The following is a 208,727-nucleotide window of genomic DNA, read 5'->3' on the forward strand; positions in this document are numbered from 1 at the left end:
GTTTTTTATTTTCATTCAGACTTCTTAAACACTTTACGCAAGATAAAAAAGTAGAAGTTGGAATAAAGGAAAAACAATTAAGCCTGACCCAAACTTACATACATACTAACCTACAACCTACCTACAACATACCAACACAAATCAGAAGACCTACCAGCCTACAACCTCCCAGCTTACAACCTACATTCCAACCTACAACATTTTTTTCGGAGTCCTTGGACTGGTATACTTTTACCAGCTAATGAAAATTGAAATTCCTGCTCTTCTAGGGCTGAACAAATTGAAATGCAAAATGAAAGTTGTGTCAATATTAACACTAAAAATACCTATTCATTGACAACTTTGGCAAATGTTTCAAAATCAGGCAAAAAAATCCACACAGCCTTGCTTTTGATGCCTACCGGGCTAGCGTTATGTCCAACTTACAAGTACCTAAACCAGCAAAATTAGACAACCCAAGACTCCTTACTTCCGGTGTTATGTCCTGCCTTGCTTATAACAGAAAAAATCATAACCACAATACAACAACTCAACTTTCATCACGGCACCAGTCCCTTTCTTGAAGGCATTCAAACTTATTTCAAAATTGGACAAGCACCGAGCGCTACTCGCGAGAGTCCACACCTGGTTTTGCTACGTGTTCATGATCATAGCATACCTCTCGTAGACGTGTGCCGAAAAGGCCCGCTCAAAATCTTTGATGCGTTACGGTCGTCAAGTTAGATGTAAGTGAATCCTAATCTATAATCTAAGATTCGGAATCAGGTGAGCCCCTACGATTTGGACCAAACTTGGTCAGTGGATAGTACGTAACGTCCTGATTACGATGTACCTGCAGAGATGCTACCTGAGCGGTACTTAGGTAAATGGGGCACGTGCTAATTACTGAACAGTGCTAATTAGTTTAGGTGCCATCCTATTGTTACTAACGGGCATTTAAGATGATTTGGTCATCGTTCTAATACATGTTTCACGAACGAGGAGTTTCTTCATGACCAAATCATCTTAAAACATGTAAACTTTTAGTAAAAGCCGGCTATTGATTCTTATGAGACAAAATGGTGATCGTGACCTGCTCAGTGCCGTCATGCGAATTTCGTAGTGACGATGTATCGGAAGCCCTAGCCATCGCCATCCTCACCAATCATGGCCTAGCTCACCAATCCAGATCGGAGACTGCTCGCGCGCCCGTCAGACAAGGACCAAAGCTCGAGCGCCCGAGAGTGGATGTTGGCGTCACCACCGAAGAATGGAACGTGTTTGTTCGGCGGTGGGATGTCTTCCGGACAGGGTCTGGGATAGATGACGCATCAGCGCCGTCGCAACTCTTCCAATGTGCCAGTACCGAGCTTGGCGACAGCATGCTGAAAGCAAATGCTTCAGTCGTGAATGGGTCGCTGTCCGATGTGCTCGAGTGCATGCGGTGTCTAGCAGTGATCCCTGTCGCTCTTGGAGTCTTGCGCTCAGAACTGCTGCAACTGCGACAGGAGCGCGACGAACCTTTCAGATCGTTCGCTGCGAAGGTACGCGGTAAGGCTGAAACGTGTAACTTCAAGGCTGACTGCAAATGCGAGCGTCAGGTGGACTATACCGATCACGTGATCCGGGACGTCCTTCTGAACGGAATATCGGACTGCGACATTCGGCGCGAGGTGATAGGCGATCGCACAATTCACTCAATGGCCGTAAATGACGTCATCGCGCTGGTGGAAACCAAAGAAATGGCCCGCAACGCTCTTCCCCCGTCGATGTCAGCGGTATCGACCCTCCGACGGCAGCGCAGTGCCCCAGGGCCTCAGGTGTCGACACCTGTCCCATCTGCTGCAGATCGGACGAGACAGGTCAACTGTCCAGACTGCAACAAACGCTATTGCGTGTTCACTGAAGGCCCTCGTGGGTGGAACGCAAAACCTCACCCTCGTTGTCTGGATTGTTTCCGTGCAAAACGTCGAGATAAACGCTCACCGACGGCCCAGCCTCAGACTGAGCTTGCCGCACAGACGGTAGAGACCGACACGGTCTCTCAGATGACCACTGAAGAAGCCTGCTCAGTGGGCCGGGAAGCACAAAAAACAGGACGGAAGAAACCTTCACACCGGAAGAACACTGTCAATAGCGTCGTCCTGGACCACCATATCTTTAACAAAGGAGAATGGAAGAAAGCACGTTTCCGTGACCACCCCCGGGTCAACATAACGATCTCTGCTGACATGTCCGCCAAGCACCGACCTCGGGCTCCCCCGGATCCATCGGTCCGGGCTCAGGTATCTGCAGTAGCAGACACAGGTGCGCAGTCTGACTTGTGGTCTCTTAAAGAGTACTTGGCCCACGGGTTCTCTCGGGACAGTCTGTTCCGTGTCAAGCTCGGCATGTCCGCGGCCAACAGATCGCCTATCCCGATAGAGGGTGCGTTCTTCGCAAGGATAACTAGCCACACCTCTGGGGGAGAAGTCACCACCTGCCGCTCGATGATTTACGTCAGCAACGCTGTACATTCAATGTATCTCTCATATGAGACCATGCTAGAGCTTGGCATGCTGTCGGCGGACTTTCCTGCCGGGGGTGCTAAGTCAAAAGCCAGTGCAGAAAGAGGGACACTGGGCACTGAAAAGCAGGGCCTAGCCGCGCCGGACAGAGAGGACGGCATCTCAACTCCATCCCCCAGCACATTACGCTCGGTCAATGGTGGATGCAACGTGACAGAGACGGTCGGAGAAGCGCCCTGCTCGTGCCCACTACGTACGTCAGTACCGCCCCGACCAACCTCCCTACCGTTCGATTGCACACCAGACAACAACGAGCGGATGGCGGCCTGGTTACTGGATCGGTATAGCGCGTCCACTTTCAACACCTGTCCCCATCAGCCCATGCCATGCATGGAGGGCCCACCGCTAGAAATCCACATGGACCCAAACGCCACTCCACGGACGTGTCATACCGCGGCTAACATACCTCTGCACTGGCAGAAACAGGTCCATGAAGATCTACTCAGGGATGAAGCACTGGGTGTCATCGAACGTGTCCCCTACGGCGAACCAGTGTCATGGTGTCATCGGATGGTCATTACTCGGAAGCATGACGGATCTCCGCGACGAACGGTGGACTTGTCACCTCTGAACAAGTTCTGTCGTCGAGAAACGTTCTCTGCAGAGTCTCCGTTCCACCTAGCCAGGCGTGTCCCCGGTAACACGTGGAAGACAGTGACAGACGCATGGAATGGCTATCATAGCGTCCCACTTCGAGAGACCGATCGCCACCTCACCACGTTCATAACGCCGTTCGGCAGGTGGCGCTACATCCGTGCACCTCAGGGTTTCCTCTCGTCTGGAGATGGATACAACCGCCGTTTCGATGCAGTGTTGTCAACGTTCCAACGGAAGGAACGATGTGTCGATGACACCATCCACTACGATTCCAACCTGGAGGAGCACTGGTGGAGAACGATCGACTTCCTCACTCGTGTGGGAAAAGCTGGCATAGTCCTCAACCCAGAGAAGTTTCAGTTCGCCAAGCGGTCAGCTGACTTTGCAGGCTTCCACATCTCTGAAACGGACATCGAACCGCTACCAAAGTACCTCGATGCTATACGGGACTTCCCAACGCCAACGTCAACCACTGACGTAAGAAGCTGGTTTGGTCTCGTGAACCAGGTAGCCAACTATGCGCAGCTGCGCGATGCCCTTGCATTGTTCAAGCCATTCCTCAGCCCACGCCACAAGTTTGTGTGGTCTCCGGAACTGGAAGAGGCGTTCCAAAAATCAAAAACAGTCATAGTTGATGCGATCAGACACGGCGTCAAGATCTTCGACGTGACAAAGAAGACGTGCCTGCGTCCTGATTGGTCCTGCCGAGGGATTGGGTACTTTCTCCTCCAGCAGCACTGCAGTTGTCGGTCAGACTCGCCCGACTGCTGTCCGAATGGCTGGAGAATCACCCTGGCTGGCTCCAGATTTCTGACGTCCGCCGAGCAGCGGTACGCACCCGTCGAAGGGGAAGCACTCGCCGTCGCTTGGGGTTTGGAACAAAGCAGGTTCTTCACCCAAGGCTGCGATGACTTAGTCGTCGCTACAGATCATAAGCCCCTGATCAAAATCTTCGGAGACAGGACCCTTGACGAGATCACGAACAGCCGACTGTTTCGGTTGAAACAGCGCACTCTGCCATGGCGATTTAAGATCATGCACCTGCCAGGAAAATCAAATCATGCTGCCGACGCTGCCTCCAGGAACCCAACTGCGTCTCAATCTACGAGTGGCTCAGAACTCAGCGCACAGGATCTGGTGGAAGTCGCATTGACTGAAGCAATTCGTCACGAAGCTCGCGACATGGCGCTCCCCTGGTCGCTCATCGCAGAAGAGACGACCAAGGACGCTTCCTGGCGTCATCTCCTCGACATGATCGAGAGCGGACATTGGATCGACCGTGTACAAGATCCCACAGTAGCCCAGCTCCATCATCTCTTCGACTCCCTCTACGTGGAAGACGGCGTCATCCTCTACCAGGACCGAGTTGTCGTCCCCCCAGCTCTGCGCCATCGTGTATTGGCCAACCTCCATTCTGCTCACCAGGGCATATCAATGATGGAGCAGCGCGCGCGCACCATTGTATATTGGCCAGGCATGTGCAAAGATATCCGGGAGACCCGCGATCGCTGCACCGACTGCAACCGTAACTCACCGTCGCAGGCTGACACGCCACCCATCCCATCACCGCCACCATCGACACCATTCGAGGCTGTCTTCGCTGATTTCTTCGACCATGGTGGTCGTCATTACTTGGTCGTGGGCGACCGTCTTTCTGGATGGGTAGAAGTATTCGGGTCGACCTCGGGAACTGTCATGGCAGGCGCTTCTGGCCTCATCAGCCACCTCCGAGCCTTCTTCAGGACGTTCGGTGTACCGGAAGAGATCTCTACGGACGGTGGCCCAGAATTCACGGCAAGCTCAACCAAGGAGTTTTTCAGCACCTGGGGTGTTCGGCATCGTGTTTCGTCGGCCTACTTCCCCGTATCAAACGGCAGAGCTGAAGTCGCGGTCAAGACGGCAAAACGCCTTCTCATGTCAAATACTGGTCCCAACGGCTCTCTCAACCAGGACAGTTTTCTCCGTGCAATGCTGCAGCTGAGAAATACCCCTGACCCGGACTGCAACGTCTCGCCGGCACAAATAGTCTTTGGTCGGCCCCTGCGTGATGCTTTCTCATTCGTCAATCGACTTGAGAAGTTCTCCAACCCGAACATCCGCCCCATCTGGCGAGATGCTTGGGCAGCAAAGGAGGACGCACTGCGAGCACGCATGACACGCACAACCGAAGAGATGACCAAGGGATCCCGCCCGCTCCGTCCTCTCTTAGTCGGCGAACATGTCTTCATTCAAAATCAGCATGGCTCCCACCCAAACAAATGGGATCGCTCAGGCGTCGTCATGGAAGCCCTGGGGCATGACCAGTACTGCGTGAAGGTGGACGGCACGGGTCGCATCACGAACAGAAATCGTCGATTCCTAAGGGCATTCCAACCGGCGACACTCAGTATCGGACCTCGTGCCCCGGTGACTGGACGCAGACTGGAGGCGCCCAGCAGCCTGTCGACGCCAGTCATCCACCCTCCCGACTCACCCGAGACACGAAGGGTACAGTCTGAGCCAGAACGTCACACCCAGGACACGCAACTGGCTCCGACTTTGAGCCCATGCTCAGGTCCAGTGGTAACGGATGCACAGCGTCCACCAGGGAATGCTGAACTCCCACCAGCTGACACCGTTCGGATCCCACCGGGACCACGGCGCTCCGCACGCAAGTTCAAGCCCGCGAAGTTCTACGAGCCTGAGACAGGATGCTGGAGGGAGCGCACCGGGTAGCTGCTACCTTGGGAGCTGCTACAGTTTGGTTAAATCGTTCAGGCTGTTAAGTTCGTTCATTACCAAGCCACTTTTGACTTGACACTAACGAACTGGGGGGGATGCAGAGATGCTACCTGAGCGGTACTTAGGTAAATGGGGCACGTGCTAATTACTGAACAGTGCTAATTAGTTTAGGTGCCATCCTATTGTTACTAACGGGCATTTAAGATGATTTGGTCATCGTTCTAATACATGTTTCACGAACGAGGAGTTTCTTCAGTACCCAAAATCTAGGCTCGGCCCGCCATATTTACGAAGTTACGGATGTTTGAATTTCAAGGTCATTCGGGAGAGCCCCTACGATTTCCGTCAAAATTTGTGCACGGACACTCTATATGCTCCTCATTACGAATATCACAAAGTTTAAGCTCGGCCCGCCATATTTACGAAGTTACGGAGGATCGAATTTCAAGTTCATTTGGGTGAGCCCCTGCGATTTACGTCAAAATTGGTATACGGACATATTATATCCTCCTCATTACAAATATCATAAAAGTTAAGCTCGGCCCGCCATATTTTTCAAGTTACGGAGTCACAAAGTTACGGAGTTTCAAGGTCATTCGGAGAGCCCCTCCGATTTTCGTCAAAATTTGTATGCGGACACATTACATGCTCCTCATTACGAATATCGTAAAAGCTAAGCTCGGCCCGCACTATTTCAAAAGTTACTGACGTTTGAAACTCACTGAAATTCAAACATCTCTAACTTTTGAAATAGTGCGGGCCGAGCTTAGCTTTTACGATATTCGTAATCAGGAGCATGTAATGTGTCCGCATACAAATTTTGACGAAAATCGGAGGGGCTCTCCGAATGACCTTGAAACTCCGTAACTTTGTGACTTCGTAACTTGAAAAATATGGCGGGCCGAGCTTAACTTTTATGATATTTGTAATGAGGAGGATGTAATATGTCCGTATACCAATTTTGACGGAAATCGCAGGGGCTCACCCAAATGACCTTGAAATTCAAACCTCCGTAACTTCGTAAATATGGCGGGCCGAGCTTAAATTTTGTGATATTCGTAATGAGGAGCATCTAGAGTGTCCGTACACAAATTTTGACGGAAATCGCAGGGGCTCTCCCGAATGACCTTGAAATTCAAACATCCGTAACTTCGTAAATATGGCGGGCCGAGCTTAGATTTTGGGTGCATCGTAATCAGGACGTTACGTACTATCCACTGACCAAGTTTGGTCCAAATCGTAGGGGCTCACCTGATTCCGAATCTTAGATTATAGATTAGGATTCACTTACATCTAACTTGACGACCGTTGATGCGTTGGCTCCTGGGGCCTACAAAACGCATAGTGAAGGCTCGCTGGCGGCTGGAGCGTTGGCTCCCCGTTGTCCCCTCGTGTCACCAGCATTCGATTGGTCCACTCCGTCCCGTTCAAGGTTATTCTCGTCGCGGATTGGCTGGTTAGTCTGTTCGCTAGCAGTGTGCGAAAACGCCGTCAACAAATGCGATGCAGTGTGTTCACCATTTTCGTGACTTTGTCACCAAATGTCTCTGGTGCCTGTCAGCTTCTGTCGCCTACAATGTAAGCGAGTAGGAAGTTTTTTTTTGACCTCTGATGGCGGGACGGAGATGTGATGGAAACGTGGTGGAGTGGGAACGGAAAATGGAGGCAAAGGGGACGGAAGTGCATGCACGAATGTTGAGCTGAGACGGAGACCGAGACGGTAAAAAGAAAAAGTGCCTAGTCTAGGAAGCATGACTGTTTGACAGTTTAGACTCAAGACTGGGACTGGACTGAGGCGAGACGCATCCATCCATCTGACTGAGGTGGCCAGGTACATTAAAAATGAATCTTATATTAAATCATCCAAATTTCCCTCGCATGGCTTATCGCACATATGTAGAAAGCAGGAAATGCGAAATAGTGAACACACTGAATAGACAAAAAGAGAAATGGTTGCGCGATGTCGGACACTTTGAAAATAACAGTGTCATGAAAGTATTAGAAGCAACAAACTCAACCCGAATGCAAACATTTCACTACAAGCTAATAAATCGTATTATAACAACAAATAGATATTTAAAAATAATATCTATTAAAGACGATGACACATGTACATTTTGTAGACAACTGACAAGAAAGCGAAACCATATTGCATATGTACTGGCAATGCCCGATAACTCAGTCGTATGTGTCATCCATTAAAACAGCTTTTGGTAGGCCATTAGCAATAAATCTGGGAAACCTAGCGTCATGGTTTTTCCTTGAAAACCTTAGCGATATAGAAATAATAATCATAACTCTAGCAAAAATGGTAATATACGAAGCAGGTTATAACGAGACACACCCTAGCATAGCTTCTCTAAAAAACAAACTTCGATGGGAGGCTGAAATTGAATTATACACAGCTAGGTTATCCAACACAACACACAAATTCAACAAGAAATGGGGAAACGTACAGCATTTAGTAAACAATTAAAGTTACCAAGTACTAGGCAAATACACACCAGCATTTCTTCAATCACAATATCAAACTAAGAACATAGACAATTCACGAACAAAAAGAGATTACGATCATCTTTATCCTTCTCCCAGCCTCATCATTCAGTCCCATCCTGTGTCACCGCGATGCTGCGAGCCGGTCCGCTGCGGAGGCGCGCCCGCGTGCCCCGGCGCCGGTGCGGGGGCGGGTAGCGGTCAGCGAGCGCTGGTGCACTGCTGTGGCCGGCCGCCGCCGTCGCCGCCGGGGTTTCCCTCGTTGCGGCGGCCGCCGCCGTCTGCGCCGCTGACGCACCAGACGAGTCCCTCTTTCTTTCTTTTTCGTTTTTTTTTGTGTTGATTAATTTGTTTAAAAAATAAAAAATCAGCCGCCGCTCCCAAGACCCATCCGGGCCAACCCGGGACCGGCCTCTTTGACTGGGGCCGGTCGGCCGGCCGGGCGTGCGGGGCGCCGGCCCTACAAGTCGACGGCTCGCACGTCCGGCCGGTGGATAGGGGGCGCCGCCCGCGATACCCCTTCGCCGGGCGGCGCGGGCGGTGGCTGATGGCCCGCCGCGTTTCTTTAGTCCATGAAAGGACACCGGTACCCGTCAGCGGCTTGGCCAGGCGGGCCACACCACATCACGTGGTGGTGGCGAGCGATATTTTTATAATTCGGCCGCCGCCCAGTCAAAATGCAGTTGAAATGTGGCGTCCGATTTGTGTATATTGCCAACACTGTATGCCAGCGTGTACGCTCGCCAAATATTACTCGCACGTTGTAGGGGTTTTGAAAGCCCTATTGTGCCGGTGCATATCAGGTGTTTGCGGGTTTAAACGTCTCAACCTGGAGCGCTCGTTAGCATAGACGGGAAACCGGCTGTTTCGTGTCAGAAGCCATGACAGAGACTGTCCTTGTTGGGCTTGAGAGCCCTCGATTATTATTTACTTGTGTCATATTTGTATGGTTTGTCAATAAATGTTTGGAAAAAAAAGAGGTGGCCAGGTAATGAAACGCACTGATACATCCAAGTGGATGGTAATGTCCCGTTCGTACGTGTTCCTGTGATCCAAAGCGTAAATATTTATAGCTAGCACGTCCAAAATTTGCAAGTGGTGCGTGCTGAACACAAGAGAGTGCTGAATAAAAGTTCAAAAAGATGTAACAGGGCGAGCCATTCCAGTGCGATGTATTCGGACCCGAACATCACGAATGGACCTTAATGAATGATTGAGCTGCTTAGAATTAGACCCAGCCCGCTGTAGAAGTGCCGATGTAGAAATTCATGGATTCAGCGCATTCCGAGACCGGTGTCCTTTTAATCACCAAGACTGTTGCTAAGCTATCAATCAACTGCTCAAGGTCCGCCTGGCAGCACGAGGCCTAACAACAGCGGTTGTTGGCTCTGCTTGCCGCGCCGTGGTCTGGATTCGCCCGACTGCTGCGCACGGTCCCGGCGGCTGTCAGCGGGCTGGTCACCGATTCAGTCACGCCAGGACGTCGTGTTGGTGGCGTGTGTTGTGGACTTAACAGGCATGTGATCAGTGATCACCGCACTCATGATCATATTTGATAGTAAAATACGCTTTCCCGGTGTCCTCGACCCAGAAATTTCCACAAACTACCGTTTACCGTTCAACTAACAGCGCCAACCCCGGTTGTTAACCATACTCCGTATGTCCACTGTAAAGCGATATAGCTCGGCCATCCTGCCGTTTGTTCGATGAATGACTATGATAACCTCTGACCTTCCACTGTGCGCGGTACACCTATACGTCAGGTGTGACTCATGTCCCCGTTCCACGCGGTCAGCCAACGGTGGCGAGGACGGACACACTAAGTGGCTTAGTGGTCGGCGCAGTCGCTCAATCTGACATCCGTGCCCTTGGATTGCGGTGCCTGAATTGGCAGTGATGGGGGGGGGGGGATATTTGCCACCACGGTCGGTAAGTCGAGTGCGTTGACATAGGCATCGATTCGGTCCGAGAAATACACACACTGACGTGTCGACATCGCCACAAAATGACACCAAACTAGGAAAACGACGGTGTTTTGAAAGTGTCAACTGTAGACGCAAACAACGCTGTTTTCGGCAGATTTGTGGTGAGATAATGACATCATTTGGTGTTAATTTGGTGTTTGTGTGACGCCTCAGGGCACTGAAGTACACTCGTTAGCCCTTCCATTGCCTCGGGCACTTTAGTAGACACACAGTAGGCTAGTAGCCCTTCTATGGCCCGAAGGCGGATACTTATAAACTGACAGTGTTTGAAAGGCAGCGAAACGCAGGTGGGTGATCGCGCAATCTGTAACATTTACGTTTAACAGCTTAAGGAAAAATAGCACAAAAAAAAAACAGCAAAAAGAATGGAACGCCACTTAACTCTAACCTAGTTTCCAATGGTGGTGACAAAACAGTTTGTCACAAAAACTGCAGTAAAACAATATCAAATGGTATCAAAGATTATTTTCCGCCAAGTACGTGACGACATAAATTTCCCAACTGGTCATTAGGTGTGATTCGCCCGTTGTGTGGAATGCTGTCTAAGAAGTTGTTACGAAACCTCAGGACTGAATCATTTAGAAACGTCATTGTGGGTGACATTTCATCAACATACACACACACACATAACGAGAGAATTCCTCAACACAAACACTGAAGAAAAACCAAAACTGAGTCAAGGTAAGCACTACGAACACTGCCAGGTTTTAACAAGGAACATCCTTTGTGACGTTTGATCTCATTGTCGGAATGCATGGTCCAAGAAGTGCAAGGCCAGGAGGAATAAAAACGGACCACTTGTGAACAATGGACATGACAGCAGTGCAAGCACCACATGACCACACCCGCTGACATTCCAGTCCCGTGATCAAAGCTTACTCCGACAGGAAAGAGAGCTCGGTTTGTTCACTGATCAGTCTCGTTTACCGGCAGCGGCTGACACAGCTGTGCTGTATCCGATTCTGACTCGGAAAAGCTGCCGCCTGCCGGTCTGCCAACGTTGCATTGGAGACTATGTGTTTTGTCAGGAAAGCAAACCCCGCGGTCATTTGTATGGTGCCAACCACCACACGGCTGGAAGAGAAGTGTTAGTTGGATCATGCTGAAATAACGGTGGAAGGGAATTTGTAGCATTTAACCCGCGCCCCGTTGGGCTCTGCCGAGCAACGCGCCCGGTTGGGGGGGGGGGGGGGGGCATTTTGGCCCCCCCCTAAGATCTCGAGAACCACGCAACATAGCGACAAGCGGTAAACGGCGTTGGATAGCCCCAACGGGGAACTACCTTGTGACCCAATTTTATTGACCTAGGTCAAACCGATGACGTCACAGGGCAGGTCAAAGGTCCAATTTTCACCGTTTACAGGCACTTCAAGAAATGCGTTGTAAAATCGAGTAAAATGCATTTCATTGAAAATCATCGATGAGGAAATGTTCTTCAAACACATATTTTGCTATTTGAGGTCACTGATACCAGGTCAGGTCACAGAGGTCAGGTCACGGGGGGGGGGGTCACAATATGAAAGTGTCGTGTGATGCATGTTTTATGGTTCATTTTACATGACAAATGCGATTATATGGGTCAGGCAGCCTTTGGGGCCAGCTTAGATCACGTTTTGGTCAAGGTCAGGTCAAGGTCAGGTCAAGGTCAGGTCAAATTAGGTCAAATTTCAAAGTTAATATTTTTGCATAAAATGGGTATCGAATCGATGCAGCTCGTCACGGGGAGTTCAATGGTGGTCTTTGTTTTGCCGTACGAGGTCTAGAATTGCTAAAAATTGAGTTCCAAAATTTGACGTCATCATTTTTGAACAGTTTATTTGCTATAACTTGGCCAAAAAACGAGATATCGATCTGAAATTTGGTATGTATATAGAAGAGAGCTGGGACTATCACATATATTCCGGTTTTTTCGAAATTCGGAAAATTTTGGATTTTTTCAAAGTTTTTCTAAAAAAATCAATTTTTTGATTTTATTGGGTCAAAAACCAAAAATTTTGAAAATCCGAGATAGCAGTTTTGTAGCGCCCCCTTTTGTCTACTAGACCATATAAAGAACTTTGAAATTGCTTGATAACTGTAGATTTGGTGAGCGTTTCAAGATTGCATGTTTTTTGCTCATTTTTGCTCGAACATGACCTCAGTTTGACCTCAATAACTCCTGACCTAAGGTGACCTAAGACTTGAAATTTGGTGTGAAGGTGTCAAATTGATGCCCGGGAAGGCACTGAAAATTTGGCGGCGCTGCGCGCCGCCGTTTTCTTGCTATTCAGGAAAAACCACAGGGGGGGCAAAATGGCCCCCCCCAACGGGGCGAGGGTTAAGGTTAAGCACATCAGTGCATGTTTTATTTATGTTTCAAATTAGAAAATTGGAACGGATTCTGTTTGAGGTTACAGCATTACTGTTTGGTGCTGTTTCAATCAGAATACCATTGACCTGTCAATCAGAAATCGAGTGCATTGACGTTCCGCCGTTTGTTGCTACCTGTCCTCTCTGGCACCTGACTGTTCCATAAAAACAGCAGCGTAACGTTACCAGTTCCACAACCTCGATCCAGCCCACAGCTACCGGGCAGTAACCATACGGCGTCACGAGCTTAGGACTCCCGTGCCCCTTTAAATTCCAGGAACCTCTTCTGACAGCCAGTAGTCTCTTAGCAACGCGCAGAGGGCGCCTAGCAGCAGGCTAGGTCAGCTGGTGCGCCTGCGACCTCGTATGTCACGGCGCCTGTTACCCTGCCTGACACCCCGTCTGTCACCCCGCCTGTCACGTCACCTGTAACCTCGTCTGTCAGCTCGTCTGTCAGCTCGTGGCTGTCACCCTTATCCTCATCCGGTCAGCAGCCGTGTGTCACTGACGGCTGAATCATGCTTGGGGTGCGGCTGACTAAGGGTGACCCAATGGCTGTGACAATCGATCTGGTGGGCTCAAAGCTATCGAACAGCTGACTAAGCCTTGACAACAGTAAACGCAGCTGATCCAGGGCTGACAGACATTCAGCTGAACTAGAACAAAGACAGAAAGATAAGGTCATGATGAGTGTGGACGGACCGGAAGCTCGTCATAAAAAGAGGGGCCAACATTTATGTTCGTTCCTGTTCCATCGTTGCACTCGTTTTGTTTCACATACTTCCCTTTCTCTCTCTCTCTCTCTCTCTCTCTCTCTCTCTCTCTCTCTCTCTCTCTCTCTCTCTCTCTCTCTCTCTCTCTCTCTCTCTCTCTCTCTCTCTCTCTCTCTCTCTCTCTCTCTCTCTCTCTCTCTCTCTCTCTCTCTCTCTCTCTCTCTCTCTCTGTCTCTCTCTCTGTCTCTCTCTCTGTCTCTCTCTCTCTCTCTCTCTCTCTCTCTCTCTCTCTCTCTCTCTCTCTCTCTCTCTCTCTCTCTCTCTCTCTCTCTCTCTCTCTCTCTCTCTCTATGTCCACCTCAATCCACATCTCCATCTCCATCTCAATCGTCCTCGGCACGTGTAGCCCACCTGGCCATCCTGTCTCGTTGGGGCCGAGGACATACCGAGGACACTTCATCGCCATCTCATGCCATGTCTTCCCGTGGACTATAGTCAGGCGCGATATCGTGACGTCGTTGAAAGCGACCACGTGAGATAAAGACGTGACGTCATAACCCATATCGTATCAGCCGCTGGGAAAGATAGCTCTCTCTGACTGTGGTCAGGGATCTCGATTGTGGAATGATACGATGAATAATAATATTCCAGCGCTCTGCACACAGGCTGAAATACTGCCCTATGGCTACTGACATTATACCGACCATATAGTACGGAAATACCGCAGTGGTTTAGCGCAAGAACTAACGGAAATGAAGCCTATCAGTTAGTTGGTAGAGTGAATCACAACCGATAGGAGACGGAAGCGGATATGAACGTTCAGCTGGCATGTGTGATTGTGTAAGGTAAGGTAGCGTTAGAATTTCTGTTATCCCACCAAGATATGTGCTGATGACGCGGCATTTTATGTTGTAAGCGTGTTACTAATTGGTTGTTACGCAAAGGACTGGGACACTAATGACTCAACTATTAAAATCTTATGCTCGTAAGACAGATGGTGAAAGGCTCTTTATGATGACATCACGCATAGAGGTAGGAACGTACCGAGAGGCGGGATGGAGACAGAGGTAATTGGTATCATTTTGTGATACTTTCAACGCCCATCGATAAATTGATTACAGTTTTATGTCATTTCTTCTCTCATGACTTTCTGTTGTTATAAAATGTGCATCTGAAATGTAATTGAAACATTTTATAGCGAAGTTGGCTAAAAAGTGGGCGGGCCATTTCGAGAGTACTTCTCTGTGGATCTAAACAGACAGGACATAAAATTGTCGGCTATTTGCTTCACTGCCACCCTCTAACTGCCACACAAGCCACGTGTCCGTTACCTATACGACCCAGTTCAGTTCGGTTGCAGTTGCAGTTCGGCCCGCCTAACGTGCCGTCCAGACACCTGTAACTGCTCTCGGAAAATAAATTGTGTGAAATTCGCGCATCTCTATCACCGCTTTTATTTGCACTGGGTAATTTTCAGCCAGATTTTTCTCACGACAAAGACAGAGGGAAAGTGGGCTTACCAGTGAGGAACCAAATCACACGCAATTATCTGTCAGCACTTCTTGATAGTGTGCATAATAAGTCACTAATCAACATTTACTTGACTGCATGTGTGTTGTTCGAGGTGCATCGTCGAAGTTGCTTGAACTTCATTAGCATTCAGTCTGCTGTCGTTTTGGTCGGTCGGTCGTTAAATACGGCCACAACCGATTGCCAAGCCTCCCGTGAGTCTACGTCACGGGTTGTAATACCGTCTCGTCTGCATGAATTCGTGATGATATCACTGCTAGTCAGGGCTTGTGGAGGTTGTCTGGGCACTACATCAGAGCTTCGACCGCAGCCGGTGATATAGTTCGCCACGGATGACCTCACGGGGATACGTAAATGCTTCCGTATCTACATAAGTAGATATGTAAACATGCATTTCTTAAATAAGTAAGTACGAAAGCTCTATATGTACACAAATACATGTATACAGCTTTGGTTAGTTGGGGAGAGGGGGGGGGGGGGTGGAACTGGCGTATGACCTTGCCTTCCGCGACCGGCCGTAGTCATGAGTGCACCTGTGCACAGTATATTGTGCAACTGTACACCACCTCAGTGTGCACTGCATGCAGTGTGCAGAGTGCACAAAGTGCAGAACAGCCCGCGGCCGGCCAGGTGGTGGCACATTGCCAGTTCCGCGGCCAGGAAGTCAGCTCCAAACCTGGACGAGTAGGTAGGTACAGTTGGTAGGTATATACCAGTCGCGGTGGCATTGATGTCAAGGTCAGGATCACCGCCGAAGATGAGCAGGAATGCGGCGAGCGGCACCGAACGCCTCAAAAGTGCGTAACTGCAGCCTCGGTGGCTGTCTCATTCATAAAATAGCGGCGGATGTGCGGGCTGCAGCGGTAAGAGGCGGTGACATCTCCATACGTGGACACGTCACGGTGCAGCGTCGAGCGAACACGGAGCTGATTCTGCGCCGATAGGACGCGCCGGACCGTTCAACTACGTAGGGAAGGTCGCGATGTGTCAGGATAAGAGCGTGCATTAGTCAGCTTTCTGGGTATGTGTCTAATGTAACGGACGGCTTCGGGCTTTGCATTTACGCATTTGCGTACAATAATGGAATAGTAAAGTGCAGGCTGCAGGCACGTAGAAGAGTGGACCTTTAAGTACCGTCAACGCATGCTAGGAAACAACCGCATACACATTTCTTGAAAACAGCCTTCAGGAATCTAATTCGGTAAGTAGTCTTGTACTTGTCACATTGATTTACCGTGATGGTGTATTCATTCAAATTGTATTAAACCTACAAAAAATAACGAGATACACGAATCAAATGTCGTACTTGCGTCTGCCTAGCGAGGTTAAAGCTGCATGCAAAGGACTCGTATAAATTCCCATGCTCATACGCACAGTACCCACTGCACACACTGCACAGTGCACCCCACTCAGTTGCTAACGAGTTCCTAAAACCTCCGTCCATGTGCAGTTGTTCGCGGTGTTCACCTTACCGCCACACAACGTCAGACTCTTGTACCTGTGTGCAGCTTCCGGAATTTTCCTACAGATCACGGTATTTCCTGCAGCGCCATGGCCTTGGCCGGTGGCCGCCGAACAATGTCTCGATTTTGGCGAGACAAGTCACGGCGCAGACGAGGCGGAAGGTGACGCAGTTTGGCACGACGTTCGTCAGGCGCCTGACATGCGCCGGCGACCTCGTGTTCGACCCGAACGGCAATGTGTACGGCGCCGGGCGAATGAAGACTTACTCGTGCCTAGTCCTGTAGACCGTGGGGTGGCTACTGACTAAAGCCATGGGTCGAAGGACGCACGAAACCACGGACAGAACCGAGATGCACTGCGAATAGAGAGAGAGAGAGAGAGAAAAAAAAAAACGGATATAGGCGCAGGAGTGCTGAAAACGAAGGAAAAGAGGCTCTTCTTTGCATTGTAGTGATAATTAGCGGTTGGACTATTGGTTTGAACGTTTAGCGAACAATAGATGCGTGCATGCTGGTCCTAGAATTAAATGGTTCTATTGTACATAAAATAATAGGTATGATGATGGGATCTGTTTTGGATTGAGTCTTGACGATTTAGTCACGCATTCAGACAGACGGAGTAACTTTGTTAACCCTCGTCCCGTTGGGGGGGGGGGGGGCAATATGGCATTGGCCCCGGCCCGTGGTTTTTCCTGAATAGCAAGAAAACGCAGCGCCGCCAAATTTTCAGTACCTTCTCGGACATCAAAGTGACACCATACACAAAAATTTCAAGTCTTAGCTCACCTTAGGTCAGAAGTTATTGAGGTCAAACTGAGGTCATGTTCGAGCAAAATGAGCAAAGAACATGAAATCTTGAAACGCTCACAAAAGATATGTTACCAGGCAATTTCAAAGTTCTTCATGTGGTCGCGTAGAGAAAAGACGGCGCTACAGAACTGGTATTTGTCCAACCATATATCAGGAAGGCATATGGCTGATAGGGCTGATTAATATGCCTTACCTATGTATTCCGTGTGTCTCTGCCGTATTTTGCACGATGGTGCGAACTCATCAAAGTTCCAAAGCATATTATTGCAGTAAAGATTAGGTACTTACGCTTATTTCTTATATTATGACGCTTAGCGCGGAAAGCTAAAATTGTGCAACCGGAAAACTGAAACAGTGTTATATAGGTAAATGAGATATGTTGTACGTAGGAATTTAGCGTGTGCGTCTAAAGCATTTGTCCATGACATTTTTGCTCCATGAGCGCAGTAGGTCTTTTCCTGAGTGGATGCATTTCACCGGAATTTTCGGCTGGAAGCCTTACTTTCGAGGGAAGTTTCACTCGTGTTTTCATATTGTTGCAGCAACTCATGGCCCCGCCTCTGTTATTTTCAACTATTTCGTGGTACCTGCACACAAATTCACCTGCAATCGACACAGCCCACTCCATGTGAGTAGAAACGAGGAAATTACTCACGCAGTTTTTATCTTTCAAGTATCCTATCCCTCACAGTGTCATATGTTGATGCAAGGTAAGCACTGCAGGGCAAGGATTTACAGAGCAAAAATTTAACGCCGTCATTACAGTATTTTTTTTTTCACCGATGCACTTTTAATCAATTCTGGCCGGCTCATAATGAGCTCTCTCACACTGTGATGACTCTGACTGAGTCCAATTCGATTCGGCGGGCTCCGTCTCGGCGCTCGTCTATGACTGGTGATTCTCTGAACCGTGGTCAATCACCGTTCGACAGCGCCCGGTCGACCGCCGCTCAGTTAGGGACGCTACCCGAGCCACCGCTTTGGAAAGCCGGCTAGTCGACGCCGAGACGCCGGTTTTCGTTCCGGTGAAAGCAACAACCTCAGGCAGCGTGCAGCGTTTTCCGTATTTGTCGCGTTTCTCGCTGAGCAGCCTCGTCATTCTACGCTGGTGCGTATGAGGAGCATGACCTTGGCCCTGTGACCCTGCGCGGTGTGCGCGCTGCTTCCTCAGCCGCCTCCCGACGGCGCGTCGCCCCCCTCCCCTCCACCTGTCGCTATTCTTCCCTCCGTCACTCCCCCTCTCCATCACTTCCCGTCCCTTCCTCCCCTCCCAGGACACACCCGCGCTTCCGACAGTCCCCGCGATGGGGGCGGGACGGCCGCCGCACGGGGGGGGGGGGCACTGGGCTGTGACGTCACAGTCGGTGCCGGCCGCGCGGCGCCGGCCGCGGCGCTGTCGTCAGTAGCACCTGTGACGGCCGGTGGTGGTGGTTGGAGTGGCTCGCTCGGAGTGCCCGCAGCGCGGAGAGAGACCCAGTGAGGTGCCCGGTGCCCTGTGGCGGTCAGGTCAGAGCGGAGGTGACCCTGCCCGGGGATGGCGGGCGCTGTGGTGCAGCCGCCCGCCAGCGGCCAGCCGGTCGGCCTCAAGTCGGCGCTGAAGAAGGGCAGCACGCGCAGGAAGCGTCAGGTGGTTATTGACGAGGCGCGTAACACCTACTGCGAGGCGACCACATACTATGAGGACGTGCCTCTGCCCCGGCGCCGGGACCTGGCGCTGAAGAAGGCTGCCCAGCAGAAGGCGGCCGTCGATGCGACGTCGACGGCGATGATGACGGCACTGATGCCGCCCACGGAGCCGCAGAGCACAGCAGCCCTGAACGGTAAGTTCCGAAGGGATTCGATGCAGGTATTCTTTGTGCTGAGTCTCCCGTCTTGTGCGCGTCTGTCATTTAGGTAAATGTTAAAACACCGATGAGATGCGAGTCGGGCAGGTATCTGCTGTTTATAGTCCAGGTAAACATAGTTGACTAGCGTTAGACGGTTCATGAGACAATATCACTAGGCATCTCTTACATGCCGCCGTTTGTTTCTACTTCACCCGTGTTTGCATAGATGTAACAATCCAAACCAACGGAATTGTAGCTTGCCAGTCATAATCAGATTGTTGCCATTGATCAGAAATAAGCAAATATTGATTCAGCCGTCCTTTAACTTTTATCAGGGCCGTCCATCTTTGACGTCAGTCTGCATTTGCCGCCACGTTTGTTTTGACGGCTACCTATCAGTGATCGTTACGTTACAATTCCGAGCAGTACCTTTACCATGATGTCAGTGGTGTCATGACGTCAATGATGTGACGTCAGAATCCAGGGGTGCAGCGAGTATGCTGATGTCGGCATTGGTCGGTGCTTTCGGCTGCAAGCGGTCCTCTTGAGAGCTGAGACTGGATGATGATGGGCACTGTAGTAACACTAGTCCGGCCCCGCCCTCCTCGACCCCTCTTGGGCTCCTTTGGGTCCTCCTAGACCATTACGGCACCTCCTGGATCCTGACCCTCGCTAAACTTTGAGTGCTGATAGGAACCTACCAATCGACCCCCAGACTGAGCCTCTGATAGGACCCCTTGCGGGCCCCATGAAGTCCTGTCTGGATCGGGCGGAGATTTCTGGTTTAAACTTCAGGCCAGGTAATCGGTGGTTTACTATGCACGCTAGCGAGTTTCCAGACAAGCTGTGCCGGTCAGGAAAAGCGCTTTGTTGCTGTTTTGTTGATCAGTATTTGCACTCAGGACTGCAGTGTTGCAGCAGTCCACAGAACAGTTCGTCGTGGACGAGTTATTCATGCACTGCAGAAATGGAGCCCCGAATTCTGATCGACATATGTTCCTCTCCAAATGTGGCTCTGGTTATATGTTGTTTCGTCCTCCGCGAGGCTTAGAAAGTGAAGCCGGTCCGGGCCAGAAATGACACCAGAACCTGGTGTTTTTTTCCTGTTGTACGTTCATCCTTTCGTGAAATATCTAGCAAGATTCTTGCATGTTCAAAGTTGCCCGTTTTATCGCGCTCAGACAATTATTTTCGCTGTTACTCGGCGTTTTGTTCCGATAAGTAAAACCATGAGCTGATACATATGTTTGTGATGCTAATGTGGCGTTATCACGGTGATTTTTTACATGCATTCCCATGATGTCTTCTGTCTTGTAACATCGGTATCTTCCGAAAAAGTCTCGTGAACCAAGGCCGCGTTTCACAGTCGCGTCCCATCTACATTCTGAGCGCAGCCGGCTGTCGCGCCCGCGCGGGGCCATCGTTCAGAGCACTTCCAGCCCCACCTGTTGTGTCCTTCCTGTTTTTAACGCGCCGAAACAGGGATAGACCCGAGGATAGGCCGTCCCCGAACCGGGACAAGGTTATGGCGCAGCGGGAAGAACGTCGGAACAGGCCATCAGTCATGTCTCCACAGACGACTACTGTTTCGGCAATGAGAGGATTTCCTAATTCAGGTGGTTGTGGAGGCGCAAAGTGCCATTATGTCGATGATTCTCTCTCTCTTTCTCTCTCTCTCTCTCTCTCTCTCTCTCTCTCTCTCTCTCTCTCTCTCTCTCTCTCTCTCTCTCTCTCTCTCTCTCTCTCTCTCTCTCTCTCTTTTCTACCTCTCTTCGAAGACTCATCCTCCAGGCCACCTCCATCCTCATCCCTATTTTTCTCTTTCTCTTCGTCTCCCCTTTCCTTCTCCCTCTTTTCCTCCTTCACACCACATGACTCTCTTCTCGTTTCCTCATCGCTCCGCTCCTTCTCCCTTTCCGAGTCTCCATGGTCCTTCATCACTCTCACTTTCCACGTCGTCCCGGGTCCGGACTCGTGTCGGCATGTATGTAACATCTGGCCGGCCGGCGTTTGTAAGCTAATGCCCCGCCGCCGCCGCCGCCGCCGCCGCCGCCGCCGCACTCTCAGCTATGCGGTGCCGCCCTCACCCCCTCGCCCCCTCGCCCCCCGTCCGTGCCGCTATGCCACTCGCCTACCAACACTGCGTGCATGTGTCATATTCACGCCCACCTTCAGTCAGACAAAACAACGGCACAGCAGCGGGCCAACATTCGGCGTGGGTTCAAACACGCCCCCATAAAGCGAGAGCGACATGTGTGTCTTTGTGAACCGAACGCCTATCGGGGGGCGTTCGACTCCCGGCGGCGGCGCTTCTGAAACACGAGGTCGGACATGGTCTGGCATACCCACACGTTCCGGTGCAGCAACGAACTTTGAACGAAACGTGCTCTGGCATATTATCGACAGGTACTTGCATGAAAGTGACGGTTCAGAAGGTAACGTTTGATTTTTGGAGCTGCGCCAGAAGACGGCGTTTGAAAGGTTTCACGAAGTCTCGCCAGACGCCGCCGCCGTCGGCGACCCGTCTGGAATTAATCTCCCGGCAAAAAAGGTTCTTTGACTGGCGCAGCGCTGATTTTCCTATAAAGAATATCTACTGAGACTTTGACGATAAGGGAGAGCCTGACGCCCAAAAATCTTGCCAAACTTCCGCGGTTTTAACGTATTGATCTTCACCTTATTATCACCAAATTTATATGTAGTTGACGAAAAAAGTTGATCAAGCTCCGAGCATCTTCATTCAGTCCGTCGGAGAGTAAAAGGCCCATCCTCAGCCAGCCAGTCTGCAGCGTGGCACCAGACGAAGGCACGGCTCCGGATTACCATACAGGCACGGCAAACTCGCGGGGAGCGGCACAGACGACCCCGGTGGGTGTGGCGGCGGGGATACCGGTGGGGACACCCCTCACTCACCGGGGATAAGACAGAGAGTCTGGTAGAGGGACGGCTCCGCCCACCGGCACCTCAGACAGCGCGGCCGCCCCCGCCCCCGCCCCCGCCCGGACCCCGGGCGGCCGTCCGTCCACCTCGGCCGCGACTTCCGCTCCCCTGAGGGGCTTCCGCCCCAGACGGACCGCCACTATACGGCCGGCTCGTGAAAGGACGCCCGGTTCTGGGTCACGCCAGTCAGCGGCGCCCGGCTGTGATCAGAGAATGGGACGTGGTCCACTGACGCGCCGCGGAACGGTGGTCGTCGTACACCGTACGGGCGCGGCGCGGCAGCGGCGGCGGCGGCGGCGGCGGCGGCTCGGCAGAGCAGAACTCAGTGGCTTCGGAACACTTCTGGCGGAGCAGCGGAGAAGGAGGCATAACCCCATAACTTATCATCGTTTGCCTCCGTTAGCTCTGACAGTGGCGTTTTTCAGCTTGAATCGGCCCACTGTTTGATTCAATTGTCCTGGTGCCCTGATGTCTCGATTCACCCATTCTGAGGTCAAAGTCGTCTCGTCTCCTCAATGCTTTGACCGAGTCGAACTCAGTATCTCAGTTCCACTATCCGCTGAGTTGCCCTGTAGCACGACTGTCGGCGGCAGACTCCGATGCCGCCATGAGGACGGACCAGCACGAGCTGCCGAGCCGGGAGCGAGTCTGCTCACGGAGGCCCCGCAGGGTGCAGCTTATCGAGCGTATTTACATACACGAGCCGCCAGCTGACGCGATTCATTCGGTTTTTAAACGGCAGAGACGTGTTGATGAGCGATTGGAGTTTTTTTTGTCAGTGCCAGGGCCGCTTTTGGCGCCCGTGGCGTGCCGGCGTGTTTTGCCGTGACTCCGGGCGGCCGGGGCGCCACGATTTGTGACGTCGCGAGGACTCGGCTGCGCACGCGATTTGTGACATTCCAGAGCCCATGTGCCTCGTGAAAGCCTCAAACTGGCGACACAACAACGCCCAATATAGAGTGATATCGTAAATGTGTTAGTAGCTATCAATCTACTTCAGGCTCGGGCGTCTGAAAGATGGCGAGGATAAATGAAATACTAAAGGCGAACGTCAGTTTGATGGAGGTACAACAGGCGAGTTGATTTTCATTTTCCTTGTGAGTACCGTTGGGGTTGTATCTATCATTATCTGCACGTGATTGCATTCTGAGCAGACAGTGAATAAGCCTCTTACTTTCTTAGATAACGACGCCTTCTTAGCAGAAATTTCTCTATTCGCGTTACCTACACGGAGCCTCTTGACCTCATCACTCAGAAGCATCCTTGTCCGGTACGGGATTGTTCCTAGCCAAGTGGGTCATTAAGCCAGCCTGACGCCCATCACAGCTGCTAAAGCATCCTTTCTTATCGGGCGTGCACAAGAGCCTCCTATCGGCCGTCGGCGCTCCCAATAAGGATCCTCCAAGGTCCTCGACGGACGGTGAATGGGGCCGGACCGACGGCAAAAAGTGCAGGTAAAAGCGGGCGGTGGAGTGGGCCATGACCATACCGCAGCAGGGCAGCGGCTGTGTTTTTGGTCCCCATTGGCCAGCCAATGACCCACTGTGAGCGGATATGCCCCCAAATGGACAGCCAGCTGTTCAATCTCGCCCAGACCCTCCCCACCCTGGCTCGAGTTGTATGATCTGTTGGTAGTTAACCGAGCATTGGATAATGTTCGGCAACATATTGCAGGTAGTTACCGGCTTCTGCGTTGAACTATTGTCTCAAATAGCGCCATGTCTCTGCTGTCTGCAGCGCCGGACATGTTCCAGTGTCTGGCCGTTGTCTGTTGTCTAGCTGTTGTCAACCGTCCGACGTTGTCTGCTGCCGCCGGCCAGGAAAACACGGCGACATGTGCTGTCCACAACTCAGCTCAGGCCGCACCCGACCGGCCGGGGGACGGGCCACACCGCTCGGACAAGGCTGTGTCACATTCCGTAGGCACGCTCCGCGACAGTCGGTCCAGGCGACACGGCGGTCCGGTCCGGTCCGGTCCGGTCCGGTCTGGTCCGTTTTCCGTGATGTGTTGGTTCATGGCGTGCTGCCGCCGTGGCCACTCCTTCAGACCCACAGAGGTCGCAACACACGAAACTCACTTGATGAAGTGCAGTTCAACTGACTAGCTTCCTAGCTTCCTTTTCGTGAGGGCAGCCTATTAAATTTTTTCGTGAGCCTGATATCCGGTGCTTTAATTATTGAAATGAAAATGGCATTCGTCTTCGACTTCGACCACTTGAAACCCACGTAATCGCGTTCAGATCACAAAACTCAACCCGAAAAGTGCCCCTCGCTGTTCCGTGTGCGGTGAGCTCCAAATAATTTCTTATCTCGCCTTTGATAATTAGCCGCCAGTACCAGTCTGAATATGATGACCCCTGTGATATTTGGCTTAGCAGGCATTTCCTTTCCAAAGACATTAGCGATGCATATTCCACAACAGAAAATGATGTTAGGGAGTAAAGCCTCACCCGCCTCTTTCTGGGCAAGTATACGAGTGCAACATCATTTTATACAGTCATGAATACCAGCATGCAATAATTTTTACAGCCCACGCTGTAAACTTTCCAAATCCGGGCGAATGCTGAGCTGTCAGACCATTTCGCTGGCCGGGATGTTTTAGCTCCCCGTGATGGTTTAGTTCCGACTGGGATAGTTAAGCTCCACCGCAGGGTGGAGATGGACACTTGGAGGTCGAGTTGTGGACAGTGGACGCTACACACCCTGTGGACCTTGACGTGAGGTGGCGACGCCCGGCTCCACCCGCCGGAAACGCCTCCAAAATAACAGATACCTACACATGCAGTAGGGTGCAATGGGCCACTGCCTGGGGCGACGTGTTTGTGTGGCAGGAGTGAACAGGGGACGGATCGTCACCCTCGACGTGAGCCCCTCTTCTTGAGGAACCGCTGGAGCACGCTCCTCGCATTCCTGTGCGTTCTAGGATAGCAGTCTGACCGAAAACACGCCTGGAAATACAAAGTGCCGTAACTTACACAGCCGAACACATTACCCTGCGCGCAAACCATGGTAACCTGCGCCTCAAACCATGGTAACCTGTATTGCCGGGGATCATTACCCTGACCGCGGAGCGCGGAGCCTGCTCTTTAGAGCACGGCGGCTGGGTTAACGACGGGTCCCGTACGGCGGCACATAAAGGGCCGTAAGTTTGACAGAGCACCGCCCCGCGGTAACGGTAGGACTCGGCCGGCTGGTCCGCCGTGGTCGCGGCGCCGGGGGCTGGTGTTCGTCCTTGCTGGAGGCTGAAGGAGTGTCCGAGGCTGACCCAGAACGTGGTGCATACTGCAGCTGGGAGAGCGAGGAAGGCCGCTGAGGACCCGAAGGTTACTCGGGGAATGAGCGTGTCGAAATATCGTGTCGGCGGATTGTACTATAACGACTAGATTGATGGATTTAATTGTCCTGCAGTAGTATTTCATTCATTCATTGTTTCATTTCAATTTTACTCATTCATCGAACGTTTCCTTTGGTAGTATTTTATTCATTCATTGTTTCATTAATCTTATTCATTCATCGAACGTTTCCATTTCTGTATATAAGGTGCGGCTGTTTCAGCCTCTCGTTGACATTTACGTCCGACTGCAGTGGCCATGAAGACGTTCCGGCAGGCGGTAACTGACATCGTCTCATTGACAGCTGTGAATTATCACTGCGATTGCTAGCCGAGAAGTGGCGCCATCGGAGGCTGGTGGGCGGGGTGATTTATCGACCAGCGGATTTTGTCGCGGATAATCGGCAGCATCGCCTCAAATGCGGAGAATCTGCAGAGGTGTTGAATGTGCGGGAGTCTGGTTGTTGTACTCTCTTCTGGGTACTGTAATGGATTCCAAGAGCCTTCTTGGTGTGGCACCATGTTGATCGTGCTAGTCTTATTTCTTATTCCTCTCAGATCATGAATGCTCTCTTCGCCTGCTCGTTGCCCATGTTAGTACTTCCGCTGCTATCCCAGTCTCTGTCGCAAAGCATCGTTCGTGTGGCCTTATCACAAACCCATCACCATGCCAACATCAAAACATGTGAATAGTTGCAAGCCCATCTGAACCTCTCCGTGCCCCGAACCCATCTCGCACGTGCCCATATAGCGAGCTGGCCTGTAGCGAGAGGCAGCTGCATCACCCGGTCACGTTATCGTGACACTTGCAGCGTCACTGTCGACCAACCCGTTCTGCACTCCGCCGCCGCGGAATGTTGTGCATGCTTTTCTCATTAGTGGCCGCACGTGCACATTGCGTGTGTTTTCGCTATCTGGTTCATGGCTGGTGAAAACAGGTAGCTGGTTATTATGTGTTGCAAAAGTGCAGTCTGTTTGGACAAGTGCACTACTTAATAGATAATCATGTAGTGTACAGACCGTTACACAGAATTAAGGTCTAAGTTGGATGGAATGCCATGATTAAAACAGTCATGTTTACTAAGTGAGAGCATATGGCTGCTTCTGAACACTTGCAGTGCAAAAATAGTTAGTTGATCTATCACTTAAGGCGTAAATTTGTTTAAGTTACAGGAGGTGCAATTTATACACTGTAGCGCTGCATGCGATAGCTTTGTTTATTATGCAGGAGCATTGTGTAGTTACGCCGTTCTTATGTAATTTATTGGGTGTTGTTGAAATATTCGACAGATATTCTTTTTTAGTTGAGTGTGTTACTTCTAAGGAGGCGCATAACAACACATGTTATCCTAACGAACACTTATTGTGTACTGTATCCATGTGTACCATGATGTAGGTATTATTGTGGTTCTTCCTCTGCCTGCTCTCCTCCACTGAAGTCCGTTCTTCCCTCACAGTTCCCATACTCTTGAGTCAATCGGTTTTCTCAGTACCGTCTGTAGAGCATGGAACGCCGCCGTCCAACATGCCACGCCGCATTACAACAGCGGCTTTGTTCTGCGATAAGAGGGCTACAGCGCCGCTCCAAGTCCTGCCGCAATCGGCGCCATTTTGTGGACCAAAACCCGGCGGTCCTGAGAAAGTGAACAGGCGAACCAACGTCACAGTTTGCTCACGATAACGTACAAAACTGGCAAAGACACAGGTGCAGAGATTCACAGAGCTTGACAGAGACTACCGTTATCCGTAATTATACACGGACTTTTGAGACATTTGAGACTTTTTTAGATTTTTGCCGGCATAGACGTTTCTCTTCACTCCCCCACTCTACCTCACCATCCTCTCTCTCTCTCTCTCTCTCTCTCTCTCTCTCTCTCTCTCTCTCTCTCTCTCTCTCTCTCTCTCTCTCTCTCTCTCTCCCTGCCGACACGGTTTGTCGTCAGTCCCACACGGTTTGACTCGGTCCGATAAGATAATGGCCCTATCGGACGGTTGAGCTCTGCCCTATCTGCTCTCTGCGAGTGCTTGACCTGAGGTCCGGCGATACTGCGATGCTGGTCGAGGCGACTTAGTGTGGCTTCTGCTTACATACATACCCACTTATGTCTCGGGAGAAATATCGATGATTTATTGTATAAGTGAGCAGGAAGGTTCAATGGGCAATAAGGTAGTGAGCATTGAGCTGGAAGGAGGTAATATATGACTGATAAATGCTGTTTATTGGAAACGTGTCACGGAAGGAAAGGCTGATTATGCAACTTGGCTCTCGGCTTTACATACCCGAGGAAAATATTGCTTTCATCACACTTACGCTAAAATATAGTTTTCTTTATCACATGCCTTGATGCTTAAAAGTGACTCAGACATCCTGTGCGATGCGAAATCTGGGTTTAATGAGATACATGGGCAGGATCTAAAAGTACGGCAAGCTCATCGGTTAATAGTTATTGTGAGGTATCATTTCAGTTTTGTCATACATATAGTACCACCATGTAACTCGGTCCGCCATGTAACTTCAAACCCCCTCAGCCGGTCGCTACCCTCCCCGTCCCACTTCCCGCTCCCACCCGCACCGTCACGTCTTTCTCGTGACTCACGCCGCTGAGTCCGCAGAGCCCGTGATTTCGGAGCACGGGAGCGCGCCGCTGCCAGGTGTCACACAGGCGTCACCTGCAGTCACGTGACGTGACGGGTGTGACGGGTGAAGGCCCCGCCCGTGTGACACCTCTCTCGGCCCACCGCACCTGTGCCCAGGCACGGCGCGGTGGAGGTTTCTAACGGAAAACAGGTGTCACAGGAATAGTTACCTGTCGATGTTCGGTAGGTGGAATTGTGTTCACCTGCAGGCGAGCTATGGCTGGTTTTGACTAAGGTTGGTGAGGATTGTAAGGCAAAGAGTTGTCAAAAGCAATGTTTGATTTTTTACGTCATAACTTGATAGGGTCAAATGGTTGATTGCCGCCATCTGCAAGCCATTGTCAGTATAATTGAGGCATACATTTTTTAGGTGACACATAATTTGACAGCACCTTCCTCCATGTGGAATGTGGATATCCCGGCCTGTGCGCTTTCCATTGAAACGGTGCTCCGCTATTTTTACAATCATGCGCCAGCGGACAGATACGTGACCAAGATCACGGGTATGCCTATATTCGTATTGGCCTGCGGTGCTAAATAAGACGAATGAAATGCAAAATATGACACCTGACACTTGTCACATTAGACGTGACGTGTGACGGCCGTGACGTGACGTTTATGACGTGTCCGGAATGAATCAGTGACGCGGGCCGTGCAGCCCAGCTCAAGTGACGGCCGGTCGTGTTTGTATATATCGACACCACCAACCGCCGCCTGCAGCTTTAGGTCGCGGTCACGTATAGGCTACTGAAAGCTGACCCCAGCCCCTCCCGGCCCCCTCACCTCAGGTGGGGGGTAACCAAGCCCTGGCAACGCTGCGGTTTGAGGTTCCCTCCTGGTTCGATTGGCGTTCGGCAGAGGGGTTATTGTATTCCGATTCGGTTCGGCTGACGTCGACGTTTACAAGCGGGGAGTGTTGCTGGGCTGTGGTCGTCTTTGTTCAGAGCTCGCAACTGAAAAGTGTTGTGTGGACAGATTCCATAGGCGTTGCATGCGACGGATAATTTCCTGGTCGTCCTATTTGGTATTGTCGTTTATTATTCGAGATCATTAGTGCTGTGTTTCAATGGAAGCAGTGAGTGGATAGGGGAAGGAAATACCAATCAACATTGCTCGGAGTGATATTTTTTGCTCAGATTCAATTGTCTACTCGAATAATGGAGTTAATGGCATCACTCCAGTAGCACAATAATATTAAATTGGACCGTTAGAAACAAGAGAAACCTTCTATGAGGATGAAAAATCTGTGCTGTTTTTCATGCCAATTTATTGACATCACTAAGCTCTGGTTTTCGGCTACTGAGACCAGGGCTGCGGAGTCGGAGTCGGAGTCGGAGTCGGAGTCGGTCGGAGTCGACAGTTGTGACCGGAGTCGTAGTCGGAGTCGGAGTCGATTTTAGAAACCCGAGCCGAAGTCGGAGTCGGAGTCACCGAAAATCTGTCGACTCCGCAGCCCCGCTAGGTCTGCGGAGTCGGAGTCGGGAGTTGGAGTCGGTCGGAGTCGACAATTCTGCCCGGAGTCGGAGTCGGAGTCGGAGCTGGTTTTTGAAAGCCGGGGTCGGAGTCGGAGTCGGAGTCGCCGAAAATCCATCGACTCCGCAGCCCTGACTGAGACTGCCTCCCTAGAAGTAAGTTACTAAGCGCAGGCAGATTCCCACCCAGCTAGGCGTTTAGGGTGTTCTCTGCTCATTCATAAGCAATAAAACACCAGCTACCGTAGGCGCGTGCGCTTAGGCATGTAAGTGCGAAAGTGCCGCCGGTATTTTGTAGGTATGTAAGTGCGAACATGGCACCGGTGTCCGAAAAGTGGTCACGCAGTGGTCGGTCGTGCCCGCTCCGGGACCGCGCTCAGGGGTAATTGGCCGAGACGGCGCGCGCTTTCTCTGCAAACCGCTCGAACCGCCAACCGGCGCGGTGTCTGGCCCCGCTCGAAGCTAGTGTTGGAAAATTATAGACGAAATTTCCGTATCCTGACGGTTCGGAGAGATGCAACGTAGCATTGCGTTCCTGGAAAGCGGACTAGTAACGTGTTCCTCACACCATGACTTGTCATGTTTTTAAGTGATTTTTTTTTTGCTTTGGCCAAGGTGTGGCACGTGTGAAATGCAAACGTGTTTCAGTATAACTGCACTTACTAACGTTGGAATCGAGTAAAATTGCAAACAACAGATGGAAAATATTGCATTGCAGTTTGTTTTCCAATTTGTGGTAAAATAGTCGCCATTCACTTTTTCGTTTTACGTATACCCCACATCGATCTTCGCTCTCTTCCCAACCGTCCACAACCCTCTACCTTCCTCTGTTGTGCGGAAGTCGGATTATACAGACACCGACCTGGCTACAGCTCCTGCATTGTTCCGTGCCCAGCACCTGTGCAGAACTCAACTGGTCTGCGAACACGCATGACATTCTGCACTGTGCTGTGCGGGGGACACTGTCAGCTGCAGAATGGGGTGGGGGTGGGGAGAGGGACACAGGTGTGCCGGCTGAGACTGCAGGTCAGATACAAATCGGGCCTGGGTGTTCCGGGTTTCAAAGCTGGCAGTGAAAAAGTGCGTGTTTCAGGTGTACCTACCCAGACTGGCATGGGCCCTAGACGTCTGTGTCAGGCTGCACCATAGCGTCTTCCAATTAATTCGGTCGTTTGGGGTTAACAATTGAAGTTTATTTGGTTAATCTGCATGAAAGTTTCTACGCGTTGATTGTTCATTTGTTGTAAAAACACACACAAGGACTATATCCTGCATTTTATTCTTTCATAAGACTACTTGCCATTTTTATGTATGTAAATTCCAGTGATTGTGGCAACCATGTGCGTACATGGTAGTTACAGTTACCACAGTAAACTGAACGTTCTGCAGCTGTTCGCTGTACCATTTTGTTTTAATTAACATTGAATGTTAAAAAAATGGCGACATGGTACCTGTAGGCTGTATTATTATCAGGGCTGGATGGATTTTTTTTTCTAACTACACCGCCACCCATTAATAGGTGACCAGGAGTGCCCCCTCCCTCAGCCCAGCGACTCACAGAACCTTACTTTACCACCAGAGAAAACATAAAATGGCAAAGTCGCGGCACTCCCTGCTAAGAAACGGAAAACAACTCAGAATAAGCAGCCAGTCGGTAAGAGGAAGTCTGGTTAGTTAGAAGAAAAAAAAACAGGGCAAAAGATGTCCCCGCTGAAAGCAGCGGGAGACTAAATCACTACTTCCAATACCATGTTTTATGATGTAAAAGAACACTCATTCAGGGTTAGTAAAGGGACACATACATACATACAAAGCACAGGTTCTGGTCAGTATTCTGCAAAAGGTCATGTGTGACCGGACGAACCCTTCCAGCTAAGCAGAGCTTGTTGCTGGTCGGGGTCACCGGTCACAACGCCGTAAGGGTGGGTTCGGTGTAAGCCACAGTCACTATGGCTGACAGGCTACGCTATACGAGTAGAAGGTGTTTGGAGAAGTTGAATAAAAAACTACAACGTGATACAACGCATGCATATTATTCTATTTGAAGGTGCCTTATTTATTTGCATATTTTACTATTGATTATTGATCTTATGTAAACAAAAGCTACACAGGGTGTTCTAGGAAATACTCCTTACTTATTTTCTTTACTTGCAATTTAGACATGTTGATAATGCATTGAGCGTTGAATTGAGTTGCCATAATTTTATTCCAGATGCGAGGCCCAAGCCATGTTACATTACGAGTGCAGTATAATCTTTTTATAAATGGTTCAATGAACTGTTGACGATTTCTGGTCCTTGAATCGCTAGGGTCACTAAGGGTAAATAATCCACCAACAGATGATGGGAGAGAAAAAGAAAGTTTTCTGTGCATTAAGATAATAGCCTGCTGTTTTGCTATATTATGAACTTTGAGAAGCTTAAGGCTTTTGAAAATTTCCTCTGTGTGTGCTAAACGATGCTGATGAGTAATAACACGAATGGCTCGCTTCTGAAGCAACTCAATTTTGTTTAAGTAAGAAGGGAATGTGAATCCCCACACCACACAACAATAATTGATATATGCTAAGACCAGTGAATTGTACTAAAGAGTTAGCAAATGAGTATCAAGGAAAAATTTTGCTCTGCTCATTACCCCAATGTTACGACTGATAACTGTTGTTAAGTGGTCAATATGGAGATTCCATTTAAGGTTCGGATCTATTATCATTCCTAGGTACTTGACTGATTGAACAGCCTCAATAGGATCACCATTTAATGTTACATTAAGTTCTGCTGGATTGAGTGTATTATTGTAGATTTGATACACTGTTTTCTTTGTGTTGAGGCTAAGTTTATTTGCTTGCAACCACGTGCATATAATGGGCAGTTCAACGTCAATCATATTTTGAAGCTGGAACGCTGTTCCACTTTCAAAAATGAAGACCGTATCATCTGCATACAGTAAACATTGTGCTGTTTTACAAATATTTGGAAGATCATTTACATAAAGTAAGAAAAGCAAAGGACCAAGAATGGAGCCCTGGGGTACACCAATGTTTACATTTTCTATTGAAGATCTTGCACTGTTATATTCTACGCACTGTTTTCTATTAGTAAGGTAAGATTCGATCAGGCTAAGTGCTTGCTCAGCAATGCCATATTTGCTACATTTTCTTATTAGTATGTCATGATCTACAGTATCAAATGCTTTTTTTAAATCGATGTACAGAGCTATGGCAATGTTGCCTTTTTCAAATACTTTCATTATTGTATCCTGCAGGAGAAGTATGGGCATATATGTTGAAAGTGACTTTTGAAAGCCAAATTGGCTAGCAGACAATTGTTGCAGGAGATATTCCATGAGTCTTTTGTGAATTATCTTTTCAACAAGTTTTGAGATATAAGGCAAAATACTTATTGGTCTATAGTTACACATGCTGCTTTTGTTGCCGGCTTTGTAAATAGGTTTGACAACTGCAATTTTCATGTTTTCTGGGAAGATACCTTTTTCCAGGCAGAGATTAACCAAGTGCACAAGTTCAGGTATTATTGTAGAGTAGGTAGACTTGAATATCTTTGCATTTATACCATCTATACCTGAGCCAACATTTTTCATGGCTTTGATGATCGAGTTCAGCTCAGCTGAATTAGTAGGCTCAAATTTGGATATATGCTCAGCATGATCACTTATTATATAACTTAATGGGTCAGTGTTGCTTGGAGGAATATCATTTTTCAGTTTTTCACATATTGAAATGAAGTATTTGTTAAATGAAGCAGCTATGTCATTTTCATCATCCAGTTGTGTACCATTTTCATTGACAAAGCTACTGGGCAAGGACTGCCTACTGCATCCTCCCATGGCACATTTTTTCAAAAGCTCCCACATTTTCTTGGAGTTAGATTTATTTTCTTGAAATTGATTTTGGAAATAATTTTTCTTTGCTACTTTTATGATAATGTTAAGGCAGTTCCTATGCCTATTGTAGGCAAGCTTATTCTCTGTGGTTGGGTTTTTATTTTTTTCTTTGTACAAAAACACTCTCCTATTGATAGATGTTAGTATTGCTGGAGTTATCCAGGGTTTTATAGCTTTACTTTTCCTTGTGCATTTTATTTCAGTGCTAAACATCTTTATTCTATTATGTGCTGTGCATTTGTCCCTGTGTCTCACGCTGATGGTTAGACATGAGTTTTTGCCACCTTCATTAACTAAGGTTGTTTTGGTACCCATTGTGAAGGATAAAAATGGAAAACTAACTGAGAAAAACAACTACAGACCGATTGCAATTGCCAGTGCTATGTTCTAAGATTTTGGAGAGAATTATTCTCAACCGCTCTTCTGTACAACTTAGTACTGGTCACCACCAATTTGGATTCAAGGAGCGTCACTCAACTGATATGGCGATATATGCTCTAAAGGAGATCACAGATTATTATTTGCGCAATGATAGTCCGGTGTTCATTTGCTATTTGGATGCTAGTAAAGCATTTGACCGTGTTAATCATTGGAAATTGTTGGATAAGTTGCTGTGTAGAGGTATGAACTCCCGACTGGTAAAACTTATAGCGTTCTGGTATAAGTCTCAACGTTTTCATGTACGATGGGGAAGTTCTGTATCGGCGGGTTTCAATGTGTCAAATGGTGTCAGACAAGGTGGTATTTTGTCTCCATTTTTGTTCAATGTATATACTGATGACCTCTCCGATATGCTTAATCGATGTGGTTATGGGTGTCATTATCTTGGTAGCGTAAATCATCTGTATTATGCAGACGATATGGTCTTACTTTCTCCGACTCCCTTTGGCCTGCAGCAAATGCTGCACATATGTGAGAGGTATGCGAAAGACCATGATATTTTGTTTAACTCCACTAAGACAGTCTGTATGGCCATGCTTCCAAAGAGATTCGGTGGTATGCATGTACCTACGATATTGCTCTGTGGACATATGCTGAGTTTTGTTAGTACGTATAAATATCTTGGGTATCAAGTGTCTAATGATTTCTCCAGAGCAGATGATCTAGAAATCCGCCAGCAATATCAAGCATTGTGCTGTAGAGCCAACTCGCTCATCCGCAAATTTGCGATGTGCACGCACAGTGTGAAGAAGTGTCTTTACAATGCTTACTGCTCAAATGTCAGCTATGTACACTTGTGGCATTCTTATCACTTGTCTGATCTGAGAAAGTTCAAGGTCTGTTTTAACAACGCCGCTAGGATGTTTTTCGGCTACGCGCTGTTCCAGGACGACGGTGGCACCTGCAAGCAGACTGTGAGTTTGGATATCGATCCGTCGGTCTCGCCCAAGTTTTACAAGCCTCGGCCCGTCCCTCTTGCGCTGCAACCGCTGGTGAATGCGGAGCTGGACAAACAGATCGAACGGGGAATTCTACGACCCGTTAAGACAGCGGAGTGGGCAGCGCCGGTCGTCACAGTGCTAAAGAATGACAAGAGTTCGGTGCGTATGTGCGGTAGCTATGATCTTACCGTTAACAAAGCCTCACGGGTGGAGCAGTATCCGCTCCCTCGAATCGACGAGCTGCTTACAAAGTTGGCCGGAGGCCAAAAGTTCACGCGCCTGGATCTCAAGGAAGCGTACCTGCTGGTGCCCCTGGATGAACAAAGTCAGCGCTACACCGTTATCAACACTCACCGAGGCCTGATGGCAGCCACACGCCTGGTCTATGGAATAGCATCAGCTCCAGCGGCGTTCCAGCGCATGATGGAGCAGCTGCTGGCCGGCTTGCCGCACGTGGCCGTGTTCCTCGATGATGTGTGCATCACGGGCCGCAACGATACGGAGCACCGGCGCAATGTGGACGCGGTGCTGCGGCGTCTGCTAGACGCTGGTCTACGGCTCAACCCGAGCAAGTGTCAGTGGATGGCCAAGGAAGTTGAGTACCTGGGGTACCGGGTGGATTGTAACGGCATCCACCCCACAGCAGCCAAAGTGACGGCGATCGTGGAGGCACCGCGACCGGCGAACGTAAAACAGCTGAAGGCGTATCTCGGCCTGCTCATGTATTATTCAAAGTTCATGAACAATCTGGCCTCCGTGGCGGCGCCGCTCTACCGCCTCCTGAAGACGGGTCAGCCGTGGCGCTGGGGTCGGGCGGAGGACACGGCGTTCGCTCGCACCAAACAGCTGCTGGTGCAAGCGCCCTGCCTCGCTCACTATGACGGGACCCTGCCGCTCGTGCTGTCGGTGGATGCCAGCCCCTACGGGCTCGGGGCAGTGCTGTCCGAAGTGGACTGTTCCGGAATGGAACGGCCAGTGGCGTATGCATCGCGGAGCCTGGCAGCAGCAGAAACCAACTACAGTCAACTGGACAAAGAAGGACTGGCGGTGGTCTTTGGAGTAAAAAAGTTTCACCAGTTCTTGTGCGGTCGGCACTTCACTGTGCAGACGGACCACAAACCTCTCCTGGGTCTGCTAAGCAGCGACAAGCCTCTGCCGCTGATGGTATCGCCCAGGGTGGCCAGGTGGCGACTCGCGCTGCAAGCGTACCAGTACAAGCTGGTGTACGCCCCCTCGGCACGGCAGGCTCACAGCGACGGACTGAGCCGCCTGCCCCTGGCAGTGTGCCCTGCTAGTGTTCTAGACCCCGGGGACATTGTCTGTCTTCTTGAGTCGGTGGACCAGATGATCCGCATCGAGCAGATCCGTCGACGCACGAACTGTGACCCCGTTTTGTCGCGCGCATATCAGGCGGTGATGAACGGTCGTTGGACGGAGCCAGTGGATGAGGAACTTCAACCGTTCTATCGGCGTCGCCTCGAACTCAGTGCTCAAAATGGAGTGGTCCTGTGGGGTAATAGAATCGTGTTGCCCACGGCCCTTCGGAAGCAGTGGCTCTCGCTTCTGCACGAAGGCCACCCTGGAGTGGTGGCCATGAAAGCAAAGGCTCGCGCCCACGCGTGGTGGCCGGGCATGGACGCAGCTATCGAGTCGACGGTCGAGAGCTGTCAGGCCTGTCAGCTGAGCCGGCCGCGGGCACCTCCGGTGTCTGAGAGTCCGTGGCCGTACCCGGATGCGCCCTGGGACCGCCTGCACATGGACTATGCGGGGCCAGTCCATGGGATGATGATCCTGGTCATCGTGGACGCTCACTCGAAGTGGATCTCAGCGTACCTGACACCGTCGGCTACAGCAGAAGCGACCATTGAGCGGTTGCGGATGGCGTTTGCGGAGCACGGTGTCCCTCGCGTGGTGGTGAGCGATAACGCGGCGGTGTTCACGGGAGAGGCTTTGCGTCATTTTCTAGCGCGTAATGGAGTGCAGCAGGTGTTCTCCCCGCCTCTCCACCCCAAGTCGAACGGGCAAGGAGAAAGCGCCGTAAAGGTGATCAAAACGGGGCTTCAGAAGCGGACTGATGGATCGCTGCAAACGCGTCTGAGCCGCGTTCTGTTCCATTACCGGACGACACCCCATTCAGCAACGGGAGTGACGCCCGCGGAGCTGCTCCATGGGCGCCCGCTGGTCACTCACCTGGCGCGGCTGCAGCCGGACCGCGCCCTGCTCGACCGTGTCCGAGCCAATCAGGAACGCCAAACGCTGGCCAACAACCGCCATTCGGTTGCAGTGCGACAGTTTGCGCCCGGTGATCTGGTTTATGTGTCAGCAGTGGATCAGAGGCCCTGGCAACCGGCCGTGGTGGCATCTGTCTCCGGCAGTCAGTGTGATGTGAGGCTGCCGGATGGCCGTGTGTTCAGACGGCATCTGGATCACCTGCGAGCTCGGTCGGCCGAAGGCTCGCCGGTGGAAAGGGAGGTGTTGCCGGTTCCGGATTGTTCTACTTCACTGTCTGAGAGCGTCTCTGGTCGAGCGAGTGCTGATCGTGAGGGTGGCGGTGGTGTTGGATCCCCCAGCTCACCCTCAGTGAGTGTGAGACGCTCACACCGCGAGCGAAGGGTGCCGCTTCGGCTGCTCGAGACGTAAACTGCACGGCACTAGTGGTATAGTGCTCATGCAGGTCTTTCCCCTGTGTGATGTCAATCGTTTTTTTTTTTGCAACAGCCACCGGTTTTAGTTCAGGAATGTCTAGTCCTTTGTTGCTTACTGATTTGGACTGCCTTTATCTTACGGTGGAGGAGTGATATGTATAACTGTGCGGGGTCGTCTACGCAGCGCTGGGGGGCGCCGGGTGTGAGCGGTGTGAGCGTGGTGAGTCGGGGGAATAGAGCCCAGAACTGAAAGGTGTGTTTTGTCGGCTGTGAGGCCGGCCGGGCTGGGGGTGATCTACGGACAGATCAGTTAGACATGAGTTTTTGCCACCTTCATTAACTAAGGTTGTTTTGGTACCCATTGTGAAGGATAAAAATGGAAAACTAACTGAGAAAAACAACTACAGACCGATTGCAATTGCCAGTGCTATGTTCTAAGATTTTGGAGAGAATTATTCTCAACCGCTCTTCTGTACAACTTAGTACTGGTCACCACCAATTTGGATTCAAGGAGCGTCACTCAACTGATATGGCGATATATGCTCTAAAGGAGATCACAGATTATTATTTGCGCAATGATAGTCCGGTGTTCATTTGCTATTTGGATGCTAGTAAAGCATTTGACCGTGTTAATCATTGGAAATTGTTGGATAAGTTGCTGTGTAGAGGTATGAACTCCCGACTGGTAAAACTTATAGCGTTCTGGTATAAGTCTCAACGTTTTCATGTACGATGGGGAAGTTCTGTATCGGCGGGTTTCAATGTGTCAAATGGTGTCAGACAAGGTGGTATTTTGTCTCCATTTTTGTTCAATGTATATACTGATGACCTCTCCGATATGCTTAATCGATGTGGTTATGGGTGTCATTATCTTGGTAGCGTAAATCATCTGTATTATGCAGACGATATGGTCTTACTTTCTCCGACTCCCTTTGGCCTGCAGCAAATGCTGCACATATGTGAGAGGTATGCGAAAGACCATGATATTTTGTTTAACTCCACTAAGACAGTCTGTATGGCCATGCTTCCAAAGAGATTCGGTGGTATGCATGTACCTACGATATTGCTCTGTGGACATATGCTGAGTTTTGTTAGTACGTATAAATATCTTGGGTATCAAGTGTCTAATGATTTCTCCAGAGCAGATGATCTAGAAATCCGCCAGCAATATCAAGCATTGTGCTGTAGAGCCAACTCGCTCATCCGCAAATTTGCGATGTGCACGCACAGTGTGAAGAAGTGTCTTTACAATGCTTACTGCTCAAATGTCAGCTATGTACACTTGTGGCATTCTTATCACTTGTCTGATCTGAGAAAGTTCAAGGTCTGTTTTAACAACGCCGCTAGGATGTTTTTCGGCTACGAACGGTTCTGTAGTGCTTCTGATATGTTTGCTCAAGAGCATATAGATGGTTATGATGCACTGTATCGCAAAGCTGTATATAACTTTATGTCACGCTTATCCATGTCTGAAAATCGTATAATATCTGCATTGTACAACAATGACCTAAAATGCTCTTCATCTATTAGGAGGGTGTGGTCTCGAGCGTTATATGGATGGTGACGCTACCATGGACCGGGGTGACTGTTGAACACCCCTTTTTGTTATGGACTTCGTGTCTGTTAATAAAGTGATCTCTCTCTCTCTCTCTCTCTCTCTCTCTCTCTCTCTCTCTCTCTTTATTCCTGAGGAGTATGCATCTATGAGAATGTTTGAGGCAATGTTTGGATCTGTAGTTTGTGAGAAATTTTGCAGATGCTCAGTAATATAGTCTTTGAGATTGTCCATTCTGTTTTCATTGAAGATGAGCTTATAAGTGTCATGTCTTTTGGCATCTTTGTGAGGGTAAGAGCAGGTAAAGATAGGAAAGTGATCAGAGAGATCTTCATATATAATCCCAGAGCAGGAGACCAGTTCAATATTGTTGCAAAAAATATTATCAAGCAGAGAACCCCTTTCATCAGAGATTCTTGTTGTTTTAAAGATAGTTGGCCAGAAGCCATGAAAAGCAAGTGTATTGAAGAATTCTAATGTTTTGTTATTATTTGCAATATTGAAGAGGTCATGGTTAAAGTCACCTGCCAGGAAGGTTGTCTTATCTATATTATAAATTATAAGATGTCTGTGCGTAATCCGTCATGCCTTATGTGTCTTATTGCGCCTGAAAGGCGCCGCGTATCGGCGTGAAATTTGGCATGCCGAATCGGTGGGTTGATGTGACCTCTGTATTAAAATTTGGGACGGATTGGCCCAGGGGTGCGCCGTCGGCACGTGCAAAAGGGCGCTTCCATAGGGATAACACGGGAAACGGTCAAAACGAACATTGGACGAAAACTGGCCTGCGGCGCCTGCTTCCCGGCTTGATATCTCGGCAACGGGTGACCGCAGCGAAAAGCGGTTGCCACCAATGGATAGAGGAGAGATGGAACTAGCGTATTGATATGGTTTCATAGTATAGCACGCGCCACGTGCAAGACAGGACCGCCGGTTGTGAAAAAATGACCGATTTCATGCATTGTGACGGGAAAATCGATGCCGCTGGAAAACGGCTTGACGGAATGAAATCGGTGTTGTATCATTTTGCAGACAAATGTATGTGTAATCAGAGAATAGCAAACAAAAACTGATTATCCGTACCATTTCCTTAATAATGAAAAATTAATTTGAAAATTTGATTCGCGCGGAGCGCGACGTCCTTTACAACACCAAAACGTATTGAAAACGCTGATCAATCGCTATGAAACCTACATATTCGGAAAGAGCATTCTTTTCTGACCAATATCAACCCAAAATATTATCGAAAAGTCAATAAACTTTTGTGAAAATGACTCAAGCATGTGACCGTGATTTGTTAACGTTACCAGTATTTTTCGACAAAATCCGATCGATGGCTTATAGCCGGCAGGTGTTGTCCATCTGAACTGCACAGTCACGTGACCCATTTGACCTTCGGATCCAATTCTGGTAGTCAATTCTGGCGCTTTTGTTACCATAGCGAAAAATGTAGCCCCGTGTTCACAGTTTTCCTGACGACGAAGATTCTGCGTAATCTGGCCAATGGCGTTCGAGAACCGCGGCCAAGCCCCGCTGATCTTGAACGTGATTGGTCGGACGGCGTATAGAATCTTCGTCGTCCGGGAGACTGCGAACACGAGGTAAACCTGTAAACCAAGAGGTAAACAATCTGGGATTGGATTGGGAGTGGTGACCGTGAATGTGAAGGGAGATGATAGGCCGATTCGTCGATTTTTATTTATACTATTATCCTTATTATATATTCTGATCATTTTGTTTATGTTCAGGAGTTTTTTTTCTGTTGATTTAACATCAAAAACGGTGTGTTTTACTGTCAATGTTACTGTCAATGCCAAGTGCCATGTTGATATTGAAATTGGGTTACAATTCAACATTCACCGGTTTTTCTATGGCCTGTTGTGCATCATGTTATTGGTAATGTGAACATAGGTACTCCATACACTGCTTCTTTTGGGTATATTTTAATGTTTGACCTGATTTTACTTCATTTCACCTTATATGTTCTTGCAGGAACAGTTATCACACCATTATTGTGCAAAAATAAGGGTGGTGTTTCGCGGAACTCTGCCAGCCATTTTTGGCTTACATAGAGACATCAACAAGCCTATACCTCCGACACTACCAGAGGTTGACGCTAGCTCACGGAATGCGCTGGCAGCAGCTGGCAGCGCGCCGGTGAAACACAGCCAGGGGTTTCCTCTGTAACGTCATTGTTGTCTAGGTAGATGGGTCTTCATCAATTGTTAACAGCTACAAAAATTGGAATGAAAAATGTTGAGGTATTATGAGCATCAGCTAAACAGGAAAGAGAATTTGGCTACAGCCCATCTTGCAACGCCTCAATGAAATTTCACGAGAAACTTAGATTAAGGGAGCAGCTACATAACTGAGGTAAAGTCGATAAATCCTTGTGTATTTACCTACATAACTGGGGTAAATCCACAAGGCACCTTGAATTCAAACTATGAAGTGACTCCAAGCGAAATATAGCAGAAATTGGGACTTAGTGGAGCTTAGAAATAATGTGCTTAGTGCTGGATGAATGTTTTCACTTAAAATGAACACCACCATATTCGAGTCATGAAAAAAGTGTTGAGTAAGCATAAGCTTGTTCTCATGATTTATATTCTCAAGCAACGATTCAAGTTCACAACAAAAAATGTCACTGTCCAAGTCTGGAGGTTTGTATATAGCTCCAACAATGCATGTTGGACAACTATCGACTTGGCATTCTATGATAACTGACTGAGTACATTGTAGAGTTTTAATTTTAGATCTGAGTGAATGTTTAACTGATTCAGTATTTACATAAATTGCCACCCCACCTCCTATTTTGCCATTCCTATTCTCAAAATAACCTGTATATCCAGGAAGTTGTCTATTAGAAATTTGGTCGTCCGATAACCATGTTTCAGTGATGCAAATGATATGCCAAACACAATGACTTCTGGTCAAAAACAACTGAAGTTCTTCAAATTTATCATTTGAGCAAATAGACCTGGCATTTATATGAATGATATTCAAAAAATAGTGTGATGATTTATTTGTATCAAACATTGACGGAAGGGAGAAATAGCCACAAGAGGATTGTAGGGTTTTAAAGCTGTTGTCATCAACCTGCAGTTCAGGTGAGGTGATATTGGCAAAGGGATTAAATTGTTGGCTATTTAGAGGTTCTGGGATATCAGAACACTCTAAGAGGTTCATGACAAATGACTAGGTATACTGTAAGTTAGGTACTATACCTTGTTTTACGGATTTTCTGACAGGACAGACCAAGAGACCAAAAAAAGCAGGCACTCTCGGTACTCGGGGAAGCCCAGTTCAAGCGTTTTGTCAGAGGGGCCAGATAAAAGAAGAACTTTAGTAGTGGGATTTATTTTTACACTAATTTCAAGCTAATTTTTACTATAAACTGCAATACTTTGTAATGCTTGGAATGTTGAAACTACAAATGGAAACAAAATGGCTCAAACTCGAGCAGTGAGCTCTAACTTATTTTTATAAATTAGTCTTCTAAACACATATGTATGTCACGTGACATATGCAACAGAGGATACGCATTGTTATGGAATATAATCGCCTCGCATGCGATTACCGCTAACCTGTATTTTTATTACCATCCTTGACCCTTTGTTCCAGACAATACTTCATGTATATCAGCCATCAGTAGGAAATGTAGCATGTGCATTCAGGATTTCTCCTATATAAATAATGCAGCTTAAATGCTATCAATTCCTTTGTGTTCATTTTTCTTCCCAGGGCGTAGAAGTTTTCACTAAAATTGTCAGCCATGATACTCAGGTGAATAAAAAGACGTGACTGTGCGACATGCTCCGATGCAAATGTCGCCTGCCTCATATTCTGACTCTGTATTGCCTGAATAAACCAGCCCATATCCAGCAATAAGCCCACATCACCTTACACCATGCTTGCGAGCACAGTACATCCAAACATAGCGATCGAACAAAACACACAACCGCCTGCCGCCTGCACTAGTTCGGCACCGCTCTGATTTCTCCCCGTGTCCAATGCTAACACATCACCATTTGTCTTGTGCCGTTATCGGATTATCATCCATATGTCATCACATTTTGTCCTGACATCCGTCTCAGTACCCGACACACCCCTCCGATGTCGGTCCGTAAAAGTCGCTCTTTCTGCATTACCGCTCCTGCCACTTATAAGGCCACGTAACGGTACCGATTTGCCATGGCACAGATCCGCCGCCCCAGCAGGAATTTTATCATCGTTTAGTCATTTCGACAGGGAATAGGCCGACAGCATGCCTGTCGCGCCGCTCCGACACATGGGGTGTCTGAATGTCGGAGCAGGTTGGGCCGTATAGGCCGGCTGGCTGGCCGGCGCGGAACGGGTTTGCAGAGGTGCCGTGATGTCCAAGGCTACGGTGACCTCCAGTCGCGCGCGCGGCGCGAGCGCGCTGGCATTTTTCCTGGCACGGCCGCTTCAGCAGGTAGACATGGATCGAAATCGACAGCGACACCGAAAGTGGCTCTAGAGAGCGTTGTATGTGACACAGCGGGCCGATAAAGGAAACTATAATGGAGTATATTTGAACAAGCGTGTATAAGAAGTAATATTGTTTTGTTTTGTTTTTGTTTTTGTTTTTGTTTTCTTGCTGGTTTTAAGCTAATGGTTGAGCATCTAAAGCTTACCCAAAGGGTAACGTTTTTCGCTTTTTGAAAGGTGGAATTGCCGTTTAGATATAGCTAAATAGGTCAATAATAAATTTTTAACAGCTCATGGGATGCTCTTTCTTTACGTTAAATACCCCGTGGATTCCTCCATGTTATTGGATTGGCCTCGCACTTTCCCGTGTTATTCCGTGCAGCATTGCCGTGGTTAGTTTCGAACTGCGCATTCCATTTGCCACATTGTGTTTGAAACTCCGTAAGCAATGTCTCGCACGCAAGCATGCTCGATGCATGCGTCGTCGGTTCATGCTAAATTCACTATCTGATTCTCGTTGAGCTGCTTGCACAACACCCGAGATGCGTCACTGAAATGGTCGTGGCGTGAGCATATCGGTGAGACGTGCGGAGATAAATATCAATCATCTCGGCTCTCGCACGTTACAACATATACGTATACCACACATTACCACATTACCACATTTTTTTGTTGTTTGCTTATGGGTTATGGTTTTGTTGATATTTTCATTAGATAGGTGCGATGATTGTTTGTCCATTTATATTGCATGCACCTCCGGGAAGGTCTTGGTCGTCGTCATTAGATTTTTTTCTTTTTTGAGATAGGTAAGCGTTTCATATTGGCCCAAATGCTCGAACGGTTTACCTGCTGCAGGCTGTGTGCACGAACTGCACACACTGCACATTGCATAGGGACAGTGTCCAGGGCACATTGTCCGAGCCCCGGCCAGCCAGCTCAGGGAAATTCCTGGCACTGCCAGTTATCAGGTATCACAGTCGAGCCCCAGCTCCCCGGCCACCACATAACTCACATTCCTGCAGCACCCGCAGCGGTGACCACACCGTACCCAGTCGCGGCCATTGTAGTATCGGATTGAGGCCGAATATACTCCCTAACCTGCAACAGGTAAAAACGAAACCGAGCTGGTATTTGGAGCAGATAGCATATCGCACTGGGCCGGAAATTTATCTGCAAAAGTTTGATGGAAGTTCTCTGAATTTGGACGGCAGGCTGCAGTTGGAATTTCAATGTGCAATCGTCATTGACTCACGTCTATCGGTGACATTGTCGTCTCGCAGCTCGTGTTTGACCACGCTATCGAATCCATTTTCCTGTGTGTGCCTCCTTGTAGTGCCTTATCAGCAGCGGCTAACAGAGATGGCGTTTTGTTCTCACTTTCAATTTAAGTCGTTTCCATGGAAACGGATTAGCTGCTCAGCCGACTGGAAGATGAAACTATTTCTGTAATGCCGGAGCTCGGCTCGCTTCCTGTCCGGCGGATTTAGCAGCGACAGCCATCGCCAGAAAACCGGCTTGGGGTCGCCGAGGCTGCGGAATTTGACGGGAATATTGGGTAACCATGGCCCGGTGTTCTATCTCGAGCTCTGAGCCGCGCTAGTATCGCCTCGGCTGCGGACTGTCGGACTCGTGAGGAGCGCGCGGGGGAGCATCACACGGCCTCCATTCCACGCGCTGGACAAGTGGCTCTGACGCGGTGGCCAGGGCTTCATACTCTCGTTCACACGCTCTCCACCAATTTGTTTCAATTTCCCGCGGACGGCGCGGGCCTCTCAGCCACTCACGAGCAAAAGGAGTTCCCTCACCCACCAACCCATCCAAGCTGCTCGAGGCACGCATTATGGCGAGATTGAAAACAGCCAGCTCGTCAGTAGTGAATCACAATGAAATAATACGCGGTTGCGTCACCCGATGTATTGCCCAATGAACATGCCAAACGTTCGGAAAGGTGTTTGCATGATGATAGCTTTGCTCGGCGGTTTCGCGTGTGCAACAACATCCGCTGGCGCGGCTGCCGAGCAGGACGCACCGCGCCCCGTCGGATTGAGAGTTGCGTGAGCGTCAATCAGGCCGGTGGAATGCGCGCTGCGTCATATATTCTCCGAATATTGAGAACCGCGCAATGTTAATCAGCCTTGATCAACCTCATTATGGGTTGTAGGCTGGGGAAATTCTGAAAAATCTTGTGTTGGGGCTGCCAAAAGTGAAATGTAGTGGGCATATATTTTATGAGCTGGGACGAGCGACCTTGGTGTTGCTAAAGTGAATGCAAAAGGAATCGTCAATCAATGTTCAGTCTGCTCACGTGGCTATTTATTTGACCTGTGAGATGATGAGTTTCCGTCTTTTTTACATCGATACTTTTAAACGTGAAGGTAAATGCGACCACCCTGGGTCTTATTACGCAGTCTGTACGCATTGTGAGTTGTCGCTTAGCAGAACTGAACTCAGTTTAAGCGGCTTGCAACCGTGAACCGGGTCAGAAACCTTCCCATGAACCGAGTCAGAAACCGTCCCATCGCCGTCACGACGCACCTCTGGTCGCATGACGAAACTGATAACCTTGCCCTGATGACGTCGCTGACACGGCACGACCAATCGCAGCTGATGCGCAGCTTTTGTCCCGGTGACGCAGAACGGCACACGCCATGATTGGAGCGCAAATAATCGTCAAATATGCGTCATATGGCCACCAGACACTGTGACGTCACCAGGGGTACGGCTAGCGGTGAATAATCCGGCGATTTTCGGCTGAACGGCGACGGTTTACGGTGACGACGGCTTCCTGCCGCTGTCACGATCTCGGTCAGGCGTGCTGGAGATAATGGGGACTGCAGGAACGATCTCAGATCGGCTCCTGGCCGATCCCGTTTCTGGGAATAATTGGGTAGTTTCGTGAAATATGCTTCAGTTTTATGAGTTCAGTAACCTCAGCACTTGCCCGCATAGCTGAGATTTGTAACATTTTAGGATAAATTGTTTGAATTTTGGCTATTTTGATTGCACAATTAATGCAGGATAGGTATAGAACATTTACGTACGGTAGGTGCGATTAACATTATGATAAATTAATTTAATGTTGCACTTTTATTAAACGGATGCTTTTACCTAAACCCAGAATCACATTTCACATAGCGTCGGGTTTTTCTAGTAAATTGTCATTAGGAGCATGGTCGGTTTGGTACAATGGAAACATGGATTTCTCTCGTGTCCGGCAATCCTGCGGCTGCGTTTTAGTTCTTTAATGCGCACCCCTCTGATCACCCCCCTCGTGCAATTTTCCGGTGTGTGCCGACTGTGGGCGGGTCGGTGTGGTATTCCGGATAGCCATGGGCCGGCAGTGACGCTCGGAGAGGGAGGGGCCGGGGAGGGGAGGGGAGGGGCGGAGAGCGGTCAGTGCAGTTCCGTCCGGTGCGCCGCCGCGTCTCGGTGCGCCATTGTTTGCCGCGCCGTCAGCCGTGAACTGGTCAGACCGTTCAGACCGGTCAGTGGTCAGACCGTTCAGATTGGTCAGTGATGATGGGACACCGACCCCCGGCCATCTCACTCTCTCCTCTCTCCCACACTCTCGCCAATCCCCCCACCACGTCGTTTGTTTTCTGCGGAAGGAAGATGACAGGTGCTATTTATTAGCTCAGAGTGCGGAACTTCGGTGGGATTCAATCATTCGCGGGTCTGCACCGGAAAATTGCCAACGGGTCTCTTATCAGTGGCTCCCGTGACCCGTAAAACCAGCAGTGGGGACATTGATTTAAATCGCCAACCTGTGAAGTGTGTATCTGGTGATCTATGAACTTCGCCTCTGGGCTCTGGCTCTTTATATGGACTCGATCAACGATATCGGCTGACATTCAACTTGGGAAAATAGTGCACAGCCATATCGAAGTGTCCCTATCGGACTGAGGACGTGGCCACAGCGTAATCCACCCGTACTTAGCTATCATTGCACTAACCGGAGCTCATGATAAGCCATGGAGTTGCCTTGAAGATACTGATACAAGGGCTCGTCTGTGCCGTTTTTTATACCGATCACCTCTGTGTGACCTTTCCTTGATACGGAACGTCGGTGGAGTTGAATTTATTTTCGTGCTGCTCACTGACAGCAGAGAAGAGCTTAAATAATAGAACACAGCATAATATCTCGGACGAAATTGTCTTATAACGGTTCTCTGCTAAGCCGGGCTATTTTGTAGTCGCGTCCATTTTGCAGGGAATGCCTCGGAATGCGGCGGCTTGCTCACTTTACCTCAGACGTTCAAGCACCAAACAGTGGGTACCGAGCGTCGGCACTTTCGTCTGTTTTTACGGTACCTACCTCGGCTGACGATGACACCACGGAAAGGAGAAAGTGATGGAGGGCCCTCCGATCGGCCCGTCCGTTCGATCAGCTCGTTATCTCAGTGGCGCGAGGTGATAGATCCACGGTAAAAACGGCCGCGTCCAATTACATTTGTGGGCTGATCGACAGCTGATTCTCCGTACCAACACGCGTCTTATGACGTCACCAACAGCTGGCTCATCTGCCCGGCTGGGGGCGCCGAGATTCTACTCTCTCTCGGTATGCGATTACGGTCAGGTCAAGGTTCGCGTAAACATGCAAGTTGTGAGGGTCGTGTTGAGCGGATGCCGCCCGATCCGCCCTTGTATGCGGCCTTTGTCGATATGCAGGTTAGTCGCTTATCGACAAAGGCCCATTTGTCCTAATCGGTGTACACTTCGCTTTCAACAGTGCACAGTGGAAAGGCTTGCGGATGTGGCGAGCATTTATCGCAAGTCCTCGAACGGCTGAGTATTCCGCAACACGTGGAGGGTTAATGTTTGCTTCGCATCGTTTTGCGATTGGCTGTGAGTTTGATATCAAATGCGGATAAACCCGACCCGATACAGTCGATGTTGACTGAAAAGGATGCTCGTGACTGTGCACAGTTTATCCGTTAAACGGGATTTCCTAAATGAGTGGCGATTGACAGCCAACCACCTGCATCTCTGGAGCTGTCCAACGTCCAACTCTGCCCGACTCCCTCACCATGGCCGTGTCATGGCCGTGTGGACCATTTGCCACCTGCGCCCGCCCCGAGCGACTCGTAAGCCCCAGACTGGTCCACAGTGGACCAGACTCGTCCACTTCCCGGGGCAGCTGAGCGCTCCCAGCCGCGCTTAGCATGTCAGTCAGCCGGGGAAGCTTACTCTGCCTCCGAGATAAAAATGACCGCTTCAGCGAACAGTATGCACGTGGAAAACAGTGCCGCTCGACTTCTCAGCACAGCCATCGGGAGCTGAGCTACCGACGTACGGTGAGCGGCACTGACCGCAGGTTCCCACACGGATGGCGGGCGGGTGGCGTGTCTCCCGAGTATATCACTGCCTGTCTCTGAGTATCACTGCGGCGCCGCTCTCAGACACACTGCACAGTCTCCGCACATCACTGCGTTTGTGTGTGAAAGGTGCCGTCGTAAGGCGTGTCACTCGCCCGCTCGGCTGTGGCTGAGGAGAGAGGAAGGCACTGGCACCTCTCTCTGATTCTCTCTCTCTCTCCTCTCTCCTCTCTCTCTCTCTCTCTCTCTCTCTCTCTCTCTCTCTCTCTCTCTCTCTCTCTCTCTCTCTCTCTCTCTCTCTCTCTCTCTCTCTCCAGTATGGCACGGGTTAACCGCTGAGATAACTGCAGAGCTTAATGTCGACCGTTGCCCGGCTATCTGGCTTCCTGGCTTCGGTTTGTGAACCCTGATATCGGACTGAGGTCATTCGTAGGTATATCTGATAGATGATTGTTGATTTCAAGTGGTCAAGTCTGATCATTGGTCTGAGTTGTGTGGTGCATGATGGTCTTACTTTATTTATTATTTATACTCTTTATATCTATTTAAGTAACTCAGCCACTCGTTTGCTACCTACATACCTATGTATGATTTGTCTTCATTAAATGTCACACCCGTGGACGTCCGTCTGAAGTCTCCAGTTTCGGCTCACCACGGAGGTCAGGCAGGTACCGTTGCCTCAGCTAGCCGAACAGATTGAGCCGTGCCTCTGCGGCGCGCTGGCCGCCGCCCGCCAGGTATGTCGCCGCCGCTCCTCAATCGTCGCAGCCGCGCCGCCACAGCCGCCGTCGCCGCGTCCGGTATCGCGCGCGCTATCAAAATTACAGCCGATACGCTCGAATTACAGCCAGTAATAGGTCGAAATACCAGCGGCGCGGCGCTAGTGGAACGTGCTCTATTGGGGTGGCGTCGCGACGCGCTGGCGACGCACCTCCGCGCCAGGGAACCATGGGGCCTCGTCTGAGGAATTTTATTGTAGGGGTGGGCCGGACACAACCGGTCCGTCTCACCGAATCAGTATCGGAGCTAGCTACAGGGACAGCGGGTGATGGGTTATGGTTTCGATCATCACGTATTTTCAAGTTCTTTGGCTGCTGACACCTCGCTGTAACCCAGCACTTTTTCCATTCAAGTGGAATAAAGTGGAACATCAACATCGATGGTTTCGCCTCTTTTTCTTTTCCCATTGTGCATTTTAGACGAGATAAGTTTCGTAGGTCTCCGACTGGTGATTCTCACTGTACTTCACGGTCGGAGAAGTGGCTTCATCGAGATATGGAATGTAGACCTGGCCCAGGGAGAGCAGACAGGCACGTATGACGTCATCTGCTGAACGGCGAGCTGGGGTAAACGAGCGTGAAGGTCTGCGAATGAGAGGCGACGTAAGAATCGAGAACAGATTGTGGACGAGAGAAAAGGCCAGCGTTATGTTGCGTTGGAGGTCCGCTGCTGAGAATAGCTGTGTGGAAATAATGTGGGATTTGTGGAGCCACAAGAGTGCGGAAAATTAGTGCGGTAGATTGCGTCAGTTGCTGGCGATGAGTAGCGCTTTGTATGAGCAGAGCCTGCTCATTTAAAAACCACAAATGCATCGCTACGAACGTGATAGTTGCGGGTACAGAACACAATCTTGTCTGAAAGTGATGCTGATTTGAATGATAACTTCCTTACCGTTTAATTTTCCTCGGTGATATTTATACATATCGATATCCTCTCGAGTATCATTGTTGTAGTAACTTTGAGCCGGTACTAAGCATAGCTCATTTAAGTAAAGACTGCATGGATTTACGAAAATAGCGTTACGGATAATGCTGTCCAGGCTTTATTCGCCAGCTGCGCTCTGGGAGCTAATCTCTGACAGGCCAGCAGCGAAAGTGAAACTAGCATCCAGTCCGCATTTAGGAAATGCCATTTCTGGCATTCCTCAGCTACATACTGCTGGACCCTTACTGACATTAAAGGCAGGCCTGTCCTCCATGTTTTTACCTCTGCTGGTCGCACTTTCGTCCCGTTATATGCTGCATTTGTTCTGTAGTGTAAACCGACCTCGACATAACTGAACCGATCCGGGACCTCGTTCCGTTTCCCTATGTCACGACTCACGATGCACCTGTGAGTAGGACCGTTAGTGGGTGTGCCCCTTCTGAGATGCCGCGTGCTCATCCCTATAAGTCGCCCCCCCCCCTGGCAAACGGGCCCGACACTGTTACTTTTGTCACACAACAACGTTCCGTGCTATTGTTCAGGGCCCCACCTGGGATGTTGCTATATTGAACATCCCGTGACAGGAAAAGGAAAGTGGAGTATCGGTGTTTCGTGACGTCTGGATGCGATTTATATTGTTTAGATCGTGGTATTTGTTTAGCCGGATTGGTTTCTGTTGTCGGATTGGGGTCTGTTGAAAGGGCGTGACGGTAACGCGAATTGGGGTGTGATCGTGATAAAGTATTAACCCGCGCGGGGCTGGGGGGGTAAATTTTACCCCTCCTCACGAATTTTTGCGATATCTCAAAAACGGCGGCGCGCAGCGCCGCCAAACTTTCTGTACCTTTTCTTACATCAATTTGACACGTTCCCTGAAAATTTGAGCGAAATCCGTCGGAAAATTTTTGAGAAATTGACGTTTTAGTGACGTCATGTTCGCCATTTTCGCCTCAAAAACGGCAAAAGTTCAAACGCCGCTAACATCTTCATTTTTAAAGGAATCAAGACCTAACAAAAAAGGTTATACGTAATTTTACTTTGTCTATCAAATGGCTATCTCGGTTTTTTGAAAATTTTGGATTTTGGCCTAAATTTTTTCAAAAAACTGACTTTTTTGGGAAAATCATTATAAAATCCAAAATTTTGAGTTTATCGAAAAACCGGAATATATGTCAGAGAAGTGGTCTATGTGCACCTACATACCAAATTTTAGAAGAATCGGTTCAAAAATGTGGGAGTTATTCAAAATTTTATGACGTCACGACACACAAATTTTTTGAAAAATGACTTTTTTTGGAAGTTCTAGACCTCGTACGAAAACAAAAATAGCACCATTCGATTCGCCGTGAAAAACTGCATCAGATAGACACCTTTTTAGGCCTTAACAACCAACTTCAAAATTTGACCTCACTTGACCTGACCTTGACCTGACCTTGACCTGACCTCGACCTGAAATTCATCCAGAGGTGGTCCATATCACTTATTGAGTGTGCCTATTGAATTCTATGAGTAAAATGACCCATAAAACATGTGTCGCACATGCCCTTTTCTATATTTTGTTTTTTGGTGACCTGACCTGACCTGACCTGACCTTGACCTTGACCTCTGAATGATATTGTATGCAACGAATATTGTCTTGGTAGCCTAAGAACACGTTTTGGGCGATCAGTCTCAGTCCATGACTCCATTCTTCGGCAACTACGGTGCAAGGCCGATACTGTAGAAACTTGCAATTTGTACCCTTGACCTGACCTTGACCTTGACCTCAAACTTTAAATTAAGTACATGTTTTTAGTAGTTCGTGATGAGAGCTTTCGATTGGCGTTTGAATTTTCCAAATCGGACCATTAGTTCGGGAGATAACAGGGGGGTAAAATTTACCCCCCCCCCCCAGCCCCGCGCGTTCGGCTGGAGACCCCAGCCCCGCGCGGGTTAAATGGCCCAATATTTAGTTGTTTTCCAGCACTAAATCGACCAATGAAATGACGACTATTGCATGCAAGCTTTTGGTGAAAGAATGATTTCACATGCATTTTTAAATATATTCGTATGTTAGTCGCTGTCGGTTTAAGGAAGACTTTTTGACGAATTATTAAATAATGCCGAGAATGATATCCGGGCGTTGACTTATTTCATCTTGTGTGCATCTGCAGAAAAGTTTCCTTACGAAATACGCAGTGCAAATCAAACAGCTTTAGCGGCTACCTTGTCCCACTTTTCACACCTTTTCGTCATCAAACCCCGCATGAATAGAACATCAACCGTAAGCCCCATGAGGCCCCTTTCATTGAAACAGTTGATTCGATCTCGAGTAGACATTCTTTGACGTCTTACGTAGGTACGGAATGTGCGGGGCCCACGTCTGTACTGCGTTGTACCCTCCTCCGACGTCTGCCCCTCTGAGCCGTCTATGCGGGGTCGCAGGTAAACGTTGCAAAACCGAACGGTCGCTGTTAGATATACCTATATGTCTAATGACTTACGTCGATTCTGCTGATGTTCTGAAGGTGCGGAGCTCCATTAACTTACATCGAATGCGTTTGATTCATGAATCAGGTATCTAGTTATTAGGAGAAGGCAGGCCTGTACGTTGTATAAGTTCCTTGGCATGCTAATTGCCGGTAGATATACCAACTCGTTAACATTAAATATCTCAGCAAGACAATGTTTATGCCAATGGGCCAGTGATTGCACCGTTGTCTGCATCATCTATTACCCTGCTAATATATCTCATCCGCCTTGTTTAACGTCTGTCGGAGTGGCCATTCGGCATCGTAAACCGTCTACCATGGCCGTCCCTCGCCGCTACTCGGTCGTCGAGTCCCCTAGCCCGGACGGCATGCCCCGTCCGGCGCGGCGGGACGGCACCCGTATTAAAGCCCCGTGACGGCGACGCGATACCGCTTGTGACATGTGTTCCCAGAAGGCCGTACGGGTTTTACCTGGACGGCCGGCCGTCACCGCCGCCGCGCCGGTATGTGGCAGGCGCGCCCTGCAGACAAACCTGTCCGACCCCCTCCCTTAGCACCCCCCCCCCCCCCAGAACCCCTCCGGCCCCTGGGACGTACTGCGTAGACGTCCCGGCGTGTGGCAGAGTTGTAACTGTCATGATTCAGTGCGGGTATAGTGAAACCGGCTGGCTTCCGGTCTGGGAAGTTCTGAGAGACAGTGATGCCATGGGGTCGTGCATACTCGTGAAGGTTGAATGCGGTGGTTGTGACATTGATGTGATGTCCTCAGCTGCATTTATATGGAATTGCGTCGACTTTGAGTTGCATCTTGATGATCCATGGCATAGACGCACGTCTTTGCCTTTTGAAGGCACGGCACATAGTTATACTAAGTTGTTTTATTTGTTGTGCACAAATATAGATGGCTAGGCTATGACCGCGCTGTTTTGTTGATATAGGTTAGTATGCAGCCATGGTCCACGATTCTACCTGGGTGGATTTCCTGAACGGCCAGCATGATCGACAGTTCCGTGGCTAGCTTAGAAAAAAAGAGCAGCTTTATAGAGTGCGGCAACGATCGTTTATCGCTCATCAACAGATCTTGCGATCCAATACGGTTATGATCTCTCAGAAATAAAGAAAAATGACTCAGTAGGTATTTGCTATTCGCAGCACACCACTGTCTGCCTATGTGATATGTCTCAGGAACATCGGCTTTGCAAGGGCTTTAGGTACTTCATATTTCACAATGCAGCACGGATTCCAGGGAACACGATAATGCCGTGACAATGAATGCGGAAGCCAGAATTAAAGACAAAACAACTTTTACTTTTCTCTTGTTTTCCGTTTCCGGAATTTAGCATCATTGTCCAGCCCATCCTGCAGATTCCCGCTGCATATTTTAAGCTGAATGACTTCATAATTCATCGTTACCTTCTTATTTATTGCCTTTAATCATTAAATTATTTACTAATTGGAATGCCTGGGCCCGACTGCAAACACTTAACAGCAAAAACGGTCATGAGCGATGATCTCTTCTGGCATCCTTAGCAATCAAACGAGCTGTGTCACCGGGGCTCATTTCTCATCCGAATAACTCGAGCTCCGGCGGTGACTAGCTCCGTGAGCCGGCAGGTCTCTATTCTGCCTGCTCACTCATCGTTTCATCCGCTGTTCAAGTTTTTACCTCAGCCGCACGCGTCAGTCGGCGCTTTTTACTGCGGAACTGGTGGAGTCTTTTTACGGATCATTTGCAGCCTAATGGTGTCAGCGCGGTGTGGCGCCGAGACCGGATGTCCCCGCTGAGATAGTCACTCTGCCGTGGTCGCTGACCGAGTCTCTCTGTCCTTTTCAGGTCGCCGTGATGACGAGACCACGCAGAGGACCTCGGCGGACACAGCGCCACCAGCGGATGGCGAGGGAACTACTGGTTCGGACTCTGACCAGAAGAGGGTGCCGTCGCCGCAGACGCTGGTCACCGCCCTGCTGACTGATAGTCTGAAGGCGCTAACGACTTCGGGACCGAGGGAGGACAACCATCAGTTCTGGCGACACAATCTGCCCGATCTGGTGACAGAGAGTGTGGAAGGGGATAGTGGCAGGAGCGATGACTCGCCTACTAAGCCACCTGAGCCGAGAAGCTCCCCTCCGGCCGAAGACGGCACGGCAGAGGAGACGGCTCACACGTTCCGCGTCATCAAAGAAGATGGCTCGAGTACGGACTCGGAAAATAGCAGTCCGGAGCAGGGAAGACGGTCGGGGCCTGCCGCGCCGGTGGCGACATCTGTACCGGCGAACAAGGGGCTGACCGTGTCCGTCTCCGAGCCCGTCTCTCCGAAATTCAGCGAGATCGTGCTCGAGAGGCCGATTTCCGTGCTGATCAACGACAACGAGACTGACTCTGATGCAGTCGACTCTCCTAGAAAACCATCGAAACCGAACCCGCAAGCAACAACGAACGACCGAGTCTCTGGACTTCAAATCTCGGCAGACAGTTTCGTCAAGTCTCCTCTGGGCCTTCTGAACACCAGCGGTAACTCCGTATCGGACCCCTCGGAGCCCGGGTCTCCCTCGAGCGACACGGATCTCTCCGCTCTGTCCCACTCCTCGGACCGTTTCTGGAAGCTGTCCTCCAGCACCCGCTCCGACTTCCCGGCGAGTCCCGCCACCTCGTCCGGCTCCTCTGCCAGCTCGTCCCCGCCCGCCTGGGACCGCTCCCCCAGCGGCAGCCCTCCTCGGCGCTCCCCTCCCTCCGTCGGACCCCCGGAGCCGTCCCCGGGAGTGCAGCGCGACTCCCCGTCCCCGCCCGACTCCCCTGCCCCGGTCTCCGGGGACGACGGGTACTCTCTGGATGATATCGAGGATGCACTGAGGGATGAACCTCCTTCACCGGTGGTGAAAGCTGCGCCGATTAGCACGGGGCCGCCCAATGGAGCGGCTCAGACAAGTGGACCAGCGCCTAGCAATGGACCAGCGCCTCTCAGCGGACCAACACCGCTCAGCGGACCAGCGCTGACCGCTGTTCAGGAGGAGCCCCGAGCCCGGGAGGAGCAGCCTGCGCGTCAGGAGGAGCGGGCTTCCTCCAAGGTAGGCTGTCCTGAGGAGGAGCTGGCTGGGTTTGTGGAGGGACAGGCGGCCCGAACCGAGCGGCTGCGCCGGCGGTACGCGGCGGCAGAGGACGGGGGTTTCATCCGGCGACCGTCTGTAAGAGGAGTGGTGATTCAGCAGCCGCCGACCGGTCACTACCATCAGCAGCAGGAGCAGATAAACCGACAGCAGTTCCAGCAACAGCAGCAGCTCCAGCAGCAACTCCAGCAGCAGCAGCAGCAGCAGCAGCCGGCGTACTGGCAGCGGCCGGACCAGCTTCAGCCCCAGCAGAGGCCGCAGCAGCCCCTCCCGCCCAGCTCCCAGCACTCTCAGTTGCACCGTCAGCACTCTGCTCCCCTCCAGCCTCGGCCCGCTCAGCCGGTACAGATGGCGCCCCAGTCGGGCAGCCACCTGCGGCAGCAGTCAGCGCCGCACCTACCGCGAGCTGATCCCGCGCCTCACCACCAGAGGACAGCACCGGCGCAGGGCGAGTACCCGCAGCGGCACGAGCAGATGTATGTGACCGTGAGGCCGGCCGATATGCAGTCTGAGAGGCTGGCACAGGGACAGCCTCCGAGGCAGATGGCGCCACCGCAGCAGGGCAGGCAATACCAGCCGGCACCGCCACAGATGCAGCAGTATTCAGCACAGATCATGCAGCAGCAGCCGGTGCCAATGCAGCAGCGGTCAGCTCCGGTTCAGCAGTATCCAGGGCCGATGCCGCAGCAGCAGTCAGGTCAGGGTCGGCCTCAAGATCCGGGACAGCTACGATCCGCTCAAATTCCCGTCATGCATGCGTACCAGACAGCTGTGCCTAACCACAACCAGTCTTCAATGCCGACCCAGTCGAGGTCAGGCTTCCAAAATCCAGCGACACAGCTTCCGCCACCACATCATCAGCAGCAGTACCAGCATCCTCAACAACATCCTCAGCAGCCTTCTCAGCATCCTCAATATCAGCCCCAGCACCCTCAGCAGCAGCACCCTCCGCCGCCTCAGCAGTCTCAGCAGTCCCAGCAGCAGCAGCCGCGGCCTCTGCCGATGGGTCAGACCCGCCAGCAGCAGCTGGAGCAGATCCGGCGGCTGCAGGACGCTCACATGGTTCGGGTGCCCGCCGTCACCGTCGGGTTCCCAGACGAGAGCAGTCGGCGTCAGGTGTCCCACTGGAACGCTCCGGCATGGTTGCCGAGCGGCGGCGGGGGCGGAGCGCGGGGCAGCCGGGAGCGGGAGAGTTTCCGCACCAGTCGGCAGCGGAGCGCCTCCCAGCAGCGACTGGAGGCGGTCGGCAGGCCCGCCTCGCTGGCCCTGCCGCGCGCCTACGAGTGGCCGCAGGACCGCGCCGCGCCTCCCCCGCCCCCGCCGCAGCCGCCGCAGCCGCCGGCGCGCTTCTGTGAGCCCTCAGTCACGGCGCCGCCCGCGGCGGCGGGGGCGGGGGCGGTCACCCTGCCACGCCGGCTCGCCGCCCAGCCGGAGGTCACGGGCTCTCTGCCGCGACACCAGAGACTCGGCAGTAACCTCTCGCAGGCCTCGGTGACGGGCTGGCCGGCGGAGGGTGGCACCGACCCTCGGATCAGCGGCCCCCAGCCGGCCTACCCGCCGTCCTCCTACCAACACCATGGCGGCTGGCCCGCCCAGCCGGCGCCCCCGGGTGCCGCGCGGTGGTACGAGCCGTCTGCCGCGCAGCAGATGACCTCAGTGACCTCGCGCGGCGCCGGGCCGTCGGCGCGCCCCCTCGCCCGGCCGGCGGAACCTCTGTACGTGCAGAGACTCCAGCCGTCGGTGTACGGGGACGACCTGCACGAAATGTCGGCAGATGAACATGATGTGTGATGGTATGGTGATGGTGTGTGATGTGACTATGTGTGATGTAGTGAGCCGAAAAAGTTGTGGTCCGAAGTCTGGGTGATGATGGAACTGGCCTCAGCGCTGGTCGCTGCAGAAACATTGGTGAACATTTGGGAATCAAGCCGAATTGAAATCGAATCAAACGTGCGGGGCTGATTTGTGTGAAGAACAGATTATCGTTGATTTGTATGACGTGATGAGCGCTTACCAGTCAGCCGTTTTATGCCGTGACGTGTGATCGCGAGATGTCACATTTTAGGTTTAGAGACAAGCGGCTTAGGACCACGTCAGTCGGCTGAGCTGTGCTCTCTCGACATTTGCCGCACCGTTTGATGTAGAAGTCGCGAGTAGTCGTGTGTGCCGCCCCGTGTCCTGCTGAGCGAGGTACAAACCGCGACCGGGGCACTCCGGCGCGTCGCCCGTCAGGAATGGAATGTGTCTGTAGCTCCCACCGAGTCGGTATCGACCCGACCAGCTGTGATCGAGTCTGTCGAATTGAATTGAAATAGGGCGCCGTCAGGAACTGTGACAAGATGTCGATCGATCGAGCAGCTGTGTCGGTTCAGTTGTGTCGGTTATCAAAGATGAACAGAGCGCTGCTAAATGTGCGTGATTTATTCAACTGCTCAGCAAGTCAGTATTCGTTAGTGTGACCTGTGCCAGTTCCTGATGATAAAATGGCAGCTCTATGATCGTAGATATCACGCGATTAGCTCTGTAATATAGTGCAAATGGAACAATAGAGTAGATAATTGATTGAGGTGAGGTGTATCCAAACTGAGCCTTTTTCAAACCGCTCCACATTAATTGTTCGTTCTTGCCTCGTGGTGTACAATGTGCGTGCCTATTGCCCTATACGAATTGAGCCTAGCACATGAAATGACCATTTATGTTGTATATTGAGCAACAAATACATGCCTTTGCACACCCGCAATCCTCGACTTTTACTGAAGTGATGCCATAGGACTGGGATATTAAGACAATAAGCCAATAACATTTATTTATTGATTCGTTCTGCGCTGTCTGGTCTAGAACATAAAGGCACCGTCGAAGCATTTCCATCGTTTTGTTGTGCGCTATGTAGTGCTCGCGCTAGGAAATAATACGATGTTCAAAGTCACGGCAAACCGAAGCAGACAACAGACGACGTATGATTGAATATACCTTTATTACCAAAGAAATTCATGAGCAGTACTTCAGTAGTACAATCGTTAGGGGAAAATTGATGCCGTAATAAATCGCACCATGATAGTACCGGATTTCGTGACCAACACACATGATAAAGAACAAGTAAGAAGTCCATTCACCTCGGAAAATATGACACAGCTTCGCTGCTAGGAATTTCATCACAATGTTCGACAACGCTTCGCATTGCTTAAGTACTAAGCATTGCACATAATATCACAATCAAATGCTGAATTTTCTGAAACAAAAGCTTCAATACTTAAACGTAAAGGCCGTTTCAAATAATTCAGCGAAGCTGTGCCATATAATCGTTCACAAAATTACTACTCTAACAAATCACAGAAGTCACGCGCCGAATCCCCACCCCTCCCTCCCTTACCGTCCCTAATCCCATAGAAATCCCAGAAATCCCAAGAGAGCAGCATATTTTTAGTGAAGCCTCCACCCACCAGCCCAACCTTAGCCCGTGGAAATCCCAGAGAAGCCCCGATAAGCTACCACCTGTGTGCTACCTCATGCTCCTACAGACCCGCTACATAAGGCCCCCGCCACCCTGGCCTCTCCTCCATTCCACCAGCTCCTAAATCCTCCAATCCTCCACTCCTCCCGTCCTAGTTCGCCTCCGTTACTCCATGGCATTCAGAGGACATTGTGGCGTTAAAGTCCCAGCCTTTAACGCGCATGCTTGACATGGTTAGTTAGCTTTGTGGTCCCTTCGTTGGAATTGCAATGACCACTAGGTCTCTCGTAGGGTTCTCTATGATCTTAATTGTACGTTGTCGTCTCGTCCGTTGATATAAAAGGCTGTTCAAAGCCACCCAGCGCTAGAACGCACTGCCACCTACTGTCGGCTGCGGGAAGTTATACTTCATGATGACCCGACACCAGGACACATCGCTGATATCGACAGCGTTTGGCAAGCAATCACCATTCACATATATGCAATACACAACACTTTCAAAGTTCAAGTGCTAATCACTAAGGCACTGGCCGCCAGCCGGCTCGGCCGGCTCGCCACCTGTGGACGGCGGCGGCAGCTATGGTTCCCGAATTGATCCCTAGGTGTCGCGCCGGTCGGCTCACTCGACCGTCACCGACTTGGCGAGGTTGCGCGGACAGTCGACGTTGCAGCCGCGGAGCACGGCGAGGTGATAGGAGAGCAGCTGCAGCGGGATGACCGTCAGGAGGCCCTGGCGACGGAAGACACGATGCAGTCAGATACGTTTGTTAGAGCAGGGGAGATAGTCATAGGCGTCGCCAGAGATTTTCGGTTGGGGGGGCAAAATCAACTTTTGTGTTAAATCTTGCTTTTCCCCAGTCGTTACTCACTCGTTTTACATATCGTTCGACGCGCAGTGGTGCGAAGAATTCGATGGTGACAAAGTTTTCCTTCTAGCTATGACGTGCAACTTTTTTACAGAGAAATTCGAAATTTTCAAATTTCTGGACAAAAACGACCGGTAGAATTACAGTGGCTGCGTTGCCGACGCACTGCAGAGGGCCCTTGTGCAGACTCTCGTCGCTCATGATCATTACCCAGAAAAAGGTGACAAACGCTCCATTTAATCCGATCACCCTGCTAAAACCTCCATTCACGCATGCATGCAGAGGTTTTACGTGAAATGCATAGGGCTTATCCCAGCCGCCGATTGTAGCGAAGTTGGGCATTCGCCGGAGACTGAGAGTGAATCTCGGAAGTGTGAATCGGAAATAATTCATCTTTATGTTGTTTTAAAGTCATTTTTTCCCAGGAAATTAGTTATGTATGGTCACTTCTCGGATTATTCTCTGGGATAATAATATCTAACTCACAAGTCCATATATTTCGGATGATATTGCTCACCCTTGGTCACTGGACAAAATAAAAACAATTACATGTATGAAAAACCACACACCAAAATTATTCCCTAGACGGGTTACATTTTTCAAAAAATATATCACTTGCCAAAAAACTGACACGGTCTTTTAGCTTGCATGTTCCTCTACATAACAAGTAGTGCAACCAATCTTCTAAGTTCTACATATACCTATGGATACCTACTACCTATACTTGTGTCTACAGAGATACATCGGACACAATAGATCAATTTGCACAACCGGGTGTATGTTTAGTTCCTATGGATGACATCTTATGCTCATGTCGACCTATTTCTAAGGGTGAAATCCCATATTGGACTAAGGCCAAATTTTCCTACATCTCGGTTCATGTATGGATCTTTTTCTTTTATTTCTATTGCTTCGCGCACGATTCTCTTTTTCCAGTTACTCTCACATGCCAAAGTTTTGCCTTCCATGGGGTGCATGTTTCTACCGCACTGCCTAGTGTGCCGAGCGGGTGCCGACTTTTGTACCCGCCCGTGCTCGATGTCTTTAGCATGCTCGTTGAGCCTGACATCTTTTGGGCGCCCTGTTTCTCCAATGTAAATTTCGCCACATTCACATTGCATTTCATATATCGTACCCTTTTGCTTGGCCTTGGGAATCCTATCTTTCACGTTAACTAGTGACTTTTTTAGAGTTTTTGACGAATGCCCTACAATTACGTTGTGAGCGCGTAGAAAGCGGGAGATGGGCTCGCTTACTCCTTTCACATAAGGCATGGAGACATAACGAGGGCGGTTCGCTGGTCGCGGACGGCTGATCGGACCGGACGGCTGGTCCGACCCCGGCGGCGCTGGCTGACTGGTCCCGGGCGGCTGGTTCGATCCCGGCGGCGCTGGCTGACCGTTCCCGGATGGCTGGTCCCACCAGTCTACCTCACAGCGAATTACCTCACCAAGATCATCGGTCCAATTCTCGGTAAAACTGAGCACACTGTCCAAAACTCGAAAGATTTTGCCGATCAGCTAAAGCAAGTCGCCATATCAGCGTCCGACAAAATGGTGAGCTTTGATGTAGTCTCGCTATTCACTAAAGTACCGGTAGACGAGGCGATTGAAGTAGTTTGTGAGAAACTCAGCGCTGATGAAACTCTGGCCGACAGAACTGAACTGTCGGTGGCAGCCATCCGTCGTCTGATGCAAGCATGTCTGGAATGCCGATACTTCCAATACCGAAACGAATTTTATATCCAGCGTGAGGGCGCGCCCATGGGCCTGAGTCTCTCAGTCATTCTAGCCAATGCCTACATGGAAGGACTCGAAGAAGAACTCCTGACAGCCAGCCCGCTAAAACCAGCTATATGGCGCCGCTACGTGGATGACACGTGGGTCCTATGGCAGCATGGTGATGATGCCCTGGCAGAGTTCCTGGACAGAATGAATAACATTCACGACTCCATCAAGTTCACCATGGAGACAGAGACCGATGGAAAAATCCCCTTCTTGGATGTCCTGGTGACCAGAAACGCATCCGGCGGGCTCGACACTGAAGTGTATAGAAAGGCCATCGCCAGCAATGCCTATATACCAGCCTCATCCAACCACGCACAATCCATCAAGCGCGGAATAATAAAAAAACATGTACGATCGAGCCCGAAATGTCTGCAGCAATGCATCAGCTCGCCACAAAGAAGAAAAGACACTGCAGGATATATTCGCCTTGAACGGCTACCGAGGTGACTTCATTCGAAGATGTTCGGCTTATCAGCCAGCGCCGCCGGAGTCGGACCAGCCGTCTGGGACCGGTCAGCCAGCGCCGCCGGGGTCGGACCAGCCGTCCGGGACCGGTCAGCCAGCGCCGCCGGGGTCGGACCAGCCGTCTGGGACCGGTCAGCCAGCGCCGCCGGGGTCGGACCAGCCGTCCAGGACCGGTCAGCCACCGCCGCCGGGGTCGGACCAGCCGTCCGGGACCGATCAGCCAGCGCCGCCGGGGTCGGACCAGCCGTCCAGAACCGGTCAGCCAGCGCCGCCGGGGTCGGACCAGCCGTCCAGGACCGGTCAGCCAGCGCCGCCGGGGCCGGACCAGCCATCCGGGAACGGTCAGCCAGCGCCGCCGGGATCGAACCAGCCGCCCGGGACCAGTCAGCCAGCGCCGCCGGGGTCGGACCAGCCGTCCGGTCCGATCAGCCGTCCGCGACCAGCGAACCGCCCTCGTTATGTCTCCATGCCTTATGTGAAAGGAGGTAAGCGAGCCCATCTCCCGCTTTCTACGCGCTCACAACGTAATTGTAGGGCATTCGTCAAAAACTCTAAAAAAGTCACTGGTTAACGTGAAAGATAGGATTCCCAAGGCCAAGCAAAAGGGTACGATATATGAAATGCAATGTGAATGTGGCGAAATTTACATTGGAGAAACAGGGCGCCCAAAAGATGTCAGGCTCAACGAGCATGCTAAAGACATCGAGCACGGGCGGGTACAAAAGTCGGCACCCGCTCGGCACACTAGGCAGTGCGGTAGAAACATGCACCCCATGGAAGGCAAAACTTTGGCATGTGAGAGTAACTGGAAAAAGAGAATCGTGCGCGAAGCAATAGAAATAAAAGAAAAAGATCCATACATGAACCGAGATGTAGGAAAATTTGGCCTTAGTCCAATATGGGATTTCACCCTTAGAAATAGGTCGACATGAGCATAAGATGTCATCCATAGGAACTAAACATACACCCGGTTGTGCAAATTGATCTATTGTGTCCGATGTATCTCTGTAGACACAAGTATAGGTAGTAGGTATCCATAGGTATATGTAGAACTTAGAAGATTGGTTGCACTACTTGTTATGTAGAGGAACATGCAAGCTAAAAGACCGTGTCAGTTTTTTGGCAAGTGATATATTTTTTGAAAAATGTAACCCGTCTAGGGAATAATTTTGGTGTGTGGTTTTTCATACATGTAATTGTTTTTATTTTGTCCAGTGACCAAGGGTGAGCAATATCATCCGAAATATATGGACTTGTGAGTTAGATATTATTATCCCAGAGAATAATCCGAGAAGTGACCATACATAATTCATCTTTGCTCCAGTGAGAGGAAGTGTTTTGTTCACTCGAGTGTGAACAAAACGTTTCTCGTTTTTCGTGTGAAGGGAAGCGCTGCAAACGTGAACAAAAAATGTTTAACGGAACCAAACGTTACGCACGGCATAGCGGCAAGGGATCCCTTAGAGATAGGCTTGGGACTTCCAAGCCATTTCAGGCCATTCATGATCAGTGTGGACTCTCAGAAGCCTGCTTAGGACACCTGAGATCGGCGTGGGTCATCCCAAATATTTACGTGTATGTGGTGCTTTCAGCTTTGGGGCTTTCCGAGCCCTAGGTGGGACCCACAGAAGCCAGTGTAGTCGGCGGGCGCTAAGAGACTGGGCCCAGGGTAGCCTGGAGCCCTCGGATAACAGTGTGAACCGTCGGGGTCTGTGTCGAATCCCGTAAGACCCTACGTAGGGACATAAGAAACATGTGTTGCGGCCCTCAGAGGTACACGTTAGTTGTGATCCCTCGGATGCCGGCTTGGGGTTACCAAAGTCTGTCGCTGAAAAGTTCGACTGAACTATCCGAGGCCAATTAAGGTTCTCAGAAATTTTCGAAGGCATCCTCAAAGATTCGTGTGTCCCTTCAGAGGTCTACATAATGTATAAGGTCCTCAAAGATCCCTGTAACGATCCCTCAAAGATCCCTGTTATGGGCCCTCAGAGAGCATGGACACCAGTGGGACTTTCAGAGGCCGGTTTGGGCCCTCTGAAAGCTTCTTCAGGGCTCAGTGGAGCTCCTTAGGAGCCGGTGTGAAAAGCAAGCTCATGAGCCCTGCGGCACTTGAACGGTAGTTGAGCCTGTCACAGACATTTGGCGAGAGTTGAGAAAGGCCGCGAAGATTTCGTGTCACGCTTTGAACGAAAATTATGTGTCAGTAGGCTCCAAAACTTATGAAAACCAGCTATAAAATGTAATAAAGAAGCAACTAGGAACATGGAATGCATCACAGCATTGGCATTTCTTAGTCTGGAGTCGGAGTCTTGAAGATTTTTGGCGACTGCGACTCTGACTCTTGTTTGAACTGCACTCTCCAGCCGAGTCTGACCTCACAGACATTCTCCGAAAGGTACCCCCATTTTTTCCCGACTCGAAAATCTCATCGGATCTGCATCGATCTCAGGGGGTGCCCCGTCCGAGGTTGGGGGGGCAAGCTGCCCCGCTTGCCCCCCCGTGGCGACGCTAATGGAGATAGTACACTCGACAGTCGGGCCGATTTCAGGGGAGGGGCAGGTCACCTGACGGGGCGGGCAGCAGAAGAGTGGAACAACGCCTAGCAGAGTTTGAAATACAGAAACGGGTGCGTGAGGCCGGACGGCGAGAACTTTACGCAGATTGCGAAAATTAACCATTCAATGCATAGCAAACGAAATTCAAGGCACAACAAATACGGACAATCGACAGCATTCCAAAACAGCTTACCACAAGGCAGAACCGTAGCATGAGTTGAGCCTAAAAATGGCATAAGGCGTTATCCCCCCACACCACCCCTCTGACCCTGACCCCCCCCCCCCCCCCCAACAACAACCCCTCCCTCACCTGGAGGCAGTCAACAGCGTGCGGGATCTCGAGCAGCGCGTTGGAGAAGCGCGCCGGCTCGGTGTCGCCCTTGCTGCAGATGAGAATCGGCCGGCCCTCGCGGGCGGTCACCTGCTGCAGCGCGTTCATGCATTTCTGGAGAGACAAAAACAAGACGGCCACGGGCCAAGTCAGATCAGGGGACGTAGCATGAAATTCAGCGGACACGTGGCCGACATGGTAAGAGCACCATAGTCATTTTACAGTACCTATATACGGTGTTAGGACAGCGAGACGCCATTCAATTATAGACAGGGCAGGTATTTTTCGCTTTTTCCCGGATTGACTCACAGTACACATGCTATTCCTATCCTACCCAAGTCTTATTTTAGAACCTAACATGAGCAACTCACCAATGTAACTCGGTAACAACTGCATCACAGGCGTATTTTAGGGTGCATTATACACTATTCGGTGTAGACGACACTCAGCATAGCCACGTACGTACCACGTAGGTGGGATCCCTGGTGCAGATGAGCACAATGGGCATTCCGGGGTCGACCAGCGCCAGAGGGCCGTGCTTCAGCTCTCCGGCCAGGATACCCTCCGAGTGCATGTACGTGATCTCCTTCACTTTCTGTGGGGGCGGAGAGCAGGCAGAGTCAGTGGTGGCTGGTGGGTTATGTCACATAGCAAGGGGAAATGGGGAGATAACGACAATGTAATCTTAAGATGCTGGTGAAAGCCAGAACATTAGAAGAACTGTGATCAAATCATTTAGTCTGCCACAAAATGACGACATATAACGGCTTACCGAATTTATGTCGCAGAGCAAAGCGATCACGTAAACCAACAGAAAAATGGGTAAGCTACTGATTTCCAATTAAAACCTGATATCCACCAAACAGCGGCCACACCATAGCCTTACCCAAAGTAACCCACACTCCCCGATGCTACTAACCAGGGCTCCCTCGAGGCAGGTGGCGTAGTTGTAGCCGCGACCCATCACCAGCATGGAGCGGGCGCCCTTCAGACCGGTGGCCAGCTCCTCGATCTTGCTGTCCAGCGCCAGCACCTCCTTAATCAGCTCCGGCAGCACCTTCAGACCCTGGATGATCTGGGGAGGCGGGGAGACGCAGAGGTCAGCACGGGTTGGGTCGAAAAGCACACCAGAAACGGGTAACGGTCGGAGCATAGTTTGTCATCGCAGTGATTCGCGCACCAATGCCTACACAAGACACATGCATTATGCATATGCATGATCCATTTTGGCTCAAAATTAAGTTTTATTCATCTCTTTGTGTAGTTCCATCATCGTTTCATAACGTTTCCCTGAGCCTATCGCCTTCTCTCCCCTCTCTATTCCCCTCCTGCCCTCTCACCTCGCGGCGTCTCGGCAGCATGGAGAGCCGATCCTCGGACACGACCAGAGCGAACATGACCAGCGAGATGAACTGGGACGTGTAGGCCTTGGTGGAGGCCACGCCGATCTCGGGGCCGGCGTTGATGTGCACACCGCAGTGCGACTCGCGACAGATGGACGAACCCACTGTGTTGGTGATGCCCACGATCAAGGCGCCGCGGGACTTGCAGTAGCGCAGAGCCATCAGCGTGTCGGCCGTCTCACCTGGCGATGGAAGAATAGGGGTTGTAAGAGAGGCGTTTGAATAAACCACTATGCGAAGACAAGCAAATGAGCCAAGGGTCATTTGTAAGTCAAAGTAGAGGTCGAGAGTTTAAGAGTTTATGTCACTTGAGATCAAGGCACTTCTTTTGTATTTCCAGCATTGCAGTCCTACATTCACTTTAAACAATATCTCCCTCTTTCTTGCATCTTGTACCTTGTAGAATACCAGCTGTAGAATTATTACTCCCCCTTCCTATGGATGAGATTTATCTGTCTCCTCTACTTCTCCCCCTTTCCTCACCGGATCTCTACCATCCCTCACCATGCCCCCTCAACCCATCCCCGTCGCTCGCTATCAACCCTCCCCCATCCCTGTCCCTGATGTCTCACCGGACTGCGAGATGAAGAAGCAGACGTCGTCGCGGAAGATGGGCGTCTTGCGGTCGAGGAAGTCGGACGCCAGGTCGATCATCACGGGCAGCTCCGTTAGCTCCTCCAGCAGCTGGCGCGTAGCGATGGCGGAGTGGAAGCTGGTGCCGCACGCGATCAGGATCAGACGACGGCAGCGCTTGATCTCCGGCAGGTAGTCCTGTGGGGAGGAGGCAGAGAAACGAGGGGTCGATTTAGAGACGAGCGAGATTGTGGGGGTCGTTGAAAATGCTGGTGACAAACAAGACATAACAGCTTTACGCTTTTAGAATTATGAACATTTGAGATATTTTGGGCATGAATCCTTTCGTTTTGCCTAATTAGCTAAAATTGTTTCATTGGTGAGCACTGAGGTCTGAGAACCATGTCTGTTCGACACAGCACACGCCATCATCACAAAATGCTATGGTAATTACATACAACGATAGCATGAGGCGTGTCATATACGGTCAGATACTCGTTCTATCCCGCACAGCCCCCACGATTGTATCTCTCGGCAGCCATCCAATATCCATGTCTACCCATCCCTTTCTACCCCCCTCCCCCTCCCTGGGAAGGGTCACCATCCCACCTTGATGCCGCCGAGCACCACAGTCTCGTCCTCGAAGTTGATGCGTCCTCGCATCGTGTTGACGACAGACTCAGGCTGCTCGAAGATCTCCTTCTGCATGAACGACGAGAAGCTGCCTGCGAAGCGGGTACCATCCGCGTCAACAACTACTCCAGAGACAAAAAAAAAAGAAATGCTAGACTAACGACCGACTTGTAACATAATTGTAAAAGACGACACCGTCAATACCGTTTCCGCATTACCTGATCAGCTCTTAGAATCAAAGCTAAAGATGCTTCAAGCAAACATTTAGCACCACCGCACGATAAAACATAGAGCACCACTGAGCCACTGTGGTGCTCTATCTTTCAACCCACGATAGCCATGCCCACGTTACACCAGTTATAATTTCCAATGCTCGCTATTATCCCTTCCCTATCCCCTCTCCTGCCCCTCCAAGACACGTACCCTTCATGATCTCCTGGATCTCCATTTTGAGTGTGTGCACCTCGCGCGTGCTGCACTCGTCCATGCTCTCCCGCTTCAGACGGTGGATGCTGAGCATACCGTCACGGATCCAGGCCACGTCGTCGTCCTGAGAACGGGAGACAGCGGTGTCAGGAGTCAGGGTCGAAGTGAGGGTGGGCTTATGAGCAGAATGTGCACGTAACAAAGGTGTGGGACACAACGAATTGATTTTCGCAAACATATAAAGAACTTGGAGAAGGCAGAGGTCTGATCTTTTAGGACTCTAACAGCAAGTATACCACCATTCTTTGAGGTCTGCCCGCGTCCTAAAGGTTACGTCTTGTATGTCCCTCCCCATCTACGAAATCTCCCCCTAATTCCTATACCCAGCCCTCATCCCGTCCCTACCCATTGCCGGGTCTTCCACTCCTCCCCAGTCCCCACGCACCTCCAGGTAGATGACGCGGTTGGTGTGCTCGATGACGGCAGAGGCGTCCGACGCCAGGAAGTACTCGATCTCCTGAGAGTCGCCAGTCGGCAGGAACTCAGCCGTGGACTCGGTGCGCGGGATCAGTGGCACGTTAACGCCGTGAGTACCGGCCGGCACGTGACGCGCTGAGGGGCGGCCAGAGGGAGGTCAGGTCAGCAGGAGGTCAGAGGGGGTTAACGGGAGGTCAGAGGGGTCAGCGGGAGGTCAGAGGGAGGTCAGGTCAGCGGGAGGTCGGATGGGGTTAACGGGAGGTCAGAGGGGGTTATCGGGGGGTCAGAAGGGGTCAGAGGGGGTCAGCGGGGGTCAGAGGGGTCATGGGTGTACGGGAAAGTGCGAAGGGGTGTGAGAACGGGAGCAGGGAGTAGGGAGGTCCAGATGCAAGGATCATTAGAGAGCGTAACAGGAGAGGGTAAACAACACGATGAACTCAGCGGCGCATGAGCCAGAGGATGCGTGACAGAAGCTAAGAAACTTGGGGAAAATGTAGATCTGGCGGAAAGGTTTATTACTCCCTGACGAGTTAGTACAAAATCCTTCAACCAAATGGAGAGAGGCCGTTGAACCTGAATAAGTCTGGCATTGGAAAATCGCCAGACAGTGGGAAACGGTGGCTAGGCTTACGGGCGTGACAGTCAAGGGAGGCCGATTTGTGACGGTCAAACATAACTTTTACCCGACCTCAGCAGTCAGCACGGATGATTGCCAAACGCTCTGGCATGTCAAATGTATATTTTATATTTTCAAAAGAAGGCAACGGTGTGACCAAAATATGTATCTGAACATCAAGGCCGGATTCGACCCTTCTTTTTATATAAACCAGTAAAAAATATGTGAAGGATCTTTTACAGCAATCACATATCACTGATGAAACTCTCTCCAGCTTCCATAATCAGAGGGACAATAGAACGGTTGCAGTAGGTACAGTAAAGGAGAGTTTCGGGAGCACACAAGTTAACTTAAAAGTACACATACGACATATCAAAGCATCATCAGAACATTACATTGACTTGGTCATTGAACGCATAAATTTACTTTCACGACCGGGTGAAAAGCGATATGAACCAATGCGATACAGCACTACCAGTGCTTTGATCAGCATCTACCATCGCCTGACCACGGCTCACAAGTGAAAACCGGTACTTTCTTTCCCTTAAAACCCCGACGACACATGTCAACTGTCATGCAGGATGCTAATAGTGCACAAATGATATGCTAATCATAGGCGGCACGCAGCCTGTAACGAAGAAGAAAGTTGAGCGGGTAAGAACGGAGACTACTTACCATCAGCCGGGCTGATCTTCCGCGACTTGGTGTTCTCGCCTAGAAAATAGCAAACAAAAAAGTGTACAGAACATGCTGGTTGTGAAAACAAAACAGCTACGGTGTCTGCCGTGCTAGTCTCAACACAGCAAGCGCATGCCAGCAAATCAAGACGAGTGCTAAAACAAAAAACAAAGTCCAAGGAGCAAAGAAAAACTACGTAGAACAGTGGAGCAACTAAAATCTACTAGGGACAGAAGTTCCTTGAAGCATGTCGAGTAAAGACAAGACCGAATCGTCTACATACGACTCAAAAATACAGTCATTGAACAAGAATCCGAGAAGACGCGTCAGTGGAACCCGAGAACCCGATGTAAACCGTTATAAAGTCACGATCTCTCAAGTCAAGATTAACGTTGAATAAATTAATGAAACACAACTGATAAAATCGATATAAATGATAAGCGACTGGGCTCAGAGGCGCCGACTTTCCGCCCTGCCCAGCACCCAGACCCTTCCCCTGTGTCCAGGCACGGTCCATCGGCCGGCGTACCTTTGAAGTCCTCTGCAGCGGCGGCGGAGGTGGCGCCGACACAGAGACGAACGGGGCGGCATGCGGAGACGGTCGACCGAACGGAACCGCCGTCCACAGAACAGACAGAGAGACGGAGAGAGGGAGAGAGAGAGAGAGAGAGAGAGAGAGAGAGAGAGAAACAGAGAGATACCGTGAGAGACAGCCACACACGTGCTAATGTGCAGTCGTGCCGACCCTGACCATCACTAACTCGCAGAGCAGTGCCCATTTGAGAAAATTAAGGAAATGGATGCATCGAAGAAAGAAAATTGTTTTTTGAAATAATACTACGTGGATGCTTTCTGCGAGTTGGTAATGGTCCCGGCACAAGACCGGAAAACAAGCCGAGAATAAACAGAAAATAAAACAGAAAATACCACAAAACAGCAACATGCTCACCTAGAGAAAAAGCACCTCATTGAGGCCAAAATACAATATCAATAACGCATTGAACGCACAGTTTAGGACGTGCAATAAAATACATACGACAAATGTGATACAGAATTCATGCGAGTTAACAAAAGTAGTATTCATGCTACATGCTGTTTTACATATTTTCGCATGCATATCTAGCGCGTAACACTGGTCAATCAAAAGCATGCAAAGGCCAGAGTCGTAAGCAATTTTCTCGGCGAAAATCCAGTCAACTGTGACTAGATTTCAGTAGCCATACAGCTCATGCAAGAGTTGAAAACAGTGGCGGTACTGTACCACACTTAAAATCAAATAGCGCCGTAATACGGCAGCAGAGTACTTATCAGTACTCACGAGGTACCGATCAGTACGCCGCGGTACCGCTCACGTACCTCTTCCACCCTGGCCGAGTCCCTGCAGGTTCACGGGTTCGGTGGACTCGCCCATACCTTCAGTGCGGAGACGGGCACGGTTAGACAGCATGCAGCCAGGCGGGGACCCGGGGACAGTAGGCGTGCGGTTAGTGGTCACACGGCGTTACACCAGCCGGACGGGATAAGCAGATAGGATGGCATGGAGGGACGCCGGGACTTGGGACGGGTTAGATAAGCTGAGGAGGTAAAGCTAATGAGGTAATCAGAATATGCCTAAGGCAGACAGGTACTTAAAGGGTTTAGTTCAGGGACTGTAAAAAGCCAACAGGCTAGCGATGGGTAGGATTATTGGATAAATCACAAACGCTAACGAATGCTATCGTCCGAGCAAGTTCTAAATATGTAATATAAAACATCGATAGTATATGACAGAAGTACGGCATAACTTACAAAATAAGGTAGGAAAAAATCAGGGATCGCATATCAGATCGATTTGCGAGGAATAAAGGAATGTTAGTACGGCATCTCCACCAAACAGTTGGCATATATGTCATGCTGCCAATGCACACCACCCCGAATACAGCCAACTCATGGGTCCATCCAACGACACCCGGGGTTCAACCAACGGACCCAACCCACGGGTCCAACCAACATGTCACACCCCGGGTCCAACCACCGACGTGCCACCAGTTACCAGACCCCACATGCGTAGACGGGACCACCTCCCCTCCCCCTATCCCCAAAGATCCCACCTCAGAGCACGCTACCTTAGCTGCGCAGTAGACCCCCTGACCCCTCCCCCTGTCGGGCGCCCTATCGCCAAATCCCTCCGACGCCAGGGCGCAGACGGTGAAAACGATTTAGGCCCCCGTTGCCCGCGCCACTATCACCAAGCGTTCGCCTCAGTTGGCTGTCAGCGGCCGAAACCACTCGCGTCGGCTCGTTTGTAGGGTAGGACGGCCCCTAAAAAACGATGGTCGGGATTAAGGATATGCAGGTTTGACGAATCTCGAAGTCGCATCTATTAAATAGGTGAGGGTGGGTGGGAAACTTCTCGCCCACTCTCTGCTCCACTCGCCGTCCGTCGCAGTCGACGACTGCCGTTCGCGCCTCTCGGCTCTGCTGCCAGCGGCGCGCCCGTTCCTACACTCCCCTTCGCACCACCCCTAGTCAGGGTCTGCTCCGCGTCTGTCGGCGGGGTGATTTATCTGTCTCCGACCCCCGTCTCCCTTTGCTCCGGTCACGTTCAGTGGCGCCCGGGCAGGGTCCTAACCTTCCATAGCCGCGTCGCCGCTATGAGTTGATTAGGCCCCCGTTGCCCGCGCCACTATCACCAAGCGTTCGCCTCAGTTGGCTGTCAGCGGCCGAAACCACTCGCGTCGGCTCGTTTGTAGGGTAGGACGGCCCCTAAAAAACGCCAAATACACCCAATGGAATGAAAAAGTCTTAGGCTAAGCGTCCGCTGCCCAAACCTTTCTCGATCTCTGCTGAGCAGTTAATGGTTTGACCACGAATCCGGGCACATGCCGCATGCGGAAAGGTTCCCAGTGTGTTCCGCTGGCGATGCCCGGTCTGTTATTGCGGCATGGCTCTTGGTGGTGAGTTTGGGTCGAACCCTTAGTTAGTGTGAACCGGGGCGGCGAGGGACTCCCTCCACCCCAAGGTCGGCTCCCGTCCTGAGTCAGCTGTGACTGGACCCCATACTCCCCGCACAGTGCCGCCAGTGACTCACTGTCGACCCGCGTGGGGGCGCCGCGACCCACTAATGGAACGTGACCGTGTTCGGGGTGTTCGTTGGTCGTCTGCCTCTCGTGGCCGCCGGGGGACCAGCGGGGGAGCCGGGTCGTGCGGCGTCGGCTGGTATCAGGTTGCGGCGGGCGGCCCGTCCCGCCGCTGTCGCCTGGTTTGAGGACCGTGGCGGCCCCACTGTGGGCCTCTGTGGCCCCGCGGACGGTACCGGCAGGCGGGCCCGCGGCTGCCCCGGCGTTGACTGTCTCATCAGCCGGTCCGGTGTCGTGGCGGTGCCGGGGCTGTGCCAGCGGCCGGCGGCCGGCTCTGGCTCCGCCGATGGCTGTCTTTTCTGACTGGCGGTCGGCGCGGGCGGCCTTGGGGGGGGGGGGGGGGGGAGGGGCGACTGTGGTTCCCGGCGGCCCAGCCTATTTCGTTCGTTGCTATTCCGGTGTGTGTGAAGCCATGCCTGGACGCACTGCGGTCAGGGGGGGGGGGGGGTCCGATCCGATGGTTTTGTCCCCGTGTCGGTCTTGGACCCCCGTGTTCACGGCCTCGGGGTTGCGAAGTTTAGCCCGGCACGCTTCCCGGCGCCTAAACCGACGTCATCGGTGCTGGCTAAAATGGAATGCCGCGAATCTGGGATCAGTGGCCTGGTTTCGCCTTTGATATCGTGCTGCAGATTATCTAGTCGTCGGCAGCGGTCCCGTAGACCTATGTTGCGCGCAACTTAGCCGCGGCGTCGGCGGCGGACCCGGTTTACGTGCTCATACGACCGCACATACATAAATGAGGTTTGTATGGCCATGTGGCCGTGAATGACTGGTAGAAAAGGTTGTGCATGGATTCCGGTGCTGTGATGGCACCGCACGCAAAGCACAGTGCCTCACGGAAAATAGGAACGGTGCATTGTTAGCGTACTTTAAACGCACCTACCCAGGTACCTAAGAATCACGTGCTGTTCATGAGGCCTGTGAGCACGGGCGCCGATGACTTTTCTGCCGCTCCGTTCTGGCCTGCGGGATGACGACTTGCATGCCAGCGCATGTGGGGACTCACATTTGGCAGCTGCTCGCACGGGTTACCGTGGGTGGGCAGGGTTCGCGAAAGTGTCGGCTGCCAGCTTGCCGCAGATTGCAGTGTCGCGACGCTTACTCGGAGTCTCGAGATTGGGGAGCCGGCAGGCAGCGGCGTAGTCGGTGTAGTTGTGTCCGGGCATGATCTTGCATGCATTTTGTCTGTGCTTGCTCGATTCCTGCACTCAGAATGCACTTTGAGAGCAGTTTGAATAAAGACTCAATTGAGCGCTGAGACCAGCCTCAAATGTGTCTGATTTTAAACGGTTTCAGTAAGGCTTCCTAAGGGCTCATGTACCCGAATACTGGATTCAAGCGATACCGAAACTGGGGTTCGGACTAGAAACTGGTTTCATAGTGAGACTAATTTTTTAAAAGCTTGACACCGAAAATAGGTACCGACTGAGCTCTGTTTCTGCGATCAATGGCGTTGCTCAGAAAATATTCTCAAAATGTGTGATCTGTTTTGAATCGGGGACATTAGCCCGAAACTGATCTCTGAGACCAAAAATGGAGAAACTGTTTTCTCAGTGTGTGCGGATTGTTCGTTCGGTCTCGTCTGCCACCGCTGAGCCCAGTGTTTCAGACATTGGACGAACGAAGTTCATAGTCTGTCGATAGCTAGATGCCTGTCGAGTTGCAGAGCAGCCGATGCATGACGCAGACCGGGTGTGTATGTGTGTGTGTGGGGGGGGGGTGCGTGTGTGTGTGTGTGTGCGTGTGTGTTAAGCGCAAAGTGGCCGAGGCGTCGGCAGCGGACCAGGTGTGTAGTGAAGACAGAGTGGCCGAGGCGTCGGCAGCGGACCAGGTGTGTAGTGAAGACGGAGTAGCCGAGGCGTCGGCAGCGGACCAGGTGTGTAGTGTAAACAGAGTAGCCGAGGCGTCGGCGCCGGACCGGATGTATGCGTATGTCGATGCAGAAATACGGAGGCGCCCACTTAGAAAATACTTGAGACCTTTTTACAAAGAGACTCCTTGAGTGCTAAACCGAGCCTCCAAGGTGACTGGCTGAGATGTGTTTCTGCGGCAGCGTATGTCCATCAAGTTGCGTTCGGAAGCGCTTCTCGAAATGCGTGGTCTGTTTTGACAAGGGGCATTATCCTAAAGCTGGTCTCTGAGGCAAAAAAAAAAGGATCAGTTGGGTCAGCATACACATACATACACATGCACACACGTGCACCCACATGCACACATCTAACCAACCCCCCACGTTGCCTCGTCAACAAGTGCTGCTTTATCTCGCTATTGAAGCGGCTCCCAGGCAGGTTTCGTGTCACGCTTAGCAAGATGTTATATGCGATGACAATAGCGTGTCTGAACTACGCCTGCCAGACTCCAATCGAATCGCCGGCGTGACTAAATGGTCTGCGTTCCGTGTTGTACGGTACGGCGGTGAACATCTCCACGAGTGACCAGGTCGCCGGCGATCGACTCAGGCTCTGATGTCACTAAAATGCGCTTTAGTAAGCTAAGTGCCTACCGTGTTGCAGAGGGCCGAGGTGACGGCGGCGCACCTGGCCCTGTAAATTGCAGAGTAGCCGAGGCGTCGGCGGCGGGCCTGATGCGTGTGCATGGGTTGCAGATTAGCCGAGGCGCCGGTGGCGGACCCGATGTGTGCAGGGGTTACAGTGCAGCCCAGGCGTCGGCGGCGGGCCCGATGTATGTGCATGAGTTGCAGAGTAGCTGAGGCGTCGGCGGCGGTCCTGATGTACTTACGTGCAAGGGTTGCAGCGTAGCCGAGGCGTCAGTGGCGGACCTGATGCGTGTGCGTGAGTTGCAGAGTAGCCGAGGCGTCGGCGGCGGGCCTGATGTATGTGCCGTTGCAGAGTAGCCGAGGCGTCGGCGGCGGACCTGATGCATGTGCAGTTGCAGAGAAGCCGAGGCGTCGGCGGCGGACCTGATGTATGTGCCGTTGCGGAGTAACCGAGGCGTCGGGGGCGGACCTCATGCATGTGTGTGAGTTGCAGAGTAGCCGAGGCGTCGGCGGCGGACCTCATGTACGTGCGAACATGGGTGGAGAATTGTTTTCAAAGTTGGTATGGCGCCAGTTGCTTGAAACAATACTATCGTGTTTTATTCTTATCAAACTGAAAACCTTAAATTTCGTAGCTTTTACCCTGAAAAAGTTGGTATGGCATTGCCATACCATCTTTTAAGTTGGTGTGGCGCGTGCCATGCCTGCCATACCATATTCTCGACCCATGCCGGTGCAGAGTTTATGGGGTGGCTGAGGCTATACGACGGCGAGCCTGATGTGTGTGCATGAGTAGCAGAGGAGCCGAGGCGTCGGCGGCGGACCTGATGCAAGTGCATGAGTTGCAGAGTAGCCGAGGCGTCGGCGGCGGACCTGATGTATGTGCGTGATTTGCAGAGTAGCCGAGGCGTCGGCGGCGGACCTGATGTATGTGCGTGATTTGCAGAGTGGCCGGGGCGTTGTCGGCGAACCTGATGTGTGTGCGTGGGTTGCAGAGTAGCCGAGGCGTCGGTGGCGGACCTGGTGTATGTGCAGTGCAGAGTAGTGATGTCAACTACGGAAAATCGGAATACCGATACCAAACCAAGTACCAACCTAGGGTGCATTATACCAACAAATTACCGAACACATTAGGAATCAAATACCAAGTACCGAGTTGGTATCAGTATGGTATCGGTATACCGAAAAGTTGTATCCGAGGACATCTCTACTGCAGAGTAGCCGAGGCGTCGGCGGCGGACCTGATGCATGTGGGTGCCGAGGCGTCGGCGGCGGACCTGATGTATGTGCGGTGCAGAGTAGGACGTCGACTACGGAAAAATCGGAATACCGATACCAAACCAAGTACCAACCTAGGGTGCATTATACCAACAAAATACCGAACACATTAGGAATCAAATAGCAAGTACCGAGTTGGTATCAGTATGGTATCGGTATACCGAAAAGTTGTATCCGAGGACATCTCTACTGCAGAGTAGCCGAGGCGTCGGCGGCGGACCTGATGCATGTGGGTGCCGAGGCGTCGGCGGCGGACCTGATGTATGTGCGGTGCAGAGTAGGACGTCGACTACGGAAAATCGGAATACCGATACAAAACCAAGTACCAACCTAGGGTGCATTATACCAACAAAATACCGAACACATTAGGAATCAAATAGCAAGTACCGAGTTGGTATCAGTATGGTATCGGTATACCGAAAAGTTGTATCCGAGGACATCTCTACTGCAGAGTAGCCGAGGCGTCGGCGGCGGACCTGATGCATGTGCGTGCCGAGGCGTCGGCGGCGGACCTGATGCATGTGCGTGCCGAGGCGTCGGCGGCGGACCTGATGCATGTGCGTGCCGAGGCGTCGGCGGCGGACCTGATGTATGTGCGTGCCGAGGCGTCGGCGGCGGACCTGATGCATGTGCATGAGTATTTATGTGCGTGAGTTGCAGAGTAGCCGAGGCGTCGGCAGCGGGCTTGATGTATGTGCAGTGCGGAGTAGCCGGGGCGTCGGACGCATTGCAGTTGCAGAGTAGCCGAGGGGTCGGCGGCGGACCTGATGTGTGTGCATGAGTTGTAGGGTGGCCGGAACCAGGTGTTTTGTGTGTATCGCGTCGCAGGTTGGGGTGCCGCGTTGCACGACCCTTCAAAGCGTGCCTACCAGGCTCCCCGGTTTCCTTTACGATTGTGTGTGCGCTTAGTATGCCTCTGAATAGATGCGCGTCAGTCGCCTGGGAACCATCCTCATGGTGGCGCCGCGTCAGTCGCCGGGCAACCATCCTCGTGGTGTCGCCGCCAAGGAACCGCACTCCGCTGTACGTACCCCCGAGCCGTGCTCGATACGCCTCACCTGCCGTGCCGGCGTTAGTGTGCCTGACCATAGAATCCTTGTAGCCGTTGGTACTCCCCACAGCTTCCCTGGCTCCCTTCTCGCTCGCTCTCCGCTCCACTCGCCGGCGGCCATGTCGGCGTTAAGGAGTGCGTGATCGGATAATCCTCGTAGCCGTTGGCACTCCACACGGATTCCTTAGCTCACTTCTCGCCCACTCTCTGCTCCACTCGCCGTCCGTCGCAGTCGACGACTGCCGTTCGCGCCTCTCGGCTCTGCTGCCAGCGGCGCGCCCGTTCCTACACTCCCCTTCGCACCACCCCTAGTCAGGGTCTGCTCCGCGTCTGTCGGCGGGGTGATTTATCTGTCTCCGACCCCCGTCTCCCTTTGCTCCGGTCACGTTCAGTGGCGCCCGGGCAGGGTCCTAACCTTCCATAGCCGCGTCGCCGCTATGAGTTGATTACCACCCATCTGATAGTGACGGCGGCGCGCCGGCCGGCTGAGCGACCACTGAGACATCGGATCAGGCGCGAGCAGATAGCGCCAGAGTGCTCAATGGTGTCATAAGCGGCTACCGTAAGCCGCGCGTAGGACCAGGGTCGATGTAATAAATCAGGACTCTCAATGTTACACAGAATGGGGGGAATGATAAGACTTGAAGTAATACCGCCTCTGACGTAGATTGTGTAACGTAATGTCAAACAACTGGATTTGGTGGATTTTGGTCTCTCGACGAAAGTGATCTGGGGATTGTGAATTCATGCCACGGTGTGAGTTGGGGTTAGGCGCTTTCTCTCGGCCTCACAGCCCGCGCGACAAACCGGTGTTACTGGTCAGTGAAGGCGCTCTAAGCTCTACCGCACCGCACACGGCCCCACAAAGTGTCTGTACTTTTGACTGTGGGTTCACCAGTGTCCACACTAGCGTCCACCCGTCGTGTAATGTGGACGGTAAAAGGTGGATGTACCGGTCTACACCTGCCTTCCTCCACCTAACGTACCCGGTCGGTGGACACTGGACAGTGTCTCCACCGCTCATACCCGAGCACCTTTCCCTCACCCTACCACCCTATGGGTGGGCACCCCAGACCCCGTCAGTACGTACCCTTGCTGTACATGATGGGGATATGGTCGGTGGCCAGGTGCTCCTTGGTCTTGATGGCCACGAGCAGGGGCGAGCCGCGCCGGGCAGCCACCACCTGGTTCGGGAAGTGCACAGACTTGAAGCACAGCGCGAACGCACCCTCCTGAAAACGGAGATAGAGTAAGCCGGTTAGCGAACAGATACATAGAAATCGCTTACTTTGTTTGATATGTAAGCGGTTTCATATACTGCCAGCGAGTTCCACCACGCACATACAAACAACAGGCATTTACTCCCAACAACTAAGCAAACAGCCATAGCAGTCATAAAGCCATAACCCCTAATCGATATACCTACTACCAAGGACACACGCATATTATTGTCGTGCTCTGTGTAATCTTGATATCTCTCATATATCCCTATAAACGCGGTATGTAGCCTACACTGTTCTTTACGTCATTTTACGACCAGCATTGACCTCCAATCACAAAATCAGCTACGTCAGAAAACCACGTCACATTCCCAGAAAATACGCACAACGTGTAATAAAGGTGTCAATGGGATCAGCATTCACTCCCTGTCCAAACAAGGACAACGGAAAACCATTCGGTGATAGCGTAAGAAACGATAGACTATAGACATTAGTGCTCGGTGTCAATCATCCACTCAGCATTAAGCCCGTCGACGTCAATTCAACGTCACTCCCACTGGACTTTCCGTCGCAATCGACAAGCAGGTGTCAGCGGCCGACCTGACTGCGTCATAACTGGCACACTCGTGCAGGTGGCCCTCCGTCGTCGGTCGTCGCTACCGCTGGCGACGGGGCGCGAGTACGTTCGACGATCGCACAGACCGGCCGCCGCCCGTCGATATATCCATGGTAGTACGGTTGGGTGGTGGTGGTGGGGAGGGCGGGGGAGGGGATGGGCACGGGGAATGGTCTGAGGGAAGGAAAGGGCGGGGGTACGAAGGGGTATACTGCAATAGGCTACAAAACCATTAGGGCCGGCTAGACAGGGCAAAACAGAGTCAAACGTGCTAAACCAGGCCAAATTGATTATAAAGGATCTAGCTAGACCAACGAAACAGATGCGACCGCGTCTGATCGGGTCATGTCAGGTCGTTCCTCGGTCAAACTAGATCAGGTCAGGCTAAGTTCGATTAGGCCAGAACAAACCAATGCCAAGGCGGGAAGAATCAAAGGCGAAAGAGTGATTAGGAAAGCAGCCCGCCCGCCACGTAGGACCCTCATCGTTATTGCAAAACGGCCTGGAGGCCAGGCGCGGTGCCAGCGGGTGGGGCCGATAAGCGGCCAGACAATAGCTCCGTGTGCCGGGCAGGTCTGTCCATGACGCGGAGGCACCCGTTCAGAAGAGAAAGTCGCCGGGGTACAGCCGAACGGTGTGGCGGGGGGACTGGAATGGAGATTATATGGCAAAGCCAGCAACCAGAGAGAGCATTGTATTCGAAGGATGGCGTGCTTTAATGAAATTCAAAATGCTGGGGGTTTGGTAAATCGGTTAGTTTTGATTATGTAGGTATCGGATATAACATCACAACAACGTGCCAAAAGGGCAGGGCAACATCCTGAGCGATGTATTGGTAGAAAAAAAAGATATTAGCTTCAGCTCAAATGAGTCTACCTATGCTACCAAGATAAAAAAGCACTTCTAGCACGTTCTACAACACAATTTGACTTGCGGTTGTTCGCAGACCAGAGTCGCAGTTCCTGGACATGTTCCTAAGTAAACAGTCAGGAGTCACCACGGCTAATTTCAACTCAGCTGCGCAACTTGGCTTCATACAGTAGGCACACATTCGCGGGTTCCCACGTCGATCGGATCGAATGACGACGTTCGCGAATAGCAGCATTCAATATTCATACCCTGCCGAAGTTCATCTGACGACCATCCCTCACCCGGCTTAGACATTTCCTACACAAGCTATCGGTGTGTTGACGGTGTCGGCAGGTCCGCGGTGGGCCGATTGCAGGGATCTGTGAGATGATACCCCGACCGCGGCCCCAGCTGCAGACGGCTGGTGGTGAATGCCGGTCAGTGACCTCGAGAGGCCCGCCGTGAATGGTCCCGTATACTGTACACAGAGCTGTACTAGCGATTGGACAGAAATCCCCGAGATACCGAGTACCTCATCAACAGCAAAACTGTTCTCAGAAAACAGATATCAATGTCAATCAGACGGCGATGAAAGGCTAACACTTGCAGTGTCGGCAGAGAGCTGGGGATATACTGCAGCCAGCAGATTACACCACGAAACTCAACCCCCAGAGATTAACGGGAAAACGTCCAGGCCCCGAGCTAGTCAGAGACCACTGTCCCGTCCCATTTTTGGTCATCACAGAGCCAGCTTTAGTAACACATCCATGCACGGAGAGTCAGCGATTGCTCAAGCACCCGCGGCCGATTGGGCCATGTCCCGACACCCCCCTGGGGCGCTGAATGGGAAACGGACGCCCCCGGGGGCGCCCACTGGACGCCCCAATCGTGTCTGATGAGACCCGGTCAGGCCGGGCGACCTTGGCCTATCGGTAACGCTACCATTCGTACGCGGGAGCAGATGAAATCTTCCGACATCCCACCGCTCCAGCAGTTGCGTGAGCTCCGAATATGCGCGGTGCGTGCGTGTGTGCGTGCGTGAGCACTTAAACATGCATTTACAACTATCTGCCAAGGATGTTTCCCAGTACCAAGAACCGTTGGTCCATGGGGCGACTGTGAAGGTCGGAGGGAGAGGTCACAGAGATACCACCGGGAGACAGAGACCCAGGAAAGTGACGGGAAGAGGCCGGGAGAAAGTGACCGGACCACCGAAGGTCAGCAGCTATCAGCTGATGTGGCGCCGCCCCGACCGCTGGCAGGTCGCGGTGGCGGGGGCATCGTGGACCGGGGAGATGAAGGATAAGAACGGATACCGTGATAAAAAGACGATGAAGGGACGACTCTGCGGGTAGCGTGATGGAAGAAGGATGGACGTGGTAAAACAGGCAGAAGAGATGTACTAACAGAAAGAGAAAGGGAACGAGAAGACGAAAAAGATTAGAAACGGCAAATAAGAAAGACTTTAGAGAAAAGGCAAAATCGTTTTTAAAGGGGTAGTAGACGCGGCAGAGATTAATACGCAAACAGCAGATAAGAAACAGCAAATAAGAAAAATTTAAGAGAAAAGGAAAAATAATTTCCAAATGGGATGGTAGACGCGGCAGAGATTGGCAAGACGCCGATGATAGAAGAGGATTGAGTGGAATAACCCATGTCCGGCCGAGGTAGCCAATTCTCCGGCAGCACAACCGGCTAATGTCCCGGATTGGCGGCTTTGCATGCGATGCGGTCGGTAACGCCCAGCGTCTCCGTATGTGAAGCGTCTCAGCGTCTCCGTATCTCCGTCTCCAGTGAAGCCGCCTGAGTACACACTGGCACTACCGATAACCCCTGCTAGTCCATTACCCTGGCGGCCCTTACACCCAACCCTCCGCCGGGGATAGGGCCAGCACCCCAATCAGTATGTGCCGCGCTCCTACCTAACCTCACTATCACTTGCACTTAACGGTGAGTAATACATAGCTGCAAGAGAACGGCCGACGATCGGGCATGACCGCTCGTCAACGTTCACCGTCAAACCCGGACGTCCAAGTCACGGAAAATGAACCAATCATTAAGAGTCATAATTCTCGTAGTCTTCCCAATGCCCAATTCTCAATCCAGTAGTCTTGCAAAGGTTTTGCAAGACCACTGGATCAAATGTCCGTAGTGTCTACATTTCTCGTTCCCCGGCGTGACTGACCAGCTGCTGGATGACGAGCTCCACAATCTGCTGGAACGTGTGGTTCGGGTGGTCGCGGTACATGTGCAGCGTCAGCTTTGAGATGATCTCGGTGTCGGTCTCAGACTCGAACACGTGGTTCTTGGCAATCAGGAACTGCTTGATGTCCTTGTAGTTGGTGATGATGCCTGCGCAGGTGACACAGGACAGTTAAACAACTACCACTGGAAAAAGGCGTCACTTCTAGCTTCACCTCTAGATCAGCACTCAGCAGTCAGCTTTGAACCTCTAGCGAGCTACATGCCTGATTCCATTACCTAGCACAAAATCTGAACCTGATCTTACCATATATTACCAGCTGATAAAAATCCACATTAATAAACAGAGCAAAACAGAGCATCCTAACAAAATCGTCAAACCAAAGCTCAGCTGACAGCTCATCGGCTAGCTCAACTGAAAAACCCTTGCACGCCGCAATCTACCCGGCCTCCCTGATCGACTCACCGTTGTGCACACAGATGAACTGTTTGGAGGCATCCGATGGCTGAGGATGCGCGTTCACGGGCGCCGGCACGCCGTGCGTGGCCCAGCGCGTGTGCGAAATGCCGACGTGCGTCTTGAGAATCTCACTCATGTCTTGCTTGTTGTCCTCTGCAGGGTATATGAAGCGTGAGGTCAGGTAAAGTTATAGTCAGAATGGAGCTAGGAGAGATTGGGGTTAAGTAGGGACGTCCAGAGCTAGCCGGTCATCGGTGCCGGCTCACGGTAAGGTTTTTACCCCCGCATCGACTGGTAAATAATGTGTCAAAGACCTGATGCACTACTGTCGTTCAGAACCGTGTTTTGGCAAGCGTTTGTTTGGGTTACGGTTGTGTCTTGTCAGAATGACACGATCTGTGATACTGATATGCAGCTTGTCAATACACATGTCAACCGCGTCAATGATGATGTCACGGTACGTGAAAAAAATCCCGGTGTTCATGGGCGATGTCATGAAGCTCTCCCTAATGCCCCGTTATTTTTATACTGTAAACAGCACACCAGTAAACATTCAACAGAGGCCAGTAATTGCGGTCACTATCGAATGAGCACACGGGTGTATACGGGTAAACCATCTGGTCTGGATACCACCACGCGTCCGCCCCCAATAATCTGACGCGGCATATAAACAGAGCCTGGGGCATGGCATCATCGGATCGGGTTACCGCGAAGGAACGGCCCCAGCTGGGTGCTCTGACACAGGCCAGGACGATGGATTTTAAACCTCTCGTGCAATGGAAAACGTGATATACATAAACGTGATATGAATATGTAGAATGATGCGAGATCACGAGACATGAGACAAATATCAGGCAGGCATACAGCATTCAAAGATCGCAAAGCACTACAAAGTCTTCCGGACCGGTGACAGCTCTGGGTCGTCACCAGAGTATATAGATCACCGTCGTCACCACTCGTCAACTGTAGCTCAACCTTCTAAATGTCCGTCGAGTGAGCCCTCCTGTTTGAATAACGGTGAACTGACTTGAGAAATGATAATAGATTTTCTGAACAAGGGCGGCACGAACCTCGCATACACATGAGACAAAGTTAGCTTCACCCAGAGACAAAATTCCGAAATAAAACTAGGGACCGCGCGCTCGCACTCACCGGACATGATGAGGTCCTCGAGGTTCTTGACCTTGCCCTTGGCCCGGTAGATCTCGATGGAGCCATCCTTTCCGTCCACTCCAACGCCCGCCGAGTCGTAACCACTGCGCAGAGGGGAGGGGTGGGTTAGCAGTTAGCACGCGGGGCTGGTGTGAGAAGGGACAGAGGATAGTTGGCTAAATGGTAAGGACTGGTAACGCACAGTAAAGTCCGGGGAAGTCGTTTCAAAACGGTGAGAAGTTACCGTTGAATGTGTCTTCTTTTCATCAGCATCGATGGAAAGTGTATTAGTTGCAATGGCTCTACCAAACCCTTGGCTTATATTGACGGAAATGGGAGTACTGGCCTTAACAGGTAACTCGTTCATCGTAACAGTACGAGTATCAAGTACGAGAACCGCTATGGCACAGTCGAAAAAAAAGAATATAATGATACGTTATTATCACGGTCCTCGAAGTGATTGATATGAAAGCACACTATCTCAACAAGTAATAGCCAATCGAACGTGTCCATTTGCAGAGCAAATACTCGAAGCAATAACCAATTGAATCACTTCTTGACTATAGTGTGCAGTGCCGGTGAAAGAGGAGTTCATAGCCTAATAAAAACAAACTTGGTTTGTAGCCAGCCAATGAAGCAGGAATGCGATAAGGGCGACCTAACCATACCAGGAAGGAGTGGATCGGTAATGGGTATCGATGAATGCAAATATACAGACCGTAGCAGAGATCCAGAGAGCTCACGTCATGCTCCAAACTATGGTCGGTGCTCAAAGCAATCAGAGACTGTATCGGGACACGAGTACGATACAAAGCACAATGGGAATTTGAGGATGGAATTTCTGGCTCGCTCATTATTCCGTTTTCAATGTGATGGCAGCTATTCTGTGTTCAATTGGGATCGTCCTGTCCGACAAAGTCGGCAGTGAAAGGGAACGACGGAGTCCGTTCAGATTGACCAACACATTGACTTGGCGTGACCACTGATCCATTCTCACGGATAGACATTCGGGCGGCCGAAACGGATTGCGTTACTCTTTAGATTCCTCTAGCTGGCTAAATAAATAATAACCCTAGCCTTCGTCACAGATGATCCACTCGCCAAGGTTTCATAACCGATAACCGACCACGCCTAAAGCCACATTACCGGTAGACGTATCGTTCAGCCAGGGGTGTTTTGTCAAACAGTAAAACTAGCGCAGCCACTGAGCCAGGAGCAGGATTAGAATCAGGATCAGGGACCAGGGTTAGAGGCCGACGTAAGGCTACTCACCGGTACTCCAGCCGCTGCAGTCCCTGAATCAGAATCTGAAACACCTCCTTCCTATCCTTCGGAGTCAGGTGGTTCAGATAGGCGAAAATTCCTGAAACACACAGAGCCGCCCGACATGAGTTTAATACAGTTTAATTGTGGAATAAACACATCTGGCGCGGACCCATGACTAGCAGTAACGAACACCATGTCGGCTGCAGGAGCGCAAGTGGTATAAACATAGCCGCCCCTCAATGTCACACTTCAATGTCAACCTTCCGACACTTATTCGTAAATGCCATTTTATCCAACAGACACATCACATCTTTCATGTCACATTCCCTACCATTCTTTGTCAGGTAATCTCCCGTTCCCATCCCCTCCACGGTCCACCCCCCCCCCCCCCATCCACTGTTTCTTCAGGCGCTCAGCTGGGTGGAAACAGCCCCGCCAAGGTCGGAGGACCGTTCCACGACCTTGTCTGTGATTATCCCAACACCAGATACTTTCGCCACCGTCCTAGCGGAGCCGAACGACGCTTCTCCCCGCACTCAAGGTCTCGGAGCTGTTTTAGGACCCCGCTCACGACGGTTTTCGGCGAGCATTCAGACACAAAGTTGGGAGTTCTCACGTGAATGTCATTCACGCGTCCTTCGTTACTGCCCTTGCGGGGAAACGCCTCACCAGTTGCGGCCTCCAGCGGTCCATCGGAGGGCATCTGGGGAGGGGCGGATCTATCCGCTACCAGACACGCCCCAGACACAAGCCGCTCGGCAGACCGTCTCCAGAGCCACGCCCCGCAGATAATAGGGTACTCAGACTGGGGTATACAGACATACAGACAGAACTGTAATTGTCTGGCGACCCTGAGGATCTAGATGTGATTATGGTGCATAGCATAGGTAAGGAAGTATGTTGGCAAAAACGCGTTTTGGTTTTTATGGATACACCAAAAATGACGGGTTACGATTCTGAAGAATGGTTGAAATTGTTTCCAGACAAGGAAGCAAACAGGGGCAAAAAAGAATACGCCAAATGACGGGTAGAGCAATTAGTAAATGCAGTCTGTTAGATTCCGCACTTAGCCTTCTAAGTTCTAACGGTTCACCGAGGAAGCTAAATCATGCATCAGAGCTCCATTGTTCTTTTAATTAAGATCCAAGACGAGCCCAGCACAGTGACCAGCTACTGGGCGACCTTCACATTAACATTAACAGAACGAGGAACAGATTAAACACGCTGCTCTATCTGGTTTCTAGGCGCGGACACCAGCGGCTGACCTCAAACAAAGGTCAGAGCACATCCCATATGGGGTTAGTAGGGCCCAGGCGCCGACGAACGCCAAAAACCAGACCCATATTGGGTCCAAGGATTCCGGGCCAGCGGGGCGGACACCCATCATTTGTCATACCTAGACGCATTTGTTTACATGGGCGCAATGCGACCTGACCCGCATCTGAGGGCGCGGGTACGAAGTTCAACAAGTTTTTGTACGATCACAGAAACAGGAACGGTCATCACTTGACATAAAAAGCGCAAGTATTTGTCACTCGTTGCTATTAACCTACTTTTACGGTAACGTCTAATTTATTAGCCAGAATCGAAAGACATGCATCCCAATTTTAAGCACCTAATACATGCTTATCAAAGTCACAACCAATTACAGTTTACCACTTACAATAATCTTCTCAAGCACCCTTCAAAGCGCTATGCAAAACATCCGTCAAATTTATCCTAATGATCCAACTAATATCGTAATCAATTTGGAGCTTCAACACGCATGGACGCTGCGAAACTCCGGTGTGATATGGTCCAGCGATGCCCGAAAATATATTAAAATGCGCAGTTTATGTCGCATGATCCAAACCAGTACCACTGCTACCACTGCACAGTGCACGTGCCTTCATTCAATCCAGTGATATCATTCAAATAGTCGGGCAGGCCCCTCAGTACATATGTTCAGCGGTCAAATATTGCGGGGCGGGGTCGATGCTGGACATTGACGATGCCCCATGAAGAACGTGTATCATCCATGGGTGAAACTAAGAGCATGACTTCCTCCAGACAAAGACACCCTCGTCCATCATCTCGTCCGCAATCGAAGTGATGAGCTGTCATTGGTAACAGGGCCATTTGTTCGAGTCATATGGAACATTGCGGGTCGCTGATGTCTTTTCACGTTCCTAACGGTCCAATCGGAATCACAAGCCTTTAGACTCGAGCTAAAACATATCATGTCAGCATCTCCTTACAACCAGTCCGTTGATGTTTACTTAGGCTGTTGAACGCAGCCAGCACCGCCTCCATCCCTACGACAGTTATCAACATAAAGGCACGGTTATCAACCGGCAACAGCACTCAGGACTGACAACTACCTATCATAACAAATAGGGGAGGAGACGGCAGACAGGAGTCGGATACCACTTCAAGGATTAGATGGAGTGGGTGGAGTGGGAGGGGTGGCGCACCGACCATCACCGGGTCACGGAGTTCACCAATACCCCTACCCAGAACTGCAACCGGTACCACTCAAGGGTATCCGGAAAGGCATGAAGACGCCGGGGTAAATTGGACGGATTAGCTAATCGCAGCCATTAAACTATAGACGCCGGGATTAAAACCAAATCACGGGTCCATCAGTGCAGCGTTATCGCACCGGTGGCTCTGACGGAAGTCTGATAGCAAATCTACCGCGGCGTCCGATCAGCGATCACCCAACCGAGGCGTGCACGGTCCGTCTGACCTGTCGGCCACGGAGATAGGGCCTTTGCGCGGTGCCCGGGATACTCGGTCCTGCGGCGGACCGGTGAGACGATAGAATATCGGTCCGGGACGGTAGTCACTGACCATTGATCACCGGTAGATCGGTGGATGATATGAAGCTCTATGACGTCAGACTTCAGAGCGGCTACGTGGGTGGTGGCGGCCCACGCGGTACGAGGTACACACACTCGCGTATCCGGATATGACAAAACAAATCAGGTGCGACGATGACTTCAGTCCGTTTGTACTGAACTCAACTTCAAAACCTCTAAACGAGTCGTTTAGTCAAACGACACTGAAGCGTCCATGCCTCAAACCACGCTCCCTATCGCGCTCCACGGCGTTTCGTGGTGTCCGTTCATCTCAGGCGAGCGCCGGACCGGTTTGACCCGGCCCATGTTTCCCAACGAGCTGCCACAGTGACGTAATATGCCTCCAGTCTGACTGTTGCAATGTGGCGGCGCCGACACCACGGCACCAAGTGAGAGTGGAAGTGGAAGTGCACCTAGGGACCATGGGCCTCCTATAACTCAGAAGGATGTCCACGAGATTGGGATATTAGAAGTCTGAGAAATGAGGTAGTCCTGGGATTCAACAAACATCCTGAAATATGAGTATACACCTACTGGTCCCAATTGCAGCTGCTCTTACTAAAATCGATTCAGAATAGGTATATGACACGAGCCCTAATTAGCGTAAAGTAAACCGAGCAGGTGCTACAGGTGTTACAGGTTAAAGTTCGGTCGACTTGCATCATAGCTTATCAATTTATTGAGTGCTAGCATTCAGCATTACCAATACCCATTGTCAGCCTACGTCCATTTCTTGATGACGGAAATAGGCCTATCCTACGAATGGTAGCATGCATCTTAGAGCGGAATAATAAAACAAAAAAAACTAAAAGCAAGACCACCATTAAAACCGACATAGGCCGTCATTGTAATCAAACTTTCTCACTTTACACTCCGAGAACCAACTACAGCCACGCTGAACGTTTCCCAACTATCAGTCGAATCTTGCCCCAAATCATAAACAGATCGGAATATGTTCCTTTCACTGCAACCCGAGAGGGATCCATAAGCCGTATGGTAGTACAAATCCTCTTCGCGCCTGTCTCCCCGTGGACACTAAACGGACTGTGACGCGAGTGAAGAGACGGTGGAGGCATACCTACACCTGTGCTGCCGTCAGTACGGGAGGGGAAGGAAGAAGGCGGGGACGGGATTGCACCTGCCTAAATGAGAGCAGGTCCCGCCCTCGGAGGCAGGGGTAAGGAGATTATTTTATATAAGTCGTAGGATTCTGACAGATCGTCGGACACACGTGGCTTTCCACACCGTATGCCAGGAGACATCATTTAGTCCTCACTCATCTAAACCAGTGTTTCATCCTTTTGAGAAGCTATGCAAAACAGAGATCCAACCAGCGCACCGCCGGTGGCGACACACGTGAACCTCCTGCTTCGGAGACGGCTCAACACACGGTACAAGACAGCTCAAAGCCGACCGCTGGCGCTGGCGAGAGAAAGACCGGTGCATATACTCCGTAGGAATCCAAAGAGGGAGATGTACCAGCGGGATAATGTTTCTGTGAAAGGATGAGCGGTAGGGACAGCGCGATTGCCGTGAAATCCCGTCAGAGAGGCGCAGACGGTGGCTCAGGGAGCCGATCGGCTAGGAAAGGGGAGGGACGGACAAGGTCGTCCGCGTGCCCGTCTAGGGCGACCGTACCGAACCGGCCCCGCCCCGGGCTGACCGGCGCCGCGTACTTTCACGGGCCGCCGCTGCGGAGACGACCACCTCCCCTCCCCTCCGGTGGAGGGTGGGGGGGGGGGGGGAGAGGGGGGGGGCGTGCCGAGGCCACGCCCAGGGGCCATGAATTCCCGGGAACAGAGCTGGCTGGAGCTGACCGAGCCGGATCGACCAGGGCACCGAGACGTGCACCATGCATCTAGGGGCATATAATCTATATTGCTGACTGGATGAATCAAGGAAAATCCTTTGGAAAACCTAAAAGGCATTTTCAATTTCCATGATTACTTATGGAATCTTAAAATGTTTTGACATGGTTTATTGGCACTACAAAACAGAAACCTGAACCAAAATTTCATTTAAAATGGGAAATTCACCTTGATAATCCTCTGGTGGAAAAACACTGAAGCAAATTATTGTGAGAAGGGAGTATGTACAAATAACCTAATCCCAGTATCATAAAAAGTGACATTTTTATGGCTTAAATGGGAACAGTGCCTAGGCATTTAACTTTCACGCAAATGAAGGGACAGTTAAGCTGAAATAACTTTCAGGCATAATTGGTTTATTATACATAGTAGGTAAATTAATTAACATTATCTATGCATGAGCCTTAATGAATGATGGGGGGGGGGGAACCGAAAATAAAACAAATTCAGTAAATAATCTGCAAAGAATCTGCAAAGATGGGCACATTAATTAATGATGGTTCTAATGTGGAAGCATGTAATTTCTTCACTCTGGTGCTGCTTGCAAAAATATGTAATTCCAATTTCCAAAGTACACTTTTCCTAGGATGTAAGAAATTAAAACTGCCACTTTCTTTTTGATTATCAGAGGCTCTAAGGACAGCTTACTCAGAAAAGGTCACATGGCCAAAAGGTCATGTTTGGCCAATACATTTGTGGCACATACCTACAGCATTGCCCAAAATTCTTCTATTTGACTTCATAAATCATAGGTTTCAATCAAAGAAGTGTCGCACAATGCTGAACCTTTGTCTAAGAGTGATACCTATTATACCTAAATGAGTTCAGCTCTTGAACTGAAGGCACCACATATTTTTTCCACAGAAGAAAATAAAATTAAGTAGAAACACTAATTGTTGCTTAGTTAGGTAAGGATAACCGATAACCGAAAGGAAGTAGTCTGAAGGCCTTGGTCTGAAGTCACCGTTACAGTTAGTGTGCAGAATGCAAATTAATCAAAGTAGTAGAAAATATGACTTAGCACTCACCACACATGATGACAGGCGTCGATGCTGCGCGAAATGAGGGCGGATATCCTCACGGAGCCCGGGTTGCGACTGCTGGCTTCAGCGTGAGACCGGATTCACGAAACCTCGGTATCATGTCTCATGATCTATTATTGCTCCCTGGTTTCCGACCTCAAAGCATTCCTTTTGCTGTTTTATATGACGTCATTTTATCAGAAGGGAATGGCATGGTTTTACCAAAGTGTCTTTCCTATTTCAGGACTTTCAACCAGTTTTTATCCTCAGTTGACTTGAAAAGCAAAAGATGACCTTTCAAATGACGTTTTATGCATCAAAAATAATATTTTTTCGGAAACTTGGTCAACTATCAATGCTTCTATGTGAATGACGTCATTGGCTTTCGTTCCAATTACCGGAACCAAAAAGTATAAACATTTTTGACGCAGGTGCGCAGTATTTGTCTTAGGTTTTCTGATATTGCTACCATATTTTATCAATTTAGAAAATCCTTTCTCTATTTAAGTTCATTTTTGTTTAAATCTCCCTAATTTTGAATATGTCGTAATGAATGTAATTTTTAGATGCAATACTGGATGCAGAAATATTTCAAAACAAATTTTTATTTCAAAAATAGTATTTGGGATTTCTGATTGAATTTCGGTAAAGTAGAGTTTTTCTCCACTGCTCCATACTGCGTTTACGAAAACGGCAAATCCAGCGCAGAGTCGCTGTGAGATTTTGCTGGATTTTGCTGTGAAAATTATGTAAAAATTGGTATATACACTGCCATGGTTGTACTGTCATGTTGGTACATTTCGATCATTTCGATAGTATAGGCTGCAACACAATGTAGGGATGAATTTATTTGAGTTTATTGCCCAAGTTTGTTGAAGCTATCAGCCAATTTTGGTAAGTTTTCCCCTGTTTTCTGTGAGCAGTTGTGACTTTTTTTACTAGCCTTTCCACAGTGCATGGCACTTTCAACATGCTTTACATTTCTTCATCTTATTGACTAACATGACTAACAGGTCCAGACTTCAGGCTTACTGAGGCTGACTCAGAGTCTCGGCTCATTAAAATGTTTCGGGCCCATCAGCCTGAGCCTATGATCGGCTGCTGATGTGGCCTACATAAACAAATTGGTAAAATGCTAGGTGTAAGAATGGTGGATGGTGAAAACAGGGTGCCTGGGGTGTTTTGATCAAGATTCTTGAGTTGGGGGCTTGGGTCTTGTGGCTACGCTCCCTAACCCAACAACAACAACATCAAAGATTCTTAAACTTTTCTTTTGCAGATCATGTGACCAAAATTTTGACTAGTGATTTTGAAGGCATAGGGAGTCGGAGAAGATATCAGGCTGCAAGTAACTGCCCTACAAAAAAAGCAATCCAATCACCCAAGCGGTTCCTGAGATGTAGGTCTCTCAAAAGTATTACTTCAGCAGAACAACTTTAATGCCATTGAGTTTTCACTTGGCACTGGCCACTGCCACCACAATATTCTCCTACGTGACCTAAGAGTTGTCAATTATGGAGCAAAAGGGATGGGCTATCCAACAGAAAAGATCACAGGTTAATCAGCCCCGTGTTTGGAGATGGAATCTTCTCAAAACTCAAACGTGTTACGCGCTGAGCTGGGCCGTACTACTGAGATTTTCTGTTATATTGAGAAGACTTAGCTTGGCTGGCTAGTCGTTAGTAACCATGTGACTCTCAAGGACGCTTAGATTGCCATTTTTAAGGCTGAAACAGACTCTTTCTACGTTAAGGAAATCGCACGCGAGAGCCTATTCAAATATATTATAATTCTTCTCGCATCAATCGCTTGCGGGAGGTGCGTGCGATTGATGCGAGCGTGCTTCCATGTATTTGAATAGGCTCTCGCATGCGATTTCCTGACTGCGGAAACAGTCTGTTTCAGGCATTAGTCTTTTTCAACCTGCATGTATTCTATAGTTTTATTATAGGCAGTATTGGGAGCTTTTGGATTTGTGTGTGCAAGGTCACATGGTAGTTGGTACAGGAGAATTATATTTTTAAAACACTTATATAAACCAATATTTGACAGGTAGATATTTGTTGTAAAGGCCGTAGGTAGGTAAGCACTTGGCAACTTAACATACAATTTTTACAGGCGGAGTGGTGCGGGCCGCAGTACAATAGCGTACCGCAGGCGACGCTGATGCAGAACCTTCTGGTCGAGTTACTAACCAGTTTCCCTTTCGCGCCGCTGGCACCCGAGCCATGGGTGTTATTGGCGGCCAGCAGGGCGCGGCAGGCCCCAGAGCGCCCGCTCGCCTCACTAGCGGCTAGTGCGCTTTAATGAGCCGGACTCAGACTGTAAAACGTGGCAGTGTCAATCAAACAGTGTGCACTGTGGAGTGCGCACTGTTTCACCCAGTTCATTAAACAGGATAGGTGGCAACTGGCAAGAGTATGCCACACTGCCGAGTGGCCTAGACCCAGGGGCCAGGAAGGTAGATGGTTAGAGAAAAAGATGGTTTTTCCGGCGCTTTTAGCCTAACATTGTAATATCCTATCACCACCATGCTGCTGCAGCAAGAGGAGGACCGCCAGTCGCCACCATGTCGGACAGCGACTCGGACAGCGGAGGAGAGGCCGGCGGTGGGGGCGGCATGGACCTGACGGCCGTGCTGTTCGGCAACATAGACAGCTCTGGCCAGCTGGAGACTGACGTGCTGGACGCAGAGGCGCGAGCCCAGCTGCGCGGACTCAGCAAACTCGGTCTGGGCCAGCTGCTGCGAGATGTGGTCGGAGACGAAGCCTCCACCGGCAACACTGGAAAAGGTGAGAAATGTGTTCATTGTTGCTATCTTCCTGTTGCTACCTTTCATTGTTGCTGCCTACCATAGCTTCTGCTGTTTCTGTCTATTGATTTAGAAAAGAAATGAGAAACTATTTGCAAATTCAAATGAAGCATCCATTCAGCTGCATCATTGTTACTAGAAGTGTAAGCAAGAAACAAGCAGTGCCCAGTATGATTTAATTGTCTGCATCTCAGCGATCACAATCAACTTCTAATTTACCCCGGAGTTATGTACCCCCTACCTTCTTCGTCCAGTGACCAGCCATCACTCCCCCTCTGCTGCCTCAGGAGCTGCCGAGTCCGGTGACGCCCAGGAGGAGGATGACGCCCCGGCGCCGGTGCCGTCGGCCACGGCAGTCGACTACTGGGACATCTCCGAGATGGCGGAGGAGGACCTCCGCTGGAACACCGAACCCGGCGGCGACGACGGTGGGTGCAACGGGGACGGGGTGGGGGTACACCCGGGGGACCTCCGGTGGAACACCGAACCCGGCGGCGACGACGGTGGGTGCACCTGGGGACACCCGGTGGAACATGGAACCCGGCGGGGACGACGGTGGGTGCAAGGGGGGAGCGGGGTGCATTGAGACCTAATCTTAACCCACGCTGGATGGGTCGCCAGAACGTTGGTAGTCAAGATGGTTATTTCAAAAGGCGCATGAAGAGAATACTGCAGGGTGTGAAGTGTTTCCTCTATGCCATCCCGCTAGAAGAGTAACTAAAATAGGTCGGTATCGATGGTTCTTTCCGTCATAACATCACGTAATATCGTGAGTGAAAGGCTGGACAGCACCGCAAATGTTTCCGCTGATCCGAGCCGATGTGAATGGTTGTGGTCATTTTTATGACGTTGACCTTCAGTAGCGACAAAATATGCATAGCTCGTCACATTAGCGGCTTCATTTTCCAATAAACTCTCCGGTGTTGGAAAGTGTCGCTCCGACCGTCAATGTTGCGGTAGCGTTGCATGTTTTAGCCTGGAACAGTAATTATCGTGGCCGACCTTTTTTGAGCCTTCAGAGTTTGAGTGAGACAATTTGTTTATTTCCGATCTTGAGCCTTCTTCCTTTTTCCATTTTTCTTCTTTAGGGGCCACCTTTGTAATTAGAAATGGAATTTGTGTTGTAGTCACTGAAATTATGCGATATGCGTATCATTATTTCCTCTAGAAAAATGATAATTCACATGGAAAAGATCATACCATGCGCTAAATAATTTGCGCTGCCAACATCCAACTCTATCGGCTGTTTTTCTATTTCGAGCTATGTGCTGAAAATCCAAGGATGGGCGACAGGCAGGTCCATATTAAGATATCTATCAAATTACTACTCTGTGTAAAACCTCGACCGCTGGGTTTTGCCATCCCCTAGGATTGTCCGACAGCGCAGGGTCTCTGAGGCTGGTCTGACCCACGCCGCTGTGTTTGTACATATAGTAAGTGTGTTTGTTGGTTGTTTGCGGACCCTGGCTTTAGTGTTTTTGTTTAATGAAGGCGGTGATGTCTCAGCCCTAATCAATCACAATCAACACTCGACTGTCCATTACTAGAGCGTGAAGAATCATTTTAACGTTTTAATTGATCATCTCCCACCCCCTCTGCTGAAAAGCCCACAACCCCTCCCCTCCCCCTCCCCACACACGCAATGGATGAATGGTCACAGGGGTACACAAGGTCACTGCACCTGTCTCCAGTCAACAGGTGCGACTGGCTATCACTGAGCGCACACACACGCAGTCCTCTCGGTTATCTCAGATCCGCTGATAATGGTCGAGTCGATCGATGGGCCATTGGTGTTTACCGTCGGCACAGGACTGTGATCTCCCGGCCGGGAAACCCACGAGACGTTTGTCGGGTCTCGGGCGGGGGGGGGGGGGGAGAGAGAGAAGGAGCGAAGATGATGAAACAGTAGATGACGAGATTTGAGCTAGCTACTGCGGAAAACAACACTTTGATTATTTTTTTAATTTTCCGACCTCTTCTTTTTATTGCGGTGGTTGTCTTTGGCGAAATTTAGCCATCGGATTGAAGATGTGAAAATATCGTCCACTTTACTACCTGTATAATTAGCAGTCACTAAATTTATAATTGCAACTCGAGGCATGCCTTTCAGACAAAATAGCTTCCGGTGTCGTCGGTTTTCCTTCGACATCGCCCGGTCAGTTGGGGTCGTTGACCTCGGTTGCGATGACCTTGACCCCGGCCGTGACCTTTGCTGCCGGTGGGCCGCGGTCGCTGACCGGTAGACGGGGTCAGTCGAGTTTGTGGCCGGTGGGTGGGGCGGAGCAGTGTCTCGCACGCTTGTTTGAATCGTTCCCTAGGTGGGTTTGCTGCAAGTGGCTGGAAATGGTTGACTTTGGGGGTACCCATCAATCGTTCATCCATTCACTCAGTCATTTCAGTCATTTCTTTGAAATTTATTTTCGGGACGCATCGGCGCCATTGGTTGGCTGTGGTCGTATTGTAATCGTCAGTGCAATCTTTATGCGATCAGTTCGCTGTGTATATTCGTTCTATTGGCTTTGTTGATGGCTGGCTTAGATCACGAGGTCGATATATTCGCGTTCAGTCGCGCTGTGCCACGAAACATGGCTACGTGTTTTAACCTATCACGGCGCACGCTACCATGCTAGATGTGAAACTATCTTCTCTCCTCTGCAGACTACGACGCCGATGATGATGACGGTGACGAGGCGCGGGACGCCCGCCTGATGCCGCCCCCGCCGGCTGTGGGCGGGGGCGGGGGCGGCTCAACCCCGGCGCCGCCCCCGCCGCCCGCGCCGCCGCGCAAGAAGCAGCTCAACACGCCTCTGGGCGCCATGTTACCGGAGAAGTACGCCAGTGTGGAGATCACCGACCTGTTCCCCGACTTCAGAGAGGATAAGGTGGGTGGCGACGGGGTCGGGTCGAGGAATGAAAGAGATGTCGAAGGGACGGTTGGCGATCGGGCTGGACCATTTGCGGGTGGCGGAGCTCTTAGGCTCATGTATCGTTTTATGCAGAGTTTCTTTTTCTTGTAACCAAACATCGAATGGTAGAAGTTTATTAATTGATTATTTTTTACCTGCATGATATCGTATCGTGCTTCTCGACAGTGCCAGAACTGTTTTCTGAGTTGATTTTACCGTCCGTATAGAATGCAACCTGTTGTGTCACCACCAGCCATTTTACGTCCCCGTCGCGTCTCCTCCCCTCTCTGACCTTCCCCTCCCGCTCAGGTGTTGCGGTTCTCGCGGCTGTTCGGGCCCAGTCGCCAGGCCAGCCTGCCTCTCCCCTGGCGGAACGCCCGCAAAAAGAAACGGAAGAAGCGCCGCGACGATGACGACTCGGACGTGAAGCCCAAGGAGCTGACGCTGAGCTTCGGCCCGCCGCTGCCGCCCGAGCAAGTGGAATCGGATGACGAGGTCAGAGACTGGATTGGGATGGGAGGGTGGTGGGGAGAGGCGCGGCCAAATATGCATTTGACGCCTATTGTTTTCATATATTTATGCCATTCCTGTGTGTTGGCTGTGAGAGTTTGATCTTTGATTCCTGGTGTGCCACTTTTTACGGTCTGCTTTTTGCGATGCATTACATAGTTTGAGCGAAAATGAGCAACAATGCGCACAAAAAAGTTCGTGAATGTTAGGTCGCTGGCAAAACGAGTGTACTTTCTGCTGGAATATAGGAGGGATTCGAACGTTTTTCAAAGATATAACTTATCCATGCTTACCCTTAATCGATCACCTATCAGGTTCTACATTGCCATGAAGTTCCATAAGACTCATCCGGCCCTTTCCCTTCTCCCTCTCTCCCACAGGAGAAACTCCTCCGCCCTGAAGAAGCCCCGGCTCAGGCGCGTCCTGCCACGGAAGAGAAGCCGGCCGGCAGCAGCTCCCCCAAGTCCACCGACTGGCGGTACGGGCCCTCGCAGCTGTGGTACGACATGCTGGACTGGCCGGCCAATGGCGAGACGTGCAACTACGGCTTCAAGGAGGGAGGCGACAAGAATGGCGAGAACAAGACGGAGGTGAGTGAGGGAGAGGAGAAGGAGTGATGGGTAGGTGTCCAGTGCCTGTGGATGTGCCGTCCTAGTTGAGAAATACTGCATGGGATGTCTCGTAATACCCGTCAGGGAATGGCGGGCGCGCTGCCGTCCTAGAAATTAACGTGCAGTGTGACACTGTCACTTTCTCACAGAGTGACAGGGTTCACTGGCGAGGGTCGATACCGTTGTCTCACTAGAGGTGCAACCCCTTTCAGCGTTTGTTAATGTTAGCTTCGGTAACGTGTTATTTCTAACTGCGTGGTAGCTTTACGGCAGATGTGCTTAATTGGTTTTGTCGGCTTGGATCAACACGATAACAGCGAACGGTAAACTTGAATAAATCACCGCCTCCAATAATTTCTTTTGGTAGACAAAACTAACGAGCATTCATGCCGTGTAGCCGCACACGACTTAGCTAGCTGACGTCAATTGTTGAGTCTGCAACCTGCGTTAACCCCCGCTGCTTTGTACGGGGTGCATCGTGTTTTTGACCTACCTGTGTAGCTAAACCGCCCGAGCCTCCCCGTCACGGGGGCACCCACCTCCGCGGGTGGGGATAGGGGGTGTCACGTTTGCATGTTTGTCGTAGGTATGTCGTGTCGTCGGGATGCCCGCCTGGCTTACGGCGTTCGGCTGACGTATACCGCCGCCACCGCATCCGCCAGGAGTGGAAACGATTAAACGGGCAACGCATGTGAAATTTAAATCAACAATCTTGAAAACAAGCCTCGGTCCACTATATTGTAACATGATTTGAAACGTAACCATTTAATTGAGAAGCTTTATTTGGCCGGTCAAATGCGCCATGAATGCCCATGTTTTATCGTTTCTCACCTGATATCCGTCTGGCTACCCGAAGCACCCGGCTCGAACCGGTATCTACCAGATCGATGCCGTTCGAGCCGGTGTGCTCCGCCGCGAGCTCGTGCCGTGCTGCCTGCCGCTACCGCTGCGCGCCGCGCCGGTCTCTGTTGCAGAGGGAGGAGGACGAGGCAGAGTCGGAGGGGGAGGACGAGGCCGACGGGGACCGGCCGGCCGGATCGCTGCGCTCCACCGTCAGTTCTCAGAGGGCTCGGGGCCGCAGCTCGGGGCTCCAGTCTGGGCTCTGCTGCAACTGCTGAATGATCAGCGGCACATGCAATCTGTCGTTTCCTATCAGCTTCAGTGCACTTTATTGGCGCGTTTTTTATTATTTTTTTTTTTTTTGTTCACATCGATACTTTTCACCAATTCACACCGTTAACGCGCTTAGTCATTGGAGGTATTATTTCTTCTTTCATAATGATAAATTGCTTCCAGTAATCATTAATGGCTATACCATGGCTATACTTTCGTCCTTCAACTCGTTGCTATGGGACTATAGAATTGGTTTTTAATCACTTGCTAATAGATGGCATCTTTCTGCTTTGGAAACATTGATCGTAATTGATTTCATTTAACTCGCGATTCATATCTCGCTGTTTGTCGCGCTGTTTCCTCAGCGGCCCCCTGGTATCGCCATCCTGACAGTTTCCCGGTGTTAATCGACCCATCTTACCTGGGGGTAGTTTAGGTTCTTCTGTCGGGTTTTTCACGGTCAATAATGAGCCAATAGAGATTGTAAAAACAGAGGGTCGCTCATTTTCGCGTAATTGATTGCTGAGGGTTGTTTCTGGACGGGACCTAATGAGATCTTCTTGTCATCAGCTTATTGTGCGTTAAAGATTTTCTGCGATATTTAATTTATGAAAACAAACGTAATTGTAATATTGCATCAGCCGCCCAATATCTGATTCATAGCTCATCCAAGACACCTGGAGGCCCGACAACACTGATGCGTATCTCTCCCTCCCCTCCCCCGTCACTCTACCTGAGCGTGTGACTGGAGCCCCTCCCCATCTAACACCTCCCCTCCCCTCCCCTCCTCTCCTCCCCACGCATAGGTGAAGAAGGAGACCTCCTCGGACGGCGAGCAGGGTCCCGAGGGTGACGGCGCCGTCCAGTTCGAGGACGACGCCTACCTGATGGTCACTCAGCTCAACTGGGAGGATGACGTCATCTGGAACGGTGACGAAATCAAACACAAGGTGCGGGGTGCTGTACTTAAATGGGCGACGTCATTAGTGGGGGGTTGTTATTTGTAGACTTGTTGTAAGAGTGCGCGAATATTTTTTACTATCTTACTAGCCCTTAATCATAAAACGAATGACTCGTACAGGATGTTAATGAATCCAGTAACTGGTTATGCGTTATGGTTTGTGATCATGCGCAAATAGTACCTAGAAGTCATTTTTTTTCACTACAGACGATTTAGTGAGCCAATTTAACTGTGACTGTGTTTTTAGGCTGCCCACGCCGTTGATCGTGTTTTTCAGTATTAAATTTATTTCTGCACTACCTATATGTCCGTCTTATCCAAGTCTGGAAGTTTTGCTATCCAACAGACGTAAGAACGGTCCCCGTCATTCCCAAGCTTCTAAGCTTACAATCCGTCCACCTGTCATCTCACGCCCCCTCCGTGTCCCCCCCCCCCCCGCAGGTGATGCAGAAGCTCAACAGTAAGACGAACGCGGCCGGCTGGCTACCGTCGGGATATAACCGGACGGCCGGGCAGCTGAGCCACACGGGCAAACCGCCGGCCACGCCCGGGTTCGCCGCCCCCGCCGGACTCAAAGTCCGACAGCCCACGTGCGTTGGGGCGATGCTGTAGTGGAGAGAGGTCGAGCCGAGAAGGGATGGTATACTGTCGGGCCTGACTTGTGTGTGTGTGAGGTGGTGAGGGGATTGAATTTGGGTAGAGCTCCGAGCTGCGTGTTCGTAAGTAGCTAGATGTATCACTAATGCTGGAAATGAGCTTCCAAAGAAAATTAATGTGATGTTTCTGGTTTCGGTCTATATTTCTATAAAACAACGTCGTCTTAAAGCATATTCATGACATAAACATGCTCTGCTCTGAATTGAACTGCCCCTCCCCTCTTCCTTCCTCTTAGCTCTGGTGACGGCGGCAAGAGTGGCTGGTTCTCCATCTTCCCCGTGGAGAACGAGGAGCTGGTGTACGGCCGATGGGAGGACGACATCATCTACGACGCCCAGGACATGGGCCGTATGCCCGAGCCGCGCATACTCACCCTGGACCCCAACGACGAGAACATCATACTGGGCATACCCGAGGACGTGGATCCGACTGTGGGCAAGGGAGAACGTGAGTGAACGGATGGGGATGGGGCAGAATATGGGGGAGAAAGTAGCTAAAGGCGGCGAGGATTGAAAAGAGAATGGAGAGTGATTAGTAAGAGGAATAGGACGAGAGAAGCGAAAGGCAGGCACGCTGCGCTGGAGGCTGGACTTTGAGTGTAATTAGACACCCTTTACGAGGACACAAAATGATTTTGTGAATATCAATATGGATGACTTATTGCCATTGATTGGAACAGACTGTTTCCTAATTATTTATCTTCGTTATAATGAACGGTCTATCGCGAACACATATTAACAACTCCGTTGTTTCTTTCTTCAGCCGGCGAGCAGCGTAAGATCAAGATCCCTCACCCGCACGTGCGCAAGTCCAAGATCCTGTTAGGTAAGGCTGGTGTCATCACTCACATGGACGAGGAAAGTCCTCCGGCTACCCCGGAGCCCACTGATAAGGATCCGTTCAACATCTCCAACGACGAGTACTACCTGCCCAAGACGACAGAGAACTCGATCAAGATCGGCAGCGCCAGCGGCCTGCTGCAGCACTCCATCCCCGTGGTGAGTGGGGGCAGGGGAATGGTCGGTGGACTTGGTCTTGGGATCGAGGTTAAGTTTGGGTAGAATGGAGATGTTGTTGTTGTTGTTGGTGTTCCCCTCAGGGCCGGCTGGGGCCGGCCTGTAACCCCGTGAGGGGCTCCTTGTGGCGGAGGTAGCCGGCGGCCAAGGCCGCCACCAGCTCGCCGTCCTTCAGTTGCTCTGGTCGGATGTGGATGTTGCCCGTCAGTCGCAGGCGGGCGCCGGCCAGGCACGGGCACCTGAGCAACACATGCTCCGGAGTGTCGGCGCCCTCTCTGCACACGATGCAGCGGGCTGCGGGGCACGCCTTGAGGTTGCACTGCTGGCAGGTCGGGATGGGGCGCCGCCCGATACGGTGCAGATACTGCTCCGAGCGACCCCAGTGCCCGGAGATCTGGAGAATGGAGATCGGGGATAGTGTTTGGATGACTGAAGCCAAGCTGCGTAAATAAGAGAATAGAGCAAAAAAGTAGTTCGTGAATAGTCTCAATTGAATTGAAGTGAAGTCCAGTGCAGTGTAAGCTGGTCCGCCTCCTGTCTCGTTCTTGTTTCCTGATAAGAGTCACAACAGGTAGATATTACCAGGACGTTTCGCCCCCAGACATTATGGAAATCGATTTCTGACCTGCTGCCTGCACCCGTCAAGCGTCACTGTTGTGTCACTTCATCGTCACCCCCACTGCTCCCCGTGACCCGTCTGACCCCTACCCTCCCTCTATCCACCAGGTGGAGCTGCAGGCGCCGTTTATCCCCACCCACATGGGCCCCAACAAACTGCGTCAGTTCCACCGACCGCCGCTGAAAAAGTTCTCCAGCGGACCGCTGGCCAGCAAGGAGCCGGTACCCGTCCACCCGCTGCACAAAAACATCAAACGAAAGGCCAAGGTACGGACGATGGAGAGGTGGAGGGAGAAGAGACGAGATAATAAATGGGAGATTGATAGGGAAGACGCTCTGTGAGTGTCAGGCCATTAGACTGTCAGGCCATTTAGGCCATTAGGCAAAAGACAGAGATCAGCTATAGTTAAGCTGCAGGATGACCTTTCACACGTGCCTTGTCATGCTCGCCAAACTAGATTCATATTCATCAGGCGACCGTAACGCCTTTTCCGTTGATTTTGTGATGCTTGCATTTTACTTTTACAGCCATGTAACACGAATTTCACTTGCCTCGATCTGCCTATGTCGTCCTTTTCTTCCTTGATTTCTGGGCTGCCCCAGTGAACCCCTCGCTACCACCGTCGCCTTTTAACTGCCCCGCTCTATCTGTCCAGCAACGTGAGCACGAGCGTCTGATGTCGGGTGGCGGCGACGTGTTCTTTATGCGTTCTGCCGAGGATCTGACGGGTCGAGACGGCGACATGGTGCTCGTCGAGTACTGCGAGGAGCATCCCGCCATGCTCTCTCAGGTACGACCATTGATGTTGGCGCTGGCAGTGTTGTGTTAGATAAGATTACGAGCGGAAACTGGGCGTTGGTCTGGTCTGGCTGACTAGACCAGACCAGTTGAGCTGTGCGCTTTCCCTTCTCAGTGACAGTGTTATTTAGTGTAATTCAATTGTTGATTTTATTTGTATTTTGTCATAATTGTCCATGAATATAGGATTGTAGCATTGACCACTGCAGCTGGTTTGTCTCCAATTCATGCTCATATTCCTGCTTGCCGTCAGGTGGGCATGTGCACCAAGGTGAAGAACTACTACAAACGGAAGGCGGGCAAGGACCCGGGCCCTCCGGAGCTGCGGTACGGGGAGACGGCCCTGGCGCACACCTCTCCGTTCCTCGGGGTGATGGCACCGGGTAAATGTGTTCAGACGGTGGAGAACAACATGTACCGCTCGCCCATCTACCCGCACAACCCGCCCGAGACCGACTTCATCGTCATCAGAACCCGGTGAGCCGGGAGTGGGTGGTGTTCGGCTGGTCGAAAATGTTGGAAGGGGAGGTCGGAAGGTGGGAGGGTTGTTGCTGTTCCGATGTGTTGGTACTTGATTGTTTAAGGGGAAATAAAGGTTGATATGCAAACCGTCAGTTTTCAATTATTGGATCCATACATTTTATGTAGAATTTCTAATGCCATGTCTATATTCTACAGCTGCCATCTTGGGTACCAATATTTCCTGCGAGTTCCAATCATCAGATTTTGTATACGCTCATGCAAACCGTGACGTTTCCCCCACCCTCGTCCCACAGTCAGGGCTACTCGATCCGCGAGGCGGACGCCATGTTCACTGCAGGCCAGCAGTGTCCGCTGTATGAGGTGCCCGGACCCAACTCCAAGCGGGCCAACAACTTCACCAGGGACTTCCTGCAGGTAAGACGACTAGTTCCCTACGAAAAGACGCTGTTTTTCTGTATGACAGCAATCCACCTTAATCAGCTCCTTTTTCGTGAAACAACATCAACAGGAATGATTCCATCTTTGTACTGTCGTTGTTCGCGGTATCCTCTACTTGTTTGCTTCTTCACTATGCCATTTAGATCACGTTAAGGCCCTGCTCACATATCGTGCGTTTCCACAGGTATTTATCTACCGTCTGTTCTGGAAGTCCAACGACAACCCGCGCCGTATCAAGATGGAGGTGATCAAGAAGGCGTTCCCCCACCACTCCGAGTCCTCGATCCGCAAACGGCTCAAACCGTGCGCCGACTTCAAACGAACTGGTCAGTCGGGCCATCAGCTACTGTCCTACAGTATCAGCTCTGTGCATTGTGAGGCGAAGAGTAGTCGTGTGTTAGAGTGGGAAGGGACTGGATTTTTTCAGGTGGTTGGATAAGCATTGAGGATGTGGTAGGCTAACACGCTGATGCCTGGTGATGGTGCGGTGGCCCGTCTCATAGAACAGTTTGTGTGTTTGATGATATTTGAAGTGCATTGGCTGGTGTTTGGATGGTTGGATATGCTGCGTATAATGAACACTGACGCCTGTTTGAACTCCGTCTGCAGGAATGGACAGCAACTGGTGGGTGATAAAGCCCGAGTTTCGGCTTCCGACGGAAGAGGAGATCCGGGCCATGGTATCGCCGGAGCAGTGCTGTGGGCATTTCAGGTGGGCCACCTCCGTCACAGCTTTGTATATCGATCAGTTTCTGTTTATGTTTCAGCTTTATTTCTTTTCTCTTGTTTATAAGAATTTCAATCTAATTACGATATTCTCCCTTGATTCATGACTTCTAACAAAGTGGCTAGCCATAACCGATCAGTCACAATCCTCCTTACTGTCCCGACTGACCCTTCCTGACCTCAGCTGACTACAATGACCCCCGCCAGCCTCCACTGACCCTACCCTGCGCCGTGTTTCCAGTATGATTGCGGCCGAGCAGCGTCTCAGGGACGCCGGCTACGGTGAGAAGTTCCTGCTCACTCAGGGCGACGACGACGACTCGGACCTCAAGATCGACGACGAAATCAAGGTAGGGAGAGAGACAGTTTACTTCGAGGAGGAAAAGAGTGGGAAAGGCTTGGCGTACATTTACCAAAGCTGGTTTTCAAGATTCACCTGGGCGTAAATTTAGGCTGACGGGTAATTACTATTGGCTGGTGCCTTGTTCTATTTGAGAGGCTAAAATTGCAAATAACTAAAAGGTTTTTGTCTGGCCTCACACGAAGACCACGCTGCTGTAACTCTCTGACCGCACGTTTCTTGATGTGGATCCCTGACTGATCCGTCGTCCGTCCCTCGCAGGTGGCGCCGTGGAACACGACGCGCGCCTACATCCAGGCCGCCAAGGGCAAGTGTCTGCTGGTGCTGGTCGGCACCGGCGACCCCACCGGCTGCGGCGAGGGCTTCAGCTACATCCGAGTACCCAACAAGCCCACCCAGAACAAGGAGGAGCAGGAGTCACAGCCGAAACGCATCGTCACCGGCACTGACGCCGATCTGCGCCGGTTATCGCTCGCTAACGCTAAAGCGCTACTGAAGAACTTCGGCGTGCCGGATGAAGAGATCAAGAAGCTGTCTCGCTGGGAGGTTATCGACGTAGTTCGAACGCTGTCCACGGAGAAAGCCAAGGCTGGTGAGGAGGGCATGGACCGGTTCTCTCGCGGTAACCGGTTCTCGATCGCCGAGCACCAGGAGCGGTACAAGGAGGAGTGTCAGCGGCTGTACGAGCTGCAGAACCGCGTGCTCGCCTCGGACGAGGTGCTCTCCACGGACGAGGGATCCTCCACGGAGGAGGAGAACGATGACGACATCGAGGAGCACGGTGAGTAGCGGACGATCCGACGATGGTAATGACACGCGTTTGGTGAGTCGATAATCCGGTGGCGAAGACAATGCGCAGTGGTCATGCGGGAGGGGTGCAATTGTGATTCGATGGGCCTTCTTTAACCGTTCTGGCGTGATTTCCAATGCTTGACGTCGAACGCAACGATGTTTGCTAACGTGGTGGTCTGCGATACTTGCCGTTGATTTAGCTTCACAAAGGATGGGCGTGGCTATTTATTATTTTTCTTTTGCTGAATCAAAAGCCAAGAATCACATCACTGTTACCATCTTTAACTTCACCTTCTCTCTCCATTCACGGTTATCCCCGCCAGGTCGCAACATCGAGAACATGTTATCCAACAAGAAGACGTCGACGCAGCTGAACATGGAGAAGGAGGAGCGGGAGCGACGCGAGCTGCATAAGATCATGATGGGCACCGCCGGACAGGAGGACGGCAAGGAGACGGGCAGGGAGGGCAAGAAGGACAAAAGAAAGAAGGGAGACGATGACAGCTCGACCGGTAAGAGACTGGAAAGGCTGGAGGCGTGAGATGGGCTAGGTTTCTGGCCTTAGGACACGTAAATGTTTATAGCAGTTTCCATGTGTTGTGGTTTTTGAGGCATTGGGGCATATCAGTGTTTTACGATAAATTGGTACAAGCTGTCTGTCGTCGTCTTTATAACAAAATACTTCTTGCCGCCTAAGATGTTAGAACGAAAAGCTTCAGAACGAAAAGATTAAGGCACACACCCATTGCTGCACCATTCCGCTCACTGACCTCGCCACTACCCGTCTCAGGTCGAGTGCTGAAAATCATCCGCACATTCTGTAACGCCGAGGGCGGCACGTACACCCGTATTGAGACCGTACGGAAACAGGCCGTCATCGACGCCTACCTGCGCATACGGACCACGAAGGACGACGCTTTCATCAAACAGGTACGGTTGGCGGCATCGGTAACGATGTATTATTTTGTGATACTGTTTTTGCGGATGAATGGGCAGATATAGTTGGGCTAATCCTGGCTGCATTTGTGACTTAGGTATAGGTACGATTTGATGGTTGAATAGCTATAGCTGTTTTTTTTTTCTCGATCTATAGACATCAGTCACTTGCGCTATATTATTCTTGGTCCGGCTTCCCAAAGGAAACAAACTTTCTACTTATTTCTGGGGCTAAATTTACATTTGGCCAATAGCGTGCCTTAAAAGTTTTCTTCCTTGCCTATGGCCGTTCATACGAATATGAAACTAGCTTAGCCTGTAACTGGTTTGTTTCAACATTCATCCCAATCATATTTCTGGAACTAACCTCCTGACGACGACTGTTGTGTTTGTGTGTCTCAGTTCGCGGGTCAGCTGGACGAGACTCAAAAGGAGGAGATGAAGCGAGAGAAGCGGCGCATTCAGGAGCAGCTGCGGCGCATCAAGCGCAACCAGGAGAAGGAGCGGCTTGGTCTCAGTCAGCAGCCGCGCACACGCAAACCCAAACTGAAACCCGACCTCAAACTCAAGTGTGGCGCCTGTGGCCAGGTGAGAGATGGAGAGTCATGAGGGACGTATGGGAGGCGCTGGCGAAATGTGTGCTCTGGAAGGGGTGTTTTGGTGGGTACGGGGGCTGGTGATGTTCGTCCCTACGAGCTCATCCTGCTAGTGTGAGGTGGATTTGTTCTATAAATTTGTGTAATGCCACTCCGGGGAACGTCACAGACCACTAGAACAGGCATTATCTGTTCGAGTTATATTTATTTTAATATCCATTGTGCTTCACAGGCCTCTTCAAGCTCATGCCATTTGAGTCACACTTATCTCCAGTCTGTTTTATGCCATCGTCTGACCCCTCCCCCGCCCTCCCTGTGTCACCAGGTGGGTCACATGCGGACCAACAAGGCGTGCCCGCTGTACCAGGGCTCCGGCGGACCGCAGCCCTCCAGCAATGTGTCGCTCACCGAACAGGACGACGAGGAGGACTCCGTTCGGCTGGATGTGCCCGATGATGAGGAGCTGATCAATGTCGATGGGACCAAGATCAAACTGTCCGGGAAGGTCATAAAGGTGAGAGATGTGTGCGGGAAAAGGAAGGGACAGTGAGGTGGTATTGCTTGGGGTGGGATGTTGATGAGGGTGTGATGAGATTAAGAAAGCTGATAAAAGAACGGTAAGGTGGTGTATATTGTGAACTGTCGCTGTACAAACAGTCACTGCAGCCATATGACAGTGTTACTGGATCCAGTCAGCCACCCAAATAGTCATCCCAGTTTTTACTGTCACATTCTCACTCGCCTTTCGCTCTACTCTCCAGCAAGCCGAGGAGCTGAACCGCAAGTCGATGATGCTGCGTACCCCGCGCGAGGGCGGCTCGGGCCGGCGGCGGCGGCGTGGCCAGGAGCACTGCGACTACCTCCACCACCGGCAGAAGACGACCAACCGGCGCCGGATCGACCCGCTCATCACCTTCAGCACCATCCTGGAGGGGATCCTGAACGAGATGCGGGACATGCCGGACGTCCAGCCGTTCCTCTTTCCGGTCAATGCCAAGGTGAGACGCGATGAGACGGGCGAGGGAGAGGAGAGGTGGTTAGACGGTGGGGTAGAAGGAAGAATTTGACGGCTCTGGGCCGGCTTACTAATCGATGCTCGTGAATTACACTCTAAGTTGCTCTATTTTCGTTTTTTTCATTTTCTTGCACATCGTTGGCGTTGAATGATGCACGTTTGTCAATTCGCCATGTTTTATTTTCCTGGTCATCCTGCAGTGGCGATTGACAGCACGTATTTTCAATCATTCGGAACTACTTTCTTCTAACCCCACTTCGTCCCCTCTCTCCAACAGACGGTGCCCGACTACTACAAGATCATCCAGCGTCCGATGGACCTGCAGACGATCCGCGACAACCTGCGCCAGAACAAGTACCAGAGCAGGGAGGAGTTCCTGGCTGATGTCAGTCAGATCGTCGAGAACTCCAAGCTCTACAACGGCGCCAAGTCGGTGCTGACCCTCACCTCGGAGAAGATGCGGAACCACCTGATCGACTGGTTTGCCGAGAAGGAGGATAAGCTTATGAAGCTGGAGAAGGCCATCAACCCGCTGCTGGATGATGATGACCAGGTGAACTAGCTGCAGAGCGTAACTCGGGATAGCCACCATGGAAAGGATGACCTATGGATTTTTCAGTGTTGGGACGTTTATTGTTCCGATGGTGGTTGTAAAAGAACGAACTTTTCTGTTCTATGACGTGTCGGTCTCGAGTATTGCGTCACACCTCATTAATATTTCGGCGATTTTTTTCGCGAATTTTTACGTCTAAAAAAGTATGCTTCATCGCACTGAGCTATGGCTGGGGTCGATATGATCTGTGCCATATCAGTGAAGCAAGACAACCCGCTGTGACGTGACCAGTATCGACCTGATCTAACCTGCCCCATTGACCCAATGTCACCTGTTTGACCACAGGTGGGTCTGACCTATATCCTGGAGCGGATCGTCAACGAGAAGGTGAAGACGATGCAGGAGTCGTGGCCGTTCCTGCGGCCCGTCAACCGCAAACTCGTCAAGGACTACTACGCTGTCATCAAGCACCCTGTGGACATCGAGCTCATCGAGAAAAAGGTCAAATGTAAGTGAACTGCTCATACCCCTGGCTATCCCAGCATTTCATGCGGGTAAGTGCTATGAAAGCTTGCTTTCTCGAACTCAAATCTGTCTGCTGTTGGCATTTTGCAACAGCAAAATGGAAAGATGAGGTCCCGTCGTCTCATCTATGAAGACGGCTGATCAGCGTTTTGCTTATATGTGTCGCCGACTCTGCCCACAGTGCACAAGTACCACTCGAGTCGGGAGTTTGTGGCCGACTTTGAGCTGCTGCTGGAGAACTGCATCACCTACAACGGCAAGGAGTCGTCGTTCACAGAAAAGGCCCAGGCGCTCGTCGATGCCGTCAAGTCGACCGTCGAAAAGGTAGGTGGATGACCATTGACCCAGCTGTCGGGCTGCGGCGCTACGGACTTTGGGTTGACAATTTCAATCCAGGATTGACATTGAAGATGCTCTTAGTTGACCTCCCATATCAGACAGAACATATTGTGGGTTGTAAAACTGTGTTTAAAAATCGCATCAGTATGCAGTGGATGAGTATAGAGATGACCGTCATGGCAGCCTACAGATTGTCATGGAAACCGAAATCGCTCGCCAGCTTGTATTCGGTGCTAATTTTGGCCGTACTTGGCCGTACATCTCTAACTAATTAATGAGAGAATACTGTCATATATCTGACCTCTTTCCCCCTCGTACAGTACGAGGACGACCTGCGCAGTCTGGAGGCCAACATCGCGGCGGCGCAGCAGCGCGCGCTGGATAACGCCGACGCCGACTCGCTGGGCACGGGCTCCATGCTGATGGACGACGAGTCGCACGTATCAGAGAGCGGTGCCGGTGACACGGGAGAGCCGCCGGCCAAACGCAGCCGCACTCTCGAGCAGGGTGAGTGCGGGGGGGGGGGGGGGTAGGGGGAGGAGGGCGCTTAGGATGATTGAAAAGGGGGAGAGATAGTGTCGAAGGGTTAAAATCAGGCATCAGCTAAAAGTGAATGTAGGGTTAAAAGTGGATGTAGGTATGTGTTGATTACCTTTGGTGGTGAATGTTGTGAAAAGCAAGCTGGCTTGGGTGTGTGGCTCGTTTTTTTAGGTTCGTGCTTCCTACGTATTTTATTTCGGGCATCATTGCTGTCGCCCGACACATGCCACCGAGACCTGTGCAGGTGGCGACCCTCTCGCTGTCGGAGCGTCTCGGCTTATCATCTCACCCTCTCAGCTCTCTCCCTTAATTTTGACGTCCGCCCCTCTGTTTCTCCGCAGACCTGGAGTACAGTGACGAGGAGGACCACCCGGGCGGCAGCCGGATGGACTCCCGGGACGACATGGACGCCTCCGACGCCGGCAACGACGAGCCCATGCTGCTGGAGCTGCCTCCCGAGCAGGAACACGGTGAGGAGAACTGCTGAAACGCTGGACAGGGTGATGGCGGGGAGAGTTGGTAGTCAGAAGGCAGGAGTAGGACAACTTGACTTACGTATTTTTTGGGCGGTAGGTATGTACGACATGACAATCGGACAGCAGCACCATAGAAGTTTAGTTGAATTGACGTTGGTGTGTTGGACTTGCATCAGTCGACATCTTTTGGCAAATTGCGGCGAGGATGGGACATTTGACCGTAATTTTATTTACCTTTGATTTTTACTCGTATCTAAAAAGTGTCCCTCGTGATCTTAGCGTCACGTGAACCCTTTCATGCGGCACAGCTGAAACATGGAAGGGCTCGTATCTACGCCGCGCGACCATGCCTTACGTTGGATCTGCATGCCGCCAATACATATGTATGTCCATGTCCGCTCCCTGCTGACGTTTGCCTCTCCCCCCCCCCCCCGCCCCGCAGACACTGAAGAGGACGTGGACCCCAGCTACGACCCGTCGGCGTTCCTGTACGGTTTATCGTCTGCGCGTCAGACCAGCCGTCCGCCGGCGCCGACAGACGGCGCTGCCAGCAGCCGCATCCACAGTGACCTGCAGGTGAGCCAAGGAGGGGACTCTGATGGTTGGTGTGGCATGAAAGCCGCGAGAACAATGTGTCGGTGTGGCCAGCGTTTCTCGAAAACTTTTAGTTTAGTTTACTTTATTGACATTACCAACGGGCAGACACCCAATGAAGTCATACGATAAAACATATGATTTTAGGACAGGTCGATGATTATATCCGAGAGAGAAAAAATCGTTCCCGTACTTCAATATCAGCTGCCACTGCGTGCAGAAGTCGTTAACCTCCGCAATAGCCATCATTGTCTTCCTTCCGTATTCACCATACTAAGCGCCGCTCCTATACCCGTCTCTCCGACAGGTCTCTGACAGTGACGGTGAGGAGGACGAGGGCCGGGGCGGCGCCGGGCCGTCCGAGCCCACTGATCCGGACGACGACGGCGCACTCTACTTCTGAGGAGCAGCACCGCCGACACGCGTACCGGTGGGCTGTGGAGGGGATGGGACGTTAGGGGAGGGGACGGTGGTAGATATTTGCACGCCTTACTGGGTGTGCGCTGTCCCTGCGTATAGTGTGTTTTTCACATGTGTGCCGCACTCGTGCTATGTATGATGCGTGTACGTACATTGCGTTGTGAATGGGTGTGCATGTGACTCATGTCATGCAAGTGTTGTACGGTCGCTCGACATGTTCGTTCATTGACTGAGGCATTACCGTCCGAATGATGCGATGGAGTGGGTTCACCAGGTCCTCTGGGGCTCCCATTCCACGGGGCGGTTCGTCTCACATCATCGTGTGTGTCCTGGTATGTTCAAACGCTGGACCTGTGAGCGGTCCCTCACTCGGCCCGTCAATTCACGACATTGTCAGGGGTGTGTTGATGGTCGTCAGGTCGTGCTACCTGTTGCAGCGTACGTTATCGAAGGATGACGCGTTTTGTACAAACATCATGAATAAGCCAACTCGCCAAATTAATAAATGATGTTACGGTGGACATTATATTTTCCTGGAACATACAAAAATGATTTAACATCATGGGAGTTGCTCTTCCCTTAGCAAGCTCATGAGTCGGTATTCAATGTCAGATTGCACGTCGACGTACTACGTGCCATTCGTGCCACTTCAGCCACCCGAACTTAAAAACGCATCCACTGAATTGAACTGAGCTAACATTGTGAACTGTTTCTTGCAAACTTGTTGATACCGTTGACCGTTCACATTTCCTGGTGTTAGCTAATGAAGTCAAGCGTTGTGTTACAAAATTAGACCGAGTTCGTGCGTGAAGAAAAATAATTACAGCAATGAAGTTAGAATAAACTTCATTTCAAAATATTCACCCGGTGCAAAAAGGAATGACCTCAGACACTGTCGTACCCATTTTCACACTGTGACTGTGTGGAATCCACTGTGGACTGTAGAATCGCTGTGGAAGCTTGGCGGGTCCGATATTACTCTGTGGTGCGGCGCTAGACTCTCTGTTCCCACATCGGCCCCAGCCGAGGAGGTGGCTGGTGGCCACCCTGCCCCGTCGGCGGGGCGACCACCGTTCCGAACTAAATTCCCAGAGGGCTCCGATGCAACCGGAGGCCACCTCCGTGCGGTGCAGTTTAGCTATTGTCTACAGTTTCTGCGATGGACGAGGAAGTGAAGTGAATTTAATTGCTGCTTTGTGGTGTACTCTTGCATGCATCGATGAGTTCGAACTTTCGGGAGAAATACGCCACGCGGCGCACTGCACGCAGTCTCACGCCTGTAACGCATTCTGCTCCGATCTTCCGTGAATGGCAGCGTAGTGCATGAGACCAGATGTAATGCATATAATAGATAACGAATTTATATCTAACTTACAACCGCGATGCGAGTTGTTGGCGGTAGAGAACTCAGAACTGCCATTTCCCGGTCTATCGGTGCGTAAGGACGCGTTACTGAGAACTGATAATTTATTGAGCAATTATTTAGCATTATTTTATATAACTCCGTCGCCCCATGGAATACCTACCTCTCCCGTCGGCGATCTCAGAAAATAAGCAAATAAACAGTGTTCATTCAGTATACGTCAGGATTGCTGTACCAGCGCTATTATCTTCCGATCCATGCGAACGATTGGAGATTACGCTGAAAAGTCGGCCTAAACCTTGCCCTCGATTTCGTTCCACACCCCTCGGCTTATACTGAATCTCCCCTGCGAGGTGCTCGCACAAACCGCCGGTATGACGCAGACGGCTCTCGGCCGCCGGCTCCGTGCGGGGTCCGGGTCGGGGGAGAGGTGGCCCCCGCGGCCGCTCGCCGGCCGGCCCGTCGGACCGCCGTGGGCCGGCCACTTGTTACGCGGGCCGCCGGCAGACCGGGCCGGTGCCGTGACGTCACAGATCAATGCCCGGTGCGGGCGCCGGGCACCCCTGCGTTTGGCGCGGCGGCGGGCGCGCCGCACCGCCGGCCGCACACGTCTGTCGTCGCTGGCGACGGCATGGACACGGGAGGATCGCCGCAGCCACTGGAGGTCAGTACTGACCAGCGGTCACGGGGTCACGGGTCGGGTTCGGCTAGTTATGGTGCGGTCGGCCGGGGGTCACGGCGCTGGCTGCCATATTGCCGTGGGTGGGTTGGGTGAGGGGGAGGGGAGGGGTCGGAGGGGGTGTTCCGTCAGCTGACTCACCTGTCACGGATGACGGATGAATCCCGGGTTGTACCTTATAACGTAAGGAAAAATGTGGTAAAACGCTATTTAATCCCATGTTGGCGTGAGATGTGCAAAATGTATTGACTTTTTCACTCTCAGGGTACTTCTGTCAGAGTTTATTTTATCTATTGGACCCAACGGTCGTCTTGTGAAATGTGACCCTCGAAGCCATTCTGTTAAAATCGGGCCCTTGCATGAGACAGCGCGAAGCAGGCTTTTATGTATGTAACTTACGATATAGCGTTTGCTTTCCGGTACCCTACGTATGTGTCAAATACCGAATAAGTGCCCTTCAGCTTCATGGCCACGCGCGCATTACGGCATTACTCAAACCCCGGGATCTCCCAAGACGAGCGACTGCCGACTAACCGGTACCCGCCACCCGGTAGATACCCTTGTGTAGATATACCTACAGGGTGTTTCACTAAAAGTGTCAAAAAGTAAATGCTTATTAAAGATATATTAAATACGCAAAGCACGTGGTTGCGCACGTGGCTTTGTTGCAAATTTTTGGACATTTATGCTTTGGCCACTTAAGATATATTTTACACTCATACGGAGCGAGGGCCGGAGGCCAAAGTTACTAGTCGTTTTTTTTTCCTTATACAGAACAAGAACAGGTTATTTACACCGCAACAGGAGCGGTGGATTACATTTACATTTGGTGCTATCAGAAACATTGAAACCGTACGCCGACTTTTCAGGAAACGTTTCACTCTCTCACCTCGCTACGACCCAGATTATAAAAGTTTCAAAGGGCTTCTTGAGAGGTTTAAAAGGGTTCCTTTGATGCCGGTTCCAGTCCAAAAAAAAAGGCGGGTCGCCCCCACCTCTCGGCGGAAATCGTTGAAAAGGTCAGGGTCTTTTTTAGGGCCTTTAAAGATAACAAGAAGCTTATTTCAACATTAAAAATAGCCAAGACCCAAATTTATCAGAAACAACCACTGTAACGGCTGTAGCCACCAAGAACTGGCTGGACCAGAAGTTCCGTTCCCTGGCCGAATAATCAGCTGCCTCACCGCCCGCCCCTGACCAGCGCGAGGCCCCGATCTGTCACCGCTAGCCTTCTGGTTTTGGTCAGTAGCTCTCGCAGAGCTGAGGAAGACTTAAGTCGCATCACTTTTGGAGCTGAAGAGCACAATGCAAGGCTTTGCCGACAGTCTGGACGCTGATGATGAAAACGGGCTTTGAGGCACCTCCGGACACGTGCCGAAACGGTGCATCAAAAGAAGCGGCGGATATGTGGAATAGGTTTGAGTGACGGTGATATCATTTTTATATATTCAAATGTCCAACAATCGCGGATGGAATGATGTGCAAATGTCCATAGAAAACATTGTTATTATGTGCATAAGTGCCTTTTACTTTTTGACACTTTTAGTGAAACACCCTGTAGATGTAGGTAATAAGGCAGTGGTACTAGCACCGTCTCTGAGCTTAGGCAATAAACGTCGTTCATTGGTCACGTCGGCGCAGCGCTTGGTCGGTCTTATGCATTGGGTCGGCGCCATGCATGTTACGGTAATGGCGACGGGTATGACTTTTCAGGTAAGTTGCAGCTCTAGTTCGTATAGCGCGGGAATGCCGAGTCGCACGTGCTGTCGCCGGAATATAAATTATCCTCGCGCGCGAATATTGTTGTGCTTCGTTGTGATTTAGCCAGATTTAGCAAGCAGTGGTTATGGCGCGCTCATTTTATTGGCCATAATCAATTTATATTTAGTATTTGCGACCAGGCAAAGGTTCGCGGATTCGGAGTCATAAAGTGACTGAGGTTCGAAGTCATAAAGTGAACGACTTTCAGTTCACTTATCCCATGTGTTGGAGTATGTCTCAGACTCGGAGTAGCAGACTTTCTGTGATCATCGAAAAAATGGCTCGCGTAAGTAGCTACTTGCGTTTGTGGCTTCAGCAAATATCTTCATAAAATTTTGCAGTCGCGAGATGGTCATCAGTTTTGAAAATTGGTGGGAACGGTAAGGAAGGGTTGGGCTTTGGTGGGGGAAGAGGCGTTATGATTATACCTAAGAATGGGTTCACTTTTGCCCTAAGATGAAGAGGGCCGCTAAGCTATATGCTTTGTACATACACAGACGTAAGACGTTTACACGAATATGCCTTCTTCGCAGGAAAAGGAGCAAACTAATCGGGCCCAAACAATGCTGGACGAAATATCGAGGAAAGGAGGTAAGAAGCTACGACTTCTATAGACAACTGGATGCCCTGTCAGACTAGTCACTGACCGGTCACCGGTCAGTGACTAGTCTGACATATGGATTTATATTTATATGACCTTTATATATGGATTCATATATAAAGGTCAGTGACTAGTCTGACAGACAAGTCACTGACCTAGACTAGTCGGTATTTATTTACTTTAGGTCCGCAAAACAGAGGGGTAAATAAAAGTCATTCACACGATACTCTAAGACCTCCTGATTTCATTTCTGATACTTATTCCTTCTAGAAACCAATTTAAAAGCACCAGTACACTAGTATCACCAGTATCACCACCGCCGGCCCCACCTCCGACCGGAACTGCACGTGTCAAAAGACCGTCTGCGCGGCGCACCCGCTACAAATGGTCCAACCAAGGTTGAGCGAAATTACGGATGATAATAAATTGTAAGGAAAGTGACGTCAAAATAATCGAGGCGGAGCGGTGCAGTGCCGAAGGCAATGCCTTAGGAGAGATTACAGGCAATGGTAAGTCAAATATTTTTAGGTTAAGTGGTTGTGTATCTGGCTTCAGGCCGAAGGCCTGAAGCCTGATGCATAACCACTTAACCTGAAAATATTTGACTTACCATTGCTTGCAATCTATTCATGCAAGTCACTTTTTCCTTTTCCCCCAGTAGGCAAACATCAGTAGGTCAGGTTAGGTAAGGTTTGGTTATGTTCTGATCATTTTTCTCATGCTCTATTAGCTTTGCTAAATATATTCTCTTTTTTATTCACCGTTTTTCTTGTGCTTTGGTATTATGACGTCATTTTCATAACGTCGAAAACTAATGAATATCTGCATCATTTTTTTTCTTTTATAGGGCAGCGTTGTATGTTTCGTTTTTGTCGCGGAAGCGTGCTTTCTTCAGTGCATATTGTGCAGCAGTGCGGTGTAATGTGCTGGGGTTTTAGTATCTTATTTTACATTTTTGATGCATATAAGCATCATATCTGAATTCAGGACATCAAATAGTGTAAGAATGTGCATTTTTTCTTGTTAAAATAGTATTGCGGACCTAAAGTAAATATTTACCGACTAGTCACCGGTGCCTAGACCGTGGTGCAGTTTTGCGAACGTCACTCGCTCTCCACACAGCTCCTGATCCAGGGCAGTTATTTATTGCAATTCGCGGATTCATAACGTAAAGGTCTCCCATTTGATATGGCGGGGAGGGGGAGAGGACGAACATACCTACTCGAGTACTCACTAGTGACCTAGTCACTACTCAATACTCATGTTCTCCGAATTCCAAAACTCTATATAAACCGCTTTTTCACTTTTTCATTCCATGTTTCACTCCAACGCTTTGCTGCGCACAGGTGTGCAATTTAAAACCGCCGTACGATTCTCCACCTGCGGCTACTGCCCACCTAAATTGTGATGCCTTTTATCCAAGTTTCGGCTACAAAGCACAGTGGCGGCTGCGGTAGGCAGACCGACCGACCGGCCCGGTTCCTCCCTCCCCTCCGCTGGCCGCGGGGCAGCGGCAGCCGGAGCCCGGAGGGGCTGGGGTCCACCGCTGCGCGTCAGGGGCCTGGGGCGGTCGACTGAGCTGGGGTGGCCGGGGGGATGGCTGCTGGGGCCGATGTCGAAGACTTGGGGGTGCCTGAGGAGCTTGGGTCGACGAGGCTGGGCTGTTAGTACCGTAAACAGGGACGGCTGCCGGAGCTGGAAGGGGGAGGGGCCGGGTGACGGGGCGGCCGGTACCGGAGCCGCTGTGCCTATATACGGTGAGCGGCTGAATGCCTGAACGGGCCGCCGGAGCTAGGGGCTGGAGCTCTGCTCAGCTGGGTACTGGCTACTGGGGCTGCCGCTGAGCCCGGGTACGACGCGGGGCGGCGGCGGAGCAGGGGGCTGGGCGCCGTGGAGGCCTGCCGCCGGAGCTGGCCAGTCGGCCGGGGGCCTCTGCACTCTGTCGGGGGGAGGGGGGGGGGGGGCTGCCGGAGCCCCTGTGCTGTTTGCGAGGCCGGAGGGAGGGGGAGGGGGGAGGCAGGCCGCCGGAGCTGGGGGGCGCCAGCCGCGCTCGGCCGGGGGCGGATCGATCGCCCTGGGGTGTCCGACTCCGCCACCGCCGATCGCCGGCACAGTTGCCCGCATTATGGCCAGTCAGAGATGGACGCGTCTGCTGGGTCCGGCCCCACGCACCCGGATCCTCTGACAGCGCAGATGCGGTCCGGAATGACAGAGATCTGACGGGAGCGGCTCGGTGCGAGCTGGGAGCGTCGTGGGTGGAGTGGATCGGCGAATATGGCGGACTGACCCATGGACTGTCATTTCTGATTTAGCATGGACTGTCATATCTGGAATTGCCACTGACGGACACAACAACTGAGAGAACTGATAGCATCACGGATCCGTAGGCAGTGGGACGCGCCGCACGGACTGCTCCTGATAAATGTGAAATTGAAGCTATATCGACATCGACTCGGTCTATCGAATAGCTTGGTGGATTTTCTCATGCATTGTCTCAAACGGTGACTGTTTCTCCAAATTCCTTTTTTTTAACAACAGTTGGGCAATGTAGGGATTCCATTAAGGGTCCGTTTCATAAGTAGGTACGTGAACATGTTACTGCCCTGTGAATGCGACTGATCTACCTGTTGATGTGACTGAGTGTGCGACTGAACGTGTGACTGATGTGTCGGCAGGCGGTGTCAGGGCCGACGGTTGCGACACAGACGACACGGGTGACACCATCGGCACAATCGCCACCACCAATGGCAGACTGGTGAGTGTTTCACTATCGCCACCACCAGTGGCAGACTGGTGAGCAATTTTGCTGAATGGCGTATGTTTAGTAGCAGACTGACGAGTGATAAGCATGCGATTAACTACCAAATAGTTAGTATGAACCACATGGCCGAAGAGAGCGACAACCAATATCAGATGGCCGACACAAGTAGGTACTGGGAGAGGAGCGCTCAAAGCCCGTTTACACACCAACGACACAAGTATCACCCACTGTAGTCCAGTCGAAAGCAGTCCTGCTACCCGTCCCAAACACCTGCTTTATTCCAATTACTTCGGCTTGGATTGTGTGTCATGGTGTATCACATGCACACGAGTACCCTATTGGTCTGCGGTCGCATGATAGTCCTCCCACTCACCGGTCACCATATTACTTCCACGGCCACCAGCCGGACTCATCCGGCGCGCGGCGGCAGCAGAAGCCCCGATTCGGCGGTGCACCGGTGGTGAGCGGTTGCTAAGCAACGGCACCGGCCGGGCGGCACGGACGGTCGCTTTATTAGCGACACGGCCGTCCAGCGATCGAGTTACAGGATCCGTACCGACCGGCCGACCCGTGGCGTGCTGTGCCGTGCCAATCTTCCGCTGTGCACTGAGTGGTACAGAAACCGAGCCCGGGGGCGGGAGACTGAGCGGTGTTTCTGCTACCGATTCTTATCAGTGACGGTATTATCGATAATACGATATAATGGCGACTAATTTTTATTACGGTTTATCCGCAGCCCACTGTTCGACAGCCATGGAATGTGATTCACTCGTTAATCCTCGAGTCGAAGACCTCTTATCCCATTCATTGTCCATTTTTTGTCCGCATGGATAGGTCGTCAGATATGTGATTTATGAATGCATGTGTACTTTGCTCTTCCTTCTTCTTTGCTTAATTATATATAGGATATTCTTACATTCGTGTATTTACTTATTTATAAATTGAGCGATGACGTACCACACTTGTGATTTGTGCGGAAGCCTGTGCTGAGGTAACCATTATCGTGGCAAAGTTGTTCTCGGTTTAGTGGCCCGCTGACCGGCTGATGACCCGCTGTTCCCCGTTCGACAGTCTCCTGAGATGACTGACCGCAGTCCGAAGGAGGACGACTCGTCCTCGGGCAACCGGGACGAGGAGGACGAGCAGGAGGACGACGAGGACACCGACGACCGGGAGGATGCCAAGTTCGACCCGGAGCGCCTCAAGGCCTTCAACGTGAGTCGGCGATAGCTGCAGGATCAGGCCTTTTCTGGGTTTTCTTGGCAATCAAGCGACCGAGGATGTCGTTTGATTGACGGGAGTTGGAGGCGCGGAAAAGGCTGCTGACTGCTTAGCTTGCCAGTTGTCAGTGTCATCGGTATAGTGTTTTGTGCTGGTATTGTATGATTACCAGTAAGTCGACAAATCCGTTTTACAGGTAAATATTACTGTTTTGGTGTAACGGTAATGTAACAGCAGATGACAATATATCAGGCGACGTTTAGCGTTAACGGTTCTCGGTTCACCTAATTTGCCGTCAAGCGTTTGCGGTCGTCGGTTTCATTGCAGGCCTATTTATGCTGTCGCACATATACTTCTCACCTTTAATCCGAATTGGTCTTGCCAAACATTGGAACGTATCACATAGTAAAAAATAAGGAGCCCAACATAGCTCGTACTTGGCTCGTACTTCATTTCTTTGCCTTTTATTTCGTTTGGCGCCGGCCGCATGCTTCTGTCAACCGGCCAGCCCCCGCCGCTCGGCTCTGACCTGACCCTCTGTGTCGCCCCGGCAGATGTTCGTAAGGCTGTTTGTGGATGAAAACCTGGACCGTATAGTGCCCATCAGCAAACAGCCCAAAGAGAAGATCCAGGCTATCATCGACTCGTGCAGTCGGCAGTTTCCCGAATTCGTCGACCGCGCGAGGAAACGACTCCGCACCTACCTCAAGGTAACAAATAACAATGACGATGTCGCATGCGGAATAGGAATGGTTGGGCGAAAAAGATGACTGGCGAGAGGTGATGCTCTAAATTGCATCAGCATCATCATCATCAGATTCATTTCATGCCAATTATTTTAGTACAAAAAGTGGGTTACGATTCTGCGGTAAATACCGTTGACTACTACGCGAATCTTCCGCGTAAATTATGTTCGTTCACTTCCGCGTGACTTACGTAACCCCTCTCCTCCCTCAGTCCTGCCGGCGCCACAAGCGGAGTCGCGAGCTGGCCGGTCTGGACTCGGCCGCTGCGCGCGCCAGCCGGCCCACGCCGCCCCACCTGACCTCCGTGCAGGCCGAGCAAATCCTGGCGCAGGCCTGTGAGAACGAGAGTCAGAACGCCAAGCGGATGCGACTCGGCCTGGAGCCCATCAGTCAGCCGCTGCAGCAGCCCGTCAGCAGCCCGCAGGTACGAGGAGTCGGCAAGATTACCTTTCTAAGAGAACCTGCTGAGGGTTGGGGTCGGGAGAGCGGTCTCAGACGGGCCCGAGGGGTTTTCATATATCGATTTCGTATGGAGCTTAACGAGAGGAGACCGGGAGCGAAGCAGGACTAGTGTCGATGGATAGTGCTAGCAACTCTGCGGGGACCATCAGCTTCCTAGAAATGAGGGCAATTTGGGTGAACCCTGGTGGTTTATTTACGCTTTACTAGAGGCACAGGTTTGCGCGATAACTGTATGTTTTGATATGTATGATTAACGGATGCATTAGTTTGGGTGAAGAAACTTGCATTTTATTGGTATTATTTGTGAAGAACTGGGTAACTGCTTTTAATTGAACTGTGAAGTATGATGGTGATGCATGCGAGTTGTTCGAGCCCTTCGTAAGTTAGGATGTTACTCAATTCAACCTTCCCTACCCTACCCTACCCTACCATACCATACCCTACCCCTAACCCTACCCTACCCTACCCTACCCTACCCTACCCTACCCTACCCTTACACTACACTACCCTACCCTACACTACCCTACCCTATCCTACCCCTCATTCATTACCCCTATTCATTGCCAAAGGTCAACGACCTCCCGGCTCTGATTATTTCCAGTCAGTTTTTAAGCGAACAACTGAGCCTAAAGCACGAGCCTTTTGCTCGGCGCCGGTCGCGGCCCCACCACGTGCACACCGCCGAACCCACACCCTCGAAAATTTAATACGACAAATGAGTGCACGCGCTCGACTTGGCGTGAAAATTTCACCCCCGTAGCCCTCACCGTTCCCGAGCAATGGCCTGTTTTTGCCGATTCTAATGCTAACCCTATGGCGCACATGAGCACGCGCCACGGGCGCACCCCCGGCCGCATCGTGCCCAAAATTTAATACGACCTGTTCATTTACGTGACCCACGAGTCGTGAAAATTTCACCCTCGTGCGTCAATCGACGGCGCCTTAAAGGGACTATCCCACCTTCTAAAATGTTGTTAAAACCAGTTAAATTGTGCCCGACTTTATAGATTGGATGACCAGGAACACGGTTCTGGCATTTATTTTTCATTAAACATCGTAGGCTTCCCATATTCCAAACACAAACTTTCAAATATGTGACGTCACAGCCCAAAATTACCTCCTTCCCCAGGCCACATTACTGTCATAAAGCTGATTCTTTTTACTCTGTAGGCACCACAACAAAGTTCAGACCAAGTTTTAAGCGATTTTTCAATGAACAAACCCATTTAAATCAGAATGACTAAACGAGGTGACGTCACACTAACGGTCGCTCCATGTTGAAGATAGGGCCTTGTACAAGGCCCATTTTCAAATGAAGGGGACAATTTCTTTAACACCAAGAGGCCGCGGGGGTTGCAACCTAGATAGATAGTGGTTTCTGAACCTCGCCGCAAACTTGGCTATCTCAACTCAAACCCCATGTTAAAGGTGGGATAGTCCCTTTAATAAGCCTTTTTGGGAGTAACCCCGACGGCGGCGTGGGCGGCGGACTTTTTAGGATTTATAATATAGACTAGAGGTACAGGTTTACGCGATAACTGTATGTTTTGATTTATGTTATGTTACGGGTGCATTAGTTTGGGTGATTGACTTGTATTTTTAGCTGTATTATTTGGGTAGATTTGGGTAGCTGTTTTTAATTGAACAGGGATGGTGATACTTGCGGGGTGTTCAAGTGTTTTGTATGTTGGGCCTTTTTTAACTCAACCCTACCCCTACCCTACTCCTACCCTACCCCTACCCTACCCTACCATACCCTACCATACCCTACCCTACCCTACCCTACTACCCTACCCTACCCTACCCTACCCTACCCTACCCTACTACCCTACCCTACCCTACTACCCTACCCTACTCTACCCTACCCTACCCTACCCTACTACCCTACCCTACTCTACTCTACCCTATCCTACCCTACCCTACCCTACTCTACCCTACCCTACCCTACCCTACCCTACCCTACCCTATTCTACTACCCTACCCTACTCTACCCTACCCTACCCTACCCACCCTACCCTACCCTACCCTACCCTACCCTACCATATCCTACCCTACCATACCCTACCCTACTACCCTAACCTACCCTACCCTACCCTACCCTACCCTACCCTACCTAACTCTACCCTACCCTACCATACCCTACCCTACTACCCTATCATACCCTACCCTACCCTACCTTACCCTATCCTACCCTACCCTACCCTAGTCCCTACCCTACCCTACCCTACCCCTACCCTACCCTACCTTACCCTAACGCCACCACACCCGCGTGTGACCAGTGTGGTGTGATATTAGTCCTCTCCTGTCCGTCGGCCGTAATCGGAGCTCCTTCCCCACTCCAGTGTGGCTGGTGTGAAGTGACGCCCGGCCTGTCATCTGTTGGCCTCTATCTGTACTTGGTGACGCTCGTCCCGCCATCTGTTGGCGGCGATCATAACTCGTGGTTGCGCCGTCTAGCGGCTTACGTGTGATTCGCGAAGCTTCTCTCTCTTGCCCCGCGGTCGCCGCCGCAGCCGGCCGACGAAGTGGCCGGCTGCCGCCATTTTATAATAAATCCGCTGTCGCTGTTAATGAACCTCTCTCCCTACTTCGGGGATAACTGGCGTGGTGACAGCGTTTCAACCTATGCCTCCCCTTGATGTTCGTTTTGCCAAAAGCGGCGCAGTGACACTTGTCGTATTGCACATTTGAGGCGGTTTATTTTATCAAGATGGCGGCACTGGCGCGTCTGCGCCGTGGCCTGAGTATTGCTATTCACGGATTGGACCTCCCTCTGCTTTGACAAGACAGAAGCCAGGAGTGAAGGCTCCGAGCCTGTCTCTCGGATTTGACGTGAGGCAGAAGCCAGGAGTGAAGGCTCCGAGCCTGTCTCCCTCGGATTGACAAGACAGAAGCCAGGAGTGAAGGCTCAGAGCCTGTCTCCCTCGGATTTGACGTAAGGCAGAAGCCAGGAGTGAAGGCTCCGAGCCTGTTTTACCAGCCCGATTGACTCCATTTCTGCTGGCTGCTGCACCGCCAGCCGCTGACTGTTACGTCGGCAGCTACCGCCACCGACTCTGACTCGACTGGCTCCCTGCTGCACACCGCCGAGCGCCGTCCGGTGTGTTCCTGGTTGAAGTTACCGGCCGGCCGAAGAGCGACCTCATGGCGGAGCAGGCGCCGCTGCCGGCTGAAGAAGCGGCTACTTTGCAGTCTTTCACGGTCTCTTCTGTCGGCGGCCTCTGCCGCCGCCCTACTCTGTGGACGGCCACTCGCCTCCCTTGGCGCTCTGCAGCGCGCCCGGTCTGGGCCGGCCGAGGAGTCTGGTCTTCGACAAAGTTCACCAATCGAGCACGTATGTACATGGTGGTGACACTGCGCCCTGTGCGCAACCATCCGTCTCGGTGACTGATCGTGTACCTAGTGTGCAACCGTGTGTCCTCGCCCGATTGTGTTTTTATTCTCGATTCGGACAGCCTACCTATGCTTACTAACGACTCCCCTCGCCCGTCCGGTAGGGGTGCTGTGATCATCCTACGATAACGTTACGACCCGAAGCGATGAGTTAATGATGCGTGTTTTTGTTGTGTTTTATCCGCGATCACTTCTCTTGTTTTTTTTTTTTAATTCGTTTCATCTCGACTCGGGATCGATGTAGACAGTGCTGTTTGTTTCGTGACATTCGTATTTTTTCCTGCGCTTTTTCTTTTTTTCGGATGCAGAGGGGGGAGGAAGAAGAAAAAGTGGTCACGCCACCACACCCGCGTGTGACCAGTGTGGTGTGATATTAGTCCTCTCCTGTCCGTCGGCCGTAATCGGAGCTCCTTCCCCACTCCAGTGTGGCTGGTGTGAAGTGACGCCCGGCCTGTCATCTGTTGGCCTCTATCTGTACTTGGTGACGCTCGTCCCGCCATCTGTTGGCGGCGATCATAACTCGTGGTTGCGCCGTCTAGCGGCTTACGTGTGATTCGCGAAGCTTCTCTCTCTTGCCCCGCGGTCGCCGCCGCAGCCGGCCGACGAAGTGGCCGGCTGCCGCCATTTTATAATAAATCCGCTGTCGCTGTTAATGAACCTCTCTCCCTACTTCGGGGATAACTGGCGTAAACTACCTACCCTACCCTACCCTACCCTACCCTACCCTACCCTACCCTACCCTACACTACCATACCATACCATACCATACCCTACCCTACACTACCCCTACACTACCCTACCCTACCCTACCCCTACCCCTACCCCTACCCTACCCTACCCTACCCTACCCAACCCTACACTACACTACCACCGACAGTCCAAGTTTCAGCTAAATCGGCCCAGAAACGGCTGAGATATTGCAAAAACAAATTAATTGTATTTACTGGCGAATCCTCTTGGCCAGCGGTGCCTTGTGTCGGCCTTCGTTGTCAAAGGTCAATGACCTGCCGGTATTTCCACTCAGTTTCTTAAGCGAACAACTGAGCCTAAAGCACGTGCCCTCTGCTCGGCGCCGGTCGCGATTCTAATGCTAACCCCATGGCGCACATGAGCACGCGCCACAGGCGCACCCCCGGCCGCATCGTGCCCAAAATTTGATACGACCTGTTTTTTTACGTGACCCACGAGTCGTGAAAATTTCACCCTCGTGCGTCAATCGACGGCGCCTTAATAAGCCTTTTAGGGAGTAACCCCGACGGCGGCGGCGTGGGCGGCGGCGGACTTTTTAAGATTTATAATAGTAGATTTACGTACTGTGCAGCGTATCGTTCAGGAGTCTCGAAGGCCGTGAGAGCCTCATCATACCAGCAGGCGAACCAGAAATGACCGTCTACGATAACCAACCAACTCACCCATTCCGCAGCTCACCACCACGGTCGCCAGTGACCGCAGCGCCACATACGAGGTGGCCAGCCGGCTGGCGGCAGCCCCGGCCGGCGCGGCGGCGGCGGCGGGCGCCGGGGCGCACCCGCTCGTACCCGACCAGCCCGTGTCGAGCGCCACCGAACAGCTGCCGGCGGCCGGCCTGCAGTACCAGCCCAACTTCTCGCAGGCGTTCGGGCAGATGTTCTCCGGCATGCTGCCCGTGACCGGCTTCCAGATGCCGTCCAATGGGAAAGGTGCGTACTTTAGATGTTCTTAGGACTGAAAGGGCAGGGGTGGGGAAAATGATGGACTTGGGGTAAGTTGCACAGGTGATGTTACGATTGCTCGTATTAGCTGGAAGTTAGGTGAAATATTGAAGCTCTCTGTCGATAAGGATATTATCTTTCGCTCGTACACCTAAATATTATCTTAGCAAACATATTCATGGCCCGTCTCCGCTAAAATAAAATCTTCCAGAATCCAGATGTGTGGCTCTGTTCACAGTGGGTGACCTGTTCGCGAAGAAGGCGGCGCCGCGACCACAGCTTTCCCCAGCCGAGGTGGCCGCCGTGCGCGTCCTGGTCAACGGCTACCGCGAGTCGGCAAACTTCCTCTGCCGCTCGGCGGACGAGCTCGAACTACTGATTCAGCAGTCGGGCCACTAGGCGGCACCACCGTCGCCGCGTTTCAGACGAGCTTCGAACGGCGCTTCTACGTCTGCTCAGGGCGGTCCCGCTGCGTTATGGCAAGCGGATGGGCTAAGATGGAGGAGAACATGACGTGGGGTCTGGGGAGGGTTGAATGTTGAGCATGTATTGATGTCGAACTCACCTCGACGTACGTACCCTAGGAAAAAAACCATCAGGATTTTTCTGATGGTCTGATGGTTTCTGATGGATTTGGCTGATGGTCTGATGGTTTCTGATGGTTCTAGCTGATGGTCTGATGGTTTCTGATGGTCTTGCTTGGTGGTCTGATGGTTTCTGATGGTCTTGTGTGATGGTCTGATGGTTCTGTGTGATGGTCTGATGGTTCTATGTGATGGTCTGATGGTTATGTGTGATGGTCTGATGGTTCTGTGTAATGGTCTGATGGTGTTGTGTGATGGTCTGATGGTTTCTAATGGTGTAGCCTAATGGTCTGATGGTCACCCTGCTGACCATCAGACCATCAGAAGATGCATGCGCTGATGGTTTGGTGGTTTCTGACGGAAAGTCTGATGGTTTGATGGTTCAATAGTTTAGGCCTTATATCAGAAAAAGATTTCATCAGAAAGCCTTATAGCGCTTCGGGGCCGACATCGCGAGTGCTGAGCTCTAAATAGCCAAATTTCTTTCAATTATTTCTCGTGGTCCCCAACAAACACTTTAAACAGTTACCGGAAATTCCTCTAGCGAACAGCGTTGCCAGTTCTCAGAAATAAATTTATTCTAAATGCATGACGATGAAAAACGACACACTAAAATAATGACTTATAATTAATAAAAATTTATTTTGTTTTAAAAAGAAGGGAATAGGAAATATAACTTGCCTTTCTCATGCATAATTTCTCGTACTTTCATGACCAATGAAGCTATTTAATTGCCAAAATCGGTTAGAAGCTTTCTCTGATAGAAAATAATATTATTAAATCATTAAGAAGTGATACTTGTAAAAATTATTGGGATATTTGTTCTTTTAAAAAGCGATGAAAACAAACATATTTTCAAAAATGCCGGCGCTGCGTGAAACGCTGCGTTGTTGTTGGCGCTTCATTGCGGTTGAGATGTACGCCTATGTACATTTCCTGAAGGATGGTGTGAAACGTGTGGTGCATAGCAGTGACATCAAGGACTTTTTCCCCAAAAATGTGCAAGATTTCGACCCAAGTCTGCCCGTGAAGGTCCTCTGGAGAGGTTTCCGTGATGAGATTCCGACATCGTCTGCGGAGAGATACAAGGGGCTGATCCTGAAATTAGGATGTGAGGCAAAATAAAACGAAATTGGTAAAATTTTTGGGGGATAAATTATTTGTGCCACCGAAATTATAAGCATCTGTCACCGAAATAGAGAAAGTAACGTGACCGGACACTTTTTCGTCTAGCAGCACTTTTTCGTCCGATTTATTTCCGTTGTAGCTGTTTAGGCTAGGACTTTAGGCAGTGACTATCAGAATTCCTGAAACAGTCGCGCCATCAATTGATGGCGCGACTGTTTCAGAACCGTCAGACCATCAGAAACCATCAGACCATCACAAACCATCAGACCATCACAAACCACCAGACCCCTGAACCATCAGAAACCATCAGACCATCAGAAACCATCAGACCATCAGACCAGTGGGCCAATTTCCATGCACCATCAGACCATCAGAAAAATCCTGATGGTTTTTTTCCTAGGGTATGTTTGCCGACATCACTTTCCTGCCGTGGTGTGACGTCATTTTCGCTGGATGACGTCATTTGTGTGCCATGTGACGTCACGTTCAGCGGGGCTGTTCATTGATCTCGCGGTGTGTATAACTGGGACAATCTGGCTGCTGTGTGTCCGCTGGTGTTTTGTTTGGATCTGTCGCCACGGTACACAGATCCGCCCGGCTGGGTCGACCTGGTCCTGGTCCTGTTCGATTGGTCCTGGTCCGGAGTGGTCCGCGGACCGGACCTGCCGCCGGGCGCAGCGGAAATATCACCGGTACCGTCCTCAGTATGCGTCGGTCAGTGTCTGCGTACGCCGCTTTCTAGACGTGTTCCTAGCCGTAAGCTCGCGCGATGTCGGCCCCCGACCCCGGGCGGCGGCGGTGTGATGCTGCTGTTCGGGACTCGGAGTCCTGTTGTCCTCAGTCGCAGTCTTCCGGCGGTCCGCTGGGACGGCAGTGGTGCGCGACAGACCGGCCGGCCGCCGTTCGATGTGGTGTGCCGCGGACGGTCCGCGATCCGGACCGTGAGACACTGGCGGTCTGCAGCGATCGACCAGTGCCGACGGCCGAATGTATGTGGCCCCAGAGTACCTCTGTGTTATCATTTCCATTGTGGCGAAGAATACACATATTTTCGTGTTGGTTATGCACATTTTGCTTCAAACTATTCGACGTGAGTCTTGAGATTTTACGTCAAAGAAGTATTTTCGGGACTAGGTCATAATAGAAGGAAGGGAACCTAACATTGCAGCTTCCCTAGATTCCTCATGAAATGCCCAAAAATTTAAGTAAATGTGAAGTATTGCGAAATCTTAGTTTATTATCTCCTAAACTGAGCTTCTTAGCGAAAATAAAGCGCTGTTTATTGTAAACTTACTTATTGCTTTGTTTTGTCGCCAACCATAATAAATTGCTGCCAGTGACTTCTATAGACATGTTCGGTGTGGCGCATTTTTGCCCGTTAAAATAAATCAAAAATGTGATTTTTTAAATCAGGGACTGAATCAATATAATTTTTAATACGTTAAAGATGGCAGAGGAATGAAAATGCATCACAGCAGCAAACCAAGCAGAAATAAACCGAACCTCATCCCAATATTTTTATGAAGTCTCTAGCTACTTGAGACTTTTTTAGAATTACCTTGTATTTACATTTATGACGACCTTGAGCTATAATATACAGAGACGGGGGCGGCGCGGGTTAGATAATATTGTTTTTTCGTAATTGCTCGCTTGTTAGCATTTATTTGCCTTTTGTACGTTAATATATTTATTATATTACTCCTTTGGTATCACCACAGCTGGAGTTGCTACTCACGCTATCTGTCCTTTTCGTTCCAGCCCAGAACAGCCATTTCACCGTGACTTGGCAGATGTGGTGGTCTCGTGGTCTGCTGATAAAAGGTGAAACTCACTTGTGGTAGTCAGATGTTAAAGGGACCCTCCCACCTTAACATTAGTTTTGAGTTGAGATAGCCAAGTTTGCGGCCAGGCTCAGAAACCACCATTTATCCTGGTCGCAACCCCCGCAGCTTTATGGTGTTCAAGAAATTTCTTCCCTTTACTTGCAGGGTGGGACCAGCGTGGTCCCTATCTCTTAACCATTGTGGGAATCTGATGACGTCATCAGGCTTTCGAACGTCCGTTTAATGTTTGACTAAAACGTTTTGTAGCACGTGGTGGTATATGCTGCTTTGCGCGCAACAAATGCCGCACTTTCAAATAAAGTCGCTAGGAACAGCGGAGATCCCAAAAAGTAAACAAAAGTAAAAGTATAATATCTTGAAAACCGGTGAATATTTTTCGATGAAATTTGGTAGATATTCGTTTTTGCTCTTTCTGAACCGAGCGACATCACTTTCAAGCCAATTCATTAACTTTTTTGAAGGTGGGAGGGTCCCTTTAACTAGTGTGTTAGGGAGGCAATTCACCAGAAAATTTGCAAGCATGGCTCCTACCATGCATAAGTTCGATTATCTTGTTATTGGTGGAGGGTCTGGTGGCATTGCCAGTGCAAGAAGAGCTGCTGAATTTGGTGTGAAAGTTGGATTGATTGAAAATTCAGCTCTTGGAGGAACATGTGTGAATGTTGGATGCGTGCCAAAGAAGATCATGTTCAATGCTGCTATGCATGCAGAGGCACTACAGTACCATAAGGACTTTGGGTTTGATGTTGCTCCAGCACCCTTCAACTGGGCAGAGGTGAAGAAAAAGAGGGATGCGTACATTCAAAAGCTGAATGGCATTTATGAAAACAACCTGAACAACTCCAAGGTGGAGATAATCAGAGGAAAAGCCATGTTTGTTGGTGAGAAAACTGTGGAAGTCAATGGTCAGACCTACTTTGGGGAACATGTGCTGATTGCCACTGGAGGCAGGCCATCAGATCCAGGTGCCCCAGGAGCTGAATATGGAATCAACAGTGATGGGTTCTTTGAGCTGGAGCACCTACCTAAGCGAAGTTTTGTAGTCGGTGCTGGCTATATTGCAATTGAGATGGCCGGCATCCTCAAAACCCTTGGCTCGGATGTCACCTTGATGATCCGACACGAAAAGGTCCTGAGAACATTTGACAGCCTGATCAGTGATGTCATCACAGATGAGCTGGAGCACATCGGCATCAACATGCTGAAGAACGATGGCTTTGTCAGAGCAACCAAGGATGACCAGGGCACGCTCACTGTCACCACCAAGAATGGACACAGCATCTCGGGAGTGGACTGTCTGCTGTTCGCCATCGGACGTGACCCGAACGTGGAGCTGGACCTGGACAAGACCGGCGTCACCCTGGAGAAGGGTCACATCAAGGTGGACGCCTTCCAGAACACCTCGGCACCGGGCGTGTACGCGCTGGGCGACGTGTGCGGCCGCGCGCTGCTCACCCCCGTGGCGATCGCCGCCGGCCGCCGCCTGGCGCACCGGCTGTTCGACGGCAAGACGGATCTGAAGCTCGACTACAACAACATCCCGTCTGTGGTGTTCTCGCACCCGCCGAGCGGCTCGGTCGGGCTGACTGAGCGCGAGGCGCGCGACAAGTTCGGCGACGCGGCCGTGCGCGTGTACCGCAGCTCGTTCGCCCCACTCTACTACGCGCTGAGCGAGCGCAAGGTGAAGACGCACATGAAGCTGGTGTGCGCCGGCGACGAGCAGCGCGTGGTTGGCCTGCACATGGTCGGCCAGGCCGTGGACGAGATGCTGCAGGGCTTCGCCGTGGCGGTGAAGATGGGCGCCACCAAGGCGCAGTTCGACGACTGCGTGGCGATCCACCCGACCTCGGCCGAGGAGCTGGTCACCATGCGCTGAGCGGCGCCGGCGGCGATGGGTGCTTCTACGGAGTACAGAGCCCTGCTGGGTGCCGTCGTGGTGCTGATTTGATCAGGAGTCAGGACCAGAAGATATAGGTACCTATCCTTGGGAAACTCGATATGAGAATAGATGGCACACTTATGACTAGAACAAAATTGAAATGCATTGGTATTTTGTTGTGTAGTAACAACTGCATAGTATCTGTCCTCTTGTGCCTTGGCGTTGTTAGATGAGAGTGACCTCCATACTGGAGTTGGATAGCATCTTATTGATGCTGCATGTATGTGAATATGTAGCTGTTGGTTTTTGGGATCGGTTAGGAGAAGATACGTTTTCCGAGTGAAATGGCTTTGAATAATATCGTTATATTTTGTATGCCTTATTATTGTATACTGCTCATTGTTTCTCATCTGGCTAATAAAGGATTCTGGATATATGTGTAGAATAAATGTGTACCCGACAAATTACAAGAATGCTATTTTGGTTTGTCAGGCAATTGCATGCCATAATCAATCAAATATGCGAAAATGACCAGTACTATAATAACCCCGTAAACCCCCCAGTACTATAATATCCGCTTGGCGCTTATTTGTGAACAACTCGTGATCATTCAGTACCCTGCAGCAAGATCAGCATTTCATCAGTCTGTCTCTTGCTAACTTATACGCGTGTGAGTTTGGCTTAAACTATCTGTAAGAATCTTGGCTTAGACCGCGCCCGTGCATTGCGTTGAAACCATGTTGAAACCAGGGGTTGAAACCACCAGTTTTACGCAAAAAAAAGCTGAGCTGAATCAAAATGTATTGCATTGAAACTTGAAAGTGACGATAAAAGGACGGGATTCGTCGAAATCAAGCATTAGGCCGAAAGGTCAAGTGTATCGCAGGTTCCTTTACTATGATAGGTCTTCGGGGGGGGGGGAGTAGTCTTCCCATCGGCTCTAGAAATAGAAAATACATGAAAACCTAGAAAATAGCAGCAATTTAAATGAGACATGTATAACGCATTTGTTTCATTAAACATATTCATAGATGCTAAAAGCAGTTAACGAAGGATGACTCAGGAATCGATGATTGGCTAACTGACATGTGAAAGCACGAACTTTCACATTGTCAGCTTGTTATTGAACATAAAGTTGTTACTTTTACCCAATTTGTCGTCAACAACTGCAACCTAGGTTATATTATGGCCTTGAACCTAGATAACATATTGATGTTCCTGGTTGATATTACAGTCAAGATACCTATAAGAAACCTATAAGATACCTATAAGATTACAGTTGGAATTCAATTGAACTTTAAGTCTTGCAAGACTCTGACAAGGTAAGGATTTGGATTGCACCAGATTGCACTTGGTCGAATCTTGATCTTGGCAGGGTACCTAAGGCTAGATATGGATTTCGAAGGTGGACGTTCGGGGGAGCCGCGAGCCGGCAGGTTAATAATAGTGAGCACGTATTTTGAGACTGCAGAACAAGTTGTGGCACTTTTTGATAATATTGTTCCAAATTCTTGGAGGTTGTTGATTATTATATTCTGTAGGCAGTAGTTTTTAAACATGTGGGTAATTCAGATTTCAGGAATGCACACTGCTGTAATTGCAAAATATGCCCCGCGTCCACCTCTCAGGAGTGGTCAACATCTTGAAGGATCATCTGTTCTGAGTTCTGATGCTGATGTATCTAAGAAAAATATTACTGGAGAAATAACTAGAACAATTTGCTTGAGGTTTTCTTCTCCTGGTTGAGTGGTGGCTACTGGGTGGTGGGTGCTACTGAGGTACCTAGGTAATAAGGTCAAGCTTATCCATGCAATAGGAGGAAATCACCCAAATCACCCACAGATGCTAGAAGTATGAGTAGTGAGTACCTACCTATATCAATCTGAAGTAGGTAGCTCTTACCTGGGTACCTACCTACCTTTTTAAAACTACCTGGCAGATGTTGACTTGTGTCATGCATTGCATAGTGCAATCACTGGATCAGGTTAATAATAATTGACAGCCTACCTCAGCAATGAACGGAAAATGAGGTGTGCCTACCAATTATCATATTGATATAGATGGCGCGGTTTAGTGTTAGTTGTCACCCAGTCCAGTAGTCACTAGTCAGTACCAAGCAACAGCCAGTGGCAGTACCTATCTAAGCATTCAGCACTGCATCACAGCCAATGCATACCTTGCATGCTCTTATGTTAAGCAATTTTTATTGCAGAGTCTTCCTTTTCTGATTTTGCTCTGCAAGGATTATATCAAGTGCTGTTGAGCTAGTTTGAGTTGCCTCATGCCTGATCCTCTAATAAACCTGGACCTGCACTTATCTGAGGCTGCTTCCTCCAGATAGCATAAAGGTTTTGTCTGATACAAAGCCTCAGATGTTTTGAACAGATTGGCTGATGAGGCTCTGGGCAGCACTGTGTAATATTGGTGGTGTCTGCTTCCAACTCCTGCAACCACTGCTACCGTGCTTCAGATACATTGAGGTCAGAGTCCAGTCCTGTGAGATACAGGCATTCTCAGGCATCATGCTGCAGGCTAATGGATGGGTGAATAACACCTCTCAGGGCGAGCTGCATTCCTATGGTTGCTTTGGTCTTTAACCCGCGCACGGCTGGGGGTCCACGCCCATGTATTTCCACGCCCTGCTGGGGGGGGGGGGGTGTTTGAACACCCCCCCTTGTAACTCGGCTCCTGGTCCACGGAGCGATACGCGGAAGGCGGCGTTCGAAAGAGCGTCGAAAATAATGGCGAAATCACTTCAGTCAATTTTTTGATCAGGTCAAAGGTCAGGTCACCAGAGGTCATTGAAGGCAAAATTTCGCCGATTTCCAGGTCGAATGTCGAAAATTTCCAAGAAGCCAACGCATAACTCGGGAACCAATAGAGCTACAGCGCCGCGGAAAAGCGTATTCGATAGCCCTATTACGCTTTTTCTGAGTAATTACCTCAGATTTGACCTAACGTCAACGGTTTTGCCTGCAGGGGGCAAAAACTGCAAAAATAGCCGATTTTTTTCGGAAACAGTTTTTCTGCAATAACTTTTGACCCAAGCCTTGTACGAGCTTACTTTCACCGGCATCGTGTTCCTCTCGTCAAGACGCATCGAATGAACTATAACTTGACCTTGGAAGGTCAACTTGAAAATTTGACCTCAGGTCAAGGTCATGACCTGACCGGAAAGGGTCATGTTGCATATCATTCGATCCGTATCGTCGAGCTGAACACATCTAATGCGTTTTCATCGCTCTAGCATGCCTCTATCAAAAGTTATTTGCGAAAAACTGTTAGAAACCATTCGTGACCTAAGATGACCTCAGGGCGTAAACAAGGGTCACGGACACCATTTTCATGTTCAGTTTGTCTAAACCACTTGTAATTCGGTGTTTGGGAGTGTTTATAAAGTCTTTCGTCCAAAAGAGGCGCATTTCAATTTTCTCCCATTGACTTATAATGGGGAGGTCGCAAAATTGACCTGACCTTAGGTCATCGATATCAAAATTCTGAGATATACATTTTGTACATGCTATTGCTCTTAGCAATCGCTGAAAGTTTCAAAGCGATCGGTCACTCGGTGTAGCTATGACAGACATTAAAACTTTTTATGAGGTGAGGTCGCTTCAAGTGACCTGGTGACCTGACCTTGAATGACCTGGGTCTGAGATTTTCACAACAAGTGTAGAATTGATGTATGATAAGGTGGAGCGCCGCCGTTTTTGAGATATTCGCGAAAAACCACAAGGGGGGTGTTCAAACCCCCCCCCCCCAGCAGAGCGCGGGTTAACAGACATAATTTCTGTTCTAAAACTGCTCTTGTAGGTAGCGAATTCCATGCTGCCCACCCCCTCTCTTCTCTCTCCCCCCTGCCATTTCATATTTCTCTTGTTTGTCCCTTTTTTACCTTCTGGCTCCCATTCCGTTATATACCTAGTTACCTACATACACATAGCCCAGATTTTGAAGTCACTGTTCACTGATTCATATATGCCATTCCAAGACAACAGTCCTTCCATTCTAACTGCTTTGGCTAGCTTCAAGCTTGCCATGCTCAGTTCCTGGCTGCTTTGCATGCGTGTAATTCTTTTTTTATTTAATGGCTGTATTTAGCAAGGGCGCCAACCAGAACGACTTTCAGGTAAAATTATCCAGTCTTATGTGGAATGTGGAAAGACACAAAGCAGATCCCTTTGGTCTTTTGGGCACGAGAGGGACCTGAATGAGAATTGGTCAGTCATTCCAAGATTCTTGGTAACGAGTAATTTTGTTTCGAACTATCTCATTCCATTTCAAAGTCCCAGGGCGGTTATTTCTGCAACTTTTCCTCATATGTGATATTGAGTACGGCACAGTCGATCCACATTTTTGTCCGCTCCTAACCTGAGTACGGGTGTTTCGTGTCCTTCTGCCCATAGCCAGCGTGCTTTCCTGCACTTCAGACTTTCGGAGACGCCATTGAGCAACTTTGTTTGTTTTCTTGGTTGTTTAACGACGCATCAGTCAGACTTGACTATTAGCGTCGGTTCTTCTTATTCGTCTTGCTGTTCTTCCATTGAGCAACTGAGCATATCAGAACCTACAAAGTGAGGAGATTCTCTCGTTTGTATTAGGTATCTCAAGCACATGCTTTGACGCTTGGTGTATTCAGCACGCTATCTCTGCCCGGCTGATAGTCATGCTTAGACGCAGAGTAGTTTGACTTTATCAACGTCGACGAGCTGGGTATTACGGGTTTTTACTACCACTTAGTGATTAGGAGGTCCCGCATCCCGCACCCCTTCCCCTCCCCGTCGGCTGTTCATTGAGCTGACCAACGATGCAGACAGATATTGGACTTTGTCCCCGTCGGGGTAAGATATCACCGTGTGAAGTAAACAGAGTGGCCGATTTTATCCATAGTTACAGGTCCGGCGAGACCAAGACGACAGCGTTGAGGAATGAGGATGAGCGCCAAATAGTTGCTAAATCAGCCAGATGTTTGATGGCGTGTAGGTAATTGTGGTTTTAAGGGGATAAGTTTGGGTTTCTTTATGACCTTGTTTGTGTGGCGTCTCCCACAATAATAACGTCCAGCTGCGCTATTCATGTTCTTAAAATAATTGAGGCTTATGACCGCCTCAATCAACAGGTCTCTTTATACCGTGAATCGACAGCTGTGGCTGCTGCAGGGGGGTGGTCGTAACCGGGCCGAAAACTGGCCGCTCTAGAGGCGCGCCTCCGCCCCGCCTCCCTCAGCCGTCAGCCGGCGTCGTGCCGCGGCCGCCGGGCTGGCAGACCCCCACCCCAGTACGTCGGTAGCTGCGCCCAAGGCCCTATATACCACCGCCCCGCTGAGACACACCAGACTTCCCGGTGACGGTCGCAGCTGTTTCCCTGGTTGTTTTGGCAGGTGTTGGTGTCTTATTTAGGAAGTTCGTTCGATCGCCGTGTGTGCGATAGTGCTGCTTTGCTTGTGACGGATTATTGCATGGGAGGACTGCGTTACACGTCAGACTAGTTGCAGACTCCTCGGACCAGCGCAGACGTGTTGGTGGTCGTTGTGAGTACGTTTATTTGGTTCTGTGTCACAATTTACTTACCTTGGGGGTCCTGGGATTGAGCTGTAGGGTGTGATCTGTCACATAGTTCACTGGCTGCAAGGCTAAATAGCCACTCCAAATCAAAATAGAATCTAGTCTGTTATGAAGTTGAAATGTTGTTTGACCCAAATATATGTTTGCCCAACATACCTACTACACTTGTAGGTCACGCATAGCATTGGAGCATCTCCTGTTGCACTTGCTTAGAGTAATGACTTCCGTGCAATAGCATTTGTGTGGCACCAGATATGCCGTGAAATGCTGAGGAACGTGTTTAGAAACCTGTTACGGTGCTGTGCGGCGGATGAGCTCCAATGACACCGGATCCGGTTTGGAGTGTCGGGCGAGCCTCTCGCTGGTGAACCTTGAACCCGGGAGGGGGAGGGGGAGGGGTAGTAATCTGTCTCTGTGCGGGGCAGTGGCGACCGGCCACAGTCGTAATGGGAGCGATTGGGGTTGTTGTCGGTCAGAACTCGGAGCACTGGAGTCGAGATTCAGATGAGAACTGCCAGTAGCCAAACTCTGACACTGATAATAGAGTGTAGTTATCCCACTGATATCTAGTAGAGTTGGATGACGCTTGGATCGACATTGGGCACAGGGCTGCGGAGTCGGAGTCGGAGTCGGAGTCGGAGTCGGTCGGAGTCGACAGTTGTGACCGGAGTCGGAGTCGGAGTCGATTTTAGAAACCCGAGCCGGAGTCGGAGTCGGAGTCACCGAAAATCTGTCGACTCCGCAGCCCTGCTAGGTCTGCGGAGTCGGAGTCGGGAGTTGGAGTCGGTCGGAGTCGACAATTCTGCCCAGAGTCGGAGTCGGAGTCGGAGCTGGTTTTTGAAAGCCGGAGTCGGAGTCGGAGTCGCCGAAAATCCATCGACTCCGCAGCCCTGATTGGGCATACTGGAGGTTTTTTTTTGGGGGGGGGGGGAGTGATTGTTTTGGCGGGACTTTTTATTATCAACAGCCCATACAACTCAACCACTCCAGTAAGCGTCTTTCAGCGTCTTTGGATAAACATGAACGTCACCATCCGAGCTTGGCATCGGGAAAGCGATAGTGTGATAGGATAGTGTCAGTATAGATTTCAAGTGGTACAGATAGAAGGGGTCAAGTCAACTGAACGAGAAATAAAAAATAGGAGTGCCGCAGGGGTCAATTCTTGGACCACTCCTCTTCATTCTATACTTAAATGACATTGCAAATCTTCCAATTGAAGGGCAAATTATGTTGTATGCAGATGATACTGCAATATTTTTCAAACATAAAAACAGAGAAACACTTCAAGAAATAACAAATGCAGCCCTGTCAAAAATATCTGAATGGCTAGAAGCAAACTACCTCACAGTGAACCCATCAAAAACATTTCTCCAAGTATATTCAAAACGGAGAACTGCTGAAAAGTTAAACATTTACATTAGAAACACAGCAGTAGTTGAAATGAAAACAGTGAAATATTTAGGAATCCTTATTGACTCTGACCTCAAATTCACATCTCATATCAGTAGCATATGTAAAATTATCAGCAGAAACATTGGAATGATTGCAAGAGCTAGACGCTTTATCCCAAAACAGCAGCTCATTCAATTATATTATTCTTTGATTTTTCCTTATATCAACTACTGCTGTTTCATTTGGGGTTCCAACTATGAAAACCACCTTCAAAGGCTGGTAATTCTGCAAAAAAGGTTCATGAGACTAATTGAAGGTATTTTCCCACCACAAAGTGCTACCCCAATATTTAAAAAATATAGTATTCTTAAAATTAAAGACGTAGCCAAACTTCAAATAATGCTTATCATGCATAAGTACATAATGCAGGAATTACCAGTCTCTGTAAGACGATTACTTCATCTTTCAACTGACCCTATCCATCAGACAAGAAATATCCATCATTTTCAACCTGTTTTTTCAACAAAAAATTACAGGCTCTACTCATTTCCTTGCATCGGACCCAAACTCTGGAATGACTTAATAGCTAAAGATCTTCTATTAGAAGAAGTACCTCAATCGAAAAACACTTTCAAAAAATATGTAAAGAATATCTTACTTAGTGATTACTAAGCAAAAGTACTTATCAAAAGATTAAGTGAAGTATTAGCAAAAGTATTAGTTAAGTAATCCTGGGTACTAAGTATCCTCGTAAATATACCTATAAATGAATATGAAAATACCTATGTTAAATCTTACAATAAGAAAAACAACAAGAACATGATAATAAATAGCAATACATACCTAAATAGCGTAATACACACGCTTACCTAGTACTTTTCATACAAAGTGCTTAACATCTCGACAAGTGGCCCAATAATAAATGGACATATTGGTGCATTTATTATTGGGCTAGGCTGACAATGATGTGTTGATAATGTAACCTACCTTTATGATTATCAACACAGGAGATACGTCCCCACTCAAATGGAACGCCGGACTTGAAGGGGTCCATCAGCAACAAGCCCTGCTTAGCTGGTGGGCCCTAGAAAGTCTGGCTGTTGACCTGCGCTCGAATTGACCAGAAATGTTTCCCCACTGGATTGCCATTTGCTGATTTTTCTTCTAGGAGTGAAAGGCTGAATGCACTCTACTAACCAATTATGTATGCATGTATGAATGACTTCTTTCTTAGATGTAGTAGAACAGTCATCTGCTGCTTTCAGCAATGACTACTTTGGCTCTCTTTATTTATTAACCGGTTCCCGCACTTCTTTTGCTTACTTTGTTTTTTTTTTTCAATTTTCCTAGCTGGGAGTGCCGCGACTTATCCTTTTTTATTTTTGTCTGGTGTTAACGTAAGGTGCTGTGAGTCGCTGGGCTGAGGGTGGGGGCACTCCTGGTCACCTAATAATGGGTGGCGGAGTAGTTCGAAAATTTAAAAAAAAAAAGTATGACAAGTCACATGGTCTTTTTTTACTGATCGATCTTGTACTGTTTACCCTTCTCATTGTTTACGAGAAAAAAGCATGACTTGCGAAAACTTGGAGATCATACATATACGTATATGCGATGTCCCTCCTAAGTGCCCTGGCCCATCTGTGATCGCATGGGACACTGCTCGAGTAAGGTTGTGGTGGCCTCGACTTTTTGAAGCCCTTTAACGTCGGCATAGCAACAAGCTTGACACTCATCTACTTATCCTTCCGCTTTGTTACGATCCATCATTTCAATCATCGCATGACTCCCTGTCTGCTGACGTATGCATTTCCTGGCGGGTGGAGGAAACCCAACAACCGCAGTCTGGTTGAGTTAATGTTTTCTAAAGTGACTAACACCGCTGAAACGTTGGGTCCAGGTTTAGAGTGTCGGCATGTCTAACGTCGAGTGAGGGCTATTGTACCAAAGTCTCTGGCATGTCTAATGATGCACCCAGCGTTTCAGGCCCAGCCTGGGCTGATCGTTTTTATGTGTGTTGGATAACCATATTTACGTATGTTCAAAATTGTGACCTAAATAAGGCATTTTTTATAATATGCAATGTTTGCACTGTTCTGCCTGCTCCTTCCTACTTCAGACGTGGTACGGTCTAACTCAATACCCCTTCCTACGTCACACCTGTTACGGCCACAGTGTAACACAGTACCCCTTGTTACGTCAGATCTGGTACGGCCACTCGGTCTGCCAGTACCCCTTCCTACGTCACACCTGGTATGGCTTCTCTGTCTGACAGTACCCCTTCCTACGTCACACCTGCTACGGCCACAGTGTAACACAGTACCCCTTGTTACGTCAGACCTGGTGCGGCCACTCGGAGGACGCCATGAAGCCGCAGGAGCGTCTTGCCGAGAAGACGTTCGTCTCGGAGACAGAGCGGACCTTTCAGCACGACGACCACCTGCCCAGCCTGCCGATACCCAACCTGCGCCAGACGCTAGACAAGTGAGTGAGGCGACGCACTGTGTGATACAGCAAAATTTTCCTGATGCTTGCCTTACATTTCTTGGCTCGCATTGTTCTTCTTAGCACTCAGTGAAATCGATGATTTGAGTGTTCGTCGTACGCATTGTTTTTGTCTTGCAGAACGTCTCACATTTGTCTCTGCTGCTACTTGCTTCAAGTTTGCTGTGTTGTGTGTAACTTTTCGATAAGATCTGCCAAATGCCTTGACTCTTGAGCGGTACTGTCTATGTTTCCATCCCGGTCGTCCTGTGATATGTCTGATATGACAGACATAGCGTGACATTGAAGGACACGTGGGGAACGGTTTCAGAAGCTCCGAGGAACTGCGAGTGGCTTGAAATCTGCATTGCTTTGCGCCTAAAGGCTTTCTGGATAGGCAGTTGTTGTAATTAGAACATATAACTTTGTTTTTGTTTACTGATTTGAAATGATTGAAGTCCGGTGAACTGTTGAACTATGGCCCGTCACTGGACCATATTGTATCTCGTTTGTTTGTGACAGGTACCTCCAGTCAGTGTACCCGGTGGCCAGCAGTCGCGAGTATGAGAACACGCGCCGCATCGTGGAACAGTTCGAGAAGGGAATCGGTCGTCAGCTGCACGACCAGCTGCTCGAGAGGAACAAACACACACGGAACTGGGTAAGGAAGGAACAGACACACACGCAACTGGGTAAACAGAGAACAGACACACACGGAACTGGGTAAATAGAGAACAGACACACACGGAACTGGGTAAGGAAGGAACAAACACACGTACGAGAAACTGGGTAAGGGAGGAACGGAACTATATTGTGAGAGAAATTACGACGCGGGAGACTATGTGAGAGAGAAACGAACATGCTTAAATATTTAAGGAAGAAGCAAACGCAGTCCATCTCGTTCTTCCCTAGCTCTCCCTCCATCTCCGCTCTCCCCATTTACTTGAACATTTGAGAAAGAAGCAAACGCAGTCCATCTCGTTCTTCCCTGGCTCTCCCTCCATCTCCGCTCTCCCCATGTGACCGTTTACTCACTCCATTCGCCCGTCCACAGCTGCAACACTGGTGGCTGGACTACGCGTACCTGTATCAGCGGGAGCCCATCGCGCCATCGCTGGCGTTCGCCGGACCCTTCACGCTCTCCGAGACGCTGTGGCCTCCCGGAGAGGGCACACAATGTCAGGTCGGTCAGCGACGGTCACCGTATAAATGGCGTTATTCTGGGTATGAGACGTCCGGTCTCGCAGTGGTGTTTTTATCGTAGTATAGTATGTAAGTTGGGTGATGAAAGATGGATCCAGTTTTTCCCTTTACGTATGGCCAATGGCCGCCTGGATTCTCTAAAAATAACGAGGCCCGGGTTAGACTCAGCAATCAACACTCGGAGGGAAGCAGTGCTTGTTGTGATACCTATTATGAAACATGGTCAGGACTATTTATAATTGATTGCGGTTGAATTTACACAGCTTTACTGTGTTACGGCATATTGACGTAGTGAGATGGTTTCGTCACAAATCGTTGCATGAATCTTGCACAATCGGGTTATAGATGAAGTTGTGTGAATACCGTCTGTGATTTGTATTAATCCAGTCCCGCCCCGCTCGGCCACCTCTGACCTCTGCGCGCTCCCCTCCCCAGTACCTGGCGCGGTACTTGTACGGCGTCGCCTCGTTCTGGTGTCTGCTGCGCCGGGAGCGACTGGCCCCGCACCGCTCACGGGACGGCACGGCGCTGAGCATGCACCAATGGCGCCGACTGCTGAGCACCACCCGCCTGCCGGGCGAGCACAAGGACGCCATCCGGGCCATGTTTCAGACCGGTTAGTGTGGTGGAATAGGGGGGGGGGATGCCGGGGATGGCTGGTTAACTCTGGTCACTTATATACAGGGTTGGAACCGAGGGGGCTGTGTAAGGGATACTAGAACTTGGCATTGAATAAGGCTTAGATTTCGCCGGTTGTGGACTAGGTTTATACTTTCCCCATTCCTAAGATGTAGTGGTTATCCGTCTTGAACATAGTCTGAGGGCTGCATCTCGATTCTCGACCCACCTTGTAATTGTCTGTAACGGCCAGCTTTGTACCCTTGTTACAAAGTCTGAGGGCTGATTATGTGTCCCTCTGTTCAGAGTATGAGGGCTGCACCCCGACCCACCTGGTAATCCTGTGTCTGTAACGGCCGGCTGTGTCCCTCTGTTACAGAGTCTGAGGGCTGCACCCCGACCCACCTGGTAATTCTCTGTAACGGCCGACTGTACACCTCTCCCCTGCTGGAGCCGGAGACGGAGCGTCCGCTCACCATTGAGGAGTATCAGACGATCCTGGAGCGTGTGAAGGAGATGGCCGCCGCCGAGCCGGGGCCCGGACTGGCCGCCCTCACCATGGACAACAGGACCAGATGGGCGGAGGTGGGTGGAAACGGACAGACTGAGGAGTGAGGATAGGGGTAGCGAGTGGGCGATAGACAGGCCCCAGACCCAGGCTCAGTGTGAGAGTCGTAAGAAAGGAGTAGACATTTCGGGCTTAAATCGTATTTTGAGACGTCCAAAACAAGCAGTATTTTTGTGGGGGATATTTATATTGTTGATTACAAACTTCAGGAGCAGGAACTGTTGCGTCGATATCGCTGAAGGAGCATCTCAAGGTGCTTGATATGTTCAGAGATGTGGTTTATGGCACACGTCTTTCGACTAGATTATGCAGTGCTCGACTTTTCATTCAACCTTCAGCATCTAACTAGGATATTTCCACCTTCCCCTTCCCCGCCCGCCCCCAGAATCGCGAGTACCTGCGCAGTCTGAGCCCGGAGAACGCTGCCTCCCTGGAGGTGGTCGAGTCGGCCGTCTGCCACGCCTCTCTCGAGTCGGTACCGGGTCTGAACCGAGACCGCACGCTCCGTCTGAACCTCTGCGGCGACGGATCCAGTCGCTGGGCCGACAAGAGTCTGACCGCGGTGGCCTACACGGACGGCTATGGCGGAAACTACTGTGATGTGAGTGATGAGTCAGGGGGTTACCTAGATGTTAATGGGGGTGAGAGACGGGCGGATGGTGGGTTGTGATTCAGTGAGGAATTCAAAGAAGTGGAGTGGTGTTTTGAATGAGGTGGGCTGGTTTAATCGGGAACGGTTCGTGTTAGAGTTACCACAGTTATCGTTATGGTTGTGTTGTTGCTCTGTAATTTTATTGTGCTTTTTCCTTTGAGAGTTATGCGAATCTGATGAATTCATGTTCGAATGTCCCGTAAGTAAGGCTGACTTAAACGTCCGACTTGTGCCGATCGTTCGATTCTGTCTTTTTCTAGTATCTGGGCTGTACCCCCCCCCCCCCTCCATCACTCCCATCCCTGACTCTTGCCTCCCCTTTCTCTCTCCCTCAGCACTCTCCGATGGACGCCATGACGCTGGTCACCCAGGGCTGGTTCAGTCACCTGCAGGAGCTCGACTTTAACCGCTACGGACGGCTGGTGGCGCCCGTCCGCGAGCACCTCTGTCAGCCGCGCGAGCTGCGCTTCACCGTGGACGAGCGCATCAGGAGGGACATTCTGGTGGCGCGGGACATCAGCCGGCCGCTGGTGAGTGAGGAGAGAGGAGGGAGGAAAGGGGGTGGTATTTTGGGAGGGAAGAGCATGTGAGAGCGGGAGCCTGTCTTGAGAGTCGGCGTGGTTTTGATGAGTGAAAGGGGAGGGGGCGAAGCCGGAAGGCAGTCCATATCTTGTTGTTGACTGGGAACTGGGAGGAAGGGAATGTTGTCGGTCTTTTTATATCGTCAGAGTGAAGCCATGCTCTTCAAAATAACCAACTGGCAAGCTTTCAAAATAGCCAAATGATATTGCTACCTGCTACCATCATCTTTTGATAGCCGGCTGACCCTTACCCCACCTTCTCAATTCTCATCACATCTGCCCCTATGACCTGTTCCGTCCTCTGCCTCAGCTGAACGACGTGATTATCATCAGTCGTCGGTACGGCCGGTACGGGAAGCTGTGGATCCAGACGGAGGGATTCCACCCGGACGCCTTTATACAGATGGCGCTGCAGCTGGCCTACTGGAGTCTGCACGGACGGTAAGAGGAAGGGAGAGTGGAGGCTAGGAGAGGGGGAGGAGAGGAGAGGACGTGAAGTTGATAGGAAGCATTTTTAATGTTGAGAATTATACTGTTGCCAGTGCTTTTTTATACAAGCACTGACGTGTCATATGGATTCAGAACTAATCAGAACTTCAACTTGGTATGGGCAACCAATGTGCCTGATGCCACCCAACTCAGCTAGCAATCTCAAGTAGCCCTACTCTCTAGTCACTTCAGAATTATGTACCCTAAAGACATTCGCGTCTAACCCGCCTCCCCTCCGCCCCCTCAGCGCGGCACCGACCTACGAGACGGCTGCCACCCGCCGCTTCTACAAGGCGCGCACAGAGACGGTCCGCTCCTGTACGCCCGAGGCGCTGGCCTGGTGCCGGGCCATGACCTCCGACTCGGCTGTGGTGAGTGACGCGCTGGTTAGGGAGAAGGACGGTTACATGGGAGGGAGGGAGAGAGTGTAGGGGTGGGGGGGGGGAGCAGGCGCGTAACCACCACTGGGGACACTGGGGACCGGTCCCCAGTAACTTTTAGGTTACTGGGGACCGTCCCCAGTAAAACCGAAGACCTCCTTAATTTGCTGCCAACTATTGTCTCTAAATCGACGTGAAGAGTAATATGTAGGTAGTAAAAAAGACAAAACTATGGATATTTTGTTTAGCCAGCGCCCGGGTGGGCCTCTCGGCCAACTTCGCCATGGTGGGGGGAGGGGGGGAGGGGGGGCTTTTTGGACGCACCAGATTATCTCGGAAAGTAAGCAAGCTAGAAAGACGCGGTAAAAGGCAACATATAGCTCGCTACAGTGTCTTTCAGAATTGCTTCTGTCAATTTTAATCGGCTCAGCGATGAGGTCACTGGAGGTCACCAAAGGTAAAATTTTCACGAACGTTTGTTGCCAATTTTGACAACTTTTCACAAATCGGCGCATAAGTCAGGAACCGATAGAGCTGCATTGCTGCGGGAAAGCGCATTCGATAGCTCTTTTGAATGCCTTTCTGATTAATGTTCTCAGATTTGACCTAAGGTCAACGGTTTAGCTTCCAGGTTGGCGTTTTTGCGGAAAAGGTTTTTGGATCATAACTTTTGACTCAAAACTTGTATGACGCTGATTTTACCGGCATCGCGTTTGTCACGTCGAGACGCGTCGAATGAATTATAAATTTACCTGAAAAGGTCAACATGAAAATTTGACCCCTGGTCAAGGTCACGGAAAAGGTCATGTTGCATGTCATTCGATTGGTGTTGTTGAGCTGAACCCATTCATGGTGTTTTAAGGGCTCTAGCATGTTTCTACCTAAAGTTATAATTAAAAACTGTTGCAGATGTTTCATGACCTGGAGATGACCTCAGGGGCATAGAAGGGGTCACAAGGGGCAATTTTCCGGTTCAGTGTTTACCTGTGTCACGGTGTTTGAATGTGTTTTCGGCCAAAAGAAGAGCATTTCAATTTTTCCCAATGACTTATAACGAAGAGGTCTCAAAATTGACCTGACATTAGGTCACCGATGTGAAAATTTTGAGACGATTGTTCATACTGATTTGTTCATTTCCTCATGCAAAAGTTTGAGTTTCAAACTTCTGGGATGTAAACTGTAGGAATGACAGTCACAAAGTTTTCTAGAGGCATGGCTACTTTACTTGACCTGGTGACCTCACCTTATAGGTGACCGGCGGTCGAAATTTTCACACACGATGCGAAATTGAGGTATCATAGGCTATACCTACTAAGTTTCGCGACGGTGCGCGCCGCGGCTTTCCTTACACGCCCAACAAAAAAAAAAAAAAACTGGCAGGTGTGGCTAAAAACGCCCCCCCCCCACCCACCCTCTGCCCCCCCCCCACCCCACTCGGACCAAGGCTGATCCTGAAATATAATATTTGGTCTTCGCGGCCCTCCATGTGGTCCCAAGTAACTTCAAACTCGTGGTTACGCGCCTGGGGGGGAGGGCGAGGCGTGATTTGAGTGTTGGTGAGTTGACTGGAAGAAATGCAACGCCTGCCAAGAATCTTTTAAGTCTTGTGAATGAGGAACTTTCCAGGAGGAGTTTTAAGGAGTGGAGTTTTTAGCGTTTTAAATTGCATAATGATATCACAGGCACCGGATCATGCCATTCTCACCCACCCTGTGTCATGTCCCAGCTTCTTTCTCAATGCTCCCACTAGGCATATTAAGCCGGACACCTTCCACCCGTCTTCCCCAGGCGGCGGACCGTCGTCGTCTGCTGCGTGCCGCCGTGGACCGGCACGCCGACCTGGCTAAGCAGGCCTCGGACGGACACGACTGTGACAGACACCTGATGGGGCTGCAGATTCTGGCCGGGGAGGCCGGCCTGCCCACGCCGGACATCTTCACAGACCCCATGTGGAAGAAGAGGTGGGCGATGTGGGAGGTGTAGGATGTGATGAACGGGAGGGAGATGAGTGTTACGTATAATGCGGCCAGCTTTTTGTACCTAATGAAAAGTATTGTATCGTTAACATTTATGGTAATATCGTGACCTGTATTCAATATTGAAGTGGACTGCAGCCCAGGTGTGCATGGTTAAATGCAAAGGTCATATTTTAGCTTTTTACCACAAGATCTGAAGTTCCATATTCAAACCCCATATCGTCATGACCTGTTCGTTATTGAGCCCACCACTCGCTTGCTTGCAGCGGCGGCAGCGGCAACTTTGTGCTCTCAACCAGCACCACTGGCTACACGCCGTGTTTCGGTGTGACGGCCGCCATGGTACGGGACGGCTACGGCTGCTTCTACTCGATCGAGCCGGACCGGTGAGATGAGGGAAACTGGGAGAGGCGGGGAATATAGAGGGACTGGGTACTGGGTACTGGGTAGTGAGGTGGGCCAATGTACGGGACGGCTACGGCTGCTTCTACTCGATCGAGCCGGACCGGTGAGACAAAGAGGGTGGGGAGGTGGAAAGGTGGAGGGATGGGTCAGGGAGGTGGAGAGATGCGTGCTAAGGAGCTGGGGAAATGGTTGTGACATTCGTGGCATTCCGTGGATATGGAATCTGCCAGAGGGTCGGTCACTTGATGTACATGTCGCTTTTATTAGGAGAAGGGCAGAATAGATACGCATCAACCGGAAAACTTCCGTTTCGATTTGTAAGTTCAGTCGATTTCATTGGTGTGGATTGTCTTTTCATCTGAAATCGTCTCGTCTACTCTAGGCTCAACATCAACATCTCGGGCTTCGTGAGCAGCCAGGAGTGCGACGTCAACAAGTTCTACGACTCGGTGGCCTCCAGCCTGGACGGCATGCAGCAGCTGATGCTGTCCCGCAGTAACCTCTGAGGTCCTCCCGGGACGCTCAACGTCAGTGCACAACGCCGAGGTGGGAGAACCGAGCTGAACAGTTGTCCGACTTGCCTGGACGTGGAAAGTGCCCAATGTCTACCGGAGACGCTGGCGGAAATAGGTAGATATGCGAGGATCGATCACGGTTTACAGGGTTGTGGACGGAGTTTTATGCGGATGCCGATACCCGCAACAATCGGAATGTCAGCTAATGAATGACTTGAATGTCATGTTTCAGAGCTCGATAAACAATGCAAGATTGTAGATGACTTGACTCATTTGTGTTCATATTATGCTCTGTTTGTATTAGAATATTGAACTTGTTCTTAGCAAAATGCTGTTCATCCGGGACTTTTAGTTAATTGCCTGTGTACTTGAGTTTATTCTTTTTCGTCGCGTATCGCTGTATAGGTTCTTCGTTCTGGCTTAGCGCTTCAATCTTGACCCGAGGCATGTTTATCAACACGTTTTAACAAAGAGGTTTTAACCGTTGGACAGCAGCCTTAGGTGTTGGATCGTTCGCGCAAAATTCATACTGTCTACGTTTTTATGGGTGCCAACAAACAACCCGGAGATTCGAAATAAAATGGAATATGATAGCCGCGGGTTGAGCACGCCTGGTCATTCTAAATGCAAGGGATATGCGTTGCTGCAAAATAATATGCTGGATTCAATTATAATATGTATATCATTCCCTAGCAATGAGCTGTGGCAGCGTTACAAATGCAATGTTTACTCGTTTATCCTCTTGCCACTTCTTGATGTTTCTTCAATGCAATGTTTGATGCAGATTCGTAGTAATAGTTCATTCAGAGCTTGCCGTTGTAATAACGCGTTCCTTTTTCTACACATTCCTGTTGATCAGAGTCGCAATGGTTGGAGCTTCGAAAGAAGGGTATTGTATGGCATAGCTGTTGGGGTGTGTGGCGAGCAGAGCCGCTGCGAGGGAAGTATTCATCGTTTGAGCTTGCTGAGTTTGGCATAGGACTGCGCGGTGTGCTGTGTAAGTTCTGTGCCGGAAAGTGCCTGTACCCACTGCCGGTAGCCTGATGAAGGGAGGGAACAGGTTAGAGTACCGTATTTCGTCAACTCTTTCACCTATCGCGCTGGCTGTTGTGCTCAGTGGCTGAGATTGTGCTCGAGGTCTCTCTAGCAGCCACTTGCACATTAGAAAGCTGCAGACCGGAAGGTTTTGTGATGCAGTGTAGCGTGGATTTCCTCACACCCTGGTTATATTTGTGCAATCACTGTATTTCTACCGTATTACACGGTACCGCTCTGTTCAGAGCCGTATCCAATAACGGCGGCTGTGGCTGGATTTGGCCGGATTGTTACACAGCGAGTGTAGGAACGGAGCCGAGAGACAAAATGTTCACCTGTCAGCGGTGATTGTATATGGAAAATACTGGCCTCGGACGCTGGTCGCCAACGCCGAGAGATGCGACGTGTGGTGTCCGGTCATGTCTATTTGAAAGTCGTGTCAAATATACGGTAAGAGATCAGACGTGTGTTCTGGCTATCTGAAGTCGCAATGTGGGAAGTGACGTTAAGAGTAGCTCGCTGTTGTGCTATAGGTACTGGCAGATAATCACACGCGATTTGACGTACGACAATCGACTCTGATGCATTAAAAACCATACAAAGTGTAGACATTCAACATACGATTTCATCATAATTGTTTCAGACAAATTACACAACCACCAATCGTGACCAGAGAAATACAAAATGAGGCTAAGTGATATCACAGCCTTTTCCTCTGAGGAACACAAACAACGGTGCCGTCCATATTTTCATATCAGTCCAGTCGACACTGACCATATTTTCTATAGGAAACTGGACGTTACACCGCTTCTTCCTTCAAGCGACATCGTAGTAAAAGCCCTGTATGTACATACGTGGAATATGATCAGTACTGGTGGGAGACGCCAGATGCCCAGCGGCTTGGTGCCCCCTTCGCTGCTTAGGGCATTCCGGGCAAGTCCAGCCGCTGATTGTGTCGCCCTCCACAAGAAGCTGGATGCACTCATGAAGCGAACACTGACTGGACCTGGCTGGCATCGGCACGGAGAGGAGTGAAAACGCCTCGAACTTCGCCGAGTGGTTCCCGCAGCTGATGCAGCGCAGCGTGGACTTGTACTGGTCCCATATTGTAAGGGAACGATTGTACCCTTGAAGTCGTCGTCCAGGGCCAGTTTGGCCGCCTGGGAAGCCGTCATGTCCCTGCCTTGAGTGCGGTTGTTTCCGCTGCACCTATAACAGATCCTCACGTAGGAACTCCAGCAGGCACAATATGAGTTGTGGGTCCTGCGTCAAGTCGTGTGCTGGTGTCCCCGCCTCCATTGTGCGTGGTGTGCCGGTGTGTGCCCGAGTTGAGTCCCTGGAGACGCCACTGCCGTGCCCTGCCCTCCGGCAGTCGGCCGGCCGGCTGGGTTCCTGGTCCCTTGGTGGTGAGTTGGAGCGGAGCACCAATACACGCCGGAACGTTACTACCGCGTCTCACATGGCGCAGCCGACAGGGTAGTGAACCGCGGTGTTAAGTGATAAGTGTTGCGGAACCGACGAGTGACGGCGATGTCTCATAACGGTGAGACTGTGGACGTTTCGCGGAGTGGTGTCGTGGCTCCAGCTGCAGGAGCTGGCCCGACGTGGGCCGGCCGGCACGCACGACCGGACAGGCTGGACATCGCCAGCGACCGAGGCGAGTTATTTCACGTCTGGCGAGAGCGATGGGAAGATTATGTGCTGTTGTCTGGTCTGGAGCGGGCAGAGCCCCGCATCCAGATAGCCGCTCTCCGAGACTGCCTCACGGACGACACAATCAGATTGCTTCGGAACCTGGAGCTAAGTGGACCCGATCGTACTGACGTGAGAAAGTCCATCGAGGCTCTAGAGAAATACGCGAACGGCCAAATCAATGAGGTCGTTGAGCGCAAAAAGTTCAACGAACGGGTACAGGAACAGGGCGAATCCTTTGATGACTTTTTAACGTCCCTTAGAGAACTCGCCCGCAGCTGCAATTTTTGCACTGAATGTCGCGATTCGCTTATAAGGGATAGAATCATTATGGGTCTGAGGTCTGCAGAGACCGTTCGATGTCTGTGTGCAACACCGGACCTGTCTCTGTCGGCCACTGTTACTGTTTGCAGGGCGCAGGAGGCGGCATCTCGCGACGCACGGGAGCTGCACGGCGGCACTGCGGACGGCCCGTCGGCCCTGCAGGTGTGGTCGCCCCGGACCGGTGGCGGTCCGGCCGCCTGCACTGGCTGCGGTCGGCGGACGCACCGACCCGGCCAGCAGTGCCCCGCCCGCGGGCTGCGGTGTCGGGCCTGCCGGGGACCGGACCACTTCGCAGCTGTGTGCCGGTCGAGGACCGACGGCCGGCGGAGCCGCGAGGGGTCGTACGGACGGTACCGATCCCCGCCGCCCCGGGACCGGTATCGGTCCCCACCGCTCCGTGATCGGTACCTGTCATCTCCGCCGCGAGACCGGCCTCAGTCTCCGAGAGGTCGGCACATGTCGTCGCCGCCCCGAGAGGTGTACCGGTCACCATCTCCCCGCGATCGGCACCGTGCAACGACAGGGGATCGTCGCGCCTCTCGTAGTCGCCAACGGCAGTCTCCAGACGGGTACGGCCGAGTCCGTTTCCGGCGGGATGGTGAAACGGCGAATCACGTGGACCGCCGGAGCCCCAGCACATCGGCTATCATCGCGTCTGCATCGGTACAGGGTGCCCCGAGGGTGCGGGTACGCGTAGAGGCGTACTACTCTGCTGATGTGGACGCGCTGCCCGACACCGGAGCGGACATCAGTGTTGGAGGTATCCAGTTCCTGGACGACATGAATGAGTTCCCTGAGAACCTTCTACCGCCCAACGAACACCCGAAAGCAGCTGACGGAGCCACCGTCAAGTCTATCGGCGTTCTTCCCGTTCGTATCACCCTGGGTGACGTCACGGTTGATGACGACATACACATTCTTCCGCGCGTCACGGGTCTGCTGATGTCATGGAGGACCACCCGCCGGTTAAACATTATTCCAAAGGACTACCCGCGTCAAATGAACAGCGCGACCTCGACGCCCTACGTCAACAGCGCTGGTTCGAGACACCCGGCAGCTCCAGACGACAGCAGTACGACTGCTACTACCGCGTCTCACAAGTCGCAAGTTGCGAAAACGGAAATGGCGCCGACCCAACACATAATAAGCTCACACAGAGCCAATGACCTGTGCTGTCCACTCCAGAGTACCTTGAAGGCCGCCAGCTCCTGCGCCGCCTCACGCCGGACAGCTCGCTGTCGTAGCTGGTGCAGCCCCGGGACCTCGTGTCCACAAGTGTTACTCCGGCCGGGTGTGTTGTTGATGCTGACTGAATGACGGCCTTCATTTTGCGTTGATGTGACAAAATTTGCCAAGGTTCCTTGAGCCGGTGAGAAAGGGAAGTATGCAAATTCCCGTTCTTCACACACTTGATGGAGGTGCTGTCAGTACCTCAGCCACTACATATTGACGGCACGATCAGTCCATAAGTTAGCACATATTGAGGGATCTCTCGGTCCATCACTCCCCTACCCACCACAGTTTGACATAGCTCTCCTGACGGCGGTGGGGCGGATCACCGTCCTCCTCCTCCTCCTCGTCGTCACTGGAGTCCAGCAGATCGGACAGGTGCCGCTGGCCGGAGGAGGTGGCCAGGACCGGCAGCCACGGGTGCACGCTGAAAACAGGGCAAAATGAGGGTTAGATGAAGTGTAAGAGAGAAAGGCGACTGCTGCTTAGATGGCGACAAGCACAAACCACATAGCACACACGGTTAAACTTGCTTTTGAACTTGACAAAAAAAAAATATGTTCACAAAAATCACAATTTTATTTCACTTCTTTTCATTTCCTTTTTTACTAAAGAATCTCGTTCACATACTCGGGTTTCATGAGACATTCGCACGGTGGTCTCTGCAGCGTACTAACCTGACTCCGTTGCAGCAATCCCGGTGCGCCCCGAACTTGCGGATGCTGGGCAACAGGAGTGTTTCGCTGAGGTCAGAGGCCGTGTCGTCCATGGTGTCCCACACCTGGACACAGCCGTCACAGTCGCCTGCCGGACCGAAAAGCTGGACTTCAGTAAGGGATAATAAGAAAAAAAAAAATGAACGGAAATACCGGGAAGTAGAAGGGTCTGTATATGGTGTTCCGCAATGACGTTACGATTTTACACGTAAGGAACATTACGAAAAAACTAGGCAGCGACATTGATAGTGAACTGACAACTGGAATGCGGCTTTTATCAGCAATACGCAGTCGAAACAAAGATCGCAGCGCTTGACGTTGAAGCTCGAAAGTCATTTTCGTGTCTATCCAATAGAATCAGACACACGACTGACTACACATTCAGTAGCACAGACTCTCGTCGCCTCCCTAACAATCTCCCCCTCTCCTCCCCACCGCCTCACCCACAGTCACACTCACCACTGAACAGATACCTCCCGCTCCAGTCGGTGTCAAAATACACCCGCTGGTTCGTCGTCACATTTCTCTGCATGGAGAACAGAATCCTCCCCAGGTTCCGCAGGTCCCAGCAGAGTACTTCCGGGTCTTTTCGTCCCCCCGAGTAGAGTCGCCGGCCGTCCGGGCTGAACTGGAGGTGGGTGACGCCGCCCGTCTGTCCCTGGAGCACGCACAGCGGCGCGCCGTCCTCCGTGCCGTACAGGCCGATAGAGCGGAGATAGGAGCCGGTGGCGTACACGTCCGGCGCGGCGGCGCAGAAACGTATGCAGGAGACCAGGCCCGGCTGGGAGGTCAGACTCTGCTTGTCTGTGGACATAGCAGAGCGGGATGGGTAAGATATTTCGCTGCCATAAATATATCTGATATTTAGGACCACCCGGTGTTTTTTTATGAATGACAAGCTAATGACATAAAATGTTACAACTTACATTAGCAAGACTTATTCGAAGTGGAAAAAATGGCAAGGTGTTCCGACTTCCGAGTTTTCGTTCTTGGGTGCAGCCAACGAAATAAATTAGCATTATTATTCGACTTCCTAATGTGAAACAAAAAATAGCGACTATTCGCTGGCACTTGTCAAGTGCAGAAGCATAATCCATGTTTTCAGGACATCAAACTAATACGCATTCATTGTTGATTGTAACCGCTTCATAATAGGTACGGAACACGAATATTACAGCGCCATAAATCTTCTAACTCTACGCACCTTTCATTTTCCGCGTCTCCACCTGTCTCCCGGGCCGGTTGACGTCAAACACGCTGACACAGCCGTCCAGGCCGGCGAAGAGCCGCTCACCACACGGGTCGAAGGCCACGCTGTACGCCGCGGCCACCTCGTCCACGCTAAGGGGAGGGAGTTCGTCAGGGTCTACCACCACAGTGTGATTACGATGAGGAAGCTGGCGAACCGTTGCGCCTGATGAAGCAGCAGGTTGTGGGATGTCTTATTCGAGCCGTAGAATACGAGATAACATATTGAATTTCACGTCATGACAACGCTAGAAAGAAAAATTATTCAGTAGAGAAACATGGTGACACTTTCAAATAACCGTTCTGCTGGTATTGCTGGCTTTACTATTCTCACCTGTTGTAGGCACGGTAGGAGCAGCGCAGCCCGCCGTCAAAGGCGTCAAACAGGTGTATCGGATGAGCCCGACTCGTGGATGCGTAGCTGCGGGAAGAGGCGACTTTGTATTTCATAGGTAAACATTGAACTGAGACATAACGGCACGGCCGAAACAGTGGACCTTTTATGCAATTTCAATGGTGAATGCAGGTTATGCTGATAAAGTGTCAAGATACGAGTCTCGATGCCTGATCCGAATATCCATCGTCCTCCCTGGCACAAAACCACAAAAAAAACTCCCTCATATTTAGCACACAAAGCCATCTCACCAGCAGGTGGCAGGGTCGTCGCTCCGCATCAGCGGGAACCACGTATAGTCGTAGATGAGCTCCCCCTCTCGCGACTGGAGCGCCACCTGAAGCGACGACAGGGGCGTCTCGGGCGCGGCGCCGGTGGCCGCGGAGCTGTACAGCGACTCTGGGAGGTTCAGCACCCGCAGACGGCCGTCCTCGCTGCACACCAGCAGACATGTGCCGTCAGGTGACCTGAGAGGAAAGAGGTCTTTGGTGAGAAAGGTTACTGGGATAGTCATGTGTGCATTGAACGGTGGGATTTACTCTGGTGAGTGGTGATAAAGTGAATAAGCACCCAGCCTACAAGTGGCAGCTACCAGACCTATGATTAAATATTGCTGATGCTAAGCTTTAATCAAATCTGAAACCCCAAGCTGAGGAGTCCCTTGTTCCTTTGAAAGGGCTCTTCTTTTACACAAGATGAAAAGTGAGACTGGTAGTCCTCTGGGCTCACCATTTGCATCCCTTGGTGAAGTTGCTGGCCGAGAATGGTGCAGTCACAGTGGTGAGGAGCTGTGGCTCGCCAGTGTAGCTGAGGGAACCCCTGTCTGTGACCATGCCCTCAGGCTGCTGGGACACTGTGCTGTCGCCTGTCACCTCTGGTACAGCCTCTCCATTCTCCAGAGACAGATCAGCAGCCTCAGTGGGTGGCTCAGGGTATTCCAAAACAGGATCAGATGGCTCGCATACAGGATCACCCGCATTCTGAGCAGAACCTGTGGCCTGGCTGCTGGTTTCATTAGCAGCCATCAGCATTTTACTTTGTACAGGATTGCCAGTGATAATGTCCACTGCCATTGGTTCCAGCCCCTCCTGCTTAGCTGGTTCAGTTGGATTGACTGCTGCAAGGATGGATCCATCCAATCCATCACAGACTGAGATATCAATATCCTTTGCTGGTAGGTCATCAGTTGGATATGGCTCATCCATTGTCTGAAATTAGAATAGTGAAAACATTTAGCAGTCAAAATCAGAATCAAGTTTGAGCTCAGAACAAAATAGCTCAAAGACACTGTACTAGTCCTCCTAGACTGATCAGGTTCAAAGCTATGCCATTGAATCAAGGCATCTTTTAGTGATTTGTGATCAGCATATAATAAATGTGTCATTTCATTATCAGAAAACACAATCTGACACACCCATAACATTATATATTGACCACAACATGACAAACACCAAAAACACGTGTTTACCTTACACATTTACAATTTTTACAATTGAAGCGCCTTTTGCTTGTCATTTTATATTCATGTGCGTTTTTATGACGTCATGGTAAGCGACCAATCGAATGCGATAAAAGAAGAATATCAGCGAATGAACGCATCAGGCGTAAGATTTGATGACGTCATTTTTGAAAGCTATATTTTTATTTAAGATTCTTATTCAGAAGCATGTTGCAGAAGCTGCGACGGCAGGTAGCGCGTGTTTCTGCCGGGTATTTGCGTTAAAATCGATTAATTATTTGATATTTCTGGTTGTGCGTAATGGCTTTTGTGTGCGCAAGTAAGTGCATATTTCAATATATTCTATCCAGTAATTGGTAAATTATATCGTCATGTTTTCGCGAGAATAAATACGGATTCCTCTGCGTCATGATTGTCTCTTTTTGTTTCAGCATAGAATATTGATATGCTGATTGATTTGGGTAATTCGATTTTAAAGTGATATTTTGATCGGCTTCATGTAATTTTTCGCGTATTTTATTTATCATTTATTTTACCCTCCATATTTTATATTTAAATTGCATCATTATGTCGTAATTTATGCCTATTGTCCACGTCCATCCCTTAGCACGTTTGATTGAAGTCTGAAAGGTATAATAGAAAGATATAAGTATAATAGAAAGGTATTAGTAAGCCTGGCATCCCAGGTTGATGGCAGATTGGGATGGCAGAGATATACAGAAAAAAAACTAACCTGACCTGACCAAACCTTACCTACAACTGAACCTACCCTACAAACCTACAGCCTAGTTACAACAATATCTGGCATCTTCCTGGGATGCCAGGCTTACTTATACCATCTGAAATATTTCTGGGCATTTTATACCAGGCATCTCACATGCTGTCACCTGTTTGTGGAAAGTCGTTAAACTCTAGTTCTTGAGATTGAGATATTTACACGAATTTTGTTGTTGGTTGCACATTGGTAGTTGTAGGTTGTAGATTGGTAGGTTGTAGGTTAGTAGGTAAGGTTAGTTCAAGTTAGATCAAATATGTTTTGCCCTGTAAGACCATTTGTTGAGTGACTTTGTTAAGTAAAATTTGTGTAAATATCTCTAGTCTAGCGACTTTTCACAGATGGGTGGCAGCAGTCTCGCTATAAGAATACCTATTTATCTATAAGCTTACCCTACCAATTTTTTTCCTTAGACTAGTCTTACCAACAGAAGAATGATCAGCTGCAGTTATTTTTGCCCTTATTTGCATTAAATTTCACCAGCTGTGCACAAGAAAATAACCACTGATATATCAGTGAATAACAGCCTACTTGATATGTTTCAGTACCTAATTAATTTGTAATGCTTGGCTGGTTAAGCTTATGGGGAGCTTTTGGAAATGAAAACACCAATGTCCAACAGCCAATGATATTTGGCTGTTTCACTGTTGCTATATTCCAGTGTTAATCAGTCACTATTTATGTTTTTCTTTGAATGCACACTCTTACCCAGTAAACATGCCGACGTCGGCCCGACGTCGGCCGACGTCGGGGTGACGTCGGCAACTCGGCATCGGCATGCCGACGTCGGTCCAACCTCGGCACGACGTCGGCTGGATGTCGGATATGCCCGCATGTTCCGACGTCCAGCCGAGGTCCAGCCGACGTCGGGCCGACGTCGGACCGAGATCAATTGCTGAGGTCCAGCCGACGTCGGGCCGACGTCGGACCGACATCGGCCGCTGTTTTGACCGTTAAAATAATATAAAATACATGTTTCATGTTTCATCAAGAGCTCCTGTATTCAAAATATCCTCAGGAAACTCAAATCTTCCTCCACGCCGCAACCCCCTGATCCGAACTGGACGGGAAACTTTATCCCATTTGGGATTGCCCGTAAGCCGAGCTCGCCCGTAGCCGGGTGCGGTGAGCGCTTGGGGGCTGCTCGGCCTATCCTTTGGTCAGGCTCAGACCCGGCTACTCACCAGGGCGGGGCCCAGTTCATATAGAAAGGCCAGTCGGCAAGTGTCACTTTGCCAAAGTGCCACTAATCAAAGGGACACTTTGGGAAACGTTGGTGCAGGTGTGTAAGAGTGGCTATATGAATCCATTGTGGGGTCACCCTTTCCAATAAGTGTCACATAACAGCAATGGGACCAGGGACTCTATATGAACTGGACCCAGGGTGCTCGCCAAGAAGACCAATATCTCCATCCTATCATCCTTCCGGCTCTGAAATGGTCTTGTCAGACCGAAAGGGCATAACCCAACAAAACAAACTAAGTTCGTTATCTGGCTGCGTGGTGTAGTGGTTAGCGCACTAACCTCGCGTTCAAATGACACGTGGTTCGAATCCCATCGCCGGATGATGCTTTTGGCGTGTTGTCCCAGTAAACATGCCGACGTCGGCGACTGGGGGGCTCGAATCCCGCCGCCGGTTGATATTTTTGGCGCGTTGTCCCAATAAACATGCCGACGTCGGCCCCGTCGGTCCAACGACAAACGATCTCGTCAACCTTGTTGTTGTTGTTGTTGTTCGTCCTCTCGGCGTCTAGCGACGCGAAGCCTCGCGGCTTAGCATCCCTCTGCGCGCGGCCGCCATGGCCGCGATGTAACTTGTGCTCCTTGCAGTTTCTCTGGTTGGGGCGTGTATGCTTCCCGTCAGGCGGAACCGAAGCCCCATCTGCGCTGGGCACCGCAACAGAATGTGATCTGGGGTGTCGGCTTCCTCCTTACAGAGTGGGCAGAGGGCTCCGCCGCATGCTCGTTCATTGCAGGCGTCGCACTGCCGTGTGGGGCTCTTGCCGATGCGATGCAGGTACTGTTGCGACCCTGACCAGTGTGCGGCTCTCAGCTGGTGGACGTCGATAGCCGTCAGACGGTCCAGGCCAGACACTGTGGGTGGGCGCGTTGTCCCCATCAGGGTTCGGAACCAGCCTGGGGGTCGCTGCTCTCGTGTGCGAGCGTCCGCCGCTCGCGCCGCTGCTCTATGCACTGTGCGCGTGTCCACCGGTACCTGCTCTTGGGGGAGAGATGCCGCCTCCTTGGCTAGGCTGTCGGCCATCTCATTCCCAGGCAGCCCGCAGTGGGACGGGACCCATTGAAGGCGCACCTGCCGCTCTCCATTGTCGGACACCAGGGCCAGAGCGTCCCAGACAGCTCGGTTCAGCTGCGTCCTTTGCTCGGCCGGGCCACTCCGTAGGGCAGATAGAGCTGCTTGCGAGTCGGTACACAGTATGATGGGGTCCTCCTCATGCTCAGTGTGGTTGCCGATGTAGTGTAGTGTCTCGCGGAGTGCCACCATCTCCGCTCGGTAACTCGAGCAGAGCTTGCCCGCTGGTGCGCGGAGCTCGTGGCTCTCCCCGTCGGGCCACTCGATATAGCTCTCGTCAACGACCTCGATATATATCTCGTCAACCTCGGCAAACGACCTCGGCCCGACGTCGGCTCGACGTCGGCTGGACTTCGGATGGACGTCGGAACATGCGGGCATATCCGACGTCCAGCCGATGTCGGGCCGAGGTTGAACCGACGTTGGGCCGATGTCGGCATGTTTACTGGGTAGTTTGTTTGATATGATCAGTATTTTGGAAAGAAAATAATATGTGTAATATTATTAATCAAAAATAATAATTTGATGCCAATGCCAACTGTCAATAGCATTTGACTTCTAGCTGTTAAAACTTCCTGCCAAAAACATTTCTTTTATTTCTGTGTTTCCACACTGCCTATATGACAACTCATCAGTTCTGTAATTAAAAATTACCTGTATTAATATATTGTTGTGTGACTCAAATGTCTTTCATTAATTGCCTTTTCATGCATGTTTTACAGGCATGAAACATCATGATTCTAGGACACCCTTCATAGGCGTGTGCCCCCTCCCCCCCCCCCCGCCGCCCTATTTTCTCCCTCAATCAGTCTCTCACTCCATTAATGCTCACTCACAGTCAGTAACGAGGCGCCAGAACACCCGTGCGTCTCGCCCGTGTCTGGAGCCGTGTTCGAGCGCCGCCTCATCGAGAAATACATCACCGATAATGGCGTCGATCCGGTGGCCAACAAACCGCTCTCGGCAGACGACCTCATCGATATCAAAGGTAACTGACGATGACAATGACAGCATTTGTCGCTGGTGGCATGAACCGCCGGTAGTGTGCCCGTCATTAGGGAATGGTTTTCAGGCAAAACCATTGCTGTATTGTTGTCTATTTGGCTGCTTCAATATTTGGCCTATTTTGTTCTTCAGTTACGACGAGTCGAATATGGGTGAGTCCTCGTGATTTGAATGAGTTAACGTGATTCCTTGATTGCTTTTTGTTAGCAAGCATAAAACATCCGACTCTTATAGGCATATTAGCTGGCTACCCATCTAAGGTCTAACTGCATCCCCACCTTTCCGCAGTGTCGGCGCTGGTGAAGCCCAAGGCGCCGTCGGCCACCAGTATCCCGGCCATCCTCAAGTCGCTGCAGGACGAGTGGGACGCCGTGATGCTGCACAGCTTCACACTGCGGCAGCAGCTGCAGACCGCCCGTCAGGAGCTCAGTCACGCGCTCTACCAGCACGACGCCGCCTGCCGCGTCATCGCGCGCCTCACCAAGGAGGTGACTGCCGCCCGCGAGGCGCTGGCCACGCTCAAACCGCAGGCGGGCGTGCCGTCAGCGGCGGCCGCCGCGGCGGCGGTGGGCGCGCACACACCCCAGCCGGCGGCGGCTGTCGACACGGCCGCCAAGCCCGAGCAGGCGCAGCCGGAGGCCGGCATGACGGCCGAGGTCATCAAGCAGCTGCAGGACAAGGCCACGGTCCTGACGCAGGAGCGGAAGAAGCGCGGCAAGACGGTGCCAGAGGACCTGGTGACGCCGGAGACCCTGCGCAGCTACAGGACAGTCAGCAGCAACCCGGTCAGTGGCGGGGAGAGGGTGATATGGAGGAAGGATGATAATGTTGGATGGATTGCTTAGAATCATCTGCTACGTTAAACACTATAAATTAAAGGTCGTGTTTAAACGTGTGCTTTGCGCCGTGGTCTGTCCTGTCATTTCGCCGTTTATCGTCGCCACCATATTACCCTAAACATATTTTACCCCGTATCATTCGACTTTTCTTGTTTCACTAACCCCTACCCTATCCTCACACCAACAGGGTCTGCACAGTGCCTCTGTGCCGGGTATCCTGTCTTTGGACGTGCACCAGGAGGACACCAGCAAGATTGTCACGGCCGGCAGCGACCGCAACTGTACCGTCTTCAACAAGGACACCGAACAGGTGGTCTGCATCCTCAAGGGTCACACCAAGAAGGTCACAAAGGTCATCTACCATCCGGAGGAGGTACGAGGGAGTCGCCGAGAGTGGAACTGGCTTTGGGGAGGCTTTTGGTTTGGCAAGGAATGGTCAGAATGTGGTCTTCGATAAACAGATGTTAATGAAATAAATTTGAACGATTTTACGACCAAATATGCAAACAATCATAGTGCGATCCATTTCTGTCCTCTGTTTACAGATAATGTAGTTCCTAGTTCCCCAATATTTACGAGGCAGTCTTAGCACTGTCCGTTTATTTATATTGTTACTGCCGCATACATTACGCTTACCGTTTACTCTACGCCTTGCTGTTGAGTCTTGAAGACTATCCTCCCTCGCTTATCACCACGTGCGGCTGCACCTGCGGCTGCACCTGACCTGCTAACGCCTGCCGCTCCACAGGACACGGTGCTCAGCGCCTCCCCGGACGCCACGATCCGCGTGTGGAACGTGCCCACCTCCCAGACGGTGCAGCTGATCCGCGCCCACGACGGTCCCGTGACCGGTCTGTCACTGCACGCCACCGGCGACTACGTGCTCAGCTGCTCCAGCGACGAGAACTGGGCCTTCACAGACGTGCGCACCGGCCGAGTGCTCACCAAGGTAAGTGGCAGAGATGGTAGACCAGAGGAAGAGGAGTTTTCCGGCGTCACTTGGTGGCCACTGGTGTGGGTGATGCTTGTCTGAATAGATTTAGTGTGAGTGGCTGAAAGGGGAGGGAATGTCCAGTTATCAGAATGCCGAGTTTTCGTGATGAGTGATAAGGCTCGGGGTAATACGTACTGCATAGCGCAGATAGTTCAGCCAGTATACTGTAGCTAACTGTAGCCTCTCACTCAGTGGCACTCATCTGCGATTGGAACTAACCGGTGACCTGTGTCTTACCTTCAGTTCTGACCAGTTCCCCGCGCCCTCACCCACGCCTCCGTCCCTACAGGTGGCTGACAACAGCTCCAGCGGCTTCACCACTGCTCAGTTCCATCCGGACGGTCTCATCTTTGGCACTGGCACCTCCGGCTCGCAGATCAAAATCTGGGATCTCAAGGAGCGCAGCAACGTCGCCAACTTCCCCAGTAAGGACGACACTGCGTGTGTGATTTCTCATTGTGCTAAGTTGTGAAGCATCGTACAATTAACTGAGGCTTTGTCTCGTTTCAAGCTACTCATTTTGTATCACGTACTAATTAAATAAGGGACTCGGCACTGATTTCAATCACAGAAAGAATCCTCAAGCCATTGACGCACCTTGCTGACATGCGTCCCCGCCCCGCCCCCGCAGGTCACTCGGGTCCTATCACTGCCATCTCGTTCTCTGAGAACGGCTACTACCTGGCCACATCGACCGATGACTCTTCCGTCAAACTGTGGGATCTGCGCAAACTGAAAAACTTCAAAACGATCCAGCTGGACGATGGTTACGAGGTGAAGGACCTGTGCTTCGACCAGAGCGGAACGTACCTGGCCGTGGCAGGAACCGACGTCAGGTGAGAAATTGGAAAAGATGGAGGTACGAAGGGGAAGGGGCTGAGAGATCATTGGGGAAGGACAGGCGTATCGTTTGAAGTGACGTGACGCGGACCGCTTGGGGTTTGCGGACGTGCGTGATGGGGTGACCACCAGCCCGTAGGAAGGTGTTGTGATCAGATGAGCATCGTTGAGTCCTGAGGTTTGTAAATGGTAAAAGACTGGTGATTAGTTAAACTAACCGCATGGTCGCTCGTCTGTTTGCTCTTTCTCTTCCTTATGAGTACTGTCGACTAAAATGTTTCCGTGCTCATCTGACGCCGTCCCTCTCGCTCCCTCAGGGTGTACATGTGCAAGCAGTGGCTGGAGTTGGTGACGTTCACCGACCACACGGCACTGGCCACCGGCGTGCGGTTCGGACAGCACGGCTCCTACATCGCCTCGGCCAGCATGGACCGCACGCTCAAGGTGTATTCCATCTAGTGACACCTGTCGGCGCTGGCGGTAACTAAAACTTCCTGCTGCGGCCGCCTACGGGGCGGCTGAAGGCCGGTTTACACAGGCAAGGCACTACGTGACTGAGCGCAGTTCATGTCGATGTAATCTATGCTGTGGTTTAATGAACCCCTAAAAGGGCCTGAAATTGATTTGCTGGCCTGGCAGTGGTAAAAAAGTGCGGCATTCTTGAGCCGCCGAAAGGGCTCTATGAATTGCTCAGAGATGGGAGTAGTCAAAGCATGAAACTGAAGCTCTGCGTTTGCTACCCACCAGCAACAGCAGTCTGAATGTTTTCTGAGGCACATGTACGATGCCGATCCATCCAATTTCGATTAAAATTTTGGGTACCTGAAAAGGCTGGTTTTCATCTCTACTTCCCAAGGCTCTAAGTTTCCGTCGCTCACGCTAATGAACTCCAGTTCGCGGCTGTACTAGCCCGGTCCTCTTACCGGCCGGACAATTTTCATTAGGGTTCCATCATTCCGAGAGACCCCCTGGTTCTCTTGGCTGTGTGTGGGAGCGGCTGATGTGCATACTTCACTGAAGAGCGGTGAATGAGTGCGTGTGCGTGTGAGTGTCTGTGACAGAACGAGAGAAATGTGTACACGGACAGTGAGATGGAAACTGGTGGAGACAGATCGTTTGTGAACAGTTTTGCCGAGTGGTCTAACGTGCGGCGGGTGTCATTTTTCATCACAATACATCAGGAAAGATGCGATAACTGCTGTGTAATAGGAGTTGGGAAGGGAGACATACCGGCCAAATTGAATAGTGCAATCATGGCTGAAATTGTGCTCGTATCTCAGGCTCGCGTGTTTCGATTGTTAAGGTCGGATTCGTTCTGATGCATTGAAACATTTTGATTGTTTTCAGCTTCAATAGGTGAGCTTTCAGAGCTTCCCTGCTTTGTGAGTTGTGCAATTTTTAATCTGCGGTCGGTAAATACTGCCGGCCAGAAGCCGGTGGGAATCCCAAGGTGAAAGAAAGTTTCTGCGGCAACCGGTATTCTGGAGGCTTCCAAACTGACCCAGTGGGCTCCCCAGGGATGTTCCATGGGTTTACCGGTGAAATACCAATCGTCTCCTTAAGTTCTTGCAATCTCTGGCCACTTTGAAGAGCGGGGAAACTGTTAAACCGCGCGGTGTGAAATTCCTCTTGTGTTCCTGGCGCCACCCACTTGACTCACCGACATTACACTGCGATTATCTTTGAGAGTCCGTTTTCGCGGGAGATAGTGTATTCATTGCGACTGAAATATCAAACATTGTCGGCGAATGGAAATCAAAACCACATCACAGCGCTCATAATCGTTCACTCCCGCCCGCACGCCAACACATAACGTCAATGCACACACACGCTCGCCCACACGCACACTACAAATCATGGCACTATCCCTATATACCGCCAGCAGTGTGCGCGTCGCGATTAAAACCGGTACGTAACAACATGATGAGCTACGTTGTACCACACACTCGACCGGGCCTGGAACATGATGATGTCACTTTGATGACATCAGCCTGGCAGTCGATGTTGGATAACTTAGCGCGGGTCGATCGTCGTTTTATTAAATAGACGCGGGCGGGGGCGTAGAAACTACAAAAAAGAAGGCCTTTCCCGCGAAGAGACGCGATGAGAGTTCACAACACGTTGCGGGTGAAATCCGAGGCTCGCGGGCCTAGGAACGTTCAGTCTAATGTTGCAGACCACTGACTAGCCCTGCATCCAAATCGCACCGGAGTCACGCGCGTTGGCGCTCGAAACACTGGCGATAGTTTGTCGATTGCCTGCATTGGGGAGGCGCCGATAGTTCTGCGCCTCTGTTGGTGGTTGTAACGCCACCTGCCGCCTGTGACGTAAGTGTGACGTCACACTGCGCGGGACACCGATTTATCTGAGGTCGGCGACATCAGCTCTGTCGTGAACTATCGGAGACCACTGCGTTGATGAGAATCATCGCTGGCGCCTACCTCAGCAGGCATCTTGAAAACCCGCTGAAATAGGCAGACACAGCTCCTCACAAAGCGTTCCTCGAGGTCCTCGACAGTTGTCAGCGTGTCCCCTGCTCACGTCACCGGGTCACTTGGGTCACGGCGTTAGACGGACGCCGTCTGACTGCGCAGCTTCTCGAACAGCGAGGGCCGCGGCTTGCGGTCCCGCCGCTGGGGGCGGATCCTGTTCCGCCGCCGCGGGCCGGGCGCCTCCGTGGGCTCCTCGGTGGGCGCCTCAGTGGGTGCCTCAGTGGGCGTCTCGGGCTCGGCCGGGGCGCTCTCTTCCTCAGCAGCAGGGGCGGCCTCGGTCACCGCTGCCAGCTCCTCTGTGGTGGAGAGAGCACAGGGTCAGAGAGGGAGAGAGAGCGGGGAGATGGAAGGGGGAAAACAGTAGTCAACGATGAGGGCGATCTCGGTATTTTGTTAGGGGGCGGGAGGTTGGCAGCGAGCGCAGTGGAAGAATCTGTTGATTGGCATTGACGGATATATTCTTATCTACCTGTGACGCGCGAGACTTTAAAGTCGATATGCGAAAACAAACAGATACGATTCATATTTACAAGTTACAACATTCAACTTTCATGCTGGCGGATCCACGGTGGGGAGGAGATTAGCCGAAATGGCCGAAATATGTCAGCAATCGGTGAAAAATTACCCCAAACCAAGCAAAATGAGCGAATTTCTTTCAGCTTGCCATTCATGGATCCGCCAATGATAACAAATACATAGCATACAATACACTTGCATTCCAATAAAGCCAATGCGAAAAGAGACAGAGCAGTGAAGTTTTATAGTTTTCTGATAGCGCAGTGAAGCTGCCGAGAAGGACGACCATCGTGGGTCGTAGGCATTTGATGAACGTTGTGCAGAAACAGAGACTCGAAATAGGCATAGATAATGCTCAAGTAAGTCACAAATTGGCAACAAGCATGATGCACGGGGGATGGTCTCGCTCGCTACCTGGCTGAAAGCGTTTCATGGGAAGCACAGCGTGGGGAGGACACGGACATTCAGTGCGACTGCTCACCATATGTCAGCATTGCACACATTCAAACACTCAATTTGAATTTACACGCCCAAACAGTCAGTGCACTGAAGCGCCTGGCGTCCTGCCGCCCATTCTCCGTAAGCCCGATTACCTGCGTCAGCATCCCGGATCGCCAAGCTAGGTCTCACCCTGAACCAAGAGCTCGATGGCCTGTTGCGCCTCCTGTCGCTCGCTCTCTGACTCGTCAGCCTGCTGTTCTGGGACGGGGGTGGGGGCGGCGGGCGCGCCCGGCCGCTGGAATAGAGAGGCGAGCCGCCGACCGCCTGACCGGCCCCCGGTCCTACCCCGCCTCAGACCAGGGATAAAGGCCCGGCGCTCCCCGGTCGGCCCACGGCGGCGGCCGCTAAACGGACGCCGTGCCGGCGCCGGAGCGGGCTCCTCCTGCTCCTGTGGAACCTCCTGCTCCAGCTCCTGTGGGACCTGCGGCTCCTCGGGCTCACCCTGGGGCGCGGCGGGCTCCTCGGCGGCGGCCGGCTCCTCCTCGGGCGTCTCCTCGGCTGCGACAGTGACGGTGGTGACCTCCGGCTCCTCGGCAGCGGGCGCCGGCGCCGGCGGGCGGCCGAACAGCGAGCTGCGCCGGCCGCCCGGCCGGGTGACGCTGCGGGCGCGCGGCAGGGGAGGTAGGTTACGGCGGCCGCCGGCAGCTCCGCGCTGTCGGAACCGGAGGCCGGCCACCGGCGGCGCCGGAGCCTCCTCCTCCGCGGCGGCCGGCTGCTCCTCGGCAACCTCAGGGGCGGCGTCAGCGACAGCAGGCTCAGCTGTCTCCGCCGGCTCGGCGGCCTTCACCGCCGCCTCCGCGGCAGCGGGGGCCTCGGCGGCGGCGGGTCCGGCCCTCCTGTCGGTGCGGCCCTCCTGGCTGGCGAATCCCACAACACCAGCGGCCTCTCCGCGGGCACGGCTGGCCAAGAAACCACGGGTGCTCGGGCGGCGGCCAGGGCGGCCAGCGCGGCCTCGGAAGCTGCGCCGAGAGCCAGAGGTGGCCTCCTCTTCCGCAGCAGGGGCGGCGTCCTCGGTCGGCTCGGGGCGGCGACGGAGGCTGCGATTGCGGCCCACAGCCGGTCTTCCGCTGGTCTCCGAGCGGGAAGACGCAGCGGCCGTCTCGTCGTCAGCCTCGACACGGCCTCGTCCGAGCCTCCGTCCACCGCGACCGAACAGGGAGCGGCCCCGGGCGACCGGCGCCGGCTCGGGAGTCTCCTCCGCGACCTGGGTCTCAGCCTCGGGGGAGGCGTCGACCTCGGCAGCGACGGCATCAGTGGCAACATCAGCGGGGGCATCGGCAGCGGCCTCGACGGTCTCAGCTTCAGCCGGCTCCTCACTCTTCTGTTCTTCAGCAGCAGCGGCGGCGGCGGCGGCGGCGAGGGACGGGCGCCTGCCGAGGCCGGGACGGCGACGACGACCGAGACCGAGGCGTCCGCGGCCGCGGCCGGGCCTGGCGATCTCCTTCTCAGCGGTCGAGTCGGTGATGCTGTTCACTTCCGTTTCTTCCTCCGAGGCCTGCGCCTCTGCGCGCCGACCGCCGGGCCTCCTGGAGGCCAGGCCGCGCCGGGAACCACCGAAACGGCGGCCCGGCGCCGGGGCCGGTGCGGCCTCAGCGGCGGGGGCCTCCTCAACTGTCTCTGCGTCTGTGCTCGTCTCCTCCTGGCGCCTGCCTGGGCGGGGGCGCCGGCGGCCTCCAAGGCGTGATGACCTCAGGGGAGCGCGGCCGCGGGTGCGTCCGAAAGACCTGCTCGGCTCCTCAGCTACGGCAGTCTCTTCCTCCTCAACGGCGGCGGGAGCCGGGGCGTCAGTGGGCTGCTCCTGGCTCTCAGCGGGAGTCTCCGGCTCAGCGGCGGCGGGGGCTTCGACAGCCTCAACGGCAGCCTCAGGGGCAGCGGTCTCGATGGCGACTTCAGCGACAGGCTCCTCGACGGCGGCGGCGGGCGCTTCGGTCACTTCAGGCTCCTCTACAGCCGAGGGGCGCGAGGGGCGGCCGCGCGTGCGGAGTCCGCCACGGCTGCGGAACGTGGCCTTGGGGCGGAAACGGGACCCTCTGCGGCCGGTGGGCCCGCGCCGCTTCTCTTCGGCTTCAGGGGCGGCCTCCTCGGCGGCATCAGCGGTCTCAGGCTCGGGTTCGGCCCTGGCGCCGGGGCGGGGCCTCGGGCGGCGGCCGCGGCCACCCCTGCCGCGCAGCCCCGGGCGGCCCAGCCGCTGCGGGGCGTCCGTCGGGGCAATCTCCTCCTCAGCGACAGCCTCAGGGGCCGGCTGGACCTCCTGCTCCGTCTGCGTCACGGCCTGGGACTCGGTCTGAACCTCGGCCTGGGCCTCCTCAGAGACCTCAGCGGCGACCTCCGGCTCGACTTCAGCGGGCTGCTCCTCCACCTCCGGCTGTCCGGGGCGGCGGGAGCGGCCGCGCAGGCTGGAACGACCACCGAACCGGGGACGGGGACCACGGCGGCCACCGGGCGACAGGCGGCGCGGCGGGGCGGCGGCCTCCTGCTCAGCAGGGGCAGCATCAGCAGCGGCATCAGTCTCTTCGGCCTGGGTCTCAGCGGGCTCCTGACGGCCTCTGGCGGGTCCACGGCGGCCAGCACCCAGGCGAGGGCGGCTCTGGCGTCCGCCGAACCTCCTGCCGGGCGCGGGCTCCTCTGCGGCCTCCACTGCCTGCTCGGGCTGCAGCTCCGGCTGACGGCCTCCGATCGGCTTCTTGGTCACTTCCTTCTTCTGCTCCTCCTCCGAGCTCTGCCGTCCGCGGAAACCGCCGGGCCGGCGACGGAAGCCGCCGCCGAACGAGAGGCGCGGCCGCGGCCGGCGCGCTCCCGGCTGCTCGGTGGTGGTGGTCTCCTCAGCGGCCGGCGTGGTCGCCGCCTCGGTAACTTCCTCCAGGGGCGGCAGCGGCGTCAGCTTGACGATCGTGTCGGGCCGCGTGCGCAGCTGGCTGAAGTCGATCTCTGTGGTGACCTCGACCTCCGGGGTGGTCTCTGTAGCGGCCTCTCCGGCGGCAGCGAGGGCCTCGGTGGTGGCAGCCGGCTCGGTGGCGGGCAGAAGCTGCTCGGCGCCTCCGCTCGTGGTCGCCTGCTCACCGGCGGCTCCGACGGCCAGACCTCCGAGGGCGAACAGGCTGGTGACAGCGTGCTGCTCAGTGACAATCTCCGTCTCCGGAGCCGGGGTGGTGCTGTCACGGGGCGGGAAGCGAGTCTGCGCCGGCAGACGCTCCTCATCGACAGCGGCGGCGGGGGTGTCGGTCACGTCCTGCTGGGAACGACCGCGGCTGCCGAACCCGAAGAAACGACCGCGACGGCCTTCCTCCGCCTGAACGGCCTCCGGTACCGGCTGGGCGGCCGGCGCAGGGGCGCGGGAACGGCCACGGGAACGGGAGAAGGGGGAAGCGCCCGCCTGAGGGGGGAACCGGCTGCCACGGCCGCGGCCCAGCGAGGGCGCGGCGGCGGCGGCGGGCTCTCCGCCAAGGACATCATTGACTGCAGCGGACTCGGTGGGGAGCTCGGGGGCGGTCGGCCGGCCGCCGCGGCCGCGGCTCCGGCCACGGCTCTGGAACCGGCTCTCGGTGCTCTGGGCAGCAATCTCCTGGGGCTGCAGCCGGCGACGTCCACCTCCAAGCGGCCGACGGGAGCGCGTGGCCTCAGCATCCTCATCGACCGAGTTCTCAGCGACCGTCGGCGGCCGGCGGCCTCGCGACGAGGTCCTGCCGAAGAACCGGGACGATCCGGTGGAGGTGCTGGTCAGCTCAGGCTCCGGGGCGATGGGGATCGCCACGGGCTCTGTGGAGAAAGAGCTGGGGCGCAGACCGCCGCGGCCGCCGAAGCGGGGCCGTCCTCGGCCGCGTCCGAGCAGCGTCTGCTCGGTCACCTCATTGGTGATGCTGTTAGGCGGCGGCGGCGGCGCCTGGGTGGTCGTGGTGGTAGTGGTAGTGGTAGTGGTAGTGGGCGCCTCGGTGGTCACAAAGGGAGCGGCGAAATCGTCCTCGAAGTCGAGCGAGTTGGTGCCCTCCTCGTCGTCGTAATAGTAGACGTATTCATACTCGAGGATGGTGCCGTTCTCCAGCTCCTTGCGGACGATCCGCGAGGATACGGGCTCCGAGGAAAATTCCTCCTGGCCCACCGCCAGCGACAGCAGCGCCGCCAACGGCAGAAGCCTGAAACACAGACGGAGGGAGTAATAAATAACATGAACATCGATGCATAGGTTTGACAGTGAAGGTAATGCAGCTCAAGACGGCCCAGTGCTTGGACCAATTTCATAATCTAGAGAAAGGAAAAGTGGGTGTTCATTGATATGCAGGACGTGAGAAGACGCTGCAAGTAAACATCGTGTCGACCCGTCTACGACCTTTCGCTATCCATTTATCTTCCATTTACCATCCATCCATATCATAGCGTACACAGTCAGCCTCCCCGCGGGCTAAACCGTCTCGATCGTAACGTCCCGATAGTGCCTGTCCACTTGGCAGCGACTGGGGGCTACTAGGGGCTGTTCAATATTGATAATTGGTGAAAGGATTCGCTGCTTCTGATTGCTGCAATCTCCGCTTCAGTCCAACTTGTATAGGTATGCAAATTGTTTATTCTGATAAGATGGCCATCACACCTTTCATTTTTAATAAGAATTAATCCGTGCCAGCACTTCGGTAAATGTAGAATGTATTTACCTTATCTAGTGCATACTCCTTCTACCCCCGCCCCCCAGTCCTCATTTCTTCTCTCCCTCCCTCACTCCCCCCCCCCTCCAGCAACAGCGGCTCTCACGGTTCCATTGTCCGTCCCCCACAGCGCCGTGGCCGCGTCTGCGCCTGCGCCCTGGCCTGGGGCTACGAGTCGGGACCGCGCCCCTTGTATCGGCGACCTGTGACCACGCGGCCGACACGCCTTTCACGTGGCGTCACGGCTGCGTGTGACCTCGACAGTGGGGGGAGAAGGGGGCAGGGAAGGAGGAGGGGCACGCCCTGTTATACCGGCGTTCGGTGGGGAATTGGAGGAGGAGTGGTGGAATGGAGAGGAGGGGAGACTGGCACTAAGAAAACGAGAAGAAGGGGTTCAGTGTCACGGAGATTATGTGAAAATGGGAGAATCGGGGACCAATCGGTACGAGCCGATCATCGTAACAGATGAAAGAGCGTTGAAACCAAGGTTAAGGCTCAGATTGATTGTTACAGATGACGGTTCTACTAGAAATATTCTGAATCTGGATAGCTTTGTTTCCGAGCGTTGCGGTCTCGAGACTGCAACGGCGCATAGAACGGTATCTTTCAGTGAGCGAGCGAACGTTGAAGTCTTCGGGGACTTCAATGCCGAGTATAGAAATATCCTTTCATATTCTGAAGGCCAGAGCCAGCCATTGAGATGTCAGGCGGGTGAATGGACACTTGAAAGCTTTATCTAGAACCGACCTTTTTCTCGGAGCCAGTGAATCATTGGACATTCACTACTATAACCTTCACGCAATTCGCCGTTTACATTTGTTATTAAGGCATACCTTCCTGTGAACGCTTTCTTTCATGTTCATACTGACCGAGATAATTGCCAACAATGCCGCCTATAAATCCAGCAATAAACCAATTAACGAATTGACAATTAACCACTTAAGCGACTACCTAGCCTGCTGGCCAAACCACTTTCACTTTCCCCATAGTTCAGCTGTACCGCCAATAGCTTCTCCCGTGCGTCCTTCCCTGCTCCAGCATGGACGCGTGGCATGAGCTTATCATCGCTTCTCAGCGCAATGTAAACCTGAGCCATTTCTCGCTACAGCCAAATCCATTGTCCATCCCCAGCTCTAGAGCTCCTCTTTTCCCAGTCTCACGGCCACGGAACAGCGGCAGTGACCGGGCGGACTAAAGGCAGCCAACTTTCCCTCTCACAAAGACGAACGGGTGACCAGCTCACCGTCTCTCTCCGCCCTGTAAATGTCCATGAGATGAGGAGGAGGTGAGCCACAATCTCCGTGCACGACCTTGGCGCCGCGGGGGCCCGTGCCAGTCACCGTGCTCGGTCGATCGGCGAGGTAGCTCACTTTTCGATCACACAGCCCGGCCGGGAGCCGCTCACGGCTCAACGCAGGTCGGAGAGGCAGTGACAGGATTAGAGATCACGCGGGGCGGCTGATTCAGTGGCAGAGTCCGTCTGCAAAGCTGCAGAATTGCAGAGGCATGAGGGTGGTACAGTGTCGTGCCTGGTACCCTGTCAGGTTGAGAGGCTGCGGACACGCGGTGACGAGAGCAAAAGGAACGGGTGCAGGGGGAGCGGTGGTAAAACTGGACAGGGTGCTACTGTTGTAGTAATGGTATTGATGCGTTTTATTGAATGGTTCCCGGTGCCGCAGGTCACGGTCTCGGTCCTGGAAAATAATGTTTGTTTGTGTTGACTTAGTGTTGACTGTCGACTGAGTTGCTTAAATGTGATCGCTGGTTTTAAATAGCACTCAGATCAAATATCTGTAACGCGTCCTTCTTTGTCGTTTTCTCGTCCTTTTTACTATGTTTTGCGAATGTGCTGCTCTGGTCTCATTACTGCATTCCTTTTTAATTTCGTACGCCATTCTACCAAACAGGCATTTACCTCGCGAGAAAATTATCATAGGTCCGTGATAACGTGTCTTTTATGTAGCGTGTTGCCCACTCATACAGCACTGAACACCACTGTTGAGCAGACCAGCTTGTGAGCAACTATATGCACCTTGCGTCTGCATAGTGCATAGACGGCCGTTGTCCGTTGCATTGTATTATGGCTTATTAAAATGAGCAAAGCACTTTTCATTGCTGACATTCGCACATTGAAAATAATGAGTGTGTGTGCTGGAGACCAGTGAAAGCATATCATACACCAAACTAAGCTTTACAGGTAAAGAAATGATAAAGCAAATATAGGCGTGCGTTGCTGCAATACCGCTATCGTAGCATGTTGCGAATGTCGCACATAAAACTCCCCTAAAACACATAGCGCATAAACATGTGGTACGGTGTCATGCTTAATGACACATCAAAGCTTCCAGTGCTGTCCCGACGTGCTCCGTAACGTTAACTCCCGCATACCGTACAATCTCTCCCACACACGGCGGCACGGTGGGCGTGTCTTTTCTCCTCGGCTCGTGGGAGAGCGCCTCTGGGGAGCTGTATAAGGTGCACCACGCGCACGGGACGCCACCGCAGCCAACGCCATGGTTACGGTGTGAACAGGCCGTGAGGGTTGAGCAATTTATGGCTATGTTCGGTAATGTATGGGAGGAAACTTCAGCGCTGTCGCGGCATGCGTTTAGTTCGCACCAAGCGCTACTGTTGTGGAAAGTTTCGCACGTAAAGTGATAACTCATAAAAACTGACGGGTCAGTGCGCTGCTATTTGACTTTAGGGTAAACACTTAATGGGTTGTTACTTCTCCCGCCATGGATACATTAAACATCTATCGAAACTGTCATGTTTCAGCTAGAGCTCCTCTGGATTACCTACACATAAAAGAGATAAACGATAAACATAATTGGGTCACACTGATCCCTCCCCAAATCATCCCTCCCCAGCGCCCGAAGCCGGTGATAATCTCGGGCTGTGCGCCGGCGGCGGTGGCTGCCGCGAAGGCCGCGTCGGTCACCCAGTGCCGGTGCCCCTGTCACGGTCACCCCTGGACGAGACGCGTCTCCGCTCCCCGGATTAGCTCGCCGCCAAAAACTGCCGTAGAAAGTTGTTTCCCGAAGGACGGAGACCGCGACAAGTAGGGGAGGGTGGAGAGAGGAGCGGAGGGGCGGGGAGAGGAGCGGAGGAGGTCAGCAGGTCTCGGTGCTGATGGTGGATTACGTCATCGACATCGGATCAGAAGAACGGATCTTTGATAGTTGACAGACGAAGGGAAATGTTCTTTTCAAGGACCTGTAGTGCTATTTCCTAACGAATAAAACGCCGTTATCGGCTTCATCAGATTCAAGCAAAGGCAACTTCCTTAAATTATGCATATTTACCTACGCTCTCTGAATGAAAGAAACGTAAAAACACTGAGGCGAAACCCGTCTCCTGATTTGTTTGACTCGGACCGAATTTACTGCGTCCGCACTGTCACCCACGGAGGTGTTTTTGTGGCCCATGTTGTGGGTGTCGCTGCCAGAGAGGTGTTTTTGTGAGTGTCCGGTCCAGCTGGCAATGGTTCGGAGGTTAGGGCGACGCTCTAATGTGGCACGTGCCGCCCTGCACCGACTCAAAAGGAACTTGAGCAAAGCTTAAAAACCGGGGAGATCACATCAGTGATCGTCGTCCCACAGCCCTTGTCGTGACGGTTAGGAAATTATGCCTTTTATACTTGACGATCACATTCATATTATGTATGACACGCCAAAGGAGGAGAGAACGCTTTATTTTTTTTTAAATATAAATAAAAAAGCCAGGTAAACAAATGGCATGTCTTCAATCGTAAAAAAGCAATAATAATGATCGGGGATGCCATTCACACGAACGTAAAAAGCGATGTGACAGACTTCACATCCAAGTTCATCGCTTTTTAACAGTGCTTATCATAAAACAAACGTCACGGCATCATAAAGATCTTCCCTTGACCGATTGAACCGAGAGCTACATACAGCCTTCAATAATCCACTAAAAGCTACAGCAACACGAAAACTAGCCGTCACATACGAGCCGCTATTCCTCTTTCCCATGGTATTGAGTCGTCTTCACTCGCTATAATTCCATATCAGGACCTTTTACGGTCCATTTAATCTCCCCAACCTCCTTTCGATCATCACGTGACCCCACGTGACCTAACGCTCAGGTATCTCTCAGACAGCGGGATGCCATCAAAACCGTTCAACGGCCTGGCCCGCGATCCAGGTCAGTCCGTGCGTTCACTTTCGTTGGCCGCCCCGGCTAAGGTCGACCGGTTCAAAGGAGATGCGCCAGCCGGTACGAAAAACCCGCCGGCCCGCCGAGCCGTGCCCGACTGTGACCCATGAAAGGTGAATGTGTCTCACACATGCGTGACATGCTTCACAAGCAAAATTGACAGTTCAATGATGTCAGAAAACCCTTCGGTCTCGGGACACTGTCTTTACATCTGTTATACCTAAGCTCATTGCTTGATTGTTTGATTCTACGGAGAGCTACAACATAAAAATACTCCGGTAACTTCTTGGAATCCTGCATCTGGCAGAAAAGAGCGATTAACCACAAGGGAATTTTTATTGAGCCGTAAACAACGAACACTTCTCAGCGATCCTACAACGATGGTATGAAGCCAGGCAACTCCCAGTGGGTGTGGTCGCCCGTCCTGCACTAGTGACCTGCTATACTCGGATACAGGGCGTGGCCATTCGCGTACTGTGGCGAGCCAGTCGTGACGTATTAGCGTGATAAGATATGCACCAGAGATCGGCCACACTATAAAGATCGCGTGAGTGACATAATAGACCGGTGACATGAAAATAGTAGGTATCATGAGCATTCCAATTTTAGACCAATTCGAGTATTGCGATCGGTGATTTAATGAAAGGTTATGCGGAAATCATTGGAGCCGATTTTAGTATTGCATGGATATGACACGATTGACATGTCCTTTAGTCAATTTACCTTTTATGCCATTTGTCGCTTATTATTCAAGATATATCGAGGCATAGGCATTAATTTTGGTGAAGAGGCATGCAATGCAATGAACACTGCAGTGCCTCAAGTAAGATTTTAATGACTTAATACTTTGAGCAGCGCATACTGCCTCATACGGGTGGAACGTCGCATGTCTCCATGCATACATTTCCACCTGGCTTGCGACTACCGAGCCTAGAACCACAGCGCTTTCACACGCCGTCAAAATAGAGTGTCAAACGACCGCACGACACGCGCGAAACCCCTGGAGCTCTCATTTTCACTGTCATTGCCTTCGCCAAGCTACGTCGTCGAGCGAATCTCAAACTTCCGCGCACCGAGAAGAGACGGGGATGACTGTCGCCTTTTGAGAACTCGGCTGGGCAACGTCTCGACGACAGATGTCAAGACGTTGTTGTCGCGAGTTCCATGAAAATCGGTTTGCCATGGATGTCGTTTCTACCCACTGCGTATGTAAAAGGGAAGGGAGACGGTGGGTGTTGTCATGCTTGTGCCGAGCTCATGTGGAATTTTCGCGTACATTTTATGTTCTGAAAAGCGCATCAAATAAATGCGATATGCTTGCACTAGCCTGCAGTCGTCCATGCAATATTTTGGAGATCTCACGCCACGCTACTTATAGGTACACTAAACAATCCCTTGACATGTCTGATATACCATAAAGATAACTGATGGAGCATAGAGTACATACAATATGCTTGCACTTGCACTTGAGGCCGATATATGGCACCAAAGCTCCTACCAGTGGAGACGTACCGTTCGTCAAACCGCTCAGCGTAACACGACTTAGAAAGTGTATGTAACTATGTGTGTGAGACGTGTGTGATGTGCGTGCTTATGGTGCTGCATGTGTGCAGCGTTTTTATATGAGACTTCGTCCATTCTTGGGTTTCTATGCCTGTGGATGATGAATCAAATAAACAAATAAACAAATAAACAAGCATGTTCTTACCCATGCATTATTTGCCTAGAATAGCCTAGAATAGCCTAGAATATCAATATCCCACATCGCTAATGGTAGAAATAGCCATGGCATGTTGAAAGCATGTCCCAGTCGGCTATGGTGCTACAGCTGCATGTTTTCCCCCTCTGCGAAGGGGCATCTCACAATTGTCACACGTTTACCACGCTTGGAAGTCGGATAACTTCCCTCGCATGATTACTTTACGCTTTCTTATGCAGATACAATGCCGTGAGCGAAGCAGGATCTGATCACGCTAAAAGGAGAAAAGGACATTAGTGGCTTGCGGTATACGAGCTGAAGTATCACATGGATACCACTGGTTTCATTCGTTTAATTATTTAATATGTGTTCTGAACCAAAAACACTCATCGCTAAGGAACGTCAGAGTCCATAATCAGCTTTACGGTAGGGCCTTGTCAAAATTCTTGAGTCGTTGAGACTCCTTGCGTGCCAGGTTGGGGCTCGGCCGCGCGGATAATGCCCATTTCAGTAAGCTCTCCGCCTGCCCACACTGATCTGCGGTTAGTCTCTCTAAGGCTACCCTCTCCGCCGTGACCCGTTCCACCCCGCCCCTCCCTGAGCGCGGCAGCTGGGCCGGGCGGTGCCAGGCACAGAGGTCTACCGTCCGCGGCGCCCGTCCCGTCCTCCTACCCCACATCTCCCACCTGGGTGGGGCTGGGGAGGGGGAGGTGACCTCACCCAGACCGGCCCCTCAGCTGCGTGCCCCCTCCCCCAGCCCTCCACCCCGCCCTGCCCCACAGTGGAAGGTCAGATAGCTTGAAGCCCGGGGCTCGTTCTCATTTTAAAACGATGGGGAGGGATCAGCCGTGGGCTAGTGCCGGAGGATGCTAGGAAAATGATGATTTGCCTGCCTAATTGTAGCACCGGGGCAATTTGGGTACCAGCTGGCATTTTTAATAGTACACTACTCGAGGAAGAGAATGCCGCAAGGAATAACGTAATAGGTTTATAATAGAGCCAAGGCAGCCAAGGTTAACGTTACCAAATACCGGAGTTCCGTTATTTGTCGCGATAAAAAGGCATCCTCTTAAAGACGCTCTTGTAGGCACAACACTATTGATTTTGTAAACAGCCGACAGTCTAAAAATATTGAACACCTACGGAACAGGATGTGAGAAATCAGGTGCATTACTTCCCAGAAATCTGCCAGAATTCCCTACACTTCGCACGCTTCCACTGAAGGAAAACTCTCTGGCTTGGAGAGTACTGAAACACGTCGCTCAGCCGATCGGGCGTGGTCAGTCACGTGACCTTCCCGGTTTCCCCTCCCCATTATCAGCAGTTGAACGAGGCCCAGAGCAAGGCTAAGGTCTGTCCTCGACGGCAAACGAAGTGGGGCACCGCCCGCGGTATCCCAGAGCCGGCCGAGAAGGAGATTTACTGCGATTGGACGGCGTTTTGTGAGATCGGTGGCTGATTAGCTCGTGTTTCGCTCATTAGACTCGTGTCGGACGTTATCTGCCCAGGACGTGACGACATAAGACCAATTGACATATCACGACCCACCAGACTACTACGTGGACGGCGTGAGGACCTTGAGATGTTTTCTTCCGCTGGCCTTACAGTGATAAAGGTAGCATTACATCTGAGATAGCAAGCTGTTGGTCCCGGAGTGTCGAGATAAAAACCGAGCCTTTGCCATTGAAATACTGCTGACCTCAGGGTGCATTACAAGCCGCGATACCTGGACAAGACATTAGTGTTTTGTTGATAGGTTAGAGTTCAAATCAACAGTGCAACTAAAAGCGCACTCGACAATCTTGTCTCTTCTGAGATGAAGGGGAAATAAATCGCGACTGAATAGCCGTGGCACGTTTCCGTTTTTGCTGGATGACTGGTCATTGCGCGGCGTTTCTTACTGAGAATCTATTGCAGCGACCTCGCAGCGGTAAGGATATTTATGCTGACCTAGTTACATCACAGGACAAAGGTCAACAGAGGCTCGAGGGAGTTCCGGGAGCCGCCGGGGATGTCATAGGGGGCCCGAGGGCGACGGTACTACGGAAGGAAGTAAATACTTAGACGCTAAAATAAGAAAACGACGCGCTAGTTTTCCAGGCTACTTATTGAGAAGGCGATTACCGATGGATAGTCGGTCAACACCCAGTGGAAGCTGAGAGTGAGCCCTGATATTGTAAGCATTACTTCGGCATTGAGTGACATCAGAAAGGGCTCTTTGACTTCCAAAGCAAGCACAATTTGCCAACTGGTCTAACCAGGATAGCAACTCACTTATCGTAATAAGATTCGGCGCATAATTCAACTGCAGCGACTGATATTAAATCCCGCTTACCAAACAGTGAATAAGGATGGAGCAAGTCCTCCCAGCGTTGGGCAACATTGGCCGTATGAAATGAGCGCTATAGGCCAGAGGCAGTGTCGAGCCGCTCTCCTCGTCTGTGATCAGGCCCGCCCCGTGATCTGGGCAGGGTCGTGCGCCACGACGCCGAACTCTGGGCGTGGCTCGAGCACGGCGGGAGGGGTGGGGCGGCCCGGTTACGCCACTCACGGCGCCCGAAAACACACATGCACACAGCCATCATGGGTAGATGAACGACAAAGTCCCATCTCAACCTGAATGGGGAGCTGTGCGACACCATCAAACTAACTACATTGGACAAATAATGTTTCAGCTTACGACAATAAAAACTAAGAGGCTGATCTGAGACTATCATCCCAACAGATCAACTTGAGACCAATATCAGCAATTGAGCATTTGTACATTCGCAGCTTCAAAGCTTCCCATGCGATTCTCCCGCGACCCTGGCTCTAGTCGGACCTCTACCCTTGGCGGTTTGACCATTTTCCAGGCACCTTGCACCGTCTCGGGGTCCGCCCGCTTATTCACCTCGCATTCTTCCACACCGCTCGAGGCCGTCTGGGCAGCCCCCCATGTGTTCCGATGGGCGGTGTCCGGTGGCCTGTTGGTTTTGTGGGCCCGCTGCCCCGCCGCGCCCACTGCTTGGCCTTGCATTGGTCGCACGCTGGGGTCTGGGGCGAGTGGTGTGGCCGGGGGCTCCGCCCCAGTGGTAAACAATGGGGAGAACCGAGTCGTGAAAGAAGTCTCGACTTGACCCAGTCTCTCCGAGGCTGTGGGATAATGGCGGACTAGCTGGGGTGCAGCTCCGTGTTTGTCGTCGTGAGAATTGAATAGTTCGTGCAGCACAAAACAGTTGGGTACTCCACTCCTTACATTATTCTGGAGAAACGTCAGCGTTCTGGCTCTGATCGGCTAGTTCGCCGCACATGCTTAGTTTCTCTACTCCATCGCAGTCATCGTACGCCGAGACTTTTCTCGCTGCCTTTTGCTGAAAATCCCACCGCAAAAGTCCGGCTGGGAAACCAATTACAGATTGCACTTTGCAGGCAGTATTTTCAATTATGCATAACTCTAAGTTCATATCCGTTTTCTTGGACCACGTTTTCCTAGCTTCTACAGCACTTAGATGAGAAGAGCATGCAACAATCTCTCCTCATCACGCTTGTTTCTCCCTAATATTGTAATGGCTCTTTATCACGTACGCCTGCCCATCCTCTCTGCCAAACTGTGACCAGCCACCGCGCATTTCCGCGTTTTCACAACACTTGTTCGTCATCTGGGTACGTTTGCAGCACAATGGCTCAGTAGCCGATGGGACAGCCGGTTCCATTCCACATGCCATGCAATCGTCCCGTTCACCCCCGATTGCGGCACCGGCCGACCCGAAGGCGACTTGGCGCGCGGGGGCGTGCGAGAAGCCACCGGGCCACACGCCAGACTGGCCGCTGTTGCCCAAGCGTCGCCCACAGTCGCGCAGAGCTGCCGGCAGCGGCTGCCGCCACCCCTCCGCCCCCGCCCCGCCGCGCCGGCCGGCCGACATTCAGCTGCAGATGAGCGGAGCGGCTGCGCCGGACGGCACGGGAGCGCTGCGGCGCAGCCTACCCTCTCGTCTCGCCCAAGGTCGCGGCGCCGCAGGTAAAAGTGAATGCATAGAAAGGCGGCAGCGCCGAAACCGGTTGTGGCGCGCAAGCCGGCGGATTACGTCCGAGGTGACCTATGGCCGGCCCGAGATGAGGTTCGGGGGATGGGGAAGGGATTTGGGGTCAGCACGGGTGGCCTATAGTTACCTATGCAGACCCTGCCTCGCCCGCCCGGTCCCTGGCGCAGCCCCAAAGATGGGACGGGACAACACTCCCCGGCCTTTCGCAAACTGTCGCCTGACTTCTAGGGCCCAGTAAGAGCGTGAATATCAACAAGGTTCCTTTCAAGAGTGTCGTGTCGCCAATACGTGTGCCATCAGCAAGGCCCTTAACATTGGGCACGGTTGAATGCATCCAAAGTTCCCAGTGATTTCTGTCAACCACATGTTCTCGGTTATTTCCCAGCGAATTGTCACTCATAAAAGTCTCTTCTCTTGGGATTTCCATTGACAGTTTTCCACTTTCAATTGCACTGATTGACGGCCAATGCATGTGCCAGGATTCCTCGCCTGATATAGTACGACAGAAAATTACCATCGGTCTTGTGGCGCTCACTCTGACCTCACAAATGGCTCGCTCGACCCAGCTAGCCGGTCACGATTTGACCTAGCGTCTCGCACGAACCCCGTCTGCCGGTCCCGCCAACGCGGGGGAGGGTAGTGGAGAGAGGGAAGCCGGCCGACCGGAAAGTTATTATTGTCGGGGAGCACGCGCGACGCTTCGAGCAGCAATGTTTCTTCACCGCGGGGTCTGAAGTCTAGGCTGACAATTTCGATTGATCGTGTATAATCATACGTTTGAATCTAGGCTGATTGCACCCACAACACTTTGATTGTCATTGTCGTTTTATCTGTTCAACACTCTGGAATGCTTAATGCATTGTTTCGTAGTTGTTAAAATGTTAAAATGAGTTGCGAGGCCTCATTACCTAATAAAGAACAAATTGGACTTATGATTTAATGCATCTAAAGGCTGTCTATTTTTATAAACGTTCCGTGGACGTCAAGAGACTGGGCGTTAACATAAGATACATATGATCCAAAATAGTCGGCGTGGGAATAAATTCATACGTAACGTAACATTAACAAACCGATTCAGGACGATGGACATGCTGATATGATCAACCGATGAGTTCTTTTTTAGTAATTTTGTGTAGACAGTTACACTAGAAGGTGTTTTAAACGGTTGCATATGTTAGTGAAGTGGCTCAATTTTAATGGCATCAGTAAGAATACGGTAACATTTGTTTGCGATGCTAAAAAAATTAAGATAAAATATAAAGAATAATGACAATGATGACAATACAAATAACTAGACATGTGGTGAACGAAAGCGATTTTGTATTCATAGAAAACAAATTTATGTATGCAGGAGAAATTGCAAAATAAAGTTCTTTGATTGCCATTACTCCATTTTTTATTCACGTCCTGATTCCCGGCCGTTTCTGTCCCGCTCGTGGACCCACCTTTTCAGGATCATGGCCGGTGTCCTGGAGGGGACCTCCTTTGTCACCAGCGGCACCGACCGAGCACTCGGTGTAGCAAACGGCACGTCTCGCGTCCCTGCCCGAATGAGTCGCAGCGCGGGCCGGTCACATAGTTTTATAGGCCCCGCCGCCGCCGCCGCCGCCGCCGCCGCCGCCCGCGCCGGCTCGACTCCCGGCACTAGCTCACGGCGTCAGAGCCAGAGCCGCCGCCCGAGCGCCGCGAATCGGCCGTCTGCGCGGGGCTACGCCCGGTTATTCAGGGATTTTTTCTTCATTTTTAAGTCGGGAAATTGATACTGGTTAGCTCTGCATAGCATGATTATGATGGACTGACTTATCGGAAAGGCATTTGGCGTTTGCAATGTAAATTTCCAGCCGACGTAAAATATTTTTATTGCTTAAAAGATTAGCACAATCTGGAAAAGTTTCGTTACAGAAACATTATATTCATTCCTAAAGCCTGTTACTTTCTTTCAACATTTTCATACTGTGTAATATTTATCAGTTTAAAAGGATTAAAGTCTTAATTTTACAGCCTAAATTACAATTAATGTCATTATGCCGGATGAAATTAACGAAATATCAACTACGAAAATAAAATTGCAATAGGTGAGCAACGGACATATTTCAATAATTTTAAACCAATTCACGTTCTTTCATTACCACATTCATTCAGTTAAAACATAAAACATCACATCCTAGTTAGAACATAGCGTTTAGCACACCAGCATTGTTTTTTGCTTGCACGCCTGTGTAATATGTAATAGGATGTGCATCATTAAAGACTTTTATCGGTAATGCTTAGCATGAATGACCTCCCTATCGAAAATGAAAACAATGTGGTATTGAAAATCACAGGCATAGCATCCAGCGTGCGGTTTAGCCCTTGCTTAGGGCCCTGTAGTCAATAGATTGGCAATGGACATCTGATCGAGAGTGACGTGGGCTGCTTTTTGCCCTTATCCACTGCAAAAGTCCAATGCAAGCCAAGTTGCTCCAATAAATACTGGTTACCGCCTGTTTAAGCCAGTTGCTATAAGTAACTTCTGTGTTGCATATCACCGTAATGAAATCGATCCTTTCCCGTCCACCTTCCACTGAAGTGTGTCCACGGACAATAACCGGATAAAGTTGTCTATTCCCGAGCGAGGGAAACTGGTTTCTCGGCAAACACAAGCAGTTGCCTGGTGCATCCATGACCTCAGATAATCCTTCGGTGCAACAGCAATATTCGCGTACCAATACTGGACGCTCTATAAACGAACGACGAACCCATCGAGAAACCACAGTATCCATCCATTTTTGTCTAGTATCCATGCAATATGCATAGTATCCGTAGTGAGCCACCAGTGACCAGCAATCGATTTTTGCGTTTAGCTTACGTAACATTCCAATCACCACGCCGAGCTCAGTCAGATATCTCTATCCTGGCTGAGGTATTTACAATCCTTCAGCAGCGCGATTTTTGTGTTTTGTGGACATGCTTCGGAATCCATCATACTTTCTAGCTGGGCTTAGCGGCATTGTCGGCGCGCTTCTACATCTGTTACATCACCTATGCAGCGCATCTGCACCAACCATCGGAATTCCTGCACGTCAAATAAAAACAAACCTTCTGCTCACGGGTCACTCTGCATCGGAGAGCGATTTACATCAACGCAACGGCCAGCCAAATGACAGTGAAAGTGTTTACATTATGCGCCGAAATGCGAGGAACGCAGACTCGGTGTGGTATAGAATGATGCTATGCTATAAGGTTGGCTGTGTTTTGACCGACTGACATCGAAGCAGATGAAGCTGCTTAGCTGAAGCCCAGCAAACCTGCTTACTGAAACAAAACACGATTTGACAAATACACGCAAAATAACTGCACTGATCTTATGAAGAATACCTACATTAGAAAAGAGCCCAAGGGTAACTTTAGATAAGATGCCAGAAGGACAAACGGAAGAATAGTATGAATGCTATCGATATGCATAAAGTCACTTGTCTACAAGCGGCCACAACCCCATCTCACGAAGCGTGGCTTTACCTGATGCATCTTTATTCAACGCCTTTCTCGTTCATGCATTCGCCCGCCCATCTGCAACGGAACCATTTTTTTTTTTGCGCGATGTGGAAAACGATCAACCCTCGTAGTTATCATCGCAGGCCGCAGGCCACCCTCTTCCTTGTAAAGGCGCCAGCCTCAGCGACAGACCCGACCACTTGCAGCCCACCCTATACTGGCCAGCCCGAAGTCCGACCCCGAGCGTGCAGGCAGTCTGTCACCCGGCTGACCCGGGGCCGGCAGAGGCCAGAGCGGCGTCAAACCGTCAGCGGGCCCGCCGACAGCCGCGGGCGCCACAGCCGTGCTGTCCCTGACCTTTGTGGTCGCCCCGCCTCGGGCGGCTCCGTGCTGCTCATCCGAGTCGGCCCGGCCGTTAGCTGAGCGCGCCCTGCGGCCCGACGGCGTGGGAGGCGATTGCTACAGGTTTGAGACACGCCGACCGGCGCCCAGGAGGTGTCAGGGGTCAGAACGCACGCGAGCGCGGTCTGCGGCCGATTGCAGAGCGGCTGCGGTGGCAAAGTCTGGCTGCCGCCATTAGGTTCGATTGCGTGTGCGGCGTTTGGTTGACATCGTTAAGAATTGTATGGGACGGTGTAAATGTCGCGTGTTAGGCTCCAGTAGCTATAGCGTGAAATTTACCACCGCCATGAACAGATGTAATCGACGCGACACGAACATCGCCGCGCACTGCCCTTGTATAAAGCCTTAATAAAGACATCGTAAAAAATTTACAATCATTTTATCAAGACTTCAATAGATAAACAAACTACTGTTAGCACACCATATAAATGGTTTGTTGTAAGACAATTAAAACAATTATCAATGCTAAAGATAACGACATACCTATGTTTGGAGACCAGTAGCCCTTCGTCCATAACATAAGTTAAGTGTGCCTCTAAAGTCAGCCGTGAACTATTTTCGTTTTCCCGGCACACTAATCCATGAGCCTTAAGCCCATCATGACCCGACGTAATAAGAAAATCCGCCACGGCAGCCTCAGCCCTCAGGCCGGATCGCAAGCTAAGTTCGCTCCAAGGACCCCTACACGTAATCTGCCACCAAGTCGAGAAAAAGCTACCGGCCTGTCGAGCTTCTTACAGGAGGCGGCTTCATTGTCCCTTCTTCTTGTCCCACGTCGGAGACTGCAAGATAGCCTAAGCGAACGATCCGCTCTAATCTGGAGATAAGGGAATAGAGTTGCGATCAAAGGCCGTATCAGCGTTCAGCAATCACCTCCGCTTCATCGCGTCTTTACGACATCTCTTTACGGGGGATCGTAAAGCGAGCGACCGAAGACCGAGCGGCACTGAACTACTGACACCGGGTCATTCAATTTACACTCCCTGCCTTGAAGACAACAAAATTAAATACAATACTACTCCAGTGATGGTCAGAACTCAGAAGTGCAAGAATGTATGCGACAAGAAAATGTAAAGCTATGCAGTAGCACCTAAGCGATGGCAAAAGTCGAGTGTCGAACACACGTCACTGCCAGTCGTTCTCCGGCTGAGCTGAGAGTCGTGCCTGGCCACCGGATCAGACCAGGTGCATGGCGACACGTTCCACACCGCCGGACGTCAGGGTCACTCTGGGTTACTGCGAATGACAGGGTGTGCGAAAGGAATGAGTAGCGAATCTTTTTGTTGATCAGTAGTAGATGGCCAGTGCTAGATGGCCGACAGCAGATGGCTGCACTCCCGATAAACTCTGATCAAACTTCTACACAACAACTAGACTTGAGACATCACTATCATCTACATCACTATCATCATCAACATCAGCAGCTAACTCTTTTTCCATAGTCCATGCGTTCCGGTTCTACCCAAGCTCAGACTGTTCCGGTCCCTGCAGCCAATAACAAGACCCGAGTCTTCAAAGAGCGGCACTGCGCCTCCCATCATCAGCTCATATCGTGGAATCAGTTCCGCTACAATGACCCGCCGCGAAGGCCGGCCGCGCCCACAAAAACCCTGATCTCCGCGCACAGTGCACACGGAAGCCGCAAACAAAGATGAATCAGGGAGTATCACGGGCTGAGGTGGTGTGCTGTGAAAGCTCGGGTGTGAGCGCGTGCCAGGCGAAGGGTATCAAATAGATGCCCTCACGGATGGATGGTGCAGCGCTGAGAGGATATGATTCCTTCTGAAGGACACCGATACGGGAGTTTGCTCATTAGATGATATAAAAAGTGGTAGTTGTCTTACGAGACCATAATATTTAGCTGAACAGGTTTGTGATAAATGATATAAATTATATCAAAGTCCATTTACCTGATATTAATGAATATACCTAAATGATTCATAAGTTAGACCCCAACAGTTGTTTATCTTCAACTAAACAAATGGCGAAAATATCCTTTCGCTGAATAATGACACGATAATTGATCTCACCTGAAGTAACCATTTGTAACAAAATATGCGAAAGAGTCGATGATCATTTGTAAATTTATGTCATTTTCTGCGCAAAATGTCCAGCATCATGCAGTCATTTACCAATATTACGCAACACTACTATTTCGCCACCTACGATGCTGTTGGCACCAACAGTCGCTTGAAAACGCAAATGGGGTGGCCAGTGCGTCTCGCTGCCGGCATTGTCTGCCACTGTGCCACCGGTCTGGCAAGGAACATCCATCGGACGAGTGCCGCGGGTCTTACCCCACACATCCGGGCGGCTTAGCTCTGACCGCTGCCTCACGAGACCCGCCGACAGACAGCGAAAGTCCCCACCCGCTGCACTGATGGAGATAAGCCACCATTGGGGTGGGAGGGGCACTTGGCACCCGGTTGAGATTATTTAGGATCAATGTTGGAGAGATTCGTCATCGAAATCTATGTGCCAAGAAGAGGAATCGGCGCCCGACAGTTGCGTGAGTGAACACACGCATAAATTGGGTAACACAGACAGTCGCTGCCTTCCATCGTCAAATGCAAGGCCCTAAAAGTCAAATGCCTTGTCCAATATTCATTTCAATTATTTCTAACCACAAATGCTCATGCTATCAGGATATGATAGTGAGCACATCTCGATGCATTATGTTATCACTCTATTTCCCCAATCACCGTCTCTATATCCGGCATCTAGAGTGTCTTAGTCTCTCAGCAGTCAAAACAACATTCCAGCTCACTTCACCATCTCACTTTCATCTGATCTCCAGGGCAATTCAGGAAGTCGCTCTGTCCTAGTGCTATGGCCCTCGGGCTCCATTCATCCAGACGTATCTACTATCTATGCCCGCGCACGGTACTATATCGTAACGCGCGTCACGACTGAGCGACCGTGACAACGCGCGATCGCTGTTTGCCGTGACGGTCACGGTTGTGCCACGGGGTGACGGTCGGCCGGCCGGGTCAGGTCGGGTCAAACGCAGGTCACAGGCCGACATTGCCGCCGGGAAGGCATGACAAGATGTGGGTCTGGGATCCGGGAGTGGTTAAAATTCACCATACATATTGCCATATTTGGACTGGACTGGAGCCATTATACTCTGCTGCGTGAACACACAGTAACTACATTCAAATTCACCCGGTTATGTTGATAAACGTAGCCCCATCCATTTATTAGTTGGACGACACTTATATTAGACATTCTTCTACTTCTCAGAACGCATGCACTGAGCTTACGAAATATCCTTTGTTTCTCATCGGTGTGAGATCGTGACTGCTTGCCCCTCGGAGTCCCGACCCGCCCTGCCGGCATGCCACGGCCGCTCTCCGCCTTCCATTTACCCCATCTGATGTCCGGTCAGTGTTCACCAATCAATGGAACACTTTTGAGTTGGGCGAACAATGAACAGGACATCCATTCACTGCGCCCGTCGACGGCCGTACCAGGCGGATCGGGCGGGGGCACTTCAGCCCCGACCGGCCGGCCTTGAACGAGATGGAAAGTTGCTGCCCGCGGCGCGTCGACCATTTCCTCGGGGTGTATCGTTCGGTTAGAGTCGCGCCACGGCGGTTCCGGACGCTCCCTGGACGGATAATTTTTCACAGAAAGCATGCAGGTGTGCCCGGGAGGAATGGTTGTCAGCGAAGAACAGCGTTGTCCTGCTCTTATCTCGCCGTGCAAGGTGTGGTGGAGAAATTTCAGCCGCTTCCGAAGGATAGGTGATGATGTAGGCTTAACGCATCTCGTGTATACCTACTTACATACATCGCCTCGCCCAGGAATTATAATCTGTAGTAATCTGTGGAACTTCGCCCTTAGGCATTCTGTTGAGCTACATGAAGTAAATAAAATCAACTGTTCCTAAAGTATTCAATAAAAAAAGATGGATGAATCATTCACTTGGCGTTGGGATGTCACTGGACGTTGTGATCCCCTGATGTGATAAAATGCTCCTCGAATATTTTTTTTTCTTTGCGAAGAAAGCGTCAAGAAATAGACCTGCTTATTATTCATAGCTCGAACGCTTTTATGTATTTACTCATTTGCTTGCAAACTTGTTGCAAAATAAATAATACCGTTCGTTCGCCTCATATGGAAAATAGCGGAATACCTCTGCACTATGCCTCGACCTTCTCAAGATCCGCCGCCGAGTAAACTGAAAGGCCGGGCTCCGCTGGTCTGATAACCGGTGTCCTCCCGGACAGGCCGAGTGAAAGCGGTCTGTGACATTGCAGCTTCCCTCAGGGTCATCGGCCAACTCTGAGCACAACAGGACCGAGTTGCGGATGGTGAATAATTTGATGGCAGGGATCAGATAGGGCAAAAATGGTTTGTTCGGTGCGTCAATATTTTCATTGAAAGTTACGGGTTACGTTTGAAGGTTATTCAAACAATAACACAATGAACAATACCATTTTTATAGGTAAATTGGTTAAAAAATGCATTCATTCACAGCCTCAATAATTGACTAGCGTATCCGTGTTTTCCATTTGACATGCACAGGTCATGTTGTTTGCCGAATATCGTATCAAATTTCATTACAAGATAGTCTGCTAACCATGGGTTAAAACTGTTACTTATACCACCGCCAACAATTCAAACCCATCGCGTCGTCAGCTCATTTGAGTCATCAGCACCATGACTTCATAATTTAGAGAAATCAGGTCTGCATTCACGATATTCAGCATCCACCCGAAATGTTCATTGTCGTGATCGACCGGGATCCACCCGGTATTTTAGATCCCGCAGCACCATCGGTCCCGTTGGTTACAACTCCGTCCGACTGTCCCGCATCTCCAGCGGGCCCCGTGCCTCCGGGGCGGTCGCCGTGCCGGGTGCCGGGGGTCGCCGGTGCCGGGTGCCGGGCGGTCGCCAGGTGCCGCCTTCAGCAGCGCTGGACGGTCAGACAGCGGGCCTGCCCACCAGTCACCGCCTGACCTCCACCGGAGCCGGTTGGTTGCCCCACGCCGGTGGCTCAACGCCTGTCCTAAGACGCCGCGACCGCTCGGCTATCTCGCTGCCGCTCGGCCACGTCGAACACGAGAGGACGATGTAGTCGCTGCCGGCGGCGGGGGCTCGGGGCTCCCGGGAGGGTCCCAGATGCTGGCTTTGGTTGGCATACAAGTGCAGACTGAGACGGAAAGCTTAACGGGTAGCTGGGTGTGCATTAGATTGAGCTGTGAGCTTTTCGCGGCAGCTGAAAATGCTACAAGGCAAAAGCAAAGGTTCCAGTCTTCAAGCCGGGGAAACTTTTACAATACACTCGACACGCTTGTTTTGCTAGAGGGATCACAGGCAAAAGGTCACCTCAAAGTACCAGGCTGGAAGAGCAATAACACTTCTCAGGGTTCTGCATGGTGATTTAGCATAAAGCCCCCCAAAACGCATCTTTCAGAACCGCCTTACCGCAAGATCATGCGGTATTTACATAATACGAAATCCCTAGCCACGACGGGCATTTACATAAGGCATTATGTCGGTACTGAAGGGTATATCCGTGCATCACAGCCCGTTTACCGGCTCCACGACTGTCATAGTTTTTGTCACGACGCTCCCTTAAAAGCTTCACGAGTAGCCGAGAAAAACATGAATCATGAATAGGTAATGCGTCGTGTTGCGACTGCTCGGATCGTGATTAAAATATAAATTACGTGCTTGACTGACAACCCAATGCCATTTGTGTTTCATCAGTATCGCGCTTTCTTTTCAATTCAGACAGTTTCCCATTACTTCAGCCGTTTCGGACGTTTTATAATTAACTTTGATATTCCTGCATTTCCACTTTTCCTGTCTGTCGGAACCGGATTACTGCATATCTCGTTTCCACCACGGCACACGCCCTCCTACACTCCCTTCGTTGTTTCACTGTGCTCTTGAATCACGTGAGAACGGTGCAAACATTTCATTGCAGGGCAGGGCGGTACAACTGGGCGTGGACCAGGAAATACAAATTCGCCGTCAAAATCCCACTTGGATAGGAAACTCGATTCCTGAACTATGTTCACATTCGCGATTGTATTTTCCATGAGCCTTAGCTCACGTGGTTGCAAACAGCGGATTGCATCACCAACTGAATAATCAAAACACATAAACATAAGCAACAGCATTTCAGCAGCCACAGTGAACGTGAGCGGCCCGATGAGGCTGCACCTCTATGGAGAGCCGCGGTCCGGTCGTCGAGCTGGATATATCCGGACCGCAGCTGGAACTATCCAGTCCGGAGCGTGGTGTCGGCCGACCGCCCGACCGCCCGACCGCCCGACCGACCGCAAGGCCGGAGTCGGTCGGCCGAGCGGCCGTCTGTGCGGCGGAACCGACGGCTCCCCGGTCGCCAGTCTGGGTCAGTATTAGAGATGTCAATCGGATACCAACTTTTTGGTATACCGATACCAAACCGATACCAACTTGGTATTTGGTATTTCAATCGTAATGTGTTTGGTATTTTGTTGGTATCATAAGCCCTCACCATCCCTCACTAATGTATAAGAGGCTAAGAAATCGGTAAAAAGTTGGTATTTCCCTCAGTTTCCCAAGTTGGCTTGGTTTCGGTATTTTCCCGTGGTTTTGGTTGGTATTTGGTTTGGTATCAGTATTCCGATTTTCCGTAATTGACATCACTAGTCAGTATGCAGTCGACGCCGGGCCGCCGCCACCGGCAAGGGCACCTGGTAAACGGCACCACCCGCCCCCGGCGCTCGGTGGGGGGGGGGGGCGTCAGCTGTCTGGGATAGGCGGGATATGAGCGCCCGTGTCCGCCAGCCGCGCATAGGAGCGGTGGGGGTTGGTCACTTGTGGTCCAGTTTGGTTACGATGGTGGTCGAGTGACCTGCAGTATGTGGTCCAAGTTGGGTGTTGTGGATTGGGGGCATGGCAACTGAGGCTGACGTGTTGATCGATTACCGCGTGCAATGTGTCGACGATGTTTTCCCTACACTGCGTGGGCCGTGAGAACATTTATTTTTCAGTAGAACACGTATTTTTCAGTCAATCAGGCGTTATAGTCAAGCACAGCAATCGTAGTTTTTTTCAGTCCCAACAAAGCAGTCCCTGTCGCCGCAGGGAGTGAGCTATATCTATCTCATTCTCGCCTTCACAAGATTACAATCGAGCCAGTTTCGAAACACTGAAATATTCATATTTCCAGCCGTGACCTTGCCAGTCTCTGACCTCCATGGGCCACCGGGCAGGGCGGGGCGGGGTCGGCGAGGTCAGAGGTCAGCAGCGGCGCCCCCGGCTGTTTGACCCGGCGGCTGACCCTCCGTTACCCCATCTCCGGGCCGCCCGTTGTTGGCCAGGGTGGAGTCGACCAGCCCAGAGCGGCGAACCGTGCCCTGTTGATGTGATGATATATGCGCATTGCATTATTTCTCTCTCAATAATCACGCACTCGGCCCTATCATTCTGATGTGGCGTTCAGTTCATGATGCTTCGCTTCGTATTGCACAAGAGGATCACTAATGCTCAATGTAGCCTCAGGAGCGTCGGGTAATACCCACCATTTGCTTCAAGCAGTATCACTCGTGTGATTTTATGGACCTCACGCAACTGCTCATCATGACCGATTATGGTCACCCATTCAGCCCAGCCAGCTGGTCATACATCACGGCGCTACTGTGCCTCCGTCCCTGCATTCGTATGCGTCGGCGCCGCGCCTGCCCCCTCCCCCCCCCCCTGCAGCCGAACCAGCCCGTCTCCAGGGGGTCGCCGAGAGACCGGCGCCGCTCATCCCCTCCCTCCCCCTCCCCTCGTGGCGCAACCACGCGCGTCACCGTCTCACCAAGCCCCAGCTGCGGGCCGGCCCCGCGCGGCCCGGTGCCTTTTTGTTCGGCCGCAGAGTGTTCGTGACATACGTGATGATTGCTCTAGGGAGAGAGGAGGGATAGATGGCTTATTGACAGACGGAGGGGTGGTGGGTAGTGATTGACGTCTTAATGACAGCCTGTCATCGATACTGACCTGACCGTACGGAGGGGTAATCGCTCGGGTCACGAGTGGAGTCATCTCACAGGCGGGGGCTTTCTGGTTCATATATGATCGTTAGTTTGGTGCAGTGTGATGATGGTAGTTGAAATCATTGGCGCCCTGTCATGGACGCCTGGCCTGCATGGTTAGTAGTGTCGGCTAGTGGCGTCAAAGCTCAGTTTAATCACGGTTCCGAGTATCACGAGTATCGGCGTCACGACTGAGACAATCACTGTTCCTAGAGTCATGCACACAGTCACGATTTGTTACTAATGGTATTAAAGGCTGCGCCAAGGCTTCTTTGGTGTCAAGTCATGGGCAAGGACATCGCAAATTGGAATGCTACTGCATAGCAGAGCACCGTTTCTAAGGCCACGGCAAACTAGCATCACCATTTTAGCCTTTAGGCTTCTAAAGCCACCAGAAAGAGAGTCCTTTCCAGAGTCACCATACGCCGAGCAATGCCGTGGCTGTAGTTAGCCGGAATTAGAGAGGGAGGCTGTGCAAACGACCCAAAGTGCAGACAGACTGGTCCGGTCGTAAGGTCATCAAGACCAGCAATTGGCAAGAGGAAGTTGGACCAGGAAGGAAGTTAACACGACAGGCGCAGTCACCGCCGTTTCATTACCGACTCCGATGATACCGAGCAACACCAAGCGAAAACAACCGACACCAGACGACACCAATAACACCAGACAACGTCAAGTAACACCAATGACACCAGGCGACATCAATGACACCAGATGACACCAGCGTCACCAGCTGACGACATCTGACGAAATCAGTTGCGTCGCCGCTTGTCGCCCCACCGGTTTCACTCTCTAGGCAACTTCCGCGGGATTTCGATTGGCTAGCTGGGTGGAGGGGGAGGCTCACTGCAGGGGGAGGGGTTCGCCCACTGCAGCAGTGCCAAGGAATGCTGCCATAGGCGTGGTGTGAGGGGAAGGGCGGCAGGGAGGAGGGCGATGGAGTTCCGGGCTGGCACTCAGGGGGTTCAATAGGTTGATCAGCGGTGCAGGGGTGCAGGGGAGAGGTGGGGATACGGGGAGCGAGGGGAATAATGAGAAGGGAGAGGGGGAGAGAAACAGAGAAAGTTGAGTCACTGGGAGCTTATATTGATCACTTTTTTAAGCTTGTTAGGCTATATGGTACGACCATTGGTGCCAACACTATGCAATTGAAATATACGTTAATCGTGAGCGATGAGCGATAAGGTTTTAGGTATGCGTGACGAGCAGATGTGGTATTTGGGACTCAGTACTTGGTATGGTGCTTTGGTATCACTGTGATAGTATTCAAACCACAGTAAGTGGCCATATAGCCGCGTCTCCGGACCGCGGTGCTACTGTTGTGTGCTTGTTGCTCGCTGCTGCAGTCTCCATAAATATTGGTGCTATTGTCGTATGCCCTATTGCAGTCTCTATAGTCTAAGTGCTACCGTCAGATACGGCGTCGCAGTCGCCGATAGGCAGGGGACGTGGGTTTCACTGCTGCAGGCTGCAGGTAGATAGGCTTAAAGTCTTGAGGCAAGTATGTGAGACGCGATTTCTTGCAAGGTAAGATTCTGACCTTTAAATGTCGGATGATTGAATAGTGGAGATTGTCATTCAACCGTTCCTTTGCAACTTTTCAGCTGTTACCCAACTGAGACGCGGATATCGACGGAGGGTAGAGGAAAACAGAAGGAGCATTTTGCAGAGATCTTACGAAAGCACACCGCAAATTAATACAAAAGTCATGCATGAAGCATTTTGCAGTTCTAGTGTGCCCCCTGCGGTAAGCGATAAACACTTTTTACCGTCGAAACCAGTATTCCCACTTAACAATTTTTCTTGTGATATTATCATTGAGATCATTGAGATGCTGCTGCATAAGTATAGCAGCAGCAGCAGCAGCAGCAGCATCCTGATCCATCCCTGTCAGACCTGCTTCCATTCTCTTTCTGCCTGAATTTCCCGCCTGCCCAGACCGCGGATGAGAAGCCTGTCCATCCACAGCGAGTGGAACCTTGTGCAACCGAGAAAAGTCGTGCCGACAACAATGAGGCGCCCGTGACGTCATCATGGCTGAGCGCCGGCCGCCGTGACCACTGGCGCGTGTCGTCGTGAGCAGGGCGGCGAGGGCACGGGGGTAGGGGTCGAGGGGGGGGGGGAGGTTGAGGGGATTGATCGGATTGAGGTGGGACTGCCATGGCCTGGGCGTCAGGTCTCATGTTTTTTTCTTCTGTTTGTTATATAGGCAAGGGAAATGAACAGCAGCAGTATAGTGGAGGTTGGTCTAGATAAGCCGAGTGGTGAGAGAGATACCTACACATAATGAAAAGACAGTGGGAAGGAGAGAAATACAGTGGAAGGCAGCAAGGCACAAAATATTTGGAGCGACACACAACTGTGGCTCCCTGAATCATTCCGATCCCGTCAATGCGGCCTTGACATGCGGACTGCTGAGATTTTCACACAGATGGAATGGTGTTTGCAATTTTCCTCGTCAGTCGAAGTGATTGAGCTGGTGAGCTGGTGGGTAACTGATACACAGGACGTGGGTGGCTGATCATTAAAATACATGCTGACGAGCATGGAACAGTAAACCTTTCGATGACAAAGCTAAATGAGTAGCTTGGCTAATGCTAAGATATATCGTAAATGGTGAAAGACCGATCCCAACAACCTACAATTTACTCCAGCGACATCGTCAGGACGTAACCCACTCCCCCTACCCTTTCCCACCTCCCTCCACCGAACCACCGCCTTTCTGACCTAACCTGACGACCTTGCCGGGGGACAGTGTGCGCCGGCCGTCGCTCGGCAGGGATCACCCGGCCCCTCCCTTCTCAGGACAGAGAGATAGCTATACGGGTGGACGGCGCCAGTCCAGTGGAGTAACACGCGCTGATTGAGGGTCAGACGGTGACGAAAGTGGCGCGGTCACACGTCCCCAAGGAAACCGGGAGCGGTTTAAAAACGTTAGCACCGTCATACAATATCAGCCAGACGCGAGCTGGGGACGGTCGCAGGGTTCTGTGAAAATTGGGCAATCGCAAAGGCGCGAGGAGGTGGAAAGTATGGACTTAAAACACAGACTACGTTCGTGCTAATTTGTCAGGCAAGGGGAGTAGACCAGTGAAAAATATTTGTTATTTTGAGTCAAAGATAAGCAATAAGTTTGGCACCTCCCTAAATCGCCCACAACATGTTTGCTCTTAAAAAAACTCTTAGCTCTATTTCTTCGCTCTAAAAGAAGCTTGATTTAAGCGCCATGAATCAAACAAGGAGAAGTGAAAAAGATGATCTGACAGTGACATTTGACGTTACCCGTAATAAGGCTTCAACTGTAAATGTGTGCAAAGTGCAAACACTTGATTAATTGCAATCAACATCTATGAAATAAACTTTTAAACATAGGTCTCGGTATACAGAGGTTTATGGATGAAATTATAATACAAATCTAGATGTGCACTTACCTACTAAGGAAATAAAACCGACAAGGTATTGGGGAGAGTGGGGTGGGTTGTATCAGTTTTTACTCCGAGACCCATAACCTCGTAACTATCCGTGATAAACTCATTATTTCCATACTATCTCCTTCCTTGATTCTTCTGCTTTTTTGTGCAAAGTAACTTTTCCGCTACCTCTACCAGTTTTTTTTTCTACGGTCTGCCGAAAAGAACAATGTTTTTGATACAACTTGCCCCGTGGCTTGGGTGAGTTGTATCACATTGGTGGGGTAATTTGTATCACTATTTCACGTTTCAGGGAGTGTGCTTGCTACTGGTTTTGAACATAACAACAACATTAAATGAGGTTAATACAATGTATATGCTCAAAGGCTTCACTTTTATTTGACCAAACTTAGGTCATGCAATCCGAACGAAACATCGACACACTAGACGCAAAAGTGGCCCGTTAAGAGCAAAGAAGCCAACACATTGTGCCGAAATGGAACGAGTATTGACTAGCTACCTACAAACGCGAGCCAGGGCTTAGCTTTCGCGATCAAAAGCAACATACCCATACATACATATATACCTACATGTTACAACATACCCCACCCGGCTCTGATACAACATGTACCTCGCCGCCATCTTGGAAAAAAACATCCTCGTGCTCAAAAACAGCGGACAGCTAGATAAATCCATTTTCACTCACGCAGCCTTAGAACCTACCCTCACCACCGCTACGGAGATCTTTCAAATTCGTGCACATCTAAATGCCCAAAACACACATTTTCTTGCAACTTATTTTTTTAGAATGACATTAAAAAAACATAAAATCGGTTCTCACCTCGAGACGCGTCCACCCAGCCACACGACAGAACAGGGAAAGATGGCGCCCGGAAAACCTCTTCGGCTGGTCGTGTCACGAGCGCTATCTATTGGATAAGTTTGGCACAATTCGCCCTGATACAACTTGGACATGATACAACTCTCCCCGCTCTCCCCTTAATGTGACTAGCATTTAGCAATTGGCGAAAATATAGGCATCCTTCGGCCTTCCTTTGAGATAGCCCAAAACTACCTTTAGTTAAATGATCAGCCGAGAGCAAAAGGACAAAACAATCCCAACATTGCGCACTGATAATTCCTTTGCAACATTCCTTGCCTTAATTTACAGTCGTCATATAGCGGGAAACTCAGGAGGCCGAACCGCGACAATTAAATGTAAACGCTTGACTGCAGCGCTCCAATAATCATGTCAAACGTCTCCAATAAGTATACTATAAATTGGAGACTTTTGACATTTACGCATTAAAAGCGCCTTTCTAATCCTCTGCGTTGAGTTTATCCCCACGTTAGCCGAACTGCACTTGCCTCCGTGCGCTTCGTAGTCGTCTAAAAAAGCTAGGGTGAATGACAAACGTTAAGGCACTCTACTCATTTCATAGAACCTTCCGAGAATACATAATACCGACAAGTGAGTCGCTAAAGCAGGCTTAGTCAGGTGCGTTGGTTCAGATAGGGTCTGTTCCAGTCGCACTTCCTAACACCTCTAAACTCCTCCAAGAGCACGATAGAGGAGGTTGGAGCACGGCCCTCCTTGGCTTTGTAGGGGCTAGAGCTAAGAGCTGCCACTGGAACAGGGAAGCAATCTTGGAGGAGTTTAGAGGTGTTAGGAAGTGCGACTGGAACACAACAAAAGATAGTAGCCCTATACCTCGCCCAGCGCGCGCACCTGGCTTCGTATGACGTTGAATGACCCATTGAAGGGCGTTCCCACCCGTCCAACTTAAAGGCAGGGCGCAAGGAACCAAGTGAAAGTGTGGCACCAAGACGCGGGGCTGTAGCTCAAGTGGTAGAGCGCTCGCTTAGCATGTGAGAGGTACGGGGATCGATGCCCCGCAGCTCCAACCCTTTGGTTTAACCCTCGCGGGCCCGGGGGGGCGTTTTTTCGCCCCCCCCCCTGGCGAATATTTGCGATAGCTCCCGAACGCTTAGGGATAGGAAAGCGAAACTTTCAGTACCTTTTCTCCCATCAATTTGACATCTTCCGAAGTAAAAAATTTGGACCTAGCCCCCTTTATGACGTCACAAGGTCCATTTTTCTAGACCCCTGCACGGCAAACTTCGGCGTCACAGACGCAAACTTCAAATAGCTGCTAAAAATAGAGTTTTAGAGATAAAGACAAATTACGAGCACGGTTGTGTAGCGTTTGACCTAGAGAAAAATAGAAAAATAGTTTTGGTGACCTGAGGTCAGAGGTCAGGTCAACGACCCCGAAATGTGGTTTTAGTTTTTCGCAAATAACTTCGACAAAAATGGTCCTAGAGCTACGGCAGTGGTACCATCGCATTTGCCTTGTCAAGCCGCGTCGAATGATATATATTTTGTTCGGAAAAGGTCAAGTTTTATGTTGACCTCATGTGACCTCGAATGACCTCTGGTTGACCTTGACACATGAAAGGTCGTTTATGATGGATTTGTACCCGCTGATCACGAATCTGGCATCTATTTTCCTCTAAGCCTTCATTTAGAGCTTCCGGATGACAAAATTGTCTTATTTATTATTACTAACTTGAATTAGTGAAATAGCCTCTAGCAGGCTAGCAGGGGTACTCTTTAGTGACCTTGACCATTGAGCAGCCTTGTATCGTAAGATGAACCACAAATAGGGAACTGATAAGCCTCAAAACATTTCAAAACATCTTGGAAGTTAGCAAGCAAGATGTGCGAAAAAGTGCCAAGTTTGAGGTCAATTTTGAGCGTGACCTTGACCTTGACCTTTCACTTTGAGCACATTTTCAGAATCCCCAGATTCTCTTCTTTCGTTTGACACCCAATTTTGCCGGTTTGATGCCGCCTGCCGTCCTCTAGAAGGCTTACTTTGAGATCACTACACGTGTGCCGGTTTTTGCCTTTGACCTTGACCTCTGACCTTGAAAATTGACCTGAGGTCAAAAATTTTAGGTGCTTTAGAATCATCTCGTAAGGACCTTTCGTTTGGTATCGCTTTTGTTTCCGTAGCTCCCTTATTTACGGAGTTAGACAGGGGGGGGGGCGAAAAACGCCCCCCCCCCCGGGCTGCGGTGGTTGGGATTACCCCCCGGGCCCGGCCGGGTTAATGACTAATTTGTAATTAACATGACGGGCGTTTTGTGATTTTCCTATGCCAATTGCTCGCTCGTTTCTCTGACCCTTTCCAAACATCATCACCTGCAGGCCTGGTCACTGTCAGCGATTGGACTGCGACACGTTCACAGGATCACTGTGATAACTGATAATCGTGCACCCCTCCTTTAGCAGCTCTGCAGGCCCTTCCTCCCTCCCTTCCTGCTCTATCCCTCTCCCTCTCGACTGAGACTCGGACATTTTCCTTGCAGCTCCGGTCCCTCTCTCTCCCCCTGTCTCTCCCTCTCTCTGAGGCCTGAAGTGCTCCATCAATGCAGTGAGATCCACCTCAGAGGGCTTTCTCTCTCCGAGATGGGGGCACCGTGCACAGGGGACCACTCCCTGTCCCCCTCCCTCTGCCATATGCATACACTGTGCCTTTACCCTCCCCTCTCCGTCCCTCTCCCTAACATTCCAGGCGTGACTGAAGCCCATGGGGGGGGGGGGGGGAGGGTGCAGAGAAGACGCGGTGTCTTACAGTGGGGTGTGCCGGAAGAGGCATCGCAATGGGAGGTCATGAATTTCAATCACGTGTTGCACACTGATGTTGTGGTTAACATGTATTTTTCCGTTGCTAATATTCAAGTGGTTATATCTGGTAAAAATAAGCAATAAATAAGCACTCCTGCCAATAAACCCCAACGTAGGTATACGGGGTATACGCACCAGACATTTCCACGACACCACGAGCATTTACTAGAACGCACTAAATCCCAACATTTTGCGCATCGACTAACCTCGGTACATGATTGTTTCCGCCTGATCTCATTGCCATGAGGCTCATAACCTTCCCAGCTCCATTTCGCTGTCTTCACGCGGCCCCTGCGGCTTCTGTGCCACACCAAACCATATCTTCCGCAATCAGCCGGCCACTGCCGGAGCGAGTAGTATCACCTGAGTAGCTGGGAGGGGCCTATCGTCAGCTGGGGTAGCCGGAAGGCATCTCGTTCCGGAAGTCTCGGCTCGTCGCGGCGTCAGCTGTGAGATGCGGAAGAGCTGAACTGGTGCCGGGCGAGGTCAACCAGGCGTGGTGGCCCGGTGGGTGTAGTTAGACGAGAGTGGATCTGAGTCGTGCCGAGCAGTGCCACCAGCCCGGGGCCAAAGCCGGTAGGGTGGTCGGATGAGCGCTCCGACCTAGAGTGTTGTTGGCCCAGGAAGCGATTATTATCATATACCAGTAACGTTCGTCTTAGAGAGAATGGCCAGTGGAAGTGGTAACTGGTCACAGTTGCCAGTTCGGATATCAATTTAACGTCATCAAACAGAAATGAAGAATATCGCCGACATCCTAGTCATAACGTGACAGAATGTGATAATGTGAGGAGCGAATCGTCTATTATTAAACTGCACATCTTTCACTTTTTGTAACATTCTACGGTAGGTATAAACAAAATACATAAAAAAGAATTCACGATAACCACTTATCTTATCTTGACGCAAATGGCATAACTTCTCATCCTTACGTTTTGGGCCCCGGCCTCCGAGCCATGCTATGCGTGGAAGTGCTTGCTGCAATGTCAATGTGTTTGTGTGTAACGTGTATGCCACTGTCACTAAATGAACTGTTAGCTAATTCGGCATGTCGATTGTCGACTGCAAGCACAGGTAGGTATAGTAGGGATCGTTAGACCGAAGATTATGGAGACGACAGAGACGGTTGAAGGTCCACCTTTCGACCATCACTGGTATTCCCGCCGCCGCGCGCCGTAAGTGAAGGGAAGGGAACCATGACGGGGCGTGGTCTCACCATGGAAGGTCGTGATAGCGTGGCCCGGCCGTCGGACCAACACGGGTCGACCGGACCGAAAAACGAGAGTCCGGTACCGGTCCAACGGGGCTGTAGCTCAAGTGGTAGAGCGCTCGCTTAGCATGTGAGAGGTACGGGGATCGATACCCCGCAGCTCCAACCCTTTATTCACTTTGGACCATGTGACCATGGGGTAATGTTAGGTGCCCTCGCCTCATGAGAACGGCCAATTTGAATGCGACGACTCGCGCTACACGAAATGAACCCTTGCTCCGGAACTTTTAGTGTGTGGCAAAAACGACAACCACGAGTATGGAACGTACTCCCTGATTTCCTATATCGAGCCTAGTATGACCTCGGATAAAGTCAACTTTATGCATACCACTCAATTAAAAGTTAAAACGTCATACAGAGTACCTACCTACAGGTGAAATTTCCAACCGTCCCGTAATGACAAAATCGTATAAATTGTGCCAAAAAAAAAAAATCGATTTACCTTTTTCGATTGCATGCTAGGCAATAAGCCAAGATCAATAAATATTCATATGAAAGTAGGTATAGGCAAAACTAGCGCTCTAATGCTCCATTCTCGTAGAAAGCATACCTATTTATCTTCTATTGTGCTTATCGCTAAACGGCCGTGGCTTAACAATCCGAACTTAGATTAGTGTGCATCGCAGCCGGCATAGCTCAGTGATAAACTGGGATAAACTGTAGCCCCTGCATGTACCGCCGGTCACCGCTAGGCGCGTTTACTTCCGCCGGTCACCGCTAGATGCTGTGAACCGCGAGTTACAGTTTTGTTAATAGGTGTCGCTTTTACCAGTCTCTAAATTGCTAAAGCCTTCGATTAAGTTGTGCGCCCCCCTTTTAACGTTCCGTTCGCTTAAACTGCTGTATTGTTTGGACAACTGCATTGGCTATGTGTATATTAAAAACCATATGTATTCGTTTATTACATTCGATGTTCTCGCCAACATGTGTGCAATACTAGATAAGTAAGTTCGTATGTAAAATTATATATGTCTCGATTTTGTGGCGAAATACAAGAGATATCTGTATGTTACAGTGTTTCTACTGGCTACACCAGCCAGATTGGTGACCCCGCGTTCTGCGCACTAAGGGATCGTTATCCCCTCGTGTTCCCAGTCACACCGACACTGGCCTGCACCCTGAGCTATCTCCTCCAGCTCTCTTTGTGTAGGAAGGAAGTGGCGGATGGTGTGTCTCCACGAGGATCCTTCTTTTGAGCTGAGTGTAACTGGATAACGCCGACTACTACTGCTGCACTACGATCCAGCTACTTCATCGGCTCACCTTACCGTCCGGCTACCTCTGCAGCTGCACCGCAGCACCTGCCGATCGCCGTGTCGCCGTCGCCGCCACCGATCTTCCCGACCATTGCTCTCGGCAGCCATGGACCAGAAGACCCAGCCTGCCGGCGCCGGTGCAGCCGCCGGCACCGGTGCAGCCGCCGGCGCCGGTGCAGCCGCCGCCGCCGCCTCGCATGCCGCTGCTGCTGCTGCTGCCGCTGCCGCCCAACCGGACTACCTCCGCGTGGCGACCGCGCCACGCAGCCACGTCGCGCCGCCGCGCTTCTTCGAGGAGGACCCCGTGATCTGGCTCGTCCAGCTCGACCTCTTCTTCTCTCAGGCAGCTGTGGACGATGAGCTCAGCCGCTTCCGGATCGCCGCTACTCTTCTTCCTGGCCACCTCCTGCGCGACTTCACCGACATCCTCCGCAACCCTCCTCTAGACCGACCTTACACCATCCTTTCCGACGCCATCCGTCAGCGGTTCGGCAAATCAGTCGAACAGCGTCTTCGCTGCCTGCTCTCTGGCCAACAACTCGGCGACAGGCGTCCTTCCCAATTCCTTCGGCATCTCCTGGACCTTGCTGAAGCTGAAAGCTCACAAGATTCCCCGCTCATCCGCCAGATCTTCCTCAATGCTCTTCCGCTTCGGACTCAGCCCTTCCTCCAGTGCCTGCCGCCTGGGACGGACCTTGCGACCATCGCTAGCACTGCCGACCGACTCCTGGAGCTTCCGCAGCAGTCGGACGTCGCTGCACCTACCTCAGGCCTTCTCGCCGCGGTATCGACTTCTGCGCCTGCTGCAGCCTCACCTGCTGCTCCTGCAGGACCCTACCACCTCCAAGACCTGATGAGCCAGCTGCTGACTGGTATCACGGCCCTCACAACATCAGTCGCCACACTGGTGGACGAGACGCGCCGCCGAGAGAGGTCTGCATCCCGTGCCCCCGGCCGCGCTCGCCACCGTCCACCACGCGACCTGTCTGCTGCTGCCCGGTCACCCAGCCCTGCAACCAACACGTCTACCGGCGCTGGTGCTTCCTTCTGCTGGTACCACCACAAGTTCGGTACCAACGCGCGCTCATGTCAGTCACCGTGCTCGTGGTCTGCAACCGCAACTCAGACTTCGGGAAACCAACAGTAGGACAGGTGACACAGACGTCTGCACCTGCCCTGCTCAACCCTGACGTCCCTCCAGCCAGCGGCCTTCTGAGACTCAAGGACAACAACACTGGCATCACCTTCCTCATCGACACTGGAGCCGAGTACAGTGTTCTTCCAGCGACACCCACCGATCGTGCTCGCGGAACCAACGGACTGGATCTGCAAGCAGCCAACAACAGCAGCATCCAGACCTATGGTCAGCGCATGCTCACGCTTTCTCTCGGCCTCAGAAGAGATTTCAACTGGATCTTCATCATCGCGGACGTCTCCCATCCTCTCCTAGGAGCCGACTTCCTCTCCTCGTATGATCTCCTCGTCGACACCAAGAGAGGCCGTCTCATCGACCACCTAACTGAGTTGTCTTCACCTGCTTCCCACTCCTCAGTGCCATCCACCGGACTGACAGCCGTCGTCGGAACCGACAACCCAGCATTCCTTACCCTCCTTCGAGAATTCCCCAGCCTCACCCAGCCGTCACATCATCCGGAGCCACAGCACTCAGTCCGACATCACATCGAGACTACCGGCCCTCCAGTCTTCTGCCGCCCACGCCGTCTGGATCCAGCTCGACTCGCCACTGCCAAGGCAGAGTTCCAGCGCCTTCTCAGTCTCGGAGTCATCCGACCCAGCAGCAGTCGGTATGCATCACCGCTGCACATGGTGCCCAAGTCGTCTGGAGATTGGAGACCCTGTGGTGATTACCGTGCACTGAACCGCATCACAGTGCCTGACCGGTACCCACTACCACATCTCCACGACTTCACTGCCTGCCTCGCTGGGACATCGGTCTACTCTCGGCTCGACCTCGTCAGGGCCTTCAACCAGATACCGATGGCCCCAGAAGACATCGCCAAGACAGCGATCACAACGCCCTTCGGCGCCTTCGAGTTCCTCCGTATGCCGTACGGTCTCCGGAACTGCGCTCAGACCTTCCAAAGGTTCATGGATCACATCCTCCGTGGCCTGGACTTCGCCTTCGTCTATGTAGACGACATCCTCATCGCCAGCAGCAGCATCTCGGAACATCTCACACACCTCCGAGAGGTCTTCAGCCGTCTTTCCCGCAACGGTGTGCTCCTCAACCCATCGAAGTGCGCCTTCGGCATGGAAAGCATCTCCTACCTCGGCCACCAGATCTCCAGCGGAGGCATCACTCCTCTCGACGATCGAGTCAGCGCGATCAAGAACTTCGACCGTCCAGAGTCAAAGAAGAGCCTCAAGAAGTTCCTGGGGATGATCAACTTCTACCACCGCTTCATCCCACACGCTGCTGCTCTTCTGGCACCTCTCCACGGCCTGACTGCCTCAGACGACCGAGCTGCTTCAGTCACGTGGACCCCAGAGGCAGACGCCGCCTTCTCTGCAGCCAAAGCCGCCCTCGCTGACGTCACCCAGCTCGCTCATCCCGTCAAAGATGCAGCTCTGAGCCTCAGCACTGACGCCAGCAGCACGGCAGCCGGCGCCGTGCTCCACCAGCGAGTTGGTGGTTCTCTTCAGCCTCTCGCCTTCTTCTCGCGCAAGTTCACGCCCACCCAACGCCGCTACAGCACCTTTGGACGGGAATTGCTCGCCATGTACCTCGCCGTGCGACATTTCCTGCCCTATCTGGAAGGACGCGACTTCGAGATCCTCACGGACCACAAGCCGCTCGTCTTTGCTCTCAAGGCCAACGGCAACGCCAACCATTCTCTCCGTGAACAACGTCACATGGACCTGATTCTGCAGCACACCAGCAAGATCGGACATGTTCCTGGACACCTCAACCCGGTAGCTGACGCCATCTCACGGATCAGCTCAGTGTCTGCGCCGGCTTCTGCCGCAGCTACACCCTCACCCGGCCTTCTGAGCCTGGCCGACATCGCCCTACACCAAGCCAACGATCCTGACCTGCCGAAGCTGCAACAATCCTCATCTCTGGTCATCCGTGACTTCCCAGTCCCTGATCATCCGCATCTACGTCTCTGGTGCGACACCTCAATGGCCACACCTAGACCTGTAGTCCCAGCCAGACTCCGCCCTTCCATCATCAAGAGCTTCCACGACTTGTCTCATCCTGGCATCAACGCTACGCGTCATCTCATCTCATCGAGGTTCATCTGGCCCCACATCAACGCGGACATCCGTGCCTTCGTCCGGAGCTGTCAGCACTGTCAGCGTGCCAAGATCCAGCGCCACACGAAGCCACCCATGGGTAGCTTCCAGCCACCTGACTCTCGCTTCCTGCACATCCACATCGACCTTGTCGGACCACTTCCTCCGTCCCATGGCAACTCCTATCTCCTGACTGTCGTCGACCGCTTCACCCGATGGCCCGAGGCAATTCCTCTGCCCACCATGGACGCCGTCACGGTGGCTCGGCATCTCGTCAGCGGCTGGATCGCCCGCTTCGGAGTACCCGAACTCATCACCACCGACAGAGGATCCCAGTTCGAGTCCCGCCTCTGGACAGAAGTCTCCAAGCTGCTCGGCACCTCTCGGATCCGGACCTGCGCCTACCACCCAGAAGCAAACGGGATGGTAGAGCGCTTCCACCGCCAACTGAAGTCAGCTCTGCGGACCGATGACGACGCCGCCTCCTGGTCGGACCGACTTCCTCTGGTGCTACTCGGAGTGCGCACGGCCCTCAAGGAGGATCTCGGATGCACCGCTGCAGACCTAGTCTATGGTTGCAGTCTCCGACTTCCTGGTGACTTCCTCTCCCCCATGTCGTCGGACACTTCTTCTGATCCGGCTTCCCTAGCCTCTCGTCTCCGTGCCGCCATGTCGGAGCTCCGTCCAACTCCTCCTCGTCCTGGCTCCCGCCAAATCTTCATCTCTCAAGACATGCAAACCTGCTCCCACGTCTTCATCCGACGCGATTCGCATCGCTCTCCTTTCCAATACGTCTATGACGGTCCTTATCGTGTCCTATCCCGCGACCAGCACACCGTCACCATCGACCGTCTCGGGCGACGCGACACCGTCACCCTGGCTCGGTGTAAACCGGCCTTCACGGACAACATGCCTGCCGCAACGCCGCCTGCAGCACCGGACGTCCTGGTGAACGACACGCCTACTACAGCGACAGACAGCTCGGTGGACCGCCCGCCTGCTGCATCGCCTGCACCCAGCCGCTCAGGTGCCCCCGGCGGCTCTCGCCCGGCTCGCCGCGTGCCGCCGGACCCGTCGCCTGCTTCGCCACCCCCTCTCCGCCGTTCGTCGCGTACTCGCCGCCAAACTTCTTTTTATGGTGTTTAACTAGGGCGGGGGAGTGATGTAGCCCCTGCATGTACCGCCGGTCACCGCTAGGCGCGTTTACTTCCGCCGGTCACCGCTAGATGCTGTGAACCGCGAGTTACAGTTTTGTTAATAGGTGTCGCTTTTACCAGTCTCTAAATTGCTAAAGCCTTCGATTAAGTTGTGCGCCCCCCTTTTAACGTTCCGTTCGCTTAAACTGCTGTATTGTTTGGACAACTGCATTGGCTATGTGTATATTAAAAACCATATGTATTCGTTTATTACATTCGATGTTCTCGCCAACATGTGTGCAATACTAGATAAGTAAGTTCGTATGTAAAATTATATATGTCTCGATTTTGTGGCGAAATACAAGAGATATCTGTATGTTACAGTGTTTCTACTGGCTACACCAGCCAGAAAACCCAGCCCATCACCAGCTCAGTAACGCAAACGGTGTAAGCCAGGTGTTGTGCAGGTCGGTTACATAATTGTCCACTTTTTGACGGACGAGGGACGTCCCCGCTTATTCCCAACA

General features: G+C 51.3%; 9 protein-coding genes and 2 non-coding genes across 25 annotated transcripts; 8 read left to right on the forward strand and 3 right to left on the reverse strand.

Annotated features, from left to right (window-relative positions):
* The first annotated feature begins 18,602 nt into the window (after positions 1-18,602).
* Positions 18,603-58,682, forward strand: LOC122384772 (nascent polypeptide-associated complex subunit alpha, muscle-specific form-like). Its single transcript, XM_043372492.1, has 2 exons — positions 18,603-19,027; positions 54,672-58,682. The coding sequence occupies exons 1-2, from the start codon at positions 18,742-18,744 to the stop codon at positions 57,731-57,733; spliced, it is 3,348 nt and encodes a 1,115-aa protein (XP_043228427.1). The 5' UTR covers positions 18,603-18,741; the 3' UTR covers positions 57,734-58,682.
* Positions 58,683-58,897: 215 nt separating this feature from the next.
* Positions 58,898-91,797, reverse strand: LOC122384773 (glutamine--fructose-6-phosphate aminotransferase [isomerizing] 2-like). Of its 6 annotated transcripts, XM_043372493.1 has the most exons (18): positions 91,650-91,790; positions 85,920-86,010; positions 84,648-84,751; positions 83,502-83,648; positions 83,019-83,185; positions 79,239-79,380; positions 71,560-71,616; positions 70,733-70,744; positions 70,201-70,239; positions 68,878-69,044; positions 68,430-68,556; positions 67,983-68,098; positions 67,373-67,571; positions 66,738-66,982; positions 66,317-66,472; positions 65,864-65,992; positions 65,377-65,511; positions 58,898-60,123 (listed from the first exon to the last, which is right to left on the reverse strand). In XM_043372493.1, exons 1-18 carry the CDS (start codon positions 91,654-91,656, stop codon positions 60,013-60,015), a joined length of 2,151 nt encoding a protein of 716 aa, XP_043228428.1. In that variant the 5' UTR covers positions 91,657-91,790; the 3' UTR covers positions 58,898-60,012. The 6 variants fall into 6 exon arrangements, with proteins under 6 accessions (XP_043228428.1, XP_043228431.1, XP_043228429.1 ...); XM_043372496.1 differs by lacking the exon at positions 71,560-71,616; XM_043372494.1 differs by lacking the exon at positions 70,733-70,744.
* A 524-nt stretch (positions 91,798-92,321) lies between these two features.
* LOC122384771 (transcription initiation factor TFIID subunit 1-like) lies at positions 92,322-112,958 on the forward strand. 2 transcript variants are annotated; one of them, XM_043372489.1, is made up of 31 exons: positions 92,324-92,537; positions 94,187-94,435; positions 94,743-94,883; positions 97,114-97,337; positions 97,671-97,856; positions 98,252-98,461; positions 99,457-99,534; positions 100,402-100,545; positions 100,998-101,146; positions 101,449-101,660; positions 101,976-102,211; positions 102,956-103,114; positions 103,504-103,638; positions 103,900-104,123; positions 104,423-104,543; positions 104,752-104,893; positions 105,177-105,279; positions 105,535-105,643; positions 105,916-106,435; positions 106,770-106,958; positions 107,237-107,376; positions 107,785-107,970; positions 108,304-108,492; positions 108,740-108,976; positions 109,271-109,546; positions 109,892-110,054; positions 110,253-110,395; positions 110,731-110,917; positions 111,292-111,420; positions 111,869-112,002; positions 112,328-112,958. In XM_043372489.1, exons 2-31 carry the CDS (start codon positions 94,213-94,215, stop codon positions 112,421-112,423), a joined length of 5,385 nt encoding a protein of 1,794 aa, XP_043228424.1. In that variant the 5' UTR covers positions 92,324-92,537; positions 94,187-94,212; the 3' UTR covers positions 112,424-112,958. The 2 variants fall into 2 exon arrangements, with proteins under 2 accessions (XP_043228426.1, XP_043228424.1); XM_043372491.1 differs by lacking the exon at positions 99,457-99,534 and having other exon boundaries at positions 92,322-92,537.
* A 1,199-nt stretch (positions 112,959-114,157) lies between these two features.
* Positions 114,158-129,891, forward strand: LOC122384790 (nucleolar protein 4-like). Of its 4 annotated transcripts, none has more exons than XM_043372530.1 (9): positions 114,158-114,467; positions 116,777-116,834; positions 119,520-119,599; positions 120,677-120,820; positions 121,381-121,536; positions 121,784-121,996; positions 126,851-127,106; positions 127,357-127,693; positions 129,232-129,891. In XM_043372530.1, the coding sequence occupies exons 1-8, from the start codon at positions 114,435-114,437 to the stop codon at positions 127,515-127,517; spliced, it is 1,101 nt and encodes a 366-aa protein (XP_043228465.1). In that variant the 5' UTR covers positions 114,158-114,434; the 3' UTR covers positions 127,518-127,693; positions 129,232-129,891. The 4 variants fall into 4 exon arrangements, with proteins under 4 accessions (XP_043228465.1, XP_043228468.1, XP_043228467.1 ...); XM_043372533.1 differs by lacking the exon at positions 114,158-114,467 and adding an exon at positions 116,201-116,529; XM_043372532.1 differs by lacking the exon at positions 114,158-114,467 and adding an exon at positions 116,228-116,258.
* Positions 129,892-130,426: 535 nt separating this feature from the next.
* On the forward strand, positions 130,427-149,887 carry LOC122384774 (peroxisomal carnitine O-octanoyltransferase-like). Of its 4 annotated transcripts, XM_043372503.1 has the most exons (14): positions 130,427-130,468; positions 130,589-130,651; positions 141,845-141,990; positions 142,513-142,651; positions 143,045-143,173; positions 143,629-143,809; positions 144,191-144,396; positions 144,765-144,980; positions 145,367-145,561; positions 145,923-146,053; positions 146,349-146,472; positions 148,270-148,442; positions 148,724-148,843; positions 149,245-149,887. In XM_043372503.1, the coding sequence occupies exons 3-14, from the start codon at positions 141,872-141,874 to the stop codon at positions 149,366-149,368; spliced, it is 1,857 nt and encodes a 618-aa protein (XP_043228438.1). In that variant the 5' UTR covers positions 130,427-130,468; positions 130,589-130,651; positions 141,845-141,871; the 3' UTR covers positions 149,369-149,887. The 4 variants fall into 4 exon arrangements, with proteins under 4 accessions (XP_043228438.1, XP_043228434.1, XP_043228436.1 ...); XM_043372499.1 differs by lacking the exon at positions 130,427-130,468 and having other exon boundaries at positions 130,489-130,651; XM_043372501.1 differs by lacking the exons at positions 130,427-130,468; positions 130,589-130,651 and adding an exon at positions 133,610-133,875.
* LOC122384776 (glutathione reductase, mitochondrial-like) lies at positions 130,544-133,020 on the forward strand. Of its 2 annotated transcripts, none has more exons than XM_043372505.1 (2): positions 130,544-130,678; positions 131,150-133,020. In XM_043372505.1, exons 1-2 carry the CDS (start codon positions 130,676-130,678, stop codon positions 132,548-132,550), a joined length of 1,404 nt encoding a protein of 467 aa, XP_043228440.1. In that variant the 5' UTR covers positions 130,544-130,675; the 3' UTR covers positions 132,551-133,020. The 2 variants fall into 2 exon arrangements, with proteins under 2 accessions (XP_043228440.1, XP_043228441.1); XM_043372506.1 differs by having other exon boundaries at positions 130,589-130,682; positions 131,154-133,020.
* Positions 149,888-150,991: 1,104 nt separating the features above from the next.
* Positions 150,992-157,220, reverse strand: LOC122384775 (telomerase Cajal body protein 1-like). Its single transcript, XM_043372504.1, has 7 exons — positions 156,746-157,220; positions 156,268-156,483; positions 155,957-156,043; positions 155,579-155,715; positions 154,834-155,178; positions 154,336-154,462; positions 150,992-154,085 (listed from the first exon to the last, which is right to left on the reverse strand). The coding sequence occupies exons 1-7, from the start codon at positions 157,087-157,089 to the stop codon at positions 153,929-153,931; spliced, it is 1,413 nt and encodes a 470-aa protein (XP_043228439.1). The 5' UTR covers positions 157,090-157,220; the 3' UTR covers positions 150,992-153,928.
* A 463-nt stretch (positions 157,221-157,683) lies between these two features.
* Positions 157,684-165,434, forward strand: LOC122384791 (pre-mRNA-processing factor 19-like). The gene is made up of 8 exons (XM_043372535.1): positions 157,684-157,794; positions 161,400-161,549; positions 161,855-162,351; positions 162,593-162,778; positions 163,154-163,354; positions 163,689-163,824; positions 164,031-164,235; positions 164,557-165,434. The coding sequence occupies exons 1-8, from the start codon at positions 157,776-157,778 to the stop codon at positions 164,696-164,698; spliced, it is 1,536 nt and encodes a 511-aa protein (XP_043228470.1). The 5' UTR covers positions 157,684-157,775; the 3' UTR covers positions 164,699-165,434.
* Positions 165,435-165,932: 498 nt separating this feature from the next.
* On the reverse strand, positions 165,933-183,828 carry LOC122384794 (mediator of DNA damage checkpoint protein 1-like). Of its 2 annotated transcripts, none has more exons than XM_043372539.1 (3): positions 183,728-183,828; positions 167,878-171,878; positions 165,933-167,027 (listed from the first exon to the last, which is right to left on the reverse strand). In XM_043372539.1, exons 1-3 carry the CDS (start codon positions 183,739-183,741, stop codon positions 166,807-166,809), a joined length of 4,236 nt encoding a protein of 1,411 aa, XP_043228474.1. In that variant the 5' UTR covers positions 183,742-183,828; the 3' UTR covers positions 165,933-166,806. The 2 variants fall into 2 exon arrangements, with proteins under 2 accessions (XP_043228474.1, XP_043228476.1); XM_043372541.1 differs by having other exon boundaries at positions 168,190-171,878; positions 183,728-183,821.
* Positions 183,829-199,417: 15,589 nt separating this feature from the next.
* On the forward strand, positions 199,418-199,490 carry Trnaa-agc. The gene has a single exon. It is a non-coding gene; the product is annotated as a tRNA-Ala (tRNA).
* Positions 199,491-202,582: 3,092 nt separating this feature from the next.
* On the forward strand, positions 202,583-202,655 carry Trnaa-agc. Its single transcript has one exon. It is a non-coding gene; the product is annotated as a tRNA-Ala (tRNA).
* The last annotated feature ends 6,072 nt before the right edge of the window (positions 202,656-208,727 follow it).

Source organism: Amphibalanus amphitrite, unplaced genomic scaffold (genome assembly GCF_019059575.1).
Source record: "Amphibalanus amphitrite isolate SeventyFive unplaced genomic scaffold, NRLGWU_Aamphi_draft 000198F_arrow, whole genome shotgun sequence".
NCBI lineage: Eukaryota > Metazoa > Arthropoda > Thecostraca > Balanomorpha > Balanidae > Amphibalanus > Amphibalanus amphitrite.

Coding starts and splice junctions, on each gene's coding strand:
- LOC122384773 (XM_043372493.1), bottom strand. Junction 83,186..83,501: donor GTTCATCTGTGTGCACAACG/GTGAGTCGATCA, acceptor TCACCTGCGCAG/GCATCATCACCAACTACAAG. Junction 68,557..68,877: donor ACCGCGTCATCTACCTGGAG/GTGCGTGGGGAC, acceptor TCCCGTTCTCAG/GACGACGACGTGGCCTGGAT.
- LOC122384775 (XM_043372504.1), bottom strand. CDS start 157,089: ATGGCAGTGGACATTATCACTGGCAATCCTGTACAAAGTAAAATGCTG. Junction 155,179..155,578: donor GGAGACGCGGAAAATGAAAG/GTGCGTAGAGTT, acceptor CTATGTCCACAG/ACAAGCAGAGTCTGACCTCC. Junction 154,463..154,833: donor CGGGAGGTATCTGTTCAGTG/GTGAGTGTGACT, acceptor TCGGTCCGGCAG/GCGACTGTGACGGCTGTGTC.
- LOC122384790 (XM_043372533.1), top strand. CDS start 116,464: ATGTGTTGGAGTATGTCTCAGACTCGGAGTAGCAGACTTTCTGTGATC. Junction 116,835..119,519: donor CGAAATATCGAGGAAAGGAG/GTAAGAAGCTAC, acceptor ATGTGTCGGCAG/GCGGTGTCAGGGCCGACGGT. Junction 127,107..127,356: donor GATGCCGTCCAATGGGAAAG/GTGCGTACTTTA, acceptor CTCTGTTCACAG/TGGGTGACCTGTTCGCGAAG.
- LOC122384772 (XM_043372492.1), top strand. CDS start 18,742: ATGGCGGGCGCTGTGGTGCAGCCGCCCGCCAGCGGCCAGCCGGTCGGC. Junction 19,028..54,671: donor GAGCACAGCAGCCCTGAACG/GTAAGTTCCGAA, acceptor TGTCCTTTTCAG/GTCGCCGTGATGACGAGACC.
- LOC122384771 (XM_043372489.1), top strand. CDS start 94,213: ATGTCGGACAGCGACTCGGACAGCGGAGGAGAGGCCGGCGGTGGGGGC. Junction 103,639..103,899: donor ATCCCGCCATGCTCTCTCAG/GTACGACCATTG, acceptor GCTTGCCGTCAG/GTGGGCATGTGCACCAAGGT. Junction 108,977..109,270: donor TCTTTCCGGTCAATGCCAAG/GTGAGACGCGAT, acceptor TCTCTCCAACAG/ACGGTGCCCGACTACTACAA.
- LOC122384774 (XM_043372503.1), top strand. CDS start 141,872: ATGAAGCCGCAGGAGCGTCTTGCCGAGAAGACGTTCGTCTCGGAGACA. Junction 142,652..143,044: donor ACAAACACACACGGAACTGG/GTAAGGAAGGAA, acceptor GCCCGTCCACAG/CTGCAACACTGGTGGCTGGA. Junction 143,174..143,628: donor GAGAGGGCACACAATGTCAG/GTCGGTCAGCGA, acceptor TCCCCTCCCCAG/TACCTGGCGCGGTACTTGTA.
- LOC122384794 (XM_043372539.1), bottom strand. Junction 167,028..167,877: donor CATCGAGCTCTTGGTTCAGG/GTGAGACCTAGC, acceptor TCTCCACCACAG/AGGAGCTGGCAGCGGTGACC.
- LOC122384791 (XM_043372535.1), top strand. Junction 163,825..164,030: donor CAACGTCGCCAACTTCCCCA/GTAAGGACGACA, acceptor CCGCCCCCGCAG/GTCACTCGGGTCCTATCACT. Junction 164,236..164,556: donor GTGGCAGGAACCGACGTCAG/GTGAGAAATTGG, acceptor TCGCTCCCTCAG/GGTGTACATGTGCAAGCAGT.